A 288,358-nucleotide genomic window follows, 5' to 3' on the forward strand; every position below is an offset into this window, starting at 1 on the left:
TGTGCTCCAGCTGCTAACATGTCATTAATTAAAGAGGTAATCCCTTTGCCCACCAGGTATTCTGCATTGTTTTAAATTAACCACCTGTGTGGGCCCGAGAAATTCTAGTGGTTTCCATTTACTGTGCCCAAGGGGGACTGTCATGCCTTCTGTTTACAATATTAGGTAGGGGAAGTAATTGCTAGTTGGACGTAATAGCCACCCCAGTGATACATTCAAGTAGAGGGGAACCAGCCACCTCACAAAAAGTTTGCTCAAAAATCCCAATTTTCATCTAAACTTTCACCTTAATCCCATCCACCTTTTAATTTCTATATCTTCCTGATCTAAATTAAGCTGCTGTGAAGGCATTACCCAGAGATTTCAAATCACAGTGCATTGGCTCCTGTGTTAAGGAGTCCCAGAAAAGGTTTCTTCTCCTCCCCTTCAGCTCCCTGGCCATTTTATCCATACATGTGCGGGTGGCCTTGGGTCCCCACCAGACTTGGCCAGAAGACTCTGCCTCTCCAATATTTACTTGGATTAATCTGCTTACCCAATACCCCAGGCGATTCTGGGTGGCGTTTCTCACATAATCTTTGCCGCCTGGCTTTTTGAATTCCTTCCAAGCGGGGTAAATGGAGAGAACTTGTCTGGGGGGCCTTCTAATGTTGGGGGACCCATGGGGAGTCTCACTGGCCCACACAAGCTTCCATAATGCTGCATGAACATCTTTGTTTCAACACTATGTCTGCCACATTCAACCCCCTTTTCAACAACCATCTAAGACGTCCACACTGCTGGGTGGAGTCCCTTGATTCTCCTTTCTGTCTCTCCCATTTCTTTTGTAATTCCTTTGGTGACCTTGGTATCGGTAAGATCCAAATGGGGCAGCTGAGAGAGCAAAACTGATAAAACTTCTGAGACCATTCGATTTTGCAAGAGTAGTGTCACATGGGATGCCCATGTGACAAGAGGCACCCTTAATCACAGCATTTACCATAACCTGGTAACGGGCATATTTAGTGGGTGAATATCCTAGTCACCATAAAGCCAATCCCACATGGCTTGCCCACAAAGCACATTCGCTGCTTCATCTGAAGTGTTCCACTTGGCAATTGGAGGGGGACTCGGGCAGCCCTCCTTCTCAGGTAAGCACACCTCATGGTGGCTTTTATCCAGTCTCCTAGGAATCGATTCCTCAGGAATAACCTTCTGCGTGTCTGAATCACATATAACCATCCGGGGTTGTTCAATGGTGGACTACAGATCCTGTATCAAACCAAACATGCTCCTCCACTCTGCACCATTCGAAACCAAAGACATAGCCCCCAAATTAGTTACCCCCGCAGTCCATTTTAGGAAAGGTTCCTCAGGAAGATGATAATGTGATCCACAAAATGAGACATCTCCTCCACACCATATCCCCCGGCTTTAGTAGTTTTCTGGTTTTGCTCTCCACCACACTGACTACCTTTTTGGTGATCAGAGGGCTTAGAGGTAGTTTCCTGGCATAATTTCCCCCTCTGTGGGCAGCTTTGAGGCTAGTGGCCAAAGCTCAGGCTGATCCAAATTTGAACTTGGTCCAGCATCAAGTTCCAACTCAGAACTCTCTCTCATTTTAGCTGTTACAGATAATGATAACCAAGAGGTTGCGTATTTCGCATGCTTGTTATTTTGCATTTCCTTGGGTCTATTCTCATCTCTAATTCCGCTGGTAACTTTTACCCTTAGTAACTGATCAAAGAGCCGTTACAGTTTTATACCACAAGTGCCTAGGTGGCCATTCAGGGATCAGGGTTCCTCATCCCTGCCCTTCTTTCTTTCTCTTTCCAAACCATATGTTTCCATATGTGCCAGAGCTGTTCTAGCAAATTCCATTTCACTGATACCAAATGTCTGGGAAAAGCAGGTTTGTTTTTTTCCTTTGTTTTCATACTTCACTTCTTGCCACCAAATGTGTGGGGATTTTTTCCCCCCATACCGACCAATTCTCCAACAGCAGCTGGGGGTCCTACAATTTGATTTAGTGCTGACACGATCTGTCTGTAGTGTCGGATCCCACGAGTTAACAGCCCTGTCTCACAAGACTTCCCTGAGTCCTATGTTGCCTTCTCTGATTCTGGCCTTCCAGCTCTAAATGGGGTTCCCATGACCCCATCCTTGGGTTTGACAAGCTAGCACAGTTCAAAGACCTCCAGTGGGGTGGGGGGGGGCGTGCCTGGGTGGCTCAGTCGGTTGAGCATCCGACTTCGGTTCAGGTCATGATCTCACAGTTTGTGGGTTCAAGACCCACATCAGGCTCTGTGCTGACAGTTTGGAGCCTGGAGCCTGCTTCAGATTCTGGGTCTCCTTTTCTCTCTGCCCCTCCTCCGCTCACGCTTTGTCTCACTCTGTTTCTCAAAAATAAGTATGTGTAAAAAATTTTTTTTAAATAAAAGACCTCAGGGGAACACTTACTTACGTTTACTGGTTGATTATATAATAAATTGTATGATGAAGGATTCAGATGAATAACCAGATGAAGAGATACATGGGGTAACTTCTGGAAGGGTTCCAAGCTCAGAAGCCTCAGTCACCCAGGAACTAGGATGCACCCACCACCTTCCCAGCACATTGATGTATTCACCAGCTTGGAAGCTCCCTGAATCCTATACTTTTTGGATTTTTATGGAGGCTTCATCAGATAGGTGTGATTGACTATTAAGTCAATTTCTAACCCTTCTCCCACCTCTGGAGAATAGGGGTAGGGCTGAAAATACCAAGCTTCTAATCACAGTTTGGTCTTTCTGGTGATCAGTGCTGATCTTACAGCCCACCAGAGTCATCTTATTGGAACAAAAGATACTTCTATCATCCAAGAAATTCCAAGGGTCTTAGGAGCTCTGTGTCAGGAACTGGGGTCCAAGACCAAATGTTAGAAGGAACTGGGAGCAGAGACATTCTATATGTAATCTTATTCTTATTTTTTTTTTTTTTTGGCAAGTAAATATAGAGAATTGTAGCCAAGATCAGCTTACCTGAAGCGGAAGCCAGTAGTGCCCAGAACTGGTAGGAACAAGCACCTTAAATGGTAATTTGGTGAATTGTTGGAGGCTGAGTGAAGATTAGCTAAGAACTGGTAGGAACAAACACCTTAAATGGTAATTTGATGAATTGTTGGAGGCTGAGTGAAGATTAGGTGAGAATAGGACGTTCCTGGGGTCAATAGTGTTAGAGGGGTCAGAAGCAGGTGCGTGTAACTGGCGGAGGGCAAAAGCTATGGGCATGGAAGGATACATCTACTGCTTGACATCAGGAATGAAAACAAGGGCAAGAGGGAAGAGATCCTCTGATCTCTCTCCTTTTCCACCTTTGCATCTATTGTTGCTCTTTCCTATTGGATTGGTCAGACCCAGTTGGAAGCCAACCATGAAAGCAGGGAATTGGTGATACAGTCCACAGCGGTCAGCCTCCCCTGGAAAGGGTATAGTAGGAAAATAAAGAACAAAACCAGTACAAGACCTGTCTACAATAGAGTTTGAGATGATACAACTATTTTTCCTTTAAAAAAAATTCCTTTTAGGGGCACCTGGGTGGCTCAGTCGGTTGAGCGTCCAACTTCAGCTCAGGTCATGGTCTCGCAGTTTGTGAGTTTGAGCCCCGCGTCGGGCTCTGTGCTAATAAACAGCTCAGAGCCTGGAGCCTGCTTCAGATTCTCTCTCTCTCTCTCTCTCTCTCTCTCTCTCTCTCTCTCTCTCTCCCCCTCCCCTGCTCATGCTTTGCCTCTCTCTGCCTCTCAAAAATAAATAAATGTTAAAAAAGTTTTTAAAAAAATTTGTAAAAAATCCCTTTTGTTTTATTCTGATCTCCTTCCATTTTCATACCCATGTATCTGCTTTTGAACATATTCCTAATAAAAACCCAAATTTTCAAAAACAAGCATATTATGATGGTTTTAGCAAATCATGTCCAGTTTAATCTTTTAAAATATTCATATCATCTAATATTGGTTATTCAGTACTTTGTAAACGTATTTCTACAACACTTAAGAACACATAACTTATAATGAATAGAAGCAAAGATTTCATCATATCATTACGTGAATGGTTATGTATGTTGTGGTCTTGTACATCTGAGCAAGACAGGAGAATTTATTGCCTGAGTTTTAGGAAGAATTTAAATGCAACTCTCATTATGATATGAATTTGTCTTTACAGGGTGCGAAGGATCCTGAATAAACAGTACGATCATTTATCATGGATTTAGAAATATAATGTTCCAGATATAATTTTGATGTATGTAATGTAATATATGCAGATAAATATTTAATTGTATGAAAGTTTACAAAATGGATATGAAAAAGATTAAAGTACAAGAGTAAATGAACAAATAATACAAATAATTAACACAAAATAAAATGCAAACATAGAAAGCTAGAACTCCGCCATAAGTTTAAAAGTAAATTAAAACAATTCCAATGTTTTATCAGCAAATATGCATATATGTTTAATTAAGAAGTTATGTATACTATAATGATTCCACCCCTGTAAAAGAGTTCACTAAAGAAAGAAGTTGATTTTTGTTTTTTTTTGGTGTGGAGAAAGTGTGCTGATTCTTTTATTCAATTTTATTCCATTTCTATATTTTTCTCCGTTATGCAAATGTTCTTCAACAAGTATCACAATTTGTTTTAAGTCATATAACATCACCAAAAAAAAAAAAAAAAAAAAAAAAAAAAAAGGACATCAAGAATACTGCTTGGTATCCAAAAAATTTTCTGGTGATATTCAAAATGAAATAACTATTGCTTAAGGAAAAAAAATAAAATTACATGTAAAGCACACACATATTTTTTAAAATTTAGTAATAAAAATGATACATGCATGTGTGTATACAGATAGAAACACATGTACATATACATATGTAAGAGGGAAGTGATTTTAAAATAGCAGAAAATACAGTTGGCCCTTGAACTACATGGGTTTTAACTGTGCAGGCTTACTTACATATGGATTTTTTATCATACAGTACAGACTATGTATTTTTCCTTATGATTTTCTTATAACATTGTCTATTCTCTAGCTTACTTATTGCAAGAACACAGCAGATGAAACATGACATACAAAATATGTGTTTCTGGTATTGGGAAGGCTTCCAGTCCACAGTAGGTTATTAGTGGTTAAGTTTTAGGGAAGTCAAAAGTTACATGCAGATTTTTGACTACATAGGGGTTTGGCATCCCTAATCCCCATGTTGTTCAAGGATCAACTGTACACCGAAAACTGCTAATGAGCTGGTGAGAAATCAACACCTCCCATAATCACAAAATAACATATTCAAAAATTTTAAAGTCTGAACAAATGCTGTGATGCCCCTATTTTCAAAAAGTATGTTTGAACTGCTTCTCCAATGTACGTGCTTGTTCATTTGTGAGTCCAAGGGACTCCCCACTCTGTGAATTTCAAAACAATTTCTGAAAAGTTTTCAGAGGAAGACTCTTGGGTTTTACTTGTGTTTTACAACAAACCCATAAACCTCATGCATTCCAAATGGGCGTGTAGCACATATTTCAGCAAGGGAATTTTTTAGTAAATGTCGTATTTCAAAGTTATATGCCATGTTTGAAGTTATACTTCAAAAAAATTCCAAACTTGTGATCATATTTTCACAATACCTGGTACCTGGTCTTTAAGTAACTTTATCAATACTTTGTATTGGCTTTATCACAGATTTTCTATCATTCCTAAATTTAAGAGGAAGAATGATTTTGAAATTTATTCATTTATTAACTAAACATACAAAACATACCTGATATTGATGTTAATGATTTTTAAAATTATACATACTGCCAATTATAACATATAACATAAGCTTATATGACACAAAGAATTAATAGGTTTGAGCTTTTAAGGGTCGTCTGAAGGAGAGAGGAGTTCCCATCTCATGGTTGTATCAATTTCTTCTTCAAAATTCCCCAGCTCCTGTTCCTTAGAAAGCTCTAAAAATACCTAACCAGGAGACATAGCAGAAGGAAAAAGAATATCAAGTTGTTTATTGTCTTCCAAATTAATAAGAAATATAAATGGTACTAGCGTGTGAAATTTACAGGAATGATACAAAACCATCAAAGCTGACCCACCTTTTCCAATGTGCACTGGGAGAGGCTGTATTCTTCCAGGTTAAATTTATGTTTCACTGGGAGGGGGGGTGGAAAAAAAAGACAAATAGCAGATGCTTACAATTTATTACTAAGGATTTTTTCAAAGGCATACAAAATAAAAATACACACGATTAAAATAAATAGAACATAAAGCTGAAAAACAAAACGGTTGGTGAAAGAATGGAATCACGAAAAGTCAGTGTTAATATAAATGCAAATTAAGACTCTTAAATACAGAGAACAAACTGAGGGTTATGGGGGTGGGGGGTTAGAGGGATGGGGAAAAGGGAGATGGGCATTGGGGAGGGCACTTGTTGGGATGAACCCTGGGTGTTGTACGTAAGCGATGAATCACGGGAATCTACTCCTGAAGCCAAGGCTACACTGTATGTTAGCTAACTTGACAATAAATAAATTTTTACAAATGCAAATTAAATTAATCTTGATAGTAGAGTTTTCTCATATTACATTTTGATATGGTTTATTACTTAGTATATATGTCTTGGGAGACGTATAAATTCCTTGAGGAACTACATAATTGATTGGTACATTCTTACACAGAAGGAAGATTTCAATCCCATCCCTTCCACTTTGAAAGGACCCAATACTTCTGTGTCACTGTCTTCAGCCAGTTTATCTGCTATACCAAGCTCTATGCTGGGCGTCCCCACCGGGAAATCCTCGTGAGACTGGTCATCGAATTTACATATTCAAGTGTTCACAGTTCACTACTCACCCAGTGAGAATCTTCTGTGTGTGAGCCACCCTTGGAACCATAGGCAAAGGAGGGGCGAAAACAAAACCCCTGCGTTCTAAGGGCAGGAGTATGGGCCTCAAATAAATAAGGACTTAAATATATAATAAATGATGATTACTACTAGGGAGAAAAGATAAATCAGGTAAAGGAAACAGGAAGTGCCAAGCACTCTTTTTTTTACAGGATGGCTGGGGCTGGCCATAGTTACCAGGTAAGAATTGAGCGAAACTTGAAAGAAGTGAGAAAGCAAGGCGGGTAGTTAGGAAACAGAATTTCACGAAGCAGAATCAGCAAGTGCAAAGTCCTGAGGCAGGAGTGTGCAAGTCTGGTAGCATTTAGGAAGTACTGGGAAGTCAGGGTGTCCAGAGCGGAGGGAATAAACCTGGGATTCGTATTCTCTCAAACACGATGGGCCAGGTACAGGTCTAGACACTTGACAAACGAACTCATTTAATCTTCCCAATGACCCTGCCAGGTGGGCACTGATATTACCTCTCATTTCTAATTTTTTATTTAAAAAAAAAATTTTTTTTAATGTTTATTTATTTTTGAGACAGAGAGAGACAGAGCATGAACGGGGGAGGGGCAGAGAGAGAGGGAGACACAGAATCTGAAACAGGCTCCAGGCTCTGAGCTGTCAGCACAGAGCCTGATGCAGGGCTCGAACCCACAAACCGCGAGATCGTGACCTGAGCTGAAGTCGGATGCTTAACCGACTGAGCCACCCAGGCACCCCTCATTTCTAATTTTTTAAAAGTTTATTTATTTTTTTCAGAGAGAGAGAGAGAGAGAGAGAGAGAGAGAGAGCGAGCGAGCAGGGGAGGGGCAGAGTGAGGGAGACAGAGGATCTGAAGCAGGCTCTGGGCGCTGACAGCTGAGAACCCGGTGGGGGTTTCGAACTCACGCACCGGGAGATGGTGACCTGAGCTGAAGCCCCATGCTCAACCGATTGAGCCTCCGGGGCTCCCTTACCCCTCATTTAGAGATGGGTCATCTTAGACCTGCAGAGATTCAGTGGCTTTACCAAGGTAGAGGGGCTGGCACAGGAGTTGGGGGTTTTCACCACTGTGCTGTGTGAGAAATTACTCCATGACAGTCTGCTGAAAGCCGATGAAGAGGAAGAACAGAGAATTTCCAGTGGCAAGAGGAGCCATGCACAATGCAGGGGACAGACTGAGCAAGAGACACGGACGGTTCATTCACTGTGACAGGAAGGCAGAACACACAGGCACAGAGGCAGGTCTCCTGATGGATGGGGGCAAGGTGTTCTGCTCAGGTCACATGATCTTATGGTGGGTGGGATGGGAGACTTGTGTCAGGCTTCAGGCTGACAGTGCAGAGCCTGATTGGGATTGTCTCTCTCCCCCTCTTTCTGCCCCTCCCCTGCTCATGCTCTCTCTCTCTCTCTCTCTCAAAATAAACTTAAACAAAAGAAAAATATATTACACAATTATCTACCACGAAATTATTACCTAAGTCTGAACAGATTCTTCCAAATTTTATTTTATAAGGATAACTCTTACCTGCCTCTAATTTGTGAAAGGTCTGAGATAGAGGGTACACATCCGCCAAAGGTATCTTATAGGCCAAGAAGGACGAACACCTGGGAATACGAAAAATGTCATATTTGACGTTGAGTTTCAAGGGGAGAAGATGACCATCAAAATAAATACTGATATTAACATCAGTTTCCTCTGAAGAAAATAAAAATAATGCCAGTTAACGTATGGCTTACATATAGAACAAATAACATGACCGATGGAAAATCCTTAAAAGGTCTTTGGTGGCTGGCTGTTGGAGCAAATTCTCCTAGAAATAATGCAGCTTATCTGCATATATGTTCAGTGTATGTAAACCTTTCTCTTATTGTTGTTGAACACGGGCGTCTGAACTGATCCCTTTGCTTAGTTTAAATTAGGTTGCAATTAGGGGCGCCTGGGTGGCTCTGTCGGTTAAGCGCCGACTTGGGCTCAGGTCATGATCTTGCCGTTCGTGAGTTCAAGCCCCGTGTCGGGCTCTGTGCTGACAGCTCAGACCCTGGAGCCCACTTCGGATTCTGTGTCTCCCTCTCTCGCTGCTCCTTCCCCGCTCCTGCTCTGTCTCTGTCTCTCACAAATAAATAAACATTAAAAAAAAATTTTAAGGGGCGCCTGGGTGGCGCAGTCGGTTAAGCGTCCGACTTCAGCCAGGTCACGATCTCGCGGTCCGTGAGTTCGAGCCCCGCGTCAGGCTCTGGGCTGATGGCTCGGAGCCTGGAGCCTGTTTCAGATTCTGTGTCTCCCTCTCTCTCTGCCCCTCCCCCGTTCATGCTCTGTCTCTGTCCCAAAAATAAATAAACGTTAAAAAAATTTTTTTAAATTAGGTTTTAATTAATTAATTAATATTTCATCTTTGTCACTAGAAATCTAAGGGAAGGGGGATGTGAGGTTCAGAGAGAGGGACAGACTAGGGAAAGTTCAAAAGGCTTTAACTATAAACTTCCCTGAGCTCTGAGGACAGGAAGAGCCGGAATGGATTCGGATTCGTGGCGTCTTGTTTCCACTTGCCACTTCCAGCTGCATGACTTCGTGCCTAGTCTCAGCTCATCCTCAAATGGCTGTCTGATGCCCCCGGCTGGCCCTAGAGCTGCTCACACCTCCAGGCCCGGCCCCTTTCAGCCCAGCCCTTCCTCTTCCAGCCTTGCCACCCATGGCCATCCCACCTAGATCAAAATCGCTTCTTGGAGTTGTAACACCAAGAGGCTGGAAACAGGATTGGGTTACTTGCCCTGGCACAGCCTTAGAGAGTTCCGTTATATTCATGCTGGGCTAAAATGGAAATAGCAGTTGCTATCCCTGCTTCTTTGGCGTGCTCCTCTCTCCAAGGAGTTCCAAATTCAGTTCTTGTCCCGCCTCCTTGCACCGTCCCCCAGCAACGGGCAGGCATACACAAACACACGCAGACGTACAGGTCCACACATGCGCCTTTCTGTTCTCCGTTTTGAGGCGTGAAAACTCATTAGAGGGAGAATGTTTGATGATCTCGACTGCTGTTTGTTTCCTAGAGGGAAATTCACCCTAAATACGTTACATCTTTTAAACTGTAAATATTTACATCTTTTAAATATTTTCAGGGAGGTCTGTGGAAGGCGCATGGGGCCAACCGTGGTCCCGTGTGGGTTCCATGCAGGAGAAGTTCCTTTCCCCCAATTTTTCCAAGTCCTGTTTTGGGTTGGGGCCAGCCCTGGATGGCTGAGGAGGCTCATGCAAGGTGTCCTCAACCCTTCCTAGGGGACACAGCTTCCTGGGTGGCTCTCCAACCTCTTACAATCTGGAGGAGTCTGTAAATCGGTTTTTGAGGTCCCTAACTGTTATCATGAAGTCAAATCATCCTGAAGTTCTCACAGAGCAGAAAAGAAACCACTTGAGTGGGTAAAGCCAACAGGTTTTTCCGTAATCAGAAGCTCCTTCACCTTTCCTGCTGTGCAGCCTGTGGGAAGAGCTTCAGAATCTCGGCTTGGACCCAAGTCACCTGGGACGATTCCTTTACTTTCAGTTCTAGAACGTAATCCTTGCCAAGTTTGTTTTTCAGGTGTTGGATGGAGCCGATGCACCTATGGGCAAGAAGGAAAACATGTTGGAAAAAATGTTACTCCTTAAATTTCTTACATTATTCCTTTTTTTTTTTTAATATTTATTTTTGAGAGAGAGGGGCAGAGAGAGTGGTAGAGAGAATCCCAAGCAGGCTCCCAGCCATCAGCGCAGAGCCCAATACGGAGCTCGAACCCACGGATGGTGAGATCACGACCTGAGCTGAAGTCAGACACTCAACTGACTGAGCCACTCTTACATTATTTTCAAATTTCAGATGGAGGGAAAGGGGCATCCCTGAGCGAACTGAAGGAAAGAACTCTAGGTGCTCACAGCGATTTCGCCCTTCCTGTGGGGAATCTTGTTCTGAGGGTCAAGCACAGACTCCAGAAGGACACCCACCTCAGCCTTCCAGACACCATGATGGCGATGCGGTCACAAATGGCCTCTGCTTCAGCCAGGTAATGGGTGGTCAGCAGGGCCCCCTTCTCTGTGTTTTTAATGGCTGCCTGGATCATCTGCCTGAAGCACATCAAAAAATTACCATTAAAAAAAGGGTAGAAAAAAAGAGAGAAATGGAGGGAGAATTGTAGAAAGAAAATACAGTTTAGGAATCATTTTTATCAGCCAAGTTTCTAATTAAAAAAGCAGAAATGTGAATATCGATTAGGTTTCTGATAATACGAAGTGTTTAATATTTTTAACGCTTTGATATTAATATTTAATATTTTTAGGTATGCCAACGGTATTCTGGTTAAGTATTTTTTAACATTTATTTATTTTTGACAGACACAGAGAGACAGAGTATGAGCAGGGGAGGGGCAGAGAGAGAGGGAGACAAGATTCCGAAGCAGGCTCCGGGCTCTGAGCTGTCAGCACAGAGCCCGACGTGGGACTCGAGCTCACAAACCACCAGATCATGACCTGAGCCGCAGTCAGATGCTTCACTGACTGAGCCACCCAGGCGCCCCAAGGGTTTTTTTCTTTTTTTAATGTGAATACCACATGAAGATGATACAACATCAGAGAATCTATGTGTTAAATATTTATTGTCCCAATTACACCGATTATCTCCACTAGATTAGAAATGAGTGGATTTGGTGTCCCGAGATCAGTTTAAAAACACAACTTTTGCATAAAGGTTATACTCCTGGCTCTGAGGGTTATGATAATGCTCACCACATTTGCTGCTGCCCTCCTGGATCCATGCCCGTCGATGGTTCATCCAGAAGCAGGATAGGCGAATTTCCCAGGATGCTCAGCACAAAACACAACTGAAAAGCAGAGAGGCACCTTATTTCGCTGCTTCCATCATACTGGCCCTCAGAAGAACATCACACATCACACACACCTTTCGAGTGGCTCCGGCCGTCAATTTCTGCACCGGCACATTTAGCTGTTCGCGCAGGGTGAAAGTATCCACCAGCCTGATGGGAAAAGGATGAGAATATCAGCGCGAAAGAGGACGTTTGGAAAATGTGATCCCACAGAAGAGTAATAGCTTTTGGAGGGAAACCTGGCACTGTTCTTCTGAAACTCGAACGATCGGAGAGAAGAACAGTTCGTTTTGGAACATGGAAGGCTTTTCATCTCATAAAAAGTCCTGGCGGGTAACTAGAATTTCGAACTTGGAACTGAAATGGATGCTTATTCGTGATCATTCATTCATTTAACACCGTCCATCATTATATGCATTGTTGTGTTTTTTAAAGATCCCTCAATCAAGGATGCAGGAAACAGCTCCCGTCTTCCAACCCTGCCCTACCACTGACACTCTCTGAAAAGGTGGAGGCGTCGCTTCTCCTCTCCGTTCTTTATTAGTGGATTCAGCATCAGTGGTACAGCCTCCCTCCCTGCCTCGGGACCGAAAGGAACCAGATGACCTCATTTTACCGTGAGATGGCAACAGTGGCGTCCCCTTTCCTCAGCCCTTTGATGGCAGTGAACACCTCCAGATGTTCCCTCACTGTCAGGCAGGGCCACAGCACGTTCTCCTGAGGACAGTACCCCAGGAAGCCCACCATGCTGTCTCCCTGATGACCCCAGCCTCTCAGCTCCACCTGAGAAAGTAAACCGGTTTTAGACCCACACGCAGCCTTTCCTCTCATCTCACGATTCCCCAAGACACCGCCACAAAGCTAAAAAATACCGCAAGTTTTTGAGCATCGACAGACTATTATCAGATTGGAATCATAAAGCCTTTGTCTTTCTCTGTCTGACTTATTTCACTCATTTCACAGTACACCCTCTACGCCCAACCACGCTGTTGCAAATGATAGAGATGTTGAAATCATTATATTGTATACCTGAAACTAATTTAACACTGTTAACTGCGCTTCAATAAAAAAGGGCTTAATTAAAAAGATAAACAGGCAAAAATTAAAAAGCTAAAAAAATGAATACAATAGACATCGGTTCATACATTTCTGCTAGAAAATCATCGAAGCTGCTAAAAATAGAGTCTCACGAAGATACAGCCTGCATTTATCACGAAATTTATAGTTTGGGAATAAAAAAATCATTCTTCCATTCTTTACTACCTCTCCAGCTGTGGGCTTTGCGATCCCAGAAATCATTCTAATAGATGAACTTTTACCGGCACCGTTAGGTCCTAGCAGTCCCAAAATCTCACCTGAAAGAGAACCACTGATTATCAATCTGGGAAAGTGAACCATCACAAACTCCACGCACGGCACTATTTTGAAATTGATCACATACATGCAATTCATGTCGCCAAACCATGTCCTTTAACTCCTATAATTATATGGAAGAATAGTGAAAAGCTTGTGGTTTTGATGTCAATAAGTCTTTTGTCTCCCAGATTACTTTTTTCAGGGAAAAATGTGCCAGGTGCTTTTCGGTAGTAGGCACCAGATGTTCTGAGACCATGGTTGAGTGATCCCTAAACTTGGAAAGGCAGGGACATTTTTGTCCATCCCGAATTCCCCCACCTGCATCCAAGCCACCATTGTCTTTCATCTGAACTGATATAAGAGCCCCTTAACTTGTCTGGCACCCATATTTACAAGCCAATAATAGCCAATGTGCAATTTTTTTTGCGATGCTTAAGTGCTAACCAAAAGCTGGCTAAAACCTCTCTGGTGGCATTTTACTAACTTGGTATAAAAATCTCAACCCGTGCCTGTATTTCACAGAGTGGCATCTAGTCTGGCCCTGCTCCCGACTCGGACTTCCTCTCTCCCATCTGCAGCTGCATCACTAGTCTCTCCGTGCCTCGACCATTCCAAAGGCAACCCCAGGTCTGAGTCCCTGCCCGTGATGTTCTCTCTCCCTGGGTGCTCTTACCTCTTCCTGCTCGCATAACTGACACCTTCTTATCACCCAGGTCTTGGCTTAAACGTTACTGCTCTAGAAAGGTCTTCCCTAACCCTAAGTGAATGTAGCCCCAAGCTGCTCGTGCCTTTTCACGTATCTGAATGCTCCACATAGAAACTGCTTGCTATGTGCTGGGGCGCCTGGGTGGCTCGGTCGGTTAAGCGGCAGACTTCGGCTCAGGTCATGACTTCATGGTTCATGAGTTCAAGCCCAACGTTGGGCTCTGGGATGATAGCTTGGAGCCTGGTGCCTGCTTCAGATTCTGTATCTCCCTCTCTCTCTGCCCCTTCCACCCCCCTCAAAATAAACATTAAAAAAAAAAAATATATATATATATATATGAAAGAAATTGCTTTTGTGCTGACACTTTTCTTGATAAGTTAGTTTTGTTTTTTGATCCTCTCTTAGGATGTAAAATCTATGAGGATAGGGACTTGCCTATTTCTTTCATGATTATATTCCAGCACCCAAAGTAGTCCCTGGCATGCTTAAAAAATATATGTTGCATGAATGAATGAATGAATGAATGAATGCTTCAGCAAGTACAATGGTGCCTATAAGACAGATGTTCAGTGGGTACTTTTAAAATAATGGTGAATAAGCTTAAGTGATTCTGCCAAACCTTTTTTAACACAGAAGGAGATATTTCTTGCTGCTATTTTCTTCTTTCTCTTTGAGAAGCAACTTTTCTTCTGCCCTGCATACTCTTTGTGGAGACGGCTAGCAATTATGACAGGTTTCTGGAATAGAGGACAGTGTGATTTGCCTCTTAAGTTTCAGAGATGTTATGTTCCTATGTTCTCACTGCTGGACTCTTTCTTACTCTATGTCATAAAACAAAGTATATTTCAGATGGACAGTAATCAAATCAATACCACTTGTTTCAAATGTAATGTGCATTCGTTGATGTCAACGATATTTCTTGCTTCTAAAATTAACACAGACAGCTTCGTGGAAACTGGCTCATTGCCTTCCCAGAAGTGCCCAAGCTCACGGGCACGTCATAACATCTGTCTAGCAGATAAACGAGTAACCGTTTAAATCTTAATCCCTATTCAGCATTTTCTAGCAAATCTCACCTACATTCCCCAACTTGGGAAATGTTTGGTTTTGAAATGATAGCTCTACCTATCAAAGCCCATTTTTCTCTAAAGGGGAATAAAACCGGGGCTCCTGGGCGGCTCAGTCAGTTGAGGGTCCCACTTTGGCTCAGGTCATGATCTCCTGGTTCCTGGGTTTGAGCCCCACGTCGCGCTCTGTGCTGACAGCTCAGAGCCTGGAGCCTGCTTCGGATTCTTGTCTCCCTCTCTCTCTCTGCCCCTCCCCCACTCGCGTTCTGTCTCTTTCTCGCTCAAAAATAAACATTAAAAAAAATTTTTTTTTACAGTGGAATAAAACCATTACATTCTGTGTTCTCCTTTGACCTTGAGGACACCCCAAAGAAGCGCTTGCATATTTAAGAATTACGAAAAGGCACTGAACTCTGGGGCACCTGGGTGGCTCAGTCGGTTAAGCGGCCAACTTCAGCTCAGGTCAGGATCTCACGGTCTGTGAGTTCGAGCCCCGCGTCGGGCTCCATGCTGACAGCTCAGAGCCTGGAGCCCGCTTCCGATTCTGTGTCTCCCTCTCTCTCTGACCCTCCCCCGCTCATGCTCTGTCTCTCTCTGTCTCAAAAATAAATAAATGTTTAAAAAAAAAAATTTTTTTTTAAAAAGGCACCGAACTCCAAACTTTCACAATGAAAACCAGCATATCGCCCTCTATTCTCGATAGCTCGTGAATATAAGGCCGTTAACATCCACTTTGTCCACTTTTCTACCTCCTCTGAGAGTGAAGTGGCCAGGGCAGTTGCTGTTCTTATTCTTTCTGCTTTCACATCTTCATCCTCGTCACCAGGTTCTTCTGGATTGGGTTGAGCACCTCTACTTTGGGGGGAAATTCTGTGGACAAAACGAAATGTAGGACAGAGGTTTCTTCGTTATGAATGATATCCTTCAGTCAGCAGCTCTGTGATCGTGCCATTGTCCTTTCTTTCAGTAAACTGGTGATGATGATCATGGCCCTGTGAATACACTGCTTCCGCTTTCCCCAAGAGCTCCCATCCCCGTGGCCAGAATTGCTCCCTTCATGCCCTCCATGTTGTTGCCCGCCTTCCACTTAGAATCTCTGACCCGTGCGAATGTGCTGACAGATAACTGCTGCTGCTTTCAAAATCAGGTCACCTACATCTTCTCTGTTGACTCTGAGCCCAACTTAAGGACACCTGACATTTGCTTCAGCATCTTTTACTGTCTGCCCTTCCTAGAGCTCTTCTGGAAGGTCCCTGTTATGAAACACTCTGGGCTACATTCCTCAACCAACTCCATCCCACCTCCTCTGTTCAAGGACACGTGATCACCTGAGAGGAGAGACTGGCATATCTGAGTACTCATTAAATTCCGGAGGAGGGGCGCCTGGGTGGCTCAGTCGGTTGAGCGTCCGACTTCGGCCCAGGTCATGATCTCACGGTCCGTGAGTTCAAGCCCCGTGTCGGGCTCTGGGCTGATGGCTCAGAGCCTGGAGCCTGCTTCTGATTCTGTGTCTCCCTCTCTCTCTGACCCTCCCGCATTCATGCTCTGTCTCTCTCTGTCTCAAAAATAAATAAATGTTTAAAAAAAAAATTTAAATTCCGGAGGAATTGAAAACTTCCCTCCGCCGATGAGTGACAGAGAGTCCTGTTTCCAGGCAGTAAGTCAGCAATCCAGTGACCATCGTGAAAATCAGCCTGCTGTGTACGTTGTCAATATAAACCCACGCCAACAGGTCAGTAGCGCAGCCGCTACATAGGAAGGTTCAAATATGATACTAAGTTCGAAATTAAGTTTTCTCCCAACCTGAAAACAGGATCCCTTCGCGTTATTTTCTTTCCCCATTTCGCTTCCATGCATCTCAGGAGAAACACCAGTATCAACGTCTGAAAGTAGGGCTAGGAGCAAAGAAAAGCAGTTACACGTCGGCATAAGTTCACAAATATTATTTAAGCATCTGAATTAAATTGGTGGCCTTTGTCTTCAGGTAAAATACAGGCAAATCATTCTTACAAGTCCAGAGAGAAAGCCGGCTGTCCGGTGACCATCCAGCCCCGTGCCTCCTTTCTGCTCACAACCCACATCCTGGCTGTCAGCCGAGTTTATCTGCTCTACCTTCAAAATCACCCAGAACCCAACTGCTTCTCACTCCTGCCTGTGCTGCTCCCCTCCAGGGTCCAGGCCGCCATGATTTCTTATCGTGATATTACAACACCTTGCTCCCTGGTCCCCTTCTCCTTCTCCTCCCCTTGCCCCCAACATCTATGCTCAACACAATAACTAGAACTACTCTTTTACAACATAAGTCTATAAATAAACTTAAAAACAAAAAAACAAAAAAACACAGGGTGCCTGGGTGGCTCAGTCGGTTAAGCACCTGCCTCTTCATTGTAGCTCAGGTCATGATCTCATAGGTTTATGGGTTCGAGTCCGCATCGCACTTTGCATTAGCAGCATAGAGCCTGCTTGGGATCTTCTCTCTCTTCCTCTCTCTCTGCCCCTCTCCCACTCACACTGTCTCTGTCTCTCTCAAAACAAATAAACTTGAAAACAATAAAATAAACTAAAACATAAGTCTAATCATATTGCTTTGCTTAAAACCCTCCAATGAGTCCTCAGTTACTCAAAGAAAAGGTAGTCCTTAGAGTGACCCAGAATGCTCTGTGTCAGCTCTTTCTGTCCTCTTTGCACTTTACCCCGTGACCTCTGAGATCTTCTCTTGTACCCTTCTCTCCTTGGTCACTCTGCCACAATCACACTGGCCTCCTTGCTTACCCTGGGACAAGCCAGGGTCCCTCGTGCCCCTATTACAGGAATGCTCTTCCCCAAGCTCTCCCTACAGCCTGCTTTCTTGCCCCACCTCCAATCTTTAGTTCTCACTCAGGCCTTTCCTGACTACCCATTGGACACAATATATACTATTTATTTTAGTTTATTATCTGGCTCCTTCAACCAGAATATAAACTCTACAGGGGCAGGGACTTCTGTCCAGTTTTGCTTCTACGTCTGGAAAAGTAATGACACGTTGTATCCAGAGACAGTAGCTTTCTTCAGCCCAAGCATACCAACAAAATCATCTTTCCCTTTCATTTTTATTATTCAACGTTGCCCTTTTTATCTCTAATTCAAAGGACTTAAGTTACATTGAACCTGTGTTTCTTACAAGCTCTCTCAAACTTGGAGGTGGCATAAACAGGATAAATAAACATGAAAAGTTAATTTTATATTAAATTCTGGACTTACCCAGTCCACTCAGGCATATAAAAACTAACTCATGATTTGGATTCATGTCTGAATTATCTTATTCTGAGACTGTATCAAAAGGGCTTTCAAAGCTGGTACCCGTCAGATAAAACCAAATAGTTATTGTAGTAAATGGTAACTATAAAAAAAATAGGTAAAGAGTTAGAAAGGCCTTCTTACTATTAGGCATACTAGAAGATCAACTCCACTCAGATCAAAATGGCGGTCCTGATTGTCTGAATGGTACGCCTGGGCTCTCTGCAAAGACAGAAAGAAAAAGAGCTAAGTGGAAATTCATCAGCTTTATGATTTGCATTTAAATAATGAAATTCCAATAAACCAACCAACCAACCAATCAATAAAATGAAATTCCGCAAATTGCATATTTTCAAGGCAAGCATCAAGCTTGATTCCTCTGTGTGCCCCGGTGACAAATATTCCGCTGCAGGGAAGAGAGGGGACCACTACTCAATGCTGTCTCCCAGTGAACAGGTGACCTGTGTCTGTTCTCTTTTCCAATCTTTTGTTGTTGTTGTTGTTGTTGTTGTTGTTTAATCTTTTGTTTTAACATTTGCTTCAGGTCTACTGAAGGCATCACAGAGAGAGGATCCTTGTGAAAAATAATAGGGATTGACAATATTTGTCCCAAATGCCCCTCAAGAGCCTTTTCTGGGTCCCTTCCTACCCTGATGGTGACTTTCCCACCATAATAGTTAGCCACATCATGCTATTCTTCCTTCATCAGTCAGTACGTTCAGAAAGTAGCTCATTCCTCCTAAATAATATACGACAGATATAAGTTAGTGTGGTTCACTCGGCAGGTCTGCTTATATTTTAGGGGATTGCTTTAAGCAAAGGAAGGATTTCCAATTGAGAATTCTAAGTGTTCCTCAATCAGTGGAAAAGTGCTTTTGCAGACAGAGAGCTTTCCAGGGGCCCCAAGAACATGAGGGATTAGGGCAGCTTTCTCTACTTTCTTTGAAGTATCATCCAGGATGATGTGGGGCCCTAAAGAGCATCTTCCTGGCTGAGCTATCCAGCACATCTATCTCCTCGTGCACTTCTTTCCATTTGAATCCCACTTTCTTTAATGCCTCCTGGTCTTTCCTGTTTCAGTGCCTTTGCCTCCCTCCACAGAACATGCTTACCTTCTGCCCCCCTCTCCTGCTAATTAATTCTGACTCATTCTTCAGGATCCTGTGGAAGCATTGCTTCCCCCAGAAGAATCATCTGACTCTCTAGATCATGTCAGCTGTGCTTTGTATCTTGCCCTTGGCACTTTGTCCTTCTCTTTTGGAACTTTTAAGCCTTTTGCCCTGAGTCGTTTCACCAAGTGAATGGTGAAAGGATGAATTGTGCTATCTTGCTCATCAGGTGTCCCCAATGACCCGCACAGTACCTGACACAGAATACTGTTTCCCAAAGACAAGCACAGGGTCCAACACAGACCACTGGTTAATGTGTATTTTCGAATGAATAAATGACCCTGTATATGGTTTTATACTCACAGTGGATAACGAATACCTATTAAACTAGGCAACGGTTTTCAATCTGGCATTAGATTTGAATAGCACTTGACAATGCTTATGTTTTGCAAAGTGCATATGGCAAAACTTTATTGAGGTTAATTTTTCTTTTTTAAACTTTTTTTTTTCAACGTTTATTTATTTTGGGGACAGAGAGAGACAGAGCATGAACGGGGGAGGGGCAGAGAGAAAGGGAGACACAGAATCGGAAACAGGCTCCAGGCTCTGAGCCATCAGCACAGAGCCTAACCCTAACTCCCGGACCGCGAGATCGTGACCTGCCTGAAGTCGGACGCCCAACCGACTGTGCCACCCAGGCGCCCCGAGGTTAATTTTTCATGCCAGGAAATTCACCCACTTTAAGTATACAATTCAAGGATTTTCAGTAAATTTACAGAGTTGGGAGAGCATCACCACAATTCACCTTAGTAACATTTTCATCACCCCAAAGAGATACCTCATTTGCATTTGCTATCAAACCCCATTCCCAACCCAACCCAACCCCAGGAAACCACTAGCCTGCGTTCTGTCTTTATGGAATTGGGGCAAAGCACTTTAATAGGCTGCATATTCAAAATTAATGACATATTAACGGTTAATATTTCTTACCTCTGCCAAAAAAGCTAGAAATTCACCCATGGTGGATGAGGGAATTAATATCATGCTGGAAATCAAGACAGGTAAGTTGAAGTGATTCATTACAAGGGTGTCAAACATAATGGTTGAGGTCTACAAGGCAAGTGAAGATATATTGCAGGTCAGACATATACAGTCCATTGATACTGGGGAAAATATTTAAGATGTAAATGTTATCATGTATATCAGAATTTCCCCACGTACAGATTTACCACTTTCAGATGGAGAAGGGAAGGGAGGGGTTTTAGTTAATGAGAATAAACGTGACTGTGAGCTCCCCAACAGAAACACTTTACATAAAAACCTGGAGATTAAGGCAAAGACTTCCTGAGAGTGCATTAAGTGCAGTCTAAGACAATAAGATAAAGAGAGAAATCACCCTTTTACAGCTAAGGTAACAATATTGTGAATGTATAAAAACCTGCATGAGATGAGAAGCTATATGGGTAGTTACTTTGTTTTATTTTTTTATTTAAAAAAGCTTTTGTAATGTTTTGTTTATTTTTGAAGGAGAGAGAGACAGAGTGTGAGTGGGGGAGGGGCGGAGAGAGAGGAAGACACAGAATCCGAAGCAGGCTCCAGGCTCCGAGCTGTCAGCACAGAGCCCGATGCGGGGCGCAAACTCACGAGTCTTGAGATCATGACCTGAGCTGAAGTCTGATGCTTAACCGACTGAGCCACCCAGGGTCCCCTATGGGTAGTTATTTTAAAAAGTCCATACTGCCGCCTACCTAGACTAATGCTTTCTCAATGTCATTCCTGCTCCATTTACGCCCCATTCCAAACAGATAATTTTATCTGCATTTTGATTACACTGATTGATTTTGAGACTCTGCATTTTGATTACAATGGACTTATTTGCTTTCAAAATACTGGTAAATGTGGGATGAGGGATAAAGATGATTTTTCATTGTTCTGTTTTAAGGATCAGTTTATTAGTCCACAGTTGTATGGAGCACTATTTTGAACCTTTTCTGGATCTTATTAGTGTGAGAATTATCATAAAAATAGTAAAAGTTGTAGCTATTAAGTTCGCTGAATAAGTTGTAGCTATTAAGTTCGCTGAACCCCAGGCATTAAGAACTTGGCATGCGTTGTTTGTTTTAATGCTCACAACACCATAATGTGGTCATTCTTGCTATCCCTTCCTCGTATGGGAAATCCAGGGTTTGGAGACCATAACTAACATCCCCAAGACCACACAGTCAGTCAGTGACAAAGTCGGAATTCAAAACCCTATGTGTGTGTGATGCCTAAGTCTTTATGTCAGAAAACGATACTGTTTAGTGGGTTACATAAGGGAATGTTGAATGGCTACTCAGTGAATTTAGAGTTTGGGGGGAATAGATAATCTACACATAAAAAACAATTGGGAATACAACTAAAGAAGTTGTAATCAAGGGTCCAGTAAGAGCACAATAAGCATTTTAGATGGCAAATTCAAAAAGATTTTCTCATTTTACAACCAATAAGCTAAGACTCAGTGTGCCAAGAAGAGAGGCTACCTCTCTTCTTGGGCTGACATCATGGGCACCATCATGGGCTGACAGGTGCTTCCTTATTAGACAGGGACCTAAGATACCCATGAGGTACCACACCCTGTGGGCTATGAGAATCCACTGGACTCCAGAAACAAATTGACAGCTGACTGTGGCTTCACTCAGTGATGGAGAGGCCTCGCCTACACTGTCCTTGCAAATATACCCAAGATCACAAAAGGACAGCTGCACTCCCCATCGTCCGATACGTTTCTATATATGATCTGTGAGCGGTTTAAATGGATACTAACGGCGTCGTGCAAGATCGGTCCTCGCAACACACGTTGCCTCAACACATATTTCAAATAGAATGATAAGTTCTTTGTACCAGGCACAAAGGTATTGCAAAACAGCTTGAGGTCTGTGCGAAGATGGACGGTGCGTGGCAAATCAAAGAGTTACACCCAAATCAAGATGATGATCAGAACAGACTTTAAATTAATATTGTCAACTTGCTGCTACCTCATACCTTGTGACATGTGTAATGATGTGCGTGAGGTTGGAGGCGTCAATTTTATTCTTGAGTCGCCAATAGTTTGTGTGTGATCTGGAAACAAGCGACTCATTTTTCCTCCTCTATAAAATGAGGCGAATGATACCAGATAACGAATTTTTTCTTAAATCTGACATTCCAATATTCCTTAAGTATGTAGCTTCTTTTCACTGATAGAAAAATAAAATGTTAGAGACCAACACACCGAAAGAGATACAGATGAGAAAGGAAAAGGGAAAATAATCAGAAAGTATAAACCTGTATTATACTGGAATACTAGAGTATATATATATTTTTTACATCTTGGACAAAGAAATCTTTATTTTCCAAAATTTACTTTGACTCTGCAATACTGCCTCATCTAATTTTACTCTGTAATAATTCAAAAATAGTTGGCAGCAAAGGAAAAAGCCACCCAATCATATGTAAATATATTTCTACTTGAAAAACAGTGTTTTAGAGCTGCGTGTTCAATTATCTGCTGTAGCCCTTTATTTACTAACTGGTTCATACCACAGTGTGAACGTCTTAACCATCACGTTATTCCACAATCCTAATAGGACAGGTGATTTGCATTAGCATGACTTTGCTTAGAAAGAGCAGAGTCAAATTTCTTCATTCGTTCATTTATTCACTTGCAGCTGAAAAATTATGCGAAAGAAATTCTATGACAATGCGGAATCTATTTTGCCTTCTACCATGTTTTGAAGGAAATTTGCCTTCACGAGACTTTCATTATTTATATCTTCCCCGCTCCCTAAGCCAAGCAGTGAGAGCTATTGTTCTGGCAGATTCTGGTGTATTGAGTCTGGAAAGCCTTCATATTCTATTGAACTGATACCCTTTGGGGGCACCTGGGTGGCTCAGGCGGCTGCGCGTCCAACTTCGGCTCAGGTCATGATCTCTCGGTCTGTGAGTTCGAGCCCCGTGTCGGGCTCTGTGCCGACAGCTCAGAGCCCGGAGCCCGTTTCAGATTCTGTGTCTCCCTCTCTCTCTGCCCCTCCCCCGCTCATGCTCTGTCTCTCTCTCTCTGTCAAAAATAAAAAAAAAAGAAAGAAAAAAAAAGAAATGATACCCTTCGAAATCTTAGAACTTGGCTGACAAAATTCTGTCCACATTTTCAGCAACCTTGGGCATTCAGTAATCTTTCATTCATATTGACCAATAAGTTCTCTGGTGTAGGTACAAAAACATCTCCAATCTTGGAAATTATCAGCGTCTGAGGTTCAAGGATACCTTCTTGAAGCCTGTAGAAATGGACTGTGACATTTGACAGTACAGTCCATTTCTGCTGACAAATGTTACAAAGCCATTTTTTGTTCTAATGTCACCAGGAAGCCCTGTATTCTGAAGAACCCATAAACTCAATAGTAGCACCTTGCCCTTCCGGTCTTCTGTAAGGTTCTCCAGAAACGCAAGTCAAAGGGTTGTACGTGACTTCTTCAGGAAGGTCACTGACTCGGAAACATGTAACATTTCCTCTCCTTTCTACAGTGTAATCGAAAGCTATTACTTTTTTGCCATTTCTCAAGGCAAAGGTGACCATATCTAACGTGACAGTGAAAGTTTAAAAAATAACTGTCTCTCTATCAATAGGTTTGTACGTGTACTTACGATAAAGAAGCAAAATGACCAAAGGCCACTATTTTTTCTCCTCTTGCGAAAAATAAATGATATCACATACGTCAAGAAGACCAGCGAAGCTGCATAACCAAGCGTAATCACAGCCTGAAGATAATACAAACAGTATCAGGGTCAAACCCTGAAGTATTAACCGAGGGAAAAATTAAATTACAAATCTTTTAAAATGTCTTATTGCGCATGCACTTTGAATTTTTTTTTTTTGGTTTTAGTTGATGACAAAATGAAAATGCGTATGACTTCCTTATAGAAAATATCAAGCGTTATAATTTATAAGATATTGTCTATATGGTGTGTCACTTACCAGAGCAAACACAATTCGACTTGTGACATAAATGCTCGTTATGTTTGCGATGTAGAAAATTAAATACATTGAAAGGAGAAGAAAAACGAAGAGGCTAATATCCACCAGTGCCTGCCCACACCAGTAGGCAGAAGGGTAGAGGCCAGAGATCCATAGCTGTGACTTAGCTCTCCTCTGATGAGAAAACAGGAGATACACAGATTCAGTTGAAATCCAAATCTAAAACAAACACACTGGGGGAGATTTTAAAGATAAATGGAATCAAGTCATTGTAGATCTTCTAATAATTTAATTATGCACATACTATTTAGAACCGAGGTCTAAAGAGCCAATTCCATAATGGCGGCCATTGTGAAAACATGTTTTATTTTATAGGTTAGATTCCCATTTTAACACATGCCTAATGAATAGAAAAGCAGATCTCATACTGATCAAGGCATAGGCCTCCTTCAAGAGAGATATTGTTCTGTGACCTGAAGGACAATACCCATTACCCAAGTATGTTCTGGGAGTTCCATGCTCAGAATAGGGATGGTGATTCAAAGTTCATCTGGCCCATTGGCTAAATCTGATTTAACTGTTTTGCTTTGGATCACAGACAGGAACAAATACAAATACAACCACAAATTTTATCTTTGTAAAATATAAAGTCAAATATAATTCAGGGCCCACTTCAGGGTCTACACCAAAAAGAATTGAAAGCAGGGTCTCAAAGAGATATCTGTGTCTATCACAGTAGAAAGGGGATGTAAGTCTTCAATCTGGTCCTCAGCATGAATATCAACGATTTCTTCCTTTTCCTTGGGAAATAACGCAGTCGAAAGTCATATAATAATCCCCTTTGAAAGTTTACATTAATTTGAGTCCCTGTAAAATTATTGCATTTTTCCTGAAATTTTGAAGTAAAAGATACTTTGTGTTTTGGAACTAAACTTTCTGACTTGATAGAAATAACGCTTAACTATACTATCTAAATTAAATGCATGTTTATATGTTTTCCTCACAGGGAAACATTTTGAACACACACCATTTAGAACACAATTTCTGAAGTCCCTGCAGTTCCCCCCACCCCCCTTCCTTACTTTGTAATCGCTGACACTGCTCATGGAGATGTAAGGGGACATGCTGCACACCACCCAAAATAAGAACATGGAACCTTCTGGCAGCCCAATCCAGAATAACACGTAATTCTGCAAATGTAAAAAAGGCACTATAAACTGGTGAATGTTTAAAAAAAAAAGAAAGGAACAAACGCTAATTATCATCCAGAATACGCTTTTCGAAGTCTTAGAAAATCAAAATAAAAGTGTATGCCTAGTTCAGCAACATCTATGCATGAAGGTGGGAGGGGAAACGATGTCCGATCATTTAATGTGAGGCTTCACCTTCTAGAAGAAAACAAGAAGCAAAATATAACTCAAGACCCACGTCAGGGTGTACATCGAAAAGAATGAAAGCAGGGGTCTCTAAGAGAGATCTGCCCACACATGTTCATAGCAACACTATCCATAATAGCCAAGACGTGGAAGTAACCCAAATTTTCATCAAACAGAAGGAATAAACACCGTGGGGGATATATACATACAGTGGAATATTATCCAGCCTTTAAAAGGAAGGACATCTTGTCACATGTTACAACATGGTTGAATTTTGAGGGCATTACGCTAAGGGAAATAAGCCAGTCACGAAAAACTAAATGATACATGATTATCCTTATATCAGGTATCAAAAGTAGCAATAAATTAATAGAAACAGAAAGGAGGATGATGATTAGCAGGGCCTGGGGGAAGGGGAAAATGGGCTGCTCTTGTTTGATGGGGATGAAGTTTTAGTTCTGCAAGACGAAGAAGTTCTGGAGATCTGTTTCACAATAATGCAAATAGACTTAACACTACTGAACTATATACACTTAAACATGGCTAAGAAGATGAGTTTTATGTTATGTGGTTTGGCCACGATACCAAAAATAATCATTTGGGAATTACGATCCTGGAAACACAGATTATTCCGTTCTGAGTCGCACGTCTTTCTCAGCAAACCCAGTGATAGATGTGTGAAGACACCAGCGTCTAGTCAGATGTATTCTGAAGATGAAGATGGCCCTTTGTGCCGCCAAGCCAGTGGGCCAGGAGATGAACTTTGAGTCGCCGTCCCCAAACCAGTGTCTGCCCAGGGCTGGGTCTATGCTCAGGCAGGGTACAGGCCTGCCTCTTGGGTATAATGACAGTTCAGCGGTACGGTAGGCTAACTCAAAATAATTCTACCACTCTCCACTTTACTTAAGGCTTGAGGGGCTTTGCCCATCCGTTCAAATATTTCACCAGGCGGGAAAATGCCTCACTGTTTTCATAAGAACGGCCAAGAGAAGAAAGGTATGTGCCTCTGGGGAGGCCTAGGAGAGGAACCTTGGGGCCTTGTCTATTCTGATCCTGAATAAACAAGTAATGACATTTAGAAACTAAAAGATCAAGAGGGCATAACATCTATCTCTTTCTACTGCCAGTTGATTCTACTTTCTGGAGTGTTCAGACCACTCTACTCTTGCACTGTGCTGGCTCTCACAGTTAGTGGTGGCTTCACTCATAGATGCATGCGTCCATCACTGACCTCTCAAGTATATTCTGTCCATCTTCTCTTTGCACGTACCCCCAGCACCACTAACGCAGAGAAGCCCAAACTGAATTCAACCCCTTTGTCACAAAATGGGCTTCCCCTTTTGATGGCTCCATTTTTGTTTTTTTGAGAGAGAGAGAGATAAAGAGCAGAAGCAGTTGGGGGATGGGCAGAGAGAGAGGGAGAGAGAGAATCTCAAGCAGGCTCCACATCCAGAACCCCCGGGGCTCGATCTTACAACTGTGAGATCATGACCTGAGCCGAAATCAAGAGTCAGATGTTTAACTGACTGATCGGTGGCTCCATTTCGAATCCTGTTTTTTGTGCTTCCAGTCTCCTGGCTTGAAACAGTTTGAGTCAGCTCTTAAGAGATCCCTCTTGAGTATCAAAGTCTGACCAGAAAACCATTACCACCTTCAGTACTTAGAAAGAAAACAATCATGCACTGGTTACATGGGTGGACAGAGCAGAGAAGCCAACAAGGATGATAAAGCAAGAAAACACCGTCACTTCTGGGCTGGAGGGGCAAAGGAAGGAAGCAATGTGACTGGAGACTGGACCTCCTGCTGCAGGGCCCTCTTGCTCTCCCACTACTGCTTCCTGTCGTCCAAATCCAGGCTATAGCCAGCTGACAAGGAGCCGCGGAAATGTAGCCTGTGCACATCAGATACCCCTGGGATGCAGAGCAACTACAGGTTGATGAAGGAATTAATCAGGAGGCAGATAGCCCAAGAACTGGCTGATTCTCCTTCAGATCCATCTACTATCCATTTAGTCAATGGGGGTCCACCAACAAATTATATGAGATTTACAAGATTCTAAAGCTGTTTTACAAGTGTTCTTGATTTCCGATTTAGCGTACACACACACACACACACACACACACACACACACACACACACACCCTCACTCACACTGTCTCCAATACACTTCTGCAATCAAATTTGTATTTTTGCAGGAGATTCTCTAGACTATGACGAAGTCTTGAAAAGTTCCCCATGAGCACTCCCTGATAATAACAAGAAAACAAACTGTTATTTTGTTAGATACGATGTTTAAAATGTTAGGACAAAAAAAAACCACTTTAGGATTAACAATCAATTATGAATATCTAAAAGCTAAAGAGGGAACACACTGTTGCTTGCCAAATTCCTAATTGTTCGGAATGAGTAAATCCAATACTTACAAAAGGATATGGGCTTCTCTCAATTCGAATATTTTGTGTAGAATTAAACATTCGAAGTAGTCCGTTGCTAACAATATTCACGAGAATAGGAAAACAGTGCAGCCTCAAGGTATTGCACACAACTGAAAATCTATAATCCTTTGAATAAAACAAAGACAAAGTAACGCTAATTCCAAATCACTAAAGAACAACAAAAAACATTTTCATATTAATATTCTCAATACAGTTGACCCTTGAACGACACGGGTTTAACCTACACAGTTCACTTACAAGAGAATTTTTTTCGATAAATATAATACAGTAGTGTAAGTATGTTTTCTCTCCCTTATGATTTTCTTAGTAACATTGTCTTTTCTCTAGCTTACCTTATTGCAAGAACACAGTATATAATACATAGAACACACAAAGTATGTGCTAATCGACTGTTTATCTTATCAGTTAGGCTCTGGTCAACAGTAGGATCTAAACAGATAAATTTTTAGGGAGTCAAAAGTTATACATGGATATTTGATTGTGCAGGGGCTTGGTGCCCCTAACACCCATGTTGTTTAAGGGTCAACTGTACATGAAAACATCTTTAGGGTAGTTAGCCATTGAATGGGATTCCTTAAAGTCATGGTTGGTGATTATAAGGTCTAACATTTTATTGAATCCGAATAATGCAATTACATTTAGCTACTTTCATATGTAGAAATCATCTAATTCCAAAGTTAAGATAGGAAATGTTTTATAAAAGCTCACTTACATTTCACAGTTTATTCAGTAATGATCCCCATATGCTTTTAAATCAAGTTGAGTGTACTAGCTGGGTTGATGCCGTTTTTAAAACAGTTAAAAATGTAGCACTTCGTTTTTGTCTTTTCTTTTCATAAAAGTAAAAGCAAGAGACAAGAAGCAAACATACCTTTTGTTTACCAGAAACTATGATAGCTCCATTGTATGACAGGTCACCAGTGCCATTTCTGTTTGCAAAGTCATCTACTTCCAGAAGTATATTCTGATGCTTCAGTGACTGTATAAAATCTTCAATGTTTGACTCTAGTATGAAATCAATAACAGAAGTCCACAGAACGCAAGAGCATACATGTCAAGTCTTTCAAATAAACCACAACACAATTTAAAGTCAATACGTACACAACATTATGCAAAGTCATGTCTCTTTGGGCATCACGATAATGAGATTAGCCCACTCTACCGTTTCCTATTTATCAAATCTTGACTTAGCTTTACGATTCTTTTTAGGGCGAGTTAACATGTAACTATTAAAAGAAGATTATTTTATGACTCTTGGCTACAAAAAATACACTTGAACTCAATAATTTGTGGAAATACAATCAGTACTTCAGATGAGCCAGCCTAAAATGGCCAATAATAATAATAATACTTCCCTCTCTGCTTTATTCTTCAAAAAACAGAAAAGTAAATATATACTATGTGTATGTCAACATATACGTATATTTTATGTACATATCTATTACCTATATATATATTATATATTTCAGGAGTACATATTATATTTTAAATTATATAAATTAAGATCTATTTTATATAATATATTAATATATATTAAATATGTATAAATATAAAATATGTTTAAATGCTTTTAATAAATAAATAAAAATAAAATTATATATATATGTGTGTGTATATCTATCTATCTATATATATATATATATATATATGTCAGAAATGAAAAGAGTGCCACTATCAGACCAAAGTTTTTGATATGCCCCTAAAGAAGAAAGCAGATGAGATTTGTTTGACAGAGAAAAACCCACAGCCTATTTCCACTATAAAGGAAACACCAATTTCCAGGATATCTAAACTCAGAGTGGACAAATTCAAGGGGGCAAAGTGGTCTCTGAAGCCACAGTCATGCTCATTAACCGGTCAACCCCACCTGAAACAAAGTGCCCACAGTCCTCTCCCATGTTCCACACGGAGCAGCTGTCCCCAGGAGACAAGTCCCCAGATTTACTTGTTAAGAGATACTATTTGGGGAAAACCGCAGGGCAAGATTGAAAGGAACTCCAGACAATTAAAAGGACGGGATGGAATGGAAAAAGAAACAAGGGGGGACTCTCGTTTTTTGCTCACGTGGACTTCGAAATGGAGTTCACACTGGGACTCAGAAGGCGTTCTGGGACCAGAAAATTCATCTGGGTCAAGCCCCAGATGAATTAGGATTCCCACCAGGTGGGAGAGGAAACGTGTACATAGAAAATAAGCTTTCCATGCATCCTGAGAGTGTGACACTCCATTTCCACAGTCACCTGAGGAAGGAAACCTTAACGGTTACCCACGTTCACTTAGGCAAACAGGGCTTCTTTGATTTAAAGACGAACATCTTACCAAGAAGCATCGTATTTTGAGAAAAGAGGAACAAGACGGCATAGAAGCCTCAAACTGAAATCACAAAACACCTCACAACTGAGTCCAGGGAAGGAAAATGAAACAAGTTAATCCAAGTATATTGCTCTTAGAACAACTGGAGAGGAAGCTTTACACACGAGATAACAATAGGCGGAAAGACAAAAATGAATAGGCTGGCAGTCGTAGCCTGAAAATTTCTGGATCTTAGAAATAAAATGTACACCAGTAGCAAGACTTCCCATTTTAAGGCAGCAGAGTGAATAAAATTTACTTTCTAAAACCAAAATTGAAAAGAGAATGAGAAACAGAAATTAAAAGGCCACCTTTGTTTAAAGAGGAGAACCTATAATCCCAGGTCACAGACATATATGAATATTGGAATGGACTGGGTTACTCATCAAGAGAGGACTCCTATGCTGAGTGTGTGTGTGTGTGTCTGTGTGTGTGTCTGTGTGTGTGTGTGTGTGTGTGTGTGTGTGTGTGTGTGTGTGTTTGACATCTTAGGCAGAAACAAAAGCTTCCTCAAAGTTAAATAAGAAGTTAGACAAAACCAATTACCCATAATTTAGAATAAATAAGAGCCTGGGTACCAAGCTGTCTTCAGGAATCTTCCTAGATCCTATTGGAGGGGCATAGGGTATAAAAGTGTTTCTTTTCATGTCAATCAGTGTGTATAATATTTATGGAACAGGTTAGGCTGCTGCAAAAAAGAGATTTCAAATAGAGTGGTTCAATCAATACATAAGTTTATTTCCCTCTCACATAATAGCTTGGGGCAATCGGGGAGATAGGTAGTTCTTCTTGAACTAGGTTAACTAGTGACCCACATTCTTTCTGTCTTATCCCACCATCACTATCATCTCCAAAATCAGAGCAAATATGCATAGTTCCTCAGCTGTTTTCTATAAATGAAGTCTAAATGCACATTTTCTTGTCTTACGATTTGTTTTTTTTCCCCTCTCCATCAAAATAACTCAGTTCTGGATTAAAGTCTTGTGTTTCTCTTCACCTGTGTTATTGATGATCAACAAGCTGGTACGAGGGTCTTCGGGGGGTTGTCCAGGAGAGAGGAAATACAGCTCAGGTTTAAATTCCCAATCACTCTTTTGAAATAATATGGCATAAAGTATCTTTTCCACAACCAGCGGGAACACTGCAATTCCAAATACCAAGAGTCTACCAATAAAGAAAAAAATAACCATGTATCTGTAGCAATTTCATTTGCCGCCAGATATTCCACAAATATTTGTTGGGTGCCAACTCTATGCCAGCCATGATTACGGCCGCTAAAATTTTGAAAGTCAGACCTTAGCATGCCTCACGGTACAAAAAGGTGTTGCTGTATAAACACCAGGCTGTCAAACCATAAAAAATTAAACAGACCTATGTATAAGGCCAATCAAGTGCTGCCATGCAGGCATTTCTACTGCTGTCAGTAAAATGAAATGTTGTATTTATCCATTTTCTGGCAGGAATGTTGGGTACCATGTTCTAGTTTTAAATTCTCTTCTGACTCAACCCTCTCTTGAAACTCACTAACAAAACTGCCGTACTCTGATACTCACAAGGTCAAAAGCTCTTTCTTTCCATGTTTTAACTTCAAGAAACGGAGCCGTGCTATTGCGCAAATCTGCATTTTCCAGAGGCCCAAGTCGCTCATATTCTTCCGCGTTTCAGGGAGAGAAGACCAAGCTGGCTCTATGTCATGTAGGCTTTCTGTGTCTCTTATCACCTCTGCTTGTTCAAAATCTACACGCACACACACACACACACACACACACACACACACACAATACATTATTAATGCCATCCTTGGGCATCACAGTTTTCTCTTTTTAGTAACATTAAAAATCGTTTTATGATAGTTACAAAGGGAACAATATAAGAAACAAATTATATTTATGACATCCACATTCAATGAACTGAGTGATAAAATATAACTAAATTCATACCCAAAAAAGCATTCAGTAAAGGGTGACCTCATTATGCCAAGCCTTTGATAAGGCATAGAAGGTTCCATTTGTAACAATATTCTGAGGGATGTCAAGAAATATTCTCCATAGAAATAACCAATCATTGATGCCTATGTGTTGGCTAAGAAGTATCATTATTTGGGACCAATCACTCAAGTGCTCTTAGGTGTAGTTTTCTCTTATGTAAAATGTAAAATGCCAATCGCATTTTTTTGGGGAAAGGCTATTGTAGAAAGCTAATGCACTATATCCACACATTGATCCAATTTTCTGGCATAGCATCTCCATAAATGACTGCTTTTATTATTATCACCCATCAAAATACATAGGAGATGATCCTAGCTTTTTCCCCATTAAGACCTTGGTGGAATTCTGTACACGGACAAGCTAAGAACAATTTTGGGGAGACATCTGTTCAGACTTCATGACCTTGATCAAGACACTTTCACATCCTCAACATATCCGAGAAGCAGCGAGCGTCTGGGGGATGGGGGAAAACTGCTGACATGGGAAGCAAGTTGTCCGCAAAGGGAAATTTGGTATATTCCAAGAAGGGAGCTGTGTTCAGTCCTAGTAATGATGTTAGAAAATAATGACAGCCTTTCCCAAACAGCAGAGTCAAATGTGGAATTATTCACATTTTTTAGTGTAAATCATGCATAAGACATTATCAAATACTAAATGAATACATGATTATTTGGAAACTGAGTTTCTGTTATTTATACAACGAATCTACCTTGTTCGATAGTTGGTTTTCCTTCCAGTTTCATGAAGACGTCACTCAGAGTTGATGTGGAAACGTCATAACTCATCACACCCTGGTCACAACACTTATCAAGATCACTGAAAAGGTCTAAGGCAACAGATGGGAATAGATACATTTTAAATACCACATTGATAACAAAACCCAGTAAACTAATGCTTATTTAGGAGATGATCCAGAATGTTGTTCAGAAAATATATGTCTTTGGATTATCACAGTAAGCAAAAGCAACATTTTATTAGAATGTTCTCTGAAATGAGTATGTCAGAACTTTCCCCTCTATCTTCAAACCATCTGTACTCTACCTTCTATTCTCAGTTCATGAATTCCAGAATACTTCTTTGAAGAAATACAAGCAATCAGAAAGAACATTATCTTCTCCCCTCTACACCACAAATCAATGTGTATTTCTACCCATATTCTGGGTCTTCATTCTGTATGGGTGGAAGACGTATAGCTGTTCTCACCAAGGCTACCTCTTTGACTTGTGTTCCCAATTCCATCCCATTCGGGCATCTTGAAGACTTCCTAAAGCAATCGTCTCCCCTTCTCTGGCCTGTATCATCAATTTCTCCTACATCTACTGGGCCATCTCAAACAGCAAGCATAATGCTGTAAAGTCATCCAGTAAATAAAGACAAGTAACAACAACAACAAAAACCTAATCCCCTTCCCACTCCCCCACCCCCACCACACACGTGTACCCATGGCTCAAAGATTTGTCTACCACCTTCAGTTTGTCACATCCTATTGAACTGAACTCCTCAAATCCAAATGCTACCCCATCCTTCCACAGAAGCTGTTCTTTCCAAGGCCATCAGTGACTCCACGTTTTAAAGTCAATGGACAAAACTTTGTTAAAAAATTCTTTTAACTCTCCCTGCTCCATCTCTTTCTCTGTCTCTGTCTTGGTCCAGCTCAGTGACATTCACAGCTGTTGACTACTTCCTCTTTCTACAAACGTTGTTCCCTTTGAGTTAGTAAAAATGTACATATTCTTTTGTTTTTCCTTCAAGTTCATGGGTGGGGGGGCTCTTGATTTCCACCATTCTCTGACTCTTCCTCTACTCTGTCCTGAGGGCTCAGTCCGAGGTCACCTTCTCTTTCCATACACTCAAATCCAATTCCTTTGCATTAAATCCATCTGTATGCTAATGATTCCCAAGTTCAATTCTTACTTTGAGTGTTCTCTGATGTCCAATATCCTATAATCAAATGTATAGTCACTTGACCTCTCCCCTTTGAAGTCTAAAAGCATCTCAAAGCAAACTTGCTACAACAGAACGTCAATTCCTCCCTCTCATCCTATCCAACTGTCTCTCTCCTCATTTTACAATAAATGACACCACCTTCCACCTGGTGATTCAAACCAAAATTCTACAAGTCCCGTTGGATTTTTCACTTTTCCTCAATCTCCACAGACTGGCCAACATCCAGATTCTTTGACTTTATCTCAAAATATGTTTCAGGGGTGCCTGACTCTTGGTCTTGGCTCAGGTCATGGCCTCACACTTCCTAAGTTCAAGCGTTGATAGTGCAAAGCCTGTTTGGGATCCTCTCTCTCCCTCTCTCTCTGGCCCTGTCCTGCTCATGCTGTCTCTCTCTCTCTCTCAAAATAAGTACGTAAATAAACTTAAAATATATGTGTGTTTCAAATCCACCGACTTTTATCCGCCTTTCAACCAGTACCATGGTAGCCCAATGATCATCATCTTTCACCCGTCACATGGCTGGTCTCCCAATGTCTACTCTTCTTCCTCTATATCCAGAGTGCTCTTGTATAGCCCAAGAATGAAAATATAAGTCACATCACATCAATCCCCCATTTAACGACTTCCAGTGGTTTTTCAGTGCATTTAAAATAAAATTCAAACACCACATGACAACTTCTAAAGCTCTATATGAGCGAGCCTCTATCTACCCACCCCTACAACCCTACCCATCCCCAGTTGCCAGTGTCCTCCTGCACTCACTGCACTCCAACATCTCTTTCCCTCCTCTGCTTGGAATGCTTTTGATCATTTTCTTCTTTGGGACTTCTGACACTGTATAAACCCCAGACTGACATTCGTCATCTTTGTAACCCATATGGCCTTGTTTCTTATTGTATTATAAAATTGTAACATAGCTTGGCTTATTGTGTGTGTCCACTTCTCCCCATCCAATGGAATGTAGGCTCTGTGAGGGTAGGGACTCTTTGTCTTATTTAATTCTGCATCACTAGTGCCTCAAGAAGTGTCTCTTCTTTAGTAGTTCCCAATAAATATGTATTATTTATCTCTTCCATATTTTGTACAGGACATATGTGTGCCATTGGACTTGCAGAGGCCGGGGACTCTGGTGTGACATGTTCTCATGGTGGCGTCAGCACATAACTCACTCTTCTCCTTCCCCAACCAAAACAGAAGGTAGGTTAGTTGTATCTCACTGGACGTTAGTCCCAGAACAGAATAACATAGTACAGCCTGGGGACGTGAGAACATCATCTTCCAGCTCCTACAAGGACACAGAGAACTGCCTTATCTGGGGGGTGAGACTAAATCTGAATTCCTGAGTATTTGCTTAATAAGATCCAGTCACTCAAATGAGTCTGTGTAAATCAGCCCCGCAGAGAGTTAAACCTTTAATAAGCTAAATGTTTAAACAAAAGGGAAGCTGCTTAAATAAAAAAAGACTGAGATATATCTCCTCATTGTTAAGACAGGGAAAACTCTAGCACCCACCTCATAGAATAGTTGTGAGGACTCAATAGTTGATATGTCCAAAACTAGTAGAACAGTGCCTGACCCGCAGTAAACATTGCAGAAAGAGTTAGCAACTATTAGAATTACTTATGGAACAAATCCTAGGTTGGGACTGCTACCCAACACACAGAACCCAGGGTGAACACTTTTGTGGAACAAATAAACTACGGGGTTTTTTTCTTCCTGCAAAGTAAATCTATGCACAATTAAATTAAAATACAAAAGGGAATCTATAGCAGACACCCCGATGCCCCACCCCTATCTCTTCTGTACTCACTTAGACACAGTAAATCTGCGTATTAACACCTGTCTGATGGCATTTTTTTCTGGGCTCTGAAGTATGTTGAGTTCATGTTGAGCACAAGCCATATGGGTTAGAAACGTAATGCTCCTGGAAGCAACCCTTCACTGATGAAGGATAGGGAGCGGTGAATAAACACCCCAGCTTTGTCACCCCTCTGGTGACGTAACTCCGAGCCCCTTGCTCATCGATTCATTTATTTATGCCAGTGATATTATATCTCACATTCTTATTGCAAACACCTACTCAATAATGCAAACTTCCCTAGCTTCCTTCCATTCCCTCTCTCACGTCCCATTTCCTGCTGGTGTTTCTAGACATCAATTACCAAACATATTGCACGAAAGTCTTCATCTCGAGTTCTGCTTTTCAGAGAAACCAAATCCAAATCCACTTAAATAATGAAAACTGTAAGAATGGGGTAAAGACTTGTTCCCAAATTTCATTCCACTATAATCGTACTAAAGTTACCTGGAAATTTATTTGTCCTTTCCACAGGCAAGGTATACACAAGCTTTTCTTTGTTTTCTGTTTTTAATTTAGCATCAGGGATGTAATGATTAATGAAGGATGTTATTTTTTCTGGATCACATATTTCATTTCTGTACAAACTAATATTTAAAAGAAAAGATCATTGATTTGTATTTTCTCTACTGCTGTCACAAAAGAAGAGCTTTTATTGAATACCTAGCCTTTGAGTACCGCTTTACTTGGCTTTAGGGGACAAACGAAATGAGTAAAATAATAATAACCACAACAAAAGTAATAGTAATAATAATAATACCATCAGTTTGACAAGTCTTATGACCTATACAGAGAAGGTGTATAAATTCAGAACAACTACAGATAGACAAACAAATACATGCTGTAATTGAAACTATACTTCCAGTAGGAAGATAAGCAGAGACAGGTGAGAACATTAGGCAGAAGGAATTGCTTAGGGAAAATAATTACTACACCAGACTGTGCAGGTATCGGGAATTAGTGACTAACAGAGAGGTTTGGCCTATGTGTGTGTTTTGTTTGGGCATAAGGTTTTGAGGTTTGGGTTTTTTGTTTTTTTTTTAAATTCTTTTTACCTAGATACACTTTCTGGTTAGACACGGTACTCTTCCTCTCTGCCACCAGATTTATTCCCACGTTTGATACTAGCTTCTGAAACTATTTCATTTTGTGCCCAATGAAAGAATGAAACTATGTTCCAGGATTGTATGAATCAGCCGGGGGGAAGTGGAGGGTGGGAAGAAGACAGAGGCTGAGGATGCCTTTAGGATGCACAGAGCAGGTACCTGGAAAGTGGCCCAGCCCTCCTGGGAGCTGTCAGCCTGGGCTTATAATCTTGCAATTTTGCATTCATTAGCATTACTGGAGATACAAGGAGACAGGAAAAACATTCGGGGAGGACTAGTCACTAGTTTGGCAAACACAGAGCACAAGGACAGTTGGCCCTCATAATGGTCTGCCTTTTTGATATACCACCATTGAAAACATAGATATGCGTACATCCAATCTACCCCCAAAGTCTTTACCTTAAGTGATATCCAAGACCCCATTTTCGCTTCAAAAAGACAGAAGATCCTGCACACTTCAGTCTCCCATTGGACATGATCACTTTTCTATCTGATTAAAAAGAAGCAAGAAAGAAAGGATGTTGGGAGTCATTTTTTTCCCTCACTAGAAAATACAGGTGAGGAACCAAAGCTCAGATTTCCAAAGGAAAAGTGTTCCACAGGAAATGAATATATTGAATATGCCTTTAAAAATTTGAAATACGCATTAAAATTGATGCATTTAAAATGAGATTCTGAATTCTAGTCTGTGTCTGCGCCCTCCAATAATTCTTGAAAAAAAAAAAAATTCCCAGAAATTACAGTGGCCCATTTTCTATTCTGGAGGCCAAACAATAAGTGGATATGTTTCAACCCCACATATGTTGATTTCAACGTTTAGACTCATTGAAAGCTAAAACAATCATGGTTTTTTTCATGAGCGGTCATAATCCAGTCGGTGTGGAGTTCTATAGGGTATTAGACTCCCCAGACGGCCATGACACGGAAGGTTCGCCGAGGTCACGGGAGCACAACGCTTGCCCTAGAGATACACATTTCCCCAATTCTTTATCATAATACTGAGATAACACCAACAATTACCAGCCAGGATGTCAGCCTCATCCATGAGATTGGTACTCAAGAGGATCACACGGCCTGCTTTGTGCTCCTTGAGGAAGCTCCACATTCGATGCCTTGAAAAGGGATCCAACCCAGCAGTTGGCTCATCTAAGAGCAAAATCTACAGAGGATGACAACGTATAAAATCTCTCTCTCCCGCGGTAACTATTTCCACATGGTAGCATGGAGAACAGTAAACAGCAAATAATAATAACTACCCAGCGTTTATGTTCCAGAATGCTTGCAATCGTAGTTTACCAGCGGAGTCTCTCTTGACACATTACAATGACAGCTCTGCTACTTTTAGGGGTCAAAGGAGACCCCGACTTTTTACTAATATTCAGTCCACATTCCACGGCACGCATCGCCACACTTACTTGAGGATCTCCTAAAATGGCAATCCCAAAGGTCAGCTTTCTTTTCTGTCCTTCGCTTAAATGTTCAGCGAGGTTGTCCTGAATGTTTTGTATGTCCAATTCTAATAAAATCCTTTGTACCTACGCAAGAAAACACACAACACTTAAAATCCAAGATGATGCGGACTATACGATTTTAACCGTCCACGACAGCAGTAGATCTGTTTTTTTTTTTTAATTTTTTTCAACGTTTTTTATTTATTTTTGGGACAGAGAGAGACATAGCATGAACGGGGGAGGGGCAGAGAGAGAGGGAGACACAGAATCGGAAACAGGCTCCAGGCTCTGAGCCATCAGCCCAGAGCCCGACGCGGGGCTCGAACTCACGGACCGCGAGATCGTGACCTGGCTGAGGTCGGACGCTTAACCGACTGCGCCACCCAGGCGCCCCTAGATCTGTATTTTTTACTAGGACCTCTTTGCCTAAATTTTGTTCCTGACCGGGTAGGTAAATCCCTGAGGGGAATTCTGTGGTCATGATTTAGCTTGGCAAATTTACCCTGTTAATCCAAGGCATGGTCCTTTACCTCTTGTTCTACCTCCTGTGGCCGAATCCCTTTTATTTTAGCAAACAGCCTGAGGTTTTCCTTCACCGTGAGGATGTCAAATTGAACATTGAATTGAGGACACACGCCAGTCATCTTTCTGATTTCCTCCAAGTCTTGTGTCTCAGAGGGATTTTTATTATAGATGGTAACTGATCCTAAACACAGAAGTTAAAAATAATTTAACATTGGGAAGAGAGAGTGTTTATTAATGCTTAAGATCTTCTACAGGAAAACATTGGCATTATGTCCACAAATATCTAAAATAGTGACTTTGTAATTTATCAACAACTCTGGATTAACCTTAACATAAATATATGCTCAGGGTGGTCTATATTTTCCCTGGAATATCACATAACAATGGAATAAGGATAATGCTTTTCACGAAAACCTGGGAAACATGAGATATATTCAAAATCATGGAGCCTGGCAAGCAATGTTAGATAAACAAACATTATTTGCTCTTACACAGTCAAATTTAACCTTAAATTAAGAAAGGCAACATATGACCTCATTCTATCACTGCACATCTTGCCTTTGAGAAATTTCTTTTTGCTCACCTTCTGTTGGAACAGACGATCCATTAAGGATGTTTAGTAATGAAGATTTGCCAGCTCCATTATGACCCAGAATTGCTGTGATTTGCCCTTCATATATGTCAAGGAGTAAGTCTGTTTTTAGAATAGAATATTAACATTAAAAATAAGAGGGCGTTAGAAAGGGCTTGGTTCTAAACATAGAACAAAAAATTAATTTTAGTTGGATATTCTCAAGTCTTTCAATAGTTTATCCAATATTCTCCTGGCTGCTAAAATAACATGCTTCCTGTACAGTATTTGGAAATACATACAACCACCTAAGAAGACCAAATTAATTACAATTTCAAATATTAACATTGGAACACAATTACTTCCATTGTATATGCATGTGCATATGTGAACATGTAAATATATGTACAGATTTTGATCATATTCTGTATTCTTTTCTAGCCTACATTTCAAATATTAAATGATAAACATTTCTCATGACATTAATTACCTTTTAAAATATATCAACCAAAAATTATATTTTCCCCTGTTATAAATTTTCTATTCTTTCATTACAAACCTTTTGCACTTACAGGTCAGTAGAAGAAAGTCATTCACCTAAGAATCCTTTCCATTATTATTTTTTGTTTGTTTTCTCTACCACCAAGTGAAAACCACATTCTGTTTTGGAAAGTCGTTGGATGAAATTCCTAAGAATTTTATAATACATTAAGTCTAAAAGATCAGGTTCCTTCAGTTAAATTTGTGACCTACTTTCAGACATTATTGAAATTAATTAACAACTGGGATGAATTCCAGTTCGTTCATTTTCTATCTGGATGACCTTGGATGAACTAAACACTATGAGGTTCGCTTTACTCAACCATTAAATGTACTAGGAATAATAATTACATGTAAAGGGAAAATTCTTCCTATTGTAATCCAATCCATTAAAACACTCACTTATAATTCGTTTCAAAGATTCTAAAAATCATTGGAAAAATAAGCTCCAATAATTAAGAAAAATGAAAGAATAGTAAGAAATTAGTCTTGGCCACATGATATTAAAATTATTAATGATTAAAATAATATGTTAGTATTGGAGAACTATAATAATTAAAGTAATATGTTAGTAATAGAGTAACACCACTGGGATAAATATAATAATTAAAATAATATGTTACTGCTTTAGGACACACTGACTATGGAATGTAAAAGAAGCCTAAGATGGACCAAAGTAAACAGAAAAAATAAAGATTAATGAAACAGGCTTTTAAATTCATCAAAAAGATGAATTAATTAATAAATAATATTGGGAGAACTAAACAAGCACATTAACAAGTTTTACATTTACTGTTTATAAATGGAAAAAATGATGTTTTCAAAAGTAAGAGAAAACTGATGATCTCTATCCTGGAACTGACCCATATTAACTGGAAAAAAAGAAATACAAGCCTCAGTTCCTCATCTGCAAAATGGGAGAGATACTATTTATCTGACAGGATTCAGTGAAAAAGTCAGTGTAACTCACTTATCATTGTTTCCATGGAAGTCATGTAACTTTAAATGTTCCTATTATTACTGCTGTTGCTTTTAATTATTGCTTCTTCCCACAAGTGTATACATTTTTATAACCTCGGAGGGAAATGATTTGAAATATGCATAAACATCTTAAAAATATAGTCCCTTTGAGTTATCTGCTTTTAGAAATTTGTATCCACAATTATATTCACAATGATTAAACAAGAAGGCTTATTATGGTGGGTTTTTTTTTAATGTTAATTTATTTGTTTTTGAGACAGAGAAAGAGAAAGCGAGTGGGGCAGGGGCAAAGAGAAAGGGAGACAGAAGATCCAAAGCCACTCTGTGCTGACAGCATAGAGTTCAATGTGAGGCTCATGGAACTGAGATCAGGACCTGAGCCCCTGCTGAGCCACTCAGTCACCCCCTAGTGGTTTTTTTTTCTTTTCATGATAAGGACAAAATTGGAAACAAGCCAAATTTCATTCACTAGTGTCAGTCAATTGAGGTGTCCACACATGGGAATCCCATTTAGCCACTGAAAGCCAGGCTGCAGGTAAGGACTTCAAAGCGTGTTCCCAAAGGTGTTCCAAAGTTGCTACAGGAAGTAACTGTGAGGGGAGAAGGTTGAGAGCATGCAACTCCCCATTACTTCCCCAAGAGCCACTGGAACTGTTGATTTCATATAGTGTTTCTACGCAGTGATTTTCATCACTTCTAATTTTTTAATTTTTTTGAAGATGTTGTAAAAAGTCGTTCATGGTTATTGACGAGTACAAAAGTGGTTCATAATGCACGCTGGAAAACTGAAATGACAAATTTAAAAAAAGACTTCAATGTATCCTTGGCGAAAATTCAAGAAAGAAACCACAGATCAAGATGGTATTGGATGGGAAAAACCTGGGGGTAGGTGGCGGGACGGAGAACAAATTTGCTGACACGGGTACAGAAAATTCTCAAAGTGAGAAATGACCTCAGAGGGGTAAGTGAGACTGAGTTAAGGCACACTACGGACTAAAAAGTAAATGCAATACTAAAGCACTGGACAGAGAACCATGAACCTTAGGGAAGGTCTCTGGCTCTTCTCTTGTAACTTCTCAGGTTTCCCGTCTCTTGTAAAAATCAGTCACATTCTTCCTAAAAATCATTACTAACAAACACAGGCTGTCCTCTATAAAATGAGGCCACTAACTTGGATCTTACCTAAGTATTTGTTACAGAAAACTATTTGTCAGAATCTAGTATCAGATGCATTGGTTCATTCAAACTTCTAACTGTGTTTGCCGTGGAGATGGTCACTTGTGAAATTTCATTCATGGTCAATGGGGTTACTCACCTTGTTTTATTTATTTTTAATATTTATTGATTTATTTACTTAAACTCAAGTTATTTATTTATTTATTTATTTATTTATTTATTTATTTAAACTCAAGTTAATTAACATAAAGTGTAGTCTTGGTTTCAGGAGCAGATCCCAGTGATTCATCGCTTACATATGACACCCAGTGTTCCCCAAAAGTGCCCTCCTTAATGGCCATCACACGTTTAACCCATCCCCCCCGCCCACCTCCCCTCCAGCAATCCCCAGTTTGTACTCACCTTGTTTTAGTTAATCTCACCAGTACATAGAAACTATATACATTCCCTGGCTAGTATAAAAATATATATATATCAATTTTACGTCTAGATGGTCTTTCCTCACAGTGCAAATAAAATACAACATTGTTTTTAGCAAGCCGTCTTTAAAACCAAAGTGAAATCATACCTTTCATTGCATGGCCCTATTCCTGTAAATTAGTGAATCCATGAAACACCTGGAAGGATTTTATAGCCAGTTCTCAACCACAGTTAATCTCCAAATGGTGGAGTTAGCTTGTTTGTATTCTGTTTTCTTTTTCTGTTTTGCTCGTGTGCATGTGCTCATTTTTCACGCGGAATTCTCCCCATTTTTTGCAATAAAGAAGTCAATGAAACAATGAAACGTTTCTCTTTACCTTTCAGTGCTTCTGTTTTTCCAGACTTTCCTGTATATTCTTTTTTGACGTTTTTGATTCTGCAATGACAGAAGTGGTGTTTACTCGGCCAACGCAGAAGTGAAAGCAGCAGAGGTCAGGAACAACCCCAGTCACGGTGACAGATACACCAACCCCCTTGTGTGAAATAAGGGATGCTATAACCAGTCTGCTCAGAAAGACAGAGACTTGCTTTTGAGTAAGCATTTTCCCCAAGAGAGAAAATAAAAGTCGCTTTAGAAAGTTACAGTTAAATTATTAATGTTTTGCTTAGAGAAGCAGAACACTTTAGAATGGTTCTCACCTTCTGTCTTTGGATGTTTTCTACTCTGTATACAATCAGCTCGTTAATCTGCACTCTTTAACTCTCCCCTCTCACCCTCTCCCATGCCCTCCCATCCCCTCCCACCCCTTTCAACCTTGTTCATTGATCAGACCCTCTGTCACCTGCATTTTCTATAGTTTCCTCTCTGATAGCTTCTCTTTGGCCTGTACTCTGCTTTGGATACAATCAGATTTCTCTCCTCTTTAAAAAAAATTTTTTTTTTTAAATCTTTATTTATTTTTGAGAGAGAGAGACAGAGTGCGAGCAGGGGGGAACAGAGAAGGGAAACAGAATCAGAAGCAGGCTCCAGGCTCTGAGCGGTCAGCACAGAGCCTGATGTGGGGCTCGAACTCATGAACCATGAGATCGTGACCTGAGCTGAAGTCGGATGCTTAACCGACTGAGCCACCCAGGCGCTCCTCTCCTCGTCTTATTAAAAACAATATTTTCCGGGCACCTGGGTGGCTCAGTTGGTTAAGTGCCTGACTTCAGCTCAGGTCATGATCTCCTGGTTCATGAGTTTGAGCCCCTTCGAGCCCCGCAGTGGGCTCTGTGCTGACCGCTCAGAGCCTGGAGCCTGCTTTGGATTCTGTTGTTTCCCTCTCTCTCTCTGGACCCGCCCCCCCCCCCCAAATAAACATGAAAAAATGTTTAAAAATTTTTTTAAAATAGGAGCAAATTCTTTCCATGTCCATTTTCTCACTTCCTCCTCGATCACTCTGAACCCACTATTCTAGTGAACCTCCTCATACTGAAATCATTAGTGGCCCCCTAATTATTAAATGCAACAAAGACTTCTCTTTCCTTACTTATTGGATTATGGGTCGCTGTTGGTGTCGGTGTCCTGGTTGAAAGTGTGTACGTTCAAGGTAACATTGGATTTACTGGCTTTCTTCCTATTTTCCTAAATGTTTCATCTCGGTTTCCTTGTAAGGTCCTCTTCTTTTGCCAGACACATTATCTTGGTGTTCCACAGTGTTCTCCAGGTACATGATGGTCTTCCCATTCTTGACTCTCTTGATGGGTTATCTCGTTGATTCTCATGGTTTTTACACCAACCTAATGCTAACCCTATCCTTTCCTCCCAGCATTAGGCTCCCACATCTAAAGGTTTCATTCGAATATCACACACGCACATACACACCCCTCTAAATGGGTAATGACCAAACTTGAATGAACATTAGAATCCCAAAGGGAACTAATACAGGAAGAGGCAGGAACCAGGCTCCGACAAGTTAGAGATGTCATGACTACATAAGATCATGTATGGTGGCATCTTTAATTCAAAGGGAAATAATTTGGTCAACCGCTTTTCTGAGCATGGATCAAAATTAAAGTAAGGACAATTATTCAACCAGGACACTGGCAGTGGGTGGGGTTACACCAAAGAGTCAGGAAATATAAAAGAGAAAGGCTTAAAATGGTGCTGAATCTGACCACAGTGGGACACCCATTGAAGTGGGGTTTTAATGTGTGTGTGGGGTTTTTTTTTTTTTTTTGAGAGAGAGAGAGAGAGAGAGAGAGAGAGAGAGAGAGAGAGAGAGAGATCATCCATGAGCAGGGGAGAGGGGCAAAGGGAGAGGGAGAATCTTAAGCAGGCTCTGCATGGGGCTTGATTCCACAACTCTGGGATCATGACCTGAACCAAAATCAAGAGTCAGATGCTCAACCGACTGAGCCACCCAGGTGCCCCTTAATGTTTTATTTTACTAAAGAAACTTCCCTTTAGGAGTAGCCAGTTGTTTTTGGATTTCAGAGATGAAGATAGCCATTTGGGGCAGACATCCTGTCTACGCTCTGGGAATGTTGCACGAATGGGCTAAAGTTATAGGAATGGACCGTTGTGCATACAAGTGATCCCAGAGAAGGAAAAATTGGGAGGAGGCAGTAATGGGTGAGAGGGAGCCAGTTTTGAATAAAATATAGATATTTTTACATAGCCATGATCTTGATTCTGGTTAGAGCTCTGCATGAATTCCTCTATACTTTCAGATATGTATAGCTTACAGGCTGCTAGGGAAAGAGGAAGTATCCACTGGCATATAAAGGGGAGACCACCTGGGAAAAAGGGAATCATTACAGTAGTACCTTCTAGATCCATACAACATATTGGGATTGATTGTGATAGTGTTGACACTTGTCTAGTGGTGGGGAAGGAAAGGGTTTCCCTAAGAAAGGGTCGCTATGAGGAAAGAAGAGTTAAGACTTATGCACTGGGAACAGTGTCTAATGTTGGGTGGTAAACAGTCAACTTTAGGCTGTCTTGAAGCCCCAGAACCTGCTTCACTGGTAACTGAAAGGTACAGAAACTTGTCGCTGAAGAGCTACAAGGTTGGGCACCTAAGCCTGGTTTGCTACTTTGGTGTGGATCTGGGGTGAGTTGTCCTGCAATGGAGTCAAATGCTTTAGTGTATAGGTCTTGGATCAGATGATTTTTCTTTCCTGATTTGTTAGTGGCTCCTTCCACCACTTTAGTAAAGAATCCAGACCAAGAGACAGGGACCTCCAGAGTTAACACTGCATAGATGGGTCAGGTTTGGGAGGTAAGGGGAACAAAGATGGCAGGTGAGGACATTTTACTCTTCTCTCTTTTGCAGAAGTAGAAAAACAAACATCTTTTGATCTACATAACTAACCTCAAGACTTTTTTGGAAGATTACATCTGAAAGTTATTATAATTTGAACAGTAATAGAGTTTATTTTTTGTGTTCTCAACCAGTGAAGAGGAACTGAGGACATTGAGTTTTGGGGGATTATTCCTCACTTGGCCTTTCTCTTTCAGATAGATGTTTTCATAGAGCTGAGGTCGGTAGGGGCTGTGGCCCCTCAGGAAGCTTAACAGAAAATAGGGTCTGAATTAGAAGGATGAAGTTCAGGTATGTAAGTTCACCTTATGCTCTTTGTCTTAGGCAGAAATAGATCACTTCCTAGCTATAGTGCCATTTTATTCCTCGTCCTTCACCTCCTGACATCTCTACAGTAGCCAGGGGCTAAGAGAATAGACAGACTCTGGATTCCCATCCTGGCTCCCCATTTATGAATGCATGACATTGGACAAGAGACTTAACCTTTCAGAACCTCACCTTTCTCATTTATAAAATGGGCCAAATAGAAGTGCCCGCCTTACAAGCTTTGGTTGAGTATTAAGTGCGTGTCTGGTTCCTAGTAGGCACTATGTGAATATCGGCTAAATAAGTGGTTTATATTTAAAACCCTCTGGTTCTTCAATTTTAGGGCACATTAGAAAAACCTATGGGGCTTCTTAAAAATCTGCAAATTCTTGGGCGTAAGCCCATACTCTCTGAATTAGAATTGCTTGAGGTAGGATCTGATGGCAGAGATATTTTAAGAACTCCTTATATGAATTTCAAACAATCCTACAAAGTAAATATTACTCTTGTTCATTACAGGGCGGGAGATCCAGAGAAACTTACACATTTTTTTTTCTCAGATTACACATCAGATGAGAGGGCATTGTGGTATTGAAGTCTAAAAGTTTTTGAGTCCAAGTTTCTTACTTCTTCCATTATATCACATAAGCCAGAGAAACTATAGAGGAAGGAATTTGGAGAAAGAAAAGAGTAAGCATGAAAGAGAGTCAGGAGACAAAAGTTAGAAATAAGGGGGGAGACAAGATGGCGGGTGACGTGGTAACATTATATGGAGCGAAGCAAAGAGAATTTTCCTTTCAAGGAGCAGTCAAGAGCCGTTGGTGGTCATGTGGAAGAATTCAAAGTGACATTCACAAAGACAAATTTCTTCTTCAATATTTTGTTCAAGTTTGCCTTGCACCCATATATTGGTATAAGTGTGATTACCTGATGGCTTCTTTTCCTTGGAATTCTGGAGCTACGGGTTCGAAACAATCATCAGAAGGATGCTCAGGATCTATTTCTTTCTCAGTGACCTTATTATTAGTCCTTTGGTGTTGGAAACAAGACGAGTTCAGGAAAAATAATGGAGAGTAATGGCGTTCATTTCCACCTAATTCATCAAGAGGCAATACAATATTGGATCATTAACATTAGAACCAAGAGCAAAGAAGCCTTATTCAAAATAGTGCAGAGTGTCTTAGACTTAAGCATCATAGAGAAATTGTTTTCATTATAACTTCTTATTATTGAAAAGAAAACAGGTCATGAAGTAAACAATGAAAATTCAAAGGAAATAACGTATTATCACAAAAGCCAAATAGTACCATAGAACTTTCAATAAATATACATATACAAAGGCTTGAATAAAATGTGGTCCAAAATATATTTAGAGTGAATGAAACCGAACATTTAGGGGGGAAGGCCTTAATATGGCACATAAAAATAACTGGAAACATGTTTGTGGACTTCAGAAATCCCTTGATCGCAACAATACGACTGGACGTGGTACTGAAGTCCCTATGGAACGTGTATGTAAAGTACAGGAAGAAATTATATTTGTTCGGGATAAATACACTGTCATTTTCCAAATGTAAAACACAGAAGTAGTATTTGTTGCTAAGGGCTTTCAGATATTAAACCAGAAGTGACAGAAAGATGGGAATATATAAAATAATTGCACGGAAGTGTAGAAGACAGGGTTAAATACAAAGTGGAAAGAACATAAAAAGTAAGATAAATAAATAAGATTGTGCAAGAAAAAAAAGTGTTCTGATTCTAGCATGTGGGCAGGAAGTCTGCACTTGTGAAATTTTTGGTTGTTGGTAAGATAGAGAAAATTTAACTGGGTAATATAGTTCTGTAAATATGAACAACTGATTAAAAATTTTTCAGAATAAGGCTGAGAACGTCCTCTTTCATTTTTATTTTGTTACTTCCTTAAAGGATGGACGTGTCACCTTGTGAAGTGGTCCTCCAAGAAGGAGAGGGTGTAGGGGAGAACCTGATTGTTCCAGACCTGGGGCCCTTTCTGGATGTTCACTTCACAATCTGCCCCACATTCTTGTAAGAACTACTTACTAAACACCTTCCACCATACGATAGATCGACACTTGCCAAAACCATGTGGGGAATTAATTTATTGCAGCTCATTTTGAAACAAGTCTTACATATCATTCTTTGAAAACACTTTCAGGGATTCTTGAAAAAAGTACCATTATTTAATCACTGAATATTCATAATGTATATTATTAAAAGCAGAAGACTAATTGTTTTCCCATGAAAATTCCTTCAAACTGCTAAAACTATGAAGCAGGAATAAAGAACTCATTTAGTTTGTGATAGGAAATATTTGTTATTCTTTACTTCTTTTTTTTTAATTTTTAATGTTTATTTTTGAGAGAGACAGAGTGTGAGTGGGGAGGGGCAGAGAGAGAGGGAGACACAGAATCCAAAGCAGGCTCCAGGCTCTGAGCTGTCAGCAGAGAGCCTGACGCGGGGCTAGGACTCATGAACCACAAGATCATGATCTGAGCCGAAGTCGGATGCTTAACCGACTGAGCCACCCAGGCGCCCCTGTTATTCTTTACTTCTTTAAGTACATTTACATAACCTTAAGTAAAAACCTACAATGTGATCAACATGTGCAGAGGTCGAAGAAAAGCCACTTTTACTTACAGGGTAAGATTTTGTCAAAATATAATGCCAATGCCAGGTAGAAAAGCGCATCAAAAGCCAATACAGAAAAAGTTGCTATCAGTACATAGGAGTCTCCTGAAGGGTCAGGAAAAATTACACCGTTCATAGTACTATCCAAGTGGATAATCTAAGATTCAAGCAAAAACAATAATTAATAAGTATTTAAATTAAACACAAAAATAATCCAGTGTGGCAGCAAGATTTGTCATTTTATTAAACAGGTTTTTCAAGAAGCCCTTATAATGAAGTTATTGGTGAAACTATTTCTATCTGACAACAAAGGAATAGTGGAAGGAAATACCGATTTTAAAAGAATGTTCTAAAAATAGGACATTTTCTTGTTTTCATAAAGTCATTACAATGTTGCAAAATATCTACTCTATGCAGCAAAAAAACACAAGTTTTTGAAAGAATATGAAAAATTATTTGAAGCATCTTAGTTGGATAATGATAAGAGAACTTCTTCTAGTTATTACTGCAAATAAAGATATGTTTATAATTTTGTCATGTGACAATAGGTATAATGTTCTAGATGTTGTTCTAAGGCTTTTTATAATATCTCATTTAATCCTTATCATAACCTCATAAGGTAGGCCTTATTATTTTTTTAAATGTTTATTTATTTATTTTGAGAGAGAGAGGGAAAGAGGAAGGGGCTGAGAGAGAGGGGGAGAGAGATTCCCAAGCAGGCTGCACGTCGTCAATGCAGAGCCTAACGCAGGACTCAAACTCACAAACCATGAGATCATGACCTGAACTGAAATCAAAAGTCAGACGCTCAACTGGCTGAGCCACACAGGTGCCCCTAGGCTGTGTTCTTTTTATGTGCATTTTACATATGGTGAAACTGAAGCACAGAGAAACTGAGTGGCTTAACCAAGCAAAGTCAAAATCACGTAGGAGTGGCAAAGCTGAATTCAACACATGAAGTCCAGCTCCCAAGCCCAGTTCCTCACACTGGACAACATAAACTCCACTTATGTAAAATGCTAACGTTTCATGACAAAGTTGAGTTTATTCCGGAAATGCAAGTCTGGGTTGACATTTGAAGATCACTCTATGCAATTCAACATAAACCAGATTGAAGGAGAAAGTGAACTGGTTAGTGAAATAGGTGCAGAAAAAAGCATTTGATACAATTCAATACCCACATATAATAAAGTCTCTTCGCAAACTGAGAAGATAAGTGATCTTCCTAAACCTGGCAAAATAGATGTACACATACCAATACCAAAAATCATCCTTTTTGTGAAATGTCGAAAGCTTTTCCTTTGCCTGCATTTCTATTCAACATTGTACTGGAGGTCCCAGTCTCCTCAATAAGGCAAGAAAAATAAGTAACTAGCATTAAAAACTGCAAAAGGAAAACAATAAACTATCGTTATTTGTAGACAACATGATTATGCATAAGAAAATCCCAAGATAAAACCTAGAAAAATACTAGCTTTTAAAGTTTATTTATTTATTTATTTATTTATTTATTTATTTATTTATTTTTGAGAGAGACAGAAAAAGAGAGAGAGAGAGCATGGGAGGGGCAGAGAGATGGAGACAGAGAATCCTAAGCAGACTTTGTGCTGTCAGCACAGAGCCCAATGTGAGGCTTGACCTCATGAACCCATGAGATCGTGACCTGAGTCAAAATCAGGAGTTGGCTGCTTAACCAACTGAGCCACCCAGGCGTTCTTAGTTTTAAAGAATATAGCAAGGAAACTGGATACACACAGTGCCAATATACAGAAATCAGTTGTATCTCCCTACATTTATGACAAACATTTAAAAATAAGAATCTAAACACAGATGCTATTTATAATGGCATCAAACGTATTAAAAAAGGGATATAAAATTTGGAATAAATAAAAAAATGTGCAAGGCTCTCAATACTTAAATTACAAAGAGCAAATGAATGTGAAGATATATTATTCATGATCAAAAGAAAAGTGTCAATTTCCCTGAAACTGATTGAAAAAATCAAACTGCATCCCAACGTGAGCAGCTTTGTACACACATACATATGCGTGTGTATCACTCAATAAGTTAATTCTAAAATTTACACCATTCAAAGAACCTAGAATAGAAAAGTCTCTCTTTGGAGAAGAAAATCAAGTGGTAAAACTGTTACCACCATATATCAAGACACATAAAGCAAAAACAATTTTAAGATAATGTAGCAACAGTTCAAGAGTAGACAGATGGGTTAATACAGGATTGGTTGAGCTCCGACAAAGGAAATATAGCAGTCTGTTCAGGGAAAGGATGGTCTTTTCAACAAATTAAGTGGAAGAAATTGGATATTCATGTAGAAAAATTAATATTGCTTCTACATATAGATATCCGAAAGTTATTTTGAAATGGATTTTATATCCAAATGTAAAAGTAGAATCAATTGAGTTTCCAGAAAAGAACATGGGAGACAAACTTAAAAAAAATTTTTTTTAAGCTTATTTATTTGGGGAGACAAAACACACGCGCATATGTGCACTGGTGAGCTGGGTAGGAGCAGCGAGAGGGGACAGAGAGAGAATCCCAAGTAGGCTCCGCGTTGTCAGCTCAGAGCTGGATGCAGGGCTCCATCCCGTGAACCGAGAGATCATGACCTGAGCCAAAATCAAGAGTCGGAGGCTTAACTGACTGAGCCACCCGGGCACCCCTGGGAGAATATCTTTATGACCTTGGGGGAATGCAATGATTTCTTAAAGGTACAAAAGCACTCTACAGAAAAGAAAACGCTCATTAAAAGCACCATTGAGCAAGTAAAAATGTCAGCAACAAATGTCTCATAGCTCGCGTATGTAAGAAATTCCTACAAAGCAATAAGGAGAAGACTAAAAGTCAGTTAAAAAAAAAGTGGGGGGAAACCTGGATAGGCACTTTATAAAAGAGAAAACCCAAAATGCCACTAAGCATACGAAAAAGAATGAAATTTCATCAAACATCAGGAAAATGCAAATTAATACCCCAAGGATTTTTATTGCAGATCCACCAGAATGGCTAAAATTTGGCAGACTAATAATACCAAATGCTGGTAAAGATTCAGGACAACTGTAACTTCGAAACATCTGGTGCAAAAGTAAATTGTTTCAACCACTTTGGAAAAATACTTGGTAGTAGCTATGAAGATTAAGATATATGTATCCTAGATCCTACTATCCAACTCTGAGGTCTATACCGAACAGAACTGAATGCCCATATTCACTAGGGTAGATGCATAAGGATTTTTTGCAGCGTTAATAGTAGTCAAAAACTGGAAAAGATTTCCAGGCAACACTAAAAACAGGCAACACTAAAAAATTAGGCTTAGGAACACACATTAGGTGGGGATGAGGAAGTAAAGATCACAAAACTTTTACCTTCAGGAGGAAAGAGTGGAGTTGTGGCATCCTTCTATTTCTTGATCTAGCTCATGAGTGTTTTGATACACTTAGTACCTATTTGTTACGCTCTGTATTTATAGTCTTGACAACTTTTCAGATTTGAGGTTTCCAAAAGCGGTTTACACAATTTTTAATAGAGAATGCCTTCATTATACAAAGTAAAAACGAATATCGTATGATTTCATTCATATGTGGAATTTAAGGAATGCGACAGATGCGCATAGGGAAAGGGAAGGAAAAATAAGATAAAAACAGAGAGGGAGGCCAACCATAAGAGACTCTTAAATACAGAGAGCAAACTGAAGGGTGCCGGAGGGGAAGTGGAAGGGCGGGGTGGGCTAAATGGGGGATGGGCATTAAGGAGGACACTTGCTGGGATGAGCACAGGGTGTCATATGTAAGTGATGAATCTCTGGGTTCTACTCCTGAAACCAATACTACACTGTGTGTGAACTCACTTGAATTTAAATAAATAATGAAAAAAAGAAAGGTGAATAGCTGCATATGAGAAACAAGAAGAAAATGCTTCCGAATGAAAATACACCTGAGAGGGGAAACTCTGTCTTATTCAAGATGTTCTTATTCAAACTTCCTTATGTGATGATGATTTTTCTACACTGGAATAATAACATTCTCAAATCTAGTCTTAGGCTAGAATTGTTTAGCATAAATGCTCCTAATTTGAAAGAGCATTTAGGGGCGCCTGGTTGGCTCAGCTGGTTAAGCATCCGACTTTGGCTCAGGTTATGGTCTCACAGCTCGTGGGTTTGAACCCCACGTCAGGCTCTGTGCTGACAGCTCTCTCTGCCCCTCCCTTGCTCACGCTCTGTCTCTTTCTCTCTCTCTCTCAAAAATAAGTAAACATTAAAAAAAGAGAAAGTGTTTGCAACCATGAAGAGTTATGAAGTACCAAGTTCTTTTGAAAGTTCAATAATAAAGCAATTAACTAGGCTCCTACCTTACTCAATCCAGCAGTAAAGGTAAATGGGCTGCAGATACTCAAAATCCACTCCAGAGAGGAAGGGAGTTGTCTGTAATATGCGGCGAATCCCACGCCCCCCCAGAAGACAATGAGGAGAAACATAACCAAATTGGTGAGGACCGTTTTCTTTAGCAACACACTCATCAGGAACACTAAAGCTATCTGAAAGAGAGAGAAGACGTCTAGCCATTAAACAGCCATTACACAATAAATACGGATGTCTAGATCATAACATAAATATTTATCAGCGAGACGCTGATGAAGATACCAAGGCATCACAATGCTCAGTCCTTCCCTCAACCCCTTTGTAAAAAGGATCCTTATTTGCTCTCCTCAACTGCTAGGCATTAGTTGCTGAAGAAAGGGCAGGGGGAAAGCTGTGCATGCCGAGGACAAGGATACACATGCACACTTGGAAACACCCAAAGAAACCACATTAATGTCTTAAGAAAGAACACCTATGTGCCCTCTCCAGGAAACACCCTGGGAGGTGGGGGGGGGGGCGGTGTAGAGGCTCTTGCTTTATGAAGGAAGAGGGGTGACATGGGAAGAGAGGGCAAGATGGAGTGTCAGAGGGAGATACTGTGCAAGCCACCATGTTATGGGGGACCTTTGGGACAAAGAGACAGGTCCGCCCCTCAAGCGCATCCTCATGAACCGTCTAGAAAAGTCTTAGAGTCAAAATATTTTTAGAGTCAAGGTTTTTTTTTTTTCTTTTTGAGGCATCGTTGCATTAATGCAGACTTTATGCAAAAGAGAGGTCCAATTGTATTTCATACTAGATCAACTTCTCAACAACTCCTAGAGACTTTCTCAAGCAAGTACGCACACACCTGCACACAAAGCGGACACGAAGGAAATAACGAACTGTAATGACCTCCAGAGAACTTCATTTTTACTACATCTAGCTACGACCTAAAGCAGAGAACGTGGTAATAAATGTATGCACTTACCAAGGACAAGCCGTATAAGAAGAAGAGTGTACATATGACCATGAAGCCTGTCATGACTATAATTTGGGTAGATGTTATGACAGCTGTAATGATTATGGAAATAATGAAGATGAAGCCAGCATAGATTAAGCCCCAGGAGAGCCTAAAAGAAGACAAAAAGTTATTTCAATTATTTTAACTTCATTAGGAAATAGTTAAAACCTACCAAAAATCTAAAGAATGATACAATGTTTACCATTCTATCTGCCTACTTAGATTAGTAACTAAAATGTTATTAATATTACATTGGTAGGGCTGTGCTGCTGCCTCCTGGCTAAGCATCAGCTCTGCACCCACTTATTGTATAAATAGAATGAACACCTGGATACATGGCATCATCTTGTATGTGTTCTGCTGTTGCTCGTCTACATCAATGGACATATATTCATATTCATATTCATCAATGGACATATATTCACTGTTGTATAATAATATTTCATCATATGACTATATCCTAATGTTCTCCTGCCCATGGACTTCTAGGTTGTTCGAATTTTTGTCTCCAATTTTTATTTATTTGTTGTTGCCAAGACCACTCTCGTACTTATCTTTTTTGGGAAAATGCACAAAAGTGTCTCAAAGGGGTAAATGCTGAAGTAAAGAGATTAAGCTCTTTGTGCCTTCAGCATTATAACATATTACTGAGGTGTTCTGACCGTAGAAATGGGAGGGAATATAACTAAGCTGCTGATCAGTCAGGGAAACACGGAAGCCCCGGGGGCAGAGGAGAATTGGACCGTTCTTGAGGATTTCAGCCGGCTGGACCTCCACATTCCCTAGTAGCAGAAAACTGAAATTTCATAATTCCTCCAGGCCCATTCTTTTCTTGCTGTTCCTGTTCATGTTTCCTTTTTTGAAAGCTGATATAAATGATGGTACAGCCTTAAGTGCTCATTCTGTGTTGTTTTAGATGTGCTGGGGTTCGCATTTTTATCAGGTGGTTAGTAAGAAATAGTATTCAGTCTTAGATCTAAGAGGACCACACAAGGTGTTTGAGTCCAGGCTTCCTGTTTTACAGATAAGTAAACTGTAGGTCCTACTGTTACTTCATGGGCCTATTCAAGACCCACCGAGTAAATCAGTAGCCAAGCCCAGACGACAGTGCGCGCTCTGCTCAGTCCTCTTGCCTCTACACGAAATTGCCCAACTGAATAAGAATCCGGGGCGCCCGGGTGGCTCAGTCGGTTAAGTGTCCAACTTTGGCCCAGGTCATGATCTCGCGGTTTGTGGGTTGGAGCCCTGCTTTGGACTCTTCGCTGACCGCTTGGAGCCTGGAACCTGCTTCAGATTCTGTGTCTCCCTCTGTCTGTGCCCCTTCCCTGCTCACACTCTGTCTCTCTCAAATGAATAAATGTTAAAAAAAAAAAAAAATTAAAAAAAAAATTCAACAGCTGAAAAAAATAGTGAGAGTATGAAAACCAGGAACTTGCATCAATATGCCCAGAACAACTGCTTATTCGACTTCTTTTTAAAGGTCGTGGCATTACAGTGATTCAGCCTTTGTTGGAAACATCAGCATTTTTGGAAAGCATATGGCATTCTGCAGAATCCACTTCCTGAGTACAGAAGGGAACTGCTACAGGTGGGAATTAAAATTCTATACAGTAGGAGAATTACAAATGAAGGAACTTAAAACATTACCTAGAAAAGGGAACTCATTGCAGGGAGTTCGGAGATGGGGGGGGGGATGTTAATGAAGCTGTGAAAGCCTTCATGATAAAAACAAAGCAATTCAGTCATCACACTTAAATAGTAAATGCTGATGACATTTCACAGTTATTTCACATTACTTAAAAAAAAAGGTTGTGATACAACTTATTTCCAGTAGACACCCTGTACTTGGCAAAAACATTTCAGATTTGTTTTTTCCTTTTTAGTTTTAAGGATATATATATATATATATATATATATATATATATATATATATTTATATATATATTTGATACACACACACACACACACACACACACATATATATACTTGTTTTGCTAACTTTACGTTACATGCATACTAAGAAGCATTTACCCTGAGGATGAATCCACATGTAAATATCCAATACCTTTCTGATTTTAATCCAGAATTGACTTGTGCCCCCCCATTCTCAGGTGACTACAGGGATACTGCCCCACAGGACATCCTCTGAACTAAAAAACAGTCCTATTTACACAGAGTCCCCCCTCTACCCTCCTAACAGACTCCATTCATTCCTTTGCATTTGCCAAAGTTTCACTGCAAACCACTCTTTTTTTTTTTCATTTCAGAAACACATTTTCCTCTTTTTCTGTTTCACAATTAAGGTATGTTAGAATCAAAACTCTCTCTGTTAACCAAATATACTTGATAGAAAATTTAAAATTTCCTAGACCATAATGTTATTTTAGGGAACATGTGACTTACAGATGATTGTTCAGTAAATAATTCCTCACCCATTCCAAATAGTTCCATAGCCACAAAGAGTAATTTTCTTGATGTGGGGACTATACAAAGACACATTTCCCAGGATTCAGTATTGAAAAATGTTAGTTTTTTTTTTAAGTTTATTTATTTATTTTGTGTGAGAGAGAGAGAGACAGGGAGGGGCAGATAGAGAGAGGGAGAGAGAGAATCCCAAGCAGGCTCTGCGCTGTCAGCACAGAACTCACGGGGCTCAAACTCATGAATGGTGTGATCATGACCTGAGCTGAAATCAAGAGTCGGATGCTTAGCCAGCTGAGCCATCCAGGCGACCTCTTGGAAGCTTAGAGCTTGTATGATTTGTGTTTTTATCTTCTAGTCTTACCCGTTATTCTGTGAGATTCTTGTTTCTATTCTTCAATCATTTGTTTTTATTATAATACAAACACACACACACATAGACAGATAGACACATACATAAATATACGTGTGTTTAAATATATGTATTTAAAAACATCTAAATCATTTTTGAATGAGTCAAGATACAAAGATATCAAAATATGAACAAATGTCCTTATTGAGCCCTTCCGACATGCCACCCTAAGTGCTATATGCACTGGGCATATTTTATAGGACATCTCAAGTCCAACACATGGTACTTAAGTGCTGCAAAAAAATATATCCCTGCTGATCAAACCTCTGAACACAAGCTAGCCATTATAGGATCATACTTTCTTCAAGTATGAGGAAGTGCGGAGAAGTCAAATGATAACCATGGGCAGACCAAGCAGGAGGGGTGCAATCGGGGCCGCTGCATTGGAGTCCCAGCTGTGGCACACAGTTTTGGAAATAATGACACGTTTTTACCGCTTCCTAATTTCTGATTATTGGTCGCACTGCTTGAATCAGTTACTCACCAGAAGGCTGAATCTTGTAGACCCATCATTTTCATCAAATCCTTCCATTTTTTCCTCTCTTTTGTAACGTTGAGCGATATAAAGTGTATCAATGGAAAAAAGTAAAGAAGGCAGTAGAAAATAAACATCTCCTTTTGAAGAATGTTTTTATGAATAAAAGGTAAAGTCTTCATATTTATAGCAGTAACTGACATCAACTCTTCTGTCACAGAGCGGTTTGTTGCGATCTAAAGTGGGGTTTAAACAAGGAAAATCATTATTTGAAAAAATAGGAACTGAACAGGCTATGGTGAAATCCACACAAGTTTATGAGGGCTATACCAACATCAATTCCCTGATTTTAATATTGTTCTGCGGTTATGAAAGATATTACCGTTAGGAGTAACTGGGTGGTCGGTACATGGACCTCCACGTACATTGGTTTTTGCCATTTCCTTTCCCATCACTCTGAAACTCCTTGAAAATTAAAGTTAAAAACAAAAGCAATGGGTTCCTTCGCCCAAATCCAATCTCAGCCTTTGTATCCCTACTTCATTGTACAAATGTATGAAAACCTGAGCATATATCACCTTTCACCCAAATCTCGATACCTGTGGAACGAGTTTACGTGAATTATTAGAACTTTTCTTACTTGTATGATAGCAGCGTCAATGGCAGTTTGTAAAGTCACAAATCCTCTATTCCAGTATTTGGCCAGAGAACAGGAAAAGTCACCATGCATATTCCAACAATGAGCTACAAGCACAAAGGGAGGCGATACCATAAGCGACGTTACCAGATGGACGTCAGTAGAGAATAAGAAATGAGAACCCAAGGGAAAACAATCTAGAGGAGTCTCCACCAGTCAGAACTTATAACCACATAGGAAAAAAAAATACCAAATAAAGTTCTTAATGAGGCAAATTTTATTCTCCGAGACTGTAGTATGCGTAGGAAGTCTTAGACATGAAAAGAAGGTGAAAGCTGGGGCGCCTGGGTGGCTCGGTCAGTTGAGCGTCTGACTTCAGCTCAGGTCATGATCTCACAGTTCAAGAGTTCGACCCCCCCCATCGGGCTCGCGGCTGTCAGCGAAGAGTCCGCTTCGGATCCTCTGTCCCCCTCCCTCCTCCCCTCTCTTGAAAATAAATAAATACTTGAAAGAAGATGAAAACAAACATGCCACTCCTACCATGCTGGATTCCCTGCCGTGCCTCAAAATGCTCAATGCACTCTTGTGCTAGAACTTTTTTTTGCTCATATGCTCTGTCTCCTGACGGATCCATGGCTCATTCCTTCCCTCTATCCTGATCTCTTCTCAAAAGCGATCTCAGCACAGAGGCCTCCCCTGGCCACCATAAATAAAAATATCTGGAAGAGCATTCGGGCTCTATCTTGCAAGCCTGCTCTATTTTACTTTGTTGTTTTATCGCCACTTGGCAGAGTGCATCATTTTTGTCCCACCCCCTGTCCCCGACTAGAATGACTCGTGCAAACAGGCTTCCCTCTGTGTTTTGCTCACTTTCATCCCCAGGGCCAGAACAGTGCAGGACACAAAGAAGACACTCAGAGAATGAATGGGAAAGAACCGATTCTCTTAGTCACATCAATTCTGCTTCCTGAAAGGCCCTCAGACCCATTCACTCTCCTTCTCAGCTGCCGCCAGTCGTGTCCGAGGTGCCTTTGGCTCCCTGGTATGTTTGGCTGTGTTCTCCCCCACCACTCTGCAACCCATGCCCTGGGCCATATCCAGAGAGCTCCCTTAGGCTTGGGGGTCTAATCTCTTCTCTGCCCTAATTAAAGTACCTCAATGGCTCCCCAACACCCTAGGTTTGTAGGATGTCACAGGTCCAGCCCTTGGGTTAACTTCAGCCTCAGTCTCCTGTCACATTCCTTTCCATGTCCTCTGTTCAGCTATACTCATGTTCTTCCATGGATACAAACAGATGCCCTTGGCACCTCGGGACTTTCACACCTGCCCTTCCTCTGTCTGAAATGCAACGCTTTTCCCACCCCTGTGTGCCAGTCCTTCTCATCTGAAACATCACTTCGCCCCGTAAGACTTCTCTCATCTCACAGCTTATTAGGAACCCCTGGTCTAAGTCTCCCACCCGCTCAGCACCTCTCTTTGCACTTGTCATGAACTCATCAATGTCTGCCTTTCCTGCTGACCTGGAACCTCACCTGAGGCCAGGACCTCTCCGTCTGGATCACCCCGCATCCTTTGCAACATGCCCCTGTGTGCTCACTTTATCTCCATTGGATGACTCCATCATGTTTTATCGTGGGAAGATATGATTGCCCTCGGAATAAGTTCACCGATACAATGTGCTCTATCTACTTTATCATGTTCTATCAAAAGTGTCTCTGTTGCCCATCCCAACCTATTCCTTATGTTGAAAACATGAAAAATACCACAATGATATTTTATATGGCAAGTCACCTGTGAAAAGATCTTCCTTCAAAAATGGAATGTTATATCCCTGAACAAATTTTAGCTTATAAGAGAAAGCGTCATTAAAGATGATTCCCACCAGGTCTGCAAAACTGTCTAAAAGTAGTTTATCCATGGATTTTTGATTTGGCACTCCGATGAGTCTTCTTTCTGTGGATGACAAGGTAAAAATAGAGAGGTTGCACACTTTCACCGCAACGGAATGTGATATCCAACTGTGTCATCAGATTGGAATGAAACTAAAATCATTTTCCACTTAAATGAAACTTATCCCAAAAGGCAGGGAGGGCCTTTTGAAAAAAAAAAAAAAAGGTTTAGATTCTAGACTCAGGAGACATGCATGAGAACTGAGTGTTTTCTTTTAGTAATGACAAGTATTATGGCAAATTTGAGGTATAGAGAAATATTATACTAGGATAAGTATGCATATCATACTTAGAGTAGGGTAGAGTCAGGGGATTCCAGATTTCAGATTTACTGAAGCAAAGACATCTCATCTGATTTTTGCCTTATGTGGGAACTAAGATTGCCAGGTAAGTGTATTTCTCACAGCCAGCAAAGTCACCTGTGAGAAATCGAGGATTAAAGAGCAGACTACCAAACTGCACCCACCTTGCCCATGAGTGAAATACACATTTGATCTTAGTTATCTCAGTTACATAGTGATTTCATTTAGAGTGAAGGCCTTTAAAGATGTGTACAAAGTATACCATATGCAGACAGAGTATCTTTAGATTAGCCATCCTTACTTTTCATAGTTCTGACATTATAATTTAATAGCTAGATTTAATTTCTTTTATTTCGATGTTTTTTTTTTTCCTGTGTTGTAAATCTTAATCACTGAATTTCCATGTTAAGGGCACCCGCACCCACAAATGGCATATTCTCCTAGACACTATTCTGCAAATCTGAAATGAAAAATTTATTGTTTTAAGTAAATTCCAATAGAAATGCAGACCTCCCTAATTGGACCCCCATCAAGCTGAAAGGCTTTAAAAAACTAATTGTTGCGAGAGAAAGAAAAAACTAACCAAATTTGTAGGCTATCTTGATAACCTAAATAATTAGCATGATAGATCACTGTCAGTTCGAATTCAACATGTAGACATCAATTCAAAAAGATATGAAATGATACCAGTAATTCTTTGTTGCCATTAGTACACCTACCTTTCACAAAGGGAGCAAATGTCGTTTTATTCACTATCTGCTGTGTTATATCAGAGACGGGTGTATACACAACACCTATAGAGTTATTAAAGTTATCTGCCCTTCCCAGAGCTTGGGGAGGAATTTCAGGAAAATATGTCTTTTCTCTGAAGTGTGAAAACAGTCCCAGGTACAGTCCCAGAAGTATTGGGAATATCCATTCCTATAACAGGAGGAAGAACGAATTTAGATTATATTCCCTTAAAAGGTTCAGCCAATACCAAAGAACGGTTGAAGATAAATTCTGATTTTGCCACATAGTTGGCTTCTCTTTGCTCTCAACTCTTCAGAGCAAAGGGAACCCAACAAAAGATGCACACCGAGATAGTTGCCACATAGATCATTCTCCAACACTAGAACTAAACTTTTGTATTAAATCATGAACTACTGCAGAGGCCATCATAAAAACCAACAGGGTGACTAATAGGATGACACTTCTTAGGCCTGGGCATCGGACTTTATAGTCTCTAAGACACAGAGGGTCCCAGATAGAGTTCATGATGGCAAATAGCAACATTTTGGTCAATTGTCATATTCTTGTATTGGAAATAAAAAAAAAAAAACAAAAAAAAACACGAAAAGGAACTGAGTGCTGGATATTGCCCAGTGGTTCACCAATATCAGTAATCTCTTCCTGCTTAAAACAATGCTAGACCACATTCCCAGCCTCTGGGAATGAAGTCAGACCAAGCGATTGAGTGATTGAGTTCCAACCATAGAACATGAGCAGAAATGATATGCAACCTTCAAGGCCTGACTTGTGGAACCATGCAAAACCTATATTCTGTCTCAGTCCCTGTACTTTCTGACGTTCTGACTAGATTCAGACAATCCAGGGGAGATCTCCAAGGCCTAGGGAGATGGCAGAGTCCCTAGATGAAGGAGCTCGGGTCCCTGACTGCATGGAGAAGATTCCTTCACCTACCAGGCCCACTTTAGTTTCACTGTCAACCTTATTTAGACTATGAGCAAAGTGAAAAACAAACTTTTGCTGAGTTAAGCCTCTGAGATTTGGGTCAATTACCTGTAGATAGCCCACCTACCTAATGCAACTGACAATCAGTGGTGGTACTTGGTTCATAATTCTTGGAAATAGTCTTTATGTAGAAAATTTATGGCTTTGAAAAGAAGTGCCCCAAGTTAAAATTTCTCAATTTCTGCTGGGGCTCTTTTGATTATTTCTTTACTCTAATTTTGTTACATATGGTAGCAGCTTTAATAGCTGCTATAATTTCCCGGGGTGCCTGGGTGGCTCAGTCAGTTAAGCATCCAACTCTTGGTTTTGGCTCTGGTCATGATCCCATGGTCATGAGACTGAGTGCTGTGTTGGGTTCCATGCTCAGCATGGGATTCTCTCTGTCCCTCTCTCTGCCCCTCTGCCTCTCTCTCTCTGTCTCTCCTTCTCAAATAAAATAAAATAAAATAAAATAAAATAAAATAAAATAAAAAGTCAGGGCACCTGGGTGGCTCAGTCGGTTGGATGTCCAACTTTGGCTCAGGTCATGATCTCAGGGTCCATGAATTCGAGCCCCGCGTCCAGCTCTGTGCTGACAGCTCAGAGCCTGGAGCCTGCTTTGGATTCTGTGTCTCCCTCTCTCTGCCCCTCCCCCACTCGCTCTCTCGCTCATTCTCTCTCTCTCTCAAAAATAAATAAACATTAAAAAAATTTGTAAATAGTTGCTAATAATTTCCCATACAATTAAATTCTCATTTATTCTGTTTTTTTTTTTTTTTAATATGAGGAATATTCTTCGTCTTTGCAATGCTACGTTATTTTTCACGGACTGCTATGAGACTCTCAGTTTGACAAGTACAATTAGAGGCAACCTCAAAATCAATGAATCCAGTCTGCTACTTAAAATATAGAATAAGAGCATCGTTAGGGGATAAAATAAAAGAATAAGGTGAGCTGCAGAAAGAGGGAAACTTTCAAACATACCAATAAGCTCTCTCTTTTCATTCTCCATTTCTTAAGAAAATTCTTGTGCAGAAGCGCCTGAGTTTGGTGGTACACACTTTTCTGTTTCATATTCATTTAGCTTTGCATTGAACAAACAAGAAGAAAATTAACAAGGTGTGAAATAAACCAGAAAAATAAGTGTAATAAGAAACATCTTGGGGAGAGTGGCGGAAAAGCAGAGAGAAAAACCTTGATCATCGTTTGGTGGAAAATATTTCCTGCCTTTAAGAACTACAAAAAATGAGTTTAAAATATCATCTTAATAACACATGGCTGCAAAATTTTACATCGCATATAATCACTGTAAGCTATTTGGGAGAGTGGGTAACCATTGGGACATAGTGTTCAGTATCACAATTTTCCCGAAAAATAAAGAGCAGAACAATGGAAAAGATATTGTTAGTTTTCAGAACCTGTAAGCCACTTCACATGTTTTTACCTCTTATACCAGAAATTCCATTATATGAATAGAGTAATTGAATTCTATCTCATCCGATTAATAATTTTTGTTCTTTGCATTTAAATAGAAATACCAGAGCTAATCAAATTAACCAAAATTCTGATTATTTCAATTCATTTGAATAATTAATTATGCCCAGTAAACGTAACCTCAGTGGACTCTTTTCCTGTAGCATTTCCCTTTCAGATGAAACTGAACAGCTTTTATCCAAAAGAGCTAGGCTGTGAGATAGCAATTCAGACCCAAACTACCTGAAACTTGATTGTGAGACACAAGAAGGACAGAAGAACTCATCTCCATTTTCTGAATTCAGAAGTCCTTGAATAACTGAGGAAACTAACAAGTAAGAAGAAAGAAAGAAAGAAAGAAAGAAAGAAAGAAAGAAAGAAAGAAAGAAAGAGAAAGAAAGAAAGAAAGAAAGAAAGAAAGAAAGAAATCCCACGGAAAGTAATTTTCCCCAAATGTTTGCAAATAAACCAACAGAGATGATTTTTTTTCAGCTTTTATACTCTCAGAATTAAATTATTTTAGATTTGCATAACAAAATATTCAGACAATTCTCCCTCACCTAGTACAGAAGCAGATTTTACTATTTTCCTTTATCCTGCTGTTCTACGTGCACAGTACAAGTTGGTTGGGAATAAATTGGAAAACTTTATCATTAGGTCTTCAATACAATACATATGAGTATTTGGAAACATCTGAAAAAGAGACTGATTTTAGCAGTGTCCACCCACATATTTGCCATAGCACAACTAAACAGCTCTACTTACCGTCTGGAAAATTACTCTGGAAACACTGTCAAAGCACAGTTCTGTTTTTGTGTACAGCAACAATGAAAATTTCCTTATTTCTACTTCTTCATTTTTCCTTACATGGGTGCCTTCCCCAGGCTGCTTTGTGAAGGGGGGGGGGGGGGTGTGTAGTCAGACCAAGCTGCACATAATGAACTTGTTTTGTTTTCTGCCTTTTCTTCCCTAAGCCAATTATTTGCAGGGAAACGATGGTTCAGTGGTTGGCTGGGAAGAAAACAAACCCTGTGTTTGTGCACTTGGCCTTTCAACTCCAGGGATGAGGGGTAAAACGGTAAACAAGGAAAACAGAACTAGCCTGTCGAACATGATGAGACCAAGATGGGGAAAGAGCAATAAATAAGTAAAAGCAACCACTAACCAAAGTGCTTAAATGTGTATGAGAAATCTTTAGCTAGTTTTTTTTTTGTTTTTTGTTTTTTTTTTACTACTGATGTTTAAACCCAACTGCCAATGACATATTTGACTAATGTATACTAAATGGGCAGAATGTACTGGAACTGAAGGTTTTTTTTCTTTTTCCTAATAAAGCTAAGCAACCCAGAGTCTGCCGTAGAGAAACACCTAATTTGGACAAATGAAGAATTGTGAACAAATTCCTTTCTCCTGCTCTGTTCATAGGGAATGCAGGATTTCAGAAGGCTCATAAACAAAATAAAAGTAAGCAGATTGCCAAGGACTAAAAAACATATAAAAAGATTCAGGTCAATTTTTACGCATGAAGACTGGGGAAAAAATAAAATTTATTCAATTCCCATTGCGTAGTCTATCTCAGTAAAGATTTGCAAACTTTTCTTGACCTGCCAAAGTAAATGGCAAAACAGGAAGCCAAAGTCCATGAATTGGGAAATCTCAAATATTTGACATGGCTCTGAATCCACAGATGTTAATAATCATAAAGTTGAGAGTTGTTCTGGAAAAGAAGAGAATAATTTAAAAATATTTAAGCCACGGTATTATATATATATATATATTTCTCTCCTTGGTAATTAGTTCTATTTTTTTTAAGTCAACAGTGAAATATCATATGTCTTTTACATTAAAAATTGGCAAAAACAAAGACAATAAAGATATTCTAAAGGTCTCATGGAGGGGAGGGTAGAGGGTCAAAAACACTGCTAAAATTTTGTATCGATAATAGGCCAATGATCCAAACAAAAATTCTGTTTCTTTTATATCACCTGGAATATAATTCAAGTTGTAATTAATTTTGCTGTCATTGTTGTCATTGTTGTTTTAGATCCTATGTACTCTATTTTAGGAATCTATTTTAGGAATTTTCACTTTGCTTACAATGCATTCAAATTCACACTACAATATCAATAATTATGTTGATTAAATATATTTTATTAGTTTCAGTTCTTACCACTGTTTCTTATATATGCTTTGTGTTCCTCTTTCTTGACCAATTTACTCTGATTTATTTTTATTTAGGAGGCCATTCTTATTTAAGCCTGAAGATTTCCCCATAAATGGCAACCTAATATAATGAAGTACCCAAACTCTGGCTATATTGAAATGGTGGGTAAAATATAATATATATATATATATATATATATATATATATATATATATATATAAAGTCAGATATATAACCAAGGTTTAAAAAGAAATAAGAAAAAGGTAAAGGAAAGAAACCAAGAAACAATGGAAGAAACAATAAGAAAGGAAGGTACTTCCCCAGGTATTAAAAATGAAAAGAGAAATTAAAACCAGAACTATGAATGGTATGCCAGCAATCAGCTGTCCAAAGAGGAGTTTTAATAACCTTGTGACCTAGACTCGATGGTTTACAAAGCTGGATTTCATATCTCTGCATGAATCCAGAAGCTTCACAGGACTGCTCAGTGCTAGAAATAAACAGAAATTAGCAAAACCACCTATTACCCGGAGGAAGAGCAAGGATGTGTATGTTTAGCCCCATCTCTGGGTTAAAAAATATATATACTCCATAGAAAATGAAAAACCCAAACATGTAGGACATGCCAGATACAGGAAATGGGGGAGAGAATCTTAATTTATTCTTCCTGTATGGTAACATGTCTAGAATATAACAAATGTCATAGTAGTTAGTTGCATTCTGAAGCCAAACTTCGGTTTGAATTCTAGCTCTACCATGTGTCAGCTATGTGACTTTTCACAAGGTATTTAACCTTCCCTCCCCCCTTAAAATGGAGATAATAACAGGGTATGTATGTATGCATGTATGTATGTATGTGTGTGTGTATGTATAGTTACTGTAGAGATTAAATTCATCAGTACAAGTAAAGTTCATGAAACAATGCTTGGAAAATCATAAAAACTCAAAAAATGTTACTTGTTTCTGATAATGCTCCTCCTCCTATACTTCCTCCTCCTCCTCCTCCTCTTACTATTACTATAAATCTGGAGCCCCACAGAGAAGATGCAAACAATTCTATAGAGATATGTCCAGGATTCAGGGCACAAACCAGTATCATTAAAGAAAGATTCCTCCTAGCAGCTAAGCCCATAATCAAAAGTCCACCATGAAAGAGAATCAGCAGGCCAGAAAAAAAGGGGGGAGGGGGTTACTATTAACAACCGTAATAACTGAATAAAAATTATGACAGAGTCTATAAAATATATATTTAAAGTATTAAAAAAGAAATGTGAGATAGTTAAAATAGGAAGCAATGACAAGGAAGACTAATAGGAAAACAGCCCATTAGAACTTACAGATATTTAAAAGGATTAATAAAAGTTAAGATTAAAAACATAATGGATAAGTTTTATATCAGATCAGGCAGGGCTGAGGAGACAATTCATAAACCAGAAATGTATCTGAAGAAATTTTATAAAGTTTAGTGCAAAGACAGAACAAGATGGAAAATACTGAAAACAAAAGACATGAAAGACATGTCTAATAGGCATTTTATAATAAGGAAAAGAAAGAGAATAGGAGAGAAGATGGATGAACATTTTCCAGAATTGATGATATGAGCCCTCAGATTAAAAAAAAAACATAATGTGTCCCGTGAAGAGTTAAAAACAAAAATCCAACAACTAACTATTTTGCAGTGAGCTTTCAAAACATGAAAGAAAATGGAGAGAAAGAAATACTCAAAAACAATAAAGTAGAAAAGACAAGTTATCAGTTAAAGATCAACAGTTAGCCAAAGGATGCCATAAAACAATGGAATAATGTTGTCAAAGTGCTGAGAGAAAATGAATAGTCAACCTCAAATTCTATACTCAGCTAAATGAGATAAAGATCTCAGCGAGAATTGGCTGAACTAAAAGATGTACTTCCATTAAAAATAAGATGATTTGGGGGCGCCTGGGTAGCTCAGTTGTTTAAGTGTCCAACTCTTGATGTCATCTCAGGTCACGATCTCATGATCTTGAGATCCAGCCCTACATTGGTGTCAGCACAGAGTCTGTTTGGCATTCTCTCTCCGTCTCTCCCTCTCTCTCTGTCCCTGTCCCACTCACTCTCCTTCTCTCTCTTAAAAATAAACAAAATAAACATTAAAAAAAATAAGACAATTTTAAGAAAACAGCAAGAGTTGAGTCTCAGAAGTGTTTATAAATAAGTTGCCAGTACTAATTATCTACTGACTGTACACAATATTTTGTGGAAGAAGAGGCAGAACCTCCCACCAACCTATACATTTCTTCAGTCTCTGTTAATGGAATCTTAGAGGTGTCTATGATGTTGCAGAGCTTTGCTAGTTAAGAACAGACACAGATTGGCACAGGAGCAGAGAATGCTGGTGATTTTCACATGGGTACTATGCCATTGGTTTTCTCAGAGTTTGCTGTGGGAGCCTAAAGTTATCGGGATTACTGTCCTTCTCAACTCTTGGTCATGAGAAATCCTCCCATTTCATTTAAGAAGTGGTCCTTATGGGCCATGATCTTACAGATAATGCAGGCAAGGGGCAGGCATTTGACAGCGTGTTCATAAGCAGGGGAGGGGGATGACGATGGCATCACATGGACAAGTGCGAATACTGGCCTTATGTAGGAATGTTGTTCATTCACAGTAATGAGAAGAAAGTTAGAGTATATGAGGTACATTGAAACCTGGTTGGTGGCTGAGATTGCGAAAGCTCATGAAAACACTCTTCTAATTGCTTACACGTCAATAGTCAAGTGGGAAGCAAGGTCTTCTGCTGAAAGTAAGAGCGGGGAGAGAGAGAGAGATGTCAGAGTCTGAGAAGCAAGAAGACATGACAAGTAGGTTAATTAGTCCTCCAACCCAGTTCAAGAGTGAACAGATTAGGGGGATGAAGTGCAGTTGCCAGGTAGAACTAAGGCTCCTCTCGAAGACAGGTTGTAGCCATTCATTTAAAGTGAGACTAGTTATTTTGTTCCTGTGTACTCTCCACCAATGTTCGTCTCCCTAATACAGGTTTAAAACCAAGATTGGGGTTTTTCCAGGCAATTATGATGAAGGGTGAGAGGATCAGGCCTTGATGGTGTATATATGGGAGTGGCTATTGGCCAAGGTAAGCCTTTCTCTTGAAAGGCTCTAGCTTCCTAAGAGGAGATGGTAGATGCCTCTTCTTTCTTGCCAACTTTATTTGGTCCATTAGCTCCCAGATTATACTTTCAAATCCATGGCAGAGAGCTGAATCAGTGTGTCCTGAAAGGCTGTGAACTTGGGGAAGCTTGGCTGTCTAAGATGATAACAAAGCTTTATTGAGGTAAACACACACACACACAAAACAAAACAAAAACATACGTAGTTCATGATTCATTTTCTAAGTAAAGAAAACTTTCAGGTAAACTTGAACTACAAGTTCTCTGGAATTTTAGCTACAGCAATACTTTTAGCTTTCTTTTTTTTTTAAGTTTATTTATTGATTTTTGAGACAGAGAGAGAGAGAGAGAGAGAGAGAGAACTAGAGGGAAAGGCAGAGAGAGGGGGAGACAGAGAATCCGAAGCAGGCTCTGCCCTATCAGCACAGAGCCCAATGCGGAGCTCAAACTCATGAAGCATGAGATCATGACCTGAGCTGAGATCAAGAGTCAGACACTTAAGCGAGTGAGCCACCCAGGCACCCCAGTAATTTTAGCTTTCCATTTCTTCTCCTTTTACATGTTTTATTCTTATTAGTTTCTCTATGTTGATCATTTGCTTTGTGAATAAATAACCATTGTGTACACAAAAGTACCCATTGTGTACATGTACCCAATACACATACAAATACCCATTTTGTGGGCAGAGTGGCTAGAATCCACTATTGGGATGAGACCAGCATTACTCTAGAACAAAATCTCAGCACCAAGAGTTTGTGGACCTCTCCATAGAGAGGTGCCAGGTGCCAGCCATGTCTGTTCTTGCTCAGACCTCTGGGACGGAACTCAAATGGTCCCTGGCTGGATTTGGTATTGCTCTGGCTCATCTGTTGTAATCGCTAGTTTGGAATCCCATGATGTAGCGGCAGCTGCTAGAGGCACCCCCATCTCCCCAGGAGCTGCCAAAAAGAGATAAAGCTGTCCTTAGAAAAAGGAAAGTCAGAAGCTCAGCAAGCACTCCCAAATGTAACTAAAGCAAAATCCGAAATAGTATTTTAAGGTCTTCCTGTTTCTGAAGTTCGCTGTGTTTCTGTCTTTAGAAAACTTCGCTGATGATTCTACTAAGGTTCAGTCTGTTCCGAAGTCCAATTCTTCTCATCTGATTGATGATGTTTTCCACTAATGGCGCATATTGTAGGGGTCTAGATCGTGTAGCACAGTGGTGGGTTGTTGGTGGACCCTTGTGGCAACTGATTCGGTCAATGTTACCTTTTTTGTAACCTTTTGTGCATGTGGTGCCCCTAACGTACTGTGTGATCGTCACATTGACAGTGTTAACCAGGCCACGGGGCCTGGTGAGATGCTTTTTTTTTTTTCCCCTCTCTGCTCTTGAGATAAACCTGCAGAGTAGATGGTGCAGACATGGACCAGTGTCCCCACATGCAGAGGAGAAACATGGTTGAATTCTTATAATCCAAGCACTCATTTTCCATGCCCACCACCATTACCAACCTGCTCACACATGTTATCTTTTTCCGTCTCAGGACACTTTTAGTACAATTTCATTATAGATAGAGGTTTACCGACTCGTTTACACTGAACGCATTTCATGTAAGGTCTACCCTAACGTCAAAAGGGAATGTACAATAATTAGATGAATAAACTGGCCCCAATTCCAGTTTCTAGGAAGTTTGCCTGTAGACCGAAATGCCGTTGATGGAATTTAGACACTAGTGACCTTTAATTCCAAAGGGCCTGAGTATCCTTGACCTTATTTTCTTGACCTTTTCCTTCCGTTACTACGTCTGTACCTCCCTTATGGGGTCTGCAGCATTGTCCGCTAAACACAAAAGCTAGACATGAACGTTTTTTTTTAGTTGCATTCTGTATTTACCGCAAAGGCTCATATGGTAGGTGGTTAAATATTTGCCTAAATGAAGTAAATGTTTAAATGTACATATTTCATTCCAAAATGTTTTATTTTGAGAAGAAACAAGAAAAAAGAAAATTAAACCGCTCAAGAGAATATTTATATAGAGAAATTATAGAGAACCCCACGTCAGGCTCTGTGCTACCAGATCGGGATTGTTCGGGATTCTCCCTCTCGCTCGTTCTCTCTGCCCTTCCCCTGCTCGCTCTCTCTCTCTCTCTCTCTCTCCCCCAAAAATAAATACATAAACTTTAAAAAATAAAAAAAAAATTATAGGAATAGCCTCTCAACAGAAACCCTACTGTTGGCCCATTCCAAAGTTCACAAGGGTCTTAGGTTATAACATAATGGGTAAAGTCGCCCCCTCAATCTCCGATAGCCTCTGGCAATTTTGTGAAATATTCAGTATCACATTAACCCTTGGGTAAGCTTTCAAAGTTATGGACTCCTTTATGTCAGCTTCCGCTATAAAATAATGACCTTTGGCATCTTTTGTTTCTTCGTCAATAAATCTGTGATCGATTTATGACCACATAACTCATGGATTTTGGGGGTTGGTATAGCATCTTGTGTTTACTGGCAGCTGCCTTGTTGATTTCTTTAATAACATCATGCATTTAACAGTCGGTTAAGTGAGAGTTCATATACTTAGGAATACCGCTGAACTCATCAGGAGTTATTCATGGCATTTCTTTAATCTGCCTGTTTTCGTTCCTTTGTTCATTTGGGGGCTTCTTCGTGGCTGTAGGTGTCTCAACTTTGTTCCTTCACGGTCAAGATTTGATCTCTTAATAAAGCTCTAGGTATGTTACTTGAGGCAAATGGGGACGCCTATTTTTTTTTTTTTTTTTTGAGATGTTCCACATCTTTATAATCTTCTTCAGGGGATTCACAGAGCCCCTTCCGCGAACTGTCAGTTTGTTCTTGACATGGAGTTTCCAATTCCAAGTTATTTATTAGCCCATTTGTTACAATGATCTCCTCTCCTATTTCATTTAACATCGTCTTCAAGGTAGGTTCTTGGCCACAGTTTCCTAATGATGGAGTTTATTCTTAATCTTTTCATTAATATGACAGCACAATTATTCTAGATCTGAAAAGGCCAGCCTGTATGCCTCTTGCACTAGTCCAGGAGCAAAGTCCAAAGTTACTTTTTTTTCCCTAAGTTTATTTATTTTTAAGAGACAGGGAGAGACAGAGCGCGAGCAGGGGAGGGACACAGAGAGAGAGAGAGAGAGAGACTCTGAAGCCGGCTCCAGCTGTGAGCTGTCAGCACAGAACCCGAACCGGGGCTCGAACCCGCGAACTGTGAGATCATGACCTGAGCCGAAGTCAGATGCTTAACTGACTGAACCACCCAGGTGCCCCCATCTATGTATCTCTCCATTGATTTTTCAACTATAACTTTTTTGGTACATTCAAACATTAAAATAATACATACATTGCAAGCAAATGACATAGATATATAATAAACTGGGAAAGTCTGATGCTCATAGTATGTTATTAAATAAGACAAATACGAAACAGTAGGTATAATATTACCTGTGGTGTGAATATGCGTGAATGATACAAGAATGTATTAGCCTAGCTGGAAAAATCTTTTATATTCTAGACATGTAAACATAGTATGATTTTCTTTCAAATAACAGGTACTATGTGAAAATTACTTTAAATTATACTTAAAAATTTTTTTTAACATTTATTCATTTCAGAGTGAGAGAGACAGAACATGAGCGGGGGAGGGGCAGAGAGAGAGGGAGACACAGAATCCGAAGCAGGCTCCAGGCTCCAGGCTCTGAACTGTCAGCACAGGGCTCGAGGTGGGGCTTGAACTCACGGACTGCAAGATCATGAACTGAGCTGAAGTCGGACGCTTAACCGACTGAGCCACCCAGGCACCCCTTAAATTATACTTTTAAAAATTAAATGGATTGAACTTGCCATTTTAACCATTTTGAAATATAAAATTCAGTGACATTAATTGCATTCATAATACTTTGCAACCATCATTACTATCTAATTCTGAAACTTTTTCATTACCCTAAACAGGAATTTATAACTATTACACAATATCCTTCATTCACCCACTCTCTCAGCTCCTGACGACCTCTAATCTACTTTTGGTTTCCATGAATTTTCCTAGTGTAGATATTTCGTATAAGTGTTCATATTCATACAATATTTGTATCTAGTTTATTTCAAGCAAATTTTATGTTATACATGTGTTTATATATATTTACTTTACAGCATTTTTTTTAAAAGTTGAGAGGGGGAGAGAGAGTGTGCAGGAGGGGCAGAGAGAGAGAGAGAGAGAGAGAGAGAGAGAGAGAGACTCCCAAGTAGGCTCTGCATTGTCAGTGCAGAGTCCAATGCAGGGCTTGAACTCACAAAGTGTGAGATCATGATCTGAACCAAAGTCAGGAGTCAAATGCTTAGCCGGCTGAGCCACCCAGGGGCCCCTATTTTACCATATTTTTAAAAGATCAAGTGAATGGAGACATGGAAAATTTCTGGGCAATAAATGCCCATTTGTGTTACTTGCAATCATTGGTATTTTTTAAATTATTATTATTTGAGAGAGAGTGCCCAAGTGGGGGACGAGGAAGGGGGGGAGGGAGAGAGAGAGAATCTTAAGCAGACTCCACACTCAGCGCAGAGCCCAACACAGGGCTTGATCCCACAACCCTGGGATCATGACCTGAGCCAAAATCAGGAGTCTGGCGCTCAACCGACTGAGCCACCCAGGTGCCCAGTAACCATTGGTATTTTTAACCTAATCCAGAGTAATCCTGCCAGATCTTCCAAGGCATTTTCAATGTGAGGAGAATCTGTGTTAAAAGACATGAATTCTGTGTATGGGTTAAACTCTATTGGTTTTATGGAATGTGCCAAGCATCGTACTTACCAGCTTCTTGCTGCTTCTTGGAAACTGCCTTCCTGAGGGATGAGGGCCCAGGCTGTTCTTAATGTAAAGTTGACCATAATTTGTATCATGGGTGCCAGACGATAGCACATTCAGCCTATGTGTTGTTGGTTATAAACAGCTCAGCTCAAATAGAGACAAAGCCAATCACGAGCTTTGATTCTCCAGAAATGGAGCCGGGCAATACAGACAAAGTTAAACAGATGCACAGAGAAAGGCAATGAGGTAGGAAGGACAATGGAGGCCATGGGATAAGTTAAAGATAGAGGTAAGCCACAGCTTTAAGTACGCAGAAGTAGTTGAGAAAACTAACTGGGGGAAGAAGCCCATATTTCAGGAAAGGCAGAGCTGAGCAAGAAGCTGAGTATCATGGGTAGAGTAAAATCCACAGTCTCCACTCTTATATGTATTTTTCTGGCTTAGCTAATACAATACACTCTTCTAAAGAGTCCTGTGGTTGTCTTGAATCCACAGTAACCTTCAAGCTGTCTCTTTCAGAACTCTCTTTCTTCTTGGATAGGCCGGGACTACAACAAGCCCCTCATTACCTGGATTAAGGTACGTGATTCCATTTCTTACAAGCTGGAAAATCCAAGGAATACAGAAATCACTACCAGGAGCGAGGCTTTGTGCAATAGGAAATCACCAACAATGTGGACCTTTTGTGATTAGTTAAGACACTATGGCTGGAAAGCATTGAGAGGTCCTACCCATTCCAAAACTATGTTTTCCTGGTAGTCACAGCATGTGGCCAGAGAAGTTGAAGCTACGAGCAATGACTGCAAAGCAAAACTTTAAGGAATGAAACATACTACACTTGAATGATTTTCACCTATAGAAGCAGGAAATTTGCAAAGTTAAAGTCCAAAATGCCTGCCTATTCAAAGCAGCTAAAGAAGGTTTGTTAGAGGAAGTACTTTCATCCGATAGCTAGCAGCACCCACTGCCAAACAGGTGCATCAGAAGATATCACAGAACCTTGCTGTATCCTTTTTGGTCAAAGTAAATCACTGTTTGACCAGAGTAAGGACATGGGTAGAAAGTGGAAGGTGTTATTTTTTTACCAAGCTTCTCTTTTTGACCAATTGTGATAATCCATCCCAGATATGAAGCAAACCTGAAAGTACCACCTTTTTCTCTGGATGAGCCATTAGGACCTGGAAGAAAAGACTCATGCAAAAAAAAAAAAGTCCCTGGAGGATCACAGATGACATAGGGACGTGAGACAGTCTCAGATACTGGGTGGTGAATAATCAGACCTAGAGGATGAGCTCACAGGGTTAGGCAGAATTAGAGTCTCAGTATGGGCACTATTGACATTTTGAGCTGGATAATTCTTTTTCGTGGAAAGCCGTCCTGTGGATTGTAGGATGTTTAGCAGCATCCCTAGCCTCTACCCCCTGGATGCCAGGAGCAACCCCCTGTTGAGATAATCAAAAACAACTCCAAATAATGCCAATTGTCCCCTGTGTGTGTGTGTGTGTGTGTGTGTGTGTGTGTGTGTGGCGGGGGGGACAGGGGTGACTGCCCCCAGTTGAGAACCATTGAACTAAAGCAACTGAAGAGGTGTGGTAATCTAGGGATAGAAAATGTCTCATCTACTGAAATCATAAATATATTTCTTTGTTGGTTTTAATGATGCAACTAATTGAATGGAATTTCCGTTTTAAGAAAACTAGAACATTACAGAAAGAATGCCAAATTTTTATGCATTTTAATTTAACTTTAGGCACTCCTACAAGGTAGGAGGATGTGCCTCTTTTATAAATGACCCATGGAATGGATGTTTGTAGGAATCAAGGTAAGGGGCCAAGTTCTACCTTTAAGTCAAGGCCAAGGTGAAGGTTAAGGAACTGACACAAACCACAGACCAGACGACAGGAATTCAGCAGATGAAGGAAGTCAGAGTCAGGGATGAGCACGACATTAAAAGGTCCTGTGGGGGTTTCAGAAGCTTAGGATAGGTACTGAACTTTTCTGTTGGTCAGAGAACAAAGTTACCCAGATTTCATAGAGCAGAGAGCTATTTGTTGATATTGGAACTACTTACCCAAGACTGTAATAAGAGAAGACTGAAGAGAAGTTCGTCACAGCTTTATTTATAAAAGATAAACTAGCATGTAACCAAAAATGTCAGATAATAGTAAAAAAAGTTAAGTAAAACCATGATAGTACATCAAAGGAATCCAATGCAGCCATTTCATAACCCAAAGGCATTACAATGATATGGGAAATGTTCATGAACCGTGAAGTGGAAAAACATAGGAAATCACCATGCCCACTGATGTCAACTTTGAGAAGGTACTCATGAAAAGAGCATTGATGATAGGTAGCTAAAATATTTATGCTGGTGTTTTACTATAGATTACTATTATCTTCGTCGATATAATATCTATATATCTTTACATGAACATATCCTTATGTTATAATCAGAAAATTTAATTATATCTAAAGGTTATACTGTGTCATTTTATCCACCAACTTATTAGATCATCTTATGCTCAATATTACATTAAGTTGGTATTTGAGTAAATAATGCTTTAAAAAGAGCTGATATATTTAAAGTTCAGGTCCAAAAATACAATGTTTTATTCATAAAATGTGTTCAGCATCCAGCCTTATTGAAAATAATAAAAAAGTGGACTAACATTATGATTTTTGAATTAATATTGAGCGCAAAATAGGTCTTACTAGTGATTAGTATAATGTCTGATTATGTTACACTCACTATCTTTCCCTATCTTTGCTTCTCCCCTCCATTCTAGAATGTTGAAAGCCATTTAAATTCTTAATCATTATTGGTTGTTTAAACTACTGAATGTTTTTGTTGGTTTGTTTGTTACCTGTGGTAATATGGCAGATTGTTCTAGAATTCTGGAAACTAATAATGTAGTAGGACCTAAAACCTAACATTAGGAGACTCAGGGTTTAAGGCTCTTCTTGTGGGAGGAGTTTCCATCTAACTGTTGTATCAACTTCATCATCAAGATTTCCCAGCTCCTGTTCTTTAGAGAGTTCTAAGAATACCTAAGTGGGAGAAAATAAATAAGGAAACACACATGTCAGGGTGTTTCTGAAAGATGGATACATACAGAGTTTCACACAAAGGCTCCCGGATGATGCTCCCTGGTTTAAAGAAAGCTCACCTGTTCCAAGGTAGCCTGAGAGAGGCTGTATTCTTCCAGGTCGAAGGTCTGTTTCACTGCATTTCAAAGGGACTGACATCAGTGGCTTACATGGTTTTCACCAAAAGTGTTTTCAAAGTACACAATATAAGCAGTAACCTCAGGTCCATGAGACACTTGAAGATACAGGCCAAGTCATTAAATTTTTTGGAAGGTTAACTTAAAGAAAAATGTCGATATGGCCCAACAAAGAAGAGTAATGCATGAATACATAAATTGCCACAGACTTTTTCTTCGAAGAGCTCCTCGCGTCCTATTTTGGTATTTTGCCTTTTGATTCCTACATATGTATTATTGGACTCCAAATCGACTGTTGGGTATTGTTGGGTCTCTATATTTATAAGAATCTATGGAGGAGTACCCTGCATGCAGGTACCATTTGAGTGAATCCCATATTTCTACACGTCAAGGTCTCATCAATAGCTAGTGTGACCTCTTGTCAGTGTCTCTAGAACCAGTTCAACCCCTCCCCCCCCTTCCCCCCACTGATCCTAACTTGTCACATCGCAGCCCTGTGTACTGTCCTTCTCGGACCTTCATTTGAGCCTCCTTTCGTTGTCTCCACATTCTTGCTCCCTACCCCTCTGACTATGATAAACATCGAGATGCAAGAAGGTTCCCTCAGTATTCTCTGGGACATGTTGATAATTATCCTCCAATACTATGCAATGGAACCAGGAGAGAACATTCTGGCTTCCTGGCAGCTGAGTTACCTTGTTAGCAGAGGAAAAATCAGGGGGAGTAAACCTGATTCTAGAGCCACCACTGCATTTCCGTCAGGGTTTGTAAGACTAGTCCAGTGGAGGTTGTCTAAGTTTTGGCTGATTATACAATCTTTCCACTTGAACTCATATAGTACATATTCCATGTAAAAATACGCACGATAAAGTCTAAGTATGTCTAAACTTACCTGCCTCTAATTTGAAAAAGGCCTGAGACAGAGGGCGAACGGCTTCCACAGGTAGTTTATATGCCATCATGGAGGAATATCTGGGGGAAGAAAAGAGTCCCACTTATCACAGTGTTATAACAGTGGGGAGAAATTGATGGCCAAAATAAATTTTCAAAGTTTTCTTTGAGTAAAAGTCTAAGTAGTTTAATTTGATAGTGCATGAATCTGAGCCAAATAACTTATCTTTAGTCATAAAAATCTGGTCACAACCAAAATCTGGTTGCTCTAAATTTAATGTTCAAGATAAATACTGAAAAATATCTCTGATAAAGAATCTTTCATACTCAGCCTGTGCCGTCTTTCTTACCGTATTAATGCCAATACCTGAACATGCTCCCTGGAACCTTTTCATAAAACTTTCCCCCCTGCATTTAATTTCCAATCTCTCTTATAATATTGAAACCCGCCAAACTATCTCCTATTAAAAAACTTTTTTTCTTGACCTCCAGCTTCCCCTTTCCCAAATAAGTTCGTCCATGACCTCCATGTGGTACAATCCAGTGAACATTCTTTAGTTCTTATTTTTTAGACTTCTCAAAAGTATTAAATGCAGTTGTAGACACCCTCCTTAAAATTAACACACACTCTCTCTCAGCTTCTTAAACCACCAATATCTGTGACTTTTTTTCTAACTTTCTAGACCTGTTCTATTTAATATCTTAGCTACTAGCCACATGTAGTATTTAAATTTAAATTGAGGTGCCTGGGTGGCTCAGTTGGTTGAACCTCTGATTTCGGATCAGGTTGTGATCTCACAGTTCATGAGCCCCACATCGGGCTCTGTGCTGACGGTTCAGAGCCTGGAGCCAGCTTCAGATTCTCTGTCTCCCTCTCTCTCTCTGCCCCTCCCCTGCTCACACTCTGTCTCTCTCAAAAATAAATAAACATTAAGGATTTTTAAATTTTAAATTAATTAAAATAAATAAAGTGTAAAATTCAATCCCTTGGTCACACTAGCCATGTGTGAAGTGCTCCATAGCCACATATGGGTATTGGCTACCATTTTGGACAGCATAGATATGGGCATCTCCATCATTGCAGAAATTTGGTAAGATAGTGCTGTTTTTAGACACACTTTAATAATTTGTCATAATGGCTGTTGTGGTGGTGGTGGTAGTTTCCCCACCAGCTTTTCTTCCTCAGTCCAATCTCAACACAGAGAGTTCCTGGTGTTTCATCCTAGACCTTCTCCCTTCTCTATGTCCCCTGTTGACTTCACCCATTCTCCTAACTTAATGGTCTTCTATATAGTAAAAATGCCCATCATTGATGATTGCCAGAGCAAATCTCTCAATGACCTTTCACTTTTCTTCTGAGCCACAGGGCTACATCTCAGTATTTTGGCATCTCCACTTGGAGATGCCACCCTTTACACATCAACGATATGAGCTTTTTCCCCCACTCTGCAGGTATGAAGTTCATTCTTGACTTAAGTTCTTTACACATTCTGTGTTCTCTTCTCCCCATTCTTCAGCAGCCAGACTCTGCTCAGTTTTAAAGTCCTACCTTAATGTCATTTTCTTATTTCTTTGAATCTTCATTTGCTTGATATCCTCGTCCCCCAAAGATGGTAAGCACCATAAGAATCTTCTCTATTTATTGACTACTCGATACATGGTCTCCAGCATATAGTAGGTATTCAGTAAGTATTATTTTTAAGAAATTAACAGAATAAATATATTTTAAAAACCCTGTAAATCTTTCTTTTTTTTAATGCTTCTTTGTTTATCTTGAGAGATAAGGAGAGAGTGCCAGAAGGAGAGGGGCAGAAAGACAGGGAGAGATAGAATCCTAAGCAGACCTCTGGCTGTCAGTACAGAGCCCACTGCAGGGCTCTATCCTACGAACCATGGGATCATGACCTGAGCTGAAATCAAGAGTCAGATGCTCAATTGACTGAGCCACCCAGGCACCCCAACCCTGTACATCTTTCAATTCAACTCCGCTTCATTCTGCTATTCACGTGGGTTTGGTTATCCTTGCTTGTAACTCATAGCTGACCACACACAAATTTCAAAGAACCATGGGGAGGATTAAATGTCCTATAATCAATTAATTTAGGATTGACTCAATCTTTCTCAAGAATATGTATGTGTGTGTTATTGGAGCTCTAGACACAATTTTATATTCAGTAAAATGCTACATAGGTTGACACATAATTTTTATTGTCAATTAAAAAACATTAAATTCATGGTTTAGTTCATTCTCTGTTCCTGTTTTTCAAACCATTGCATAATTTACACATCCATGCATATGCACACACACACACACACACACACGTACACACACACCCCATCCACCTTTTCTGAGATATGAAACATCCACTGAAAATAGCTTTTCAATTGCTCTTTTTTCTATATATCCAAGTGACCTCCAAACAAGTTGTTTTGTAACAAATAAGCCAGCTCTGCCTTTCTCTTCCTCTCCAGACTCATCCTAGACTAAATTATGTGTAGTGGAAAACCTATACACTTGCCACCCGAGGCAAAAACGTCCTTTACCTTTCCTGCCGAGCAGCCTGCGGAAAAAGCTTCAGAATCTCCGTGTGGACAGGTTCCACCTGAGTGGGGTCCTTTATTTTTACTTCTAGAACATAATCTTTACCAAACTTGCTTTTCAGATTTTGAATGGAACCAATACACCTAATCCAGGGAAGACAAAAAAAGAGTTACAGGAAAAAAAAAAAACTTATCTTTTAATTTCTTCCTCAACTGCAAATGCAGAGGTAGATATTCGATCATAGATCAAAAGATATTCGATCATAGATCAAGGAGCTGAAGAATACAAGCTGTCACAGTGAACTGCAATTCTCCCTGAGGAACTTGGGGGCCGAGTGTGGTCAAGGATGGGCACCCACCTCAGTTTTCCGGACACCATGATGGCCACGCGGTCACACACAGCCTCAGCCTCCGCCATGGAGTGGGTGGTCAGGAGAACACCCTTCTCTGTGTTTTTAACAATGGTCTGAATTGCCTGCCTACAGATAAAGGATGGGATTGTTCACACTTAGAAAGTAACTTGGATATGTAAGAGACGAATCACTGGGTTCTACTCCTGCAGCCAAGATTACTACACAGTATATTAACTAACTTGGATTTAAATTTAAATAAATAAATAAATAAATAAATAAATAAATAAATTAAGTAAGTAAGTAAATAAATAAATTTTAAAAGAAGAAAAACTAATTTGGGAAAATAGATGAACAGAAAGAAATAGGAAGACTAAATAGAAAATTTCGTATTCAGCCACAAGAAAAAAAAATCTTTGCTCTAGAGAGAAAGAATAAAAATTGTACTGCATTATGTAATTATATTACAACATTCATTGGCTTCATAGCATGAAAAGTTGGGAAATAGTGAGTAAAACAATGTTTGTTTAAAAAAGCTGGAGTACAGAGAAACATCACATTGTGGGATTTTCAACAACTGAAAAATAAAAGAAAAAAGAGGCAGAGGAAGAAGAGTAAGAAAAAGAAAATCCAAGTGAAGACATTCAAGATTCTATTCGATTCTTAACGTGTCTAGTTTTCCTTCCGTGGGGAATTTTGAATACTACATTAAGTTTCACTGAATTAAATAATAGACGATGTGAGCATCAAAGATAAATAGAACAAATGTAGAAAGAATATTAACTCCAGACTCATACTACGTAATCTGATGTCCCTCACCACATTTGCTGTTGCCCCTCGGGGTCCACCCCTGTGGATGGCTCATCCAGAAGCACCACCGATGGGTCTCCCAGGACGCTCAGTGCAAAGCACAGCTGGAACGAGAAGGAGAGGAACAGCGTGTGTGGCACCGACCCGTGGGGTGTGTAGAGTAACACTCAGCCCCCCACCTACCTTCCTCTTTACTTCTTGGGCTAAGTCCTTCACGGGCACTTTAAGTTGTTCCTGGAGCTTGAAAGCTTCCACCAATCTGACAAAAAAAAAAAACCCAACACTGATTTATACACAAGGCACGTGTTCCTACCTACACCAATGATATAGAAAACCTTAGCACCATCCACCTGAAAACAGTAGGCTGAAGGACCATTAACATCATCACAAATGCATAAACTTATGATTTGGTTCTTATTCAGATTTTCAGTCGTTTTAATTTGCGTGAAAATTAAAAGATCTTGTTTATGATCTCCTTTCCATATTTAATCAGGAAATGACATGTTCTTCCCGTCTTCCCTCCACAAAGCTTCCTTCTGTACCGAGAAGTACTCAGAGCAGCCTCCTGTTTGCTCATTCCTTTCACTGCTGCGTACAGCTCCAGGTGGTCTTTCCCCGTAAGACCGGGCCACAGTGAGTTCTCCTGAGGACAGTACCCCAAGAACTTGACGGTGTCATCTTCCGGTTGCCTTGGAGATGTTCTGTAGCCTTCTAAAACCACCTGCATCGAACAAGGAAAGTCAGATCCGCATCCAGCTTTGGGTCCAATCCTCCCTCTACTGAAGGAGATAAAAGTGGCTCCTCGAAAAATGAAAAACAGAATTATCATATGATCCAGTAATTCCACTACTGGGTATTTAACCAAAGAAAACAATAATACTAATTCAAAAAGACATACACCTCCCTCCATGTTTATTGCAGCATTATGGACAATAGCCAAGATGTGGAAGCAATCCAAGTATCCATTGATAGATGAATGGGTAAAGAAGAAAGGACAGATGAGTTATATATATATATATATAATTATATATATTGTATCATTATATGTATTATATATATAATGGAATATATATAATGGAATATATATTATATTATATTAGATTAGACACATATTCCATTATATATATTCCATTATATATAATATATATAATGGAATATATATTATGTTACATATATTATATTAAATATATAATGCATTATATGATATATATTATAGCATTATATATTATATATAATGGAATATATATCATATTATACTAGATATATTATATATACTACATTATATATTATATATTACATTGTATATTATATATAATAAATTATATATTATATTATATATTACATTATGTATATTATATATTACATAATATATAATACATATATTATATTAAATATACCATTATATATTATATATATTATAGCATTATATATTATAAATAAAGGAATATATTATATTATATTACATATATATTATATTAAATATACATTCCATTATATATTATATATTATAGCATTATATATTATATATAATGGAATATATATTATATTATATTATGTTAAATATTATAAATATTAATATATTACATAATATATCAATTAATATTATATTATATTAATATAATATATAATATACAATATATTATTATATATTAATATATTAATTAATAATTAATTAATAATTAATTAATTATAATTATATTCATTATAATTATATATAATTATATAATTATATATAATTATAATAAATCATCTATTTATTCATTTTCTAAAAAATCATTTGATCTGCTGAAAGAACAATATGAGGACGATATTGACACTGCAAATGAAATTTCCTCTGGCAATGAGCTTGTCACGTACCGTTCCTGCAGTTGGCTTTGTGTCTCCTGTTACCATTTTAATAGAAGTGCTTTTACCGGCTCCATTGTGTCCCAGCAACCCCAACACTTCACCTGGAAGACGGAGTCATCATTGACGATATGATTTGTATTTCAAAGTTTGACCAGCCTAAATTCACTTAGCTTAGTAATATTTCGAAACAAAAGAACATCTTCCAACAACCCCTTTGTAATTTTCTATATTACAGTGTGAATGGAAAGACTTTGGATTTATAGTAGAATGGTTTGGTCTTCCTGATCCAAGATGGGGTTTCTCACCATTTGAACTGGGACATGATTTTGAAACAGAAATTGTTTCTCTGCCAACATGTCAAGTATCTTTATAATTATCTGTTAACCAAGATAGGTGAACAGTCTCAAAGAATGGAAATTTTCCCCCTTCTCATAGTCCCAAATCTAAATAATAAGGAACATTCTAATAAAGGGAACGTTATCCAAACCTTTGTTAACGCAGAATGAGATGTTTCTAATAGCGATTTTCTTCTTTCTTGTTGAAAAGCAATGTTCCTTTTTCTCTTTATATTCCTTGTGTAAACAGCTTGCCACTATGAGTGGTTTCTGGAAAACATGACAAAGCATGATTTTCCCATTAAATTTCAGATATTTTGTGCATTCATGTTTTATCTTTCATGTCCCAGGCTATGAATCTAACCAGATTTTGTGACAGTGATAATTCAGCCTCTTTCTTTCAAATGAAATGCCTAAATGTATGTTCATGAATGAAGATTACTTTATCAACCACAGAGAAAACCAATTCCTAATCAAATTCATGTTTGCAATATGCCCTTGGCACTAATTTCTAGTTGATTTCTTTAAAAAAATTTTTTTTGTTTATTTATTTTTGAGACAGAGAAAGACAGAGCGTGAGCAGGGGAGGGGCAGAGAGAGAGGGAGGCACAGAAACCGAAGCAGGCTCCAGGCTCTGAGCTGTCAGCACAGAGCCCTATGTGGAGTTTGAAATCACAAGCTGTGAGATCAGGACCTGAGCTGAAGTCGGTCGCTTAACCGACTGAGCCACCCAGGCGCCCCTCTGGTTCATTTCTTATTGAAATGAACTAGGTGTAAATTCACCTGCTGATTACCGTTACTAATGTCACAATTCGAGATGAGGCAAAATGAAACTGCAAGTCTTGCAGAAGACGCGAACTTTTGTTAAGGTTGATAAAAATATCGGAGAATGTGTTGAATTGCAGTGACGCATGAAGACGTGGCCGGTGAAGACCCACAAAAAACCGAAGAAGAGAAAACTAGAGGAGTCATGATAAGATGCGTACTGCAAAAGATGCGATTTAAATATGACATACACATGCAATGTCACAGAAACAAAACCAAGCTGCAAAAAGAAAAACCAGGAGTTCAGCTCTCCAGGACAAGCTACCGAGCTCAGAGTTTTGTGAAGGGTCAAGACACTTGTCACCTCATCCGGGTTCAGAGTAGTGAGTGCATTTGCTGTTCTCGCTCTTTCAGCTTGGACATTCTCATCTTCTTCTTCTGGCTCTTCTGGGTTTGGATGATTTTCCCTACTTCTTGAGGAGATCCTACAGAGAAAATGAAATAACGTACCATTCAATTCTAGCTGTACCACCTTATCAAGAGAACGTACGTAAGCCTCTATACTTAAATGACTATCCTTGGCTTTAAGAGAAAAAAAAAGTGATTTACTACCAACAAGATTCCTTCTGTAGGTAGCCAAGTCCCTTGAAATATTTTCTTTGATTATTGTCTTTAAGACCTTCTATTCCATCTGTCAACGGGCTCTCTAAATTCCCTCAGATGCACACTCATCAGTGTTTCCCGTCTGCCTCATCCACATTGTGCTCACATTACATCATCAGTGATCGCCAGAACTGGCTTCTCTTCTCTTTCCAAAACGGTCCACCCACATACTGAATGCACCAGCTCATTCTCACGTCTCCTCTTCGGGGACTGATACTTGCTCTCGGCAGGAGAAAAACAAACTTTGGTGCTTCCCCACTGCTAAGAGAGAGGCACGGAACAAACAAAACTCAACTTGCCTAAAATCTGTTAAGACCCAGGACTTAGAAATTATGCCTAAAATCTGTTAAGACCCAGGACTTAGAAATTATGCCTGCATTCAATCTAATGTGGTTTGGGGTTGGTTTGGTTTTTATTTTTTCCCCAGAATAACGATGTCCAGTTTGCCCTGCTAAGAACTGACTAGTACATCTATCATAATAAATTGATGTTAAATGTACTGTCACCAACATTAAATATTTAAATTATACTCAGATGTTAAGAAATGTTCTCCTGACCTGAAGACTGGGTCTTTCCTCATTGTTTTTTGTCCATACTTCATTTCTAGACACCTTATGACAAAAAGGAAAATGATACTCTGAAGGTATGGCTAAAAAGTAAAGAAGGAACATTAGAATTAGCATCATCATGGGATTCAGATTCAGTGAACAATATTTGCCTTTCCTTATGGAAGATTTGATCATTTTCTTACAAATTTGACAAAAATCTTACAAAATACTTCGGACAGGAGTTTATCCAAACCAACCCTTCCAATAGGGGAGCAGGAAAAACCCTAAAAGTCCTGCATTAAATTAAAACACACACACACACACACACACACACACACACACACACACACACACAGAAAAGCTGACGAGATAGTAGGGACTTTTTTTTAAAGATATAAGAACTTTTGGGCTCCCTGGGTGGCTCAGTCTGTGAAGCATCAGACTCTTGGTTTTGGCTCAGGTCATGATCTCAGGGTTTCATGAGTTCAAGCCCCACGTTGGGCTCTGCATCGACACTGCCGAGCCTGCTTGGGATCCCCCCTCTTTCTGCCCCTCCCCAGCTCACCATCTCTCTCAAAAATAATCAGTTAAAAAGAAAAAAAGATAGCAAGGGCTTTTTCAGCCCGATCTCAGTGGATGTAGGCGGTAGGCTTGACATCAAAGCATCTCTGCTCCTGGAGTTCGTTTCCAAGCTTCAGATTTCATGGCACGTCCAGGAGAAGAAGACAGGAGAAAGTACACAACTCTAGAGTTTTCTTCCAAGCAAGGAGTAGAATGGGTGGTCTTTTCACTAATAAAGCACGGGCCTCAAAGGGTTTTACTCTTAGGGAAGGACATGAAGAACCCCCAGGAGGTTTGTAAGATAATTGCCTTGAGTGTCAACCACGGGGAGTGAAACAGAATGAGAAGCCAGCTTTTACACATATTTGTAGCCCAAATTCACATCATCTGAATGGTCCCAAACACCTCAAGCCTGGAATTAATTAACTAATTAATTAATCCTTATTTTTATTTACTTTAGAGAGCAAGAGCATGAGCCGGAGAGAGGGGCAGAGGGAGAGAGAGACTCTTAAGCAGGCTCCCTGCTCCGTGTGGAACCTGATGCTGGGCTCAATGCAGGGCTCGATCCCACGACCCTGGGATCACGACCTGAGCCGAAATCAAGAATCAGATGCTCAACCAACTGAGCCACTCAGGCCCCCAAGCCTGGAATTTAGTTAAAAGCACTACCAAACTAGTAGCTATCCAAAGAATTTGGCAGAAGCATACAAATTGGAATAGATATCCCAGAAACAGACCCTGTATACACGGGCATTTTATATATGAACAGAGGCGTTCCTGAATATCAATGGAATGGCACAGGCTTTTCAATAAATAGTTCTGGACAACCGAGTATCTTTAAAGACAGAAATGAAATAGGACCCTTCCCTCACAACACAGAAATAAAATCAAGTGCGGGTGACTGAAGACATAAATGGGTAAGAAAATATAAGTCTTTTAGAGGACAACATCAAAGAATTTTAAGTAACCTCAGAGAGGGACAGATTTCTTAAATATGAATATGAAATAAAATTCATTAATTATCTTAATAGATTCAGTAAAACTATTTGATTATTCTTGATACACACAACCTTTGATAAGATTCAAGATTCATTCTTGATAAATACATAAGCAAACGAAGACTAAAACCTCTAGTAAACTAGGGATCACATAATACTTTACACAGTTAATAGAATGCTTCATCGTTAAGTACTAAGATGTTTCCAAGTAAACATAAACAAGTAAAAATCATAAACAATGGAAGGATGCCTGCCAGTAACAGCATTAGGTCCCAGGTTTCTGTGTTGTGTCACCCAGAGCTGCACATTTTAATGAATATATGTCTCAACCAAACAACTGTATAACTTTAGGATTTGTTAGTGGTCAATTAAAAAATAATTGAATATGTAACATCTCTGCATATATTTAGAAAATAGGAAAGATACACGTTCCATATACAAAGACTCATGTGGAAATGGATATAATTTTATAAATTTATAAAAACTTGGGAAACTTTCTCCCTCAAGAAACTATTCTTCTGCCATTAAAGAGAAAAAAGAGGTCTGTAATCCATTTTGTTTCCCTTTTCTGCCTCAGTTACCATATGCACAGAAATAACACTTATATTCTATCTCAGTATCTTTTCCCAGTATAAAATTCCACTTAATTTTTCACCTTTCTTTTTCATTATTCAAATTAGTTTATTTTTTCATCCATACTTAAATGATTTTTGGCCACATAGCATTCTTTATAAATCACCACAGGCAATCCAAATTGTCTTTGGATACATATCATGTCAATAATGTATAAGAATAGCAACCAAGCTGGGGCGCCTGGGTGGCTCAGTTGGTTAACAGTCCAGCTTCGGCTCAGGTCATGATCTCGCAGTTCGTGAGTCTGAGCCTCGGGTTGGGCTTTGTGCTGACAGCTCAGAGCCTGGAGCCTGCTTCGGATTCTTTGCATCCCTCCCTTTCTGCCCCTCCCCCATTTGTGCTCTCTCTCTCTCTCTGTCTCTCTCTCTCTCTCTCTCAAAAATAAACACTTAAAAAAATTAAAAAAAAAAAAAAAAAACAGCAACCAGGCCTTTAGTATTTCTGACAGCAACCAAGCCTTTAGTATTTCTGGTGTATATTATACTGTCATTGATTCCATATAGAAAAACATCCTTATGCTTTACTGTCATTATATTTGAATGTAGAATATAATAGAATATAGTAAGAGCGAGTATTTTTAGGATACTTAAATTTGCCGTTATTTAAATAAGACTAAGTGTATTACACAGTTACGAATCCTAGGCAATACACATTCAGGTAGAAAATTTTTCTTACTATTAAGATTGTTAAGAGAATGCTCTGATTGCCTTCCTTTATTTCATCATTCACACTTTCCGAGTTTCTCACATACACATAAAATACCTGTTGAAGAAACACAAGAGTTAAATGAAGTTTCCTCTGCTTGATGCATATAAAATTTGTGCACTAAATATGCAAACGTTGAACTTGAATTTGTTCTCTGTTACTAAAGTCTGTTGATGAGCTGACATCCTTCCTTGGTTGTAATCTCCAACACCTTCTGCCTTCCAATTGTATGTGGTAGGGATTGGCAGATTTCTTCTTCTATTTTTTCATCTAGACTGATTTTATTTTTGACACATAAATATTACATATTTTGTTCGATGTATGCTAACATCTATGAACATTCTCAGTACTGAGAGGCCTTGCAGTGTTCTTTCTGGTTACAGTTCTGTCATCATTATCCTCACCTCCTTCTAAAAGCCAGCCGACACTGATCAGAATGTTAAACCCCAAATAGCGGGAGCTATTTTGCAAAATAGCTAGAAATAGATGTGTTAAGTCTTAGAATAAGATAATTATTGAAGTTAAACACTACATTTAGTTTTGCATTTCCCTCAGTTCCATAAGATAGGTAAACGAGAGGGAGTATATAATTCTCATTATTCATTTTACTAAAAGTGAATGTTCTCAGAAGAATCTAATATTTTTTCTGCCAATAAATGCTAAAAGGGATATTTTAAAAATTACTACCATTTAGTGAGTGTCCACACTATGTGAGATCCTGGGCTTGGCAGAATACATATATTACCTTCTAAGAGCAAACATTATTACAATCTTTTTATAATAGATATTTTATAATAAAATACCCTTGACTATAGTTTTGCAATTCTGACTCGTTCTTCAGATGAATATTTTTTAGCTGCCTCCTATTAAAAATACTATTTAATGGGGCGCCTGGGTGGCTCAGTCGGTTGCACATCCCACTCCGGCTCAGGTCATGAACTCATGGTCTGTGAGTTCGAGCCTCACATCGGGCTCTGTGCCCACAGCTCAGAGCCTGGAGCCTGTTTCAGCTTCTGTGTCTCCCTCTCTCTCTGACCCTCCCCCGTTCATGCTCTGTCTCTCTCTGTCTCAAAAACATAAATAAATGTTAAAAAAAAATTAAAAAAAATAGTATTTAGCATTAATGATTTTTAAATTTTTTATTTAAGTTTTTATTTTATTCTATTTTATTAAATGTTTATTTAGATTTATTTATTTAGAGAGAGAGAGAGCATACACGTGTACCATGGTGGAGGGGTAGAGAGAGAGGGAGAGAGAATCCCAAGCAGGATCCACGCTGCCAGCACAGAGCCTAATGTGGGGTCCATCTCATGAAGTGTGAGATCATGACCTGAGCTGAAATCAAGGGCTGGGCACTTAACCAACTGAGCCACCCAGGTGCCCTAAGTTTTTATTTTAATTTGAGTTAGTTAACAGACAGTGTTATATTAGTTTCAGGAGTACAATACAGTGATTCAATAGTTTCATACATCACATGGTGCTCATTAAGAAGTGTGCTTGCACAGGGCGCCTGGGTGTTTCAGTCGGTTAACTGTTTGACTCTTGATTTCGGCTCAGGTCATGACCTTATGGTTGGTGGGATTGAGCCCCATGTTGGGAGCCTGCGTGGGATTCTCTCTCTCCCCCTCTCTCTCTGCCCCTCCCCCATTCATATGTGCATGTGCTTTCTCTCTCTCTCTCTCTCAGAATAAATAAACAAACATTAAAAACAAAAGGAGTGCACTTGGAAATTTCTTTATAGTGGGAGTGATAAAGTCCAGAACTGTGATGTAGATGACATTCATCAACAGTTGCCCCCAAATTCTCAGCAGTGCTTGGTTTCCCCCAGAAGTGCTTTGTAGCAACATGATTTCCTTCCCTTACCAATCACATCTCCAAAGCAATTTATTGACACTAAGTGGCATGCAATCAAAGAGCGCAATATGTCACATCTCCCATGTGATCTGATATTTAGGAAAAGGGACTCAAGCACAGTCATCAACTTTATTCAGTTTTGCAATCTTAGTTTCAGAACTTACCAGCATCGAATAACTCCTAAATTTTATGCTTGTTTCAACACTGGGCAAAGATTTCATTAATGGGCTACATGGTTAAGGCCAGTCACACAGTAGGTAATATTGCTTACCTCCATAAAAAGTATGAAAAATCTAATTAAAGTGTAGAAAGGTATTGAAATCATGCATAGAATTAAACTGGGGTCTTCAGGTTTGGCTGATGATTGGATGATGAGTAAAAATATTGAAATCTAGAAGAAAAATATCCATAGGTATTTTAATTTTCTCAGTCGTACATAATATTTTAAGCTTTTTAAATGAATAATCTGTTTTCCTAGGAGATATTCTCATTTTCACTTTATATATAGCAATATTGCTAGGTTTTCCTCTTTAGGAAGCAAGAAACTATCATTACAACTGAAACACAAGTTTATAATATCTAAAAGATAAGTATCTTTTAAATATCTAGAAGATTTTGCACTATCTGATATGGATAGAGAGTAACAATAAAAGAAAGGGAGATTACATTATTTACCCTGTTCATCACCAAAAATCCTCATATGCTTTTAGCACCAGCGTATAATTTAGAATTAACTAATGATATGACTTGGAATCTTAAAAGACAAAAGGACAAAATAAACGTTGAGGTATTTATTGCCGTATGTAAGCAATAGGAAAGATATGGGAATTGTCCATTTTGACACTAAGGTAGGAATAGTGAAAGGTTGAAAACATCCTGGGAGGAATGAATAAGTCAAGGGGATAAAAGGCACAGCAGAAGACATATAGTCAATGGTAAGGTAATAGCGATGTATGGTGACAGAGGGTAGCTACCCTTGTGAGCATAGCATAACGCGTTAACTTGTGGACTCACTATGTTGTTCACCTGAAACCAATGTGACGTTTTGTGTCAAGTATACTCAAAACAAAATCCTCAGAGAAAAATAATACGGACAGCACCATACATGGCAGCCCATATTCCCAAGTCAGACTACTTTGGTGGTTTCCTAAGTGGACTCCGCCACAGATCCATGGGGGCATTCTGAAGAAGGGTTTGTTTTGGTTTGAATAAGAATCACTTTCTTTTACATATTCCATATAAGTCCTCTGATTGCAAAGATTGTTTTGCTCGAGCAAAGTGTCTGGCACTTTGTAACAGAGAAATGCAATAAATATCAATGAATGAATGAGTGAATGAATATTGGAAAGGCAGGAGGATTTCTATCTTTATGTTTTTATTCATCAAATAATCAAAAAAGATACATATTTAAATTTTTTAAAAATGTTTATTTATTTTTGAGAGAGAGAGAGAGAGAGAGAGAGAGAGAGAGAGAGAGAGAGAGACGGAACCCAAGCAGGGGAAGGGCAGAGAGAGAGGGAGACACAGAATCCGAAACAGGTTCCAGGCTCCGAGCTGTCAGCACAAGATATGTGAGCAAGATGTGACCTGAGCCGAAGTCGGACGCTCAACCACCTGGGCCACCCAGGGGTCCCAAAAAAGATACATATTAAGGGTTCAATTTATGCAGATCACTTTGTGGAGTGGTATTGTAGTTACTACAGTTGTAGGAATAAAAGAGGGTGAAAGACAAGAAGAGGCTAGAAGCTGTTACTGAGCATTTACTGTTTACCAAGGACTTTGATGAGCAGTTGACTAGCACTGTGATGGTCAATGTGCTTTGAAAAAGTCAGTCCTAACCCTTTAAAGTATTATGGTTATTATATATATTTTCCGAGGGTCAGATAAATGAATTGACTTGCCTAGTGTCTTACAGCTATTCAGTGCTAGGTCAAGGATTCAAACTGGGGGCTGTCTGGCTCTAGAGCCCAAACTCTTAACCGCTATACTTTTATAGGAAGATAACCAGCCATACATCAAGTCAGTGGACATGACGTCGGCTGCCATGATACATATGAAACAGATGATAGAACAAAAACGCATATAAATAATGTTTCCTCCACAAGCACCAGAAACATTTTCTGGAGGAAAAAGCAATATAAACAGAAACAGGTTCACTAGTTTATTTTATAACCTTGTATCAGAATCTCCTTGAAGATTTACTGTTCATGCCATTTATAAGTAATAAAGGTTCTGCTGTAACAAAGTATGCAGCAATATATCTTCAGTTATAAAAAACTGAAGTTAAACCTTCTAATTCTAAAAATGCAATTAAATAACTTATCTTTGACAACCCTACCTCTCTTCTTTTATTCCCTTAATGCACTAATTACCTCATCTATCTTGTCCCAAACATCAGAAAAATAAAAAGAATCCTTCCCTTGGATCTTTCCTCTGGCAAACAATACCAACAACATTACATTTAAAGGAGTTGTAAAACACTTCCTATTTCTACTTCCCCATTCTATATTTATTCTTCCATCTGCTATAAACTGGATTCTATATTCACTGCTGTAAAAAACTGAAGTTTTTAAAAAAAAATTTTTTTTAACGTTTTTATTTATTTTTGAGACAGAGAGAGACAGAGCATGAACAGGGGAGGGTCAGCGAGAGGGAGACACAGAATCTGAAACAGGCTCCAGGCTCTGAGCTGTCAGCACAGGGCCAGACGCGGGGCTTGAACTCACAGACCGCGAGATCATGACCTGAGCCAAAGTCGGCCGCTTAATCGACTGAGCCACCCAGGCGCCCCAAAAACTGAAGTTTTAAAAGTTAGCTGTGGATTTCTACCTGTAGAAATATAGAAGAATAGATATCCTGAAAGACCTTACCCATGCCATCTAAAACACATGTCCTTTAAATACACTGCTAGTCTCAGGAAAAAAAGTGAGAGAATTCTTTGACAGGAAACACAAAGTCTGAAACCTAACTTGGACTATTAAGTAAACACTAAATCTGAGCGACCAGGGAACAAATGTGCATTCCAGTTCAGGGATTGAGAGGTCCTTCCCTCCAAATACCCTCGATAGAATAAGTATAGAATAAATAACCCTCTTTAGGGGTATTCCTTGCAACCCCTATATTAAGGCATGACACTCTAAAATGGTGAATGCCCTACATGGGCTCTACACTGTACTTCTCGCGAAAGTAATTGAAAATTCTTCTAGGATGAAAATATCCCCAGTATAAGATCTTGAGAGTTCCATACTTAAAGGTCAACTAAATATGTGCACCCAGCTAAAATAAACAAACAAACAAACAAACAAACAAACAAACAAACATTCAAATATACAAAGCAGCCAGGCACAACAAGTGGCTGGGGGGGGGGTGTGGAGTTTGGGGGGGGGGGGACAACCAACAACAGATTATAACTATTTGAAGACTGTTATCATTGTCAAAGAACAAGTACAAATATTATTTTAATTAAATGTATAAGTAAATCAAGTGTGGAATAAAGAACACAAAAGCAAGTAACAAGAGATCATGAGAAACCGCTGGATGTATCTGAAATAGAGCCAAATAGTTTTAGAAAACAAAGTTGAAATTTTAAAAAGTTGATCAAAGATTAAGCGTAACTCAGAAATAGCTGAATCAAAAAATAAGTGAATTGGAAGGAGAGTCTGAAGCATTTCCCAGCATGCAGCAAGGACAAGGACATAGAAAGTTTGAGCAAAATGCTAAGAGATGTGGAGAACAGACTGAGAATAACACTAATACTATCTCAGTAGAGTCCAGGGAGCAAAAAATAAATATTTTATTTGCACTTTCATAAGAGAAGTAATATTTAAAGAGGTGCTGGCAGAGAAATTCCTGGAACTGACAAATGAATTCACAGATTCAGATGGCAAAATTCATTTGAAAAAAATGATAAATACAAAGAAATCCACACCTAGAAACAATGTAATGAAATTAAAGGTGCGAAAGTCAAAGACCTTAAAAGTAGTTGAAGACGAATTCTCTACAAAGGAATGGCAGACAGCAATACGTCTCAATAGCAAAAAGGTCAGCAAGAGGTTAGTGAATTTAGGTGATAAGAGAAAATAATTGTCAGCCAAGAAATTTATATGCAGTAAAATTAACTTTTAAGAATGAGAGTGAAAAATGGCCCTAATGAGAATAAAAAGACAAAGTTACATGTGTGAATGGTGGACAAACGGTCAACGAAAAGTATCTACAAATATTTTTTAACTTCTTAAAATAATAATGTTTATTTATGAGATTAAAAATGAGAGAACCAAACACTAGAGAATATCATGCAAGTAGGGTGAGCAATTATTGATCCTAAAGTCTCCAAAATACAGTGTTGGAAGTAATTAGGATATTGATTAACTTTAGGATCCATTAAGTTTGGCATGGGGAAAAGAAAATCAAGGATATTATGGGCTGAGTTTTGTCCCCTCAAATTCACATACTGAAGTTCTAAGCCCAGTAGAACATGATTGTATTTGGAGATGGGGTCCTTAAAGAGGTCATTAAGATTAAAGACGTCATGGAGGTGGGCCCTAATCCAATGAAACTATTGTCCTAATAAGAGGAAATTTAGACACACACACACACACACACACACACACACAAGATCACAGGAAGTCTAAGAGATGATGGCCATCTATAAGCCACCACATAATGCACATCACAAATACAAAGCCATGAAGTAAAAAATGATATCACCAAATTGAAGTGTATAAACAATCACAAGAAATTCATTAAATTAAACGCATAGATTGTCAGATTGAATTTAAAAATGACAACAAATAAAATCCAACTATATTCAGTTGGCAACAAACAGACACTAAAGCATGACACCCAAAGGTTGAAAGTAAACCCGTGGCAAAACGAGTTACCAGGCAAAAGCTAAATAAAAGAAATCTGGTACACCTATATTAATATCTGACATATCGACTTTATGACCAAAAGCCATTATGAGAATAAATAGGGCCACTACCTAATGATTCCAGACTTGAATGATCAAATAAAATATGGGTTTGAACAACATGGGTTTGACCTGTGCAGGCCCATGTATACATGCACTTTTTGTTCAATAAATGCAGTCCTGGAAATGTATTTTCTCTTCCTTATGATTTTCTTAATAATATTTTTTCTCTAGGTTGCTTTGTTGTGAGAATACAGTATGTAATACAGATAACATAATAATATGTGTTAATCGACTGCTTATGTTATCGGTAAGCCTTCCAGTCAACAGTATACATCTGGGGGGGAGTCAAAAGTTACACGCATAATCGCGACCATGCAGAGGGCTGGTTCCCCTAACTCCCATGTTGTTCAAGGGTCACCTGTAGTCTCAAAATATATAAAGCAAAAACTGATTAAATGAGAGGATGAAACAGACAACCCTACCTTTATATTGGGATGAATAAGAGGAGAAAAACCAAACAGATCAAGGACTAATTCCAATAGTTAAGGAGGCGTTACCTCGTTACGGCATTTGACTATTGTAGCACAAGCACTTATAAAATCGACCCAACGAATGATATGATTGGGTACTGCAAGGAGGATACTTAGAGACTAAGAAGCAATTTAATAGCCTTTACGATCTCTGCCGGCATACTGAATTCTCCAACTGGCTGTATTTGTGACATTCCCGTCCACACTAAATCCAAACCTTTGGATATTACCCACAAAGACCAGCCACTGTGACTGTACCAGCCCCAAAGAAGTAAGATGTTGGCTCTCTTTACCCTAAACCCTCTGCCCTGTCCCCACATACAGGAGAAGGGGAAACCCAGAAGCAAATAGAAAAATTAAAAGGGTAGACCCTGCTCCCTTTCTCACCACTGGTCCCCAAACTAAGGGCATGCCTGAAGTGGGGTTGGGGATGGAGCTTTTGAGATTAAAGCTATGATTTGGACTTGGCTGGCCTTTTAAGTGAATCTTAATGAGCTATTTTACTATCTGAAATGGTCAGAAAGTTATGATATCTGCTCAAGATGTCAACAAGGCATAGGGAAGTGAATACAGCAGAGAGTGCCTAATGTAATAAATGTTTTTATTTATTAATCAAACTTTTCCATGTTTATTTGTTTGATTACATTACTAGTCAATATGGTCACCTATCACACTTTTTTTTTTTAATAAGTAGAATTATTCAGGAGAAAAACTACACTGAGTTGAGAGGCTTGGGTTCAGGTGTGATTCTTTTAAGTTCTTCCCACTCTGTAAAATGAAGGGACTGTCCCAAGTGATCTAGTCTTTCAGGTGAGCCCTGCCAGGGTTTCTACAGATATTTTGGTTCTCTCCAAAGAAACAGAGATATAAAAGAGAAACCTCAAAGAACAGATGGAAATAGGAGAGAGAAAATGAACAAGAAATACTGAAACCATGAACACAGTCCAACGGTAATGGAGGTACAAAAGAAGTGATTCCATTCTCTTCTAAGTAACGTATTTAGGGGTGCCTGCATGGCTCAGTTGGTTGGGCACCTGACTTTGGCTCAGGTCATGATCTCATGGTTTGTGAGTTCAAGCCCCGCATTGGGCTCTGTGCTGACAGCTCAGAGCCTGGAGCCTGCTTCACATTCTGTGTCTCCCTCTCTGTCTGCCCCTCTCCCAGTCATTCTCTCTCTCTCTCTCTCTCTCTCTCTCTCTCTCTCTCTCTCTCAGTCAAAAGTAAATAAACATTTAAAAATTTTTAAGTATTTGTACTTAACTTTGAATTCTTAAAAATAAGCTTAAAAAAATTAATATAAATGTGCATATGTATGCATAGATACTTACAATAAGAAACCCGAGACACCAAAGGCCATTATTTTTTCTTCTCTTGCAAAAGATGAATGAAATCACATACGTGAAGAATATAAGAGAAGCTGCACAACCAACTATGCAAACCACCTGCAAACAATATATTTAGTGGCAAGATTAGAGATGGCAGGTCGCGTATGGGATAGGGAACAGGGAGATAATGAGATCATAAGGTTGTGTAAGGCCATTTTCTCACACATGCCTTTCGTTAACGATACAATGCTAATGAAAGTGAATGTTTGTTTCTATTATATTTTGGCCTGGTGAAAAAAATGATCACTTACAAGAGCAAACATGAGCACCAGTGGGAATCTGACTTCCAAAACTGTGAGGCAGTTAATTAAATACACTGAAAGAAGAATCGAGCAGTATAATGGAATGTCCACCAGAGCCTGTCCAATCCAGTATGCCGAAGGACACAGGCCTGAAATCCATAACTGAGACTGAGTTTTTTGCTGATAAAGAAACAGAAGGGATACAGAAGGGTTGGAAATGTTGGGTCGAAAAGGTATTTTGTTTATGCGAAAATACAAACTTTTAATACATTTTAGAAATAGCATGTTGTAATTTTTTTTGTCTGTATTATTTTATATAGTGAATCTGAGCTTCAGTAACTTTCTAACCCAGGTCTAGGTAATCAGGCCTCAGGCAACTAATACCGTCCCAGAGAAACACCGTGTCCCTGTGACTGGAGAAGGGCATGTCTCTAAGTATCTGATGTCCAATATGGGAATATACAGCCATTGGCTCAACAGGAAAAGTCTGGATTATTTGTAGAGTTGATTTACTCTTTGATGTAGATAAATGAAAATGACGATAACATAAAAATTTAAAGCTTGATTTACAAAAGTGTTGTTAAAAGTTCAGAAACATGGTATATCTTATATTTGATGCTCTATTAAAAAAAAAAACACACACACACACATTCCTTTTGGAACTGTGAAATAACAACACACGGTCAAGAAGCACCACACTTTCACCTCTAGAGTTTACTTAGTAGGATTCCCCTAAAGGTGAGGCAATTTCATGGTGTTGAATAGTGAATTTTCTGACTCCTTTGACATTGCGATTAACCATTTGACAGAATCTATAATGAGACTAGAACAACGACATAATTTATGTGTAGACACATTTTTCTTGAAGAACTATCCTGTGTGTATACAGCAGTGAAATTCTAATTTTTGAAGTCAGAGAAAATCATCTTTGTCCTCCTCCCCTCCCATACCCCCTCTTACTTTGCGATCGCTGAGGCTGCTCATGCCAATGTAAGGAGAAAGGCAGTTTGCAAGGACCAGCAAAAATAAAGGCCCATTCACAAAACCAAATTCCACTAAGACGCCATTCTGGAAGTTCAAAACACACCTGTAAGCTATTGAAATTGTTACATATCATGCAATCAAACATAGTCGTAAGATATGAGATAGTGAGAACTTCAGAATGGAAGCATATACCTAATTTAAGAAGCAAACACAGACAGGGGTGCCTGGGTGGCTCAGTCAGTTAAGTGTCTGACTTTGGCTCGGGTCATGATCTCACAGTTTGTGACTGTTGGACTGTCTGCTGTCAGAGCAGAGCCCGCTTCTTCCGATCCTCTGTCCTCCTCTCTCTCTGCCTCTCCCTCACTCGTGCTCTCTCTCAAAAGTAAATAAACACTAAAAAAAAAAAAAAAAAGCAAACACAGGCAGAAGTGGCCATGTTTTGCTACCCTAAATAGCAGGCTCCATTCCCAGGAACTGCACGATATCAACAGAAATTCAAAATCTGAATTCATAGGCATGTATCGAGAGATTGTGAGCAGGTTCTTTTTCATATTTACATCTAGTAATTGTTAAGCAAAGACATATACTCTTTGGAGCTGCACTGATAGTCTCTGAAGCAGAGAGACTGCTTATTCCAGTTCCCTACTTCCAAGTAGATGAATTATAGATAATAGCCTCTAAAACTCTTGAACTTGAAGCTGTTCTTGTCCCTACCTGTGAAATATAATTAGAGGAGAGCAAATCTTTCCTGCGTAAAACACTTCTGGACATCTAGAAATATTTAAATTAATCTTTAAGGCATGGAAGGGTCTTACTATAAATCTAAGTTGTTTTCCAGACAGGGTAATGTATTACAGTTATAACAATGGACTGGGAAAAAAGAAAAAAAGAGTACAGAAATGGCCTTATTTCATAGGCAAAAAAAACTAGAAGTGCCATTATATTAATTTCTTACTATAAAAATTTCATTCTCTACAACCACTATGCATATACTTGCAAACATTCACCCAATTTCCACCATTTTTCCCTTTTTTATCTACAATAATTAAACACACCTGTTAGGAATTACTTGAAGGCTGAGGACAGTTATTAAAATCGTATATAATCAAAAACTGCACTGTATCTCATAAGACACAAAACAGAAAAGAGCCAAGACCCAAAAGGACACTTCAGACTTTAAAACGAAAGAGAAAAAATGGGGCGCCTGGGTGGCTCAGTCAGTTGAGCATCCAACTCTTGATGTGGCTCAGGTCATGATCTCATGGTTCATGAGTTCAAGCCAGGAATCACGGGCTGCACTTGTGCTCTCTCTCTCTCTCTCTCTCTTAAAATAAGTAAGTAAACTTCAAAAAAGTAAATAAAATAAAATGATAGAGAAAACACCACAGAACTGTTAAATAATTATAATTTTAGAGTTGGATTGTATATTCTCATAAATTTCAGTGTGATCTATCTGTCTATTTACTCTCCACATTTTTCCCCCTTAAACAAGGAGTTTAGTTTTATTTTCTCTGTGCATTTGCAAAACACTTAGGACCAACGCTTGGTGAGTTCAAGCCCCACATTGGGCTCTGTGCTGGCAGTGAGGAGCTTGCTTGGGATTCTCTCTCTGCCCCTCCCCCACTTGTTCTCGCTCTCCCCGCCCCCCCCCCCGAAATAAATAAATACACTTTAAAAAAAAAAAACCTTCTGTGAAAAAAAATTACATTAAAAAAAAAGGCCTAAGAGGGATTAGTGCCTTAGCTCTAGGGAGCTACAGCAACTGTGACTGGTCCAAGGAATTGAAAAAATATCGAGAAAATAGAACAGGAGGCAAGAGAATGAGAAATCACTGAGGAAGAGGGCCTTGAAGTGGGCCACCAGGGGGAACTGGAGGCCAGGGTGGTGGGTCTGGATGGAGGGAGGGTCCCCCGCTGGTAGCCACTGGGTGGGGGTTGCGGAGGCTCAGTATATCCACGAGGAGGTATCACTGGAGTAGGTCCACGCATCCCAGGTGGAGGCATAGGACCTGGGTGACCCATGGGAGATCCAAACGGAGGCCCTCGAGGGGGCATGCCCTTTGGAATAGGTCCGGGATGAGGCACTCCAGGTGGCCATCGGGATGGTGGCTGTCCCCCACCCCCAGAGCCTGGGGACCCAGCATGGGGGTGTCCTAAGCCATAAAGACCACGGTGGGCTGGCTGCATCTGAGACACCCTTGGATGGGGCATCCCACCTGTGGGAATGGGTGAGGACGTGAATGTCCATGCCCAGGATGTCCAGCCCCTGGGGTTCCTGCTGATGGTGGGCCAAGTCCTCCAGCTCCAGGAGGCACAGGTGGTGGGGGCATGGCTGGGGGGTATCCCAGGTGGAAGCATTCTGGGAGGTAGCACTGTGGTGTTGGGGGGAGGGAGGACCCAGGAGGAGGCATGCCTGGTGGAGGAAACCTGGACCCCAGTGAGATACCACAGGATTGGGGGCTGAGGGTGGATGTGGTGTATACTTTCTACACTTGCTTTAATCAATGTATATCACATACTCAATAAACTCCCCTAGGGAGAAGTGATGTAAGATTAAGGATTTGCATTTGAAGCTTTGTAAGTGTTCTAGATTTCTAAGCAAGTCCATTCATTCACTGATTTTAGAAACTATGTATTAGGTACCTAGTTAAGTGTGAAGAGTTATTCAAGACAGATTCTTTAACAGACCTATTATTTTTCTCTATTATTTTACAGTTTTCAGTGTCTTTGGATCTTGGCCCTTTTAATGTTCTATGTCTTGGGGAGCTGTGGATAATTTTGAATAGACAAGATTTTATTTTTTTCAATGCATTTATTTAGTTTGAGAGAGCACTCATGCAAGCAGGGGAGCAGCAGAGAGAGAGGGAGACAGAGCATCCCAAGCAGGCTCCGTGCCAACAGCACAATGCAGGTTCGACCCCACGAACCATGAGATCATGACCTGGGCAGAAATCAAGAGTCAGAGGCTCAAACACCTGAGCCACCCAAACGCCCCGATTAGATAAGATGTTAGACTGAAGGATGAGGCCAGTGATAAAACGAGTCTCTAAGTATCAGGTAGACACTCAAGAAATATTTGTAGAATGAATGAAAAAGGTCAGGCTTCTGTTCTAGGCGCTGAGGAAACGGATTTAATCCTCACAATAACTATATATAGTAGATACAATTATATTCCCCATTTTATAGATGAAGACAGTGAAGCAAGGAATGGCTAAGAAAGTTCCTAATAAATAGCAGAAACAGGACTCAAACTCAGGTGGTAAGCTATAGAGTTCTCCCCCTTTATCCCTCATTAAATAGTCTCTTATATAAGTGAATACTGTACTTACAAAAGGAAATGTGCTTCTCTCTGTTTTAATAAGTTCGGTAAAGTTAAAAATTCCAAGAAGGGCATTGCTAACAATTCCCATAAGAACAGGAAAACAAGTCATTCTCTTGGTATTACACGCAACTGAAAATCTGTAATCCTTAAAAAAAAAAAAAAGACACACAAATATAAGTTTTAAATTCTTAAAGCAATCATACTTTCTGTACAACTTATAAAGGACCAGGGTGGAATTAGGGTGAGAAGGAGACTATTAGTTTTTCTTTGACACTTCAATCTTTTTGAATTGTTGTAAGAATGCATTATTTTGGTAATCCAAATGACTTATTCTATAAATGAAATAGATGAACATTCACTAACATGGAAGGATGTCAACGATTTATATTTTATGTGACAGAAAGAGTTTCAGGGCCCTCTAATACAATTCCAATTTAGGAAATATGTCTTAGAATATGAGATTGTTCTAAAAATAATGTATTTTTATAAAGGAAAAGTGTGTAGAAGACATTTACCAAACAACAGAAATAATATGGGAAAATAAAGAAATGAAATTATTTAGAGAATTTTCCCTTCTGTATTACATATCCCAGTAATGTTTTAATTTCCCTATTAAAAATGTGTTGCCTTTTTTCTGCTTTATGGAGGTGTAATTGACAAACAACATTTTAATCTACTTAAAATGTAGTTCATAATGATTTGACATACATATGTATTGTGAAAAGATTCCTCCCATCTAGTTAACATTTCCATCACCTCAAATGTATATGTGTGTGCATATATATTATATGTCTGAACACTTATATTATATATAATATATATGAACATTTAAGTTCCACTCAGCAAATTACAATTATACCATACAGTGTTATCAACTATAGTTTCCACATTACACATTAGGTCTTGAAACCTTATTTATCTTTTTTTTAATGTTTACTTATTTTTGAGAGAGAGAGAGAGACAGAGTGCAAGTGGGAGATGGGCAGAGAGAGAGGGAGACACAGAATCTGAAGCAGGCTCCAGGCTCTGAGCTGTCAGCACAGAGCCTGACGCGGGGCTGGAACCCACAAAACGTGAGATCATGACCTGAGCTGAAGTCGAAGTCAGACGCCCAACTGACTGAGCCACTGAAGCGCCCCAAGCCTTATTTATCTTATAGCTGAAAGCTTATACGCTTTTACCAGCCTATCCCTATTTTCCCCACCCTTAGCCCCTGGCAACCACTTTTCTACTTTCTGCTTCTAGGAGTTTGACTTTTTTTTTCTACTTATAAGTGATACCACGTAGTATTGGGCTTTCTCTGTTTTGTTTCACTTAGCCTAATGCCCTCAAGATCTATCCATGCTGTTGCAAAACAGCATTGCTTTTATAACAAATAAAATCATTAATAACGGTGCCTGGGTAGCTCAGCTGGTTAAGCTTCTGACTCTTGGTTTTGGCTCAGGTCATGATCCCGCAGTGAATGAGTTCAAGCCCCACATAGGACTCTGTGCGGACAATGCGGAGACTACTTGGGAATTTTCTTGCTCTCCCTCTCTGTGGCCCTCCCCCCATCCTCTCAAAATAAATAAACTTTAAAAAATAAAAAACAAATCACGAATAAAAGATGATCCCTTTAAGAGATAGAAACGGGTGCTCTTTAAAGGATTACAATTTCATACTTTAACTCAACAAGGACTCAAGAGTTGAGTTGCTTCTCCATAGATCTCAAGTATTAGAAGGTAGCAAGACCCCATTCATGATTCAATAGTACGTGGATGCAAACATACCTTCCGGTCACCGGACACTATGATGGCTCCATTGTAGGAAGGATCATCGGAGCCATTTCTATTTCTAAAATCATCTACTTCCAGAAGTATATCCTGACGCTTCAGTGCCTGCATAAAGTCTTCAATATTTGATCCTAATGTAATCAACGAAGGAAGGCAGAATAACATCAAGGAAACCAACGTCTAAGCTTTAAAATAGCCAAGATGTCTTCTCATGTTAAGGAATGCCCAGGATAACATGATAAGGACCTTCACTCTCTGAGAATATCCTGAGATTAATTCCGATGCTGGGACAATGAAATGTGGTCTACTGTCTTGAGTGCAACAGACTCCTTTCAGAAATATGTTCGCGGATTTTGTACTTCTTATGAAGGGAAAAGGATTTATTCCTGGGGGCTAGATTTGCAATTCTCACAGAAATAAAACTTTTTATTAGCGATTTTTATAAACTCTGCCAGATGTCTGTAATGTTTGTAGCTACAAATACTATACACAAAATACAAACCTCCTAAGCTAGGCTTGTTCTACTGATGATACAAATCGGTCCTACTCATTATCTAACCTGTTGTATGTGGCCAACTCTGCAGTGATATTTACTGTACGAGGGACCCGTTCAAGACATCTTCATGAGATGAAGGTAATTTGATATTATCCATTATGTCCATTACTTTTCTTGGTTTGAAACATGTTATCAATTTCCCTAATTTGAAAACAAAGCAAGCTCTGGACACACACACTGCTTCTCCCCCTTGCCTCTCAAGCTATTTTTAATATAGGTCTTTTTTGCTGCTCGGGTTTGTGTTTCAAAAGATCTTTGATGATAAAAACCAAGAGTAGATTTAATCCCTTTCTCACCTGTATTGTTGATGACCAATAGACTGGTAAGAGGAGTCTGTGAGGGTTGTTCCAGAGAAAGAAAATACATACTGGATGAGAGCTCCCGACAATGAGTGGAATGAGATAATGCAACTGCTATCTTCACAAAAATGGTAGGGATTAAAGGAATACCAAGTAACAGTAACCTAAGTAAAAGAAAATTAAAATGCAAGTCTTAAACATCTTCCCTCCAACTATTTAAGTCACAAAACATGCCATAGAAATGCCAACTTTTGGAAATTCAACATACAAATATGGCGGTTAGTTACATAAAATGACAATGACGTTAATCTGAAAGAGGGCTCAAAATTTTTCATAAATCATATCACACTGCGAGATTTCCAAGGATAATAAGAGCATCAAAAGAGAAGGTGAAATCCAAGTGGGTTCCTCTGGTGGGTGTGCTGGTTGATCAGGACAACAGGGAAAACATTGGATGGGATATCGGGAGCCTCTAACAGCCTATCTGCATAGTTTTAAAGGGAAAGAAGCCTTATTTCACACTGCCCTCAAACTTGCAATGTGTACAATTTCAAGTACCATTTTAACTTGCATCAGCTGTTGTTTTGTGTATACTTTAATTTTCATGAAACTAGATGCCATATTTAATGCACAGTTTTCAGGTCCTAGAATGCATTCTTCCAGTTCAAACTACCAGTTGGAAATCTCTCAAGTAATCCTTTTGTTTCTCTAATTAAACTTGGTGAGTCCACTCTTTGCAACGACTTCTTTCGCATCAGACCGCAGGCTCTACCACCTTCTCCCTTCACAGGGGAAAAATGAAGTCCAAACTCTCGCCGATCTTATCACCTCCCCTCCAAGGACAGAAAACATTTCCATCCCCTCAGTCTGTCCTTCTGCTGTAATAGATGTTATCTCTGCTCACTACCAAAGCTCAGTTCTTCTCAATACTGCTCTGAACCCAGACCTTTGCCGCCCACCCTGACACCTTGCTTTGTTAGCTCATCTTTCATTGTTTTCATCCTACTGGCATATTCTTACCATGGCTGAAGCATTTTCTAATGTCTCCCATTGATTAAGGGTGGGGGGGGGGGGAGGCAACAACAAAGGAAGAAAAAAGAAACTTCCCGACTTCAATCTCTCTTCAGCTATTACCTATCTTTCTACTTCCCTCCATGGCCAAGCACCTCGAAAGAGTTATCTATTTTCAGATCTTCTCATCTTAAAACCTTTCATGACTTCCCTTTTTTGCCAAATACGATTGATGCTTTCTGCTCTAAACTGGGGTTCTCTCCCTCCTATTTACTAATCCCTTCACGTTTTCCAGTCTTGGCTCAAATGTGACCATTTCAAAGAGGCCAACACTGATCACCTTATTTAGAACTATAACGAACCCCTAACTCCCACCAGCCCTTCCCATCCCTTTACTCTATTTTGTGTCACCTACCATATAATTTATTTAGTTTCTATATTTGTTATTTGTTATCTTTTCCTCCCAGCCAGAAGGTAAACACCATAGCACCTAAAACAATGCCTAGCACATAACAAGCCTCAATAAGGATTTGTGACATAATAAATGATTAACATATTTATTGTGTAATTATTTAATTAGTATTTTTCTTCCCCACACGATATAAGTCTAAAGGCCTTTTCAGTTGTACTCACTTCTGTAGGATAGTACTATAAGCACTGGAAAAACATTTATTAAACACATGAAGAAATTAATAGACTTGTTTTCTTCATGTTTGAACTTTTCTGCTCATATTCACTAGACAGATTTAAAGTAGTCTGATACTGGGGCACCTGGGCGGCTCAGTTGGTTCGGTGTCTGACTCTTGATTTCGGCTCAGGTCATGATCTCATGGTTTGTGAGTTTGAGCCCCGCATCAAGATCTCTGCTAACAGTGTAGATAGAGCCTGCTTGGGATTCTCTCTCTGCCTCGGTCTCTGTCCCTCCCCTGTTTGCTCTCTCTCGCTCTCAAAATAAATAAATAAAGTAGACTCAACAAAAAGAAAGCCATCTGATACTTACAAGGACAAAAGAAGTTTCCTCTCGTGCCTTAACTTTAAGAAGCGAAGCCTTGCCATTGCACACACCTGTCGTCTCCAGAGAGTTCTGGTACTGATGGCCTTTCTCAATCCAGGAAGAGAGCAAGGAGCCTGTTGCATTTCAGACTCAGTTCCAGCATCTCTTGTCTCATTGACTTTCTCCTGTTTCCAAATGCCAACATCTGTAGCCATGTAGTAAACCATTATAACGGGCTACGCTATTTGTACTTTCTCTTTAGAAACTTTGAAAACAACACCAGAATATTTTGAAACAGTACTTTTAATAAGTTAAGCTACTGATATCCATAACTCTTATATTGAAAATGTGTCCTTCAGACAAATATAATGGATCCAATTCCAATGAGTGAGTATATTAACTTTTGAGACTGAGTTAGGCTTCTTGGGAATCATTTATTCTTTCATCCAATAGCAGCGTATTACCAAGGGATTTTTGCAGAGCGAGTTTTATGCGAAAACACGAGGATAAATGTATGTAACTGAGTTTCTAAAAGGTCTGCTCTGTCATCTGGAGCTCCTCCACAGAATTACTGATGACTAACACCCCAGTGACTATTTCAAGACACTGGTTTTAAGGAATAGAAAGTCCATGAAAGACCTCTTGTTCAAATCCCACATATGCCTCGTGGCAGCTGTTATGTCTTGGCTAATCACTCAACTTCTCCAAATCTTAGTGTTCTCCCTGCATAACACAGTTATGATGGGAATGAAGAACAACATAATCCAACAGCTGAGCACAATGGCTGGCACATAGTTAGCCCCGAAATGCCTCTAATGATTATTATTACAAACCGAACTAAGGGAACATATCATCTTATCGAGTTACCTGTTGTTAATACATTAATGAGAATTAATTTACGAGCTAAGTAAGAGTACATCTTTATAGAGAATGACAGGTAAGAGACAAAGCCAGGACTCATGCCATTAGCAGGAAGCTATTGATGATAAAGGACAAGTGGGCATTGCAAAGGGATGTGAGTGTTACTGCCATAAGAGGGAGACAAATGTTACAAAGTAATTACCCAGCACCAGGTCTGATAATGTTAGGTATAAAATAATTACAATACTTTTAGGGGCGCCTGGGTGGCTTAGTCAGTTAAGCGTCTGACTTTGGCTCAGGTCATGATCACGTGGTTCATGAGTTCAAGCCCTGCATCAGGCTCTCTGCTGTCAGTGTGGAGCCCGCTTTGGATCCTCTGTCCCCTTCTCTCTCTGCTCCTCCCCCACTTGCTCGAATGTGCTCTCTCTCTCTGTCTCAAAAATAAATAAACACTACAAAAATTTAAATAAAAATAAAATAACTATGATTCTTTTAAAAGCAGGCAACTCTATTTTATACCTAATAGACATTCTAGGCAGAATTCCACATAAAAATCTACAAATATGACAATACATGGTCATTTTCTGTTTTTTTCTTTCTTAATTTTCTGCTAGACACGCATTATTATACCTGGCTCATCAATTGTTGATTTGCCTTCTAGATTCAAGAAGACTTCATTCAGAGTTGTCATGGAAACATCATAATTCATTATGCCCTGATTAGAACACTTTTCAAGATCCCTGTAAAGATCTAAAAAGAAGAAAGTAATAAATTAATGCAATTAAAATTGTTGATAAATACACTGAAATCCTAAAGATCACTCAGAATAGATAAATCTAAAAGCATTTTCAAATTAAAGCTGCCACAATAATCCAATAAGAACATCCCCATGTTCTCTGGTCCTTCAAATCAATTTTATTATTTTAAATCTCTTTTTTATTTCAGAAGCTTTAACATTTCTTGTATCACCATGGCCATGTGTGAGTATGTATGTCTACTTAAAAAGTCATCAAGCGGCTCCTGGGTGGTCTCGTCGGTTAGGCATCTGACTTTGGCTCAGGTCATGATCTCGTGATTTGTGAGTTCAAGCCCCGAGCTGGGCTCTGTGCTGACAGCTCAGAGCCTGGAGCCTGCTTCAGATTCTGTCTCCCTCTCTCTCTCTCTCTCTCTCTCTCTCTCTCTGCTTCTCCCCCACTCACACTGTCTCTTTTTGTCTGCCAAAAATCAATAAAGGTTAAAAAAATTTTTTTAAATAAAAAAAATAGTAAGGCCTTATTTAATCTGTGTCTCTAACAGAAACGAAAAGTTTTTGCTCTTTCAGAAAAGAGATATTTCAAAGCTTCATTGAATGCTGACAAAGAGAGCAAATCTGGGTTTCTCAGTGAAATACATTCATGGAAATTTTAGTTGATCTCACATGAAAACCATGTATCTGATAACACACTTCATTATGTTGAAAACAGGAGGCAGAGCTCTTAGGAATAAATATTTTCATGGGTATAAGCTTTCAAATCCAACTGACAGAAGACAGAATGCATGGACACTTAGCTGTAGTCTCTGCGACCATATAGTAAGTTACCTGGAAACTTGTTTGTTCTTTCCAAGGGCAAAAGATACACAAGTTTTTCTTCACTTTCTGCTCTTAACTTGGCATCAGGGACGTGCCGCTTAATGAGGGATGTGATTCTCTCCAGATTACACATTTCATTCCTGCGTAAACTAAGGTTACAAAAGAAGCAGAAGTCTTTTGAATTCTTCTCCAACACCATGGCTCATCACAAGACAGTTTTCCATTAAATAATTTGAATATATTACAGGCGTCTCCTGCTAACTTCAGGAATCAGGTTCCCAGAAATCAGATATCCTACTTCCAAGTGCTAAATGGTAGCCTTGTTTGAATTATTTTAAATGGGAAAAAATACAGATATTACATGTCAATTCCAAACCCCCAGCCAACTTCCTGAAATGTAACCAAAGTAAGTTTAAATTTCAGTAAACATATGATATGGATAGATAGACAGCAGGCTGGTATATATATATATATATATATATATATATATATATATATATATGTATTTACATATTATATATAAATAAATAAAATATATATTGAGATATGTATATATAAAATCATGATAGGATGTAAAGTACATGAAACATTACTTCTGGATCATTAAAAAATTAATAGGGTTTTTAATAAATAATTGCTTTTTTTGTAGCAAATGGCTTCTATTCATGCTAATAACTTGCTTGTTGATATGCTGTGCTTTCTAAATTATCCCACGTGGTACATCAAAGTTGATTCTGACACATAAAGATGACTTGGAACACAATTTCAGACCTTCAGGGCCAATTGTTTCATTAAAAATCACTTGCTTTTTCGGGGGGGGGCGTGCCTGGGTGGCTCAGTTGGTTACACATCCGATTCTTGATTTTGGCTCAGGTAATGATCTCATGGTTTCTGAGTTTGAGCCCCACGTAGAGCTTTGCACTGAGAGTGCAGAGCCTGTATGGGATTCTCTCTCCACACCTCCTCCCCCACCCCCCACTCCTCCCACACTAACTCTCTCCCACTCTTTCTCTCTCTCTCTCAAAAAATAAACTAAAAATTTTTTTTAAATTATTGCTTTTTGAAAACATAATTATAAATTTTTATATATTAGCCAAGAAATGTTTTATTGAAAGATGTATAAGCATTTGGAAATCTACATGTTTAAAACCAAGAAACAACCAACAAGGAACATGTCAATGAGGGAGATACATTGTACTGTTTATTGTAAATCAATTTCCACCAAATATTAGGTTGGTTTTCTTATACCTCTAGAGGATTACACGAAATGCCACCCCTTGTATCGACAGTCATATTAAAGAGCTACTCCCATGGGCGCCTGGGTGACTTAGTCGGTTAAGTGTCCGACTTTGACTCAGATCATGATCTCACGGTTCATGAGTTGGAGCCCTGCATCAGGCTCTGTGCTGGCAGCTCAGAGCTAGAGCCTGCTTTGGATTCTGTGTTCCCCTCTCTCTCTGCCATTCCCCTGCTTACACTCTATCTCTTTGTCGCTCAAAGATAAATAAACATTAAAAAAAATTTTTTTTAAAGTTACTCCCAGAATACATTACCTTAAATGATATCCAATACCCCATTTTTGCTTCAGAAACAAAGATGACCCTGCACATTTCAACTTCCCATTAGACAGAAACACTTTCCTATCTGAGTAGAAAGAAAGAAAGAATAAATTATGTGAATTCCTTATATGGGTATATTCTCTGCTCTGGAGACCAACACACTGAATGGGTTTTTTAGTATGAATGTAGTCTCGTATGACTGAGCTCCTGGGTACAGCACCATTTCTCATCCCTATGCCTACTTTGAAGCAGGACTCAGAAATTCACTGCATCCCTCACGGGTTATCCAATGGCATAAAACATTACAAGGAGGCCCAATCTTCAACTCTCCCTTCATGCACATACTTTACTATGTAACTTTGCAGTGTTCTCTCACCATGATCAAGGAGATCTGCTCTACCCCTTGATAGCTGCCTCCACCATGCGATTTTCTTTGGCCAATGCCATGTTAGCCTACTTTGGCCAATAGAGGCTTGAAATGGGCTTATGCATTGGGACTTGGTCTCTAGAGCCTTAGTCCCTGCCATGAGAATGCCTGGGGTAGTCTGCTGGAAGATGAAATACATCTAGAGTGGGGCTGTCACCTAAGTCACCTTAGGTTATCCAACGGGCCTTGCCAATGGCCATTCAACTACCAGACATAAGTAAGTGAACCCAGTCAAAGATGGGAAAATCTCTCTAAGTGAGCCCACCCTAAATTGCCAACTCTCCAACTTATGCACTAAATAAATGCTTATTGACTCAAGACACTAAGTTTGGGGATAGCTTGTTTCATAGCTTTATTGAGGCAGGAAGTAGTGGACATGGAAGTCAAGTATATTTTAAGGAAACTTAGTATAGGATCGTACTGCACGTCAGACAGTAAACTTTCTCTTCTTTTCACAGCGTCGTTTCTGACTTAATTTGTTCCAGATTCTTCTTCCATACCCTTTTCTGGCTCACTGAAACTAGTCCTCCACCTGCCACTATGTCCTAGGCAGAACATTCTCCAATATTGCATCTTCGTACCCTCGATTAGTGAAACAAAGATCCTCTTAAGAAGGCAACGAAGGCTTGTAAATTTAGAAAGTTTTCCCAGCGAAAAGTTTTTTCTACCCAATAACAAAAAACTATATGAAAGTTAATATTGGAGTTTCAAAAAATTTTAAATGTACTTGTGATTAATGTAGACAGTGAAAAAAGTTACAGACAAGAAGATACATCAAGCACGGGTCTAAGAACTCAGGGGGAGTGCTTGCTATTAAGAACTCATGGGGAGATCAGCATCCCTCTGAAGCAAAGTGCATCTTTAGAATGTCATTACTCAAATGGACTTTAAGCAAGATTCTCTTTAAAAAAAAAAAGACTATAGACAATATCTCTCATGTTAAGTCCTTAAATAACTAGTTAGAAGAAAGAAGCCAAGAATCACCAGCTAAGATGTCAGCCTCATCCATAATCTGGGTACTAAAAAGGATCACACGGTTTGTTTTCCGCTCCTTGAGGAGGTTCCAAACTTGGTGCTTTGAAAAAGGATCCAGTCCAGTAGTTGGCTCATCCAGCAGCAAAACCTACAGACGAGGAAGAGTATGAAAGTATCTTTCAGTTCCAAGTGAGGACCTTCAGAAAGTTGCATGGAAACCCATATAATTCCTAGATTCAAATACAGCCTTCCACGGGATTCCCCAGAGGCTTGTATGGCCCCCTATCACAAATTTCCTCTTATATTTGGTAGAGTTTAGACTTTAATGATAGCTTGATATCCTTCAGTACAAATTAATTTCAAAAAAAATTTTTTCCCTCTTACCTGAGGATCTCCTAAAAGGGCAATCCCAAGTGTCAGTTTTCTCTTTTGTCCACCAGTCAATTTTTTAGCAATAACGTCTTGAGTGTTTTGTATGTCCAATTCCATTATGACTCTTTTCACCTATCAAAAAAAACCCATCTACATAATACAAAATATTTTACTTCAATCAGTTTTTCTAATAATTAGGAGAAATCTATTCTAAGAACTTCATCAACTTTATTTATGAAAAAATAAAGTAATAGTTAAAATAAAATATGGTCACGAGGGACGCCTGGGTGGCTCAGCCAGTTGGGCGACCAACTTTGGCTCAGGTCATGATATCACGGTTTGTGGGTTCGAGCCCTGCGTCGAGCTCTGTGCTGATGGCTCAGAGCCTGGAGCTTGCTTCAGATTCTGTGTCTCCCTCTCTCTCTGTTCTAACCCCGCTCGTGCTATCTCTGTCTCTCTCAAAAATAAATAAACATAAAAAAATTCTAAAAATATGGTCAGGAGCAAAGTAAAGTATTTTCAAAGCCACCAATTCGAATATGTTCACCTACCTCTTGTTCCACTTCCTTGGACTGAATCCCTTTTATTTTAGCAAATAGCCTGAGGTTTTCTCTCACAGTCAGAAAGTCAAATTGAATATTGAATTGTGGACAAAATCCAATGTTCATTCTAGTTTCTTCCATGTTCGTTATTTCAGAGAGTTGGGTATTATAAATAGTGGCTGATCCTAAAATAGAAATTTTATTTTATTTCATTTTATTTTAATGTTTATTTTGAGAGACAGAGAGAGAGACAGAGACAGAGAGTGAGCGGGGGCGGGGCAGAGAGAGAGGGAGACACAGAATCCGAAGCAGGCTCCAGGCTCTGAGATGTCAGCACAGAGCCCCATGTGGGGCTCGAACTCATGAACCGTTGAGATCATGACCTGAGCCGAAGTCAAACTCTTAACTGAGCCACCCAGGCACTCCTAGAAATTTTATTCACCACCAGGATAGTAACTCTGTGAAGAGTGATAATATGGGATACTAGTTGAAGAAACCTCACATTTTATAATTGTATAATTAATACATTTAATTTCAGATTATTTAATTTCAGAAATTCAGATTATTCTCCACACAAATATCAGGGTCTATGGCAATGTCAAGAATACAGGGAACGGCAAACAATAGCAGAGCGGAGATACAAGCTTTCTCATGAATCTATATAAATATGAAATAAATATTTCCTATTCTAAATTACGCAACTGTGTAAACAGCCTGCTTAATCAGCCGCTTGTGAAACTATTTCCTTACCTTTCGTAGGAACAGACAACCCACTAAGAATGTTCAGCAGTGTCGATTTACCAGCGCCGTTATGTCCAAGGATTGCGGTCACTTGTCCTTCATATATGTCAAGAAATATGCCTGTTTTAGGATAAAAGGTGAAAAGTAGCCTTTGGACCATATTCAGATGGAATGAACCTTAAAAAAGTCACAAGAGTCAAATGTATCTTAGCACTTCATTTCACTGGTATTCGGAGATGTCCCCTGTAAGATGACGTCTTTAGTTGTGTCTATTTATGAAGAAAAAAACCCTTAATTTCTCTGGAGAAATTGGATCAAGACTGAGAAATAAATGTCTGCCTTTCTCCCTGCCCAAATCCTTTGAGTGTCAATGAGTATATCAATTTGATGTTAAAGAATAGCCTTTGCTACCAGGAATAAAGCAGAGTAAAGAGAGTATTTGCTTCCTGGGTAAAGGAAAGCGGTGTGGAAGAACATTCTCACAGAGGCTCCCAGAGCGGAGACAGAAGGGCCAGATATAGAGGGAAGGGGTATTTATTCGATATTTGGAGGGAGGGTGGACCAGTTGAGGAGAGGATCGTAAAGTTTCCCCAGGCACTGGTCACTGTTCTGTTCCTTATGACAAAAGTATGGACGTGGCCTCTAGAGGGGGTCTGCTGGGACCCAGGACATGTCACAGGCACTTTTTTTTTTTATATGAGTGCTTAGGACTTGATCGTGTTTTTCTTTAATATTTGAAAAATTATCTGACTCCATGGAGAAACACTAGAGGTCCATTAGCATCCTAGAACTTTTAGAGATTCTCTCAAGATTGACAACAGATGGAATTCTATTGCCAGAGAATATAAAAACCAGGCAAACCGCTGCCCAAAACAGATGATGGAAAGTTCTCTGAAAGTAAAAACAATGCTGGTGATACTTCAAGCTCCGTTTGACAAATCTAAGTCACAGATTATAAACTTGCCTAAGTGGTGGGAACGCAAACAGGCACAGCCGCTCGAGAACAGTGTGGAGGTTCCTCAAAAAGTTAACAATAGAACTACCCTACGACCCAGCAATTGTACTACTAGGTATTTATCCAAAGGATGCAAGAATGTTGATTCAAAGGGGCACATGCACCCCAATGTTTAGAGCAGCACCATCGACAATAGCCAAATTATGGGAAGAGCCCAAATGTCCATCGATGGATGAATGGATAAAGATGTGGTGTATATATATATATATATATATATATATATATATATATATATACATACACACACACACACACACACACACACACAATGGAGTATTACTCAGCAGTCAAAAAGAATGAAATCTTGCCATTTGCAACTATGTGGATGGAACTGGAGGGTATTATGCTAAGCAAAATAAGTCAATCAGAGAAAGATAAATATCATATGATTTCACTCATATGTGGAATTTAAGAAACAAAACAGATGAACATGGAGAAGGGCAGGAAAAATAATGTAAAAACAGAGGGAGACAAACCGTAAGAGACTCTTAAATACAGAGAACAAACTGAGGGTTGCTGGAGGGGAGGGGGCTGGGGATATGGGCTAAATGGGTGATGGGCATTAAGGAGGGCACCTGTTGGGATGAGCACAGGGTGTTATATGTAACTGATGAGCCACTAAATTCTACTCCTGACATCATTATAACACTATATTAACTAACTTGAATTTAAATCAAATGAAAAAACCCCAGCATAATTAGTACAGTCCTGTTTTTTTAAATACTATATGTAAATATATTATCGAGGACTATCCCTCATAGCAGAAATGTGGTTTTTAAAAATTTTTCTTTTTGGGGCGCCTGGGTGGCGCAGTCGGTTAAGCGTCCGACTTCAGCCAGGTCACGATCTCGCGGTCCGTGAGTTCGAGCCCCGCGTCAGGCTCTGGGCTGATGGCTCGGAGCCTGGAGCCTGTTTCCAATTCTGTGTCTCCCTCTCTCTCTGCCCCTCCCCCGTTCATGCTCTGTCTCTCTCTGTCCCAAAAATAAATAAACGCTGAAAAAAAAACATTAAAAAAAATTTTTTTCTTTTTATCTATATTCATCCTCTGATTTTGCACTATGACTATTTGTATTTTCAGGAAGCAAAAAAAAAATTATTTTCATTAAAAACATCATCGGGCGCCTGGGTGGCTCAGTCGGTTGAGCGTCCAACTTCGGCTCAGGTCATGATCTCACAGTCTACAGGTTCGAGTCCCGCATCAGGCTCTGTGCTGACCGCTTGCTCAGAGCCTGGAGCCTGCTTCAGATTCCAGATTCTGTGTCTCTTTTTCTCTCTGCCCCTGCCCCACTCACGCTTTGTCTCACTCTGTTTCTCAAAAATAAATAAATGTAAAAAAAAAAATTTTAAAAACAACATCAAAACAATGAAGTTTTTCTCTTTACCTTGCAATGCTTCTACGTTTTCAGGCTTTCCATCATATTCTTTTCTAATATTTCTGATTCTGAAAGAAGATTAAGCAACTTTGAGGTAAGTACATTTTTGGATAACATAGATTATGTTAACTGCCAATACTATAGTTTGCAATTGCACCTGAACCTCACAAGGTAGGGTGTTGCCTTCGTAATGGGATCCAAGGAGGGCAGTGGTAAAAGCTCATACCGCCCCCCAAAAGCTTTGCCCGGACCTGCTCATACCCTTATCAAACTGGGCATTTCACGTACTCCAGGTGTTGTCCTCAGTTTGCAAATGAAGAAAAAGCCACTATTGTTAGAAAGGAAGGAAAGAAGAAGAGGAATAAGAAGGGAGGAGGCGGGAGAGACTTTCCCTCAGTCCTGCACCCCTCTCCAGCTATTAGTTAACTGTTCATCTCCTTCACGGGCACATGTATCAAAATATAGTCTCTAGTCTCTATTTCCATTTCTGTATCTCACATTTACTCCCAACCTAAAGCAACATAGCTTCTGACCCTACAACTCCATTGAAACTATCCTCAGCAAAGACACCAATGACATTCTACTGAATCCAATGGACATTTTCCAGTCATTGTTGAATGCATGCTGTATGAATGGAGCACCTGGGTGGCTCAGTCAATTAAACATCTGACTTTGGCTCAGGTCATGGTCTCACGGTTCATGAGTTCGAGCCCCGCGTGGGGCTCTGAGCTACAGCATGGAGCCTGCTTTGGATCGGATCCTCTGTCTCCCTCTCTCTGCCCCTACCCTGCTCTCGCATGCTCTCTCTCAAAAATAAAATAAACGTTAAAAAAAAAGAGATGCTGTATTAAGTATCTACTTTCTCCTTTCTTCTTTCAAGGCTTTATTTCTTTGGCTTCTACCTTCTTGATTTTCATATCATTCTCTTACTTTTCTGCTCAGCATACTTTATGGATTCCTTAAACTGGATTCCACACTATTCTACTATTTTTCTTATTCTCAAATCTCTGCTATACAATATTACCCACTCTCACTGCTTCAACTCTTACTTAGATTCTAATGATTCCAAGATTTGTGTCGTTATGCCTGTCTTCAAAGTCTCAAAGGTACAGCTTTTTTTTTATTTAAAAAAATTTTTTTTAACACTTATTTATTTTTGAGACAGAGAGAGACAGAGCATGAACACGGAACGGGCAGAGAGAGAGGGAGACACAGAATCTGAAACAGGCTCCAGGCTCTGAGCAGTCAGCACAGAGCCCGACGCGGGGCTCGAACTCATGGACCACGAGATCATGACCTGAGCCGAAGTCGGCCGCTTAACCGACTGAGCCACCCAGGCGCCCCTCAAAGGTACAGCTTTTTGCTGTATCTCCTCACCTCAAAACCACACAGCGTATATTATTTTTTCCCTCTAAACCACCCCCACTTCAGTTCTCTATGTCATTTGGTGTTTTCAGCATCCACCCAGGAATACGAACTAAATGCCTAAGAAACATCCACGATTCTTTCTTTACCTCTTTCTTACCTCCACCTGTGGCCCACACAATTATTATAATTTAACCTTATGGATTTATGAATGTAACTTTATGAATTTATTTGAATTTATCCCTTTGTCACTTGTCCGTGACCTTCGAGTCCAGATTTTTGACGTCTCTCACCTCGACCTCTGAACTTGATGGTCAGTTATCCATTTGCCTCAGCCTAGACCTTTGTCTCCAATGCAGAGGGCACACCAGGGACTACATTTCTCAGAAATCCTTCTCTGTATTGGACTTAAGAGACCTTGGGCAAGTGAAGACAGGCCATTGTTCCCTGAAGGTCAAGGGGGCAGACACACGGGCAGACTCCAGATTTGTAGCAGCTGCTCAGACTTCTTGACAAACCCCGTTTTGCTGCCGCAGGTTAAGAAAACTGGTGGGCATTTGTCCAGAGAATCCCCCCATTCACAGCGGTTTACCAGCAAACTTGTCGAAACCCACCCATTTCCACACATCAGGATAAGGTCCTCAGCGGCTATGCCCCTGACTTTCTGGCTACAACTTTCTCGCATCTTCCTCTTCCATCTTTAGTACTTTTTTGAATTCTTCATCCCCATACCAAACCCCTTTACTTACACGGTATTTCCAGCAACTTCTTTTCCTGACCAACCCCAGACTGACAACCTCTGACCTGTTTCCACTTCTCCAGCTGTGTTGCCTTCAAATCCAATCCATAAAGCTGTCGAACAAAGGTCTGGTTGTCCAATTTGCCTCCCTAAAATTACGTGGTGATTCCCCACACCATACAGGACAGCCTGTCCTTCTTAATTTGGCAGACAAAGCCCCATGTGATCTGATTTGGCCCATACCTCTCACGATTTACTTCTCCTTCTTCTAGCCTTGTGCTTTGAGCTCTGAAATGTCATTTTCTTGTCATTCTTCACACACACACACACACACACGCACGCACACACACACACACACACACACATTGTTTCTTGCTGTGCTATGTTGCTCACATCATGCTCCCTGGTTGGAAGAACCTTCACATGCCCCACCACAATTTCTGTGACCAAGACCTTTTCCTTCCGTAAGGCTCACCTCAATAGTTATCTCCTTCTGATCTTTCCCACCACCCTTAGGCTGGGCTGAATGATCCTTCTCTCTGCTGGGTTATTCTCTGCAATCCTCTACTACTCTTTTTACTAATTATCTATATAACTGCCTGCTTTCCCCTGGGCTCTGCCTGTCCTGAGGTTGACGGCCGTCATTACTCTTTGAATCCTAGATCTGGCAGAGGGCTTAATGGATGATGAGTAAATGAATGAAGTAACTAATTTGCCAGCAGAAATAGTCTGACCCCGAACGATCAGAGGGGCTGGTTTGAGGCACGTTGGGCTACCAAGTATAGAAGGAGGAGCTGCCAAGGTAGACGACAGGAGAGTGCAGGTTTAGACAGGCTAGAGCTCTTGTATGTCCCCGGGAGTTCAGTTCATGTCAGAGTATTAATGCCAAACTTGATCTCAGACCACGGGACAGAATTGCTGGCGGCATCCACTTAGGAGAAGTGAATGACCACACAACCATACCCGTCTCCGTTGACCCCTGGATGAATATAAGTCAGGGTTAGGGTTCTGAGCATTTACTGAACCACGTTGCTGAAAGATGAGCTTCTGGCCTGACTGATGGAACTCAGCCCTAATTTAACTTGTTAATCCAGGTAAAATTTCTGGTGCCAACACAGCTCCTGGAAGCTCATGGTAAGGGACATGATAGCCTGAAACAGCTATATACGTTTTCACACAGGTGCATGGGCTGAAAAGACGGCTAGCAACGGCAGAATTTGAGAAGTTCCAGCTCCAGGAAGTAGAGGGTTTTCTTCCTGATGCTTCCATGTCAGGTTTAGTTTTCTCCTTTCTCTGTCATCTCCCTGCTCATGTCCCCTTCTCCAAGATATATTTGCCAGTCACCGTTGACCTAACTGTTTCAAAATAAGTGAACTGATGTGAGCGTATCTGACTGAATTTCTTTTGGATATTCCTAATAGCAAACAGTCATTGAATGCCTATTTTGGGCCAGGCACTATTCTAAAATCTTACACATGGTAGCTCATTTACTCTTCATAGCAAACTTTCTACCAGTGTTATGCCCATTTTTAAGATACAGAAACTGAGGCACAGACCAGTTAAGTAATTTAGCTGGGATCACACAGTTAGCAAGCGGCAAAGCCAGGATTCAAATTGGGTGGTTTAAATCCACAGACCATGTTGTAATCACTATGCTCCATTTTCTTCTCAGAAAACACTTTTAAAAAAATAACCTCACAAGAATGGAATGTCTTTTAGGAGGATTTCTCAGTAATCTCTTTTAATAGAAGAAGCAAACACCTAGAAAAGCAGGCATTAAAACATGACGAAATTAGGAATCAGGAAGTCATTGTCTATGCATCTTCCTGGGTTTCCCTGAAAACCTTTACTAATGTTTCCCTCTGCATCATTTGTTATTTCTATGCCCTTTCAATCAACTGCACCCATGTGGATAAAGATACAAAACTAATATTTATCCGATTCCTATTATGTAACAGGTATATTTAATTATCTCACTGCTTCTTTAAATTCCTCGAGAAGTCATTATCCTGCTGAATTACATTACACTTTTCTGAGAAACGAAGAAAATGAGGTTCAGAGATCTCACATAGTTTAGCAAAAAGTTACCAAGCTCCGAAATGACGAAGAAATCTTTGACTTCAAAACCACAATCCGTACACTCTCTAAAGGCAGATAATCCAAGTTTGAAACGTGTGTGTATTATATGCACTATATACGTGCATAAATACTTACCACAATGTGAGTGTATTAGAAGACAATGCAGAGAGGAGATTGTAAATGGTGGGGATAGAAAGTAGAAGACAGAAAATAAGAACATAACTAGGGCTGCTGAATTTTGCTGCTGACACTATCAGCAGCAAAATTCTATTTTTATTTAACTATTTATTTAAAGAAAGAGAATGAGAGAGAGAGAGAGGGGCAGAGAGAGAGGGAGGGAGAAATCCCAAGCAGCCCCACGCCCAGTGCAGAACCTGACACGGGGCTCGATCTCACCACAGTGAGATCATGACCTGAGCTAAAATCAAGAGTCAGACGCTCAGCCAACTGAGCCACCCAGGAGCCCCAGTACTTCCTTTTAAAACGATGAATGAAAGAAATTTAGAATGATGGCAGAAATACCTGAAAGAATGGAACTTTCAAAAGCACATCACCTTTAACATTTGACCTGTGGTTGGTCCCTTCTACCTTAGTTCATTACAATTTTACCTATAAGTGTACATAATTGGTTAGTTACCTTATGGCTTCTTTTCCATGGAACTCCAGAGGCACCGGTTCAAAAGAGTCATCAGGGTAATGCTCGGGATTGATTTCGTCCTCAAAGACTTCATGATGAGTGTTTCGATGTTGGGACCAAAATGAAGACTTTAGGAAAAACAGTGGTGAACACGGGTGGCCACCTTCATCTGATCAATCAAGGCACATATTGTTATACACTGAATCAATCATCTACATCAGTAAAGAAAGACATTTGTCCTAGTGAAGCCTGATGCCAGTTTTTTCTATACATTAATGATTTATTTTTTCTGGGCTTAAGAAAATTTTTTTAAAAACATTTATTCATTTTTGAGAGGCAGAGGGAGACAGAGTACAAGCAGAGGAGGGGCAGAGAGAGAGGGAGACAGAATCCGAAGCAGGATCCAGGCTCTGAGCTGTCAGCACAGAGCCCGACATGGGGCTCGAACCCATGAACAGTGAGATCATGACCTGAGCCGAAGTTGGCTGCTTAACCAACTGAGCCACCCAGGCACCCCTAAAGTGTTATAAGGATTTTAAGTTACGACGGTGTTTTGGCCTTTGATGAAGTCTCAACTCTGCTTCATCAAAATAAAAAAGCTTGTCAAAGAAGATAAAGTGGTAGCTGTTGGAAATCGTATGAAACATCAAGGACTTCCTCATTCTCGGGATTTCCAGACACTTGGATGTTTATAAAGAGAAGTTGTGTAAACTGATTCCTGCCATAGTATATGAAGAAGTATTTTTATAACATAGAAAAATGAACATTGAAAATAATGAGTATATCAGTCACTATAAATCCAAAGCCAATCTTTTCAAAGCCTGAAGAATAAAACAAAACAGAAAAAATAGTTATTAAGAACAGAGAGGTAGACAAAAGGCCGGATACTTGCTGGCATATAGGAAAATGGTAAAGAGGAAGAAAATTAAAATTAAGGGATAAGAAGTGGAAAGATGGGAAATATTAAAAACCTATGAGGAAAATGAAAGAAATACAAAGCAAAATGTTTCATTTATTTTATTTTATAGGAAAAAAAATCTTTTTTCAACCAGAAAGAGAATCCTTAAAGTTTTTAATGGCCTCATGAAATTACACAAGGATTTTCATCAGGGCGGTTCATATCATTCCAAGGCAAAATGGATTTTATGTATAATTGACTAAAAATTGTTGGACATTCAAATGGACTTACATTTTAACGGTAAGAAAGGAGAATAGAGCAATAATTAATAGGAATTTCAGCTCTGGATCTAAAGATTCAAAGTAAATAAAATGAGATGGCATTTTAATGATGTCGCCACAAAATGGGAACTTATGCGTGATAGAAGGAGGAAATGTAATCGATTTCTCAGAGACTACAGGATAATTTAAACAGCAGAGAATCTTCACATCATGTTACACGACAAGCTATTACTAGAGGCAAATGTAAGGGGATAAACTTGAGCACCTACCACTGGAAAGAAAAGCTAGGGGGGAGCAGATACAAGACACAACTTCTAGAAGTGTGAAAACAGACAATGTTGGAGACATACAGAAAAATACATGGGGAAGGTACCTCTAGAAACTTGAACGTCCTCAAAAAGAGAAATGAAAAGGATCACATGCTGTGGTTCTAGAGATATAATGTGGGAAAGCAGAAATGCTCAAGAGTGAAAATATGTGGAAACATCTAGAGCAGAAGCAGCCAGAAAGGGAAATTATACTGTGGAAAAGCAGAGGAAACATTTTCAAGATGCGGGGAACCAAAACTGAGAAATAAGTTCATGTTATTCATAGAAATTACGGCATTTAAAAGGAATACCTCCGTAGTTGCATGAATTTTGTGTACTCCTGCTTTGCTGTCCTAGTTAAGTGGCATTCTCTCCACTCTCCCAGTAGCCAAGACCAGAGACAAGAGCCACCCTGATCGCCTCCCTTTCTCACTTCCTCCAGCTCATATAGCATTAACTACCACATTAGATTGTTTCTCTCTCCTAAGCATCTCCTGAGTCTGTCCTCCCCTCTACATTACACTGGTCTCCCTTTTGGTCCCCCTCTCTCTCTAACACAGATGATTACGATGTCCACCTGCTTTGAGCCCATTCTCCACACAGCTGCCAGAGTGATCTTCCTAAAACACAAATCTTATCAGTGAAAGGTCCTACAGAAATTAGATCAATCTATTTCCTGCACCGGAGGTTCTAAGGCTCTTGGATTTCCTGGGCAAACAATATTTTTTTAAGTAAATATATTGCATTCATTAAGGACAGTTACAAACCTTCTATCTTGCTATGATTGCCACTGCAAAAGAGAAAAACCTATTTTCACTGCAAAAATATGGATATTTAAAGGCTATAATCTCACCACGCAGAAGACAACTTCCAAAGGAAGAATTAAGGGGCAAAAATAAGTTTCGCATGATTTCCCATTTCAGCAAAAACAAGAGAAAACATGGTCAGGCATGACCACCAATACCGGCACTGCTCTGGAGAACCAAATCCCAAATTCTGCACGGGACCTCTCGAGGTGGCAGGCACAGACACCTACAGAGGGACTTCCTCGGAGGTTAACCTCAGCATCTTCGGGATCTTTCCGTGTCATATTGCCCTGTGTATGGCTGTGCACAGACATGTGTATTTGGAGAAAATCTCCCCTTCCAATTTCTTGTTAGCTGGTTATTAATCCCTACCCTAAAACCACATCTCACAGCCAATCTATGCACTGGCTCTACTTAACGATTCTTAATTTCCCCTCCGCTATGGCTGTCTCCCATTGCCGGGCACACATACTATTCCTTTAGGCTCCACAAAATTTTGTGCGCTCTTGTCCACCAGGTAAACTTTCTTATCCTTGAAGCACAACTGAAATTCTTTCCTCCAACCTTTTCGTGACCCACCAACCTTAGGACTTACCCTATCAGAGAACCTTGTGTTATCCTCTCCTATCACACTTCCTATGCTACATTTACTTACTAATTTACAGAAGCGTTTCCAGCGCTAACTGTGAAAGACTGCTGACCCACATAAATTTTAATAAGCAGTTATGTGTTAAACAGGTACACAGATGAAACCTGATATCTCATTCGTTTCGATTTCACGGGAAATTTGGGCATAGGAAAAGAAGTATAAGTGTAAAAACATTTAAATATAACCTACTCTCAAAGCGTGGGTTTGAAAGATGTTGATAGAAATTTGGAGTAAAGGAAACATAGAGTACCCAAATAAAGGGAAGTGAGATTGAATCAAATTTATGGGACAAAAAAAGGAGGAAGAGGAGGAGGAGGTAGAGGAAGAGGCTGAGGAGAAGCGGAAGGCGGGGGTGGGGAGAAGGAGAAGAAGGAAAAGAGGAAATAGGTTTTTCATTTGAAGCTGAGGGAAAAAAAAAGAGGACATTCCCGTATTCCTTCATCTTATGTTTACTGAGAACTTCTTATGCACGAGGTGGTCTCTAGATGGAAAAACACAGTGTTTATCCTGAAGAAAGTTAAAATAGGAAGACAAACATATGCATTTATTTATTTCTCCAGAAATTTATTGAGTACCTACTATGTGACAAAGACTACTCTAGACACTTGGCGATACCAGTGTAATGAAAAGCAAACATTTTTTTTCCTCAGAGGACTTACATTCTAGACACAAAAGACAGGAAGTAAACAATAAACATAATGAATATTGAATTCTTGGTAAAACAAAACCAAACACCAAGCAAAACCAAAAAAATCAAAGGGGGGTGTTCAGTCAATTTCAAAGTTTTAATCCAAGTCCTGCTAACTCTGTTCTTGGACCACTCATAGAACCTCTCCCGACCACTGTTCTGGCGTTCTCTAAGATGTGAGGCCTGTTCCAAATGCCGAACTAAATACTGACTGCTAAAAATTTCTGGTTATATTAATACGTAGGAAAGGGAAAAATTTGAATTCCATTTTCCTGGACATAAATCCTACTTATTGTGCCTTCCCGTAGTGGAAGATGGAGGCTAGGGGAGTGCCTGAAAAGAAAAGTAAGCTAATTATGAATGCATAGAGAACTTAATAAGAAAAAAGTAGATATTTACCTATTAAAATACAAAGTAAATTCTAGATGGAAATATCAGAGAAAAAAGTATTTTTTTAAGTTTATTTATTTTCAGAGACAGAGAGAGCATGAACAGGAGAGGGGCAGAGAGAGAGAGGGAGAGAGAGAATCTCAAGCAGGCTCCACGCTGTCAGCACAGAGCCCTAGGAAGGCCTCGAACCCACGAACCTTGAGATCCTGACCTGAGCCGAAGAGTCAGATGCTTAACCAACTGAACCACCCAGGCACCCCCAAAATTATTTTAAATGTAGAAAAAACACAAAAATTGAGGACAAATAGGTAATACGGCACAGATTTGTGACAGGGGATAATTAACTTCAGAGCATGAACAACGATGTCTCCCTGGATTCACAAGACGGAGTTCTGACTTTATCTACGAGGCTCCTGGGCCTGGCAGGCTAAAAACAAATTGACTTGATAAACAATGGGTAAAGAAGAAAATAAGAAATTCCAAAGGAGAAAAGATGATGAGAAAATGGAGAAGAGCCTAGCCCCAGTTTAGCTGGGGCTTTGAAGAGTTCCACAGAAAGGAATTTTTAAACCCACTGTCATGAGTGCAGACATCAGGAGAGCAGATCTGGGAGTTTAAGGTCCATTTTGCAGGCTTGAAATGACAGTAAATTTTTCTAATTACTCTTTTCTGTAAATGTTTGTTTATTTTTGAGAGAGAGAGAGAGAGACAGTATGAGCAGGAAAGGAGCAGAGAGAGAGGGAGACCCAGAATTGAAGCGCCCCTATGCGGGGCTCACACCCATGAACCATGAGATCATGACCGGAGCTGAAGTCGGATGCTTAACCGACTGAGCCACCCAGGTGCCCCTCCAATTATTTTGACACTAGAATCAGCCAATTTTTTACTGTGACCTGCACAAGGCAAGGACACATATTACCTTGGTTTTCAGGGGTTCCATATACTATATGCTACTTTTTGTTCAAAGAAGAAATCTCATTTAATTTTAAGAACTTGTTTATTTACAAGGATAATTTTGCCAAATAATTTCAAAGGCAATTTGCTGAATGCATACGAGATACAGTATTTCAAAATGATAGATGATGAAATTTTAAAATGAAATTATACTATTGGCACGAATAAAAGGCATAGGGGATAAAATCCTAAAATAGTAGTGTAACAGAGATGAAGAACAGGAAACAAATAAAAGTCTGAAAGGAAACCATAAATATTTTAAAAATAGAATACCTGGATTAGAAACGAGGTAAAGAAAGACACCAAAATAATAGGGTTTGAGGGGCACCTGGGTGGCTCAGTCAGTTAAGGCTCTGGCTCTTGGTTTCATCTCAGGTCATGATCTCACAGTTGGTAAGTTCGAGCCCCACATCAGGCTCAGCGCTGACAGTGTGTAGCCTGCTTGGGATTCTCTCTTCCTCTCTCTCTGCCCCTCCCCTGCTTGGGCACTCTCTCTCTCTCCCTAAATAAATGAATAAAAAAAACTTAAAAAAAAATAATAATAGGGTTTGAAAAGGACAGACCTATTCATACTCTGACACATGAGAAGGAATTATGGATGAGTACAGTTTGTGGATTTTATGTGGGCAAAAGGGAATAGAAGTATATTAGTTCCTGGGATTACATATGCATTCTATGTAGGAATTTGGTAATAATTTGATAATAATTTAAAAGTCATTTGTAGAGTTTATTTTACTAATTTTTATAACACCATTAAAAGCATTCTCATTAGCCTGATTGTAAAAGATCATAAAAAGAGGTGTGCCTGGGGGGTTCAGTCAGTTGAGTATCTGATTTCGGCTCAGGTCATCATCTCCAGCTTCAGTGAGTTCAAGCCCCACATCAGGCTCTGTGCTGACAGCTCAGAGCCTGGAGCCTGCTTCAGATTCTGTGTGTGTGTCTCTCTCTGCCCTTCCCCTGCTCATGCTCTCTCTCTCTCTCTTTCAAAAATAAATAAACATTAAAACAAAATCAAACTGACTGGGTGGCTCAGTCGGTTAAGTGTCCGACTTCGGCTCAGGTCATGATCTCATAGTTCATGAGTTCAAGCCTCATGTCAGGCTCTGCGCTGACAGCTCAGAGCCTGGAGCCTGAAGATTCTGTGTCTCCCTCTCTCTCTCTGCCTCTCCCCTGCTCGTGCTCTGTCTTTCTCTCGAGAATAAAGAAACATTAAACATAAACATTAAAAAGGTCATAAAAAGAAGGAAAAGAAGAGGTCACCCATTAACTTTATCTAACTGTGTTTTTTCCTTCATATTCTTAAGATGCAGAAGAACAAGTTTCCTAGAGCCAAATATTAGCAAGAGTTGTTTAATGAACTATCTTATCGTCCATTAGTTCAATTCAAGCACTAAAAAGCATCATCATAATCAATAGCTGTTATAGTTATTTCTTTCTCTTTCCCACCTACAACACACACACACACACACACACACACACACACACACACCTACCTTTATAAAATATAAAACCCAAAACAAATACAAGTTATTTTTAACCAAAATGTTTTCACCAAGCAATTCTGGTCAGACCTTTAAATAGTGGGATGAAAACGAGGAGATGCTATTCTTTTGAAACTTTTTCCTTTCCTCTGCCATCAGAAAGGCTTCTTAAATTACAAGTAGACAAATATTAAGACATTGCCTTACAAGAAGCAGAATTGCTTTAAATTCAGCTTTAAGGGGCGCCTGGGTGGCGCAGTCGGTTAAGCGTCCGACTTCAGTTCAGGTCACGATCTCGCGGTCCATGAGTTTGAGCCCCGCGTCGGGCTCTGGGCTGATGGCTCAGAGCCTGGAGCCTGTTTCCGATTCTGTGTCTCCCTCTCTCTCTGCCCCTCCCCCGTTCATGCTCTGTCTCTCTCTGTCCCAAAAATAAATAAACGTTGAAAAAAATAAATAAATAAATACCTTTCAGATGGTGTGACCATGGGAAACAGGGCAGGCAGAACCAAGGGGTGAAAAGGAGAGGAGTTACTAATTTAAATAATAATAATAATAATAAATTCAGCTTTAACCACAATATTACTTACCAGGCAAAGCTCGCTCAAAATACAACATTAGTATCAGATAGAGAAGAGCGTCAAGTGCCAAAATGGAGAAAGTAACCATCATTACGTGTGACTCTCCAGAGGGATCAGGAAAAGTAACGCCCATCAGGTAATAATCCATGCGTGAAATCTGACATTAAAAAGAATAAAATAACAGTTAGAGGAACCCATAAGCTAGAGGTTTTTTTAATTAAATGGTGCTGCCTAGACAAATATAATTCATATCTTAACAGCCTTTTTTTCAAACACGCACAGTGAACTTGTTAGTAGTATTGCTTTTTACAAATAAAACTGTCACAAGAGTGGGAAATGCTATAGAAGAAAGTAAAGCAACCGAAGAATAGAAACTTAACGGACTAATTGATTATCACAGAAGGTTTGAAGAAGGAGATTTAGAGAAGTGGACAAAACGAACATATTCTAGGAAGAGAAGCTCAGAGTGGGCAGTGAAATTAGAAGCCATTTAAAAGAAATATCAAAATGCTGAGGATAAGATATTGTGGAAACATTATAGGATCAAATAAGTATTGAAGACTCGAAGAGACTAATTTTAAAGATAATAAAGATAATAGCTCGCATTCCCACAGCACCTGTCAGGGACTGCTCTAGCATTATGCGTGTACAATAGCATGCTTAGCCCTCATATTTACCCCCATGTTTAAAGGTGACTTCCACTCACATCCCCATTCTACAGATGAAGAAAGGGAGGCTACGGAAAGCAAGGTTACCCAGCTGGTACTTGGGCAGAGCTGAGCCTGATTCCTGCACTCGGTCTCCACTTATCACTCATAACCTCCACACTTAACTGCCTCTTTAAAACGGGCACACAAATCAGGGGCATCTGCGTGGCTTAGTCAGTTGAGCGCCCGACTTCGGCTCAGGTCGTGATCTCACAGTTGGTGAGTTTGAGCCCCGCGACGGGCTCTGTGCTGACAGTGCAGAGCCTGCTTGGGATTCTCTGTCTCCCTCTCTCTCTGCCCCTCCCTCACTAGCTCTCTCTCTCAAAAATAAATAAAAACATTTAAAAAAATTTAGATGGGGACACAAATCAGTAAAACTGCGTGGTCGGATACCAGGCAATTATTTTTCTACTTTATATTTTCTAGGATTTTACAAATGATCCATGTGCCTTGTTTATTACTTTGATGAGAACTGACAACAGAATACAGCAGAACTTCTTGAAATAGAGGGTGACTGGTCACTAAGTTTCATGAGGTACCAAACTCTTCAATAATTTTGAAAATCTAATAAGTAAAACCGTAAAATCATTGTGTTCTTTACCTGAGCCATCCCGGCAGTGAAGGCAAAGGGGCTAAAAAGACTTAAGATCCATCCCAGAGATGAAGGAAGTTGTCTGTACAATACAGTGAATCCCAGACATCCCCAAAATGTAGTGAAGAGAAACCCAACCAAACTGGTAAGGACAGGTTTCTTTATCAACACGCTCAGGAGGAAAGCCAATGCTATCTGAAGGAAGAAAGAAGAGTGCCAATTGGTATTTTTTTTTCCCTTTGGGAATCATTTCGATTAATCAGTTGCTCCCATTGTCAACAAACTCTCTCAAAACATATAGAAAACATGATATCAAATTAGTGACTATGCCGTACCAACATCCTGAAGAAACGTCATTTGTTCACATATCTGAGACGTGAAGCAGGTAAAGAGATACGTGTTGTCCACTCACCAAGGACAGGCCATATAGGACAAAGAGTGTGACGATCACCAGGAAGCCAACAATCACTACAGTTTTGCTCAGTGTTATGATCAGAGCCATAGCAATGGACAGGATAAATACGAAGCCTGCATACATTAATCCCCAGGAGAGCCTACGGTAGAAACAAGTTGTTAATTCAGAATATCACGCACATACAAATGTTTGAAGAGGCAACAGAACATGCACAGTGGTTGTGAGTTCAAGTTCTGAGAGCAAACACACCAAGGTCAAATTCACTCCAAAACTGGTTGTGCACTCTCTAACCATGTGATTATGGGCAAGTGACTTTTCCTTTCTCACCCTCATCTATGAAAGGGAGTGAAACATGGAAGCTGCCTCATAAGGGCAGTTCGAGGATTAAACAAGATACTGCGCATGAACCCTTAAGCTTCACTGTTATTATAATTACTTCCCAACTGTTGAACGAATTTAAACATTCATATAACGATGTATAATCTGATTCTTGCAGTCAAGTGACTAAAGAAATATGAAATGGAAATACATTAATCTCACATTTAAACTTCCTTATACTAAACTTCCTTTTGGTATAAAACTTTTCTTAATGTTTAATTGAAATCTCTCAGATTTAAGTAAAGCTCATTTTTTCTTCATTTTCTTTTGTCCTCCTGTGACTTTTGACATTAACCAGTCAGCACATTGCTTTTACGAATTAGAAGACCACAGTGCACCTAGGAAGCACAGAACTAAAATAAAGCAAAAGGTCTCACGGGCATTAGCGCTGGACAATGGTGATCCTATATCACCGTAGCCAAAGCATGGTTGTTTGTGAAAATTTGTGGGAAAAAATGGAAAGGTATGTTTAAACACGAAAATAGCTCTCGCTTTTGAAAACTGACCTTTCATGAAATACTAATAAACTGCCAAGTACCTTTTATATTTACATAGAACTCTCAGCACTTTGTATAAATAATGTATTTGAAATCCTTTTTTATAATCTTGTGTAGTACATAAATTAAGTTGTTACTATCACTGGTGAATAGCATTTTCATGTATACAAGAGGTAAGCTTGAATGATTATAGCCTTTTATCCAAAAGATACAGGAGTGCTAATTCATAGGGGCACATGGACCCCAATGTTTATAGCAGCGCTTTCAACAATAACCAAATTATGGAAAGAGCTCAAATGTCCATCAACGGATGAATGGATAAAGAAGATGTGGTTTATGTATACAATGGAATACTATTTGGCAATGAGAAAGAATGAAATCCTGCCATTTGCAACAACGTAGATGGAACTGGAGGGTATTATGCTGAGTGAATATGTCAGTCAGAGAAAGACAGATATCATGTTTTCACTCATATGTGGAACTTGAGAAACTTAACAGAAGACCAAGGGGAAAGGGGAGGGGAAAAAAATAGCTTCAAACAGAGAGGAAGGCAAACCATAAGAGACTCTTAAATACAGAGAACAAACTAAGGGTTGATGGGTGGTGAGGGAGAGGGGAAAATGGGCGATGGGCATTGAGGAGGGTGCTTATTGGGATGAGCACTGGGTGTTGTATGTAAGCGATGGATCACGGGAATCTACCCCCCAAACCAAGAGCACACTCTATATACTGTATGTCAGCCAACTTGATAATAACTTATATTTTAAAAAAATATCCAAAACATATAAAGAACATGACTTAATATTAAATACAATCTGAGGGAAAAAAATGATTATAGCTTTCCCGGCAAGGAAGTTCCTCAGAAAACTAACAACAGAACTACCAAATGATCTAGCAATTCTAGTTCTGGATACTTATCTGAAGGAAATTAAAACCCTAACTCAAAAAGAGATCTGCACCCCCATTTATTGCAGCAGTATTTACAATAGCCAAGATGTGGAAGCCTAAGTGTCCATCAATGGATGAAAATGTGATAGGTAAGAGAGATATCTATATAGACATACAGAGATACGCACAACAAAATATTATTCAGCCAGAAAGAAGAAGGAAATCTTGCCATTTGCGACAGCATGGATGGACCTTGAGGGCATTATGTTAAGTAAAGTAAGTCAGACAGAGAAAGAGAAATCTTACATAGTCTCGCTTATATGTAGAATCTAAAAGAAAAAACACACACATAACAAAAAACAAAGTCATGGACACAGAGAGAACAGATTGGTGGTTGCCAGAGGTGGGGGTGAGGAGCAGGCGAGATGGGTGAAGGTGACCAAACAGGACGGACAAGTTATAAAGTAAGTCATGGGACTGTAATACACAGCTTAGTGACTATAGTTGGTAACATGCTATTATCTACTTGAAAGTGGCTAAGTGAGTGGATCTTTAAAGTTCTCATCACAAGAAAGAGATTGTAAACCTGTGTGGGGGATAGATGGTAACTAGACATACTGTGGTGATCATTTCACAATATATACAAACATTGAATCATTATGTTTTGCACATGAAACTAATATAATATTAAATATCAATTATATCTCAATAAACAAGATCATAGTCTTCCTCTCATGCTCTCATTACTTGGTTTGAAATTTTAAAAATCTTTTATAAGACTAAACACCTAACAATCTTATTCAATTAAGTTTTGAAGACAGGGTAAATCTTCATACATGGAAACATCTACTTCTAATACTTAAGAGTATTTTTTTTTTTAAAGAGCTGGTCATAGATTGGGGTAAAGAGAACGTGAAACATGACGATTAGTTAAAAAGAAAAGAAATGAGACACAATGGACAATATTACGTTCAATGAGTTAATAAGAATATTAGATGTATGTAAATTCCAATACATGTATAAAAGCATGAACCAACTCAAATACAATTATTTCCTATAATACATGCTTTTGTCATTTATAAATCACAAGTGGGAATATAACATGGTATATCCACTCTGGAAACCAGTTTGGCAGTTTCTTATAAAACTAAATTACCATGCAAGCCAGAAATCATACCACCGGGCATTTACCTCAGAGAAATGAAAACTTAATGTTCATATAAATAGCTGGACATCAAGGTTCATAGCAGCTTTATTTGTAATACTCCCAAACCGGAAACAACTCCTCTCTTTTTCAAAGGTTGAACAGCTACACAGAGGTATGGCCAAAGAAACAGAGATATTGCTACAATGGAATAGTCCTCAGCAAGAAAAAGGAGCGAACCATTGATAAATACAAACTTGGATGAAGTGCTTGGAAATTGTACTTGGAAATTGGACTTAGTGGGTGGAAAAAAAGCCCCAAAAGGTGATGAACCATGTGATTCCATTTATGCAGCATTCTTGAAATGTCAAAATTATAGAAATGGTGAACAGATTAGTGGTTAGCAGGGGTTAGGGGTTGGGGGATAAGGAAGAGAGTTGAATGTGGCTATAATAATGGAACAATGGAACTGTTCTGTATCTTAACTATATCAATGTCCATAATTTAACTGTATTATGATATGATATGATAGTTTTGCAAGATGTTATCCTTAGGGGAAACTGGGTAAAGAGGACATGCAATGTGTTTCTTAAAAGTGAGTATGGGGGCGCTTGGGTGGCTCAGTTGGTTAAGTGTCTGACTTCAGCTCAGGTCATGATCTCATGGTTTATGAGTTTGAGCCCCGTGTCGGGCTCTGTACTGACAGCTCAGAGCCTGGAGCCTGCTTCAGATTCTGTGTTTCTGTCTCTCTCTGCCCCTCTCCCCCTCTCTCAAAAATAAATATACATTACAAATTTCTTTAAAACTTTGTATGAATCGGGGCACCTGGGTGACTCAGTCAATTGAGTGTCTGACTCTTGATTTCTGCTCAGGTTATGATCTCAGGGTCATGGGACTGAGCCTCCCAACAGGCTCCGAGCTGAGCATGGAGACTGCTTAAGATTCTTTCTCTCTCTCTCTCTCTCTCTCTCTCTCTCTCTCTCCTTCTCTCCTGCTCACTCTCTCTCTCTCTCTCTCTCTCTCCAATAAAATTGGAAAAAACTGAGTATGAATCCACTCCAAATGAAATGTTTAATTAGAAAAAATTGTAGTTACTTGTAGAACTAAGACTACACGATGTTTTATTTATTTTTTAATGTTTTTATTTATTTTTGAGACAGAGAGAGACAGAGCATGAGCAGGGGAGGGGCAGAGAGAGAGGGAGACACAGAATCCGAAGCAGGCTCCAAGCTCTGAGCTGTCAGCACAGAGCCTGACGCGGGGCTCGAACTCACAGACCGCGAGATCATGACCTGAGCCAAAGTCAGACGCTCAACCGACTGAGCCACCCAGGCACCCCTACACGATGTATTAAAAGGAGAAAGTGTGTTTTGTATTCTGTCAGTATAGATGCATAAACTATAAACAACTGGGGGGGATTGGGAGAGACTGTTGGAAAACAGTACTTTGTTTTCAGTTAGTGTATTGAAGTAATACTATTCGTATGGTTAGACCCATTATATCTATATTTCTGGATAAAACAAATGAATAATTAGGGATATTCTAATTCTCACCTTCTCTGTATGTCTCAGTGCAAAGGAGACCTAGTAGAAATATGGGAGAGGTTAAGTAAATGCTTTTCAACTATATTTGACTTGTAATTATAAGTATGAATTCATAAGACATTTATCTTTAATGGTGTGTGTGTTATTCTATATGAAAATGTAGAATACATTGTCATTATTCTATCTCTTCTGTTGACAAAGGCTAGAAACAATGACCAATCCAATAAATATCCAAAAAATATTTCTAGTATGCAATGATCTTTTTTTTTTTAACGTTTATTTTTGAGACAGAGAGAGACAGAGCATGAACGGGGGAGGCTCAGAGAGAGGGAGACACAGAATCTGAAACAGCCTCCAGGCTCTGAGCTGTCAGCACAAAGCCCGACGCGGGGCTTGAACTCATGGACCGCGAGATCATGACCTGAGCTGAAGTCGGCCGCTTAACTGACTGAGCCACCCAGGCGCCCCCAGTATGCAATGTTCTTGACATACTTTTTCCAACTAAAAGAAATCTTGCCACACAAAGTAGCAAGAAATTTATTTTTTAAAAAATCCACTTGGAATCTTGTCAAAAAGAATCTGAAACTAACCTTTGACTCTCTTTGGCCAAAGATGGGACAATTTGGGGTTCAATAAGAATAATAATTACAGTGGCTTGAATCCTAGTAGGCATATTCAGATCCATGAGTTTTTAACGGTATTTAAAAAATCAGTCATCTTTGAAGAATGTTAGGGGAACAGCTAATTATTATCTAATAAAGGAAAAAAAATCAAGCAAAAAATTCTGTTTTCAATCATTTGTTTTATCTCTTTGTTTCCCTGTTCTACCCTCTTAAAAAAAATTAGTCCCAATAGGAGCTAATCATAATTCATGTATTATTTAAACCAAATTCTCTTAATTGTTAAGATAATTATGGCTCATAGAACTGAAATTGTTAGAATTTCATATAACAGATATGTATGGTTACAAAGAGAGTGCTGTAAATAATTCTCATGATCTATTCACAATGTTTTATAGAAGAAATTACTCTGGAGATCCTTTGAAATTTCTGCACATATTTTGAAAAATCTGCATTCTTGAGCCTTATTTAGGTTAAGTAGATTATAGCAAACTTTGTGTGTAATCAGGGAGAAAACGTAAGAGTGTAAAATATACAAGAATGTGGGGACTTTATAAGAAATAAATCAGTTTTACTCCAATAACTGGGATGCCTGCATTTGGTAATGGTATTCTCTTGGAAGTTAGATTGTCAAAGCCATACTTTTTAATTCATAATATTTGATTTTAAAAATCTCTTTTCCTTGTCTTTGATGAGAACGAGGGTGAAGAGCATATTCACAAACATTCTCCCCAATAGCACACAAGAGTAGCCAATTTTTAAAAATCTCTAGCCAATGTAAATCCTGCTAACATGGACAGTTCTATATCAGGAAAACCTTCTGCTGTGTTTTTTCTCCATTTGAGGCACTTAGAAAGTTGGATCCATACGTAACGTTTTTCTTTTTCTTTTTTCAAAAACACTAAAGACAATATGATATGCATTTCTGTTGGCACATTTCACTAATGGCTTTTTCTATCAAGGGAAAAATATCACCTTGTCACTAATTTCCTTTTATTAATCTTTTTGACTTATGTAGCATAGTGGTTAAAAGAAGGGATTTTTCTTAGGTAAAAATCTTACCTTTCTGTGCCTTGGTCTTCTTACTTGTGAATAAGGATCATAGCACTATGAACTGTGAGTGATCCCTGGAATATGTTAAGTTCAATGTTTGCTGCTATGACTGTATTATATGCTATCTCAAAGTGTATGGGAAAAGCGTCAATAGATAAATGGAGACAGACAGAGTCATTTTACTATGAGCCTTGTGCCTTATAAGCGCCAACACTGTCTGTGCTAGGTACTTAATTATTTTTTTAATTTTTTAAATGTTTATTCATTTTTTGAGAAGGAGAGAGACAGAGAGAGAGTGCAAGTGGGGTAGGGGCAGAGAGAGAGAGAGAGTGGGACAGAGGATCCAAAGCAGGTTCTGTGCTGATAGCACAGAGCCTGACGCGGGGCTTGAACTCCCAAACTGGGAGATCATGACCTGAGCCAAAGTCGGACGCTCAACCAACTGAGCCACCCAGGCGCCCCTTTTAAAGCTTTTTTCTAATGTTTATTTTGGGGAGAGAGAGAGAGAGAGAGACAGAGAATGAATGGGGGGAGGGACAGAGAGAGAGGGAGACACAGAATCTGAAGCTCCAGGCTGTGAGCTATCAGCACAGAGCCTGACACGGGGCTCGAACCAACAAACTGTGCTATCACTACCTGAGCCAAAGTCGAACACTTAACTGACTGAGCCACCCAGATGCTCCTGTGCTAAGTACTTTAAACATATTGTCTCATATAATCCCTTGTCCCACCCAAAGAATATCTTTATTGACCACCTATATGAATTGGTTTTAATAACATTGTGGTAAATTAGTTTGCTGTTCAAATTTTTCACTCCATTCTTCCCTGTTTCACTTCCATGAAGGGATATAATTACCTGTATCACTGATCTTGGGCTTGGCTATTTGAACTGTTTTGGTTTTGGAGTGGGCAGAATATACTTCTTTGCTCTTGACTTTGGATTTGTCCACATGACTTGCTTTGATGGATGGAATCTTATCAAATATGACTCGAGCAGGAGCCTGAAATGTGCGTGTGCAGTGAGATTTGCTCTCTTGCACTTTTGCGATTAGAGGAGAATATGTCGCTCTACTGCTGACCCATGGAGGTTGAGAGGCATGTGGGCAGACTTGGGTGAGACCTAAATGTGGATCCACACCCAGCCAGGCCCAGACGAGATCTGCCAGCCTCCAGCTATGCCACAGACAAATGAGAAGGAATGAATGATTGGTATTTGAGGTTACTGGGTTTTGGGGTGCTTTTTTTTAGTTTATGTATTTACTTTGACAGAGAGTGCACACGCGTGTGCTGGGGAGGGGCAGAGAGAGAAGGAGAGAGCATCCCAGGCAGGCTCTGCACTTATGGAGTCTGAGATGGGGCTTGAACCCACAAAATGCAAGATCGCAACCTGAGCTGAAGTTGGACACTTAACCGACTGAGCCACCCAGGCGCCCCTTAGAGTGTTTCGTTATACGGCATTTTTCTGGCAATAGCTAATTGATAACAAGCACCCTATTTCCTATTCTTCAACCCTGGGAAACACAAGCACAGTCCTTACTTATTTTCAACTGCCAACATCTTAAAATGCAATAGAACTGAGCGAATTACTTAATTGAATGCACACAAGAAAAATTCCTGACTGCATCCAACTTTCTTTTATAACCTAATGGGTTTCTCTGTTTTTTTTAAGGGGTGATACACAGGCAAAGAAGCAACATAACTCACCAGAATGCTGACTCCCGGAGACCCATCACTGCCATTAGCTTCTTACACTTCTTTCTTTCCTTTGTAACATTTAATGATGTAGAGTATACAAAAGGGGAGAAATAAACTATACAAATAAAAATAAACCATGTATTTATAACTTCTCCCTTAGAAACGAAAGATGGCATCCTCATATTTATTCCAGTAACTGATGTCAGCGTCTCCATCACAGAATGATTTGTCGTGAGCTAAATTGGGATGTTAAACAGATGCATTACCTTAACTATAGAAAGATACATTAGCAAAAAAGAAAAATATATTAGAAAACCATACACATTTTCCTTCTTTCCATCTTCAGTATTTGCATATTTCCATTGTTTAAGATATGGTGAACTATGAATATCATGAGAACAGTCTTGATGACTTTTGGGATTAGTTGACATTACTTCTAAGAGCTGTTTTAGAAGTTGCTTGGATGTCTATCATGCTATGATAGTATACTATGATCGGTGATGGAGTGATAGGCCCCTCACTCTCATGAAGCTTTATATTTCATGCGGGGGGGCCGAGAAGGAAGGGGAGATCTCAGATAACTCACTGCACAATCAATTGTTTGATGATAATTGAGCAATTGCCTTAACAGAGAAGCAGAGTGTGCTGTGAGATGAAACACAGGCAAGGCTTCCCTGAACAAATGACATTTATGTATATAATGATCTTACCTAAATAAAGCTGGGGGGCGTGGGGAGAGTTGAAGATAGAGAAGGAAATCTGGGCAGAGGAAACAGCATGTGCAAAGGAAAGGAGTGTAGAATGTCGGAGGCACAGGAGACAGGTCCTTGAAGCAAAGCTGATGGCAAGGGGGGGGGGGGAGGGAGAGAGAAAAAGAGGGAGAGAGAAAGAAGATGGGGCCAAAGAAATAAACTACTCCCATAGGGCAGGCAAAAGGTGATAAAAGATAAAAGATGGCAAAAGCCAAAAAATGTCTTCGGCTAGTGCTAGTTAAGTACATGGGTTTCAGCTTAGAATGAACAGGGCTAGATGACAGATTGGGTGTAATGGGTGAGGCAGAGGAGATTTTCTCTGATAATTGCCCAGTTTCCACCTAGGTGGGTAGCTTTGGCATTCACTGAGATAGGAAGACTTTTGAAAGGCTCAGCCACATTAAGAGAAAAATACTCATATTCAGCTTTGAACATACTAGTCTGAATTGATTAGGAAGCATCAAAGTAGAGATATTCTGTAAGCAGAGACACAGAACGAGAGCAGAGGTTAGCCAACTATGGTCCGTGGACCAAATCTGGTCTACCACTTGTTTTGTAGATAAAGTTTTATTGGAACAGAGCCATGCTCATTTCCCTATTGTCTATGGCTGCTTTCACATTACAACAGCTGAGTTCAATACGTGCCATAGTAAATGTTGGGCCCCAGAGCCTACAGTATTTATGATCTGGCCCCTTACAGAACAAGTTTATGGGGCACCTGCGTGGCTCAGTCAGTTAAATGTCTGACTTCAGCTCAGGTCATGATCTCACGGTTTGTGGGTTTGAGCCCCGTGTCGGGCTCTGTGCTGACAGCTCAGAGCCTGGAGCCTGCTTCGGATTCTGTGTCTCCCTCTCTCTCTCTGTGTGTTTCTCTCTCTCTCTCTCTCTCAAAAATAAATAAACATTAAAAAAAATTTAGAACAGGTTTGTTGGTTTGCAAGTCGACTTAATCAGCATGTAAACTGTAATTAAAGTTATGGAAATGAATAACATTGTTTAGAGAAAGGACAGAGGTTGGAGAAAGATGCCTAGGTTAGAACCGTGTGGAACTACAGATATAAAGAAGCATGAGTATGAAGTTGGATACACTGGCAATAAGACTGAAAAGGAAGGGCTAGAAAAGTACACGAAGACCAGGTAAAGGCTATGTTATTTAGTTAAAAGATCAATTAAGATAAGGGATGAAAAATGTCAGCCATTAGTCAACATGGGAGATGTTACCAACCTAAAAAAATGCCATTCGGGTGGTGTGGTGTGAGACAGAAGTCATTCTGAGTTGAGTGGGGCCTACGTGAAGACAACTCTTTCAAGAAACTTAGCTGTTAAGAGGAGGGAGCTAGAGAGTACTTGCCTGAGGAGGAAATAAGGAAAGGTCCCGATAATATGTGGAGAAATTAATAATTTTAGATCCCAAAGAGAAGACTCTAGAGGAAAGGGGGAAGTTGAAGAAAGAGGAGACAGAAGGGAAAACCCATTGAGCAACCTTCCTGATAATGTTGGAAGGAACAGGATTCAGCCTGTGAATTGAGGAAAGACATCAGAGAGGAGGCAGAAGGGAAAGGATGGGTGTCGTGAGTAGCGGGTCTGTAGCTGAACAGGCTTTGCGTCGGGAAGTGGGGGATATTCCCATCCGTCAGCTTCTTTTTCTCTGGGAATAAGAAGCAGAGGACAATCCCCTCAGAGTGTGGGGGTGAGGCAGAAGAAGATAGGGAAATACTGAAGATATACTGAAGATATAAAGCAGATAGAAAATACCGAAGATATAAAGCAGATCGCTTAAGTTTGGCACTTACTTCTATAATTGCAGCATTAATCGCAGTTTGAAAAGCCACAAACCCATTTTGCCAGTATCTTGTCACGTAACAAAAAATGTCATCATGCATATCCCAACAGTGTTCTTGAAGGAAAGACAAAAACATGCCGTCATTGTGCAATGCCATCAATCCATGCGGATTAAGACCTTTCACTTTGGCTCTAGAGTGAAATATCTACAGGCCCGCTCAGAGCCCGTGGATATACAGTCTAAAGCATGTTTAAAGCATTTCTGCAAAACTGGCAGAAAGAAGCGTATTAGTGCACGGTGGCCACAATCATTGGACTCCTCCTACGGGAAAGACTGATCACTAAGTGCAGGAATAAAAAGTACATTACTTTTTTTTTTATTTGATCAATGTTTCTATCATTCGTTACCAACTGGGGATTTGATGAAGTTGCAAAACAGATCGTCTAATTCTTCTATAGTTACCTGAGTATTCAGAGTGTTCTTCTGCAACTGAAAGTCCATATGCCCAATTCAACTTCAGCTGATATGAAAAAGTATCGTTAAACACAATTCCCACCATTTCATGATGGCTTTCTAAAAGTACAGTATCCATCATTTCTTTATCAGCAACCCCAATGGTTTCTCTTCCTGCCACACATGAAAAAATATAAAGAATCATATCAGCTCATCACTAGAGAACACAAAACCAAGTTGTAATTGTTTATTAGGCGTCACATACCATCCCTGAGTAGGTGCAAAGTAGCTACTGAAAGTCTTTCCTATTGTTTTACGCTCTGTAAATATGTGAGAAGAGGTAAATGACATAATGTCTTTTAAAAACCAGTAGTTACAGTCCACCTACAGGTTCTTTGGAGTCAAGAACAGTTTTTAAGAATTAAGCTGACAACATTCATAAAGGATGAGTTTATAATCTGTAGAAGTAATCCATCCAATAAGTGGATAATTAATCCATTACTAGTGGAAGCTTTGGAAACCTCTGATGTCCAATTTATGATCTCCTTTTTAAATACTTTTTTATACTTTCGTGTATTATGTTCTAAAATTTTTACTAATTTTAACACAGTACTTAGAGCTCACTCAGGATGATGTCTGCATGAAGAGGAGAACATACTCAATTTCATAGTGTAGCTATATCTTTCAAAACTCATCTTTCCAAACATGAAGCAAGGCTGTGAAATTAAAAAAATTTTTTTTTAATGTTTATTTACCTTTGAGAGAGAGAGACAGAATGAGTGCAGGGGAGGGACAGAGAGAGAGGGAGACACAGAATCCAAAACAAGTTCCAGGCTCTCAGCTGTCGGCACAGAGCCCGACGCGAGGCTTGAACTCATGAGCCATGAGATCATGATCTGAGCCAAGGTCGGACGCTTAACTGACTGAGCCACCCAGGCAGGTACCCCAAGGCTGTGGAATTTTTATGAGGACGATGCTAATTTCACTGCTTTTCTCTAGAGGTATACAAATAATGTCAAGGCCCAAACATGAGTATTTGGGCTGAACAGCACAAGTCAGACAAATGTAGAATGAGGTGTCACGAGAGGAGCTATGACTGGAACAGGCTGGCACGACAGCTGAATTGGGGGCTTCTATTAGAAAAGGATAGATGGACCCACTGGGCCATGAGACTCCAAGGACTAAAAGCAGCAGAGAGCTGGGGCGCCTGGGTGACTCAGTCAGTTAAGTGCCTGACTCTGAATTTTGGTTCAGGTCATGATCTTGCAGTTTGTGAGATCGAGCCCCGTGACAGTGGGGGAGTCTGCTTGGGATTCTCTCTCTCTCCCTCTCTCTTTGCCCCTCCCAACTCACACACTCTGTCTCAAACTAAGTAAATAAACATTTTTTAAAAAGGCAGCAAAGAGCCTACGTAGACTGTGCAGGCAGGGAGACTAACCCCTGTGGCTTTTGGAAATGCTTCCCAAGTTAAAAAGAGATGTGGTAAATGACCAAATAGGGGAGGCATGGAAAACGAGATCAGGGTAGAATGAACCCTGTTCAGTCAGAGCACATGGCCGATGTGGGTAAGGGAGACAGGCAGAAGTCAGAGATCCAGAAGCTGCCATGAAGAATCACAAAAAAACGGAAGAAAGTGGTTGGGGGTAAAAAGCGAAATCATCTAGAATATGGTTCAAACTTGTTTTCCTATTCCCACCTTACTTTTTGGAGTACAGAACATATACTAATGATGACCCACAACAGCACAGATTTCAAGGATGAGAGGGCTGAAGGGAGTGTGTGTGATTTGAAAAACCCCAGGTTAAGCCGATGTCACTTCTCACCCACCTACCCTCACCTGTAACCCTACACCAACCCCCACGTGGCATATAGAATAAAGGTCCTCGCCCCAGTTGAGAAATACTGACCCATAGGCTAGGCAAATAAACTCAATTTGCACAATAAACTTCAAGTTAAACATGTGCAGATTGCATAATAATGAAACATTGGGCAACACACCTTTCATAAATGAAGCCGAAGACATCTTATCGATTATCTTCTGTGTCATGTTAGTGACTGGGGTATATGCCACCACCAGATCAGAGTCATTAAATTCATCCACACGTCCCAGGACATGAGGAGGCTGTTCAGGAAGATGGGTCGCTCTGAAGAGTCCCGAAAAGATGCAAAAATATAGCCCAAGAAGCAATGTTATTGTCCATTCCTCCAGTACACAAAAGAAAAAACGAGTCAAGTTATGATGTGGTCCAGATATCAAGAAACATGCAAACACATTTGAGGACAGAAAGTACTATCATTGAGCATTGAGTTTCATTTCTCTCTCCGACTTTTGCCTTCCCCAAATACCAATTTCAAAAATACACAACTTTGAAATCATATCAAACATGCCCATTGATCTTAACCCACTAACACAGCATCCCCAGTAGTGAGCCACTATTGAGTGTATGCCCTCATATGTGATGCAATATAAGTGCGTAGCATCACATATGAGATATTCCTACCAAAAATGTTCAACCTGAAGCTAATCCCATCTTTCAACCTAATTTTCTGTTTAAAGAAATGTAGAAGGCAAAGGAATGAATTAAATGACAGCATGAGTAGCAATCAGATAGATGCAGAACATGAATATTCAACAAGGTATGAGATGGTCTTATTGATTCCTGGCTTATCGAAACCAACTGTAAAAGTTTTTCAGGAAATTTTAGAAAATTGAACTTGAGATGATCATATGCAATTTTGGCTAATTTTGTGAAGTGTATTAGTGGTTATGTAGAATAGGTTTTTAATTCTTGTAGGTTCTAGCTGAAGTATTTTTTAAATGTTTATTTATTATTTTTTGAGAGAGAGAGAGAGAGAGCACAAGCTGGGGAGGGACAGAGAGAGAGGGAGACACAGAATCGGAAGCAGGCTCCAGGCTCCGAGCTGTCAGCACAGAGCTCAATGCAGGGCCCGAACTCACAGACCGTGAGAGTATATGACCTGAGCCGAAGTCAGAAGCCCGAACCACTGAGCCATCCAGGCGCCCCATATCTTGAAGAGGAGAGACACAAAGACAAAGAAGGCAAAGATGGCAAGAGGTCAACCCTCGTCAACTCTGGGTCGTGGGTCAATAGGATAGGATGTGGCTTTATTTCTACATCTTAAAATTTAAAACATTTTTGATAAGTTGCCTTTAAAATTCTGGTGACGCGATTATCAAAAATGTACCCTTCATCGATACAGCAGCTGAAATATTAGAACTGAATTGTTTCAAGAGCTCTCACAGAGAAAGCAAACAACAATCTGAACTCTGCCAACTCCCGGTGAAATGTTATTTGCTATTTTTAAACAGAATACAGCCTCAACGTGGCCAAGGCAGCCCCAGATACATCTCGAGGTAACATTTAGCAAATGTCTTCACCCTAATGTCTATGCCCTTATGCGAGGAACTCAACAGAATGCAAAGATACTGACAGTCAGAGATCGATCTGGCTGCTCCCTGAAACCACTCTGTGTTTACAAAAAGCATAGTCTTGAAAAGATCCCAAAAGAGTTTCCTAATTTTTCCTCATAGATTTTTTCCGCTCAGCCCTCCTAATTAATAGAATCTTAATCCAAACATCCCCGTAGAGTACAATGGTTTACTCATTTAAAATCTATCTCATTTTGCCTAACTTGTTTCATTTTTTTCCCCCTAACACTGAAGTTGGCTCAAAGTAAATCAGAAACATAAATCAAAGTAATGAAGTAAATCAAAGTAAATGAAACGTTACTTTGTCTTTCAGGAGCTATCATCTGAGTCCTTCAGTTAAATCTCATCAATTCACCATAAGTATTATCCTTTTCTGTAATATATCTTATATCTTATTCTGCAATATTTGTAAAATGTTTTATTTAGAACTCCAAATCAACTAGCCTGTGGAATGTGAACATAAAAAAGCAACACAAACAGCATAATACTAAATGATGGTTTTCATTCACTAAATACGGGAAAATAAGACATTGTGACCCATACCGATAAGCTCTCTTTTTTCATTCTCCATTTTTTAAGGAAATTCTTGTATAAAAGGGCTTGAGTTTGTTGATACACGCTTATCTTTTTTTTAATCATTTTCTTCTGTTCATGGAAAGAGAGGGTGAAGTAAATATTGCACAGCAGTAACTAGAAGAAAAAAAAAAGACCAAAATAACCCCAATTACAGAAAAGCTGACCACTTTGAAAACATAGCTTCAAGTGCGTTAACTTGATGCCTTATTTGACTCTGCAAAAAAACATTCAGTAGGTTTTTGGTTTAAGTATTAACAAACGTAAATTATCTTGTCAGCGGTTAAGTATTTCTCTCCAGGCTCTCATGGCAATGAGTGATGATGGTGGCAGTATAGGAGGTCTTTCCTCTCTTGTCTCAAAAGTAACTTTTTTCTGCCAAATCTCAACATTACAACAATCTAAAGTATATCAGGGAATAGGATGTTAGCGATGTTTAGAATCCAAAAAACACTTTGCTCTTTACTTAAAGAAAAAAAAGAATAAATAAAACCATATCCAGTTTTGGTGTTTTTTTTTGGGGGGGGGGTTGCATTTCTTTTCTTTTTTTTTGGTGCCCATCTCAGAAATCGGCACATCGAATGGCACACTTTTGCATGCTTATTTAATATCTAGGTAACCACTGAGTAAAGCAAAGTCGAATAACAATGATAGTCATTCTTAGAACCCAAAGAGCTAATTTCTCCTCTTAAATTCATGAGTCCTCTTTTATGTAGTAAGAATGTAAGACAAATACAAAGGGAAACCAAAAACATGTCAGTGGATATTATTGAAGTAATTGATTTGTAGATCACCATGATGTATAATAGGGATCCTTCTGTATTTTCAATGTGAAATTCCAGAGATTGGAATTTGGCCAGTATCAGAACTCTGGTCGTTTAAATTAATTTGAATAAATGTTGATGTTATACATAATAACAGCGTTCAGAGAACCTCCTCTGTTTCTGTTTTTTTTTTTTTTTTGATGAAAGAAAAGGTAAAGCTATAAATATCAAAATAATCTATAAATTCTAACTTGAGAAAGTTTCTAAGTCAAAACATTTATCTTCGAGGTCTGTTTGAATAGCTCAATAAGCTACCCACAAGGACATTTTAAAAGAAAAAAGAAGCCACGGAGAAAAATAACCTGTCCTAATGCCAACACACTCCCAAGAAGTAAAACTCAGCAAATTCTCAAAAGGCTAACCAGAGACGTATGAAGCTGACCCCCTGAAAATTAATTATATTCGTACACACTTCTGAGTCTCTATTCCATTTTCCTATCATACTAAAACACTATATAACTGAGTTTAAAAAATTAAATCACTCATCAGGTCTACCATATAAAACATACAATAATTTAGAAATATCAGAACAATAAAATAATTTGAACAATGTCAATCAAAATGTTTGGCATTGGCTATATGTACACTTTACGCCTTACTTACCTTATGCAAAGTGGAATGTAATCTGACTTACTGTCAGGACAATGCGTGAGGAGCTTAGAAGCACCTCTGATTCACTGTTCTCTTTTTGTCTAGAAGAACAGCTAAGAATCCTTCAAAAGCTCTTCTGCAAATGTTTGCCTGTTTTAAAACTGTTTTTATTCCATTTGGCCTCTGAAAACAGGTCACAGCCTATGTGGAAAAATCCTGCCAAATGTTTTTTACTTGATAAGTTTTTTTTTTTTTCCTCCCATGTGTTTCTTGCCCAATTACTCAGTGGGGAGTATGTAGTTATGGATGGTTGGCTAAGCATGGCACGTGGTATTTGTTTATTGTTCTTTCTGGCATTCACACACACACACAAAAATGATCAGATTCTAAAAGGAAGAAAAACCCACAGTGCTGAGTTAGTCTCTATGAGCTTTTAAGGATTGAAAATTAGACACCCAAGTCAAAAAAAGAGCAGATTAAAAAGAATAGAAGTTGGGCAGATGGAGGGTAGACGAGGGACGATCATCTCAGAAATCGGCATAATTCACATGATGAGTCTTCACCTAAAACTTAACTTTTGCACTTCAGCTAAATGGCTCCTTGTACTGACTGGTTTCCTATGTGCTAGAAAGTATGTGAATAGTAAATTTCCTTATTTACTATTGAAAGTAAACCTATGAAGTATGAAGTATTACATTTACAACCATTTTACAGATTTGAAAAGCGGGGCTTAAGGGTGGAAGTTATTTGCAGATGTTCAAATACAGGCAGAGCCAACATGTGAGTCTATAGCAGGGTTTGGACCCCGACCCCTCACTCTCAACTACCACTATGAAAATTATGCTAATCGAAATATCGAATACCTGTTTTCATAATTTAATAGTTTAGGCAACATGGTGGACCTTGAATGATTGAGTTACTTTTTTTTTTTCCAGCTGCACATAAATTGGACATTCTCAGATTGTAAATAATCCTTGTTTACCAATCCTGAAAATCTCAGTCCATGATTTTTTACTGTCATCGATACATTTCCTGGGATGTATACAGGAGTTAATAACCATTCATGAGAGACAAGGACAGAGGGGGCACCTGGGCGGCTCATTTGGTTAAGCCTTGACTTCGGCTCAGGTCATGATCTCACAGTTTGTGAGTTCGGGCCCCTACGTCAGGCTCTGTGCTGACAGCTAAGAGCCTGGAGCCTGTTCCAGATTCTGTGTCTCCCTCCCTCTCTGCCCCTCCCCCACTCCACTGTGCCTTTCTCTCTCTCTCTCAAAAATAAACAAACATTAAAAAAAATGGAAAATAAGGACAGAGAAAACAGTGAAGCTGAGACTATCATACGCCTTCTTAGCAACTCCGTTTAAAAGATAACTTATTTCCACAGTTTTAGGGATTTTAATCTAAAATATGGTGCAGTGAAGCGTTTACAAGGTTAGGCGTCTGAGACCTACATTGCAAATCTGTCACTCATCAGCTTGGCAGGTGACATGAAATCCTTGGGTCTCTGTTCCACATGTATTATGGGGGCTGGACCTTTTCTGTTCCAAACTTCTGCACTTGATACGTGCTTGGGTAGTACCTGTTTGAGCTCCCAATTCCTCCAAACTTGGATTTGCAAGCGCCCACACATCAACCCGGCCCTCTTCACACACTTCACGGATCTTTTCATCTACTTCTTTGTCTTCCTGCTCTCCTGGGGTCCTCAGCCCTACTTCTGCACTTTAGCCTTTTCAGTACGTAAACTTAACCGTTTTGCTGAAAACTCAGAGACCACAGGATACTAGCTTCCCTCTCACTGTCTCTACTGCCTGTGAACGTCCCAGAGGAAAGTGGGGCAGTCTTTGCTAAACTCAATCCCACTGCACAGTCTCTCAACCTAGTCCTATAACCTACTCTAAAATCCAGCCCCCTCTTTATTTTATGACTTCTAACATAGTTATCTTCTCTCCTCCCTCCTTTTTTAAGACACCCCTGATAATTAAATACAGGGAAATATTTTCCACTGCCTCCTTTCTTAAGCTGCCTAATCAAATAAACTTCATAAACTAGCTCATCTCACATTCACTGCCCAAATCCCCATATTAGTTTCCCGGGGCGCTGTGACAAGGTATCACAAACTGGGTGCGTTAAAACAACAGAAATTTATTCTTTCACAGTTCCAGAGGCTGGACATCTGAAATCAGGTGTCGTCTTCCTAGCTCCTGGTGGTTCCCTTGGCTTTGCTATTTAACACCTTCCCTGACTCCATTATCGCGTGGGGTTTCCTGTGTCTGTTTTGTCCCCATTTCTTACACACGGCGTCCGGTCATACTGGATTAAGTACCCACCCTACTCCATCATGATATTAATTACACCCTCAAAGACTCTATTTTCCAAATGCAATCATATTCACAGGGGTTGGGACTTCAACACATCTTTTGGAGGCATACAATTTAACCCATAACAACCACGTATGCGATACACAGTCAGCCTCTCAATGTTTACATCTCATGGCCATTCTACGGTTTTCCTTGCCATCTATTCCTTCCCACGCAACAGCTCTCAAATCAGCTCTTGCCAATGGCTTCTGACATCTTGACATCATTATATTCAATAACAACCTCTCATTGTTTTGTTTTGTTTTTTAACTTTTCTGCAGCATTTGACACTGTTGACTCTGTGCTAGGAACTCTGTGAGACAATGCACTGTTTTCTTCGCTGACTGCTCTTTTTCCAACAGTCCCCAATATATTTCTGTCCCTTGGCACTTTGTACTTCAAGTTTTGGCCTTTCCTTTAATAAACATATCCACCCTTTCAGCCTTATCTTGGATCTATGTTTCTACCCATGACCTCCTTGTACTTGATGTATTTCATTTCAACGCGTCGAAACTCAAGTCTATCTATTTATCTTCCTAACATACTTGGCTCCCTTGATCGTCTCATCTCTCACTAGATACACAGTCCAGAATTTTAACATTTGTTGTGGTATCTCTCTCACTCCTTCCCCATCAGTATCAATTTAATCACCCAGCCCTACTGGCACTTAGGGGCTTATGTATATCTCTAGGAAGGGCATTATTTTTGTCTTGAATTTAGTTCTTTTCCTGAACTGTAGAGCTGGAGAGATGAACTGGCTGTCTTCTCAGATTCATCTTTTATGGTTACACCAAAAGCTAGCTTCTTGAATTGTCTTCTTTTGTGGGTTGGTCAATGTTTAGGTTTTTAATTTCCATTGTGCATCCCAGGGTTATTTCTTGCATAAGGAATAGTCATTCAAATTTCTTTAGAAAAGTACCTATATTTTTAAAAATTCATTTCACTTCTCTCTTGTTCCTTAATATAGATTATATGACTTGTTATTGTTTGATCTTTTCTTTCTTTCCTTTTTTTTTCAATATATGAAATTTATTGTCAGATTGGTTTCCATACAACACCCAGTGCTCATCCCAAAAGGTGCCCTCCTCAATACTCATCACCCACCCTCCCCTCCCTCCCACCCCCCCATCAACCCTCAGTTTGTTCTCAGTTTTTAAGAGTCTCTTATGCTTTGGCTCTCTCTCACTCTAACCTCTTTTTTTTTTTTTTTCCTTCCCCTCCCCCATGGGTTTCTGTTAAGTTTCTCAGGATCCACATAAGAGTGAAAACATATGGTATCTGTCTTTCTCTGTATGGCTTATTTCACTTAGCATAACACTCTCCAGTTCCATCCACGTTGCTACAAAGGACCATATTTCATTCTTTCTCATTGCCACGTAGTATTCCATTGTGTATATAAACCACAATTTCTTTATCCATTCATCAGTTGATGGACATTTAGGCTCTTTCCATAATTTGGCTATTGTTGAGAGTGCTGCTATGAACATTGGGGTACAAGTGGCCCTATGCATCAGTACTCCTGTATCCCTTGGATAAATTCCTAGCAGTGCTATTGCTGGGTCATAGGGTAGGTCTATTTTTAATTTTTTGAGGAACTTCCACACTGTTTTCCAGAGTGGCTGCACCAATTTGCATTCCCACCAACAGTGCAAGAGGGTTCCCGTTTCTCCACATCCTCTCCAGCATCTATAGTCTCCTGATTTGTTCATTTTGGCCACTCTGACTGGTGTGAGGTGATATCTGAGTGTGGTTTTGATTTGTATTTCCCTGATGAGGAGCGACGTTGAGCATCTTTTCATGTGCCTGTTGGCCATCCGGATGTCTTCTTTAGAGAAGTGTTTATTCATGTTTTCTGCCCATTTCTTCACTGGGTTATTTGTTTTTCAGGTGTGGAGTTTGGTGAGCTCTTTATAGATTTTGGATACTAGCCCTTTGTCCGATATGTCACTTGCAAATATCTTTTCCCATTCCATTGGTTGCCTTTTAGTTTTGTTGGTTGTTTCCTTTGCTGTGCAGAAGCTTTTTATCTTCATAAGGTCCCAGTAGTTCATTTTTGCTTTTAATTCCCTTGCCTTTGGGGATGTGTCAAGTAAGAAATTGCTACGGCTGAGGTCAGAGAGGTTTTTTCCTGCTTTCTCCTCTAGGGTTTTGATGGTTTCCTGTCTCACATTCAGGTCCTTTATCCATTTTGAGTTTATGTTTGTGAATGGTGTGAGAAAGTGGTCTAGTTTCAATCTTCTGCATGTGCTGTCCAGTTCTCCCAGCACCATTTGTTAAAAAGACTGTCTTTTTTCCATTGGATGTTCTTTCCTGCTTTGTCAAAGATTAGTTGGCCATACGTTTGTGGGTCTAGTTCTGGGGTTTCTATTCTATTCCATTGGTCTATGTGTCTGTTTTTGTGCCAATACCATGCTGTCTTGATGATTACAGCTTTGTAGTAGAGGCTAAAGTCTGGGATTGTGATGCCTCTACTTTGGTCTTCTTCTTCAAAATTACTTTGGCTATTCGGGGCCACACGCTTCCAAAATTCCATATGAATTTTAGGATTGCTTGTTCTAGTTTCGAGAAGAATGCTGGTGCAATTTTGATTGGGATTCTATTGAATGTGTAGATAGCTTTGGGTAGTATTGACATTTTGACAATATTTATTCTTCCAATCCATGAGCACGGAATGTTTTTCCATTTCTTTATATCTTCTTCAATTTCCTTCATAAGCTTTCTATAGTTTTCAGCATACAGATCTTTTACATCTTTGGTTAGATTTTTCCCAGGTATTTTTTGCTTCTTGGTGCAATTGTGAACGGGATCAGTTTCTTTATTTGTCTTTCTGTTGCTTCATTATTAGTGTATAAGAATGCAACTGATTTCTGTACATTGATTTTGTATCCTGCAACTTTGCTAAATTCGTGTATCAGTTCTAGCAGACTTTTGGTGGAGTCTATTGGATTTTCCATGTATAATATCATGTCATCTGCAAAAAGTGAAAGCTTAACTTCATCTTTGCCAATTTTGATGCCTTTGATTTCCTTTTGTTGTCTGATTGCTGATGCTAGCACTTCCAACACTATGTTAAACAACAGCGGTGAGAGTGGACATCCCTGTCGTGTTCCTGATCTCAGGGAAAAAGCTCTCAGTTTTTCCCCATTGAGGATCATGTTAGCTGTGGGCTTTTCATAAATGGCTTTTATGATCTTTAAGTATGTTCCTTCTATCCCGACTTTCTTGAGGGTTTTTATCAAGAAAGTTGTTGAATTTTGTCAAATGCCTTTTCTGCATTGATTGACAGGATCATATGGTTCTTATCTTTTCTTTTCTTAATGTGATGTATCACGTTGATTGATTTGTGAATGTTGAACCAGCCCTGCATCCTAGGAATGAATCCCACTTGATCATGGTGAATAATTCTTTTTATATGCTGTTGAATTCGATTTGCTAGTATCTTATTGAGAATTTGTGCATCCATATTTATCAGGGATATTGGTCTGTAGTTCTCTTTTTTTACTGGGTCTCTGTCTGGTTTAGGAATCAAAGTAATACTGGCTGCATTGAATGAGTCTGGAAGTTTTCCTTCCCTTTCTATTTTTTGGAATAGCTTGAGAAGGATAGGTATTACCTCTGCTTTAAACGTCTGGTAGAACTCCCCTGGGAAGCCATCTGGTCCTGGACTCTTATTTGTTGGGAGATTTTTGATAACTGATTCAATTTCTTCACTGGTTATGGGTCTGTTCAAGCTTTCTACTTCCTCCTGATTGAGTTTTGGAAGAGTGTGGGTGTTTAGGGATTTGTCCATTTCTTCCAGGTTGTCCAGTTTGTTGGCATATAATTTTTCATAGTATTCCCTGGTAATTGCTTGTATCTCTGAGGGATTGGTTGTAATAATTCCATTTTCATTCATGATTTTATCTATTTGGGTCATCTCCCTTTTCTTTTTGAGAAGCCTGGCTAGGGGTTTATCAATTTTGTTTATTTTTTCAAAAAACCAACTCTTGGTTTCGTTGATCTGCTCTACAGTTTTTTTAGATTCTATATTGTTTATTTCTGCTCTGATCTTTATTACTTCTCTTCTTCTGCTGGGTTTAGGCTGTCTTTGCTGTACTGCTTCTATTTCCTTTAGGTGTGCTGTTAGATTTTGTATTTGGGATTTTTCTTGTTTCTTGAGATAGGCCTGGATTGCAATGTATTTTCCTCTCAGGACTGCCTTCGCTGCATCCCAAAGCGTTTGGATTGTTGTATTTTCGTTTTCGTTTGTTTCCATATATTTTTTAATTTCTTCTCTAATTGCCTGGTTGACCCACTCTTCTTTAGTATTTAACCTCCATGCTTTTGGAGGTTTTCCAGACTTTTTCCTGTGGTTGATTTCAAGCTTCATAGCATTGTGGTCTGAAAGTATGCATGGTATGATCTCAATTCTTGTATACTTATGAAGAGCTGTTTTGTGAGCCAGTATGTGATCTATCTTGGAGAATGTTCCATGTGCACTCGAGAAGAAAGTATATTCTGTTGCTTTGGGATGCAGAATTCTAAATATATCTGTCAAGTCCATTTGATCCAATGTATCATTCAGGCCCTTGTTTCTTTATTGACCGTGTGTCTAGATGATCTATCCATTTCTGTAAGTGGAGTGTTAAAGTCCCTGCAATTACCACATTCTTATCAATAAGGTTGCTTATGCTTGTGAGTAATTGTTTTATATATTTGGGGGCTCCTGTATTCGGCGCATAGACATTTATAATTGTTAGCTCTTCCTGATGGATAGACCCTGTAATTATTATATAATGCCCTTCTTCATCTCTTGTTATAGCCTTTAATTTAAAGTCTAGTTTGTCTGATATAAGTATGGCTACTCCAGCTTTCTTTTGACTTCCAGTGGCATGATAAATAGTTCTCCATCCCCTCACTCTCAATCTGAAGGTGTCCTCAGGTCTAAAATGAGTCTCTTGTAGACAGCAAATAGATGGGTCTTGTTTTTTAATCCATTCTGATACCCTATGTCATTTGGTTGGTGCATTTAGTCCATTTACATTCAGTGTTATTATAGAAAGATATGGGTTTAGAGTCACTGTGATGTCTGTAGGTTTCATGCTTGTAGCGATGTCTCTGGTACTTTGTCTCACAGGATCCCCCTTAGGATCTCTTGTAGGGCTGGTTTAGTCGTGACGAATTCCTTCAGTTTTTGTTTGTTTGGGAAGACCTTTATCTCTCCTTCTATTCTAAGTGACAGACTTGCTGGATAAAGGATTCTTGGCTGCATATTTTTTTTCTGTTCATCACATTGAAGATCTCCTGCCATTCCTTTCTGGCCTGCCAAGTTTCAGTAGAGAGATTGGTCACGAGTCTTATAGGTCTCCCTTTATATGTTAGAGCATGTTTATCCCTAGCTGCTTTCAGAATTTTCTCTTTATCCTTGTATTTTGCCAGTTTCACTATGATATGTCGTGCAGAAGATCGATTCAAGTTATGTTTGGAGGGAGTTCTCTGTGCCTCTTGGATTTCAATGCCTTTTTCCTTCCCCAGATCAGGGAAGTTCTCAGCTATTATTTCTTCAAGTACACCTTCAGCACCTTTCCCTCTCTCTTCCTCCTCTGGAATACCAATTATGCGTAGATTATTTCTCTTTAGTGCATCACTTAGTTCTCTAATTTTCCCCTCATATTCCTGGATTTTTTTAATCTCTCTTTTTCTCAGCTTCTTCTTTTTCCATAATTTTATCTTCTAGTTCACCTATTCTCTCCTCTGCCTCTTCAATCCGAGCCGTGATCATCTCCATTTTATTTTGCAGCTCATTAATAGCATTTTTTAGCTCCTCCTGGCTGTTCCTTAGTCCCTTGATCTCTGTAGCAACAGATTCTCTGCTGTCCTTTACACTGCTTTCAAGCCTAGAGATTAATTTTATGACTATTATTCTAAATTCACTTTCTGTTATATTGTTTAAATTGTTTTTGATCAGTTCGTTAGCTGTCATTATTTCCTGGAGGTTTTTTTGAGGGGAATTCTTCCATTTCATCATTTTGGATAGTCCCTGGAGTGGTGCGGAACTGCGGGGCACTTCCCCTGTGCTGTCTTGAATAACTTGCGTTGGTGGGTGGGGTCGCAGTCAGATCTGATGTCTGCCCCCAACCTACCGCTGGGGCCACAGTCAGACTGGTGTGTGCCTTCTCTTCCCCTCTCCTAGGGGCGGGATTCACTGTGGGGTGGCGTGGCCCGTCTGGGCTACTTGCACACTGCCAGGCTTGTGGTGCTGGGGATCTGGCGTATTAGCTGGAGTGGATCGGCAAGATGCACAGGGGCGGGAGGGGCAGGCTCAACTCGCTTTTCCTTCGGAGAACCACTTCGGGAGGGGCCCTGCGGCACCAGGAGGGAGTCAGACCCACCGCAGGAGGGATGGATCCGCAGAAGCACAGTGTTGGGTGTTTGCGCTGTGCGAGCAAGTTCCCTGGAAGGAACTGGTTTCCTTTGGGATCTTGGCTGGGGGTTGGGCGAGGGAGAGAGCGCTGGCGAGCGCCTTTGTTTCCCGCCAAGCTGCGCTCTGTCATCCGGGGCTCAACAACTCTCCCTTCCTTTGTCCTCCAGCCCTCCCATTCTCCGAGCAGAGATGTTAGCTTATAACTTTCCAGATGTTAAGTCCCGCTCACTGTCAGAACACACTCCATCCGGCCCCTCTGCTTTTGCCAGCCAGACTCGGGGGCTCTGCTTGGCCAGCGGGCCCCCCCTCCACCCCGGCTCCCTCCCGCCAGTCCGTGGAGCGCTCACCGCCTCTCTGCCCTTCCTACCCTCTTCCGTGGGCCTCTCGCCTGCGCTCGGCTCCCGAGACTCCGTTCTGCTAGTCTTCTGGCGGTTTTCTGGGTTATTTAGGCAGATGTGGGTGGAATCTAAGTGATCCGCAGGACGCGGTGAGCCCAGCGTCCTCCTACGGCGCCATCTTCCCCCCGTCTTGTTTGATCTTTTCAAAAAGAACAGCTTTAATTTTAATGATTGAAACTGTTATTTTATTTTCACTCATTTGTTTTTACTTTCATCATTATTATCTCCTCTACTTTATTATGAAATGTCTTAAACATATAGGATAACACAGCAGAATGTAACAAAATCCCAGATACATATACATGTTCCTCAAACTTAAAAAGTTAGTATTTTGTCACATTTGGTTTACTTGATTGATTGATTGATTGTTTTTTAAGTTTATTTATTTATTTTTGAGGGGGGAGGAGCAGAGAGAGATGGAGGGAGAGAGAATCAATCCCAAGCAGGCTCCAGCTGTCAGTACAGAGTCCAACAAGGGGCCGATTCCACAAACTGTGAAATCATGACCGGAGCCAAAATCAAGAGGCAGGCACTTAACTGACTAAGCCATCCAGGCGCTCCTATTTATTTATTTTTTAAAACAAAATAAAACTGTTTAAGTTAAAGAAAAAAAATTACATGTATGTACATTTAAAGTATCCTTTGTAAAAAAAAAAAAAAGTGTCCTTTGTAAACTCTGTAATCTTAATCTGTTCCTTCAGCCCAGCACATCTTTTCCCACTCATTTTTGCTTTACGAGTTATATATGAATTTCTGAACAGAATATGCCATTATTTTATGGGTTTTTAAATTACAAAAATAATACAATGCTGTATACGTCATTCCGCAACTTGCCTTTTTACTTGATTTTACTTTTATTTTATATATCCATGTCGATCCATGATGATCTAATTAACTTTTAAATTAAAAAAAAATGAATAAAATACAATAATTTAAAACTTACCTAGTGGGGCACCTGGGTGGCTCAGTTGGTTAAGTATCCGACTCTTGATTTCAGCTCAGATCATGATCTCACTGTTTGTGAGTTCAAAGCCCCACATCAGGTTCTGCGCTGACAGCATAAAGCCTGCTTGGGATTCTCTCTCTCTCTCTACCCCTCCTACTCATGCTTGTGCGCTCTCTCTTTCTCACTGTCTCACTCTCTTAAAAATAAACAAACATTAAAAATTTTTTTCAAATAAAACTTACCTATCGTTGGTCATTGAGGCTGCATAGTTTTTCATTCTTATAAACAGGCTGTTGTGACTTCCTGGCACCTGCCTCCTTCTGTGATGGTCAACAGCGTACAGAGAGCACATCCCAGAGAGTGCATTAATGTGAAGTAAGAAAATATTAGAACTTGTTTGCATTTATTTTTCACCAAAAATATTGACTTACTAATATTTGATATACGGATTGAAAATGGTGCTTTTAATCAGTATAGCTGTAAATTGGAAATGTCTCACAGAGCCTACACAAAGTTTCTGAAATATGAGGGGAAGCCCTACAAGGCTGAGGCGTTGATGGTGATCCATTTATCTATTCATTTCTCAGCATGTGAATCACATAAGGTTGGGCGATTACATAGCTTTACACATTATACTATCTCAATTTAGCCTCAACATGACTTAAAAGGATTTCTGCAAAAACAAAACAAAAAGCCATAAAACGTGTATTGCAAAATTTTTTAATAATGCACAAACAGGTGAAAAGTAGGAACATGGCACTTCAAGTATGAGTTTCTTAGATACCATATTACAAGGTAAAAAGTGTGACCACATATTCGTAATTGACAAGAATGATTTCACCTTTATCTAAACCTGTGGAGTTCGTAGTTTATTGTTGTGAACATTTTAATAATATTAACCCAATAAAACATGTACACAGTGTTGATAGTTTAAAAAATTAAATTTACAGAGCGCCCGGGTGGCTCTGCCGGTTAAGCATCTGCCTTCAGCTCAGGTCATCATCTCACAGTTTGTGAGTTCGAGCCTCACATTGGCCATGGGCCTACTTAAGAAAAAAAAAGAAGTAAAATTCTCAGATGTAGGAACGCTGCTCTGGATGTGGGATTTCTTGGTCATGGTGTGTGTACAGCTTTATCTTTATTCATATCATCAACCTGCCATCCAAAAGTTTTTAAATACAGCTTTTAACCGACACCGTATGAAAGTTCCCATTTCCCTAACTCCTCGAACACCTTCCACTAGATGAATTATTAAAATTTTGAAAAATCGTATGTGAAATAATTGTTGGTTTGCAAACTCGGGAGCTTCCCAGGTGAAATTTGAAACTGGTGTGGTGGACAGAAGGCAGGCAAGGAGAGACTGAAGACAGAGGCAGGCCTCTCCAGATGGGCAGGAGGCAGTATTAAGAAGAGAGCTTACTTACCAGGCTTGTTCTGGGCGCCTCAAGACCAGATCTCTGAACCCGCTACCAGAATCTTGAACGTTCATATAGAGGCCTTAACGAGGTTCTGACGTGGACACCCTCCAGAGGGTCTCAACACATAGCTTTCTCAAGGCTGCATCCTTGAACACTGCTCCGGCAGGGGGGCAGCTGATGGAACATACAAAGTTTGGGGAGGAACATACAAAGGACGGAGGAGGGTGTGCGGAGCCTCTGATTGCCTGAGGTCAGCCAGCAGGTCAACTGGTCGTCACATCCTTCCGATGACCTCCTCCACCAAGAATATCTGATTTTTGCATTTGTAGCTTAATTTTAAGAGAAAGAACTTCCTCATCACATTGAATTCCCCCCTCCCCAACATGATGAAACTGTTTATCTGGGTCCCTTCTACATCCTTCAGTAAAATGTGTATGTTTTACCTTAAATGTCTTTCATGTCTTTTGTAAGATTTTTTTTTTTTTTTTTTTTTGGCCATAGCATAGAATTTCCATTACTAACTTAATAGGATCTATTTTTAAATATATTTTTTACTTACTTGTTGCTTGTATACAGAAGCACTATAAATTCTGCCTATTAATTTGAACTTTGCTGAACTATTATTTATTCTAACTATAAATTTTAAAAATTTTCTAAACAACACATTTATCTGCTACTAATGAGTTTTACAATATCGGTTTTGCAACCATCTTTACAACTCTCTGAAGTTGAATTCCTGGCATAAAACCCACTTGTTTCTAATATAAGCTCATCCTCTGACTGTTCTCTTTTATAGCACCCTGCTTCTTTTTCTGGTGCTGAATTAAGTCTTTTGTAGCTTGTATTTCCTTCTACAGTCTCCCTTTCCTCCAAATTGCCTTTTATCCTGTTTGTTTGGCTGTTAATTTTAAAAGCACACAGCTAAGCTACGCTCAGACTCTTGGCCTACAGACACTGTGAGTCGTTGAATGTATGACATTTTAAGATGCTAAGTTTTGGGGTGATTTGTTACATGGCAATAGACCCATCTATTTCTCTGTTATCTTCTAATATACTAGAAGCCCTTTTAAGTCAAGGCTTTATTGTTTACCTTGGACCCACACTCCTAACCTAGTGTTTGGACCAACGCAGGAATTTAAAAAGAAATGAAGATGTTGACTTTAATCACTGACCACTAAGTGTGCGGCTGAATTTCAGGGCAGTCCGGGGGCATTCTGCTATGTAGCAGCCTCCTTCTCCCAACATAACACACATCTCAGAATGTAAAACTCTTTTGCTACAAGAAGTCAATCTTCTAATGATGCACTCTTCACCGAATTGTCTTTTCTAGTGTAAATGACTAAATAGCTTTAGAGTGGAAATCAGGTAGGGTTAATTTTCAGAAGCCCCTCAGGGAAAGGTGCTCAACCCTCCAAAGTCTGTTCCTGAACTGCCTCCTTCCTTAGACCACTCACAACTTTTGTGCAGACCCCTCAGGCTTCACTGAGTTCAGGATCTTCTCAAATCAGGTGATTCTGATACCCATTTAAGTTTGAAAAACCACTGTTTAGCTAAGGCAAAATCCCAAGTCTCTATGCTTTTTTCACAACTGACCACTTTTGACGGGTTATCCTCCAGTGACTTGGCAGGAAGACAAGACAAATAATAAACCTTCAGTCACTACCGGCCACCTTTGGCAACACACACCCTCACATGCATGTGAGGGGGTGTGTGCACATCCAGAGAGATCTACCTATTACACACATTGCCTTTACTTATTTTTATTTCTTTACTTTGAAAGAGAGAGAGTGGGCAAGCAGGGGAGGGACAGAGAGAGAGAGAGAGAGGAAGAGAATCCCAAGCAGGTTCCACACCCCGTGCTGAGCTAGATGCAGGGCTTGATCTCACCATCGTGAGATCATGACCTGAGCTGAAATCAAGTGTCCAACACTTAACCAACTGAGCCATCCAGGTGTCCCTCTCAGACATTACTTTTAACCAGTGCATTCAATGTAAGTGCCTTAGAGCAGAAGCCAGATCCTACAAAAGGCTTAGCACCATTCTCTCTGAAAGGAAGACATCAGGAACACAACTTCTGAAGTCACACGGCCTGGATTCAAATCCGATCTGTGCTACTTAGAAACTCAGTGTTGTTGGGAAAATCATTTAACACCTCTGGCCTCAGATTCTCCAGCTATAAAGGGGAGGGTGAAAATAAAGATCCTTGTTTCTTAGGGTTGCTGCAAGGATTAAATATAATATCCAATACCCGTGAATACACACTCAAACTTGTGCAAGTGTCAGGATCACCTGGAGAGTGTACTTAATTGCACAGATGGCTGGACCCCACTCTTGGAGTTTCTGATTCGGTAGATCCAGGATGACCTGAGAATTTGCACTGCCCAGCAGAGTCTGGCATGGCTGATCAGAAAACCAGCGGTCTATAAAAAAAATGCACAGAACAACCGAACGGTGCCCTGCACAGTAAGCCCACAATACATGTTAGCAATTAGTAATTCTAAAGCTTAGTTCTTAACCTATCAAGTCTCTTCTAACAGCAGGAGTTGTTTTACTTTTTTTTTTAAGTTTATTTATTTATCCTGAGGGAGGGAGGGAGGGAGGGAGAGAGAGAACATGAGTGGGGGAGGGGTAGAGAGAGAGGGAGGGAGAGAATCCCAAGCAGGATCTGCCACCAGCACAGAGACTGATGTGGGGCTGGAACCCACGAACCATGAGATCATGACCTGAGCCGAAATCAAGTGTCAGACGCTTAACCGACTGAGCCACCCAGATGCCCTAGGAGTTGTTTGACTTTTAAAATTCTCCTATAAAATGACACTTTAGTCTTGACTCATGTTGATGCTTTCTCCCACCTGAGAATCATCATTGAAATTCTTAATTGTTTATATGGGGGGAAAAATAAGCTTAATTTTTTCAAATAGGTGACTATCATGAATTTTACTATTTGAAACAAAATAAGAGGTAAAAATCAGATTAGAGGCTGGGTATCTTTATTAACAATGACACCCTCAAACACCTTTTCTGGCAGTTTCTTTTTACCATCTCTGCCCATCTTCCTCCCAATTATCCATAACATCTACTTCCAAGAGAAGAGATAACATAGGATTCCTTGTCCACCTTCTGGAGAGTACCTGAAAAATTTTGTATTTTGTGGCTCCTTAAAAGGAACAAAAGGAGGGATTTTACAATCCAGCCTCGGTCTCTGTCTAGCACACACTTCCTGTCCTTTCTAACCTTTGGCTGCTCTGCCTTCTTCCATTTGACGAATGGCCAGGGCTGTCCTCTAGCTCACCTTTCACTTCTTGTTCTTTGTTCAGACATCTTGAGTCCTGCGGTCTCCTCACTATCTCCCAAAGGAACCAGCAGAGGGATGACCACTGGCCTCAGTAGAGTTCAGCCTCAGACTTCCCAGTGCCTTGCTGCCTCCAACTTGGACTGTCCTTTGGCCATTGCACTGGGTCTGGGGAAACTCCCCTTCGGCACAGCCCCCTGCTGCCATCTGGCGGCCAGAGGGGTTCAGCAGTTCAGGATTTCGCAGCTTGTTTTGTGCTGCTCTCAGCAGGCACACCTGGCGGGATTAGAAACTGTGTTTCATGGCCTCTGGAGGGAGGGAGTGGGTGGGGGTGGGGGTGGGGGACTGGACCTGAATTGTAAAATTTGAGATAAAATGGTTTTGAATTGAAAAAACCCTCAGCATTGCCACATTTCCAACGTGAGATTCATTCTTCCCCAGCTCAGAGCTCTGCGTTTAAATTGCAAATTGTTACCTAAATTCACTTTCCGTTAGACTAAAATGACCAAGAAACTTTCGGTGGCTTTTTATACAACTCAGTTCTCATCTTTTTTCTCTCAGTGGTCTGCTGGATGGGCTTTTTATCTTCAACTGCACGAGGGTCAAGACCAGACCCTGGGTTTGCATCTTATATACACAACATATAACAATGTATATGATTCTAATGGCCATAAGTCAAATAGAACTTTAACAGTTCTAACCTTGTAGTTCAAAATGTAAGCAAAGCTATACTGACATGAGGATCTGCCATTCTGTCTTCATAGATTTCTATGTTCACCTAATATTCATTATGTAGGCCTGAAAATAGGGATGGCCCCCTAAAATAAAGTCCTAAACTGGGAACTTATTAAGAAGTAGGCTAAGAATAGCAGATAAAGACCTTAACACGTACTAAGAAAAATCACAAAATAATCAAAATCAAAGATTAACTCAAAATAGCACGGAGTGAAAACTTCATATATGCACAAAGACCTTAAGAATAAGTCTGCAGATAGTGTATCAAATTCTGAATGCTTATTTCACTTTTTACTTATTTTTGAGAGAGAGTGCGAGTGAGCGAGGGGCAGAGAGAGAGGGAGAGTGAGAATCAACCCCACCAACACCTTGAATGTGGACTTCTGGCCTCCAGAACTGTTGAGAATAAATTTCCGTTGTTTTAAACATCTCAATTTGTGGCACTTTGTCATGGTAGCCTTAGGAAACAAATACTATGCATTAGAATAGTTCTTATCCAAGCCAAGGAAATGTGTGAGTTATGCCAGCTCTCCTATTCCAATTATATATTCAGAGACTAGAGACATCAACACCAGACGGACCTACAGATTAGGAGACTATGAACTAGATCTAGGCCAGGATTTTATGGATTACTTGGCCCTCCAGTGCCTCCCAACTATGCCACAGGTGCCGTGATGCTTTGGGTCTCTGTGTCAACTTCTATCTTGTAGCCAATACACCTTAAAATATTTGAGCACTCCCCCTTTTCCAGTGTAGTTTGTAGTTACCCGGATTAATGGCCACAGATCCCTCTGGAGATCTAAGGGGATAGATACCATGTACACTTGCCATGATATTGCCACCTGGGTGCCCAGTAGTGTCGTGACTGCTGGCCGACCATCAGCTCCCAGGACAGCCTCCACTAACTTCAGAACAACGCTGGTGTGCCCCTCACCAGCACATTCCCTGTTGCTTTCAGTTTCACCCTCTACCATGTTCTTCAGTCTCGTAAACCTACTCAAGCATGCCCAGTTTTCTGAATCTTTTCACTCCTTTTCCATCACGTACCAGAGCTTCTTAACATTTATATGATCGTATGGGCCACTGCTTTTTTTAACATTTCTAGGAGCTATCTTAGCAGCATGTTCACCCCGCCTGGGGTTCTTGCCAGGGAGTCAAAAACGCTGCATGCCCCAACAGTGCTCCCAAGTAGTCTTTCTTATCTAACTTTACGTTCAGCACCACTCCATCAAGTATCCTCAGAATCCAATCCAATGTATGCTCTCCTAGCTCCTGTGGGTGTATGTGGCCAAGTACTATGGCTCCCGTGTGGCACTGCCCCTTTCTCCTCTCAGCAAGCCCAGCACAATCTGGCCAAGTAATTTTATGACTTAACCTTGTCGGTTGTAGTCAACAAAAAGAAAATATCAACTACATAATAATTACACAGGAAGAATAGTTGGGTGAAAAAACATTACTAGCCAATACATAAACAAGAGAATTAGCATTCAGCATCTTCTCTTACAACTATGTGAAAGACTTCATATTAACAGGTAAAAACTGGATAAATGGATCCAAAATAATGATGTCATCCTGTTAGTAAAGAACTACAAACCAAAAGGGAAAATAAAATGGCAACCCGAGTGAGGGATTCATTTAGCTAGTCTCTGAGAAGGGCACAGTACAGTCACAACATGGAACTTGAAAAATCCTATTATGAATTTCAGAGAAAACTAACGATAAAACTTAAGTGACATCTTATCTTAGAAAAAAATATTGGGTAGCAAAAACCTGAAACTTAGGGCACAGTTGAAAACTCAAGGTCAAAGCCTGAACATAAACAAAGGGCCACCTGGCCAGTTGCCGGCTTACTCTTTGAAGGTAGATCCAGATTTTATGCTCATACTAGCATTTAGTTGACTTCTAAATGGATAGCCCGTTATCCGTTCCAATCATTAAATGAGTAACCTAACCAGCATCCACATCTTAATTTCAAGTTATCAAGAGGTGAACTTTGGTGCCCTGAGACAGCCCTTTTATTGGTAAATGTGTAACCCTGGGCAGACACATGTAGAGATGGTGGAAAAAAAAATTACAAGTTATTGTGTTGATACTTTTTCGAATCCTGCATTTATTTATGTACGTGGGGGAACAAACCTAATCATGTGGTTTTGTGTATAGTGTCCATTTTTAAGATGCTTGAAATTAAGTTTATTTGCTTAATTTTAAAAAAGGCGATTAATTCGATTTGCAAGCTTAGGTTCTTGGGAAGAAGTTGTCCATTACATTTAAAATCTTGTCTGTGTTTGGGAGAACCAAAGTTATTCAAAAATTCTTAGGAAACTGATAAATATGTAAGTAGTGTCAAGTATGTGGGAATAACTCAGTCTGTTCAATGTAATAAAACATAAGTGAAAGTGATTGCCTTGTATTTTTACAAAATAGGTTTGAGACAAAAAGATCTACAAGAATACCTAGTTTACACTTAAAATATGAATGTGAACTGAGGCGCCTGGGTGGCTCAATTGGTTAAGCGTCCAACTCTTAATCTCAGCTCAGGTCATGATCTCAAGGTTTTGTGAGTTCGAGCCTGTCAGGCTCTGTACCAACAGCACAGAGCCTGCTTGGGATTCTCTCTTCCTCTCTCTCTCTCTCTGCCCCTCCCCAGCTCACATACACACTCTCTCTCAAACATCAAAAAAATATATGAATGTGAATTAAAACACAAGTAACTATCAATCTTCCTTCTGTACTTGAAAACTCCCAACAGATACTAAAAAAATAATTACTAACAACTTTAGTGCCAGTTTTTTTCCTTCATTTTTAATGAGTCGCTCATTCATTTATCAACACTAAATGACAAAAAATCCATTTTAGTATACAAAATGAAAGGTTACCTTAAATTTTCAGTTCTTAAAGCTTATTATTGATAGTATTTATTTTTCTTAAAGAGTAGCACTGAGAATTACATATATCACATCATGAATAAAAAATAAGTAAACTTTTACCTTATAAGAATAGCTGATATAAAAATTATTCACCTGAGAATAAATTCTTTCATTGTATGTAACACGTTCTTTCAGGAGAGAAAATGAAAAGTTGGTATTAGCAACATTAAAAATACATTAAGGATAAGCATTCCTATTTTGCAAAAATTAATGCCTACTTAGGTATTATAAGAAAATACAGTATAGTTTCATCAAATTCATAGTACAACCAGAATAAAATGTATGACCAACAGAACAACAATAAAAACAAGGACAACACTGACCCTAAGTAGACTTAATTGTGCTCCGATGAAAGTGTTAGTACCACTAGCAAAGCATTTGTGCTATTATATTATATGGGTATTGATCTTCCTCTACCGGACTGTATGACCTTACAGGGCCAAAATGGATGGTCATCCTTGTATCCAAAGAACCCACTGGCTTGAAAGACAGTCACTAAAATGTCTGTTGAATTAAATTACTCTAAAAATATTTTAATGATTAAAATTTAAGTACTGACTTAAGGCAGTTTGTGCCCATTTAAAAGAAAAATGTTAAAGAAAACCTACGGCTTTTGTTGTTCTCTACTGAAAACTGGAAAAAAAAAAAATCAAGAGCCCACAAAGTGAAACATAAAATACACTCATTGTAATGTTTTCACTGCTACCATCTGTTTAGTCCCTAACAGCTGCACACAGAGGTTTGCCTTATTAGTCGGAAAACAGAGTCACTCAGTGAAGTCCAGGGTTTACTTTAACATTTTATTGTAGATGGAAAGTATAAACTAGGTGATGCTGTTTTACCCAAATTTTGCCTAATGTATGTATTTATGCGCATGTGTTATTGGTATAGGAAAAAAATTTAGATCAGTAATTTAAGAATGTTCAAAAACACGAACGGTACACTAGAAAGAAAAACAGACTTCCTATTTAACTTTCTGTCTCCTTTTCTTCACCCCACTTGCCCTGGCTTTCCTAAATATTAGTTAAATTCTACTTCTGGAATTTAAATAAAAACTTTAAAAAAATTATACTTTTGAATAGGGAAGATTTTACTACTGTGAAAAAGGGAAAACACTCCTACAAATAATTTAATTCATAACCAAAATATATTCACTCTGTGTAAAAAGTAAAAAATTAATTCGTGTCTTTTTGAGAAAATGCTTACAAGCGCACAACAGTAAAGTAACCGAACAAACGTAACAGATAAGAACTTGATTACAACTACTCAGCATAACCTCACCTCTCATTTTCCTTTCCATCAGTCACATATTCACAGATGCGAAGCAAACACGACGAAATCAGTGTGCAGAAGGAGGTAATGCTCTATGTTGGCCACACTCCTTAAAATTACACACTTTACTCAGTAGGGTCAGGTTCCAAGAAACTACCTTTTCAGTGACTGTCCTGGCAAACTGCAGATTGTTCTGTCTCTTGCATGGAGTTGAAGTGCTCCAGGCAACACGTAGCTACAAAAACATACCCCCAATAAAGAAGACCCTGGGTATTTATATCAACACTAGATACGAAAGGTATCTCCCCAAATTTACGGCACCATTTAGCGATGACTTGCTGAGAAAATGAAACGTGCTATTTATTATCCACAAAAATAAAGATCTTCTTTCCAACGTGTGTTGAGCTGTATTCATCATGCAGGACTAAAGTTCAGTAAAAGTTACAACTTTTACTAAAGATGCAAAAGTGAGATCCTCAGGTGAAGAATCCAAACGCTCGGTATTATGAGGCAAGTGGCTGTCAGTTCCTGATAGAACATTAGAAGCTGGTGCCGACTAAATCTTACGCGGAGAGATAACTTCGTCGTGGGTTGTAAAATCCAAGCAGAGATCGTGAGACAGCCCATTGAGATCAGCGACAAGACCTCAGAGATAGCTTGAAACGCAGGCATCTTTAGGAATGTGTGCAGCCAAATAGTAGGTAAAGTATCAGTCACGCACCTTGTGCTGAGAAAGGAACACTATTTTAAATCAGCTGCTAGAGCCTAAAACCACAGATGTCTTATGACACAGGAGTGTTAAAAGCTGATTAAGTTTACCTAAGTAAATAATTAATATTATTTCATTAAAGGGTCTGGCTATTTAAAGTAACTCAGTACCAAATTCTTCTGTCATGGCTGTTGATTTTTAAGATTCTCTGTAATGCAATAGTCATACTCCCAATACATTTTTAAAATGTATTTAATACTTTCATTCATCTGGTTGAAACAGAATATCAGCTAGTATTATTTATACTATATTATACCTAGAGTCCACACATGAGTTCTACAAGGAAGTATTTCCAAGATTATATCGACAATAACCTTACTTCAACTGATACAGTGAAATTCTGGTTTCTCATTAAAGTAAATTATGTATAGTTTGCTTCTAATCCTTAACTTAATCCCCCAAAGTTTATTTATCTCCCACCAAAGTGGGAGAATCTGAGGTGAGGTACTAAATAAATCTATACAGATACACTTTAAAACTCTATAAAGGTTCAAATAATAAAGTTTACCAACAAAAATGATTACCCAACAAATTATTTTATTCTATAATAAAATAAAATGTGCCCTTTGAGAGAAAGCGGACCAAAAAATTTATATATGCCATGAGGGGTGCAGGAAAAGGTATGGCTGATTCTTCCAACTGTACAGATGATGTCGTTTCTAACTGGCATCAGTCTATTACATAATAAAATTCTAGACACAGCCTTCTTTTAATTACAATGAAAACCACTGGGAATTTTATTGTAAGCATTCAAATACCTGAAGCCCGGTGTCTAACATCACCTAATAGAACGAGGTCTCATTTCCTTCAGATGGTGGATGAGTGCCACCTAGTGGAAGGCCCCTCTATCTGCGTGGAGACTGCCAATTGTTTACTTAGCTTCCTGGGATGCCAACTTCCACTCAAAGTTTCTTTAGAAATTAAAAAGGAGAAGCAAGGAACTTCTGCTTTGTATCTTCTTTTTTGTGAATCATTTATGCATTAGTTTTTTACTTAGACTGGGATACTATATACTTACAGAAAAAGAGGGTATTAATTTAAAAATAAAGATAACTTACAAATAAAATTATTCTATCACTATTTCTTTAAATCATAAATTTAGAAGCACTGTTTTTTGAAAGGTAAAAAAGTAAATATCCAACCTCACATACAGACTGCAGTTCAACAGACTTCGTGTACAAACATGCAATTTCAATAATTTATGCACAAGTTTTATTTGAAGAAAAGCAAAGCACACAACCACAGCATTTCAATTAAGGAACTCAGGAAAATCTCAAGTGCTCCCATGGTTCTTCAGTCACCATTCAAATAATACACCCTTAAACCAAAGTTAAAAATAAAGTAAACAAGAAATAAATTCAGTAAGCAGACTGAACGATACATATTCAAAATACTACTCTGTCTTCCTGTGTTCTTTCCCACCACAGTGTGCTGTTTAAAGTTCCACAACTATTATCTTCTTCCTCTTGTTCTTTAGTGAGTTCTACAAAAACCTAAACGAAAGTAAATAAATGAATATGGTATTCTGTATCACAATCATCTCAAAGAATTGTTTAATTAAATCAGAAACAGTATAAGGCTACATCCAAATACATTAACCATTCAAGATCAAGAGATATATTGGTATATTACTTAAGCAGAATAACCTCCATTAATCACCTACAGAGATGAATGCTATGAGGACTAATAGATATTTTTGATTAATATATGGAAACGGCACTGTCATGAAAAATAATTTATAAATATTTAAGCAATGTAACTATAGATATAGGAAATACCATCAACAACACTCATTTTCTTCACAGAAGAAAAAATATTGAGCTGTTCAAAATAAGCAGATGGAGAACCTAGAGTTTTTTGAAATTATACAGTTTAGGTCTACCGTGTAATAATTTTGTCTCTGGCTCACACGCACCCTCCCCCTCTCCAATATAAATGTAAACAATTAGATATTAGACACTTTCTTCTATAAAAGAATTTTTAAAAATTTAACTTCATAGTACCTGTTCCAGTGTTGCTTGAGAAAAGCTATATTCTTCAATGGCAAAAGTATGTTTAGCTATTAAAATATGAAAATAGTATTTTACTGATTAACATTTTAAAATAAAAACGGCAGTTACTACTAGGTGGTTAACCACCCGTTTAAAAAAATTTTTTTTCTGTCATCAACTCATTTAAATTTGAAGCTGCCAAAATACGTTCCTTTTCTCTCTGGTCTCCTCAGGCCCCCAGCTGGCCCACAGCCCGAAGCACCACACCTGCGAGGTGACCTGCCTCCCTCACCTGCCTCTTCTAAGCAGCTCCCTCCGGTTTACCCCGCCTTCTCCCTCACTATGCCTTTTCTCAGGCCTGCTCTGGAGCCCTGCTCTCTGGGCGCCCTGGGAACCTTTCGTTCCCCAATTTCCATCACAGCCTGTTCTGAACTTCGTGAACTAGACTCCGGTCACTGTTCCTATGTCCACATACTTTCTAATAGTTATTTCAGATCCTCTTGCAATCTGATCTACTACCAAATTTTCTGGTTTTCTTACTCATTCCTGTCGTGGAATTCTCCCCAAGCAGTACAGAGGTGGTTTCATAGTTTATACATTCCATAAAACAACCTGTACACGAATACCTGCCCCATCCAGGAGTTCACCTCTCTCCACTTGCTACCAGGATAGCTTCTTCCTACCGAGCACTTATTTTTAAAAATGTCAAGTTTCAACAAGCTTCATTAAAGCTTTTAGGAATGTCCACATTCCTGCGCTATGAATTTTCCTCTCCTGTCTCCTGTTGCCACTGAAGCCTTGCTACCATTGCTACTTCTAAGGCCTGATACAAAGTGAGAATTCAGTGAACTCCATGCTCCCACTTCTGGAATGAACCACTGAGTGCTAATTAAGCTAAACTTTCTCACAGATGCAATGTGAAAAACTGTAGTGATGTCGACTAAAACAGTAAAAGATTTACACTACGATATAGCTGATGTACCAAACCTCTACAGTGTTAGCATTTACCTACATCTTAGATTAAACTAATAAAGGGTTATCTTTTTATTTACAATGGCTTCTATAATAAGCAGTCCCAATTTGCAAACTTTGTAAGTAAAATTCTTTTATGATTTGAAAGCTACCTTGCAATGTTTTTCAAATCTTACCTTCTTCCAGCTTAGAAAAAGACTGTGCAAGGGATGGAACATCTTCCTTAGGAATCTTATAAGCCAAAATAGAAGAAAAACTGAAAACAGATAAAATATAGAAAAATTTAAAAATGACGACTAATATGTTCTAAAGTTCAAGTTCTTTAAAGGGCAAAATCAAACTCCAATGTTATTTTGATGCATATTTAGATAAACACTGTTTTAAATCTTAAAATATTTCCATGCAAAACAACTCTTTTATTACCACTGATATGAGAACTTCAAAAAGTTTAAATATTATTGAAAATTGCAAGATCTAATACTAAATTAGATATAAAATTGCAGTCATCACACTGCATGAATTCACTACTGGTGATAATAACAGACTTTTTTTTTTCCTAATCCTTAATACAATAGTCAAGTTTTAAAGATTATTTATTGCTCTACAAAACAAACAAACAAATTTTAAAAATCTTTACCTCTCCTGACGGCTTGCATTTGGGAAAATATACTGAATTTCTCTTTGAAGGCGGTCTACTTCTAGGTTTTCCACCCATTCCTTTAACTTAATTTCCAAAAAGTAGCCTTTTCCAAATTTACTCTTCAGATGCTGGACGGTCCCAATACACCTATAGTTATTTTTAAAAGAAAACTCGGACTTAAGATGACTTGACAGTTTCAAAGTATGATTTCTCACTTAAAGGATGATTTAAATTAAATGTTTATAATGGAATACTTTTAGATTTATAGACAAGTTGCAAATATAATACAGTCTCCATACACCCCTCATCCAGTTTCAATTTCCTTAATATTATGATCTTGTATTACCATGGCACATTTGTCAAAATTAAGAAACCAATATTGGTTAATACTACTATTAACTTTATATTTGATTTTATTTGGATTTCACCCGTTTTTCCACTCATGTCCTTTTTTCTGTTCTAGGATCTATCCAGGATACACACTGCACTTAGTTATCATGTCTCCTTAGACCCCACTGGTCTGTGACTTTCTTAATCTTTCCTTCTTTTTCACCTTTGACAGTTTTGAGATTGGTCAAGTGTTTTGGTAGAATGCCTCTCAACTGGGAATAGTCTGATGATTTTTCTCAGAATTAGACAGGAGTTACGGGTTTTTGGAGAAAATGCCGAGGAGCAGGAGTACCTTTCTTACCACATCATATCAGGGGTACATGATTGCCACGTGACACTGCTCTACTGGGTGGTTACCACCATCCCCTTCCCGCACGTTAGAAGAGACTGGTTAGATCACACTACTCTTGGGAGGTGGAAGACTGAGATCCGCTTCCTGGAGGGGGCAGTATCTCCATATACTGTTTAGAATCTTTTTGTAAGGAAAATTTGCTCTCCTCCCACATTAATTCATTTATTCAGCCACTTATTTATAGGAGTATCAACATGAATTATAAATGTATTTATGTATTTAATATTTTTATAAGTATATTTATTTATACTTTGGGTTACAACCCAATACAATGCCTAGCAATCTTTTAAAATAACAGATATCACGCATGAAAAATAACACTCCAAGTTGCTGAATCATTAAGCCAATTACATATGTAAAGTAGTCATTTTTTGGAAATAAACCAACATATTTTCAAGTAATTCTACAGAAAGCTAACTGATTCAAAAACTCAAATAAGGATACTTTTTTTGGCATTTACATTTATTATTGTAAGTTTCTGAAACGGTTATTCAAAATCTACCCCCCACCCAAATGGCATGCGCTTCAGACATTTACCGTAACTGCCCAGATACCATGATAGCCACTCGGTCACAGACAGCCTCTGCTTCCTCCATATAATGAGTGGTCAGAATAGCAGCCCGCTTTTTGTTTTTAAATGCAGTTCGAATTGCTCGCCTATAAAACATAAGTAAAATAAACAGAGAAAAGCAACTGAATGCTAATGAAAATCCAACTCTCTGGTTAATTAGAATTTATCAAGTATCAACTGCTGCAGTTAATATACACTGCCCAACTACGATTCTTCTAATTTATTTTCCTTTATTTTGGAAAGTTTGACAAATAAACAGAAACTCCATGATTTCAAATATTTCTCTGCATTAAAAAATAAATTATAAAATTTGATGCTTTTTCACATTTTAACAAAAATTGCCATAGAATCATAGGGAAAACTTAATATGCATCTCTACACCAAACCTCACATTTTATAGACATGGAAATCTAGGCTCAAAAAGTTGGCCAACTAATTAGCACCATGAATTCCTAAGAGTTCCAACATAAATTCAAGCCAATGTTATTATGAGAATTATAATTTATATGTTAAATGACTAGGAAAAAAATCTCTTAAAGGCTATTCAGAAAGCAGTACTCTTTATTTGAATAATTACCCATATACTCATTTTTGTTCTGGAATAAAATATTACTAATATTTCATGAGAGTATGAAGTATGATAAAGTTTAAAAGTTCATGGGATTCTCCAGAAATCAAAATATTCAATTTTTAATTATCATTTTGCCATTTGCATAGGATTTTAACTCAGTGTGAATATGTATATATAAATAACACAAAACCATTAATTATAATAAAGTATTCTTTTACTCCAAAGTATGATACAGTATAATGCGTCCCCAGTGTCTTTATTAGTTTTCTTTATTTTTGAGAGGCAGAGAGAGAGAGACAGAGCGTGAGTGGGGGAGGGGCAGAGAGAGAGGGAGACACAGAATCCGAAGCAGCCTCCAGGCTCTGAGCACAGAGCCCAACGCGGGGCCAAACTCACAAACTGTGAGATCATGACCTGAGCTGAAGTCAGATGCTTAACCAACCGAGCCACCCAGACGCCCCTGTCCCGAGTGTCTCTAATGTCATACTCACCACATGTGCTGTTTGGCTTTAGGGTCCATACCCGTAGATGGTTCATCTAGCAGAGTAATGGGAGGGTTCCCCAGCATACTCAGGGCAAAACACAACTAGATAGAAAGGAAAGAGGGGGAGGGGGACTAATAAGCCTTCACATAAGAAATTTGATCAAGACAGTATCAGGCTCTAAACTGATCAATAAAACATACACATATCTGTTGTTCAATAAAAGTACCTTTCGCTTGATTCCTGCAGGTAGTTTCTTTACAGTTTTCTGAAGATGCTCTTTTAAATCAAGTGCATTCGTTATCCTGCAAAATAGGTAATACAAAATGAGTGTATTATCAGTCATTGTTTGTGATCATTCACAGTCTTTTTTCTAGAACACTCAGTTGAAGGGGTGCCTGAGTGGCTCAGGAGGTTGAGCATCTGGTTCTTGATTCAAGTGATGATTTCACAGTTTGTGGGATCAAGCCCCACATCCGGCTCTGCTTGGGATTCTTTCTCTCCCTAGCTCTCTGCCCCTCCCCCACTCATGTGCATGCACACACACACATGTGTTCTCTCAAACACAGATAAACATTAAAAACAAACAAACAAAAAGAACACTCAGCTGAAGCTTACTATATAATTAGACCTCTAATTTACATCATTTTAAACAAATTACTATCTTGACAAAAAGGTTCACTTTAAAATCAGTTTTGGGGCATCTAGGTAGCTCAGTTGCTTAAACATCTAACTTTGGCTCAGGTCACGATCTCACAGTTCGTGAATTTAAGCCCCACATCAAGCTCTCTGCTATCAGCACAGAGCCCGCTTGGATCCTCTGTCCCCCTCTCTCTGCCTTCCCCCATTTGTGCATGAATGTGCTTTCTCTCAAAATAAACATTAAAAAAATCTAATTAAAATAAGTTTCATGACATTTATAGGCACATTCATTCTGTAATGAGAAACAGAAAAATTACCTTTTTATTTTCATAACTATCATAATTCTGTAAAGAATATATGAAAAAGTAATGACCATTTTCAATGAAAAGTATGATCCACAAAAATGTCTTTAAAAATTAAACTTTTAAAATGTGAACTGTACACCTTTCTCTGGGTAATAAAAAGTTTCCAATTTTACCGATTTATGATTTCTTTCACGTCACTCGTGCTCATTCCTTTTACAGCTCCGTAAATTTCAAAATGTTCCTGCAATGTAATGTCTGGCCACAGTGGGTTTATCTGAGGACAGTATCCCATATACTTAATGGAATCATCATCTTCAGTTGGGTCTGAAGAATAATCTCCTAGAAATACCTACAGAAATACAAACCAATTTTAAATAACTTTTTGCTTAATTTACATTGTAAAGGAATTGGTAGGTGAATTAATTCAAACTCCTTCCTAGAATCAAGGTAATAGTAAGTCAAATTTTTATTCCTTCTGATGGCGAAAGGACATACATAGCTAGGTCAGAGTTCAGTGACATGGCCCAATAGGGCGATTAGCTTGACTGATGGGGTACCTGGGTGACTCAGTCAGTTATGCGTCCGACTTCGGCTCAGGTCATGATTTCACAGTTTGTGACTTCGAGCTCCGCATCAGGCTCTGTGCTGAGAGCTCAGAGCCTGGAGCCTGCTTCAGATTCTATGTCCCCTTTTCTCTCTGACCCTCCCCCACTTGTGCTCTGTCTCTGTCTCTCAAAAATAAATAAATGTAAAAAAAAAATTAAAAAGAAGCAGGAATGTGGCTTGATTGAAAAGGTAGACTCCAATTGTAACTAGGATGATCAAGGGACCTCACTGGAAGGTGACCTCTGAGCCATGGAGGTAAGCAAATTTCACTGTTTGGATTTCTTCTGGGTAAGGAATACCCAATATAAGGAACCGCTAGAGCAAAAACCCAAAGAAAAGGGTATGCCTGGCATTTTCCAGGAAATCAATGGGCCAGAGCAGAAGACAGGATCAGACAGTACTGTGGTTTCCACAAAGTGGTGATAGGCTACAATCAAAGGCTAACTGATGGAAGGGTCAATATTAGCTCCTAAATCTCCTGAAGTTAGTAAGATGGCCTTCCACTAAATTGGTGGACAAATCCCCCACGCAAGTAATAATCATAAAAGCAAAAATAACGTCTGTGCGTGTATCTGCATGTGTGAAAATTTTACGTTATTTTCAAAGATAACCAAAAATAATATAATTTGATCAAGTTATATTAAAAAATTACTACTAAAAACATAGATCCTAGTCTGTCATTAAGAAACTTACTGTAATCAAAAACGTAAATCATAGCATCTCCCACACCCTCATATACCGTACCTGGCCTGAAGTTGGTTCAATGTCACCAACCAGAATATTGATAATTGTGCTTTTGCCTGCACCGTTTGGACCCAGTAGCCCCAAGATCTCTCCTAAAGAAATTGAAAGAAAAATCATTATGTGTAAGTCAGACTAAAAATCGAAATTACTCTTCTGGAAAAATTACTAAAGAAAAAACAAATACCAACCTTTTTTCACACAGAAAGAGACATATTTAGTTGCTACTTTCTTTACTTTTCTTGTAAGAAGAAAATCTTTCTTGTCATCATATTCTTTATGCAAACAGCTGACCATAATGGCTGGTTTCTAATAAGGGAAATAGGATTTAAAAAAAGAATAACGTATCAGATACTTATCAAGAAATGACAGGCTGTCCACAATTCATGTCCACGTATCGTAAGAACTATAGTTGCTAATAAGGGGCATTATATAAGTAAATACCCATTTCTGACTAAAATATGGACTTATTCAAAAGTAAGTAGACAAAAGTATTTTTTCAAAGCAAAGACTTTTTTTCATATAGATTCATATGAAAAGTACTCTTCAGGTTAATTCCTACACAAGAGAAACTGATCACTGCACATTTAGTAAGACTTGGCGATACAGACTGAATTACCTCCTCACAACACTGGCAACTCATTAGCTCTTTGACCTTCAGTCTTTCAGCTTTGACATCTTCATCTTCATCCTCATTGTTTGGTGGTTCTGGAGACTTCCTATTTTTGGACTTTGTTGAAAGGGTCCTAAACACATACAGACAGTGGTTTTCCAAATAATTAAAATAGCAAGACATTCCAGCACTCCATGGAGAAAAGACTGAAAAAATATACCAACATGAGATGAGTGGTTCTCTCTGAAAGGTGAAGTCACAGAACTAGTTTCACTCACTGAAACCGTCTGGATGATGTCGTCTAAACTCATTCATTTCCTCAACAATATTATTTATGATCAGTATGTGTCAGGCACTATTTCACACAAAGATAAAGAAACTAAAAAAAGGATGTATCCATCCCTCGAAGATTTTACAGCCTGGCTGTAAATGACATGACCCGGGCAGAGCAGACGTGGAGGGCTGAATTCAGAACTCATAGAAACATCAGAAAGGCAGGCAGAGAAAAAAGTGCTTCCAAGGAAGTTTTGAAGAATACGAGAGGTAAAGAGGGAAACAGGAGTTGACATTATGGAAAACAGAGGAACAAGAGAAAAGCATAAGGAGGAAGAAGTCAATCATACTAAAGCAGCAGATTAGCTGAATAAGTGGAGCCTACTTGATGATACACAGAGGAAGTCATTAGTTACCTTGCCGAAAACAGAATCAGCAGAGGATCAAGCGCAGAACCAGATTACAGGAGTCAAGAAGTGAAAGGGAGGTGAGGAGCTGGAGGTGGAAGTTTCTCAGCTATGAAAGTTAACAGACAGGGGACAAGAGCTAGAGGGATACAGGTTTAAATGAGATTTGTGAGTTCTGATTTCTATTACTTTGTTTTATGGGAGAAAGGTGACTGGCCCCCTCCCCCCAAAAACCCTATTTAGATCCAAAAGGGAAAGACACAGAAAGAGAAAATAAATTGGACAGAGCAACATCTTTAAGTAGACACAATAACAAAGGCATGAATAACAGGAGAGGTACTTCTCTCTCTGGGACCAGGAAAAGGCAAAGGTGATGTAAGTGTGTAAAAATTTATAATTTATAATTGAGACGGCAAGATCATCCACTGAGAAGTAGAAAATGAAGTGAGAAGGACTGGAGAATTTGAGGACTACAAAGAAGGCTTGGGCTAACGATCGAAAAGTGGTAGGAAGAAAACGGGATAACTCGTGTTAAAACAAAGCTGAGTCTACATGGGATAAACGTGGTGTTAGAAAGCTGCACTTTTATGTCAATTTTCTCCAGCCTGTAATTAGACTTACCAAAAGTTATGATTTTTCGCGGATGGGTGAAAGAGATACAGAAGTGGAATCCAGGGTGCTGAAAAAGGGTGAAAGAGGGTGAGAGGGATGAAGCCGAACAGAGAAAAGGTGAAAGAGGCGATTAGCGGAAACATTTGAGGAACAGAAAAAACTCAGGGGCAGAGACCACAGCAGAAAAGTTCAGTGAGACTAACAAAACAAAAAGGCCGGGAAGATGACGTGTTCCTGGAAGCATGGGACACAGAGGAGGTGAAGCGCGGTGATGGCAGGGCTCCGACCCAAATCAACATGGGACACGCAAAGTCACGAGCATGGAGAAAGTCAGAAACTGAGGATGTTACAAAGGTTCTCTCTGCGGACGCTGATTCTCCCCCAAGACGACAGAAGGAGTAAGAACAAAGAGAAAGAAGAGCCAGATGCTAAGTCCTCAGTGGATGTGGGGAGTAGCCAGTGGTTGTTAACAAGGACATTCACAGCAGCACTGTTCATGATGGCCAAGAGGTGGAAACGACTCAAACGTCCATCAACTGACGAACAGAGAAGTAAAGAGCGGTATCTCCATACAATGTAATACTAAGAAAAGAAAACTGTAACAAAGTACTACTACACACTTCAACTTGGATGAACCTTCAAAACATTACGGTAGGAGTAAAAAAAGCCAGACAAAAAGACGATCCCATACAATTCCATTCATACGAGCGCTGAGCACTGGCAAATCTGCAACAACTAGATTAGTGGACTGTGGTTATACATGGCTGGGTGGCATGTGGGAGACGGGCCAGTGAGGACTATAAGGATTTTGGGGGGAGTGAAGGAAATTACCTAAAACTAGATCATACACTATGTAAATACCCTAAAAAACATTAAAACTTAAAAAAAAAAAATCACTGACCTGAAAAAGGGATCCTTTCGTATCGACCTGCCTCCGTATTTTTTCTCGTAGTACTGTAAGAGGAAAATCCACAGTACGCACTGCAGGTAAGGCTGAAAGGAGAACACATAACAGCTCGTGACTGAATCTTTTTGTTTCCCTGGATCAACAGAACAAAGACCACACACATCAGGTTCCTTACCATCACCACAATAATTAATCACACGTCATATGAGTGAAGAATAAACTTTAAGATTTCTTTTAAAAAAAATTTTTTTTTTCAACGTTTATTTATTTTTGGGACAGAGAGAGACAGAGCATGAACGGGGGAGGGGCAGAGAGAGAGGGAGACACAGAATCGGAAACAGGCTCCAGGCTCCGAGCCATCAGCCCAGAGCCTGACGTGGGACTCGAACTCCCGGACCGCGAGATCGTGACCTGGCTGAAGTCGGACGCTTAACCGACTGCGCCACCCAGGCGCCCCAAGATTTCAAGGTAGAGTTTTAGCAAAACAATCCTTCACATATTTTTCTGCCTCTGTAAAGTTCACTGGCTGTCAGCTTCATAAAATATAATCAAAGGAAAAGAGGTTGGTTGCATTTCTGAAGAAGCCAGAATTATATGGCTTCTTATAATTATTTAATTTTAATTATTAAATATATAATTATTTAATTTTATAATTAAATAAAATTAATAACATGAAAGAGACAAGTATATTACAACGGACACTTTCAGGGGCGCCTGGGTGGCTCAGTCGGTTAAGCGTCCGACTTTGGCTCAAGTCACGGTCTCGTGGTCCATGGGCTGGAGCCCCGCGACGGACTCTGTGCTGACGGCTCGGAGCCTGGAGCCTGCTTCGGATTCTGTGTCTCCCTCTGTCTCTCTGCCCCTCCCCCGCTCATGCTCGCGCGTGCACTCTCTCTCTCTCTCTCAAAAATAAATAAACATTCAAAAAACTAAAATGGACATAGTCAGTAAATCTATTACCACTGAAATGTACATTGACTACCGTTAACTGACACAGTTGACTCTCTGATGTACCCTCACTGTTATGCAAAGAGATAGAAACTAAAAAGAGAGTTACACACATACAACCAAACTGCTCTTAAGGTAACATGTTAACCCAACATTTTTGGTATTTCTTACCGATATAACTGCCACCAAAAGTCTATCCCATGGATTATACGTGTCCTCGTTTTTTCGAACATTCTTCCAAGAAATCTAAGACAAAAAGTTTTGAAAATTTTTATGCTGCTGTGATAGGATGATATAATGGTATTTGGTCTTTGACCTGGTTCCAGGACAGAGCTTTTAATCCCCTGGGAATTTTCTGGTTTACAGAGGTGAAGGGAGCATCTTTTGTTATCTAAAATAAGCCCCTTTCAACCCAAGCTGAGTCTCTGCTACTCAGGTGACTTGAAGGATGGTGCTGGTTTCCAGGGAAACCAACCAAGTGATTACAAGGTGGGAACTTTCAGACTCATCCACTGATCAAAAGGGGAGAGGGGCTTGAAGACTGATCAACTCACTGTGCCTCAGTAATGAAACCTCCATAAAAATCTCCATAAACACAGGGCTGGGAGAGCTTCCAGACTGGTGAATGCATCCACACCCTTGGAGGGCGGCAAGCTCCAAACTCCATGGGGACTAAAGCTTCAGTACTTGGGACCCTTCTGGACTATGCCCCCCATACCTCTTAATTATTCATTTGTATATTCACTATAATAAACTGATAATAGTACAGAAAGTGTTTCCCTAAATTCTATAAACCATTATGGCAAATTATTGAACCTGTGAAGGGGTCACAGGAACATTGGATTTGCAGCCACATCAGAACCTGCAGACCCACTGCTCGGATCTGGCATCTGAAAAACGGGGGGCAAGCTTGTGGGGCTGAGTCCTTAACCCTGAACACAGCCCCGAGTCTGCATTACCTCCAGGTGGTTAAGTGTTAGAACTGCTTTATGTGGGAAAAACTCACGCATTTGGTGTTAGAAGTGTTGTAAGTTTTCTTTTAGCTGCAACATGTAGGAATATTTAGATTAAAATGCGTTTTGTTCGGTGACGTGTATTCTCTATGTTAGCTATTAGTATTAACAGCTATGCTTTCTACTTAGATTACAATCCTCCCCATGCCAAAAATATTTCTATCTGGGGATGTATAAATTAAACATATTAAACTGAAGCAAAAAAGAAAGTGGGGGGGGGGGTTAGTGAGTAGAATTAGTCAGCAATCATCCCTAAATCAGTAATTTGTCAATTTTTTTCTAATCACATGGAATTTTTCCAATTATCCAGGTTTAATAAAAGTAATTTTTATTTTTTTCTTTGAAAAAAAAGTCTCTTACACTTTATTTTCTCTCATCCCTTTATAGTACAATACATTATTTAATCCTTGACAAACTCCCCCAAAACATACTGACTGAAGTCAGGTCATACTTAGAATTTATGTCCATCTTTTTGGGAATCAAAGAACAGGGAATGGACACCCTACTCCTTGTCCTTTGAGACTTACAGCTTAAAGACATGCTTGAAAAGATTTCACAGTAAACTTAAACTGCTGCTTACTAATATTCAAATCAAGTAAATAGCAGCTAAACTTTTTTTTTTTTTTTTTTTTTTTTACTATATTCAGCACAAGAACTAAGATCTCAAAGATTAGGCATATTTATGCTTTTCAATTATTAAAACACCTAACAGACCTACCTTTATGAAACAAATCAGACAACCTAGAAGTGGATAGATTGGAATGGCCATACAAAAGGTATAATGGAGAACAGCCGTAACTGTGTATCCCATAAAGAACGTGATTTCAGTGACTGCAATGCAAGCCAATGCTGTCTAAAGAAAGACAATGAGAACACAAGTGAAAAAATGTTTAGCAATTTCATACAAACTCACTTGGAAGTGTGTGCCTCGGCATTTACTATGTCTTTAATCCTCTAATAAGACACGGAACCTGAGAGGATACTTGGCCAGGAGGCGTCAGTACACAGGGACCAGCTCTGTGCAGCTGGGATCCTTGCCACACAGCTCTTACATGCTTTCGGTCCCGTCCCTTCGTGGAATGGATGACGCACAAGACAAATATGCGAAAAGATGCCGGCGGCTAGCTAGCTAAGTCTGTACTCAGGAAATTCTGACACAGCAACATTATGAGTAAAATCTTGAAACAGTTCACAACTTTCAAACAAGTGCGGTCATACAAATAAGTGAAATAATACAAAACATGACTTACCACAGAATAAATAAATGACCAAAACTCTTTGGTATTCAAAATTTTTTTGAAAGTGAAAGAAGTAACATAGGTAAACAGAATGACTGATGGAACATAACCAATAAGGCAAAAAACCTGTAAAACAGAAATGTGTATTTTTATGTAAACATATGAAAAGCTAACAGTCCATATGATCTCAAACACCAGTCATATCAAATAGTTAAAAAAAATTTTTTTTAATGTTTTATTTATTTTTGAGTGAGAGAGAGACAGAGCGTGAGCGGGGGGGGGGCAGGGGGGGGTCGGCAGAGAGAGAGAGTCAGACACAGAATCTGAAGCAGATTCCAGGCTCCGAGCTGTCAGCACAGAGCCAGACGTGGGGCTTGAAGTCACGAACCACGAGATCATGACCCGACCTGAAGTCGGAGCCCAACCAACTGAGCCACCCAGGTGCCCCAGTCATCTCAAATATTAAGGAATGATTATTTTTCAAGTTTTATTCTCAACAAATCACTCCAAAAACTGAAATTGTGGTTACCTGAGAAATTACCATGCACATTTCTCCTAAATCAACAAAACTCATACTTTTAACTAATTGTAACACAATCCTGAATAAGTAATTCACACCAAACACTATTTGTAGTTCTTTTTTATGCCAAGAAAAAAGCTATCTCTAATCATTTTATTATAAAAACAAGTATAATAGCTGGTTACTACTTTATCCTTCTCAATCAACTATGAACTACCATTTCAATATACAACATTCAATACTTTGTAAATGTTTAAAAAAATTATTAATTTATAAGGCACAATTTAATATGTAAAGTCACTATAGCCTCTGGCAAAATTGATAAATTTACATTCAGCAACCCCAACCTTACTTCTGTTTTCCCTTCTTCCTAATCACTCATACAAAAGGGTCGAGCATCAGTCATGAACATGTGAACATGAATGGAAGCTATATTCTTCCTTAGTATTTTAAGCTGTATTTATAAATTTTTTTAATGTTTATTTATTTTTGAGAGAGAGAGAGAGACAGAGAGCGAGAGGAGGAAGGGCACAGAAAGAGGGAGACACAGAATCCGAAGCAGGCTCCGGGCTCTGAGCTGTCAGCACAGAGCCCGACGCGGGGCTCGAACTCATGAACTGTGAGATCATGACCTGAGCCGAAGTTGGATGCTCAACCGACTGAGCCACCCAGGCGCCCCTAAGCTGAATTTTAAATTGTGGAATAAAAGAGTTTCTTTGTGAAATTATATTCAAGCAGAGAGACAAGGAGGGCATTTGAAAGAGGGACCGTTTAACTATTCCTGATTACACACCTAGCAGGGAGTCTACAGAAAAGACCACTTTAGTTTCAAGGAATTATTTTATAATAATAGTAAGCTGTGGTTTTCAAAAATCACTTATAGTAATATAAATTGCATCATCAGTATCATACACAATAATTAAAACAAATACTGGTTCTATTTTCTATGAACAAAATTAATATCCAAATTACTCAACTAACCACCTGTCATGTTTATAAAGACTTAAGTTTCTTAAAATAACATTTCATTTATAAATAGCATGAGTATAACTGATGTTAACTTACCACAGAAAGGAACTTTATAGCATAAAAATATAATCCATAATGAAATGCAAATAAACTTCCTAGCATCAAAATAAGAACAAGAAAAAATATGGGGATATCAACAATAGCTTGTCCAATCCAATATGCAGACGGTAAAAGCCCTGAAAGTTTAAGTTGAGTATAAGCTTTGATCTACAAAAAAAAAAAGAGGGGAGAGGGAAAACTGATTATAATTATAAACACGTTACAAACAAAAAACTCTAGCAAATTACTGTAGAACTCTTAATTTTACATTAACAAAACAAGTCACATTCCAGGTCTCTAGGTAATAAAAGCCTTCCTACAACTAAATATAAATTCCTTTATAGTCTTTAATCTGGTCCATTATTTCTCAGATGTAGCAATTCGACAACAGTTTTCAGAATCAGAATACAGTAACACAAAACTAAAATAAAGCAAATGATGTCATGGGGATTATAGCTGCACAAACAGTAAGTAGCCAAAACACTGTTGCTTTTAAAAATCTGTGGAAATAGATGGAAAGATATGTTTAAACAGAAAATGGGTTCTCATTATTTACTTTTTAAAATTTTTTTTTAAGTTTATTTGTTTATGTTGAGAGAGACAGAGAGCACAGGCAGGGCAGGGGAAGAGAGGGATACAGACAGAGGATCCAAAGCAGGCTCCATGCTGACAACAGAGAGCCCGACCCGGGGCTTGAACCCACGAACCATGAGATCACGACCTGAGCTGAAGTCAGACGCTTAACCGACTAAGTCACCCAGGTGCCCCAGATTCTCATTTTTTAATATTACCTTTCATGATAACACTAATAAACTGCCAAGTGTCTTCTGGATTTACAGAAGGCTTTCAGCTTTAGTGGGAAGCTTTGTATTGATAATGCACTTAAGCCTTTTATAAACTCCCATGCAGTGCAAAAAGTAAGGTGTTATTATTACATTTTCACATATACAAACAGTAAACTTAAATGATTTGAGTTTCCCTAACTCTCTCATCCTCTCATTATTTAATTTGAAATTTTGAAAACCTTTTATAAATCCAAATGCCTAACAATTTTATTCAGTTAATTTTTGACATCTGTAAATGCTTACACTCATAACAATGTATTATATGAAAGGGCTGGTCTTAGAGATAACAGAAGCACGGAATATAAAGTTTAGTTAAGACGGAGAGGAGGAACCGGGGCACCTGGGTGGCTCAGGTGGTTGAGTGTCCGACTCTTACCTTCGGCTCAGGTCATGATCTCATGATTTGTGAGTATGACTGCAGAGCCTGCTTGGGACTCTCTCTCCCTCTCTCTTTACCCCTCCCCTGCTTGTGCGCTCTCTCTCTTAAAATAAATAAACATAAAAAAAAAAAAAGACGAAGAGGAGGAATGATAAAAACAAATGGACAACTTTTGTGTTCAATGAATTGTAAGAACAAAAATATAAACTCCAAAATAAGTATGAAAACATAAACAAGTCCAATAGAGTTATTTGGATAATCCATGCTTTTTGTCATTCAAATAATGCAGGTGGGAATGTAAAACAGTATATCCCCTCTGGAAAACAGTTTGGCAATTTCTTATAAAACTGAACACGAAATCACCGTATGACACTCTAGGGCATTTATACTCTAGGGCATTTTTACCCCAGAGAAATGAAAACTCACATTCACACAAAAACCTGTACGTAAATGTTCATAGCAGTTTTATTCACCATAGGAAAAAACTGGAAACAATTCAGATTCACACCATGGAATACTACCAAAAAATAAAAAAGAATGGACTGGTGGTACATACAAACTGAGTAAATCTCCAGGGAATCATGCTGAGTCAAAAGGCCAGTCCCTCCCAAAAACATGTTGTGATTCTACATATACATTCTTGAAATACTGAAATTACTGAAATTACAGAAAGGGAGAACAGACTGGTGGCTGCCAGAGGTCAGGGAAGGGGTGGGTGTGGGGGCTTAAAAAGGGCAATAGGTGGGATCTCTGTGGTGGCAGCACTGTTCTGTACCGTGACCGTATCAATGTCATTTTACTATTATACGACAGTCTGACAAGGGATCTTACTATTATACGACAGTCTGACAAGATGCTATTACTGAGGTGAAGAGAGTAGGGTACACAGGATCTCGTTTTATTATTTCTTACCACCTAATATGAATCTACAATTACCTCTAAATAAATATTTGAATTAAAAAAACATTTTAAGTTGAAACAAAAAAAGAGAAAAATGCAATTGTCTAGGAAATTTTGTATGTGGGTGGTGTGGGGTTATGGATTTTTTAAATTTTCTTATACCTTTCTACATTTTCTAAATTAGCACAATGAATATATATAACAGAAAAAATGAATATGTTTTTAAAATATCTCCTGAGACTCATGTATTACTTTTCCACTACAGAAAATTATTAAAAGATGTAACTGTCTGCTATGAGGCTTAACTTCATTACTTGTCACACTGGGTAAATTAAGACAAACCTGTCTCCACCGAACTAAGAGCAGACATGGAGAGAACGAGAATTTTGATTACAGGGGTAAGAGGGATAACCTCGGGAGGGTGCAAGGATAGAGACTGTACAGGGCACCACTTGCCTGAGGACAGGAGAGAAAAGGAAAGGATACCACACCACCTCTGTACACACAGCAATTTTCCCCAGGCTCTGGTGATCACAATCACTACCTATTTTTTTCATTTAACAGAAATTAAGTATCTTGGACATTCAGTACATTCCAGTAAAGGTTAAGGGGGGAGAGGGAGTTTAGTGAACTAGTAAGAACATAAGGACCCACTACTAAGAGGAGATGAGACAACACGGAACATGGCACATGACTCCCATCACTTCCTGACTTACAAAAGGTCGGTACACATAAAACTTACATCACAATGTTGCAAGGATTAACGGATGTAACTTTTGAAGCATGTGACAAGGACTCAAGTAATAAATGATTGTTATTACTATTACTGTAGTAAATATGTTGACGCTCCATCTACTTATTCCTGAAATATGAGGTCTTGCACTCATGCAAAATAGGTTATTTTGTCTTATATGAGATTTCTTATTAACAAACTGTACCTGTAATTTTAACTCAATCATTACCTTATGATTCTCTGCATTTTCCATGGCAAAGTAAGGTGGCATTGCAGTCACAATGATTCCAAGCAAAGCTGCTTGGAAATACAGCTCAATTTTAAAAACGATGTCTGTAATTTCCTGAAAGACAACCACAGAACAAGAAACGAAAGTGAGAATTACTTCACATCATCTTAGTACTTTCTAAAAGACTATCAAAACCTCTGAAGAAACACACTAGGATATCTACCCTAGGCGTAGCCTATGTGAGGGAATGAGTGGCAGTTCTTAACAGGCAGTGACTTATAGGACCAACTTTGCTACTTAGGAAGCAGCTATAGAATCCTGAGCAAATCATGGTACTTCCATTTTCTTATCTGTAACAGGGAATAATGCAGCATTTAAATTAAGCTTCCCCATTTAATTAAAAATCATAATGTGCATGAAAAAGCAGTTTACATGTCTACCAGCAGTCCTATGCAATGAACAGGACCACGTCAGAATGATTTCTGATGCACTCACTGGTTGTGAGGACTGAGCCATCTGGGATCTCGGGGCCCTCTTCCGTTGGAAAAAGCTGTACTTTGGAACCAGCTCAGCCTCCTGGAAACAGGAGTTTCTTCTCCCCAGCAGGGAGGACTAGAATTCCCACAGGCCCTGATGGTTCCTAGCTACGAGCCAAGTATGGAAGACAAACTTCTCCGGACAACCTACGTAAACAGCTGGGGCCCCAAATGTAAATCACCCAGAACCAAGTTACTGTATCACCCTGCCCTCCACAAGGCCATTTTCTTGCCCATATTCTGTGAAAGATACACCTGTGGGACAGGGAAGGTCCTCTGCACTAGGAGAGAACCCACGCTACGTCTAGTAGTCACCCCGGCCCTGGCACACCTCCCTGAAGGACGATGTGGAAACGGAAGGCATCTTGTCAACACTGGCCTTCTCAGTTTTTAGCAATAAAGCCAATTCTTTCATTCATGTCCTATGACATTGTAGAATTTGTCCCAAACTATGGTAATTTATAGTGGAAGACCCAGACGGAACCAATAAATATATAAACTAGATGGTACAGTAAGTGGAGATTAGTAAGAATATACTTGTATTCAATCACACAGAATCTGACAAAGGAAGGGAAAAAATGTGGAACACTAGTAAGACTATTGTCTATGAACTGAGCTTTTTAAAAGTCTCAGTTCTTTCCTTCTGGTTTTAAAAAACAGTATGGTTATATGTCCGTGTTTGATGAAAAATATAAGTTGCAAGATCTTTTTTAATAGTCATGGATACATACCAATGTAGTAACATCATAAAAACATACACAGGAATTATAAATTTTGAACTGTGGTTACTTCACGGAGAAGAGAAGGAAACAAGATTAGGGAGGAGCACACTGGAAGTTTCAATTGTATCTTTAAAATTTTATTAAATTAAAAAAAGTGTAACAAGGCATTAACATTTGGAACATTTGAGTAGTAGATACATGCCTATTTTTTGCAGGTCTGGAATATTTCACGTTAAAGAAAATCACGGAGGATGATCCATAATTGGTGATTTCAGTATCACCTATGTACTGGTGACTCCCAATATTTATTTCCGGTCCAGAAATTTCTCCAGGTTAATTCATCCAGATGCCTCCTACATGTCCCATCAGGCAAATGCCACAAGGATCACCAATAACTCCGTACGCTCAAGACTGAAATGAGCGTCTCCGTTCACCAAACAAAACCAAACTCTCTCCTGCCTGTATTCTCAAAACTGGTGAACAGTACCACCATGCACCACATTACCCAAAACCGTAAGACACGCGACTCTTCTTTTCCTCACCTCACAAACGCAACAATGATGAAGTATGACAGATCTTTTAACATCTTTTTGATTCTATCGCTATTGTGAAGCCACTGCATTAACTCAGTCACTCATCATCTCCTCTCACCTGAACTATTTAGTAAAACAATCTCTGATCAAATCTAAGTTTCCTTCCTTTTGCCACCACCATTCACCCCAGAGAAACTGCTCTCCACCCTGGTGCCAGTGATCTTCTAAAAATGCAAATCTGATGTTTAAGTAAAACTATACCAAGAAGAGTACTCACCTTCAATGTGATCTCCATTTCAAGATGGCAAAACATTACAGCAAACTAAACAAGTTTTAGGTGTAGATTAAACAGCCACAGAAGCACAAGGTAGATTAGTGGCTAGCTGGGAGTAGGGATGGGCGGGGGGGGGGGGGGGGGGGATGGGGGTGATTAACTAACAGGAACAAGGGTTTCCTGGGGGGCCAGGAGGAAGATAAAACCTAGAACTGGCATGGTGATGGGTGCAGAACTCTATGAACATAATAAAAACCACTTAATTGTACACTTAAATGAGTTAATTCATAGTATATGAAGTATATCTCAATAAAGCTACTTTAAAAAAGTATAGCAATAGAAAGCAAAAAAAAAAAAAAAAAACAAAAAAAAACAACCTGCCATTACAGAAAGCATTACAGAAAGGTATTTGTCCATTTACTTTTCAATATGTGAAAAATAAAACATAATGGCGAGAGAACAATGTTGACTATTCTTCTGAAAACTTAAGTTAATTTTCACTTTCATAACCCAACAGTCCTATCCAGAGGGAAAATGACTGTATGGATGGCTTCTCAAGGTTCTTTCAGTACCCCAGGAGGAGATTTTAGATGAACAATGTTCATTTGTAAATTATCTTAATTTTTCTTCTACGATGAATACAAAAAATACTTATGCTTTACAAAATATCAGTACCAAGACAGAATTTCCTTGCCTGAAGCAAACCAATACTGGGCAGTCCTAAACCCAGATGTAAACCATCCCCAAGTTTCTTTTTTTTTTTTAATTTTTTTTTCAACGTTTATTTATTTTTGGGACAGAGAGAGACAGAGCATGAACGGGGGAGGGCCAGAGAGAGAGGGAGACACAGAATCGGAAACAGGCTCCAGGCTCTGAGCCATCAGCCCAGAGCCTGACGCGGGGCTCGAACTCACGGACCACGAGATCGTGACCTGACTGAAGTCGGACGCTTAACCGACTGCGCCACCCAGGCGCCCCCCCATCCCCAAGTTTCAATAAGACTAAGAACTGTCATATGATGAACATCTACAGATTTCATTTGTATTAACACTTGGCTATTACTACACACACACACACACACACACACACACACACACACACACAAATTTTTTAAGTTTCCTTACTTGAAAGAATGGAGTATTCCAAACCTGGATGCTTTCAGTCACATTTAAATGGTAAAGATAATAATTACTAATAATATTCATCAATACAGGTAAAGAACAAACCATAGTACTGTTGAAAACAGCTGTAAAAACATAGTCCTAAAATTAAAAAAAAAGAGAGTTATGACATACTTTATATGAAACATATTGCTACCAAGCTTTTCTCACAGACTAAGCTAATCCTCACTAACTAAAGTTGATCCAACAAATTATAGAAATCATATTCAATAAAGACAGAGAGATAAAGATAACCTGGCTTGGAATCTATAAATATTTTGATGTTTTAAACAAATTAAATTACTTGTAGTTTTATAAATTGGTCATTCAGCAGGTCATAAAACACATGATAAACACAGCTAGCTATTTCCAAAAGTAAATTCTAATTTCTAACTGAGGTCAAGCCACCAAATGATTAATTAAAAAAAATTTTCTTAATGTTTTATTTATTTTTGAGAAAGAGACAGAGTATGAGCGGGGAAGGGGCAGACAGAGAGGGAGACACAGAATCCGAAGCAGGCTCCAGGCTCTGAGCAGTCAGCACAGAGCCCAATATGGGGCTTGAACTCGTTAACTGTGAGATCATGACCTGAGCCGAAGTCGGACACTTAACTGACTGAGCCACCCAGTCACCCCAAGCAAATGATTAATTTTAGAGAAAATATCTTAATGTTTTATAACTTTCAAATAGGTATTCATTCACACACACTCCTCTTACCTGTTCTGAATACATCACATTTAAAGCTGCACTATGGGGAGCAGCGGACACATAGTCACTGTCATTAAACATTGTCACCATTATGTTCTGGTTTGTGAAAAAGCTAATAACATCGCTGATATCGGAGTCTGGTATTAGAAAATAAGCAAATAACAAAGAATCAGTTTAAATGAGAAACAGACACAGACTTTTAATAACATTGAAAAGAGCTTTTTTGAAAAAAAAAAATATCTTCATTAGATAAAGCATAATTAAGAACAATGGCTCTGGAGCCAGTCAGCCCGGATTCAAATCCAAACCAATATACACAGGCCTTAAAAACAGAACCTGGCACACAGCAACTGCACAAATTTTAGCTGAAGCTGCTACTATTAACGTTGAAAATGTATCTAGAATACATGAAATGTGGTTACGTTTTGAGAATTAAAATCTATCTGGCAATCTTCTGTAACAAGATAACCTACTGGGCTCAGAAAGATAGAGACAGGCAGGGTATGGAGTAAGGTAAGATCACTCTTTAGAGGATTTCTGTCTGCTCCGAGCTGACACACCTTATACGTGTCTTACATGCCTTAACTGTCTTAAAATATTAAAACACATAATCAGGTCTCCATCTATATTCTTTAAATTGCCTGGAGCCAAGGGAAAGACTGTGAATCCCGTCTGAGGTTTAAATCTACACCAAAGGTCTGATGAATGGAAACAGTTTCCTCTACATCTTCACAAAAGCCAGAAAGGACAAATGAGGCTTTGAGGGAAATCAAAACCAAACAAAGGAAAACACTATCAGTAACTGAAAACAGTATGGCAGGTGGATCAGACTCAGCACCAAACTTGAGTGTCAGAGAAAATGGTGCTCTTAGTGCTTTCATTGGTGCTTTTTTAGATACAACATTTACGCTTTATCTAGTGCCTTAAATGACCTCTCATCTCCAGTTGGCCTCTGTGGCTCTATACTCTTGAGAAGAGAGCTACATTATAACTGAAGGAACTGTATCACCTGTGATACAAAAAGCTTTGCAAGGAGCATGGATACAAGCCAATATAGACACAGACGCCAGTGATTCCTAAAGGAAACATGGCTTTGTTTAGGACCAACAAAGCCTAGGAAAATATAGGGTACTTATGTATGCAACTCTAGAACTACTAGAAAATAACAAAAGGAAAATACTAGAATGTCTATAGATCAATGAGAATGAACACAAGGCAGAAAGATTTGAAATACACACACAATTTCCCAAACACAAAAAATGTGTATCAGAGTATGAGGCTCCATGCAGTACTATACTTTAACATCATGAAATGTAGATTAAAATCAAAACAAAAATTCTAATGAAAGAAGTAACATCACATTTTCTATTCAAGAGTAGTTTTCTGTCATTCTTCCTCCAAAGGAATAAAGATTACATAATAAAAAGAGAGCCACATTTTAAAAGTGATGATTTTAAGAGTAATTCATAATCATCCCTAACTATGATGATTATCTTAACACGGTCAAAGCTCTTCCATTAATAGTGAATCAGAAAGGAGAGATACTAGAATATAGGTGAAGTGTTGGAAAATATTAAATCCCAAAGAGTTTGTGAGTTATGTAAATGATCGCATTAAATGCAACTTTCTCACATATTTCAGCAAGATAAGCAAATAAAGCTGCCTTCTATTCTGCTGTCAATCTGCCAGTTAGCTAACCTTGATTTACTCTTCAAGAACCTTGGGACTAAAAACGACCCATGCAGATGGGAGATTTTGTAGGAACAACTGATCATGTAGGAATGAAATTTTGTACTAGGTTTTAATATTTTGAAAAGCAGAATTGAGCCTTGCTCAAGGCCATGGTTCTTTAGTTTTTTCATATTTGACAACTAGGTAATTAAGAATAATCAGCAAATCCAAAAATACTCAAAACCAATTTAATGTATTTGATTATAAATATTTGTATCTAAGGCAATTTTTCTTAATTCTAACTGATTTTTCAGATAGTCCTTGAAAAACTGCTTAAACATTTCTATTTAGATATAGAACTGCATAAATGTTAACTCTTTCTAAAAAGGATGTTTCAATTCCTGAAGTTTATTTTGCTGGTCATAAACTATGATAGGAAACACACTGCTCGAGAATATGCAGCTACCATTAAAAAATGAAATTTTATTATCATAAACAGTACAAGGTTAGTTTTAAAAACCGTAATCTACATTTAAACCAAAATTTCACTTCTGTAATGTATTACTCAGCATCAGTGATTTTTTTCTTTTAGTTCAGTTTTAAGACAGGCCATGCCTTTACCTTACATTTATTGCTAAAATCCCAATCTCTGGCCTATATCCCACCACCCCAGGCCCCAGCCAACACACATTCACAGACCTTCACACACTCTCACCAGTAGAATTTTGAAGAAGCAGAGCTGTTTTGTATTTATGAGGTTTATCTCCAGGTTTTAGGAAATATAGGTCTGGAACAAGTTTGATGGGAACCACAGCATTTTTAAAAGAGCGATGCACCAAAAACATAAAAATCTGAACTGCAAAAAAAATTAAAAGCAGAAGCAACCTGAAAGGCACAAAGACAAAACAAGCACAGGGCACATTAATATAGAAATCTATTTTTAAAAACTCTTCCTTCAAATGACAGTTAAAAGTACTCATGTTTAAAAAAAAAAAAAAGAAAATTAAAAGAAAAAACTTGAAAGAAATAGCACTCAGGAGAATTCTACTCTCCAAAACGATCTCATGACAATACTGGATGGAAAGCCAATATTCAATGACAAAATTAAAACTTATAAAACTAACATCGTAGCCATCCTGAAATTTTTCTAGGGTATGTAAACTTGTGCTTCTAACTTTTTAAGAACCAGACATTATGCCACATTTACATCTCTGTTGTCTTGAAGGGACTATCACAGCTCCTGCCCTACATCTGAACTATTTACCCTCCACATGTTTTAGAAAACATGATACAAAAATATTTTTTTAATTTTTTTTTTTAATTTTTAAGGTTTATTCATTTTTCAGAGACAGAGAGAGACAGAGAGAGACAGAGCATGAGTGGGGAGGGGCAAAGAGAGAGGGAGACACAGAATCTGAAGCAGGCTCCAGGCTCTGAGCGTCAGCAGAGCCGGAAGTGGGGCTTGAACTCAAGAACTGTGAGATCATGACCTGAGCTGAAGTCGGACGCTCAATCCACTGAGCCACCCAGGCACCCCAATACAAAAATATTTTAGATACAGGGAAGGAAACAAAAACACAGTGAAACTTTGAATGACTGCCATCTTTGAAATGTCGTCTATACCACATTAACTTCCACCGCTCCTCTACAGGCAAAACAAGATATACTCCATACAGTTATAAGGATCATTATTTGCTACTAGTCAAGTACATAATTCTATACCCTATTCAGAATGACCTTCTGTGTGGAAAACAGATATCCTTCTGTCTTATCCTGCAAAATGTTGCTACATTATATGTGATAGGTGTCACAGCAAGTGGGTAGAGACTGCTTAAACTATCACATTTTAGCATTTTATAATTTTCAGAAGCCCTATTGTTTTAATGTTTATTTATTTATTTCTAAGACAGAGAGAGCAAGCAGGGGAGGGGCAGACATAGAGGGAGAGAGAATCCCAAGCACGCTCCTCATACTGTCAGCACAAAGCCCAGTGTGGGACTCAAACTTACGGAGCTGTGAGATGGTGACCTGAGCAGAAATCAGGAGTCAGACACTTAACCAACTGAGCCATCCAGGTACGTTAGAAAACCTGTAATTTTTTTTAAAAAATCATTTCCTTGGGGTGCTTGGGTGGCTCAGTCAGTTAAGAGTCCAACTTCAGCTCAGGCGATGATCTTGCAGTTCATGAGTTCAAGCCCCACGTTGGGCTCTGTGCTGACAGCTCAGCCTGGAGCCTACTTCAGATTCTGTGTCTCCCTCTTTCTCTGCCCCTCCCTTGCTCAAGCTCCGTCTCTCTCTCTCTCTCAAAAATAAACATTAAAAAAATAATAATTCTTAAATTGTTGTAAGTATACTTAAATCAGCATTTCCAAAAACATACTGCACCGAATCCTAGTTCTATAATATTTAATAGGTATTTTAAGTCAAAAAAAAATCAGGATTGGGGCGCCTGGGTGGCGCAGTCGGTTGAGTGTCCGACTTCGGCCAGGTCACGATCTCGCGGTCCGTGGGTTCGAGCCCCGCGTCGGGCTCTGGGCTGATGGCTCAGAGCCTGGAGCCTGTTTCCGATTCTGTGTCTCCCTCTCTCTCTGCCCCTCCCCCGTTCATGCTCTGTCTCTCTCTGTCCCAAAAATAAATAAACGTTGAAAAAAATTAAAAAAAAAAAAAAATCAGGATTAAACAGCATTTGGAAACTCTAAAGCTGAAGCAATTCTTTACCATGGAACCTCTTTTCATATGCTCTTTTCATATACCAGCATTTTCATATGCTAATAAATAACTCTTTAAGGGGGGAAATATAAGATACAGTATTTCCTAAATTTACAGATGGTCAAATGCATATTTGTTAGGAATAGAATGTTTGTGTCACCCTCCCCCCAAATTCCTAACTCCCAACTCTCCAACTCCCAACATGATGGTCTTAGGAGATAAGGCCTTTGGGAGGTAAAGAGGATTAGATGAGGTCATGGGCCTAAGGCCCTCAAGATAGGATTAGTGCCCTTGTAGGAAGAAAGAGCAGAGAGCTTGCTCTGTCTCTCTCCTGTGCTTAACAAAGAAAGTCATGTGAGCACAGAGCAAGATAATGGGTCATCTCTGCAAACCAGGAAGAGTACCCTCAGGACCAATTTGGTATCCCAATCTGATTTCCACATTCTAAAACCATGATAAAATAAATTTCTGTTGTTGAAGCGACCTAGTCTATATTATTTTGTTATGGCAGTCTGAACTAAGACTTTTACTGTTTTTCAGGGCGTATTTTAGGTGGGTAGTGTTTAATGAAATAAACTGAAACATGCTGATTTAAATAAGTATTTTTCTTTCAGTAACGCTGAGGCTGGAATAAATGAAATACTTGACTGACATTTCTTTGATACTGAATAAATCAGGTCAAGAAAGCAAATGAATTCACCATATCTCAAGCACATAACAACACTCTATTCTTGCTTATTATATTTCTACTGCTGTTTCAGATCTAACAAGATAGGTGTGTATTCTACAAAAGTGTTGAATTTATGTCCCAATAATTGAAAGTCTAGCACCCATGGGAACCTGAGAGAGGTAAAGCAAAGTTGAAAAGTTTTGATCACAGTTCTACAAGCTATAAAGCCTTCTTTATATTTGTTTCTTCATCTGATAAACAGAGATAAAAGTTACTCTTTCTGTTGTTTATAAAAAGCGGCTATAAATAATAGTAACAGACACAGAACAATTGTGAAAAATATAATTGCAAAATGAAACTTAAATACAGTGACAACAATTCAAAATTTACACAATTAGAGAATATTATGTCAGTCCCTCATTATTTAGATGAGCCAAAAATACTAATTTAAAAAAAGGGTAGAAGCTCTAATGGTATTCAAACAAATTACTAAATGCATGATTCTTTTCTCAGACATTGTGAAGTTACAGTCTTAATCTTTGAAGCTACATAGATTTACCTACATCTACATTTAGAGAATGAAGACGACAAATGGAATTTGCATCCTTAAAAAAACAACTCATCAGGCAGAAAAATGATGGCACTTACACTGATCTCGCTGATTTGCTTTCCCGTTTCAAAGTAAGCAAATGAAACTTTGCTACCGTGTACACCTGCTGTTTCCAAAGGCTCCTGGTGCTCACTAGAGAAGCCTTCGCTTCGGAAAGAATAAGTAAGCTCTGCTCCATTTCGTCAAAAGATTTTGAATCCACTTCCTCCTCTGGTGGCTGCTGAGTAAATACACTATAATCTATTTGCCAAAACAAAACAAAAAGCCAGAAAATTATGGTATATTCCTTAAAAGGATGAAAATCTTTCAGAGACATGTAAATTTTAAAGAAGCACACATCTGGTGGTGATGTAGACAAACGGAACTCTCATATACTTTGGCAATATTATTAAAACTGAACACACACGGGGCGGGGCAGGGTGCCTGGGTGGCTCAGTCGGTTAAGCGTCCGACGTCGGCTCAGGTCATGATCTCACCGTTCGTGGGTTTGAGCCTTGCATCAGGCTCTGGGCTGACAGCTCAGAACCTGGAGCCTGCTTCGGATTCCATGTCTCCATCTCTCTCTGCCCCTCCCCCCACTCATGCTCTGTCTCTCTCTGCCTCTCAAAAATAAAGAAACGTAATAAAAAAAAAAAAAGCTGAACACACACATAAACTATGACCCAGAAAATTCTCTACTAGGTAGAAATGCAACAAAGATATGTACAAAGGTCCACCAAAACACATGTACAAGAATATTCTTACCAGGGCGCCTGGGTGGCTCAGTCAATTAAGCATCCAACTCTTGATCCTAGCTCAGGTCATGATCTCATGGTTTGTGAGTTCAAGCCCCGCATCAGACTCCACGCTGACAGTGTGGAGCCTGCCTGGGATTCTCTCTCTCCCTTTCTCTCTCTCTCTCTCTGCCCCTCCCCTGCCTGTATGTGGTATGCACATGCACACACTTTCTCTCAAAATAAATAAACCAAAAAAAAAGAATATTCTTAGCTAGCAACCTATCCAGAATAGTCATAAACTGGGAAAAACCCAAATGTCTATCAACAGGAGAATGAATACATAAATTGTGAAATATTCTTGTAATAGAATAGTCTAAAAACAATGAAACTGAATAAACTACTATATGCCTACAATAGTTTAAACCCTACAAACATAATTTAGGTAAAAGAGGCCAGACACAAAAGAGACATACTATATAACTGATTCCATGAGACAAAACACAGACAAAAATAATCAACGAGAACAGGGAACATATATGTATTTTTATAAGTGATGCAATTTTCAAAAAATAAAAAATGAAGATGTGAAAATTGGTTTCAGTATTATGAGAACCACAAGGAAGGATTTATTTGATTTATGTTAAAAAATAAAAAATGAGTAAACATTAAAAACTTTAAGAGTGAAATGGAATAATGCATAAAGTAATATTGAACCAAGCCTGGTTATCCTGGGACCTTAGCAACTCAACAGTTTAGATGAATGACTTAGTAAGATAACCCAGTTTAATCCCTTTCTTTCACTGATACAATGGACTAAATCAAACTAAAAATTGGGGCTAAAATATTGTACATCACAATTGTGGTATTCAGCAAGCACCAATTTACCTTCTACAGAATTTGATACATGTATTTTAAAAAAAAATTTTATGGTTATTTATTTACTTTTGAGAGAGTGCACAAGCAGGGGAAGAATAGACGGAGAGAGAAAGAGAATCTGGCGCAGGCTCCAGGCTCTGAGCTGTCAGCAGAGTCTGACGCAGGGCTCAAATTCATGAACCGTGAGATCAGGACCTAAGCTGAAGTTGGACAACCAAGCAACTGCGCCACCCAGGCACCCCTAGAATTTGATACATATATTTTTTAAGTTTGTTTATTTATCTTGGGGTGCCTGGAAGGTTCGGTTGGTTGAGCATCCGACTTTGGCTCAGGTCATGATCTCACAGTTTGTGGTTTTCAGCCCCACATCAGGTTCTTGCTGACAGCTCAGAGCCTGAAACCTGCTTCAGATTCTGTATCTCCCTCTCTCTCTGCCCCTCCCCCACTTGTGCTCTGTCTCTCAAGCATAAATAAACATTAAAAAAATAATAATAAAAATAGGGGCCCCTGGGTGGCTCAGTCAGTTAAGCGTCGGACTCTTGGTTTCAGCTCAGGTCAGGATCTCATGGTTCGCAAGTTCAAGCCCCACATAGGGCTCTGTGCTGTCAGAGAATCCTGGGATTCTCTCTCTCTCCCTCTCTCTCTGGCCCTCCCCCACTTGTACTCTCTCTCTCTCAAAATAAATAAACTTTAAAAATGAAAACAAATAAATTAATTAAAAGTTTATTTGAGAGAGAGAGAGAGAGAGAGACCTAGTGTGAGTGGGGGAGGGGCAGAGACAGGGAGAGAGAGAATTCCAAGCAGGCTCCCCACTACCAGTACAGAGCCTGATGTAGGGGCTCAAACCCACAAAGCCAAAAGATCATGCCTGAGCCTAAACCAAGAGTTGGACACTTAACCAACTGAACCACCCAGGCACCCCCAGAATTTGGCATTTTTAACCTTTTAAAAAATAAAACCATTAAAATTGGCCAAACTGAATGCAAGTCGATATTAGAAGTAAATTTATTCTGCATGATGGACTTAAAAGTGCTACAGTATAAGGCTAAATAACACCTACACAGCATACAGCCTTCTCATCTCTATTCCCACTACCCAAACATTTCTACCCACTACCTCCTATACCTCAAAGTATTTAGCCCCACAGCTATAAGTGTCTTCTCCATCTAATTCTCTTCCATCATCCAAGGTATTACAAACATACTCACTGATAATGCATTCTATATTCTGATCACTGACTTCCTCTATTTCTTCTATTCCCATACCTTTATCTCTACTCAATTTCAACAAACCGGACGCATGCCCAAATTTCAGACCTTGTTCTTTCCCCAACTACATAAGATCTAAAACTTCTATGTGAACTTTTTCTCTCTGGCTACAATCTGATATCATGTCCCCATCATAAACCTGCCTTTTCTCCTTTCTCCACATGTAAGAGAAACATCCCATTTCCTTCACCCTCCTGACCTACCACCACGACCACCTTGCTAATTTTCAATTGTAAGAAAGTTTCCTTAATTCACACCTTCACCCTAAACTGCAAAGAGCCAGCTTTGACTTTTACCACCACTGAAATGGCACAGTCAAGGTCACCACTGGCTTCCATACTATCAAATCCTTCACTGTCTTCTGTGTTACCAAAACCATCTTTTCTGTTCTCATCTTATTCTTCACAGCAATCAACAAATAAGTGATCACTTCCTTGTGATTTTTGTCTGGGCTTTAACGTCTCCTTTTGTGAAGAGAGAAAGAGCAAGGATGGGTCCTTCTTCATCAGCCCTTTTTGGCCCTTCACTGCCCAACCTCAAGGCCCCCCTTCCACTTTTTGTCTGCACTCTCTCCCGGGGTGATTTCAGCAAAACCTATGGCACCATCTACTTCTAACTCCAGAATTTACATCTTTAGCCCCAGCATCTTCACTCAGCTCCAAATGTGTTAATCCAACTGCCCGCTCAACACCTCCACTTGGATGTCTAATAATATAACCAAAATCCAGGTCGAAATTCCTCCTTTCTACAAACCTGCTCCTCCCCCTCCTTTCTACAAACCTGCTCCTCCCCCACTCTCAGGAAATGGCAATTCCATTCCCAGTTGTCAAACAAACAGCTTAGCAATTATTCTTGATCCCTCCCTCTCCCCAACACCTGACACTTAGCCCATCAGCAAGACCTCACCAGCACCACGAATGTGACCCACGTCTATCCGCGCTTCCCTGTTTTCACGACCATCCTACTTCAACGAAGACAACGGTTTCCTAACTGGTCCTCCTGCTTCTACTCATCATTTAAAACTTAAAATGCATTTTTAAATATGCAAACCAGATGTTTAAAGCACTCCTTTGCTTTAAAACTCTCGATAGCTTCACACCACACTAAGGAAACAAACCAATTTCTTTTCCAGATATTCAAAGATTCAAAGACTAAACATGATCTGGCCCCTGGCCCTCCCCTATAATCTGCTTGGCTCTCTAAACTCCATCCACAGTGGCCTTTCCTCTGTCATCAAAATCATCCAACTCATTCCTTAACAGTCTGTGGTAGCAGTTCCCTTTACCTGGAAAGCTCTGCAATAAAATGTACTTGGGTTTTTCTCGCCATCCAAGTCTTAGTTTATCATCTCGACACAGTCCTCCCTGAAGATACGATCTAAGCTACCTGCCTCCCAAGACCACCCGATTATTTCTTTCATAACTCTGATTACTATCAGTAAATATCCGTTACTTATTTATGTACCTTATTTATCTACTCTTTCTTCCCCCAAATACGTATTTCACATGCTTATATGATTATTTGTCTTGTTCACCATCTGCCTGGTTCACTGCCAAAAATTTTTTGTTATAGTTTTGTTTCTACCTGCTTGGTCAATTTCTGCTTCAACTTCTAGCTTTAAGAACACATCTTCCAAAGTTGTCATGGAGACACCATAAGAAATAACACCCAAATTTGAGTGAGTGTCTAGAGCAGAAAATAAACCTAAAAAAAAAAAAAGAAAGAACGCTATGAAGTTAAGCATATCATCATGAATTATTCTAAAAGGATATCCTAAAAGGATATCCTAAAAGGATATCCCTTTTAAAATGGGATATGACTAAATTTACTAGCATAGTGGTTCTCAAACTTTTTGGTCTCAGAACTCCATTAACGTTGTTAAAAATTGCTAAGGACCCCAAGGAATGTTTGTTTATATAGAGATATATCTAGTAGATATTTATCATATTATAAATTAAACCTAAGAAATATTTCACAGACAGAATGATAGGCAGGGTACATTAAGTCGGCAATATGTACTTTATTCTAGTTAATATAATATAGAAAACTAAACTAATACAGAAAATTTCTGTCTAAATGAGGTAAATGTTTTGGGAATTCTGCACAACATATCTGCATCAGTAACATCCTTTTAGTTACTACGAGATCCTAAACAGATAAAGGAAATTGAGTTTGGAGTTCCTCATTATAAAGCGGAAAAATAATGCCACAATCAAAATAATTCAAGGGTTTACCATATTATCATGTAATTCATTATGGAATCATAAAACTGGAAAAGGACTTGAGAACACATATAAACAATCATGTATGTTTGTGTATAATTACATAATTACATATTCCCAAATTATATCATTTGCCTGTAAGCAAATGGAGCGATCTGTTTCTTGACAACAAAGCAAATACATTTACTTAACATATTAGTTAGTTTCTCGCATGATGTTTGTTCAAAAAAAACCAAAGAATGAAAAAACATCCCATGTTAGCTTGTAGTTTCTCATTTCCAAAAGCAAAGTAAAGCAGAAATGGTATATTAACTTCAGTTACCTGGGAACATGTAAATATTATTAAACAGAAAAGTATACAACAAAGTAAATCAAGAAAATCAGTTCCCAATGCAAGATCCTGGTTCAACAACCAGGAAACTGAAAGTAATACCTGCAAATTTGTCCATGTCCTTAAAAGGCAAGCTATACACAAGTTGTTGATCATTCTGTTGTAATAAAGTAGCTCCAGGTATATGTTGTTTAACCAGGGATGAAAGAGATTCTGTGGCACAATATCTGTCTATGTACATGCTAGAAAAAAAACAAAAATCGTAATTTTTCTAAATAATTCTCAGTAAACAACAAAAAGTAAATTCTGAATGCTTTAAGTAAAGCTAGTGCCATAAAAAATGGCTCAAGTACTAATAGTATGGCAAACCTGAAATAAATTAACAGTAGATCAAGAATATTATAGAAAACAGTCAATAAAGAATAAATGATACCTTAGGCGGTAGCCAATCCCCCATTTACTTTTGAGAAAAATTGAAGAACCAACACATTTCAACATTCCTTGTGATATGACAGCTTTCCTATCTGCAAACAGAAATCTGCATTTCAATTTTAAGTCGGTAACAGCATTAATAATTGGCATTTATATTTTGTGAATTACCATGAGACACCAATAAGATCATTAAGTATCATTAAATAATCACAACAACCTTATTAGAAAGGTACCAGATTATCATTACCTGGTTTTCAAATGAGAACACTGAGGCAATGAGAAAATACATAGTTTGTTCATGCTTCACAGAGCCGGTAGGTGACAAAGCCAGAAACTGTATCCAGGCAGTTCTGACTCTTTCCTAAAACTGCTCCAAACACCTCAGACTCTTCCTAAGAGGCTTACTATTGCAAGTGTGTTCATAATTCCTTTACAATCAAATGTAAAAACCACAAAAACAAAATGTCACTATGTTGGATCGTTTTTTAACATTTTTTAAAAAACAAAGATAATAGTGAAAAAATAAATCTACAATGTAGACTGTGCGGGACAGTCTGCTTCCTCCTGGGAGACTGGAATTTTGGAGGGGGTCTCTATGACCAGCACCCGGTAGAAACCTTGGGCACTGAGTCTCTAACGAGCTTTCCTAGTAGACAACATTTCACATCAATTGTTAACAACTCATTGCTAGAGAAATTAAGCATATTCTGTGTGACTCCACCGGGAAAGGATTTTTGGAAGCTTGTGTCTGGCTTCCTCCTTGTCCCATGTGCATTTTCACTTTGCTGATTTTGTTCTGTATCCTGTAAGTTTTGGGGTGATAACTCATAAGTATAACTATATGCTGAGTCCCATTAGTTCTTCTAGCAAATTATTGAATCTCAGATGATCTGCAGGACTCTCCAGCATAAAAATATGTAATTCTTAAAAAGTTTAAAACACACAGCTATGAAGAACACACAGCTTCTTTATTTATTCCTCAGGATTCTGTATCTCTGTGTCCATCTCCTATTTTGGCCCCATGACCTTATCCTACAAAAATAAAGTAAAAATCTCACCAGCAAGAATGTCCGCTTCATCCATGAAATGGGTACTAAACACTGTCACCCGATTAAATTTTCTGTATTTCAGGAGATTCCAAACAATATGACGAGAACAGGGATCCATTCCAGCTGTTGGTTCATCCAGCAATAGTATCTGTACGACAAAGAGTGGGGAATGGCAGAGAATCCTCAGAAAAACTAAAATATATAAATTTATGTGGACATTGAGAAGCTTTCCCATTTCAAATTATTATTTCCAATCAGAAGTATATTAGATCTGGGTTTTTCATTCATATATGAGTTAGCATAAATTTTTAAATTATTAGTTTGGCAAGTGAATATTTTCCTTGTTTCAATATAAAAAACTAGTATCAGTAAGATACAAGACGTAAGTGTAATAACAATGAGATAAAGAAACTAAAAAACAAAACATTGGTGAGGGGTTGGGAGAAAGATAAATTAACATAAAACCAGAACCCAGAGTCATTCCCAAGCTATAGAGCAGCAAGGGGAAATGTGGCAGGATAGTGGGGACCAATGGGGCTCCCGGCTGCAGCTTGCAAAGCTGTGCAAAGCACTGTATTTCTACAGGACAGAGAACAGCACAAGAACAGACATATACAAAAATAAAATCAGCAGGACAGTGAAAAACTGAACAATTCCTTTGGTTTTATTCTACTTTAAAATTTTTATTATGAACTGTTATAAACATATAGAAAACTATAAAGAGTATTAGAACAATACTGTTATATAGCCACCAGTGAAATTTAATCAATGTCATTTTTTTGGCCATATTTTCTAGTTTTTTTCTTTTTAACATTTATTTATTTTTGAGAGACAGATACAGCGTGAGCAGGGGAGGGGCAGAGAGAGAAGACGATACAGAACCCGAAGCAGACTATATAGGCTCTGAACTGTCAACACAGAGCCCAATGCGGGGCTCAAATCCACGGACTGTGAGATTATGACCTGAGCTGAAGTTGGATGCTTAACCCACTGAGCCACCCAGGCACCCCTCTACGGACCTTTTTTAAAAAACACAAAACATTGTATATAGTCCATCCTTTCCATTCCCCTTCCTACAAGTAACCGCGGTAGTAAATATGTTTTATCTTTATGACTCTGGTTTCACAACCTTATTACTATAATCATATGTATAATAATGTATAATATTTCATGTACGCTGACACTTTACACATGTTATTATATATAAACATGCAATACATTATATTTGTGTACAATACATTAATACTTATTTACCTTTGGATTCCCAAGAACAGCAATTCCTAAAGACAGTTTTCTTTTCTGACCACCACTTAACTTTTTAGCTTGGTTATCTTTGATAGCCTGCATGTCTAAATCCAGTAGAACTTTCTGCACCTATAAAGGGAGAACAATGTTACTTTTAAAATTATACCATTTACATAATTATCAATATTAATTTTTAAATGTCCCAATTTTAATATCAACTTTAAAAATGTTCTTTTAGTACAGAATTTAATTTTGACATGTATTCATATACAATGATTCCTGGTTGAAAGGTCTGTTTTACTTTTGTGACTACCTGGGTAGCGGTAAAGGATCAGTTTGAAGGCTGTGTGTGTGTGTGTGTGTGTGTGTGTGTGTGTGTGTGTGTGGTGGAAGAAGAAAGGCAGGTGTGAAAGGAAAGGATGGAAGAAAAGAAAAACCTATATTGAGAGGCTGGTGTCCTCCAGATGAAACAAGGACATTCTACATGTGCTAAAATAAAATATTTATTCCAAATTCCATCTAATTTTTTGTAATGAATTTCTGTTTATGGGCTCAGAACAGGTTTTTATTTAGATTTTCAAGCATTTTTTATACCAGTTATTACAGAAGGTTATTAATTTACAAGGAATAAAGTAAAAATTTCTATATAAATGACATACTTCTTGTATTACATTATTGGCTGGGATTCCTTTGATTGAAGCCAAAATGGATAAGTTTTCTTCTACTGTCAACACATCAAAGTGTATATCTAACTGTGGACAAATGCCAATCATTTTTCTTGCTTCAAACATTTCGTCTATTTCTGAGACTCTGTGTCCATATATAGATGCAAATCCTAAAAGCAAAATATATATTTAAATTTATACTAACTACATTAAGTATTCAGAAGTATATATGCTTTAACGTATGCTAACAACTTAGTTACTCGTACATAATAAATATGTAAGGTATGAATTAATATAAACTCGGAAGGCATAACACACCTTCATTTCCATTCCATTGGTGACCTGCTTCCACCTTATATTCTAACCTCATTTTCCTTCATTTCCAGTTGATATTACATAGTGAAAAGAGCAAGGAACCAGAGCTTAACGCTGAACAGGGGTATACTGGTGCATTTTTTATATTTCTATTCCAGTAGCAATTTTCCTTCATTTCCAGGCATTAATCAATAGAGGAGAGAACAAAGAAACTAAAAATTTTCCCTAACTAGATGTGTGGTCTTGAGAAAATCAATCTGAATTCCAGCTTTTCTCTTCTATAAATTAAATACCAATATATCCCACTTAATTTCAGAACTATTAAATCACCGTGATAATGCATGGAGAATTAGAAGAAAAATCATAAGTTTTTATTAAATGTAAGATATCACTACTGTCATCAGAAAGTGACACAATTAGGGATAAGCAACAAAATTAAACCAATTTCAAAAGTTAAACTACATTTTAAAAAATGCAGATTCCATACATGGAAAGTCAGCCTTTCTTAAAGCAAAATATTTATTATATTGCCACTAGATTTGGTTATTGTGGAAATATGGAGCTGCCATATTAAATTCTCACCTATAGGGCAATCACATGTCACTATTATACGGTTAAGGTATTATTGTTCTTATAATTGTGTTTTAGGAGATGGTTTTGACATCTATCATTCTTTCCTTTTGAATTACTGTTGCACATTTAGATATCTATATCTATAATCTAAAATGTCTGTAGGTCTCATTTAATTTTCAATTACTGATTTATTCTTCCTTGAAAATGAAAAATACACATGAAATATCTTATAAAATAAGTACAAAATCAGATCACTTTTATTAAACATGACTGAATCATTTTTAGTTTCTATTGAAAAAAATGTGTAATCAGAAAGTAATAGTAAAGCACCTTTATACTGAGATTGGTCCCAAATCATTAAAAAAATTCAGTCAGTACATGTTTCAAGGATAAATAACTATACTGTGATACCTTGGTTAATAACACTAATAAATGGAAGAATTGTTGTTTTTTTAAGTCAGAAAACTCTCACCATCAGAAGGCGGGCATAGTCCACAAAGAATATTCATCAGAGTACTCTTTCCTGTTCCACTGTGACCAAGTAATGCAGTAATCTGACCTTCATATATGTCGAATGACAAATCTAGTTCAGAAAAGAAGACTCAAATGTGATTTTTATTTCTGTTAAGCTATACAAAATAATACATAATACTTGAGCAGTCTTGAAACAAATCAATGTTTAATGGCAGATTTAAAGTTATTAGCATATTTAATAGCATAATACTTAATGTTATATGATAACAATTCCTTATTATAGTCAATTGTTTGAGCTACAAGAAAAGTAATAAAAATAAACCTATATTAACAGATTTCAAGAATATACAAAACATTGGGGAGGGTTTCTGTGGACCCACTTTTGGGACTTTCTAAGGTAACTGAAACACAGAGACAAACAAAAATTTGTTCCCAAGGGTATTAACAAGGTTCCTATGGTAAAAATATTAGCAAAAACCTAGAAACTAACCAACAGCATGGGAGTGGTTAACTAAATACTTGAGAAATTCAATTTAAATAAAAGAAAAATTGGGGCGCCTGGGTGGCTCAGTCGGTTAAGCGTCCGACTTCGGCTCAGATCATGATCTTGTGCTTTGTGAGTTCAAGTACCACGAAGGGCTCTGTGCTGACAGCTTGGAGCCTGGAGCCTGCTTCAGATTCTGTGTCTTCCCTTCTCTCTGCCCTTCCCATGCTCATGCTCTGTTTCTCTCTGTCTCCCAATAATAAATAAACATTAAAAAAAATTTTTTAAATAAAAGAAAAATGGAATGAAGTATCAAGAGAGGACGTGTCAATGATTGAAGGAGGACAAAAGACAGGGATCTGAAAACCCAGCTTTGAATCACTGCAGACTGTGACCTGATGAAGGATCTGCAGGCCAGAAGCAAAAATAAATCTTCTCTGGAGGAAGATCACATCATCCAGAGCATCAAATAATCTCTATAATTTTCATATGCAATACACAGCACTCAGTCAAAAACAACCAGACAGGAAATAGCAAGAGAAGATAAAAACCCAACAGAAATGACAGGTGACAGAAATGGACCCAGAGGACATACAGATATTGACACCATAAGAGAAGATTGTAAAACAACCATGCTATCCTGCTGCTAAGACAATGCTGACAAAGAACTAAAAACCATACAAAAGAACCAAGTGGAAAGACAAAAACTGGAAAAGTTAAGTGAAAAATATTTCAATAGGATTGTTTAATCACATTAGGCCCAACTACAGAAAATTAGTAAATGACAAGAAAAGTCATAAGAAAATATCTAGACTGAAGCACAGAGAGAGAAAAAAACAATGAAAAATTCAGAAAAGAGCATAAAAAATAAATGGGATGAAATGAAAAGTTGTAACATGTAATAATAATAGACTAAAGGATGAGAAAATAGGACAGAAGCAATACTGGAAAGTACTGGAAAAGAAATGGCTGAAAAAAATTTAAAACAGAAGAAAGACATCAAGCCACAGATTCAAGAAGCACTTGTAAAACCAAAGTGGAATAAATGTAAAACAAACACCACCGAGGCATGTGGCAGTAAAACTGCTGAAAACCAAAAACAGATCTTTAAGGTTTTTTTTCGTGTTTATTTTTTGACAGAGAGAGAGAGAGAGAAAACGAGAGAGAGCGCAAGTGGGGCAGGGGCAGAGAGAGGGGGACCGAAGATACAAAGTGGGCTCTGTGTTGACAGCAGCGAGCCCAATGTGTGGCTCAAACCCGCCAACTGCGAGATCGTGACCTGAGCTCAATCCACTGAGCCACCCAGGCACCCCTAGAAACAGATCTTTAAAAACAGCCAGGGTAACAGTATCTACCAACAACAGAGAAACAGGAAAACCAACAGTTATCTCGCAACCAGAACAATGGAAAAGGGAGACGACAGATTACATTTTAAAGTGCTGAAAAAAAAAAATTACCATCAAGCTGAAATTGAATATTCAGAGAAAAATGCTTTAAAGCTAAAGGTGAAAAAATATATTTGCAAACAAAAACTGAGAGACTGTACCATCAGCAGACCTGAATTAAAGAAAAGAGCAAAAAGCTATTTTTCACACACAAGGAAAATTATCCTAGATGGAAGATCAGAAAGGCAGGAAGTAACAAAGATAAATGATACGGTAAAGACACAAGTAAATATAAATGAAACGGTCTTTTAAAAACAATGCTAATAACATTATCTTTGGTTTAAAATACACATAGAATTAAACTACATGAAAACAATAGTATGTAAGTTGGAATAGGCATAAAGAAACAAGTAGGGATAAAAGTAAGTTCCTGGACTTTTTTTCTCACTTTACTATTCTGTAAATACTATAAATTAGTAAACCACTAACTTGTAAGTCAAGGATCCATGTTATAATATCTAGAGTAGTTTCTAGGAAGGGCACGTGTGACCAAGAAGCCAAGAGGAGGAAAATGAGAAACAGCATAATAAAAAATACTCAATTGCTTCCAGTTCAACTAACCTACTGGAGGATGCGAGACCATATAAAAGAGGTAAATTCTCCCGCCTACAGTCCACTAGACCAACTAGTCTGTTAGCCAAGTATGTGACCAGGCCACCATCCAATTCCAGACAATCCACAAACTGACTGAAGAACCAAACGAGAGACTCCTCAGTCATAGCAAAATAATAACTGCCTTAAGCCACTGAGCATTAGAGTGGCTAAAGCTGAACGGAACGGGCAGAAATAACAACCGATTCCATATCAAGAAGCTAGGAAGGGGCTCCTGGGTGGCTCAGCCCGTTAAGCATCTGACTCTTCATTACGGCTCAGGTCATAATCTCACGATTCACGACATGGAGCCCTGTCTCACGTTCTATGCTGACAGCATGGAGCCTGCTTGGGATTCATTCTCTCTCCCTCTCTCTCTCTCTCTCTCTCTCTCTCCCTCTCTGCTCCTCTCCTGCTCTCTCTCTCAAAATAAATAAACTTTTTTTTTTAAAGCTAGGAAAAGCAAAACTAATTAAACCCAAAGAAAGTAGTCATACAGAAATAACAGAGTAACACAACTCAATTAACTGCAAAGCAAACACACGTATGATAAAGAAAACCAACAAAGTTGATGCCTCGAAAAGATTAATAAAATTGATAAACCCACTGCAAAACAAATGAAAAAAAAAATTACAAATTACTAAATATATAATGAAGACAGGGAACATCATTACAGATTCTACAGACATGTAAAAGATTATGAATAACCTGTAACAACCAATTTGGCAACTTAGAATCTAAGTTTGACGTGTAGCTACGACCATAAAATCATCACCACTATCAAGATGATGAACATACTCATCTCCACAAAAAATGCTGCCTTAAAATGTTTGTCCTTTGCCTATTCCACCCATCTCCAAGTAACCACTGATCTGCTCTTTTTCACTACACATTAGTTCTGCCTTTTCTATTTTACATGAATATAATCCTATACTACGTAGTTTTATTTCTAGCTTCTTTACTTAACATCATTATTTAGAGATTCATCCATGTTGTAGCACGTATTAAGAATTCATTCCTTTTATGCCAACGAGCATTCCACTGGATGCATATGCCACAGCTGGCTATGCATTCCCCTATTAATAGGCATTTTAGACTGTTTTCAGTTTTTGTGTAACAAATAAGTTCACAATGAATATTCCTGTATAAGTCTTAGTATAAAACAATTTTCACCTCTCCTGGACAGATGCCTAGAAGTGAAATGGCTAGATCACGTAACAGGTGCATATTTAACTCTTTCACAAATCGTCAAGCTATTTTCCAAAGCACCTGTGCCCTTTCACATCCCCTCCGGCAGCACATGAGCTCCAGGTTTCCACCTTCACCAACACTCGGTATGACCAGCCTTTCCAATCTTCGTCATTCCAGTGTTATGTGGTGACAGATGACAGCTAAGCTTGTGGTTGGCATAGCATAATGTATAGAAAATAATAATTTTAACCATTCTAAGTATGTAGTGATATCTTGTGATTTTAATTTGCAATTCCCTAATGAGTAATAGTGTTGGACACCTTCTCATGTACTTAGTTGCTATCCTTCTATCTTCTTTGGTGAAGAGGATATTCAAATATTCTGCCCATTAACTGGGTTGTTTTCTTATTATTGAGTTTTGAGAGATCTTTATATATTCTGGATCCAAGTTCTTGATCAGATCAATGATTTGCAAATATTTCCCCCAGGCCAATGGTTTAGCTTTTCACTTCCATTAACAGTATCTTACAAACAGAAGCCTTCTTAATTTTTACAGTCCAATTCATCAATTAATTTACAGTTGTGCTTCTGTGCATATCTGGGAAATTTTCATGTAACCCCAGACTGCAAATGCATTTCTTCTATGGATTGTTTTTTTTGAAGTTTTAGAGTTTTAGGTTTTACATTTAGGTGTATGATCCATTTTCAGTTAGTTTTTATATATGGTGCCTACGACAGACCAATGCTCACTTTATCCAATTGTTTCAACAGCATTTGTTTAAAAGTCCATCCTTTCTCTAGCAAGTTAACTTTGCATCTTTGTTGCAAGTTACCTACTCATACACATATGGGCCTATTCTACACTCTCTATTCTGTTTCACTGATCTATTTTTATGTTGTTTTTATGCCAAAATTACACTGTCTTGATTACTGGAGCATTCACATGAAGTCTTGTAACAAAGTTATACTAGTTCCTCAACTTTGGTCTTCTTTTTCAAAGTGTTTTTGACTATTCTAGGTCATTTGTATTTTCTTGGAAAGTTTAGAATCAGTTTGTCAAAAGCTACAAAAAAAAAAAAAAAAAAAAAAAAAAAAAGCCCTATTAGGATTTTTACTGTGCCCGAATCTACTGAAATTTGAGTAAAGTTGGCATCTGACCCTGAGTCTTCTCACCCAAGAACATGGTATCTCTACTTATTTACATACTCTTTATTCTTTCAGCAACTTAAAAAAAAAATTTTTTTTAACTTTATTCATTTTTGAGAGACAGAGCATGAGCAGGGAAGGGGCAGAAAGAGAGGGAGACACGGAATCTGAAGCAGGCTCCAGGCTCTGAGCTGTCAGCACAAGAGCCTGATGCGGGGCTCGAACTCACGAACTGTGAGATGATGACCTGAGCCAAAGTTGGACGCTCAACCGACTGAGCCACCCAGGTGCCCCTTTCAGCAACTTTTTAAAATTTTTCAGGTTACAAATCTGTTACATCTTTTGTCATATTTATCTATAAATATGTTTAGATACTTATGGGCTATTTTTAATTTTAATTTCTTTTTTTAATATAAAATGGACTTTTTAAAAGTTTATTTATTTATTTTTGGCAGAGAGTACACAAGCAGGGGAGATGCAGAGAGAGACAGAGAGAGAGGAAGAGAACCCCACGGAGGCTCCGCACTGTTAGTGTGGAACTTGATGCAGAGCTCAAACTCACAAACTGAGATCATGACCTGAGTCAAAATCAAGAGTCTGGTGCTTAACTGACTAAGTCACCTAGGCGCCTCATTAATTTTACTTTCTAATTATCTGTTAGTAGTATATAGAAGGACAATTTATTTTTCTACATTTATCTTATACTCTGCCCCCTTACTAAATTCACTTTTTAGTTCCACTAACTTTTTTGTAGCTCTAACCAGATTTTTTAAATTTATACTCATATCAACTGCTAGCAGCTTCACTGCTTCCTTTCCAATTTGGATGCCCTCAATAATCCTGGTGAACCATATCTAGTCAGTTGAAGGCCTGCTGAGCAAAAATGGTTTTCCCTGAGAAGGAGGAATTCTGCCCCAAGACCGTAGCATAGATATCCTGAGTCTCCAGCCCGACAGCCTCCCCTATGAATTTCAGACTGAAGCCTGCAACTTTAACTCTTATCTGAGTTTCCAAGCTGCCATGCTGCCGTGTAGATTTCAGACTCGCCAGGCCCCACAATCACATGGACCAATTTCTTAAAATTAATCTCCTTATTCCCTCCTTCTCCCACCCCACCAGCTCACCCTGCTTTCTACATATGTGGACGTGTGTGTGTGTGCATATGTGAGTGTGTGTATGTATGTGTGTGTACATATATACTGTATTCATTTTGAAGAATCCTTACACATTGTTAAACATTCTACAATTCTCACAACAGTTCTCACGGCAAGGAATTATCAGACTCAAAATGTCAGTAGTGCCAAGGTCGAGAAACCCTGTGCTAGGTCAAAAGGAAACAAAATTAACTAACATGTAGACACATGCATAATAATAGAACGAAAAAGGACACAGACTTGTTCAAATAACTGAATAGTTTTCATCTTTAATAGATTACTTTTTACTCTTAGTATTTTATTTGTTGTTAATTTTATTATGAATATTAATCACGTAAATAAATGAAAGTGCCCCTAAAAGAGAGAAAACTGTGCTAAAGAAGTTTAAATTTTGTACAAACTATGTAAATTGTTTTCCGATTTGTACTTTACAATCATGGACTGGGTACAACGAAAGCTACTTACTTCTCAAAGCCTCCACGCTTTCACCTTTCTTTCTGTACGTCTTCTGAATACCACTGATTCTGAAAAACACGATTCTCTAAGTATTCAAAGCAATTTATAAGGTTGTGCGTTTCCATGTGTAGTATTATCAAAGCTGTCATATTTTATAGGAATAATAATAAAGTACCTTCCTACTAAAACAAGAAACCTAAGAGAGGTGACAATGATTATAAAATTATTTTAAAGAAACCACAAAAGCATTCAGTATTCCTGTCCATTTTAAGTGTCATTCATTCACATTTCATGACAAGCCAACTTCTGAAAATAAAGCCTTTGGCTCCAGCAATTTATAGATGTCTCTTCATCTTTGATACTTTTCTGTTTGTAATTTATCAATACTTGTCACAACAGTTAACGGGGATTAAAAACCAAATGCTATATTTCACATCAGCACACATTTCAAACTATCCATAAACGTGAAGTGCTTCTCTCATTCCACTTTAAATGTCTCAAATAACTTAAAGAATTAATGGTTTTGTTAACCACTTTCAATTTTGCCCCTGAGAAGGCAGACCATTAACCCACTTATTACATCCTAAGTATCTGACTCTCCCTTGCTTTTTATACGTTCCTAAACTTGAAAAACACATGTTATATTATACTTCACTTTTTCTTTCATTTTTTGCCTTTTATTTCTTTTCTCTTCTTCCTGTTACTTTTTAAATTTGGTTTTGACTGATCTAGAAAGGCATCGTAGTGAATTTCTTGGGTTCATAGAAATTAAACTGATACTCTGAGTCACAATACCTAAAAGTCTATGAAATTAAGAGAGGACAATATGTTGTATAACTTAGACAATGCAGCCGGAATAAAATTATAAAGCTAATATTTGTTCTGTTTCAATCTACTTAATGGAAATCTGAAAATGGCTTAATTGTATGAATACTAGGTTTTATAACTTTTAAAAATTTCCATTGAAACATAAAATTTCAAACCTAACACAACCTTATTCTAAATGGTTGCAAAGAAAATAAGAACCTAAAAGAGAAACTGCTCATATTAATTCTGTGTTTTAAAAATCATGAGATGTGGGGGCGCCTGGATGGCTCAGTCGGTTGAGTGTCCGACTTCGGCTCAGGTCGTGTTCTCACAGCTCCTGACTTCGAGCCCCGCGTCGGGCTCTGTGCTGACAGCTCAGAGCCTGGAGCCTGCTTCTGTTTCTGTGTCTCCCTCTCTCTCTGCCCCTAACCCACTCGCATTCTGTCTCTGTCTCTTTCAAAAATAAATAAACATTAAAAAAAAATTTTTTTTTAAATCATGAGATGTGTACCAAAATCTAAGATACAGTAGTTCCATACATTATTTAAAAATAGGATTTAAATGTAGCAGTGTTTAACTACTTCTTATACCTAAGTTGCCAAAGATTAAATCATACCTTATGGCTTCTTTTCCCACAAATTCTGAAGAAACAGGCTCAACAATTTCACTAAAACTAATATTTCCATTAACATTGCCCTCTGATAACTCCTTATAATTTCTTTTGCTTTTTGACCAATATGATGGCTTTAGAAAATATAAAGATGATCTCCGTAAGCCAAATTCCCCTGAAAAATAAAAAAAAAAAAATTGAATTACCCTCACAAATTATTTCTAAAAACTAGATTTGAAATTATATAAAGACAGTATGTGAAACACATGACCTGGAGCTAAAGTTCATATTAAAAGTATTAAATCAGCACTGTGTGAAAAATGTTTTTACTGACAAATAATTCTAGTCTATAAACCATCTGAGATGCTTAGAGCACATGAGAATGTAAAGGTGCATAAAGCGCATTTTCTGTCCCGAAGGAGCTCCCATCTTTATGGGCGCACATGTGGAAGGAGCGCCTAGAACACGCTGCAGACATGAAGCACATCATGCATGGCGCTAGTAAGAGTTCAAAGGAAGAGAAGTTTATGCCTGAATGAGGAATATATCCTGAAGGCTGCAATGGGTATCATCTTATCGTGTCTTTGAAAACGGCTAGTACTTATTACTTCGAAAAGTGGACACAGTTCACGGAGGTTTTTAAAATCAGGAGAGTAACACGGCAACAGGACAGGCGGAGAAGACTTAGACACAGTAGACAGTGATGGTTGCTCACACAGTATATATCCATTTTCACCTCTTTCCCTAAAAAAGCCAACACTTCCCATTTAAAAAAAAATATCCAACCTCTTCTAGACGGCCACATCTAGATCTGATCCCCTCTACGGAGAGGATCCTAACTCATCTGATCAGCACGTGGCATCCTCTGGTGACTGTTACTGCTCTGGCTGTCAGCATGTAACCAATCAGAAGCGAAGGGTTTAGGTGGGGGAAAGATTCACCCTCCCTCCTCCATTAGACAGGAACAAAGAAGCATCCCACAGCAGCCAGGAAGACAGGCACAGGGGGCAAAAGCCTAGAGAATGTGGGTCTTTGAGTCAGGCAACCAATTCGGAACCTATCCTATCTCTGGACTTCCTTTTAAGTAAAACAATCAGTTTCCTTCTTGCTTAAGCCAATTAAAACGATCTTCTGTTAAGAGTAACTAAAAACAATCTAACCAATTCACTGAAGCTGGGCTTAAATAGGTAAATAGGGCTATTTGGATGAATATAAAATACAGTAAGGAGGCAGAGAGTGAAAAGGAGAGCTTAAATGTATAAAAGTAATGTGAAGGACATTCACACATAAAGAGTTTCTATTTAATTCACTAGGATATGTCCAGCAAGATGATTTCTGAGCAGGTGATTAATTTGATTAAAGGCAATGGCTAAGTTTTAGACAGGCTTAAAGCAGGTAATTAGATGAGAGATATGGTCTAGATGCCTTCCGCAGTGGTGGAAATGTCCTGTATGCATACTATACCATATGGTAACTAACAGCCATTTGTGGCTTACTAAGCAGTCGGAAGGTGACTTGTGCTACCGAGGAAATGGGCTGTTAATTTCTTTAATTCTAATTAATTCAAATTTTAAAAATCATATTGTCTAGTAGTTACCATATAAGTGCCAGTCTAGAGCACAGAAAAAAGTAATGAGGAACTCAAAGGGGAAAGTCAAGGGAGTGTTAGATTATTTTAATAATATTTTCAATCAACAGGAGTTGGCTATAGATGAATGATGGATAAGGACAGTGGTGGGAGTTACAAGATTACCTCATAGTTTTGCACCTTAGAGGGTAAAGTAGTGAAATACTTTAGCCAACAAAGATGAACATTAACAATACTTTAGCCAACAAAGATTAACAACAGACATAAACTGAGTCACAGACTTAAGTTTTCAAAGCAAACTGCTGTCTTTTGAAGAGAATCTCCCTACGTTCACTAGTCATTAAGGCACAGGTACGACATATACTTATTTAAAATTAAACTAAGAGTTTAAACAACAAATATGACTAGGGTACTCCAGCTAGAAGAAAACATTTAAACTAAGTTGAGCCTACGTGAGAAAAAAAATTAAAATCTTTAAAGTAAAATCCAATAGGTACCTGCATACCTGGAATGACTTGATCAAGATAGACAGCCAAGAGGACATAGAATATACTATTAAGTGCTAGCATGACAAGAGTAATAATTAGAGGATATGGGCCTTCAGTCAAATTAGAAAATAAAGCACCTTCATTAAAATCTTCTAAGTGCATGACCTGGAAAACAGAAACACCAACTTTATTATATAAAAACAATACAAATAAGCAAAAGTTAACACTACTTAGAGTTACTCATTATATCCAGATCGATGGTAACCAAACTGGGCCTTCTAACAGTCTACTAAATTAGTAGTAAGAATTTATAAGGAAAACAACAAACTTTACCAAAATATAAGTTTATCACAACAATCCATTTCAATCCTTTTTAATGTTATGTTTTAAAATTAGTATACATCCCTTCCCAGGGCATTTAATTCTAATGTTATGACTATCAAAGGAAATAAAAATAAAGTATGCTCATACTACTAACTGCTGCAAACAAATGGTCCACATGGAAGTCAAACAAATTAAGTATTAGAGGATAAAATTATGATCAGCATCTTTTCAATACTGAAAAGGGAGAAGGTATTCTGATTAATTAACACAACTCTTCCATTATTCACAATAGATATATGATAGAGCAGAAAGACATGTACTAGAGGTTGAGGTGTCATTTAGACCCCAGATCTGCCATTAGGAATAAATGTTAATTACACCATTCTGGATCTCAGTCTCCTCATCTGTGAAATGAAGATGATTAAATGACATTGAGAAGTCCTTCCCACAAGCAACAAAGACCTATGAATCTCTAAATCTACTTTCCTAAGTGAAGGAGAACTCAGTGGACTCTTAAAATGTATAAACGATAGCTCTTAGGTCCAAAGTAATTAAAATTTGCTAACTCAATACTCATAAACATTAATCTATCTTAGGTTTCACAAATCAGAATATTCTATTTAGTCAACATGAATAATCTCTTATTTTAAGTAATTACATTTTTTCTTTATACATTGACCAAATTTATGTTTTATAATAGAAGAAGCAGTTTCTCATAAGAACACTTCCCTCAGAACCTGACTGCCCCTATAAAATAGACTAATAAAAATCAAATAAAAACTTTAAAAATAAATACATAAATATAAATATTATTTAGGCGAATGACAATCCCATGAATCCTAAAGTAATAAAATCCACCAGCCTACTCGTTTCACTAATAACAGTCATGAAAATTTGTTTTGCTCCACACACCACAATTTTCTGCCAGGTACACATCTGAGATAAATGTACCAAAGTAGCAATGTAACCAGGCCATATAGCAATCTAGAATACCTGGCGCTTAAAATGACTTTTAACAAACTGAGTTATTGCAGTGAAAATAAACTACTGAGATATACTAATACACAAGATAGAAAACTTCTAAACAGATCATACAGATGAGAAACTTAAAAATGGAGAAAATATAAATGAAACCCATATAAAATGTACTCCAGCGTTCAAACAGCATTCCTTTCTTATGTTGAAATTATAAAATAATTTTTTTGCAAATCAAAGGCAGTATCACTGCAGTATAACAAGCTGCATGGAACTGGAGAGAAAAAGTACTTAGTAGTGGAAGCAAGATAAATATATTACCTACCTGTGCAATACCAATCAAAAAAGTACATTGACAGAAAGGACTGAAAAGCCACACTAATGATTTGGGAAAACTTTCCATGAGGACTATCAAAAGGCCAACAAATCCAAAAGCCACAGTGACTAAAAATTCAACTATTCCCACATGTTTTGATTTTTTAAAAAGAGGTGTCAGCATCAAAGCAAAAAATACCTGCAAAATGTAAATATTAAAGTTAATGCATTGTTCATATACATTGGTATGAAAACAAAATTAATTTTGCTTGTGAAAGAACAATCATTGGAAAATACATTAAAATAATTTCTAAATGCTATGGTAAGATATTTTATTTTCACAGAAACAGGAATAAATACATTAAAAAATTTAAGATGATAAACATTAAAAACATTTTATCTATGTAAATAGGCAAACATGACTACCTCTACACGACAGAAACCATAACCAGCCACATGCGTCTGCAGTTAGATGTGTACATGTGAACAAAACAATAAATCAACCAGCTTTTAAACAGAGAACGTATCTTTTAAACTCGATGTCTTGATGAGATACAAACTCAGGTAACTGTACGTAGAAGTCTGAGTTGCTTGTAAATTATCACGTGAAAGAGCAAGGGTGATCACGAAAAAATTTAATAAATGGTACAGCATGGGCACATAAGCCAATCATAATAGAAACTAGAACCACAGGAACACAAAGGCTGGCCATTAACAGGAAGCATTTAGCCAATATAGCAGATGAATATCAATACTATCAAAGAGCTATATTTACACTTTTTTTTCTTTTATTTTTTTATTAATTTTATTTTTTTTAATTTACATCCAAATTAGTTAGCATATAGTGCAACAGTGATTTCGGTAGGTTCCTTAAAAAGAGCTATATTTACAAAGGCATACCTTTACACATCACCCATCACCCTATAATAGAAATGTGAGACTATACTAGGGCGCCTGGGTGGCTCAGTCGGTTAAGCATCCGACTCTTGACCTCAGGTTGGGTCTTGATCTCAGGGTCATGAGTTCAAGCCCCTCAAGCCCACGCACAGCGTGGAGCCTACTTAAAAAATAAAAAATAAAAATAAAAAAAATAAACATGAGGCTATTTTGTACCTTTTCTAAAATATGGAAGTACAATGATGCTGTCTATGTACAAGTCGTTTGTGAGTAACCTAGTAACAAATCAACTCTAAGTTAACCACAGAATAAGCACTTTGCTATATTAATCAACAATTTTGACAGTTCTTTATTCCCATTTCAAGTTAAAATACTCACAGATGATAACCCATACAGGAAAAAAAGTAGAAATATCACAACGCAGCTACTTTGAGGGAATAATGAGGAAGCTGTTGCAATGACTGCCATAAGAAGGGACATAAGGAAAATCAAACTTGTATACAGAAGAACCCATGAAAGCCTAAAATGAGAATACAAATACACCTATGATTAAGTGCATGGGCTTTCACAGAAAATCATTTCAAACAGAACTTCAGCCATTTTATTCTTAAAATTAAGTTTATTCTTTCCTGTGTATGCTCATTTACTGAAAACTAATGTTCTTATAATAGTAATTAAAAATATATGGGGTGCCTGGGTGGTTTAGTCGGTTAAGTATCTGACTCTGGATTTCGGTTCAGGTCATGATCTCACGGTTCATGGGATCGAGCACTGTGTCGGGCTCTGTGCTGACATCATGGAGCCTGCTTGGGATTTTTTTCTCTCCCTCTCTCTCTGTCCCTCCCCTGCTCACATTCTCTCTCTCAAAATAAATAAACTTTAAAAAAACACAACATTGGTTATGATAAAGGTCTGACATAGAGTGATTATCTTTTCAAGAGTCAAAAAAACCCTCCAAATTAATAGCAATTCATGACTAATTTAAATCCAATATTCTCAAAAGTTCAATAATGCAAAAACACTTCCAATTTTCTTAAAATATGAAAGAATTTAATGACAACTTTATGGCCTAGGCTATAATTAAACCTCTGACGGCCTGCCTTTTTGATACTTTAAGCAATGAAGACTATCTCACTGATCGATAACATACTTAACTACATTGACACAATGTAAGATCAAGAAGTTCGACAACAGACTCACTGTATTTACTCAAAATTTCTTCCCAAATCAGAGTTCAATGGAACTGCAACAGTATTTAGGGCTTTTTAAAAAAATGTTAGATCATTATCTGATGTATGTTACCATGAAACATAAAAGCACTGAAACAGGGCTAAAAGATACCTACATTACCAAAATTGAACCCATCATTTTATAGAGGCAAAACTGAGGCATTAAGAAACTGATTTGCCTAAATTCTTCCATTTCCTCACAAAGCACTTAACAGCTCAGTGCATCTTAAAAACCAATGACTACTCAAATGATAGGAGAAAAAAACAAGCAAAGAAAATATGCTATACACAATGACCCCATTATGTAAAGTGTTGTAATTAACTGCTGTATTCAACTGGGCTAAATGGAATACAATTTTGCAAAATGGACTATAATATCAACTCACATACACAGTATTAACTTTTCCCCCCAAATGAGCTCAAAATAAATTTTCCTACTACACAGTGGGAAAAGTAAGGAAAATACATTTAGAATTATTTATAAAAATGCACGCCTCTAGGGGCGCCTGGGTGGCGCAGTCGGTTAAGCGTCCGACTTCAGCCAGGTCACGATCTCGCGGTCCGTGAGTTCGAGCCCCGCGTTGGGCTCTGGGCTGATGGCTCAGAGCCTGGAGCCTGCTTCCGATTCTGTGTTTCCCTCTCTCTCTGCCCCTCCCCCATTCATGCTCTGTCTCTCTCTGTCTCAAAAATAAATAAACACTAAAAAAAAAAAATGCACGCCTCTATAAAATTATCATTGTATAAAGATGTTGACATATTCTGGCTCACTTGTGAAAACATTTTCTAAATTTCTCTATAAATTATTTGTACATTTTCATCTTAACTTACAAAAATAACTTTTTTCCTGGGGAGAGGAGGGAACCCCATATGCCACATATGCAAAGTTCAATCATTTTAATTAAATTTTTAATAACTTATATATGCTATGATATTGGGGGAAGACTACAACAGGCAATTAATTTCTAACTTTCCAAGATCTCATATGTTCTATACACTGAAATACATAGAACACACCTCATCAATTATGACAAAATGTAAAGTAAAATTTAAACATGTAATATCAACATGAGTTTCCCAAATCCCACTTCCCTTATGTTGGGAAAAAAAAAAAGCCAATCTATTGCTGCAGTTTGTTGCCTAGTCTCAACTTCCAAAACAAAAGCACCTCCTCAAGTTGAGTGAATAACAAAATTACAACTCTGAAGATATGTACATTTAATGTAATTATTAATCATACTAAATAATAAACTTTTAATAACATACCAAAAGGCAGTGTCATGAAGTCCCATTATCTTTAAAAACTCCTTTAATTTTTTCTCTTTTTCTGCTACGATATGAATTGCCAAAAAGTAACCAAAAGGTGAAAATGCTATTACTAGGTATATTAAAATGACTCCTCGGGGAAAGGTATCTATCTCAACCATAGCAGTTTCTCCCATAATGACAGCTTTAGTGGACTCCAGCTCCTTCCAAAAGGAAACATTGGTCTTCAGCTAGAATTGGAAAACATACATACAATCAATGAATTTAGTGGTCCCCAATAAAATGTGACAATTATACCCCCATATTTTATACAAACCTATTACAAATACAATACTCAAAAACTACACACCTGAAATAAAGTGACAGACCCCAATGTCAAAGTACAAGCACACATTATTGCTTTCATTCATTCTGGAAGCATACCATGAAGTTTAAGTCTGAAGTTGAGTAGTATACGAATTTTGATGAACTAGCTTATCAAAGAAAATAAAATTGAACAATTATTCTCTTAAGCAATTATATACATCTTAACAAAAATATGCACTTGTAATATTGAGGAATTAAGGAACGATTATTAGTACCATGAAAGACTGTCTTTAAAAAATCTTTTTTTAAATAGTATGTCCTATCGTTTTAAAATCTATGTATGAAGCATGTGTAGACAGAATAATAAAACTTTATGCTGTATGATACTTCTATCTAACATTCAATTAAATGTCTAAAATAAGATCTGCCCTGCCTGTTCATCCAGTGTGGTCTGGGCTGTGGATGGCTAAGGTCTTCGGCCAAAAACACAAGTAAGCACTATAACACCATCACTGTGATATATCCTATATTTTACTGCCTTTACCTTAAACTTCTATATTACTGAATTTGGGTAATATTACAGCTCTATAATACATTTATACCATGCTGTCAGAGTTTATAAGACAATCTGACACATAGCATTTGGTTCTTACAACAACCCTGTCAAGTAAAGCATTATTACTGTTGTCATTTTACTACAGCAGTCTAACAACAGAGCCAGGTCTCCTGTTCATTTTACTAAAATGTGAAACACCTGATAAGGTCTAAGCATGTCTTTATTATTCTTTTTTTAAATTTTTTTTTCAATGTTTATTTATTTTTGGGACAGAGAGAGACAGAGCATGAACGGGGGGGGGGGGGGGGGGGGCAGAGAGAGAGGGAGACACAGAATCAGAAACAGGCTCCAGGCTCTGAGCCATCAGCCCAGAGCCTGACGCGGGGCTCGAACTCACGGACCGCGAGATCGTGACCTGGCTGAAGTCGGACGCTTAACCGACTGCGCCACCCAGGTGCCCCTAAGCATGTCTTTAGATTATAACTGTAACCTTATACACGATCCTCATGGCAGTACAGTATTAAAACACAAACTTGGGAGCCAAAAAGCCATAGTTGGAATTAGCTTTGTCACTAATTAACTGAATTTTGGAAAGTCAATCTCCCTGTGCTTCAGTTCCATATGTAAAATGGAAATAATAATAGCACAAATCTCAGGTGCCTGGGTGGCTCAGTCAGTTATGCATCTGACTTGATTTTGGTTCAGGTCATGATCTCATAGCTTGTGAGATCAAGACCCATGTTAGGCTCTGCAATGACAGTGCAGAGCCTGCTTGGGATTCTCTCCCTCTCTCTCTGTCCCTCCCTTGCTGGTGCATGCGCGCGCGCTCTCTCTCTCTCTCTCTCTCTCTCAAAATAAACAAACATTTAAAAAATAAAATAACAGCACAAATCCCATATGTTTGCTACAGATTAAATGGATTCATATTCTAAGCATTCAACTTAGAAACAATGTTTGGCAAATAAGTGATAATTATTTATTAAATAAAAAATGAAATCCACAACTATGAGTAACATAACAAAAACATTCATTTTCTTTAAACTAAGTTATTTTTATTCAAGGGGAAAAGTCTATAAATATAGATCATTCATAAATATCACCTATGGTCAACACAGATAGAATAATACAGATATATGGAATTGCTAAATCACATGCTTAGAAACCATCAGGTAACAGTGGGGTTTGAAAAATATTAAACTAAAAAAATTAAACTGAAAATATGACTCATCTTTTTTCTTAAAGGAGTTGTAATATGTTATGTATTTTGTACATTTAACAGCAGACAAACTAAATCCTACTGTAAAGACTTAAGGCGTAATTGTTAAAATACACTGTGGCTCTATTTTACTTCCTTCATATTTACCTGTATAATAGCAGCATCTATGGATGCTTGTAAAACTGTGAACCCTGAGGACCAGTACTGAGTAGCCTCACATGATGTTGAACAGCCAGCTATAGGGACAAAATGTGAGACATAAACATCTGCACAACATGTAAGTGCTTTCTTTTAAAGATAATATATGGAGGGTTACTAAAGCAATATAATTAATCAATGTCCATAGGACTGAAGAAAATAAGCAATCGCCCTTTGAAGGTAAAGAATATCACATTCCTGATTGTTTATTTGAAATTTTTGAAATAAAAGACTTACATGTGTTAGGATATTGCATGGTAAATGCATACAAATGGAAAGAAAGAAATTGACTGTAAACATAGTTATTTAAAATAAGTCACTTTTCAAGACTCCTGGGTGGCTCAGTCAGTTAAGCATCCCACTCTTGGTTTGAGCTCAGGTTATGATATCACGGTTCGGTTTGTGGGATGGAGCTCTGCATCCGGCTCTGTGCTGACAGCACAAAGCCTGCCTCGGATTCTCACTCTCCCTCCCTCCCTCCCTCCCTCCCTCTCTCTCTCTCTTCCCCCCCGCCCCTGCCCCTCCCAAGCTCACACTCCCTCTCTCTCTCAAAATAAATAAATAAACTTTAAAAAATAAAATAAAGTAAGTCCCTTTTCTGTTTTAAGGTCAGTCTACAGTAACTTAGAGTCAAAGGACTTCCAGATGCCAGTACAAGTCCAGGTTAAGAGGACCAAAAAAAGAAAAAAAAAAAATTCTGTAAAGGCCTTTTGGAATAAAGTCACAAATTCAGTACTTAGCATAAGGGACTTTAATATTGCTCAATAAATGTTTGTGTTTGATAGTATCTCTCCACAGGTTTAAGCACTGAAGGTTGTTTTCCATGATGTAAATAAACATAAAACTAAAAAAGTTCACTGGTAGAAAACCTTGAAATTTTAAAGATATGCAACACACCATATGTGAAAAACAATTACACAGAGGAAAAAAATGCTGGTTTAGAAAGTCATATAATTCAAGATACAATTTTGCTTTCCGTTACTATCATTAAAATTATATATATATAATAATAATATATAAATGTATTAAAATTAAAATGGATGTTACATAAATATTTCACATAATTATAGATAGATAATTATAAATGGATGTTACATAAATATTTCACATAATTATAGATAGATAATTATAATTCCACATAATTATAGATAGATATTTGTGTATACATACATATATTTATGCTACATTTGACACTTTTCTTATTTGAACAAATAGAGTTGAAAACGCCAATGCTGGACCCCATCAAAATTTGCATTTGAACTAAGAGCAGTGAAGACACGCATTTATTTGATTTACAAGATTATTTAGGGCTATTTACCTCTTGAATCCATATAAATAGAAGATACTGGAATCATATCAGGGAAAAAACGGAGTTCATAGGACATGAAATCTTTGAAAACCACACCTACAAAGTTGTTGGGCTTAGAAAGACTGGATACTAACAATTCTTTTTCACTTGTATACTCTTCAGTAATTATGACTGTAAAACATGAGAATAAAGTTAGTTCAAAAATTACAAGTTTACTATCATACAACAGACTGAAATTTAACATTACATTAAATGAATATAATATTTGATAACCACTTTTGTTTTATCCTCTAACTTCCTGAACAGAGCCATTCTAAAATTATACTAAATAATAATAATAAAAGAACAGTGTAATATCACAGACACTATTTCTCTCAGCTATCATCTGATTACATAAATTATGTGTCTGTGTAACATGTGAGTTATTAATATGATGAAGTTTAGTACATACTTCAGTATACAGTATATGCCGTTCACTTAACTATTTCAAAGTAAAACATACAATAACTCATTGATAAGTGAATGGGTATTTTATTTTCAAATATTTCTTATGAAGAGGAAAATTCCATAATCCTCTTCAGAAACCAAATATGTATTCTAGTAACTAAGACACAACTCTCCTTTGAATAAAAATTGCCATTTCAACCCCATACTGCTTGTTCCTTTCTTAGAAAATACTCCAATTACCATTCATCTTCTTTTCACATCAGATAATCCCAATTTTTAAGTATTTTCTTAAAGCTTTATTTACAAACAACTTCTTCACTATAGAAGCTTCAGAACACGTGGTGAAATAGAAGAACATAGGATTATGTGCTTGACCACGAGCAATTTGACACTCTAAACTTCAGCATCCTCAATACCGAGCTGATCATAGTGGTTATTAAGGTCAAAAGCAATTACAAACAAAATGCTTTGTAAGTCATAAAGTATTACTTCAATGTTAATTGTCATGATTTTCCAGACCTTTAAGGTGGACACGGATTGATGTGAAAAAATATAGTGTTAGTTCAACATCCTACCAGTCATGTTACCACCCATGGATGCATATTCCACTTTCAGACAGCTCTCTTGTTAAAAAGATAGGACTTAAAATAAAAGCTACATATATTTCTACTATTTTAGCATCTAAGTTGAATACACACTGACTCGGATTTCTTTGGTGTATATGCTTTACTCCAACTCAGAATTACCAAAGAATTTCATTCTCAACCTTTCTGATCAGTTTTTTGAGCTGGCAGGCTAAATGCTTACGGCAATCTGGGCTACTTGTACTTAGATAAACCAACAAACATACCATAAGATATGGGCTTGACAAAACTATCAAATAGTAATAAGTCAGAAAGATATCAGTAGGGAAAATATTATCTGGCTCCTGATTGCATTAGCATCATCTATTCAGTGATGCATTATCCAAAACTATGATGATACATACCAGAAGTTGATTACAACTATCTGATATAAGACAACATGTTAATCTGCTATTTTCAACAGTTCAGCATTTCATTAAACCAATCATCATATTATAAACATTTCTGTCACTTTCTCTAGTTCTCGACTTGGATTCTCTCACGGCCACTTGAGGCTCATTAGTACTGCCTCACTTACACTGTGTTCCAGTCTGTGAGCAGCACAGAGAAACAGACTGAGGTAGTGAGCCACAGTCATAGTCTCCAAAGTACTTCTGTTGACACCATATACCTCCATAAATAGACATGACAGTGTGAAATGATTACTGCTTTGTAACCTTTATCTCTCTAGCTTCTTAACTACTCTAGGAGTTAGAATCAAAATGAAATATTACTTCCAATCCTTTATCCTGTACAAATATGTTTATTTTATAAATGGTCTGGGAATTAAATCTAAAATATTAAGACACATATAATATGCTTCAGCAGAATTACATTATTTTAATAACTTATATTAAACTATATTTTGGTGAGGGGACATATCCCTAAGTGTTAAGAACGTCATTTATTCAAGAAAGCAAGCAAAAAAAATACTGAGGAGGCTTTCTGTTACAGATAGAATCCATCCATAAACACAAGCTCACAATACCATCAGGAAGGTGATCAGTAGACACTTTCTGCATGATGTTTCTTGTAATATTAGTCACTGGAGTATATCCAAGAATTAGGTTAGAGAGAATAGATTTGTCCATAGGGGTAAGTTCTATATCAGGAACTTCTTCATATTTCTTATTTGGATGCATCATGCTAATTAATATTAACCAAAATAAAAAAAAGAGTGGAAAAAGAATTTCCTACAATAAAGGAGACAAACAAAATAATTATAAAATGTACCAATGGTAGCAAACATCATCAAGATTACTATGCAAATAATATAATGCTAAGGAAAAAACACGAGGACTTTGGGTCTCCTTTCTTACGTACAAAAAGCAATTCTATACTGAAAAAACTATTGTGTTGAGCATCTCCCCTAACTCAACAGGAAATAGGAGATAATTTTCCTTTACATTCAGTTTTACTGAAATAACTTAAAATTCAAGTCATATAATAAAATGACACAAACGCTGTATTTAAAGATCTTACATTACTAATCATAAAATATGTTTACTTATATATAACATTATTTAAATTAACTTACCAAACAGCCCCAATAGGACTCACCATAAAAATGTCTTTCTTCAAATCTGATTTAAAACTCGTGCCTTAATTACACCTAAATTTCTACTATTAATTATCTGTTAAATTCAATAATGAGCTTTAATAGAGATGAACTATTTACTATTTCATCTTGCTGTTTAATTGTTATGGTGGCTTCAGAAGAAAAGCAATGTGCTTTTATCCTTTAGAATTATTAACTGGTTAGGCAGAGTTATTACTTTCTTTTAACTTTTAAAGTAATGTGTATCTGTTGGGAACAAATATGTGTCCTAATTTTAGTAGTCCTAAGTAATTCAATCCAGAGTCCAAAAGATGGGAAGTCATGGGGAATAAACTGTGAAATAATGGGCCACAAAATTGTCCGTGGAATTTTTTTTTCATTCCAAGAAACTTGGGAAATGTATGCCTAAAAGTTCAAACTTAAGCACTGATATTAGAAATTAACTAAATTGGGGCACCTTGGTGGCTCAGTCAGTTAAGCGTCCAACTCTTGATTTCAGCTCAGGTCATGATCTCATAGTTCATGAGTTCGAGCCCTACACAGAGCCTGCTTGGGATTCTCTCTCCCTCTCTCTCTGCCCCTCCCCTGCTAGCGCACGCTCTCTCTCAAAATAAATAAATAAACATTTAAGACATTAAAAAAAAAAGAAGTTAACTATATTTAAGAACCATTATTAAAATGTTTAACATTCAGAAAACAATGGGTAATTTAGGTACTTTTCTGTGTTAACACAAGTTTTTACTTCACAAGCACATTAAAGGGATCTAATGATATAAAATTATACTAGAAATGTATCCAGAAAAATAAATCACCTCTTAAAGATGGAACATATCAATGCAAAAACTGCGATAAGGCATAAGAAAGAATCATTTAACTTACCTGAACACTACTTTTTTTAGTCCTGCATTTAATTAGGTAATTCTTCAGTAGGAGTGTTCTGGTCTGTCTCCAAACTCCCACCTCCCTAATTGCAGTAGCCATGTTTTCTGGACCAGTCTATTAAAAGAGTAGATTAAAAAAACAAAAACAAAAAAAACTGGAACCCCACAGCCAAGCCCATGCCATTTAACAGCAAAAACAAACATTTGTTTCAGTCTCAGGTTAGCTGGAGGTAAGCATATTCCAAGCTGTCTCTCCTATCTGGACAAAATGAATGGAACAGCAACTTGAAGACTCTGAAAAGTAAACAGGAACCAAGTAAATGTGAACCAAGATGGAACCAGAATTCAAAATCCCCACAACCAACAGTGAGCTCACCACCTGTTTCTCGTCTTTTAGTATCCCCCAAACTGAATGCATCAGAAGCAGGCACTGGTGCAGAGAAAGCAAGAGCCAAAAGCTCTCTGGCTTGAGAAGTAGGGAAGCCTTTTGCTCAGGTAGAGTGCGGAGATATCCAATCTTTTTTTCCCCCCTACATTCTCCTATGCCTCTCTCCCCAAGCAACTGCATGATAGTAGTGTCAGACTACAGTAATGAAAGCTTGATGCAGCCCAAACTCTGAGGCAAGGGAACCTTCCTCTCCATTAATTGGAGCTATAGTTTCAAAAGGGTAGGGCCAAATCCCCAGGTGTTCTATCTCCTGCCGCTGGGCCCTGGATGTGGTAGATGCAGTTGCAGAAGTGTGTGGCCCAATGGGACAAATAAACCCTAGCTTTCTGGTTGTAGGATGGCAAAGAGAAACCATGGGGAATCCGAAAGCAGTAGGGAGAGCATATAAAAAGAGGAGCACAGGAAAGCAACAGAATAAAAATGGCTTATTAACACCTAAACGGACCCCCACGGTGAGCACACAGGGATCTAATCCCATTATGTGTACCAAAGACTTGAGGAATAAAAGATAGACTACTGCCCAGATTCAGTCTGACTACTGGGAGGCATACACAGGACAGATCCAAACCACACTACAAGGGCTTCTGAAAACTAAACTGAAATTAAAACCACAGCTCAAAGAATGCAGATGAAACATAAGACCTGAACCTAACCAGGTTGACAGCATGTCAAAAGTATCAACACTCTCCATGCACTTAAAACAAAACCCAGGCTCATACAATCCAAAACAACTCGACCAAAAAAAAAAAAAGCATGTGGAAAATATCAACTCTATTAAGAAAAGAAAAATCAACAGATACCAATGCCAAGATAACAAGTTTTGGAATTATCGGACAAAAACTTTAAAGTATTTTAAGAGTGCTCCAGCAAACAATACTGAGCACTCTTGAAAAACAATAAAAAAAAAAAAAATCTCAGCAAAGAAACAAGACATAAAGTAGCACCAAATATAAATTTCAGAAGAGAAAAACATAGTAACATAAATAAAACCCAGAGAATGGCCTCAATAGTATAATGGAGATAACAGAAAAAGTCAGTGAACTTCACAGATCAACAGAAGCTATACAATCTGAATCACAGAGAAAAACATTAAAAAAAAATTAACAGTACCTGAAAGAACCATGAACAATAACACAGGTCTAACATTCATATTATCAGCATTCCAGAAAAAAGAGAGAGTGTTAATGATGAAAAAATATTTTAAAAAATTATTGGCTGAAAACTTCCCAAATTTGGCAAGAGATAAAAACCTGCAGGTTCCAAGAAGCTCAGTAAACCCCAAACAGTATAAATCAAAGGAAATCCATACCCATACATATAATCAAACCACTAAAAATTGAAGACAGTGAAAAATCTTGAAAGCAGTCAGAGAATAACCATGCATTACCTACAGAGGAATAATGATTTGAATGACAGTAGATTTCTCATAAGAAACTCTATAGCAAAACTGTAATAGTCATACACTGCTGGTGGGAGTGCTGGTTCAGCTGCTGAGGAAAACAGTTTGTCAGCTCCCCAAAAAGGTGAACAGAGAATTGCCATATGACCTCACTATTCCACCTCTAAATATATACCCAAAAGAACACTTCTACGTATATGCCAAAAAAACTGAAAACAGGTATTCAATCAAGTGCATTTCATGCAGGGTCACAGCAACACTATTCATTCTTGCCAACAAAAGACTGAAACAGTTCAAATGTCCATCAACAGATGAATGGATAAACAAGTTGTGGTATATACACACAATTAAATATTATTCAGCCATAAAAAGGAATGAAACATGCTACACTGATACATGCTACAACATGGATGAACCTCCAAAACATTATGTTAAGTGAAAGAAGCCAGACATAAAGATCAAATATTATGTGATTCCATTTATATGAAATTTCCAGAATATACAAAGCCATAGAAATGAAGTGCAGATTAGTGGCTGCCAGAGGCTGGGGAAAGAAGAGAAAAGACAGAAACTGCTTACTGAGTAATGGATCTTACTTTGAAGTGATGGAAACAAATTTCATCTTAATAATTTATCTATTTATTTTTTAACAGTATGACCTAACTCATTGTCACAAGTCCAGTATCCCCCTTCCAGCATAACTTTACCCTCTGGAGGTCCTTGGAGCTCTTTCTGCCAGTAGATCTCTGTTGGAGGTATCTTAGTTTTTCAAAGAGGTTGGTTATATTAAAGCTGAACTCGGGGCGCCTGGGTGGCGCAGTCGGTTAAGCGTCCGACTTCAGCCAGGTCACGATCTCGCGGTCCGTGAGTTCGAGCCCCGCGTCAGGCTCTGGGCTGATGGCTCAGAGCCTGGAGCCTGTTTCCGTTTCCGTGTCTCCCTCTCTCTCTGCCCCTCACCCGTTCATGCTCTGTCTCTCTCTGTCCCCAAAATAAATAAACGTTGAAAAAAAAAAATTTAAAGCTGAACTCAAGAGAAGTGGCCAGGGACTCAACTGCAATCTCTGTGGTCCTTATTCCAATTTGCTTATCCCAGTAACCCAGTCTCTGTACACCAAAGGGTGTTGAGAGGGCAGCTTGGAAGACACAACAAAAATGTCCCGTTAGGCCATCTTCTACAGCATTAATTATTGACTTGTTGTATATAAACCTATTTGATGGGGGCCGCTGGGGTGACTCCCCTCCAAAACAAGAACAATCTATTCCAAGCTGGCTAACCATTTCCACCTACATTAAAAAAGCAGGCAAGTTTTTAGAGGCAGCTTGTCTTACCCAAAAAAGTAAATATAAATTAAGTTTGGATTAAATAAATGTCCTCTTTACATGCACAAAGAAGATTTTTTTTTAATTTAACAGGATTATAGACAACTTTTACTGTTTGTGTTTTTTCTATTTTCTCAATTTTTCCATCAATGTTACTTATACATTTAAAAAACTACACAATTAGATGTATTGTAAAAAAGCATCAAATAAGTAAATTAAAAACAACAAAACTAAAGAAGTCAATAGAGGATACATAAAAATAAATTCTTTCAACAGTCTCATTAATGTTACATCAGATTCTCTAGATACTGGTAATCATCTCTAGGCCAAAAAGAAGAAACGAACAAAAAAGAAAGAAAAACTACACTCATTCAAAGATGATTTACTACAACACAAACAGAAACATTAACCAGTACAACAAGAACATTCTGCCAAAACATATTGATTTAGTGAGCACCAATGAATTATTCATTCAAATTGAATGCTGCATACTTAAGTCTTCATTTTTAGAAAACAAGCCTCTCATAAAACAGCTGATGGACTCACAAATGCTTTGCTTCCTTGAGAAGTGCTCTCTGAACTCAGGGTTTAGTCTTTAATAGGCTTGTCTGAAGTCCATGAACTTCTGCACCCATCCCACCACTAATCAGAGCTTTTTAAAGTAAAACTTACCTCTACCTCCCACTCACCCACCCACCATGCCAAGAGACAGACAAACATCACCATCACCACGACTACCACTCTACAGCTACCCCTGAGCTGTATCAATGAAATTTTCTCCTGGCAGTATGAAATTGTTAACTAAGAGATCCAAAAACTGGAGTCATGGAAACAGTTACATTAATGAAAACATTTAAGAAAGAAAATTCAGGGGCGTCTGGTTGGTTCAGTGGGAAGAGCACAGGACTCTTAATCTGGGGGTCGTTGAGTTCTAGCCCCACATTGGGCATACAGCATACTTTAAAAAAAAAAAAGGGAGAAAGAATGTTCATGCACTGTCGGTACTAAGCTTTCCCCTAAAGTATGAAACCTACGGTGCCTAAGACTTGGTTTTTCTTTCTTAGAATGTGAAATGCCCTATTATCCACCCACTGTATTTTATTTTCACATAAGTAGCCAGAATCAGATTCTATTTCTCACAAACAAAAACACTTAACCAATGTAACAGTGTGTGTTCTTAACCCCATGGTTAGAGTACTCATAAGGACAATATTGATTTTCAAAGTGAAGCATGGCTTGAACAAAGGGGAATGTTAAAAATTTCCCCACCTCCCCTTCCTACTAAGTGAAGAATTCCACAGATACTTACTAATGGGAATGTGTAGGGACAGATAAAAAGTTGAGAACCACTGAATGATGTAAAGGTCTTCAAGTTGCTTTAAAATAGTATTAATAGGGAAACGTTTCTATAGAAGATAATATACAGAAGATAATATAGAAGATAATATAATACAGAAGATAATATACAGTGACTTCAAAGAAGTCATTGGTATCTAGTCAATCCTTGGTTTTATGTCCTTTCCTCCAAAGCACAAAATCCCTTCATAAGCAAAAGGTGCTTTTATGTTGTTTTCCTTCTGCTCCTGAGCTCTATTCTTTAGGTTGGTTTTTCTTTCCTCACCCTTTTCCTTAGTCAAATGGTCCTGCATGACACTGTGCCCAGGTCTCTCAGGGAATACTTTCTACTTATTGGCCACATAATCTCATCAATCTGAGGCTCTGTTGACCCGTCATCATCTGTCATCCCTCTCTACCAAAAAGATTCAAAATCAACACAAACATAAACTAAGCTAGCAGTTTATTTAATATTTATAAAAAGAAGATACTGCATCTGCATTTCACTTTGATATTTTAAAAAGATTTCTATTTTGAATTAAGAGATTTTCAATAACCTATTTTTAAGAAGAGGTTAACCTATCAGGTAAAATCCCAACCTCACCTCTTCATCTACTTTCATCTCAAAGAGTAAGTGTATGTACGTACTTATTTTTTTTTAAGTTTACTTCTTTTAAATGCAATAGCAAGCAGAGGAAGGGCAGAGAGAGAGAGAGAGAGAGAGAGAGAGAGAGAATCCCAAGCAGGCTCTTTGCTGTCAGCATGGAGCCCCATGTGGGACTTGAACCTACAAACCGTGAGATCATGACCTGAGCCGAAACCAAGAGTCGGATGCTCAACCAACTGAGCCACCCAGGCGCCCCGTAAGTGTATGCATTTAAATTTAGAGGCAGTGCGAGCCCTCAGGTAACTACTGACTTTCCGCATCCTGGCACTATTCTCCCCTCCCCCAGCACAAATATCAAAACAACCAAAACACAATAGGCTATAGTAAATCCAAGCATTATCTTCAAACATGCTGCAAGAAACTGGAATCAGTATAAACACTCACATAATAACGATACCAAGAAGACACTCCAAAGTCAACAATCACAATCACCAGAATAATGCCTGATGTAGTAGAATGGTTAAGAGTGGGACCTCTGGAGCCAAACCAACTAAACATGAATCCTGCCTCCACCACTTAGTAGCCTTGAGACTTTGGGTGAGTTACTTAACTTTTTTGTGTCTAAGTTTTCTCACCTGTAAATGAAATAATAATAGTATCCACTTCTTTGGCTTATTGAAATGATGAGGAGAATTAATACATGTAAATAAAAATTAATACATGAAAATGGTGTCTGCCACATGGCAAGCAATGACACGTGTTGAGGACTATGATATATACAATCGGTACAACTAATATCCTCAAAAGGATAACAAAGAGTATCATATTCATGAAACATGAACAAGGCAATTAAGAAAAACCTACTTACAGAACCTGGAAATCAAACAGACTGATAGAAATAAAATTCTCAATAGATGGGGTGAACAGCACCTGAAGGCAAATCACTGAGTTAGAAAGAAGACTTGAGTCAAGGAAATCTCCTAGAATGGATGGTGAAGGACAAAGGGACTAAAACGATTACGAAATCTGTTAAGAAATTATAAAGATGGATCAGTGTAACTGACTATAGACAGCAAGATGGAGTCACTCATGTCAAGCAGGGGCCTGTGTCAAACGGTGACGCAAGCAGGTAAGGTACTGACTGCAGCTACCAGATATCGCCGAGACCGGTGACAGCTGACGACACCCAGAACTGATAACAAGGAGAAGCAGAGGAGGTCTGCAGGGCCCAAGACTGATGAAATCCCTTTAAGGGAGGGTTTGTGCAGCAAGTGTCACTCTTCAGACACGACTCCTCCAGGTCCGACAGATCAGAAGTAGCTGCTGCTGAAGGCTCCGCCCGACTGATCTGCGAAGAGGACCGAGACCCCTCACTGCTCAGACATAGTAAGCAGTAAGTGCCGGGAGCTGACCCAGACCAGGCCCAGGCCTTACCTCAACAACGTGCCCACTGACTGACTTCATGTTCGGTTCGTTAACTTCCTACCCTCTGTGTTATCTTGTTTGTTGTGTGACTTCTCTTAGGTTTTGCTTTGTGTGCTGTATACGCCAAGTTAGTCACATGGTGAAATGTCACCGAGTTTGGAATCCTGAAACTGCTTTACACTTATGTCACTCCTGCTCTATGACTGAGTAAAGCTGACATTGTGGAAAGACACAACTCATATGTGCGCCTTCACAGCGTGCTCATGACCCTGACCTACGCAAAGTAACGTTTCTTACATTCATGAGCTCTAGGCTAATCATGTGAAAATGTTAAATTTCAATAACCTTGAAGTTATTAAAGTTGTTAAAACATCTTAAAGAAGAAAAGCCATTGGTTGCTTGTTTCCTTCCTGACATGAAACACCTGGTTTGGCAGTCTGGAAAAAAATGAAATATTCTTAATGTTGATTCTTCATATACCTTTGAGTTTAATTCTTCATCAACCTTTCATCTAAACAGTAACTTCAAAGCTATAGTCACGTTTTTGTCAACAGACGCAACGATGGACAGATCTGTGATCCTCACCCCTCCAATCCGGCGTTAAGCAGGCCCAACTGAAAGGGGCCATCGGGATAAATCTGTCAAGGTCGGCCCTGCCTAACAATGCGAAATACTAACTCTACTGTAAAAGATTCCTGGCAAATTATGGGCGCTCAGTAAAATATTTTGCTTCCTCTTCTAATATTGAGACCCTACTGGCTCTGAGAATTAATGTTTGTCCTTTGGGGAAAAGACAGAAAGAAAAAGAATAAAAACGGGATGCCTGCAACTCACACTGGTACGGTAATCACAGAAGTCCCTTCTTCTCACTCCCATCCCCCACTCTTCTGCAGGGTTGCGAATGGAAGGATGTGGGAAGGCAGTGCTTTCTGTACTGAAGCCAAAGATAAAGGGCTGGTCTCTGAGATGAAACCAACTCGTAAGGGTGGGGGAATGAGGTTTCCTGAAAGAAAGGTGGAGATCCATCCCGCGGAGGTAACATGAAAGTGATGCTTCTGACAGAAGTGCATAGCTGAAAACAAGGCTGCAAAGTTAGAAATGAGGTGTGGCCAGCAAAGGGACATCTGTGAAGTCTTTAACTTCTCAGGTGCCTTTTCCTGAACCATAAGAAAACCCATATTTAGCACAGAGCTCCAAATGTCCTCTTCCTACGCTATAATTCTTTTTAATTACCCCAGACTTTATAGCCTTATAAAGGCATTCAAAAGAATAAAGGGAAAAGGCTAGAAAGGATGCTTAGCCAGCCCCACATCTGATATTGTAAGTGGGAACAGAATCACACAGACAATACCCAGGAGCACACTTACTAGTGACACAGTTCATGAAAGTCATGGCAGAGTTGGAAATGGTGGAGAGGACCATACAACGTCACAAGCAGCTTTTTTTTTCTAATTTTTTTTCTTAATGCTTACCTATTTTTGAGAGAGAGAGAGACAGAGACAAACTTGAGCGGGAGAGGGACACAGAGAGAGGGAGACACAGAATCCATAGCAGGCTCCAGGCTCTGAACAGCCAGCACCGAGCTCGATGCAGGGCTCGAACTCACAAACCGTGAGATCATGACCCAAGTCGAAGTCAGACGCCTAACCCACTGAGCCACCCAGGCGCCCCTTCAGCTTTTTGAATAGACAACACATAGGACTTTCTCTTTTGCAGCATATACCAGAAAATGATCTTTGAAAGCACAAGCTAATAACTGAAATACAATAAAACTCCTAATGGTGTATTTTTAACAAAACATATTTCTTGGAAAACATAAAACTTGATATAGTTCCTTGGGGCACAGTTGGTTGAGCGTCCAACTTCGGCTCAGGTCATGATCTCAAGGTTCGTGAGTTCGAGCCCCACATCGGGCTCCGTGCTGACAGCTTGGGGCCTGGAGCCTGCTTCGGATTCTGTGTGTCTCTCTCTCTCTGCCCCTTCCCTGCTCATACTGTCTCTCTCTCAAAAATAAATAAACATTAAAAAAAACAAACTTGATATAGTTCCAGCTCAAAGCCTTACCAGTAGAGTATCTAAAACTGTCCAAAAAAGCCAATTCTTAACTGCTAAAAACAATAACAAAGACATAGAAATAAGGGTACAAACTTCTGCTGAAGCATTTTAATATTACTTTTCATTGTTCTGCAGCATAACTGGGGAATGCACTGTTTGTTGTAGAGCTTTTAAATAATAATTAGATATGTTTTAAACACCTAATATCACAAAATGTTTAATCAAGTATTGAACTTTCCTGGATAAAAACAATTCATCCTAAATCTGTAACTTGCAGGAAAATTCAAAGCCCACTAAAGCCCATCTTCCTTTTCTAAAGTATTAACTTAAAATAGAGACTAAAAGTTATATAATCCCATATTCAATGTCAAATATTTATTAATTTATTAAACAAATATTGATTATACCTGCTATGAAACGTATGTTACCTTTCTCAAAGCAATAAAAAATGCACAGGAGTCTTACAAATAATTGTTACAGAGAAATAATTTGGGGTGTATTACTTTTATTTCTGAGAGAAATGAATCCAGATTATATCCTATAAAATAAAGAAACTGAATCATCTTGGTAAGAGATGTGGTCAGTCACCTTTTTAGCAAGCTTCAAAGATTTTTGGAAAGGTTCTTTGCTGAAAATGTTCCCTATCTCCAACAGATAACTGTTAGAGATTATTCCTACCTCACCCAAGCAGTGCTGATTATCACTACTTTCTTCCACATCCATAACCAATAAATTAACTGCATTTACTACACTGTGCCATCATCACGATTTGTTTACAAGTCTTAATCTTGAACTTGACCCTGAGATCCTTGACAAAAAAGACTGCCTTATTTATCTTTTTTTTTTTTAATTTTTTTTTCAACATTTTTTATTTATTTTTGGGACAGAGAGAGACAGAGCATGAACGGGGGAGGGGCAGAGAGAGAGGGAGACACAGAATCGGAAACAGGCTCCAGGCTCCGAGCCATCAGCCCAGAGCCTGACGCGGGGCTCAAACTCACGGACCGCGAGATCGTGACCTGGCTGAAGTCGGATGCTTAACCGACTGCGCCACCCAGGCACCCCAGCCTTATTTATCTTTGTTTCTCTACCACCAAGAGTGATATCATAACCAATATCTTCTTACTGCAAATTTCTTTATCAGGGGTTGCTAAGAGTCCTTACAGATCTAACGTCTGCAAACTACAATGCAGGAGGTAGGGGCTGAATCCAGCCCACAGCCTGTTTTGTACAGCCCATGAGTTAAGGGTGTTTTTCACATTATGAAATGGTTAGGGGGACACAAGGAGGGGGGGAATCGAACAATAATATCTGTGACATGTAAAGTTACATGAAATTCAAATTTCATGTCTATAAATAAAGTGTTATGGAACACAGCCAAAGTCATTCGTTTCTGTATTGTCAATGACCCCTTTTGTACTACAACGGCAGAGTTCACTGATACAGAGACCATATGGTCCACAAAACCTAAAATATTCACTACCCGGCTCTTTACAGAAAGTGTGCTGACGCCTGTTATTGATTAAAGGAGGAAAAAAAAAAAAGAAAAGTGGTACATTCACTTAACATTTACGAAGAAATTTATGCATCACATAAAATGGAAAAAAAATAGACACTGTCAATGACTTTGCAGATAGGTAAAATTTACTATAACGTCCTAAGTCCGATCGGGGAAAGAGTGGAATGGACATTTCAGGCAAAGAAAAAGAATGGAAAAGCTAGAATCCCAAAAGGGTATGACTTGTGTAAGAAACAGGGATTCCTGTGACACGGGGGCATGGGCAAAGTGAACCGGGGCAAAGAGGCAGGTGTCTGCTCTAGGTAATGGAGATGGGTCGTGAAATACCTTGTAAGCAAAATTACGCACCTTTATCTTGTGCACCCGTACATAGGACCCTACATTTCCTCTACTTTGTTTTTCATACCTAAGAATAATTGTTTAATTGCCTGGCAATCATATATTTCACTAGTTCCTTCGTTCTCCCAATCCCCAAACCTCCACTCACTTCTACCAACAGCCACACCCTCAGATTAAAACCTTGGCTCCTACTTCACTGAAAAAACTGAACCCCAATCGGAACAAATTTCCAAAACGCCCCACTATCCCTCCTATTCCTTCTACCTACAGCTATGCCTAAGGCAACGTTAAATATTTCAACAATGGGCCATTTCGGCCTAAACTGGTGGACTCTTGTTTTCTTTAAAAATCTCAACCGTAAGAGCTCAAACAGAATCTGGTATTTAGGGTTTATTTTTTTGGAAAGAGAGGTTAAGAGCATATCTGGCAGATGAAGTGAAAGAAACTCCTGCCAAATTACATCACTGGTTTCTCAACTAATAAAAGCACTGTAAAATTTAACTTCACAGGGGACAAGCCATAAATACTCTCTTCGCATGTTTTAAAACTGACCGAAGGGAGGGTAATAATAAAACAAAATACCGTCCACGTGATTTAGCCTAAATCTGATGACACTATTTTTTTGCTGAAAACAACGGAATGGCCCCCACAGAACGCATTACCCCATCCCTCCTCTTACGCGGAACAGGTTCCTAAAAGCTTGAGCTTACAACTATTCTAATCCAGTTAATTCACATGCTAGTAAAGATTACGAATTCGTAGAACATTACAAAATTATTTTATACGATCATCCTCTCAATTGACTCAAGGGCAGAGTTTATAAATCGTATTCATCTTGGTACTCTTCCCACGTAGTATCTGGAATACGAAAGACACTCCAATGATCACGTAAAATGTTAATAAATGTGCTTTTACCCCGACCGTAAGACTTCCTTACATCCAACCCCGTCTAAAGGGAAACAACACCGGAACAGCACATACTGATGCCTTAACAGTTTGCCTTGTTAGGTAGTCTGATTTTAACCCAAATGTCCCAAGAGCCTTAAGTGTCCTCCCTAATAGTGTTTTCTTGTATGGAGTCTTCCCTGAAGATAACCCATCACATCGCTCTCTTGGGCGGGCACAAAATCTGGTGGATAAAGCCCCAGGATTTAGAGTCAGGCATCCGCGGGTGGAAATCTCACGTCCACCTTTTTGCTAGTTGAGACCTTAATAAGGCACTTAACGTCTCTGCGCCCCATTTTCCGCCTGTGCCCCACCTCCTAGGGGTGCCGCCAGGATGAAACGAGATGACAAGGAGCCCGGCTCCCAGCGGGGAGTCCCGCGTATCTTTTCCTCCCCCTCTGTTCCGACAGCACGTCCCCGACAGAAAGCACAGGACTGTCCACATTCTTTCAGACTCATCTGTCTAAAAACGTGTGCTCGGGAAGCCTCGGGAGCACGGCAGACACCCCCCCCCCGCCCCCCTTCCAGCCACCAGCGACTCAAGCCGAGGCACCGAAGCCTCCCGCCTAACCAGCCTTCTGGGACGCGGGGCGATTTGGGCGCCGGAGCCCTTCCTCGAGTCTCGGGGATCGCGTCCTGAGCCCGGCGCCTTCTCCTCTCGCCCAAACTCCGGGGGACACGCGCGGTCAGGAGCGGCGCCGAGCGCCCGGGCGCGGGGAAGGGGAACGAACCCGCACTGCATTTTCCCTCCCTCGCCGCCCGGGCGAGAGACACCCCGGCGGGGACACAGCGGCCCCCACGCGGCCCGCCGCAAGCCGCGCTTCCTCCCCGCGGGGAGCTCCCGCGGTCCCCCTCGGCGCGCCGGCTCGGCCGCCGCCCCCCCGCCCCCCGGCCCCTGCGCGCCGCCCCTCTCCCTCGCCGGCCTCCCCTCGGCCAGTCACTCCCGCGGCGGCGGCGACATCCACCAACCCCCCCCTCAACACCCACGGCGGGCCTCAGGCCCCCCTCACCTCAGGGCCGAGCCGCAGCGCGGCCAGGCCGGGACGCGCTCCGCCTGTGGAGACCGCGCGGGTGACGGAGCTTGCAAACGGGAGTGTGTGCGGGAGGGCGCGGCCCCGCGCGCGCGCGCGCGCCCTCCCGTGCGCTCCAGAGCCGCAGGGCGGGCCACGCGCCTGCGAGGGGAGCGCGCGGCGCCGGAAGCCAGGCTCCGCCTCCTGCCTAAGAACGCCCCCTGGGGGCGGGGCTCCCGGAGGATGGGGATCTGCAGGCGCGCGCGTTCCCGTCGTTCGGCTCGGCGCGCCCCGGCGCAGGCTGGGGTCCATCGCGCCCGCGAGGCCGGCGCACCTGGGGGCGGGGCTCCGGGGGGGGCGGGGCGAGTGGGGCGCGAGGAGGCCCGAGCTCGCGCGCGTACAGGCGCGCGCCCCCAGCCGCAGAGCCTAGATCACTCAGCAGCCGAGGCCGGGTCGCCTGGGTTTTGCACGTTCCTGGGAGAACTCCCCAGGCTCTCCCCGGAGGCACCGGCAAAACAAGGAGCCTGAAGTCAGGGACTCGGGTTTGAGTCCAGACTCTGACACCTAGTAGCGTGTGCCCTTGACCTGCGGCCCTCCCATCAGTTTCCCCGGTGGCGTCTAGTTTTAAGAACCCTTTCTAGTGTGTTTCCCTGCTTTTGAGTGGTTCTCTCCCAGGACTGCATTTCCATTCACTTTGCAGCTCCCACTCTTCCCCGCCGCAGTGTCTGGGTTGCAGTGTCCTCAATTCTCCTAACTGCTGCCTCGTTCCTCTATCGGACACCGACCTGAGACATCTGGACACTGAGGATGCCTTTAGTTTCTTGCCCTTAGGAGAGTCTGGGAATGTGGCAGATCCTGAATTTTCCAAACAGCCTGACACGTGGGCATCTGTGGGGGAGATTGTAAGCCGCACTTATTTTTGCTAAAGGTACAAACCGGTGTTTTGAGTTTTACTGCCCGAAGTGACCTAAATGGGAGTCAAAAGTTACTGTAAAAGAAAGAAAAGCTCACAACTCCAGCGTTACGTATTTTCCTCTACAGATTTCTGTATGGTCACATTTCTTACACAGTTCCTTACTCTGGGGAATTTAACTATATAAAGGCTTTTTAAAAATTCTGTTGATCCTGTGTACGTCGCGTATTTTTACATCTTTGTTTTTCTGTTTCTCAAAGTTAAACCAAATCTCTCCTACAGTCACTGCTAAGTTCTACCAAAAAAAAAAAAAAAAAAAAAAAATCAAGGAATCAGGCTTTATTTATCCTACTGAATATGGATTAAATGAGAAATTCAAAGAGTTTTAGCAGAACCCATGATGATTAAAAATCTGGCAGTGGAGGGGCGCCTGGGTGGCGCAGTCGGTTGGGCGTCCCACTTCAGCCAGGTCACGATCTCACTGTCCGTGAGTTCGAGCCCCGCGTTGGGCTCTGGGCTGATGGCTCAGAGCCTGGAGCCTGTTTCCGATTCTGTGTCTCCCCCTCTCTCTGCCCCTACCCCGTCCATGCTCTGTCTCTCTCTGTCCCAAAAATAAATAAACGTTGAAAAAAAAAATTAAAAAAAATCTGGCAGTGGGATTGGGGCAAGGGAAAAATAGAATGTTCTAGAAACCATGCAAGAAAACTGAAGAAGGCAGGTAATGAAAACTATTCAACCATGTATTTTTTCTCCTTTGAAATATCTAAGACGTTTTAATTACAAATTCACAAGAATGAATTCCTAGTGGCCCAGGATTTGTGGACAAGTATGTAAGTGAAGACCAAAGATAAACTTGGTAAAAATGTGTTGTTGAAATGTATATTCATCTCAACTCTGCAATTGTACTTCTCACTAATACCCTCAACGTGCTCTAACTTCAGAAGTCTCATTTTTCTACCATTATTCTAGGGATTTATTTCCTGAGTTTGTAATTCTTACAAGGTTCTCTGTCATTCATTCTGTCTGCTAAGGTTTCTACTGTTATTTCAAGACCAGAACCCAGTTCTCTGAAACTCTTCTCACCCCATACAAAATGATCTCACTTTCCTCTCAACTGCACACATGCTTCCCTCTTGTTCATATCATGTTACTTATGTACTGTCTTTTAATGAAATTCTAAGTAGTCTGGGATTAAGAGTTTTTTCTTGTAGGGGTGCCTGGATGGCTTAGTTGGTTAAGGTTAAGCGTCTGACACTTGATTTCAGCTCCGGCCATGATCTCATAGTTCAGTTCCTGGGATCGGGCTTCTCTCTGACATTGTGGACCCTGCTTGGGATTCTCTCTCTCCCTTTCTCTCTCTGCCCCTCCCTTACTCACACTCTCCCTCTCTCTCTCAAAATAAATAAACTTTATGTTAAAAAAAGACAGTTCCTTAAAAAAAAAGTATTTTCTCCCTTCTTTTTTTTGTTAATGTTTATTTATTTTTGAGAGAAAGTGTGAGTGGGGGAGGGGCAGAGAGAGAGAGGGAGACACAGAATCTGAAGCAAGCTCCAGGCTCTGGACCATCAGCACAGAGCTTGACACGGGGCTTGAACCCAGGAACTGTGAGATTATGTCCCGAGCCAAAGTCTGACGCTTAACCGACTGAGCCACCCAGGCGCCCCAAAGAATGTTTTCTTGTATCCATCTGAATTTCCAGATCTTACGCATCATTGTATGCAGTATCTGTTACTGATAACAGCACTGATGAAAAAGCACGTGTAGAGAGTATGCAAACATTATTGTCATTATCCCCACAAAATCTCACCACTCGCTCAACAACGTCTACCTAACAAAAGAAAGAGAGGAGATACTAAATTTTTCTTATAGAATGGAGCACAAAATTAAGATGATAGTATGGTTCGGGGAATAATAGGGAGAGAACACTAAGACCACTAGAGAAAAAGACGGCTACAAAGAAACAAATTGGCCACAACATATCTTATTGTCTCTTTTAGCCAGCTGTTTATAAGTTTTTGTGTACCTTGTAAACAATTTAGCCACATAATCTCAATCTAAATTTCCGTAGCTACTAAATAAGCAGCTGCAGGAGAGATGTTCCTTTCCAAGTTTCTGTATCTAGGAAATAGCAAACAAGCCATATTGCTCGGTTGTCATAGTGGCAACTCAAATCCCCATATCTCATTAACAGATTTCTAAACAAATAAATCACATGGGAATACGTAGATCATAGAAGTCAGAGACTGAGATTTAACAAGTTGCCTAGCTGAACAGAATAAATGACGAACCAGAATTTTGACAGTATTTAGCCTAGAGAGAGAGAATGAGGCTCGCCACCCTTTTCCTGATGTCCCATCAGAACATTATTTTGCATGATGATCGATACAGTGAAAATTACATATACCATTTGTAAATTATTACTATTAAGGACTCTTTATAATTTCTTGTTTTTAAACATTCACCATTTCTACGAGCTAAAAAGAAAAAGTGCCAACAGAAGGGATGTGGTTTCTAAATTCAGGGTTTAAGTTAGGTATAATTTAGAAGAGTTTCAAATTAGAATCTTTTTCTAGAATAAGGCAAGACAAATAAAGAAGCAGCGTTGAGTGACAAAATAGAAAGCGAATCTTGCCTCTTTAGCAATAGAATTCCAAAACACCATCTCAAATGTGGCTGAGGTTGCTATCACATAGCTTAGGGAAATGATGAATTAATCATGGGTGGAAGGTTGGAGAAGAGAATGACTTCTAAAGGTAGTTTTAGTTTGTCTGGCTTTTAGTACTACCACTACTGTTATTATGACTGCTGTTTTATTGCTCTACAAAGAATTTCAGGTATTCTACTTCCTTTGCGTTTCTCCAAATAGGAAAATTGGGGGTGCCTGGGTGGCTCAGTCGGTTGGGCATCCGACTTTGGCTCAGGTCATGATCTCCCGGTTCGTGGGTTCAAGCCCCGTGTCGGGCTCTGTGCTGACCGCTCAGAGCCTGGAGCCTGCTTTGGATTCTGTGTCTCCCTCTCTCTCTGCCCCTCCCCTGCTCATACTCTCTCTGTGTCTCAAAAATAAAATAAAACATTAAAAAAATAAAAACCAAACAGGAAAATTAGTCAAGGAGATTAGTATTTGACGAACACCTACCCAAATTTGATATTTAAAACAAAATCCACCAACCCACAAGTGTATATCGAGTGCCTAATGTTCTTGCTTAGCAAGAACCCCAACTTTGCAGGTGAGCAAAAAAATGTAAAGAAATCAACAATTATTCTGAGAGACAACAAAATAAATAAAGAGCATCCAAGGGAAGGTAATATTTGCCTCATTGTTCTGTGATGTGGCTGGTGCTAACTATAAAGTGCTATACAGAAAACTGATGGCTGAAGTTACCAGGTACCTTCAAGAGAGAAACGTGGGAAGATGAGTTTCACCAGCATGGAGAATATGATAGAGGGGACAGAGAAATAAGCCTGCATAGATTTTTATAAACACAAAATTATCAACTGACCTATGCGAACAGTGTAAAAGCTAAAAAGGAGATTAGACTCGGTCTGTGTGTTCTTTCCTTCTTCAGTAAGGAACACGGACTTTAAGGTGGTAAAGGCGAAACCAAGTAGAGAAAGAACTGAAACTCGAGAGAGGGAAGGAAATAGTAACCAAGCACCTATCTGTTTCAAATAAGTTCGTGTTTCCAGGCACAAATTCCATCCCACAGCTGTTTACGGGTAATCTAAGACCCGTTACTGGTAAGGGCAGAGAAACTGTAAAAAATGAAAAAGGCAATAGCTCACCTGCTTTTGAAAAATGGCTTAAAGATAGACACTAAAAGATTTAGAACAGAAAAGTAAAATTCAGAGTTCATAGTTAAATATATTTTGTGAACATTTAGAAGAGGGTTTGCTGGCCGTTGAGAACCAGACTAACCAAACTAAAGATAAGTCCTACTACACTTTTTTTTTTGATCTTTGAGTTAAGATGACGATTGTATATTCATGATACAAATTAATTTCAGGACAGCGTTTAATCCAGTCTTTCATGATATTTGTGGGTGAGACTCCAAAATAATGGCTTGATATAATTAGGTAAACTCGGAGTCAGTTGGATGATTGTAGCCAAAGTTCTGTCCCGAAGACAGAACCAGGAAACAAAATTTTATTAACAACTTGGAACTCTGAACTAAAATATAAAGATAAAATTTAACAGAAGTATATGAAAGTCCCTCCAGTGGTTTAAATTGAAAAATAAAGGCACAAAGGAAGAACAAAGTACAATTCTGGTTTAGCCATGTGAGAACCATCAAGAGGTTTTAATGTCTGCCCAAATCACTGCAAGTTAATAATATATGTCCGATAGCCTGCAGCATGCTACTGACATTTCCAGCTGAAAACACTATGCCCACAAATACCTGCCCCTTCCTTTCATCCTTGGGGGGATCCCTTTCCGGTATTCCCCTCGGAATTCACTGTCCCTCTGGAATAGGCAGAACACGGCCTCCGGTCCACCCAAAGATGCCCACATACTAATCCCTGGAACCTGGGAATGTGTTACTTTACACGGAAAAAAGAAGATCAGGTTTGCTAATCAGCTGCCCTTAAAATAGGGAGATCATCCTGGATCATCCAGGTGGACCCCGTGTAATCACAAGGCCCTTTAAAAGCAGAAGAGGTCAGAGTGATGCCAAGTGAGGATTCAACCCACCGTGGCTGGCTTTGAGGCTGGAGGAAAGAATGCTAGGTGGCCTCTAGAAGCTAGAAAAGACAAGGAAGCAGACTCTCCCTGAGAAGCTCCAGAAAGAAAGGCAGGCCTGCCCACCGCTTGATTTTTATCCCAGAGCGAACTGTGTGTTCTAGCCTACAGAACTTTCAGATGATACACTTATGCCGCTTTAAGTCACTAAGGTTGTGGTTATCTGTGACAGCGGCAATAGAAATGTAATACGCCTCTTACAACTTAGTTTCATTCTCTGCAGTGTAGCCCTTTTATTATTTAGCATCCAAGTGTCCTTTATGGTCTTCTGTCCCTCTATGTAAGTAGCAACATTACGCCATAGAAAGGACAATGAGTAGTCACTAGTTTTCCAGCTTGTGAGATAGGATAAAAAATGTCCACCATGTGTGAAATGTACCTGGGTGGCTCAGTTGACTGAGCATCCGACTCTTGATTTCAGCTCAGGTCATGATCCCACGGTCGCGAGATCGAGCCCTGCATCGAGCTTGGAGCCTGCTTGAGGTTCTCTCTCTCTTCCTCTGCTCCTCTTCCCTGCTCTCTTGCTCTCTCTCTCTCTCTCTCTCTAAAATAAAATAAAATTTAAAAAAAAATGTTTTTAAAGTATTTACCATCTTTGCGTCTCTGGGTTGCTTCAAGGAACTTTTTCAGATGCGGTGTGTGAAATAAAATCAACTATCAATCACATAATATGGGCTACGAGCTGCTGTATGCGCCTTATGTGTCACCTTTTATTTAATCTCATCAATGACAATGCAAGCTGTGGACTACTATTTTTCCCCCACCAAAGCAGAGAGAAGTTAAATATTTTGAAAGTTATAAAGCACCAGAGATTACAAATAAATGGACATCAGGTAGGGAATCGACATATGATGAAGAAAAAAACGCTTTCTTTCTACTAGTAATGTTCCTAAAAATATGGTCTTTTTTTTTTCATTTAAGCTGTACCTATATTAACTCTCAATATTTGTTCCGTATACATTCTCTCCACAGTTACTCTCTTCATTACTCTGCCCATTCATTCTGTAAATTATATTTGTTGGGATGCCTATTATATGTCAGGTACTTCCCTAAGTATCAGGGAGAAAATAGAAAATGAGACAGGCATGGAGCCAGCTGCTAAGGAGTTAAAAATCTTTTTTTATGTTTATTTATTCTTGAGAGGGAGAGAGACAGAGCATGAGCAGGGGAGGGGCAGAGAAAGAGAGGGAGACACAGAATCCCAAGCAGGCTTCAGGCTCTGAGCTGTCAGCACAGAGCCCGACACGGGGCTGGAACACACAAACCATGAGATCATGACCTGAGCCGAAGTCAGACACTTCACCACCTGAGGCACCCAGGCACCCCTGCTAAGGAGCCTAAATTGTAAGAAGGGCTATAGATAAAAGCAGGAGAAACAGTGCCATATGGTCAGTAGCATCATGGGCACAGCGATCAGTAGGAGGAGGTAAGTGATTCATCTAATACAGACCTGAGAGGTGAAGGAACATTGTCCACAGAAATTCACATTAGGGTCTGAAGGCTGAGTAGGGGTTAGGCAAAGGAGAAGGACAATACTCCAGTAGAATACTGTGTCCTACAGTATTTCGGCCTCTTCCTCTTCCTCTTCCTCATTTCTTATTCCCAACTCTCTGTTCACACTCAAGTGGATCCGGCTCTATGGTTCATTCCAAAATACAATTTGATGTTAAGTCTCTGATGTGAAATTTTCAAATGTTTCATACTGAATAAGCCCTTTGTCTATAATCCATTTGTATCCGATCCCACATCTCTTAGTCCAATGATCAAGCAATACTGTTTTAGACCACTTTGTTTCCTTTTCCAGTCAGAACTTGGACCACTTTTATTAGCTACCCATAACATAAGTAACAAGTGAAAAATAAACAAGTGTTTCTATAGGGAGGAATTGTGATTACCTGTGATTACCTGCTGCGGCCACTAGATGACGCACGTATGCCTCAGAGACAAACATGCTGATTCAGTGTCTCTCCCATCCTGGGGACTAGAAACTAACCAGTCAGAAGGCTGGGACAGGGGGAAGAAGAAACTGCCCAGACTAAATTTTAAGCTATCCTGGTTCTTAAATGTATCCTTAAAAATAAACCCGACATCTTTTCCTTTCGGATAAATGGGACGGTAAGAGATTTAAAATTTAATTACCTGCACCTACCTGCTTATCTTGTATCACCCCATCCCCAGCCATGCTTTATTTCCATTTCTTTTTATTTTTGCTTTCTAATAATACTGCATTCCAGCATCCTAAGCGGCCAAACTGGACTACTTGTTGTTGCCGATACATTCCCGCCACTGTCCCATCTCCTAACCTAAGCTTATGATTTTTCCCTCAATTTGGAAGAGTCACTCTCTCCCTTCAAATACTTCCTCCCCCATTATTACCTTTAGGAATCCCACTCCTTCTTCAAGACACGTTTCAATTATGACCTCTTCTGTGATTTTGTTTTCTGTTACTACCACGAGAAAATGCCTTTTCTGATTCTCTTTTCATTCTCTTCACAAGCTCAGTAGTTTATTTGGTAATAAATGTAGTATGCACTATTCTAAAGCTATATGCATCTCTCTAGTACTTGCAGACTTTCTGCCTCATGATTATTTATGAACATTTCTTAATCTCCCTACTATATAGTGTTTGCCTTTTGAGTGTGGAGACTACCTGAGTCATCTTTATATGTCTTAAAGCATTTAGCACAGTATTACTTATCGAGTTGATCTGAATGCTAATCCCCCTAAGATTGCTGCCAAAAACTCTAAGAATGAAAAATGAGATGATGATTCGTAGGGAAAGTCTCTTGGATAATTTGGATGAAATTCATTAGCCAGGCCTGGGGAACCAAAGCATTTTTCCACCTAGAAATGACAGTCATGGTGTGAGACCCCACCTCCCCCAAATGTATAGAAATAATGGATAGGGCATCTGGGTGGCTCAATCATTAAGCATCTGACATTGGCTCAGGTCATGATCTCACAGTTCATGAGTTCAAGTCCCACATCAGGTGAGCACGAGCCCTGCTTTGGGTGAGTTGGAGCCCCACTTCTGGTGAGTATCGCTTCTCTCTCTCTCTCTCTCTCTCTCTCTCTCTCTCTCTCTCTGCCCCACCCAGGATTCTATCCCTCTCTATCTGCCTCTTGCTCACTTGTGCCCTTTCTCTCTCTATCTCTCTCTCAAAAAAAAAAAAAAAAAAAGAAGAGCTCCTGGGTGGCTCAGTTGGTTAAGCATCCAACTTCAGCTTAGGTCATGACCTTATGGTTTATGAGTTCGGGCCCCGCTTCAGACTCTGCTGATAGCTAAGGGGCTGGAGCCTGCTTTGGATTCTGTGTCTCCCTCTCTCTCTGCCCCTCTCCCACTCACACTCCGTCTCTCTCTCTCTCTCTCTGTCAAGTAAATAAACATTGAAAAAAGATGAAATAATGGATAGAATATAACTATTTGAAACTATAAAGCTGAGTTCAAAATTGAGAGAGTAAAAGCTTCAGATACCAGAAATGACAAAGAAATTCAAAGCTATAGTAGTAAGAGCCAGGAGTTAAGGTTTTGACCTCATGCAGGACCAAGAAGTAAGGTCCTAGAGCCACTTAATGAGGAGCTGGAACTAAAATTCCCGCATAAATTGTGGCCTTAAAGAGGTTTTCTCTTCTTGAAGCCGAAGTTGCCAAGAAGCTATCTACCCTGTAGCCTAGATTGGGTAGAGGTGGAGGGCAAGAGTCCCCACGAAAATTGGAAGTCCCTGGTCTATGGAAATCGAGTTTTACATTAGCATTTGAAAACAGAAGCAAAGGCTTAAAAACAGAAAGTGCCAACCTCCTGGAGAAGCAAATATGAAAATGTGTAGGATATTTGCACAATTCAGGGCACAAAAGAATCCCACAGAATAAACTATCTTCACTGAAGATAAGCTCTCAGTATGTGTGCATGGTGCACAAGAGATGAATCCACCACAAGGGAGAGTCAGCAGATACCCCAAATTGAAAATAATTCTGTGTCCAAATAATTTCTGTTAATAAAACAACCTTAAATGGCTACAAAAAATAAAATGGTTAAAAACATAAAAGAAAGAATATAAGATAAAAAATAAGTGAAAGAACAAGATAAGATTAAAAATAGAAATATTTGAAAAAATAAGACTTTAATGATTTATTAGTTCTCTTAATGAATATATACATATATTTAAAAAATTATTTTAATGTTTTATTAATTTTTGAGAAAGTGTAAGTGGGGGAGGGCAGAGAGAAAGGGACAGAGGATCTGAAGCAGGCTCTTTGCCGACAACAGCAAGCCCGATGTGGAACTTGAACTCATGAATTGCGAGATCATGACCTGAGCTGAAGTCAGATGCTCAACCAACTGAGCTACCTAGATGCCCCTTTATATGTGTTTTTATTTTAGAGAGAGAGAGAGAGCATAAGCAGGGGAGAGGGGCTGACGGAGAGAGAGAACCCCAAGCAGGGCATATTAGTCCCTGAGTGGGGTAGACAAAATATGAATTGGCTCTAGATACCTTCATTTGCTGAGTCTTCTCAACTCACTCTCAACTCTGGTCCTCATACCACAAGCTTAATGCGGAAACTTGATGTGGAAAAGTGGGAGGTAGGACACGGGAACATTTCATCACACAAGATTCAGGTAATTTGGTCCTTTCCTCTCAATTGCACCCTTTCCAAACTACACTATTAATCTCCTACATGTCTCCCCTTGCCTCTTGCTGGATGCTTTGAACCAATTCAACACGTAGTGGGATTTCGGCATCTTAATTTGGTCTGTCAGCCTTTCTGCTTAGCCCCTTGGTAGTGGACTTGGAGGCTACCATGGCACTGAGGTAATTTCCCGCTGACATACCACTAAAAATGTAGAGACAAACATAAAACTCATAAGCAAAGAAGGAAGAAAAAAGAGGAAGAAAAAAATCACTCAAGTGAAAGGCAAGAAAGTACTAAAAGAACTTAAGAAGTTACCTTAAAAAAAAAACTTGATTACTTTTTCCTTTATTTCAAGAATGGATGGCCAATTTCTTATTCACATGCTTCCCCATGTAGTTTGTTAGTGGGTGTGTGGAATGCTGGGTTAAGAAGGGTTCTGACTGGCTGGCTCAATCACTAGAGTGTGCAGTGCTTGACTTTGAGGTCTTGAATTCAAGGCCCACATGGAGCATATAGATTACCTTAAAAAAATTTTTTTAGTAAAACATTTTTTAATGTTTTTTATTTATTTTTGAGGGAGACAGAGCACGAGCCAGGGAGGGGCAGAGAGAGAGGGAGACACAGAATTCAAAGCAGGCTCCAGTCTCCAAGCTGTCAGCACAGAGCCCCACACAGGGCTCAAACTTGTGAACCACGAGATCATGACCTGATCTGAAGTTGGACGCCCAACCAACTGAGCCAGTCAGGTGTCCCCCTCCCCCACAATTGCCTTTCTTGATCCAGGTTTTCTAAGCTTTAAAAATCACCACTAATTCCCAGAACTTTCACCAACTCGATTATATTTTCTTTTAGTGTTTTTTATTCAACTGATGTTCTTACACTTCATGATTTTACCTAAGAGAAAAGTGAATTTGTATACTATTAACTCAAATAAGCATATATGTACAATACCCACTGCATAAAAACCACAAAGTATATGTATATATATATATATATATATATATATGTATACGTATATGTACATATACATATATATATATACATACATATATGTGCGTGTGTGTTTATATAGAGTTACTACATAAAAAGGAAGGTATAATGATATGCCTATAATTGGCAAGAAATTTCAGCCACTATGCAATTGAATTCTACAAATGGCCACTGAGTTCTTACTGTTATATGTGCAAGGCACTCTACAACAAGAGGAAGCAAAATTGAAAAGCATAGTTCCTGTCCTTAAAGAACTTAAATTGCCATGAAGGAGAACTCCACGTATACAACTGTAAAACAGAGTATGATGTCAGCAGATCCTAAATCTAGCTGAGCATCTAGATTATCTGAGAAATTTTTTAAAAACTGAAATACATCTGACATATAACACTGCATCAGTGTAAGGTACACAGCTGGTTGATTTGATACATTAAACTATTGCAGTAGGAGTTCCATTGTCACGTTAGATAGCACCTATATCTCTTCACATAATTATCATTTGTTTTTTGTGGTGGGAACAATTAAGCTAGTTGGATGTTCATAATATAATATTGTTGCCTTGATTCATGAATCATGATTTAGCTGGACACAGAATTCTTGCGTAATGCCCTTTCCCCTCAACATTTTGTGGACACATGTGTTGTTTTTATTGTCTGAACCACTTGAGAATAAGTAGCACCCTTTCTCCCTAAATATTGTGGTATGTATTATCTAAGAATAGTCTCCTACCCACACACAGTTGAGCAACACTGGTTTGAACTGTGTGGGTCCGCTTATATGCTATTATTTTTTCGATAAATACAGCGTGGTACTGTGTATGTATTTTCTCTTCCTCATGACTTTTGTAATAATATTTTTTTCTCTTGCTTGTTTTATTATTTATTTATTTCTCTGGCTTATGTCATGTATACAGAATACAGTGTATAATACATACAACATACCAACTATGTGTTTGATTCTTCATGTTATCAGTAAGGCTTTAGGTCAACAGTAGGCCATTATTTAAATCTGGGGGGAGTCCAAAGTTACATGTGGATTTTTGACTGCACAGGGGTTCAGCGCCCCTAATCCTTGTACTGTTCAAGAAGCAACTGTATAATTATTAACTTGCCTACTTTTACTCTTCCTTGTAAGAATATAAGTTCCACTGGGACAAGAATCACTTCTTTGTGGTCCCTGTTATATATCCCCAGGGACTAGAATAGTACCTTCATTTATAGAACGAACGAGGTAGGCAGACTTTTCTAGAAAAAGCTAAAGAAATGTATTTTAGGCTTTGCAGGTTAAGAGACAAAATTGAAGATCATATATATATATATATGTGTGTGTGTGTGTGTGTGTGTGTATATATATATACACACACACACATATATGTATCTGTATATATGTGTGCATATCATGTGAATATAAATAAATAAGTATATATGAGAGAAAACAAATTTCTACAATTAAAAAATTTGTTTTTAATTTTTTTTGAGAGACAGACAGAATGAGTGGGGCAGGGGCAGAGAGAGAGAGAAAGAGAGAAAGAGAAAGAGAGAGAAAGAGAAAGAGAGAGAGAGAGAGAGAGGAAGAAAGAGAGAGAGAGAGGGAGAGAAAGAGGGAGAGACTCTTAAGTAGGCTCCATGCTCAGTCCAGCCTGAGGCAGGGCTTGATCTCACGACCTCAAGATCATGACCTGAGCTGAAATCAAGAGTCAGTCACTTAACTGACTGAGCCACCCAGGTGTCCCGGGAAAAATTTTGTTTAATGGTGAAATACAAAATGAACACATGTCAAAGATTTTATTGAATTCATTATATAGTGGGGGGATCAGTCAGATGTTACAACTGGCTCAACAGGAAATTCATGCAACACACACACGATCAGGAATGCTGAAATCAATTTACTCATGGATGCAAAATTGATCTATGTCCACAGGGCAATGATCGTTGGTATTCCTCCGGACAAAATTCATTTGCATGTCTAGAGACAAGAATCACTTAACATTTCGGCAAACCTCCAGAGTTGCAAAAACAGTTCCAAGACAGCCAGGAGCCTGGACCTTACATTCAAAGCTACATTAGGGAAACAAGACCACCTACCCATTAAAAAAATCAAGCATGATGAAATCTTAAGAATGTTCTGGTTTCAATATACCAAATTTATACCTTGAGCTGCTTCATAGGGAAGGCTAAAAATTTAGTTTTATCTAGTTTGTTTGTAAAACACTATGCCATTTAACAGTATGGTAATCACAGAAATATTATATCCCAACTCCTCTATCAGGAGAATACTGTGAGTAGCCTAGAGGACTTTGTGTGGGACCAGAGGCAAGGGTAAAGTGTCTTTCAAGAGGAAGATCACACACACACACACACACACACACACACACACACACACACACGATGTACATCACAGTTCCAACACATGCTAACTGTGTGATTTGGGGGAAATAAATTAACATCCCTCAGCTTCAGTTCCTTCATCTGTTAAATGGAAATAATAATTAGTAACTATTTCATAGGGCTGGTATAAGAATTAAATGATGTGAGGGGTGCCGGGGTGGCTCAGTCGGTTAAGCGTCCAACTTCAGGTCAGGTCATGATCTCACCATTTGTGGGTTTGAGCCCCGCGTCAGGCTCTGTGCAGACAGCTCAGAGTCTGGAGCCTGTTTCAGATTCTGTGTCTCCCTCTCTCTGCCCCTACCCCACTCACGCTCTGTCTCTGTCTCTCAAAAAAATAAATAAACATTAAAAAATTTTTTTTAAAAGAATTAAATGGCATGACAAATGACATGCTTAAATACAGTCTGCCACAGACTAATCACATAATGTGGTTATCATTTTTCTTTAGATCAAGATTTAATACCATCTAGTATGTCTGAAATTTGTCTAAGATATCATTTGGGGCAGTCTTGATAAAGCTGTGAGTTGCTATTTTATGGCATGCTAGTACGTTCCAAAAGCAGGCTCCCTTTTCTGCTGAGAATTAAGTGATACACTTAATTCTCTAGATCTTGGCTGATGTGTAATTCTCTAGACCTTGGCTGACGTGTCATAATGTGGAATTGATGTAACTCCCCTGGGCCACCTCATCCATCAGAGGTCATGACATCCATTCACATGTCAACAGAAAGAGGGGGAAACACCACCTGATTTTCTATAGGAATCAAGATGTTCTTTGAATTAGACACAACCCTTTTCTTAAAGTCTCCATCAAAGCTACCTGAATATTATTTTCCAATTGTATTCGATCCTAATACAAGGAGACATCATTTTTTTTCTGGAAGATTATTAAAAACCTGGCATTTTCCATACTATGATGTAGAAATTAAATTTGAATCTAATTTCATTTCAAGTAAGTTATACACACTTAATTGCATCTTTTCTGTTCAGTTTAAAGAGCATTAGGCATTTAAGAAATTGGAATTGCTATACCGAACTTCTAAATGGAACAAAACAGGAATCACTTAAATGACATTTTTTTTTTTTTAGAACCAGAAGAGGCTTTTTTTCTGAAATAGAACATTTTTCTATATGAAGAACTAGCCTTTTTATTCCATACCCTACCTACTCATCACTCTGCTCAAATTATCTTTCCAATTCCTCAACTCAGTGGTTTGTTGGTTTTGTTTTGTTTTGTTTTGTTTTGTGTTTTCTATTTACGGTATATGAAAACCAACATAGATGCTACAAAAATAACATTAAGATGCAAACTCAAAGCCCATAAGGAAACCTTTCTGTGTCGACGGCATTTCTGGCTGGGGTTTCCGTAAAACAAAAGTCTCTTAAGCTTGACTTTGGAAACACCCTTTATTTGACATTGGATTGCCCTCCCTTGCCCACTTGGTCAGTACAGGTGAATTTCATTTTCTCTGGTCTTTGTTCGATTATCAGCTCTGCAGGCCCCTCTTCCATGGAAATCCATTCAACTTCGAGACGACCCAGTAGGACAGAATTGCCCTTGAAAGGCTAAAATGGGGAAAACAGCTTGAGAATGTCATGAGGCAAGACAAACTGACGTGAAAGATATTTTCATCTCCACTCACTGGGTGCCAACTCGGGACAAAGTTAGGAGAACAGTGCGCTCGCTATGTGCTGTAAAGTAATACTGAATGGAACAGGTGACTTAAGAATGGAGTAAGAATGGAAAAGTGAGTCAGAGTCAGACATAAAGGCATAGCATTGTGAGTTTATCCTCGGGATAATTGTCAGTGGTGATCATTGGCGGATTTCTGTGACTATTTAATATGTGCTGTAAATATTTGCATTCTGTGGACAGCACAGTATCATGGGTCTGAAAAGTAGATGGGAAAGTGGAATTTAGGTCCTAATTCCATTCTACCTCTTAAGCTGCTGATTTCTGTTGCCAGCGGAAGGAGAAAAAACTATTGTAGGTGAAACATAACAGTTCAGGGTTCCATCCTGGGGAAAAGGGAGTGTTTTGTTAGTAAGCTCTTTATTTCAAAGCATGATAAAAAGTAACTGAAAGAGAGTATATTTTCTGTTTCTATAGCAATCTTTCTGTATTATTCCTTTCTTACAAAAATGGCATTGCTTTGCAAAATAGGCTTTAAAACGAAGAGAGCCTATATGATAAGTCTTTGTCAATTCTATTAATTCATGGCCTTGAAACCGTCTTGGGTTCTTAGTTCTTAGCTTTTCCTTTCCATACATATAAAAAGGGGGGTGATCAACTGATGGAAATTTTTAAATTTTTTCTTATGCGTGTTTGTTTGCTTTGTGTTGGGATTCCTGAGCAGACATTTTTATCTCTGTGAAATATTACTAACCCTGAGAACTTCAAAATATCCATGAGGCAATGCCATGGAAGCTAAATCTATTTGGATGAAATGAAACTTGAAAAGAATGAGCTTTAAAAAATTCTTAAAGAATATCTATCTATCTATCTTAAGAGTATAAAGTTTTTGTAAAAAATTGAATGTACTGCTGAGTGGGTGCCAGGTAATAAGGTGTATATTGGTAACACCTTTCTGGAAAGTAATTTATCAATATGTACCAATAACTTACAAAATGTTTGTATTAGCTCCGGCTGCCATAACAAAGTACCATTGACTGGGTTATGTAAACAAAGGAAGTTTATTTCTTACAGTTCCGGAGGCTGGCAGTCCAAGGGCAAAGGCATCAGCATGGTTGGTTCTGGGGAGAGCTCTCTGCTGGCTTGTAGAGGAATGTCATGTCTCTGTGTGCTCACATGGTAGAGGGGGACAGAGAGAGAGCAGGAGAGAGAAATTTCTCTCACTTCCTTTTCTTATAAAGCCATAGTCCTATGGGATTAGACCCCACTCTTTTTTTAAATGTTTATTTATTTGGGGCGCCTGGGTGGCGCAGTCGGTTAAGCGTCCGACTTCAGCCAGGTCACGATCTCGCACTCCGTGAGTTCAAGCCCCGCGTCAGGCTCTGGGCTGATGGCTCAGAGCCTGGAGCCTGTTTCCGATTCTGTGTCTCCCTCTCTCTCTGCCCCTCCCCCATTCAAGCTCTGTCTCTCTCTGTCCCAAAAATAAATAAACGTTGAAAAAAAAATTAAAAAAAAATAAAAATAAATAAATAAATAAATGTTTATTTATTTATTTTGGGAGAGAGAGAGCATGAATGGGGGAGGTGCAGAGAGAGAGGGAGAGAGAAGGGGAGAGAGAGAGAGTGAGAGAGAATCCCAAACAGGCTCCGCACCACCAGCGTGGAGCCCAAAGCAGGACTCGAACTCAAGAGCCTGTGAGATCGTGACATGAGCCGAAACCAACAGTCAGATGCTTTACCAACTGAACCACAGAGGCGCCCCTAGACCCCTTTCTTGTGACCTAATTTAACTTTAATTACCTTGTAAAGGCCTCATCTCCAGATACTGTGACACTGGGGTGAAGAGCTTCAATTTATGAATTTTAGGTCCATAGCAATGTTCAGACCCTTTGATCCAGTCATTCAACTTCCAGAAACCCATCCTTTGTGTGGTATTGAGGTACGGGTGTGGAGTGGGGAGAGGTAACCGGAAAATAGCCCTAAATGAACACTTAAAAATATTCATCGCATTAGTTACCATTTGAGACTAGGAAAATACATACAAGCAAGATGGGCAGAAGATCATCACCTGAATAAAACCATGAAGTAAGTTACAAAAGCAGAATTCCATGTGATTTCCAGATTGGCATCCAGATAAGCCAGAACAGTGCTACAAATCCAAGCCAGGCCCAAGAATGTTTCTATTTAATTTTTAGAAGGAGACGGACAGAACATGAGTGGGGGGAGGGGCAGAGAGGGAGGGGAAACACAGAAGCCAAAACAGGCTCCAGGCTCCGAGCGGCCAGCACAGAGCCCGACTCGGGGCTCGAGCTGACAAACCCTGAGATCATGACCTGAGCCAAAGTCGGATGCTTAACCGACTGAGCCACCCAGGTGCCCCGCTAGCTTTTGCACTTTTAAAAACAATTATAAGCAACGCTATTTCAGAAACGAATGAAGTAATGCTTATGCACAGAATAACAATTACATTCTGGAAAAAAAATTGTTTCTCTTAATGTTCTCTTTGGCGATTTCATCTGTTTGCATGGCCTTAACTATCAGCTCAATAACGACAACTCTCGAGGTGCCTGGGTGGCTCAGGCGGTTGAGCATCTGACTTCTGTTCGGGTCATGATCTCACGGTTCGTCAGTTCAAGCCCCCCATAGGGCTCGCGGCTGTCAGCACAGAGCCTGCTGTGGTTCCTCTATCCCCCTCTCTCTCTGCTCTTCCCCTGCTCACACACTCTTTCTCAAAAATGAATAAACACTAAAAAAAAAAAAAAAAAGACAACTCACACATCTGTTCCCTGTAAGACCCAGCCCAAATACGGTCATCCCTGCACCCATTTCTGTGGTCTCTGTTACCTGTGATCAACCGTGGTCCAGAAGCAGCAAATCCTCACTTTGGCATACTGTCGGGTCAATAGGAGCCTAACTATGTCACGATGCCCATGTGACTGACCCCATTTCCTGTCATCACAACGTTGGCGTTTTATCATCTTAAATCATCACAAGAGTGAGTACAGTATAAAAAGACATTTTGAGAGACCACATCCACATAACTTTTATTACAGTGTATTGCTAGAATTGTTCTATTTTGTTATTAGTTATTATTGTTAATCTCTTAACTGTGTCTAACTTATAAGTTAAATTTTATCATCGGTGCGTACGTATAGGAAACAATATAGTATATCTAGGGTTCGGTCCTATCCACCATTTCAGGCATCCGCTGGGGGTCTCGGAACACATCCTCCTTGGATAAAGGGGGACTATTGGAAATGCCCTGATACGTCTTCCAAACACTAGTCGTGCGTGGCCAGATGCTTGGTGGCCATCTCCCTCTGACTGTTTTGACATCTCAAACTCATCCCGTCCCAAGCAGAAATCGTCGCCTTCTGGGAAATGTGCCTACCACGTTGTGAACCTTATCTCTCCTGGTGGCATTCCTGTCCTCAGGGAACCCCAAAGCTACCTTTGTGTCTTGTGTCTTATCCATCATCCGTTTCCAGCTCACATTTCCCAGCCAGCCTTGAACTGATATTAAACTGAGTTACTTCATGGATAACTGTTACACAATTTTGTTTTTAATTTTTTCATTCTACAGAGAGGTTATAGTTTGGGATCATACTAATCTATATGTTCTTCTTCTTCTTTTTTTTCTTTTGCCACTTTAAAAACATGGAAGAGACGTAGGTGTGTCTTAGCCTCTTCAGGCTGCTGTAACAAAAATACCATAGGCTGGGGAGGGGGGGGCGGTTAAACAACAAACATTTCTGACAAGTTTTGAGTCTGGGAAGTCTGAGATCAAGACACTAGCAGATTCAGTGTCTGCTGAGAGCCTGCGTCCTGGTTCATAGAGGGCCATCTTCTCTGTTTCTCACGTGTCAGACAGGGTGATAAAACTCCCTGCCATCTCTTTTAAAAAGGCACTAAGCCCATTCGTGAGGGCTCTGCCTTCAAGATCTAATCACCTCCCAAGGGCCCCACCTTCTAGAATCAGCACTTTGGTGGTCAGGATTTCGATATATGAATTGAAGGGGACACAGCTGTCGAGTCCATAACAACATAGTTGGATCATTATGTGCATTCGTGGATAGTCTGGTAAAAAAGGCTTGCGTACGACACAGTTCTCAGTTGTCCCCTCCCTGCTTTTCTTTGTGAAACAGAAGGCAGACGCTCTTATTAAAAGTCACAGGGGCAGCTGGGTGGCTCCACAGTTAAGCATCTGACTTTGGCTCAGGTCATGATCTCACGGTTCGTGGGTTCGAGCCCCACGTCGGGCTCTGTGCTGGCAGCTCAGAGCCTGGAGCCTGCTTCGGATTCTGTTTCTCCCTCTCTCTCTGCCCTTCCCCAGCTCGTGCTCTGTCTCTGTCTCTCAAAAATAAATAAACACTAAAAAAAAAAAAAAAAACTAAGAAAATCAAAGTTACAGCCAGGGGGTGGAGACTACACCAGGAGTAATAGTGACAGACATATACAACTGTGCTTTCATTTTTCAAGAAGAGTAGTTTTGTTCTAAAGCAACAAACTTTAGGTTTTTTGGTCTCTGGGCCACACTATACTTTTAGGACCTCCTGCGTGTCCCAAAGAACTTTGTCTATGTGAGCTATAATTATCACTACCTAATTATTAGAAATTGAAAAATGGTATAGGTATTTTATCAGTTTGAAGATAGCAATGATGAACACATTGTGTCTTAACATTAATATCATCCTAGTGTTATTACTACATTAGGAAAATTTTTACATCACAGAGACCCTGGGAGAACTACCGTCCGAAAATTTTAGTTTGTTTCAGAACACAAAAGAGCATACTGAAGCACAAAACTTTGAGATTGAATTTATTTGCTTTGATTTATAAAATTATTTGTTAATGTTTATTTATTTAAACTTCTTTTTAATGTTTATTTATTTTTGAGAGAGAGAGAGAGAGAGAGAGAGAGAGAGAGCGCCAAGAAGGGGCAGAGAGGAGACACAGGATCCAAAGCAGGCTCCAGGCTCTGAGCTGTCAGCACAGAGCCTGAGATGCAGGGCTCGAACCCATGAACCATGAAGTCATGACCTGCGCCGAAGTCTGGCGCTTAACCGACTGAGCCACCCAGGCGTCCCTGCTTTGATTTATAATACCAGAGTCTCAATAAAAGCTATGAAATGTTAAAATTTATAACAAAATTTCCTCAATTCTGATGGTCTTGCTCCCTGGGCTTACTGACTAGTGGCTTTACCCATAATATTAAAATTCATTGTTTCCCTTATGTGTAATCTGCCTACAGAGCGAAGAGCCTGTGTCATACCAGAATAATTTTCTTTGCTTTACGTTGAATTTATCATATCCATGATTATTCAAGAAAAAGAAAAACAAAAACAAAGGTTCTCACTTTTTAAAGAACTAAGAGGGTCTTTACAACAATGCTATTTTCTGTGCCTATTATATATATATATATATATATATATATTTTTTTTTTTTTTTAAATAAACAACAGAAATTTATTTCTTACAGTTCTGGAGACTTGGATATGAAGTCCAAGATCAAGGTGCTGGCAGATTCTGCTTGGTGAGGATGTGATTACTGGTTCATAGATGGCCATCTTTTTTACTGTGCTTATTTTTAAATGTTATATTGTCACTTCGGTTAAATAGTGTCACAGGCACCCATTATCCTATCTTAGTCAAGTACCCACATTTCTTCTAACGACATTTCTAATTGCCTTCCTACAACTGTATATGACATACCAAAACATTTTTTTAAAAAATTCTTTTACTGAAGCCGTCTTTGAGATTTCCTAGAGGGCTCTTGGAGAGCACAAAGTTTTGTTCTTTTACTTTATAAAAAGAGAGATGTTAGAAATAATTAGGTTAAGCTTGTTTGATGTGTTACAATAGAAAGAGCTGCATAGGAATATTTGTCAAGTGAGAAAGTACACAGAGTCTGGCCTAGGTTAAATATGTATAAGTAAAATGCTACCAATATAAACATTTCAGAAATCAAATGCTATAGAAGAAATCCCCGGATGTTTGTTAATGCCCTTGTGGACCATAATGTTTGATATTCAGGGTGAACACAGACGATCAAAACTCTTATACAATAGTTATCTAATGTTCTCTGATTAAAAAAAAAAAAAAAATCAAAGGCTCCCGGGTGGCTCAGTTGGTTAAGTGTTCAACTCTTGATTTCAGCTCAGGTCACAATCTCACGGTTCATGGGATCAAGCCCGGTATCGGGCTCTACACTGACGGCACAGAGCCTGCTTCGGATTCTGTCCCTCTCCCTCTCTTTCTGCCCCTCCCCTGCTCTCATGCACACTTTCTCTCTCTCCCTCTCTTTCTCTCTCTCCTCTCAAAATAAAATAAAACATTAAAAAAGTTCAATAACTTCCATTCTAATATTACTGGTTACAGTAATAAATTAGTATGGTGATGGCCCGGCCCAACGTGGCTTAGAGGTGGTAACAAAGTGAATTTCTGGAAAAATGTTGGAGGTGGAGCCTATAGATTTGTTCATGGAACTGGATATACGTTAGCGAGAAAAAGAGATGAGTCAAAGCCATCTTCAATGTTGTTGGCTTCATCAAGTGGTGGAACTAAGACGTTTTTAATGAGATGAAGAAGACCATATAGGATCTCCTGGTTTGGGAGAGACTACAAAGAATTTAATATTGGACCTGTTGAATACTAAATGATTAGTAATAAATAAAATACCATTGATACAAATAAATCAAAATGTATAATATAAATCATATAATAAACATACTTAGATATATAATCATGCATCTTACAAAATAAAACTAGTTTAAATACATAAATTTATGAATAAAATAAAACTGCATAATAATAATATAAATTGTAATAAGCTGTTAATATCATCACTTGCATTACTACTATTTATTATTCAATATTCACATTGCAGGTGTTAAGTAAGAGTCTGGAATCCAGGACCCAGATCCACACATGACACAAATTCAGAACTTACCAAATTCTGATAGCCGTGACCGGATGAGATCACCAAGGGAGAGTGTAAATAGAAAAGAGTAAAGGTCCATCCATGCTTTCACATGGATGTCCCAGAAGTGGGATGGCTGAATCATAGTGTAGTTCTATTTTTACTTTTCTGAGGAACCTTCATACTGTTTTCCGTAGTGGCTTCGCCAACTTCTGTTCCCACCAACAGTGAGCAAGGGTTCCTTTGCTCCACATCCTTGCTGACACCTGTTATCTCTGGTCTGTTTACTAATAAAGCTGGAAACCACCCCCCCCCCTTTTTTTTAAAGATCCCCAAAGATCCCCAAACCTCAATGCCATGATCTGGAAAGCCTGTTTCACAAAGATGGATGTCCAGCTTGTGAATTCACAAGGAGAGCCTCAGGAATATTCACAACATGAGTCAGGTCACCTGGGCATGACTGATAACCTGTCACACAGCTTTTCCCAACTCCCTTACTATGTCTCAGTATTGATGGATTCCAACACTGTCTAGGATTGTGGGGTTTATTTGTTTGCATTGTGCATTTAATTTACAAATACTTATACTGGATGCCTGTGAGCTCTAGACTCTGTCCTGAACATGTTACACCTATTAACATATTTAGTCTTTGTAACAATTCCAGGAGGCAGTGAGCACTATTATCCCCATTTTACAAAAGAGAAAACTAAGAAACAGGGCAGGTCAGTGGCTCGTCCAAGTTCACACAGCAATTAAAAGGCAAATGCCGATCTGCCAGGAGGCACCTCTTTTTCAATTACTCCAACAGTGATGTAGGAAAGCTTTGGGGCCTCAGAAGGTTGTACGATCCGTACGAACCCTACATGTGGAAGCTTCTGTGTTTACTGAATCCCTAACGGAGGACTTAAAAGTAATTTTTCTCTTCTTAGGGTTAAATCCCAGTTTCAGCTTGGTATTCTATATTCTCAAATCCCAGTTTCTAGTTTTAATGATAGTGTAGGGGCCAAGGGCAGGCTGCCCCAAGATGGGCCACTTGGCCATACTTTCAAATTAAAAGTAATCAAAACCCAGCAGGTGCAGGAAAGGCTCTCTGCCTCCCCCTCAACTGCCGAAATCTTCATTGGAAAGGAGAGCCTGTACCCGGAAGAGAGCTGTTAACTGAGACTCCCCTTTACCTAGGAAACTTACCAGCAAAACAGGGCAACCCTGGTTTTCAGACATCTCCTTTCTCCTTCCTGCTATTGGCCTTCCTTTCCTTTGTATCCTCTCCTGAGCTACCCCTCTCCTGAGCTCATAGAAGCTTCACGTTGCCTCATTGTCTTTGGAATTTCCAGCCTGTGTGGATTCCCTGCATGCAGCCTATTACATTGGATTCTCTCTGCTGGTCTGTCTCACGTCAGTCTGATTCTACGTCCAGCTCAAAGGACCACAGGGCAAAGGAAGTTCTTCTTCCCAGGCAGTAGTTTTTCTACAGACCCCAAAATTTCAATGTAACATTCAAATTGTAGTATCTAAAATTCAGTAAGGTACTGGAAGGAAGGTCAATCAAAACTACAAGTACATGGGGCACCTGGGTGGTTCAGTCGGTTAAGCGTCCAACTCTTGATTTTGGCTCAGGTCATAATCTCGCGGTTTGTGGGTTTGAGCCCCGTGCTGGGCCAAGCATTGACAGGATGGAGCCTGCTTGGTTGGGATTCTCTGTCTCTCTGCCCCTCCCCTGCTCGCTCTCTCTCTCTCTCAAAATAAATAAATAAACGTAAAAAAAGAAAATCTACAAATACAGTGAAAACCTTTCACAGTGGTCCTTCCTATGTTTTTTATGTTTTCAAAAGCAAGGTGTGCCTCAAAAAGCCTATGTCCAAATTTCCAGTACAAGTGAGTTTTTACACCAAGCATGCATTAGCACAGGACAACAATCTCTAGCCCAAAGGGAGATTGTAACATTCCTCCTTGTTCACCAGCTGTGGCCCAGCCTTGAGATCATTTAAGCGTTAATCTCTCTCCAGCGCTAATGTTGACTGAGGAGTTGCCACTGTGAACAAAGAAGAAATGCTTTGTCAAAGTCAAAGTGAATTGAAATAGAGTAAGAAACGTAGATTGGGCAAGTCCGAAGAACAGAGCCATGTGGACTGTCTGTCCAAGGAACCTTTGCTTATTTCCCAAAACAGGAAGTTATAGTCTCTGTTTACTTTTTGTTATATTGGCAGTGCTAATCTGAATAAGTGGATCAGTGCGTTTCCAGGACTTTCCCACTTGCTAAAGTATGTCTAGTGAAGTTGTGTCAATACCTATATTTGCGTGTCAGGAGCCTAAGTAGCTAAGAAAAACTCTAGTAAATTGATTTGTTTTTATATACATGAATCAAATCTGAACAGGACTTGATTTTCAATTTAAATATTGTAGTGCTCAGGTTAGCAATCTGTTGGACTAAATGTCAGGCACATCCTTAATTTACTAAATTAGTGTTCAAGTCTGTAATTGAAGTAATTTCTTTGATAATGTATCCTTAAGGCAAGGGAATACTTTGACTTAATTAAAAAGAGAATGTCAGTTGATGAGTATGTCTTTCCAGAGTATATCTCCTTGCAGATATATTGAGTCAAAGAAATAATCAGCTCAGTGAAACCTTACGGTTAGAGAACATATTTGCAATTTTTAAATGAATATACCATTTGTGTAATTAGGCAATGTGGGTCCATCACATTTGCTCTGATGGGAGAAAATAGGTTTCTGATACTAACATGGACTCTGATCGTATCCTACCATCTCAGGAATTCTCCTAATTGATGTTTGCTTCAGTTTGTTTCTATCATAGAAGGGTAATTCATTAAGCGTAATATATTTAAAGGCACTTTTAACATACGAGGTTTTTAATTTTTGTTTTTGTTTATTTTAGTAATACTCTACGAGCGAGTCCTGGTTTCTGTGTTCTTCTCCTGGCCTGCCAATAACCAGCTTTATGACTTTGGCAAATCATTTAACTACAGACGCTTTCACGTATAAAATGTGAAGTTTGATTTTCAATGTTAGATCCAGATCTATTATTCAGTGATTATTTGCTTTATTTAAAGATGATTTTTTGTTTTTCCCAGATTGAAGCTGATCTTTTATTCCTAGTGTTGAGTTTTAAAATCTCAAAGGATTGGAACAATACTGTCGGGAAAACCCTGGAGCTATGAACGACTGTGAAACGGACAGAGTACCCAGTGTCCTGTTCAGAACACTCTTCTGGGTTAGCTTTGGGTTTTGTTTTTATTTGTTTTTATTTTTTTAATGTTTATTTATTTTTGAGACAGAGAGAGACAAAGAATGAACGGGGGAGGGTCAGAGAGAGGGAGACACAGAATCTGAAACAGGCTCCAGGCTCTGAGCCGTCAGCACAGAGCCTGACGCGGGGCTCGAACTCACGGACCGTGAGATCATGACCTGAGCCGAAGTTGGCTGCTTAACCGACTGAGCCACCCAGGCGGCCCTGTTGTTTTTTTTTTTTAATTAAAAAAAACTTTTTTAAATGTTTATTTATACGTGAGAGACAGAATGTGAGCAGGTGGGGGGAGGGGGGCTGCAGAGAGAGACAGAGACAGAATCTGAAGCAGGCTCCAGGCTCTGAGCTGTTGGCACAGAGCCGGAGGCAGGGCTCGAACTCCCAAGCCCTGAGATCATGACCTGAAGTCGGATGCTTACCTGACTGAGCCACCCAGCAGCCCTGCTATTTTGTAACTTTGTAAGATGTAAAACACTGATAGTAATTCAAAGGATTCTTGTCCAAAGATGTGCGGATTGCATCCACTGAAATGCAATCCACCATCGTCTTTGGATATGAACACGTTTTACATCTATTTGTAAATTCATTTCAGCATTCCTCATTGCTACGTGTGTGTAATTCTTTTGAATTCTCCTTTGAATCAGTTATAACGTTGTATTGGTTTCCTCATTAACTAAGAAGTTAAACAACGTATTGGATGTGTATTAGGGTCATGATTTTAATCTTTACTTATCGTTTTTAATTGAGATTTTAGCCTTTATCTTTTTTATTTTAACCTTAAAAAACGTACCCTTTAATTTACCTACATAATTAAATCACTGTGAGGATCAAGTCAGACGATGCATGTTAAGTACTTGGCACGGTGCCTGAGATCTAACGATGATGATGATTCCTGTTTACTCTACTGACCAAGCGAGCTTTGGTTCCAGTGAACAAGTGTCCTCCTCAAAGCTACCTGGTAAGAATTCAAGATAACAAAGCCTTTAGCTGAGATGGTTTGAAGATTATTAAAGCTACAGCTACTTGAGCAAAGGACTTACTGTATCAAGAAACTACATCTATTTTGGTTATAGATGTTCAAATAAATCTCACTTGAAATCATGTTTTGATCGCGTTAAGGACTGACAAAACCTATGAAGGGACTAGCAGAGATTAAGTTACTACCAGAAGAGCGTATGGATACAGGGACTCAAGAAAAGCACCTGAGAAAACATGCAGACTTTGAAGGGAACCAACTGTGTGTCAATGCTCACTCTTCTGCCCTTTTTTTTTTTTTTTTTAATTTTTTTTTTCAACATTTATTTATTTTTGGGACAGAGAGAGACAGAGCATGAACGGGGCAGGGGCAGAGAGAGAGGGAGACACAGAATCAGAAACAGGCTCCAGGCTCCGAGCCATCAGCCCAGAGCCTGTCGCGGGGCTCGAACTCACGGACCGCGAGATCACGACCTGGCTGAAGTCGGACGCTTAACCGACTGAGCCACCCAGGCGCCCCATCACTCTTCTGCCCTTAATCGAAGTCACCCACTTGCCAAAGATTCATTCAGAATATGGCTTTTGGCACCAAGGGGGAAGATACAAGAAGGAATAGGAAATCAAAGAATCAAAAGAAGGGAGTCAAAATAAACTTCCTACTGCCCTATTTTAGCTCATTTTACCATCAAAATGAAGGTTGCGATGCTGAGAAGTGAAGGATATTTTATTTAGGTATGTGTTTCTCTGTTACCCCTTGGAACAAAGAAATCTGAAGTGGGCTACAGGTAAAGGTATAATATGAACAGTAAGAAGGCATCCTGATTACAAGCTTCTTATACACTAGAACAGGATTTCTGGGAACAAGAATGGCTTTCATCAAGAAATGTAATGGAGAGGGGCGCCTGGGTGGCGCAGTTGGTTAAGCGTCCGACTTCAGCCAGGTCACGATCTCGCGGTCCGTGAGTTCGAGCCCCGCGTCAGGCTCTGGGCTGATGGCTCAGAGCCTGGAGCCTGTTTCCGATTCTGTGTCTCCCTCTCTCTCTGCCCCTCCCCCGTTCATGTTCTGTCTCTCTCTGTCCCAAAAATAAATAAACGTTGAAAAAAAAAATTAAAAAAAAAAAGAAATGTAATGGAGATTGTTGAGAAGATTAAGCGAGAGGGGGTTGAAGGGGCAGGAGAAACATCCCCAAAGAGTTTCTCTCCCTCAATACCATGATGAGCAAAATATACTACCAACACCATGACAGAACAAATACATAAATTCAACCAACATTTATTAAATACTGCCTAAGTGTGACAAGAAAGAGAGAGAGAGAGCGCGAGAGAGAGCATGAGCAGGGGATGGACAGAGAGAGAGTGAGACACAGAATCTAAAGCAGGCTCCAGGAGCTGTCAGCACAGAGCCCAACGTGGGGCTCCAACTCATGGACTGTGAGATCATGACCTGAGCCGAAGTCGGACACTCAACCGACTGAGCCACCCAGGTGCCCCTTAATGTTTATTTTTTTAGAGAGAGAGAGAGAGAGAGAGCGTGCGCAAGTAGGGAAGGGTCAGAGAGAGAGATGGAGACACAGAATCCGAAGCAGGCTCCAGGCTCTGAGCTGTCAGCACAGAGCCTGACTCAAGGCTTGAACTCATGAACCACGAGAACACGACCTGAGCCAAAGTTGGACGCTCAACCGATTAAGCCACCCAGGTGCCCCTGTGACAAGTACGTTTCTAGCCAGAGAAATCTCTACCCTGGCATAGCTTACCTTGGCAAGGAGCAGGGAACACAGAGGTAGAGACAATCAGTAGGAAAAGTAAAGAAATAAATGATATGGTACGTTAGAGTCATAGGTGCTATGGAGAAAAGTGTGAATAGTAAAGGGAAGGACCAAGGGCTGTAGTTTTCTAGGCTGGCCAGAGAAGGTCACTTTGAGAGGCTGTTTGAACAAAGACTTAGAAGGAGCAAGCCCTGAAGATATGGAGGCGGGGGGGTGGGGGGGTGGGGAGGGATGGGAGGAGGAAAGAATGTTCCAGGTAGAAGTTCCTGAGGCAGGTAAACACCTGGAATAACAAAGAGGCCAGCAGGTCTCAGCAAAACGAGCAAGGAGGAGAGAGTTGGATGAGGTCAGGGAGCCAACAGGAGTGATGAAGGAGGCATATCCCTATGGGCCCAGGGAACCAGTGTAAGGTCTCAGGCTTTCTTCTCAGAGATGGGGAGCTACTGGAAAATTTTACATAATGGAGTGGTCTGACCTGACTTAAATTTTTTTTTAATGTTTATTTATTTATTTATTGAGTGAGAATGAGAGTGTGAGTCGAGGAGGACAGAGGGAGGGGGAGAGAGAGAGAGAGAGAGAAAGAGAGAATCCCAAGCAGACTCTGTGCTGTCAGTGCAGAGTCTGATGTGGGGCTTGAATTCATGAACCGTGAGATCATGCCCTGAGCCAAAATCAAGAGTTGGACACTTGACCGACTGAGCCACCCAGGCGCTCCTGACCTGACTTAAATTTTAAAAGAATCACCAGAGGCAAAAATCAACAACAGCAATCAAACGATGAGAGGATCGACAAGAAATAAAAGAATCCATAGAGAAAAACTGAGAAGTACTTGGCTCTCAACCGGCTACCATGCCTCCGCTCCCACCCCCCACAGCCAAAAAGACCACATCGAAAAATTGGAGACAACCAATTATTCACTTTTTTCTCTTTGGACTCTGAAGATTAGGAACATGGTTTATTTTGGGTTCTGCACCCAACTCCAATGCGTGAAGGGGACCCCATACCACCAAGCCAGGCTTGGGGACTCGCTGGGTGCCCTACAACTCAAGTCAATTCTGACACTCTCTACCTGGAGATGGCATCAGATTCCACAGGTAAGGGCTCAGGCCCATGAGACAGACCAATTACAAGCCCAGAATGTTACCTGTGCTTCTGACCAACTGGCTCTAAATCAGAGGTTCCCCCGACCTCCTCCTGGGGTTCAAGTAATTTGCTAGAGCGACTCACAGAACTCAGGAAACCTATTTATACACTAGATGACCAGTTTACAAAGATATTACGAAGGACGTTAAAGGATACACATCAATAGCCTGATGAAGAGACACATAGGATGAGGTCCCAAACAAAGGAGTTTCTGTCCTCCTGGAGTTTGGGCCCCGACATGTTGGTACATGGAAGTGTTCTGGTTCCCCAACCTGGAAGCTCCCTGAACCCCCTCCTCCTGGGGGTTTTTAGTGGAGGCTTCATTACATAGGCATGATTGAGTAACTCACTAGTCATTGGTGATTGATTTCTCCAGCACCTCTCTCCTCCCTGAAACTTTCAGTTCCACCCTCTATTCTTGGTGGGTTCCCTTGGCAACCAGCTGTCAATTCTTAGGTGCTTTCCAAAAATCACCACGTTAACATAAACCCAATATTGGTGGAAAGGAGCTGGTTATGAATAAGGAAACACCCATGGCACCTTGATGGCTTTGAAGCATTTGCAGCAGCTGAGGTCAAGAGACCAAATATTATAACAAAGGATGCTCCCTTTGCTTTTACTGCTCAGGAAATTCTAAGGGTTTTGTGAGCTGCGAGACAAGAAATGTGGACGAAGACCAAATGTATATGAGAAACATATTTTGGTCATCTGACAAAATACATATATATCCCATAAATCACAGTATCTCACATTCGTTGGGGGAGAGGGAGATAAAGAAATGAACAATGAGCCTCACTTTCTCTGATGGTCTACACTCAGAATTGAGGGAAATGAGAATTGAGGTTGAACAAGCAGGTGCAAGGCACTGTGGAAAGAGAATCAAGAAGTCACCACATTACATCAGGTGAGACAGAGGCACTTAAGTCTTAGCAAAAGCAGTAGCTTGATAACTGCAAATATCCTATAGAGGGAAGAGGGAATACAGCATTCAAGAGGCACGGAGCTATCTTAGCTCAAGAACAGAATCAGAAGGGGTAATATTGGCCTCAGAAAAATGATCACAAGGTTCAGAACCATGTAATTACAGAACCAAACAACAACAACAAAAAAGAAAGAATAATTAATAGAATAGACACTGGTGAGGATTGAATTACTGGCACTGAGAAGCTTCGGATAATCAGAGTAAATGCAGATAAAAAATAATACAGAAAAGAAAGCAATAAATGAAGCGACAAGATCCAGAACGCAGACCAAGGTAATTCAATCATAAATTTCTCTCCATGAAATAGGGGCCCATCACATGGTACAGAGGTACACAAAACTATAATTCAGGAAGAATAGCTCATAAATAAAGAAAAAGGCTGCACTTCCAAATTAAAAAGAACGTTCCCCCCTCCCCCTCCCCCCCACCCCGCCAGGGAAGTCTCATAGAGAAAGCTCAAATCCCATGTGATGGCTGAATCTCAAGGATAGAAGAATTCTTTAGACATCCAGGGAGAGAAGGCAAATCATCTTCAACAGAGGAGAAATAAAACTGGCATTAAACTTCTCTGCAGCCACATTCAGGGTCCACAGATAATGCAGCAAAGTCCACAAGAGTGCTATAAAGAGTGGGAACCACAGGTCAGTAGCACTGGTGATACCTTGGACACTTGTTAGAAATGCCCAATCTCTGTCAGACCCTCTGCCAGGCTCCCTGAATCTGCATTTTTAACAAGCCCCCAGGTAATTTCTACACATATTCAAGTTTGAGAACTAGTAATCTACAATGCTTTCAGGGAAGGTGTTGGCAGGGATCTCCTCTTTCAATCAGGATGCCGTTCTATTTATAAGGTCTTATTTTCAAACATGAAATGACTCGCTTAAAGCCATCGCACCAGGAGTCTTTCTGAAGTCTTGATAACCTAATTCGGACATCTCAAAGAATTCAGGAACAAAGAGGCAAGAAGTGAAAGCACAGTGTTGACTTTGAATCCGTTTGATCAGAGAGCAAAACAACCAGGAGAAATACAGTGAACCGAACGTGAACACAGTAACCCGGATGATGTAACCGTGATGTAACTCTCGACTCCGAAGATGGGAGGGAGAACATCCCCTAAGGCTCACAGCAGACAGTCTGTAAATACTTCCCAAATCTGAAGGATGTAACGTTTTTAAAAAGCATAATGACTTAAATATCTTACTGTTTTTAATGTTCACCCCTGTACTTTTTTAAAATTAACCCTAGAGACCTATTTTAGGAAATGAGTTTTCCTGTGGTAGAGACATGTGAAGTTCAACAATTCCAATTTCACTTCCTTTTATTTTTCTTACACTAAATTCAACAACATGTAATTTAAAAAATGCTTGTGTATTCTGAGAGCGTGCTCATGGGCGGTGGAAGGGCAGAGAGAGAGAGGGAGAGAGAGAGAATCTCAAGCAGGCTCCTCACTGTCAGCACAGAGCCCAACGCAGGGCTCGATTTCAGGACCCTGAGATCATGACCTGAGCGGAAATCAAGTCCAATGTTTAACCGCACCCCAGGCACCCCAAGAAAATGTAATATTTTAATGGCAATCGCACTTATAGTTGTCATTTTTACCAAGTATTTTTATCTTTTTATCTATTCATGATCAATATTTTATCTGTCTCGGTGCACAAAAGGCTTTACGTGTATCAGTGGTGTCTAGAATGTTGTTTAATGTTGACAACACAAGCTTTTAAAATGCTCAGTTTTCCTTTCTTTCTCTTTTTTCTTTTTATTTCTTTCTTCCTGTCTTTCTTTCTTTCTTTCTTTCTTTCTTTCTTTCTTTCTTTCTTTCTTTCTTTCTTTCTCTTTCTGTCTTTCTTTCTGTCTTTCTTGTCTTATTTTTATTTAAGTCATCTCCACATCCAATAGGGGGCCCAAACTCATGACCTCAAGATCAAGTGGCACATGCTCTCCCAACTGAGCCAGCTAGGTGTCCCTATATTTCTTTTTTGCCTAAATTACTTTAAAAGAGCATAAATAACTTTTAAAAAGTAGTATAGCAAAACAAATATGAGAGGATATAAATAGTAGTTAATTATAGGTGGTGGAAATAAAATTGGTTACATTTTTTCTTTGGATTTTTATGTATTTTTTATTTAAAGAAAGTGAAACCAAGCTTTACATTAGAGCAACAAAGACATTTTTTAAAGACATTTATTTAAAAATTTTTTTTGTTGTTGTTTATGTATTTATTTTGAGAAAGAGAGAGAGAGAGCCTGTGAGCAGGGGAGGGACAGAGAGAGAAAGAATCCAAGCAGGCTCGTGCAGACCCTGACTCAGGGCTCAAACCCATGAACTGTGAGAGCACGACCTGACCCAAAGTAAAGAGTCAGATGCTTAACTGACTGAGCCACCCAGGTGATCCCATCAAAAACATTTTTGATCTAAAGAAGATATTTGCTAATCCTTCATACTTGGACTTTTCTGTTCCTTGCCTTCAGTGGAATAAAGGCAGAAGCCAAGGGCCAAAGCACATCTAAAGAAGAATGTCTAAAAAAGAACCCTCCCTCCCAATATTAGTTGGGACTCCCGAAAGGCTACATTCTTAAGGTAAAGATAAACTACATCTGACCTCCCCAGGGCCCCAACTTCAGGGTTGCCTTGGCATAAAGGTTTGTGTCGGCGTGGCCTGGGAATAAAATTACCACTCTTGCCACAGACCAGCCTCATGCAGACCTGCACCCCGGATGTGCATAGCTGGGATGGACCAGGAATCCCAAGCCTTGAACTTGGATGAAGTGCTCCCCCGTTGGTAATGCACTAATGTACAGGCAGATATGAATGGCAAATGCCTTTAGGAGGAGGCCACTATCCTCATAGGCACCGTAGAACCCCTACAAAGTATTTCAAAGACAATCATCAGTGCTCCACCGGTGATCACCAAGGCACAAGGAAATAAGGCAACATGAAAGAGAAACAGCAGAAACAAGAAACAGCAGAAACAGTCCTGCAAACAACCAGATGCAGATTAGAAAACAATATCCTCGGTGCATTTAAAGACATAAACGTGTTTGGAGATATTGGCAGACAGCAGAAAACTAAGAGTAATGTTGCAGTTTTGAAAAAGAACCAAATGGAATGTTCTCAAGATGAAAAATGTAGTGGTTGAAATCAGAAGTTCAGTAGATGTGTCAAGAAGCAGAAAAAACAAAGAAGAATTAGATAATGAAAAGATTGAAGAAATTACCCAGAATTTCAGTAGAGTGGGAAAAATGTGAACAAGACAGAAGAGAGCTTAAGAGATGTGGAGAAGTCTGACATGTGTTTGATTAGTTCTAGAAAGAGCAGAGGGAAGAAACGGAGGCAATATTTGAAGAGATAAAGGCTGAGAACTATCCAGAACTGGTTAGGTTGCCAATTCACAGATCAGTGGTTTGGTAAATTCCAAGAAGGATAAGTAAGGCCAGTACACTCACATGCTTCGGTTGGTTTGGTAAATTCCAAGAAGGATAAGTAAGGCCAATACACTCACATGCTTCGGTGTGTGCTAACCACAGGAAGCTCGGGTAGCCAAACAGATATGAAAGAGGGGTGCCTGGCTGGCTCAGAAGGGCATGCAACTCTTGATCTCAGGGTTGTGAGTTCGAGCCCCATGTTGAGTGTAGAGATTACGTAAATAAAATAAAAAAAAACACCTCAAAAAAACTCTAGTGGATATGAAAGAAAGTAAACTTAAAGATAAAAAGAGAAACTAGGGATAAAGTGGACCACTTCATAAGGATAAAACATTAAATTAAAAATTTTTTTAATGAAAACACTAAATTTAAAAGGAAGGAAGCCATTCTACATTTTATGTACACCTAGTAACACAGTCTGAAGGTATATAAAGAAGAAAGAACCACAAAAGAAAGAAAAATATCCATGAATTTACTGTGAGAAAAAAAAACCTTGAGTAATTGATGCAATAAACAAAAAGGACAAATAGATATAAAAGATTTGAAAAACATGATTAACAAAACTTGAACAGACATCTGTAGAGAATTGCTTGTAATAACCATAGAATGTACATTCTTTTCAAGAATGTAATATACATCCCCCCCCCCCCCAAGATACTCCTATATATTCTGAAACAATACAGGGACATGTGCACCTGAACATGTGCACATACACACACACACACACACACACACACACACACACACACACAAGAATGTTTATAGCAGTATCATTCATAAGGGCCAAAATGTGGAAACAACTCAACCACCTATCAACAACAGAATGGATAAATGGAGGTAGATCCATAAAAAGAATATTATAAAACCATCAACAGGAACTATAATCAGATATGCCGATGTGGATGTATTACATAAACATCTTGAGAGAAAAACACAAAAGCAACATACACAAGAAGAGATATGGTATGCTTCCACTTACATAAAATATAATTAAGGGTAAAACGTAGCTGTTCTATTTAGACTCGTAGAGATATCAGGATAATCAAGGAACTGATTTCCATAAAGCTCAGAATATCAGAATAGTGATTAATTCTGGAAAGAGGAAAGACACTGTAATCAGGAAAATACCATAGGAGATGGCCTTCTGTAGTGACAGTAGCGTTCTATTTCTTGATGTATATAGTCGTTATCTTATTTATAAGAAATTATCGGAGCACCTGGGTGGCTCAGTCGGTTAAGCGTCTGGTCTTGTTTTCGGCTCAGGTCATGATCTCCGGGTTTGTGAGTTCGGGCCCTGTGTCAGACTCTGTGCTGACGGTGTGGAGTCTGCTTGGAATTCTCTCTCCCTCTCTCTCTCTGTATCTCCTCTGCCCTCTCCCTCTCTGTTTCCCTCTCTCTTTCTCTCTCAAAATAAATAAACCTTAAAAAAAGAATTTATAAAGATGTACATATTAAGATGAACGAGGGCTTCTGTGTGTATATTGTTTCATTTTTTTGCATTTAAATATTTGATCTAGAGCGCCTGGCTGGCTTAGATGATGGAGCACGTGACTCTTGATCTCCTACATTGGGTGTAGAGAGGACTTAAATAAATAAATCTAACTCTCTGATCTATTAAAAAAATTTTAAAGTTTCATTTATTTATTTTGAGAGAGAGAGAGAGAGAACGACTGAGGAGGGGCAGAGAGAGAGGGAGAGAGAGAGAGAAAGAGAGAGAGAGAGAGAGAGAATCTGAAGCAGTCTCTGTGCCTCCTGAGCCTGGCATGGGCTCGATCTCATGACTGAGAGATCATGACTTAAGCCAATATTGAGAATCAGAAGCTTAACCCACTGAGCCACCCAGGCACCCCCTATCTGATCTATTTTTAATATATCCTGAAGTACTATCAAGGATTGGGTCCAACTTTAGCTTTTTTCCATATGGCTATGCAGACATCACAGTCCTCCTTATTTAAAAACCAATCTGGGGACACCTGGGTGGCTCAGTTGGTTAAGTGTCCAACTTCAGCTCAGGTCATGATCTCACAGTTCATGGATTGGAGCCCCACGTGGGGCTCTGTGCTGACAGCTAGGAGCCTGGAATTTGCTTCAGAGTCTGTCTCCCCCTCTCTCTGCTCCTCCCCCTCTCATGCTCTATCTCTCTCTCTTTCTCTCTCAAAAATAAATTAACATGAAAAGAAAATTAAAAAAAAAATCAACCTCTTCCCCACTAATTTCCAGTGTGTCTTTATTGTAGACTAAATTAAACACGCAACTAGATCTAATTCTGAATTGTCTACTTTTTCCCCCAGTGGCCTGTCTATTCATGCAACAATACCAATATGACTTAAATAAAGAAGTTTTGGCGCCAAGATTCTCAACCTCTGCAGTATCGACATTTTGGACTAAATCATTCTTTTTTGGAGGGGGGTATTCTGTGCATTGTAAGATGATGAGCATCATCCTTGGCTTCTACTCACTAGATACCAGCAATAAACCCCTACTCCCATCCCAGTCCCTAGCTGTGATAATCAAAATGTCTCCAAACGCTGCTGTGTGTTCCCTGGAGTGCGGAGAAAAGTTGCGAATCACTGCTTTGGAGTATATTTTAATACCTGGCAATACTACTATTGGAGGAGGTCACCAGGAGGTTATGACCACGGGTTGACTCGCGTCCTGGACCCCGGGGGTGATCAGAGGTTCCCCGCCCCCTCCCCTGTACTTGAAATGTACCAGGTGTGTTGTGCTCGCCATGCGGACAGCCAGAGGCATTTTCAAGGAGGCAGCCTTGAGAGAACAATGTGTTGTTGAGACCTTCTGGACACTCTACATGACGGAACTCCTTTAAGGTCGCTGTGTGAATGTTTAAGAGTCTCCTGGAGGGTTCGGAAATCTACTTGCCCGGTGGCGTCCAAGACAAGTCTCCTAAGTCCCCTTCTTACAACCACCACCTACCGATCTGGAGCCGCCTGCCTCTGCCTCCTGTCTCTCCTGGGCCTCCCTGTATGGGGCCAGTTTGCAAACCAACAGCCGCCTCGCCACATGGCTCTTCTTATTCCTCTTGCTTGTCTAATTCTCCCCAAGCCTTTCATAACCCACGTGTCTAGTTACAGAAAAAAGCCTCAGAGTATTTCTGTTGGGATGGCATTACATGTGTAGATTAATGAAGGGAAAAACTAACATTTTTCTGAAGTATTCCTATCCAAGAATATGAATATTTATATTTATTGCTATTATAAAAATAGTCTGTATGCAAGCAATGGATTTGGTGTGTTAATTTTAAAACTCAATACTTGCCTAATTTTTAAATTGTTTGTACTATTTTTTCCATTGCTTATTTTGGGTTTTCAAGATATATATATATATATATATATATATATATATATATATATATGGTCTATAATAGAACTATCCAATAGAAGTTTTGTAATGATGGAAATGTTTAATATCTACCTCGTCCAAAATAGAAGCTACCATCAACGTATGGTTATTAAGCACCTGGACTGTGGCTAGTGTGACTGAGGAACTGAATTCTAACTTTCTTTTACTTATAATTACTTTATTTTTTCCATTAAGAAAACCCCGTTTTTATTATTAAACTGTGTAGTACAAACCGGAAAAGTAAACAAAAAACTGACAATACTTAACTTTTTAAAAAAAATTTTTTTAACGTTTTATTTTATTTTTGAGACAGGGAGAGACAGAGCATGAACAGGGGAGAGTCAGAGAGAGGGAGACACAGAATCTGAAACAGGCTCCGGGCTCTGAGCTGTCAGCACAGAGCCCGACGCGGGGCTCGAACTCACGGACCGCGAGATCGTGACCTGAGCAGAAGTCGGCCGCTTAACCGACTGAGCCACCCAGGCACCCCTAACAATACTTACTTTTTAAAAACATGTTTTATTTTTGAGAAAGGGTGTGAGTGGGGGAGGGGCAGAGGGGGCCAGAGGATCCGAAGTGCGCTCTGCACTGACAGCAGGGAGCCAGATGCAGGAGCTTGAACTCACAAATCGTGAGATCATGAACTGAGCTCAGTTCGATGCTCAACCGACTGAGCCATCCAGATCCCCCAACAATACTTATTTTAAATGTAAATAATCACATGTCACTGTTGGCTACCATACTGGACAGCACAGGTCTTTATAGTTCTTGCTCTTTAGTTTTATTTTTTACGTAATCTCCACACCCAACGTGAGGCCTGAACTCACAACCCCCAGATCAAGAGTCACACACTCTATAGACTGAGCCAGCCAGGCACCCCTACTTTTTGCTTTTTGCTTTTTAATCTATGTGTCTTGAGCGCTAATTCTGTATCTAGTTGTATTGACTAATACTTCCAACACAATATGAAATAGGAATGGAGATTGCAAGCATCGTTATATTGTTTCTGAATTTTTCAGGAAAAGCCTCTAATTCCCCACTAAGTAAGGAAAATGCTGATATTGTGTGTGTGTGTGTGTGTGTGTGTGTGTGTGTGTGTGTGTGTAGTTCATATTCAGGAAGTATCCATATATCAATACTTGAGTATTTTAGAAAGAACGGGTATTAAATTGGTCAAATGTCTTCTTTACATCTACAGAGATGATTATATCATTTTCCTCTCTAGCCTTATACAGGTGATAAATTTTGGATTTTCTAATACTGAGCCACTCTTGCGTTTCTGAGATAACTTGCACTTGGCCATAATGTATTATGGTTTCCTACCTATAAGCAATATTGAATACTCAACACTCTCATTTACCTTTTCTTTTTTCTCCTCAGCTGCCCCACATCTGATTTTAGGTTTGTTTAGTCCCGAGACCACTAAGAGGATCAACAAGCTTAGTCTACTTTTTACATACAGTCCCGATTCTTCATCATTAAAAATAATTGTACTATATTTGTACTACAACACATAATCCCTTATAATTGTTATTGATTCTTAATACTTCAAATTAAGTATATGCTTAATGCTTACCACCAGTCATTATGTTAAAGTCCTTCCACTCTTATTTCTTGTCTGGAGCTCACTTTAGTACCTTTATCAGAAAGAGATCTATCTATCATCTATCTATCTATCCATCCATCCATCCATCCATCCATCCATCCATCCATCTATCATCTATCTCTTTTGGGTTCACTGATCATTTTCCTTGTCATCTCCATTCTTCTACTGAAGCTATCCAATAAATTTGATATTTGAATTTATATTATAGGAATATATTTTTATATTGCATTTTTGTTTAAACATCCGTTTGTTTTTCTTTTACATTTCTGTCAATTTCCTATATTTTGATTCCCTCTGAGAATGCTCCCTGTTGCCTCATTCGGCATAGTTATAATAGTGGCTTTTAATTCTGGCCTGGGGATTCTGACACCTTGGTCCTCTTGGGGTTGGCATCAGTTGATAGCCTTCTCCCTTTAAAACGGATCACATCTTTTCTGGCTCTGTGTATGTAGAGTAATTTTCCATCGGACCCTGGACATTGTGGATTCTGTCATTTTCCTCCAGGTCGTTGATATTTATGTTTCAGTAGGCAATTAATGGTTCTACTAAAACTGCAAATTGTCAACACCTGGGTTGGGTGATGTCTCGGCTCTCGGTTCAGAGGGACTCCAGTCTGTTTTGCACATGTGTGATCCCAGGGTGAACCAGCAACTTGGCAAGTTCTCACGGCCGCTTTGGGGTCCTCGATCATCTGTGGGGTCTCTCCTAACTCTGTGGAAGCTCTGCTTGCCCCGAGACCCCTTCCTGCCCGACCGGAATGAGGGGGAGCCCTCCATCTGAGTTTAAGCCTTCCAAGATCTGCTTGCTGCGGCTTGTTGGCTTTGGTGGTTTGTTCAGCATTTATCTGAAGAAAGCCCAGGGAGGCTGTAACTCCATCACGTCCAAAGCAGAATTTCCCTGGAAGGGCTCGTTGATGTGCTGGCTTTCTGAGCTTACGGAGGTTGGGTTCCTCAAGTATCATTAGACATGGTTAGACCTTATCCCACCCCAGTCTCCACATCCACTCATGAATTGAATCCAGTACAATCCTTTATGGTTTGGGTTGCTGTTCTCAGCAAGAACCTGTGGATGATTTGGGGGTCCTCCTATTACCAGGGTCGTCAGATGCCACACTGCTTCCTTTGCTTCTTCCCATGATTGATGTAGATAATCCATGCGGACCTTGCAGGTTTGGGGGACCTATCACCCAAGGTAGGACTGTTGTAACACATTACCACAAAGTAACAGACAACGGAAATTTATTCTCACAGTTCTGGCAGCCAGCAGTCTGAGATCAAGGTGTTGGCAGGCCTGCGCCCCTCTGGAGGCTTCCATGCTTCTTCCTTACTTCTGGTTTACCCACAATCCTTGGTGTTCCTTGGTTTGTAGATACATCATTCCCATTTCTACTTCTGCCATCGCCTGGCCTTCTCCCTGTTTGTCTTCTGTGCGTCCAAATGTCCCTTGCTTTGGAAGGATGTCAGTCTTTGGATTAAGGCCCATATTAATTCAATATTACCTAGTCTTAATTTGACTGCATCTGCAAAGATCGCATTTCCAAATAAGGTCAAATACACCAGGGTTAGGTGTACATATCTTTCGGGGAATACAATTCAACCTTCAACAGGTGATTTGCCCCCAAGGGATTATAGGGCAAGTAGAAGGGATGGGGATAATTTGTAATCCTGTTGTTTTTATAGTAAATATATTCTAACTGTATAGAATTAAGTGACTTGGGTAACATCACATACATGGTAAAATAGAATCCAGTCCACAACATTCTTCTATGCATTAAATAGTAAATAAGTTTTACTTAGTTGTTTCTTTTAAAAATGAGAAACCACTAAAACAATAATATTGAAAAACTTTTAAAGGAGAAAACTCATTCACTTCCCCTACTCTCCTAAGACCAAAAAATATCCTCTCCATCTTTTCCAATGCACTAATATTTTTTACATGTTTGTAAGAAATCAAGTTTGCTAACTTTTAAATAAAAATACTCAGTATAAATTACATAAAATAAGGAATTCTGTTACAAGAAATGTAATTGCTTTGCATTTTTCACTTAAAATGAAATCCATAATATCCAAGGGAATTTTCAAGATCTTGTCAGCTACTTTAATCTTCCTTCAGGAGTTGCTGATATTAGTCTAACTGTTCTGTTTTCACAAAGGCCCAGTATGTGATTAGGTACCAAGCGTGAAGTGTACCTGCTCAAGCTAATAATTAGGCCTCGAACATTATTATCAGCCATTTCGTTAATCTCAATGAGTTTAGGATGTAACAACTATAAACTGAGTAAATAATTTCTGTGACTAACCGAGACTCATGATACACAGGCTACCATCAAAATCTCTATACATTTGATACAAAAGATTATTGTCAGTTCAGACACAAATGCCCGAAATTAAATCATCCATTGGTGTAGCACAGAGGCAGATGCGTATAGTAGCTAAGAATGAGCTTTGACTTTAGAACAAAGTGGGTTTGAATCTTGAGTTCTTGTCTTGCCGGCTGGTGAAAGCCTTAAATCTCTTTAAGCTTCAGCTTCATTATCCATAGTGGAGAAAATACACTTAATTCGTAGGCTCTTGAGAATGTTAGAAGATCAAAAAAAAAAAAAAATGTCTGACACTTAGGCCTTCAGTAATTGAATTATTCAATGGGATGTTGAACTGAATATTGAACTATTCAATTGTTGAATAAATATTCAAAGAGGAACGGGTCTTACAGAGATATTATGCTATGAAGCATGCTGCTAACGTAACTGGTCTGACTCTGGTTGATTCTCGACTGTAACCGCACTCCAGTCCACTTGGTTGTAGCATTTGCTTTTAAAAAAAACCTGAGGGGACCCCAGTGGCTCGGTCGGTGAAGTGTCTGACTCTTGATTTCGGCTCAGGTCACGATCTCGCGGTTTGTGAGATTGAGCACTGACAGCACAGAGCCTGCTTGGGACTGTCTCTCTCCTCTCTCTCTCTCTCTCTCTCTCTGCCCCTCCCCTGCTCATGCTCTGTCTCTCTCTCTCTCAAAATAAATAAATAAACTTGAAAAAATATTTGAATTAGCACTTTCAACTCATGACTTTATCATGGTAACAGGAATTAGTACTTATAAACCATAAAACTCAAAACATAAAATAGGCTTACAGAGTTTACTATTCATTTAACTTTAATATACGTTTAAATACAGTTATATGGAGTGACAAACAGTATGGTCCAGAATTTAATTCCAACCTTTCCCAGATTAAACTCCTGGCAGATGAGGGAAATGCTTTGAAAACGTGCTAATCTTCCTCTTCTCTCATGGTCCGGGCCCTGGGCCTGTGCTGTCTCCTTGTTTACATGGACCTATGACCGGTTTGTCATTGCTTGTTCCAGGAATGTGCATCTCAAATCACAGTTATTCAAAGTTCATAACACAGTCTTGATTGATGGTATTTGTTTTTTTGCACCGTGTTTCTGACTTTCTTAATAGGTTCATTGTGTTTACATTTTTTTTTTAAACATTTATTTATTTTTTTTGAGAGGCAGAGAGAGACAGAGTGTGAGCGGGGGAGGGGCAGAGAGAGAGAGGGAGAAGAAGACTCTGAAAGCAGGCTCCAGGCTCCCAGCTGTCGGCATAGAGCCCCGATGCGGGGCTCGAACCCATGAACCGGGAGATCGTGACCTGAGCCGAAGTCGGACGCTCAACCAACTGAGCCACCCAGGCGCCCCTAGGTTCAAGCTGTTTAGAAATGAGCTCCTCCCAGCTGCCTGATGCAGGTGCCTTTGGCCTTTTGTGTGCTCATTCCCCCAGACGGAAGGTGACATTGAGGAAGACTTCAGAGAGGTTGTTCCATTTTGGCTGAACCCTGACAGGGAGACCCTGCAATGGGGAGGGCATCCCAGGAGCAAGGAAAAGCCGCAGCGTGTTGAGAACACATTCCGTTCCGACCAGTCGAGTCAGTGAGAAAGGCGGTCTGGAGGAGAGTGGCAATAGATAAATCTGGGCGGGAAGCCAGCTTAGGCCGAGTCTCACATACCAGGCGAAAGAGTTAGAATTCCACACTCCAAGTGTAGGTGTCCAGGGTGAGGAACCACGGGCACACGCAGTGGCTTTATTTTGTCATTCACGCTATATCTGCGCTGCAGCAGCCAGGCAGATAATGGACTGTGACGGGGTGGCAAGAAGGAGCATCTTAAGTATTCTTTCTTCACACCCTGCATTCCCTCCTCAACACGCGGCGGTCCCCTTGTGCTCTACCAACCCCTTCAATTCCTCTATTCCAGCTCCCTGCATGTCTCTCTTTATCGCAAGCATCTCTCTCAACTGTGCTTATGTATTTACATGCCCGTGTCCTCTACTAGCTTGTAAGCTTCTTGAAGGCAGGGACAGTATTGCACTCACTTTGTAGGCTCAGTATTTAGCCCGATGCCTAGAAGAAAGTAAGCATTCAATAAATTCCCTATTGCACTCATTCAGTATTTACATTTTTTTTTTTTTAACGTGTGTTCATTTTTTTTTTGGAGAGACAGAGACAGAGCGCCAGTGGGGTTGGGGCAGAGGGGGAGGGAGGCACAGAATCCGAAGCAGGCTTTAGGCTCCCAGATGTCAGCACAGAGCCCGACGCGGGGCTCGAACCCACGAACCGGGAGATCGTGACCTGAGCCAAAGTCGGACGCTCAGCCGACCGAGCCACCCAGGGGCACCACATTCATTCAGCATTTAATGACTGCCTACTAGGTGTTTCCCAGGAAAACTGCTAAAGACACTGAGCGTGGCACAGTAAATACAACAGAGAAAAATCTCTGTCCGCATGGAGTCTGCCTACTCATTCTGAGGGTCACACGACAGATTAGGAAGCGAGTAAATAAACGGGTGAAAATTTAGTATGTCAGATAACGATAAGGGCTGTGGAAAAAAATCAAGCATGGGAGATGAATGGAAGGGGTGATTTTAAGTAGGGTGATCAGAGAAGGCTTTGCCATGACGCCGATATTAGAATACAAACTTGCCAAACAAGGGAGCAGCTGGGGGGCAGGCAGGGACGTCTAGAGTGGGGGGAGCAGGAGGTGATCGGGCAGAAGGAACTGACAAAGGAAAGCCCTGAGACGGGCCTGCCAGGTGTCTAAGGACTAGCAGAGGCCAGTACAGCCGGACTTCGGCTTCTACTCTGAGCGGATTGGGAAGCCACTGAAGGACTTTGAACACAGGAGTGACACGAGCCGACTTCTAATCAGACATGACAGCTTTGGCAGCTGTGCTGAGAACAGCCCGAAATGGGGCACACGTGAAGGGGAGAGATGAGGACTGGTGTGGCATCGGGGATGTGGAAAGAGGGGCTAGACGTGGCACAGTTTGAAAGTGGTTTTTTGTTTTTTTTTTAGTGTATTTATTTTGAGAGAGAGAGTGCGTGCAGGGGAGGGGCAGATAGGGCAGGTGAGAAGAATCCCAAGCAGGTTCCACCCTGTTAGTGCAGAGCCTGATGTGGGCTCGACCCCGTGAACCTCGAGATCGTGACCTGAGCCCAAATCGAGAGTCAGACACTTAAGCCCCCCAGGCGCGGCTGAAGGTGGTTTTATTTAACTGGGCCTGCTGGGGGTTGACCGGAGGAATCAGGGAATGAGAGAGGCTAAGAGCGTCCTCAGTTTTGGCGTGGGCAACTGGAAACACGGGGTTGCAATTTACTGAGATTGTGTTGGGGGACCATTTAACTCCCTGTCAAATTATGACCCTTTTGAGAGTGAAAGGGTTGCCCTGCAGTTGGGAAAATGTGTGGACCGGGACTGTCTTGGAGAATCTGTTTACCCTGGAGTCGTGGCTCTCAGTCACGGGTGGTTTTGCCCCCAAGGCAACATTTGGGCCGTGTCTGAAGACCTTTTTGGTTGTGAGAACGAGGGGGGTTGCTACTTTGGCCCAGTGGGTAGAGGCCAGGGATGCAAAGGACAGCGCCTCTCGAGAAAGAATGATCTGGTCCAAAATGTTAACAGTGCCAAGGCTGACAAATCGTGCCCTAGAGATAGGGAAGAGAACAAGAAGGCCAGGTTTGCTGACATAAAGAGAGATAAAGATCAATGTAATCAAAGAGATATGTTATGAAGATGCTTCTTCATTCGTTCATCATTTCTATCCAGCCATTTACCCAAAACAGCATATACCTCTGAGCACAGAGGAATATTTAGAAATTACACAATTAAAAGCATCTACAGGCCTAATTAGCCTTATGACCAGGGTTTTACTGGGACCCTCACCCACCCACTCCTCGGCTATCCTTTCTTTGACCAAAGGCTTGGTTCAGCTACATCACTGGTGCTGATGGCTTCTTGGATTTCCAAAGCATATATGAGAAAAGGAAGTTCGAATGCAATTTTAAGAAGATGGTGGCCACGATCGCCACCCGTCTAAAGATGGCTAGCTGTATGTGATTTTATAAGCAAACTTCTTCCTATTCACAACAGACAGGTGAACCTCTCAGAAAGAGCAAGATTATCAAGTGAGATATCTGAACTCATTCTTCTCCCCAGTCCATCTTTTCTCCAAGGCAGAATGAATGAATGAATGAATGAATGAATGAATGAATGAAAACACTATTAAAATGAGTAACAGAACTCAAGGGGTTGACTGCCAGATCTCTGTAGCCATCCTTTCCCCCTTTTCATCTGTGTGGACCATTTCTGAAATTATAACTAAGCCTCCTACTAGCCAACCTAAAAGCATTCTTGTAGTCCCAATTTAGGTTCTTATAGTTTAGTCATTGAATGAGGAGGGGTCGTGCAACTCCTGCACGTGGATATATCTGAATGAGCATGTTGGTTTCTGAGCAGCTAAAACCTGAGAGTGAACATCCCAACTCTTTTTAAAAATTATTTTTAAAGTTTACTTTTTTATTTTGAGAGAGACAGAGAGCACGAGCAGGGGAGGGGCAGAGGGAGAAGGAGAGAGAGAATCCCAAGCAACCTCTGCACTGTCAGGGTGGAGCCTGATGTGGGGCTCGAAGTCACGAACCGTGAGATCATGACCTGAGCTGAAACCAAGAGTCCGACGCTCAACCTACTGAGCAACCCAGGTGCCCCAACAGTCCAACTCTTAAGCTAATAAAGCAAATTAAAACTTTCAAACTGGCACTAATTTTCCACATTCAGGTCTAAGAGACCAGGGTTTGTGAACTCAGACCCTTTCCTGTCTTGATTTTCTTCTGTGATCTTAGAATGGGGACCCGGGCTTTAGCAAAATGGGCAAAACATGCTTTTCTGTCTGTGTCTAAATACTAAGAGGGTGCCCAAAGGTTTTTCTTTCGGTAGACATTCTATTAAGGCTTAGTTTTGTGCTATCCCCAGGCACAAGAGGGCATTTACAGCTATTACATAACTTGAAACTGGGTAAGGGTAGAGTGTATACACATTCAGAACTCTGCCCTGTTTGTGGAATGTGAAGAAACAAGTTTAAGCAGGACTGTGCCCCCAAAGATGGGGAAATTTCAGGGGGAGTGCGGGGAGAGAGTAATCAGCCGATCTTTGTGCCCTGTTCATTCAGATCAGGTTTCATGAACGGGGAGAAAAGCTGCAAAGTGCCTGTGCCTCTTGCAGTCCGTGGATTTCCACTGTGGATTATTTGCCAGGTAGCTACCAAGGGTTTGAGCACGGATGCTATCCCTACCTCCGCTGTGAGGGAAATAAGTTCTCTGGCAAAGCACCGTTGGTGCAATTAGAAAACAAACGAAACCATGATAGTCAACGCTCAAGGAGCAATCAGATGAGCAAAGATACAGGGCTACTTCCGAACCCTGGGATCCCCTCCGATGGGCTATCGTGTGCACAAATGCCTGCCATGGTCATGGGGGGGCATCACGGGAGGAGGGTCCGGATGGGAGGCATTTCTACTCTCAGCCCTGCACATCTCCCCAAAGTAAAGGAAAACCAGCAAAATGGCTACCTGTTGCCAAAGGGATTAATCTATTGTCTTCACTCGACCTTTTCCTCACTTGTATTCGAAGGTAACAGATGGTTCATTTCAGTCACACAGAGGTCCGGTCGGATCCTGAAACCTAGATGGAGCATCAGCAGCAGATCAATCGGATACCTGTTTTCCCAAGAATAAAAGATACTCGTGTTCAGAAGCTGATGTCTAAGGCCTTTCGGCCCTCCATCGTTCACAACACTCACTGACACTTAACTACTTGTCGATGCTTGTTAAGAGCTGCCTGCATTTACCTTCTGAATCTCGGAATAAAAAATATCCACCGTGGGCATAATTTCTGAGACTCAACATGGAGACTCTGTAAATCTAGCAGACTTCGTTATCTAAGTGTAACAACATGAAAAAATATATATGTATATTTTTTGCATTTGTACAATTCAAGAGGTGCTCATAACCTTCAGGGAAATTGGTCTTTGTTCTTGGAGTATCACAAGTACATTGCATAAATTGCCTGTGCCAATGAATACAGAAATAGAACTAAAGAGTGTGCACATATATAGCATCTTGAAAAATGATTTCATATTCCTTGTTATTCTGCTTCCAAAGCATTCTACAAAATTGATTGAGGAGATAACTGGAATATCATCTACCACAGTTCAGCTCTTCATCCCCCTTATGACTTATTTTTAAGATGCTGTTTTTAAGAACACAAGGCTCAGTTCATTTTTTGGGAAGGTACACGGATAGATATTCGCTTAGGCTCTTGTTACAGAAACTTTGTTGTTTTTTTTTTTTTCTTTGAAGGCATCTCGGTCACTGTGAACATGAAATCTAAAATAATGCCTTGTTTTCTTCACAATAACCCCAAACCAGCATTGATCGTAAATTCCTAACGTAATTCATCCAGATAAATTAAAGTTAAAAGGTTAAATGCATACATCTTTAGTCAGGCCAAGAACTTAGCTGCAGAATCCAAAATAAAATTGTGGCACTAAAATTGTGGAAAGGAAGCAATAGAACATGCTACCTGTAGGCTGGCTTTTTAATTTTTCTGAACACTTATTAAAACTCAATATAATCCTATTTATCCTTTTGAGACCCTGCAGATTCTTTCTGGATGACTTTTCGTGTCTGGACTTCTCTTAACGTTGCTAAAGGAAGAATTGTTTTTTTTTATGTATGTTTTTAAACTCATGATGGAAAGTAAGTCTTTCAGAGAAAAAAATTCGTGAAGTTTTGTTTTCTGGTTCTTTTCCTTTACCCCTGCCTGGTTCCAAACAGTTCATGCAGATCCTTTTGATAAGTATTAAACAAATTATTTCAAACATAGCAATTAATGAATTAATTTCTTTAATAAATTAAATTTAAAATGCATTTCTTTAATAATAAATATTTCATAAGAATTACTTCTTTTTAAAATTATTATTATTATTTATTATTATTATTATTATTTTGTTGAGAGAGAGACAGAGCGAGCAGGGGAGGGGCAGAGGGAGAGGGAGAGAGAGAATCCAAAGCAGGCTCCGTGCCCAGTGCAGAGCCCCACGTGGGGCTTGATCTCAGCACTGCAAGATCATGACCTGAGTCAAAGTCAAGAGTCAGACGCTTAACTGACTAGGCCACCCAGGTGTCCCAGAATTGCTCCATTTTAAAATAATAATAACAATAATAATAATAATAGGGGCGCCTGGGTGGCTCAGCCCGTTAAACGTCCGACTTCAGCTCAGGTCATGATCTCACAGTCCATGAGTTCGAGCCCCGCATCAGGCTCTGTGCTGACAGCTCAGAGCCTGGAGCCTGCTTTGGATGCTGTGTCTCCCTCTCTCTCTGCCCCTCCCGTGTTCATGCTCTGTCTCTGTCTCAAAAATAAATTAAAAAAAAAAATAATAAATAAAATAAAATACCTCCAATACATGCTCCAACCCCTTCTTTATTTAATTATTAGGCAATGAGGCCCAGGGAAAATATTTTGAT

General features: G+C 39.3%; 3 protein-coding genes, 2 long non-coding RNA genes and 1 pseudogene across 10 annotated transcripts in view; all 6 read right to left on the reverse strand.

The window, feature by feature from the left end:
• Positions 1-3,911: 3,911 nt before the first annotated feature.
• Positions 3,912-65,710, reverse strand: ABCA6 (ATP binding cassette subfamily A member 6). 3 transcript variants are annotated; one of them, XM_045044291.1, is made up of 40 exons: positions 64,758-65,709; positions 64,553-64,685; positions 63,504-63,603; positions 61,526-61,727; positions 60,347-60,508; positions 58,559-58,662; positions 57,928-58,154; positions 54,578-54,719; positions 53,601-53,786; positions 49,248-49,395; positions 47,517-47,682; positions 43,356-43,414; positions 39,874-39,984; positions 39,296-39,471; positions 38,730-38,849; positions 38,335-38,473; positions 37,714-37,804; positions 36,656-36,795; positions 33,113-33,229; positions 31,969-32,152; positions 31,413-31,579; positions 28,935-29,068; positions 28,031-28,168; positions 25,314-25,421; positions 24,232-24,405; positions 23,901-24,014; positions 20,229-20,348; positions 18,274-18,351; positions 16,657-16,748; positions 15,603-15,723; positions 14,406-14,523; positions 12,988-13,079; positions 12,341-12,507; positions 11,799-11,874; positions 11,627-11,721; positions 10,850-10,969; positions 10,330-10,470; positions 8,402-8,481; positions 6,101-6,156; positions 3,912-5,969 (listed from the first exon to the last, which is right to left on the reverse strand). In XM_045044291.1, exons 3-40 carry the CDS (start codon positions 63,597-63,599, stop codon positions 5,868-5,870), a joined length of 4,863 nt encoding a protein of 1,620 aa, XP_044900226.1. In that variant the 5' UTR covers positions 63,600-63,603; positions 64,553-64,685; positions 64,758-65,709; the 3' UTR covers positions 3,912-5,867. The 3 variants fall into 3 exon arrangements, with proteins under 3 accessions (XP_044900226.1, XP_006940589.3, XP_044900227.1); XM_006940527.5 differs by lacking the exon at positions 64,553-64,685 and having other exon boundaries at positions 64,758-65,708; XM_045044292.1 differs by lacking the exons at positions 3,912-5,969; positions 6,101-6,156; positions 8,402-8,481; ... (1 more) ...; positions 12,988-13,079; positions 64,553-64,685 and having other exon boundaries at positions 64,758-65,710.
• Positions 65,711-69,759: 4,049 nt separating this feature from the next.
• Positions 69,760-74,205, reverse strand: LOC109494091 (annotated as a pseudogene).
• Positions 74,206-76,213: 2,008 nt separating this feature from the next.
• ABCA10 (ATP binding cassette subfamily A member 10) lies at positions 76,214-146,346 on the reverse strand. Of its 4 annotated transcripts, none has more exons than XM_045044431.1 (39): positions 146,106-146,345; positions 144,649-144,795; positions 142,653-142,857; positions 140,664-140,828; positions 140,212-140,315; positions 137,676-137,902; positions 129,845-129,986; positions 129,442-129,627; positions 128,143-128,290; positions 121,101-121,269; positions 116,290-116,348; positions 113,902-114,012; positions 113,161-113,336; positions 112,622-112,741; positions 112,247-112,385; positions 110,830-110,920; positions 109,286-109,425; positions 108,337-108,456; positions 106,852-107,050; positions 104,838-105,004; positions 103,983-104,116; positions 102,221-102,358; positions 98,869-98,976; positions 97,918-98,088; positions 97,610-97,723; positions 91,111-91,230; positions 88,956-89,042; positions 86,098-86,189; positions 85,203-85,362; positions 84,265-84,382; positions 83,787-83,878; positions 82,472-82,650; positions 82,113-82,188; positions 81,939-82,033; positions 81,129-81,248; positions 80,773-80,913; positions 78,230-78,309; positions 77,281-77,336; positions 76,214-77,161 (listed from the first exon to the last, which is right to left on the reverse strand). In XM_045044431.1, the coding sequence occupies exons 2-39, from the start codon at positions 144,742-144,744 to the stop codon at positions 77,063-77,065; spliced, it is 4,944 nt and encodes a 1,647-aa protein (XP_044900366.1). In that variant the 5' UTR covers positions 144,745-144,795; positions 146,106-146,345; the 3' UTR covers positions 76,214-77,062. The 4 variants fall into 4 exon arrangements, 3 of the variants coding, with proteins under 3 accessions (XP_044900366.1, XP_044900367.1, XP_044900368.1); XM_045044432.1 differs by having other exon boundaries at positions 85,242-85,362; positions 146,106-146,344; XM_045044433.1 differs by lacking the exon at positions 146,106-146,345 and having other exon boundaries at positions 142,653-142,798; positions 144,649-144,787.
• Positions 146,347-164,422: 18,076 nt separating this feature from the next.
• ABCA5 (ATP binding cassette subfamily A member 5) lies at positions 164,423-239,932 on the reverse strand. The gene is made up of 39 exons (XM_023244816.2): positions 239,778-239,932; positions 227,374-227,490; positions 225,925-226,129; positions 223,876-224,037; positions 222,507-222,595; positions 220,282-220,511; positions 218,168-218,309; positions 216,903-217,091; positions 215,296-215,443; positions 213,209-213,377; positions 211,795-211,853; positions 205,317-205,427; positions 203,951-204,126; positions 203,301-203,420; positions 202,056-202,194; positions 200,999-201,089; positions 200,668-200,807; positions 199,597-199,716; positions 195,191-195,392; positions 191,879-192,048; positions 189,502-189,629; positions 188,748-188,885; positions 185,559-185,672; positions 182,470-182,640; positions 180,897-181,010; positions 180,365-180,499; positions 178,805-178,879; positions 177,680-177,771; positions 175,493-175,619; positions 175,065-175,182; positions 174,877-174,968; positions 173,700-173,875; positions 172,809-172,884; positions 172,589-172,683; positions 171,493-171,612; positions 170,211-170,360; positions 169,750-169,829; positions 168,614-168,669; positions 164,423-168,103 (listed from the first exon to the last, which is right to left on the reverse strand). The coding sequence occupies exons 2-39, from the start codon at positions 227,473-227,475 to the stop codon at positions 167,996-167,998; spliced, it is 4,929 nt and encodes a 1,642-aa protein (XP_023100584.2). The 5' UTR covers positions 227,476-227,490; positions 239,778-239,932; the 3' UTR covers positions 164,423-167,995.
• A 14,893-nt stretch (positions 239,933-254,825) lies between these two features.
• Positions 254,826-263,433, reverse strand: LOC102900820. Its single transcript, XR_002149310.3, has 4 exons — positions 263,176-263,433; positions 256,143-256,241; positions 255,377-255,456; positions 254,826-255,003 (listed from the first exon to the last, which is right to left on the reverse strand). It is a non-coding gene; the product is annotated as an uncharacterized LOC102900820 (long non-coding RNA).
• An 18,033-nt stretch (positions 263,434-281,466) lies between these two features.
• Positions 281,467-288,358, reverse strand: part of LOC102900853 — a 20,881-nt gene continuing 13,989 nt past the window's right edge. Inside the window, exons 2-3 of the long non-coding RNA XR_441920.4 lie at positions 286,400-286,546; positions 281,467-282,902 (exon numbers count right to left, since the gene is read on the reverse strand). This is a non-coding gene — a long non-coding RNA (uncharacterized LOC102900853). The remainder of the gene's footprint in view (positions 282,903-286,399; positions 286,547-288,358) is intronic.

The sequence above is a fragment of the Felis catus genome, chromosome E1 (genome assembly GCF_018350175.1).
Source record: "Felis catus isolate Fca126 chromosome E1, F.catus_Fca126_mat1.0, whole genome shotgun sequence".
NCBI classification, from domain to species: Eukaryota; Metazoa; Chordata; class Mammalia; order Carnivora; family Felidae; genus Felis; species Felis catus.

What these genes read in the sequence shown, in the direction of transcription:
- ABCA6 (XM_045044291.1), bottom strand. Translation starts at nt 63,599, where the DNA reads ATGAATATGAAACAGAAAAGTGTGTACCACCAAACTCAGGCGCTTCTG. An exon ending in AAGGACAAATAAATTTCCAG is followed by an intron (nt 33,230 to 36,655) that starts GTAACTTTAGTA and finishes CTGTTGCCTTAG; the next exon opens with ACCTTTTCAGTGATCTTGAT. An exon ending in AAAACCAACTATCGAACAAG is followed by an intron (nt 32,153 to 33,112) that starts GTAGATTCGTTG and finishes GTGTGCGTGTAG; the next exon opens with ATTTTGAACAAGCAGAGGTG.
- ABCA10 (XM_045044431.1), bottom strand. Translation starts at nt 144,744, where the DNA reads ATGATTAAAAAAAAGATAAGCGTGTATCAACAAACTCAAGCCCTTTTA. An exon ending in AAACGTAGAAGCATTGCAAG is followed by an intron (nt 114,013 to 116,289) that starts GTAAAGAGAAAA and finishes ATCCTAAAACAG; the next exon opens with GCATATTTCTTGACATATAT. An exon ending in GCAGCCTCAGCGATCGCAAA is followed by an intron (nt 98,089 to 98,868) that starts GTAAGAGGGGGT and finishes TTTCTTTATCAG; the next exon opens with CAAAAAACTCAGTCTCAGTT.
- ABCA5 (XM_023244816.2), bottom strand. Translation starts at nt 227,475, where the DNA reads ATGGCTACTGCAATTAGGGAGGTGGGAGTTTGGAGACAGACCAGAACA. An exon ending in GTTGCCAGTGTTGTGAGGAG is followed by an intron (nt 175,183 to 175,492) that starts GTAATTCAGTCT and finishes TTCCCTTATTAG; the next exon opens with AAACCAGCCATTATGGTCAG. An exon ending in TTGAACCAACTTCAGGCCAG is followed by an intron (nt 173,876 to 174,876) that starts GTACGGTATATG and finishes GTATTTCTGTAG; the next exon opens with GTATTTCTAGGAGATTATTC.